Here is a 272,881-nt window from a genome sequence, read left to right on the forward strand (position 1 = left end):
ATTCAAAACACAACCTTCTGCAAAATAATATTTTGCTGATTGTTTTGGGATTCCAAATGATAGTCAACTGAAAGGGATCTTATATTTTGAAAGGGTCACACATCACCATCAATTACTAAACATTAAACCAAACCACTGAAAAAAATACAGTTCAAAGTATAAGTTAAAAACTAAAATATTTTTTTGTTATATAAATATTTGGGTTTATGTGGCATTTCCTCTCTAATGTCTGATATTTTAATTAACAAATTCACCTCATCAACCTAATTTAAACCAGAATGATACAATTTCATCATACCTTAATAGGGTTTAATTCAGATTATATTTAACAAAATCATTTTATATTTAGTAACAAATAAATATACAAAGTCATGTCTTCTACATGAAATGAAGTTCCATTCAAAATAAAAATATATTTGTTATTGATCATAAATTCTGAAAATTTAACAAAACAGACTAACAGGGCAAATAAAATGAAAATATTTATTTGTATACAAATTTATTTTTGTAATAATAAACAATAATATTAAAATAAGAAAAACATATGTAACCTATTATACAAAAAAAACTATATTTTAAAAGAAAGCTTGGTTTATTTATTTAATCAGTATTAAAATAATAAGAGAACATCTCCACCAAAAAATATGTTGCACTCTTTTATAATTAATTCAAAGGACATGCAACTTAAATAAGTTAATTTCCACTTATTCTACACTTCTAAATTTTCTGTTAAGTTTCCCTGTGCCTCAGGTATTACTGAGGTTACATTAAACCACTAGAACGATTTATCATAATCAATCCAACAGAAAAAAAATCATAATTACCATTCAATGTAGAGTAGCAAAAAAGAACTAACTGGAAACATTCAGTGGCTAACAAACATGCATAAGTTTAACATTTGGTAGTTGATGGGTGCTACAACAGCCTTCTGGATGATTTTGATACAGTAAAATATTCAGATCAAACTGATAAATAAAGTAAGAATCAATTCACAATTAACATGAGTTCACAAAAGAATGTTTTAATGACAATTACAACTGAACTGAACTGACTGAACTGATAATTCTGTTCCTTAGTGATTCTGTATGATAATGAGAATATATGACAGATAATGAATGTGATTTTGAAGAAACAAATGTTGAATGTGTGAATTCGGAAGTTAAATTCATGAGCATTAAAAACACTGGTGATATTTGGATTACAGTACTAATCATACAAACTGTATGGAAAATAATGACTTTTCTGTTCTACAGAAATTATAGAACAAATGAAATTATCAAATTTAAATTTTAGAACAATGTGAAATAAATTAAGAAATTTATAGAATATCTCATCAGAGTTGATGCTTAACATTTTAAAACCCACTGATCAAATATCACTTATCATAATTTTTTACAAACAGACAAATAACTGAAATTAATAATTAATACAGCTCTTCTTGTCATTTAAAAATGTTCTGTATTTCAATACTAACGAAAGTAACAATAATTTTTGAAATACTGAACTTTATTCTCAGATAAAATATATTTTATTTCTAGTTTTTACATGACTGCCCAAAAAGGAGTGTAATGTTTTTAGGGTATATGTATGTTTGCTCTATCATAGCAGCTCAATGGCTGAACCAATTTAGATGTATCACCCTGCATTGGAATCCTTACGTTACGGGGAGTGTCATAGGCTATATAAAAATCTGGGGCTATATGTCATAGACTATATAAACAATTATATATACAATTCTAAATGAATAATCAATAGTAATTTCAGTATTGATTTTGTGTCAAAAATAGTTGTGTTTTAAGAAGACCTGCTACAATATTGAATGAATGGATTATGGTAATAAAATTTATTTTGTAATTATTATTACTATTGTTATTTATTGGTTATAAACATTTAAGAAAAAATCTTATGATTTTTGGTGGACAGTATGTTCAATCATGTAAGCATGTTCTGTTATTTGTTGGTGTTGCTTCATCTTATTACTGCTAAATATTAACATCCCTTTCTTTTATTACTAAAATTAATAAATAAATAAAAATAATCTATGCTTAAATTTAAATTAAATTTTTATGATTGTTTTTGTTATTTACATGGCTGCCCAAAAAGAGTGCAATGTTTTTAGGGTGAATGTATGTATGTAAGCATGTTCCACTGTAGCAGCTCAACAACCAAACCAATTTAGTTCAATGATCCCACACTGGAATCCTTACGTTTCCAGGAGTGTCATAGGCTATATAAATATGTGTATATATTATATATATATGTGTGTATGTATATTTATAAAATTATATGTAGTAGTGGAGATTTACCGATTGAAACGTAAACTTTAATGAATTGAATTAATGAACTGTGAGCCTCTATCACTGTGTGAGCCGGGTTTGAACTGAATGATTAGAATCAATTTATTGAATACTATTACAAAAATAATTGAATTAAATTTATGTTAAATAAAATAAAATTAAATAATTTCTGTTTATAATAATGGGCTTCCTGTGGGGACTGTGTGTGAGACTAGAGTGGTGATGTGATGTGAACACCTCATACAAGGCTAAACTATTATCACCATCAACTGGTAACAAGCGGGAAGCCTCTAGGGTGCTGTTTTGTAAGGTGCAATGGGATGTTCTTATAATATCTCTGCAAACAATTGTTCAGTTTTCAAAATTCAAATGAGGTATTTGTTAGTAGGTTGAAGGCTAACTTTTGCATGCATCAGGTACATTCTTGATCTAACAGATCACGGTTAATCGGAAATGATGTTATATCTTCGCAACGAATCTTCAGATTTTCAAAATTGAAATGGGTATTTGCTAGTATAATACAAAATCATGATGCAACTTAACCAGAACAAAATGTTTGTCAGTAAAGTTTTTTTTTTGCAGTCGTACTTTTTATTTTTAATAGTTATCTCTTGTTCAGTTGTGTGCTCATTGGTTTTCTGTTAGTGAATAAGGATATTTCTATAAACTAAAGAATGGCTTTTTCAAAATCCAAGAAACGAAGCAAAAAAGAGAGAAGTAGATAAGAGAATTAATAATCTTACATCAGTTCAGTAATGAAGTATGAGAAAAATTAATTCTTTCTGCCGAAAACCAGCTCAGAAAATTAATAACTCAGTATATTTTAAATGAGATAGCTGGATCAACAAATTCTACAAAGAAACAAAATATAACTGCCAGAAATGTAATCAGTATTTTACAATCTTTGTAACTTTAATTGCTGGCAAAGGTCTGGGTATTTTATTACAGGATTGAATAATGTTATGTTCATATGAAATCAGTCATTTCAACTTCCTCATTAAAATACAACTCAGATCATTAATTAAATATATCAACATGGAAAAAATTGAAGCAAATAACGAACTGAATGAGGACAACTGTTTTTTAACAGTTAAAGGACTGTGTACTATTTTAGATAACTAAGGCAATTGAGAAAATTAAACAATTAAAACATTACACTTTTTCACAGTGGAAAAGTGTTGAAGCTAACACAAGTTCATAAGATCTGATGACAAACTGTGCTGAATATCAAAAATTCATACATTTGCACAGCTGTAACTGATTTTTTAAAACCCACAAACATTTTTTTCTACTGAAATTATCTGATGAATTCTAAACAAATTATACCTGATAAAAACTTATCTGACCTTATCTTATAAACTTATATTATCTTTGCTAACTTAACTGATAAAAAAAAAATCACAATGGAAGCTAACTGTCATTACAAAACACAGGTTTCACTGTAAGTAACAGTTATTCAAAGGTAAATAATTTTTTATGTTTTTCTGACTAGAAAAAAGATTATGGCAAAAACTTATAGAAACTTAAAAAAAGTTAACCGTTAAAAAATAAAAATAATTTTTGGTTACATGGCATAACATTTCTTTTACTTATGCATGGTTCAAGCTTCAAACAAAAATTGATTCTGATGCAGTTCTAGGTTCATTGCCTACCCATCACTCTAGAGCTACAATACACTTACAGTTGCCAAAAGGAGAAGCCAATCTTCATCATGAAAATAATTAAAATTAAAACATTTAGTTATTTACATAAAATATGCAGCATGTTTAAATCAATATATTTTAATGCAAGTAAATTCATTTTAGAACCAAATCATGTAACAACAAAACTTCTTTTATTTATTAAAGAATTGAAATTCAGTAATTCTTATGTTCAGGAATATAGGTATGTTTATACACTGGAGATGCATCTGGAAAACGGTATTCACCATGAATAAGAGTATGAATGATCCAATTGCAATTAACAGTTGGAATCCCAGTCCTTCCTGCTTCTTCTACCAGCTTACAGGAACAATTTTTATCAGTAACCATGATATTTATTGAATTCAACTTTAGCATACCTAAAAGAAAAAAAGAAAAATAGACAGAATAAAAGTAACAGCAATTTCTTAAGAGAAATTTTTATTTTCAAGTTTTTGTAAAAATGTTCTTTTATTCCCTTCTCATAACCATAAAATGTGTCACTAACAAGTTCCTCAGGTTCGTTAAAAAGCAAGATTGCTAGGAATCAAGTCCAGGCAACAGCTTTAACCCCTTTTGAATTATTAAGGGGATCCTGTTGTTTTGTTGCTTAATGATAAATTTAGTGTGTGAAGTCAGGCTTTGTTAGGAAGGAGAATATCAGAAAGCAACTGAATGCTGCTGTTCAGAATTGAACACTCACTTTAATATTAAAAATATATGTTTACTGTGACTCCTTTTTTTTAAGTCTCATTTAGGAGCACCTGCTTAAACTTTTTGAGTTTTGTCATCCGATCATCTGACTAAAGAATTCATCTCCTCTTCTATACAGTGCAAAAATGAAAGGACAGCACCAATGTGCTTGCTTTTTGTTGACTGGTAAGCACATATAGAAACTACCTCATGTAGATGTTTGTTACCTGAGATAAACTGACATTTTCATTGATTAAGTTATCAGAAACATGTGGGAAATTTTTCACTGTCATTAATGTATGATTCTGATCCTACCAAGTGAATTGTTTGACAAATGCAACAAATGATTTTTAATAATAACTAGACTCCCAATACATTCATTATCGTGGACAATCTCCCCTCCAGATTAATATTTCAATACCATAATCATACTACTGATTCACTTATAACATCACTAAACTTCTTTAATCTGGTCGATCACCCATATTTTTTCATTTTTTGGATCACCCAGAAATTTTCTTTCCAGGTGTATTTTTTATGTTAAGATATCAAATATCAATTTCAGATTCTGTGGATTCATCAATTTTATTGTTAACTTTAAAATGGCGCAGTTACATTTAAGCTACTAATGGAATGGAATTAATACAATGTACGAGTTACTGAAACCATGTATCTCACTCAGGATGATTGACCTGTTCAGTAGCGCTTCACAAAGTGTGCTAATTTCTATATGATCATTGAACATCTAGCAGCACTGCTAATTGTACTGGCATGACAATGTATCATAAAACATGAATACGTAACTGAAGCAGATGATACTTTTGAATGACAGTTCATTTATTTTGTCTCCAGTCACCTGACTGGTTTGATGCAGCTCTCCAAGATTCCCTATCTAGTGCTAGTCATTTCATTTCGGTATATCCCCTACATCTTACGTCCCTACAATCTGTTTTACATATTCAAAAAGTTGTCTGCCTGCATAATTTTTCCCATCTACCTGTTCCTCCAATATTAAAGTGCATATTCCAGAATGCCTTAATATATGACCTATACGTCTGTCTGCTTCTTTTAATTATATTTTTCCAAATGCTTCTTTCTTCATCAATTTGCTGCAACACCTCTTCATTTGTCACTTTATCCACTATCTGATTTTTAACATTCTCCTACAGTACCACATTTCAATATGCAATGTAATGCCTGAATTGAGGAGTATTTAACATGTTTGTGATAACATCCTTAATGGCCTGTTTTAATCTTCTTATGCTTTTATTGTAGTTTTATAGAAACTATAATACAATGAAATTAATAAAACAATTAATAAAAAGCAAGATTGCTAGGAATCAAGTCCAGGCAACAGCTTTAACCCCTTTTGAATTATTAAGGGGATCCTGTTGTTTTGTTGCTTAATGATAAATTTAGTGTGTGAAGTCAGGCTTTGTTAGGAAGGAGAATATCAGAAAGCAACTGAATGCTGCTGTTCAGAATTGAACACTCACTTTAATATTAAAAATATATGTTTACTGTGACTCCTTTTTTTTAAGTCTCATTTAGGAGCACCTGCTTAAACTTTTTGAGTTTTGTCATCCGATCATCTGACTAAAGAATTCATCTCCTCTTCTATACAGTGCAAAAATGAAAGGACAGCACCAATGTGCTTGCTTTTTGTTGACTGGTAAGCACATATAGAAACTACCTCATGTAGATGTTTGTTACCTGAGATAAACTGACATTTTCATTGATTAAGTTATCAGAAACATGTGGGAAATTTTTCACTGTCATTAATGTATGATTCTGATCCTACCAAGTGAATTGTTTGACAAATGCAACAAATGATTTTTAATAATAACTAGACTCCCAGTACATTCATTATCGTGGACAATCTCCCCTCCAGATTAATATTTCAATACCATAATCATACTACTGATTCACTTATAACATCACTAAACTTCTTTAATCTGGTCGATCACCCATATTTTTTCATTTTTTGGATCACCCAGAAATTTTCTTTCCAGGTGTATTTTTTATGTTAAGATATCAAATATCAATTTCAGATTCTGTGGATTCATCAATTTTATTGTTAACTTTAAAATGGCGCAGTTACATTTAAGCTACTAATGGAATGGAATTAATACAATGTACGAGTTACTGAAACCATGTATCTCACTCAGGATGATTGACCTGTTCAGTAGCGCTTCACAAAGTGTGCTAATTTCTATATGATCATTGAACATCTAGCAGCACTGCTAATTGTACTGGCATGACAATGTATCATAAAACATGAATACGTAACTGAAGCAGATGATACTTTTGAATGACAGTTCATTTATTTTGTCTCCAGTCACCTGACTGGTTTGATGCAGCTCTCCAAGATTCCCTATCTAGTGCTAGTCATTTCATTTCGGTATATCCCCTACATCTTACGTCCCTACAATCTGTTTTACATATTCAAAAAGTTGCCTGCCTGCATAATTTTTCCCATCTACCTGTTCCTCCAATATTAAAGTGCATATTCCAGAATGCCTTAATATATGACCTATACGTCTGTCTGCTTCTTTTAATTATATTTTTCCAAATGCTTCTTTCTTCATCAATTTGCTGCAACACCTCTTCATTTGTCACTTTATCCACTATCTGATTTTTAACATTCTCCTACAGTACCACATTTCAATATGCAATGTAATGCCTGAATTGAGGAGTATTTAACATGTTTGTGATAACATCCTTAATGGCCTGTTTTAATCTTCTTATGCTTTTATTGTAGTTTTATAGAAACTATAATACAATGAAATTAATAAAACTGGTTATTGTAATGAAAATAAAGATTTGTAAGATTCTAACACATGACAAAACTAGTTTAAAATATATCTATTCAGCACATTAAAGTTAAAGACCCTTTAAAGTTACTGAATTTATTGAGAAAATTGTAGTATAATAAATCAAACTTATTTTTATATGTCTGTAATGCAACTTAAATACCTCGATTATTGATATCATTTTAGCAATACTGATTTTTTGTTAATCTTATTAACACTAATCAATATGATTTGGTGTTTTTTTATGACTATCTACTGAAAAAACTATTAAATGAAAACCTAAAATGACTATTATAACTGGAAAAAACTTGATGATGTGATTTAGATTTTAAGAAGAGTGAAAGTATCAACTGAGTTCACTTCAGGAAAATATGGCTGGTTAAATAGCCTCTTCTATATTATACATAACTAGCTCTACCCGCCACACTTCGCTGTGGCACATTGTAGTTGCATGGATGAGAAATGAGAAACAAAACAAAGCATACATTTCATAGAAGTGTAATTTTACAATACTTGTGGATATACAATATTTTTTGTTTTTCCACTGTTTGCGTAGATATAAAGGCTATCTGGTTTGCCGACTCGGGAACACGCAACATACAGTTGCCCATGTGAGAAGCAATCCGCATCTAAATCTAAACTACACAATTCTAAAGATTGACCTTGAGCTTTATTGATTGTGATTGCAAATGCCAATCGAATTGGGAATTGCAATCTTTTAAATTAAAATGGTGTATCGGTCGGAATTATGGGTATTCGAGGAATGAGGACATCTTCACCTTTGAAAGGCCCCGTTAAAATCGTTGCTTCCACTACGTTATTCATCAATTTCTTAACTGCAAGTTGCGTGCCTTTGCAGAGTTTTGGCTGATTAATATTCCGCAACAGGATAATTGTCATTTTTTGATCGAACCGTTGCTAGAATCAATCTAATGAGGAATGTATTCCCAGTTCCTCCTGGCGCATCCAAGAAGAAGATCCCCCCAAATCCGTCATTTATCATTTACATTATGTGATCATAAATGCCTTTCTGTTCACGCGTTAATTTGGGAATGTTTGATTGGACATATGACTGAAGTTCACCAATGTTGTAATTCTGTTCACGGCGTAAATCCACATCAAATGAAGCAATCGCAGCTAGGGTGGGTGCTGGCATTCCCAATTGACTAAGAACTTTATTTGCAATAGCTAAGCACTTGTCTTCAATATTAATCAATGCTTCATTGTAAATGCCTTCTGTAAATTCCATGGTCATATTGGTATTTTCTAGGCGTACTCTATGCAAAATATCCTCAGCCATATGCGATTGATATCTTTCCCATAACTCTGTGGGAAATGAAGGGAAGCAAGCGATCAATATAATTGCGAATAATGCGCGAATTTGGTTTGGATGTGCAGTGTTGCACGCGTCATTAATATATATATCCCACTGTTGGTCGTTTTCTAATAAATTCAGACCTCGGTGAAAGGCGCAGCTCAATCACGACACGATCACACAAAAGTACCTCGATTAAAGTGAATATTTAATTCAGATTGTATAATAATCTGAATCAGATGCAAGTGGATACATTTTTTTTTTGTTAATAAACAATGTAATTGGGAAAAGGTATTGTTTCACATGTGACTGCGGTTGTCGTTAACTAGTATGGCGAGTGTTCCCCTCGCTTCCGGCAGATGGCGCGGTCACTGGTACACAGCTGACCGTTAAAAAAACTGTTTTCTCGCGGTCACGGGTATGTGACTGATGCGAAAAATAGATAAAAACAATCTTTGATGCGGGTTATATATCGTGCTAAAATCTGAGCTCAATCGGTAAAGAACATTTTGAGTTTTTGAAGCGTACACAAACGAACTTAATTTTTTTATATAAAAAGATTTGTGGGCTGCGAAAAAAAGCCCTTAAGTCGTGCGAAAAAACACATCATTTTAAATGCTTATAAAAGCAGAGTAATGCTTACAAATTACAGAATAATCAAACTGCATTGATTTCAGATGTTAATATACTGCTAACGTAAGTAGAAGTTGTGCTGCTTCAGTATACAACATGATTCTCGAGTATGAATCTACTAATGAATTACGGTCTCCAAAGAGAACAAAACCCCGCAGGTCAATTGAGAAAAAGGTGAGATTTTGATAAAAACACGATTCGTAAAAAATTACACGAATTTGAATTATTTAGAAATAGTTTAGCAGTGTATAATGTCCTTTGGAAGAGAATTCAGTTATTGTCTTCAATAACGTTTCTTATCATTAAACGAAAAGAATTCCAGCCGTGTTATAGAAAAACAATGATATCAAAATGTGCCTTAGTTCAAAAGGAATAATTTTTTAAGAGGTTTAAGTTAATGTTCAATCATTGCAAAGGGTTTCGCATATTATAAGTAATTATAATATAACGTCTCGGACTTTAATCGGTGGTACCGAGATCAAATCCCCGTCAGGCATGGCATTTTCATACGCTATAAATCATTCATATCATCATCTGAAGTAATGCATAACGGTGGTTTCGGAGGTTAGAAAAAACAAAAAAAAAACAAATACCTAGTTGTGTGGTTTCAGTGTTGCTATTTGTGAATTTTGTTCTTTGCTTTTACATAGCAAAGAACGCTAAATGACCAAAAAAAACGATTGTTTGGTCATTACGTAGGGATATTATTTTCTGTATATTTGGTTATTTCGACTTCTTTTGTTTGCATAGTCTTAAGTCTATCTGGGCTATAAGAAAGTTGGGTGTTTTAATTTATTTACTGTGTCATCCTTCTTGGTGGCTTTTCTTTTTGTTTTGGTATTTTTTTTTTTTTTTAATAAATACAGATGTTTTAGCTGTTAAATATATTTCAAAGAAATTTGTTACTTAATCAGTTGTGATTTTGTTTACATTGGCAACGGCCATACGGGCACTTTGTGATTGGTCGTTGTGTTTGACAGTGGCCATCTTGCGTTGATATGATTGGTTTTCCTTTGTTTACATTTCCATCTGATTTATTAACCTCTTATTTATTAAAAAACTGTACAAATTAAAAATAGATAGATAGATTTATTAAAAATAGATGAAAACAATCTTTGATGCAGGTTATATATCGTGCTAAAATTTTTTTTATTGTATTTTTAAAAAAAATAAAATACAGATGTTTTAGCCGTTAAATACAATTCAAAGAAATTTGGTCGTTGTGTTTGACAGTGGCCATCTGGTTTTCCTTTGATTGGTTTTCCTTTGTTTACATTTCCAATTAAAAATAGATAGATAGATTTATTAAAAATAGATGAAAACAATCTTTGATGCCGGTTATATATCGTGCTATCGAGCTCAATCGGTGCACAACATTTTGAGTTTTTGAAGCCGTACACAAATGAACTTAACATTTTTATATATATAGATGTACATGAGGTGTGATTGGAAAGTTCTAAGACTGGGGTTGTAATTTCAAAATGGCAGTACTTGCAGGCTATTGTGATGGATCTCCTTCAAAAGTAGTCAGTCCCCTTCTGATTGAATGCAATCTCCAACAGTTTTTCCACTTTTGGAAGCATTCCTGGAAATTTTCTTCTTAAGGCTGTTAATAACCCTCTCCATATTTGCCTGGATGTCTTCAACTGAGTCAATCAATTCTAGTCTCATCAGAATGCAGGTTTTTTCTTCTGCACATTTTTGTGAAAATGCTGAAGGACACTTTTATAGAATTCCTGGCTGACTGTCTGCCTTAACAACAAATTTGTGATGCATGATACTCATAGAATCAAAGAAAACCATCAACACTGTCTTCACATTTCACTGACCTGTAGCACTTTTTTTGGTTGTGGCAAACTTGGACCATTCTACTGTGAAGATTGTACCTTTGTTTCTGGGTCATACTGATAAACCCATAATTAATCACCTGTAATTACCCTATTCAACAAATCTGGTTCACTTTCAGCCTATTTAGTTAGTTTTTGGAACACTTCAAGTCAGTGTTGTTATTGCTGGTCTGACAACAATTTTGGAATGATTTTTGTGGACACTCAAGCATATTCAAATCTTCAGTTAAAATTGAATGAACTGTGTAGAAAATTAAATTCAGTTCATCAGCCATCATCCTAATTATAAGACTACGATTAGAGTACACTAAATCATGAATTTTCACAATGTTTTTGTAGTTTTTTGAAGTGGGAGGCCAGCTGAACCAGGAGTCTTCTTCAACTGATTTGTGGACATTTTTGAATCTGTTAAACCAAATAAAACATTTGACCAGCTCAGACATTTAAACTTGAAAGCTGATTTTAAGAGTTTTTAAGTCTCCGAAGCTTATTTCCTGGTTTTCAAACAAAATTTAACACAAACTCATTTTGTTTTTTCTTTCATTTTGTGAGATCACAATCCACCAAGAACCAAAAACACGTCTTCATTCATTAGGGTGCCACTCTTTATTGAACAAAGATGTCACCAAAGTGATCTTTTCAGGATGTTTTAAGCTTCCCCCCTTCTATACCTACGGGCAACCTACCCTCTCCTGTTGAGAAGTGGCGACATCTTTCTTAAAACTTTCCATACGTTGCATATAAAAAGAAAAGTGCTCTAAGGTTCGAAGAAAAGTATAATTGCAATCTGAAAAAATGGAATACACAATAAGGACAAGAACTAATTCACTATCAGGTTGACATATCATTTAATCAAAATACTAAACAAAAAATCTGTGTATGAACTGAATGTAAGATGAAAGTTATAAATGATGGAAACTGATTCAGATTCAGAAAGAGCATAGGGTTCAAAGGAGATGATTTTAATAATCAGATTGATTAATCTTGGAAGTTAAACTGAGGCAAGACAATCTTATCTAAATGGGATTTATAGATTTTAAGGTGGGACTCAATAAATAAATTTATTGGGTGGGATAAACTGTTAAAATGTGCTCCTGTAAATAAATTAGAAATGCAAAAAAAGAGCAGGATAAAGATGAAATATATTTCCTTGGGGTTGAATTGAATATTAATGTACAGAAACTTAAGAAATTATATTATTATTATAGGGCACTGATTATAATCAAATTAAGATCTACATGAAAAGCTAACACTCTAAGCTCGTAAAACTACTATAAATTCAGGGTTCATAAAATGCATTAAAGAATATTGTAATGGCAACAACAGAAATTAAGAGTAATTGTCTGATATTACAACCACGCTATATTTTTAATGAAATAGTGCAAGACTAGATCAATAATATAGGTTTATATAATACTTTTTTTTATTAGATGATGAGATGAAAAAGATGTATAATGAAAGTTAGAATCTTATCAAGAAGATTTGATAGAAATGAGAGATGGAATGCTGTAATTAAAGAATTACACAAAGAAAAAATAGTAGGGCTATAATCTATGTCTAAAAAATGAGAGAAGATTAAGCTTTCAAGATGATGCAATAATAATTGCAGACAAGAATAGTGATTAAAATTTACAAGCAAAGAAATGCAGGTTGAAATTTAAGAAAAAGCTTAAAAAATGAGGGAGGTTATATACATAATACAAAACTCAGAATTATCTAATGAAAATAATGCAATAGAAATATAACAGTATTATTATTATCTTGTTTAAGAGACGTAGAACTGAATCGCCTATACAGAATGAAAAATTTTGAAGATAAGAGAAATGCATCATGATTTAAAAAAAAAAGAAGGTAATTACACTAAAGAAAGCAATAGTAGATATGGAAACTATGACACTAACTGATAAACATATTATGAATTGTAATATTAATTAAAACAAAACATCTATAGAACGTGAAGTGAGAAAGACAATTGGTAGAAGATGGCATTAGATGTTGACCAATTTTGTTTTAGAAGACACTTGATTTCAACAGAAACCTCATATTACTATGCAGGGTAAAAAAATAAAGCTGTCTTCATGGTATTTGTAGAAAGGTAAATGACAATTTGGAATAGAATAGCTCTTTAAAAGTGGGTGGACCCTGAAAGGCATCAATTCTTGAGAATAAGCAGTTAAAAAAAAAAAATCAAAAATAATGATATTGTAGAAAACAGGAGATTTCTCCACATTAATTAATCTAATAAATCAGATATAAAAAATAATAACCCAGTTAGTGTGTTGTAAACTGGCTAACAAGATTACAAAGCCATAGACGGAGGACATTAACTGTAACTCACAAAATCGTTGTCAACCAGCCAACTTAGTTATAGGCCAGTGTTACTCTTACAACACCTTCACACACAAGTTAAGAAGGTAGTTTTGGAAGTTAGTTAGTGACCATGTATGTAATGAAATGTGAAATAAAAAGATCTTGAATGAACAATATCTTAGCTGGTCACAAGACTTTCTTCTTATTGCAATACTGGAATACTAATATTCCAAGTATACAGAGAGGAGATTTTTGCAGTTTTATTATTTCTTTAAAGCTATATAAAACCATCAGTTTATTACATACATCATAATATTACTTGTACTCTAACAATATTTACACTTTATACTTTTTGTAATACTTATTTTGTAATACTTTTATTTACACTTATTTTATATTTTTATAATAATTATAAAAATATATTTATACTTTTTTTTATAATTAAAATTATCAAACTATTGAACAATTACCAAGTTATGTAAGCCTTAAAGAAAGACTATAAAAGAATGAAAGCTGCATTGATACTAACTTTGACTATTTTCACAGACTGTAACAGATGCTGCCATACTGGTTAGTAATGTTTCCCAAAATGTAATTTCAGAAGAGTTGTGAAGTTTTTTATCTAGAGCTAACAAAACTTTGAAACCTTCAAGGGGTTGATGATTCCTCTGCTCAGAAACAGTCCTTTGTAATTCTTCTGACCAACCTGTAGGTAGCTGAACAGAGCTGCTCAGGACATCTTTAAATTTAATTTTCTGAAAATATATTACAAATAAGTACACATATCATTAAATTATGTTTGTTAGCATAAAAAATCATATTATTAATATCATAAAAGTAAATTATGTTCAATATCCTAAATATTGAACACTCGGTAAAATCTGCTTAAATGTAAGTGGAATTTTTGCTTTCTTACATATGTAAATATTACAAACATAATATTATTTAAGTTTTATTTTTATTTATTTATTTATTAAGCCATTAAATATTTAAGGCACATACATACTAAGTTTGATACAATCCTAATGGTAAAGAATAAATTATAAAAATGTTTTTAGAAAACAAGCAAGTGCCATGAATGTATTGCATAATTAAAGTATTAATAAAATATTCCAGTAAATATATCACATTTCCCAAGCAATTAAGATAGTTTTATATAAATCTAAGTTAATGATAAAAAAAATAAAAAAATATTAACACTGCATCTTGGTAAAACCCAACATATAGTAAAACATAATTCATTTTATAAATTATAAATAAATACTTAACAACCTAACTTTTAAAAATTTATAAGAAAAAAAATGGCAATCTCTGTACCATTATTAAAGCATAAACAACATCCCACACTTTTAATATCCAATAAAGATAGCCTCATTCTAAAATTATCATAGGACATAAAAAATAGAAGTGGGTTTCTTTAACTTAGAACAAAATTACTACAATTATCACCTAAATTTATAATATAGATTTTACCTAAAAAAATTGCTTTCTCTTGTTTATTCATCTTTTAGGCCAACAACCTACACTGAGGCTATTTTCATTTTATAACTGCCTAATTTCATTGTCTGTTAGTCAGTTTTACTTGTTTATTACTCAGTTACTAAATTTTACTTTAAATATTATTCTGTGGATGGATTTTACTTTCTTGCAAAAATAAATGCAGTATATATCATATTAATACCCCCTTTATGGTATGAAATCATGAATAACTTCTTGGGAAAGCATCACTTTCCAAAATTAAATTCTATTTCTTTATATACATAAATACATAAACCACATATCTCATTACACAATATTTTTAGCTGATTCCCGCTTCATTCACACTACTTCTATTGTATTGATTTGTACTCTTCAGCAGTAAAAATGATAAAAAATAGTTTAACAAAATGCAATACGAAAAAAAAATTATTAAACTATTACAATATTTAAAATTAATATTTTTTCACTCATTGGTTTTTATTTATTAAATACATTATATACATTCACAAAGAACATTCATCAGAATGTTGATTAAAAAAAAAACAAACAAAATAAATTTGTATCTATTTTCAAAGTAGATATCCTGTGCTCCTATATATAATATTATATGTAATATAAACCAACAAAACACAGAAATTATTTTAAATTAAGTTAAACCATTTAAACCATATTAATTTCCAAGGATCAAAGTTTGAAGTATCCCTTATATTCAGTTGAATTATTACATTATAATTCTTTTAAAAAATGTTATTTTATATGTAAAAATATGATGTCAGGTCATAAAATCAAATTAAAATTAAGAATTAAAATCAAAAATTAAAATCAAATAAAAATAATTTTAAGTAAAGCATTTATGCATGTTGTCCATTTAACTGAACTTACTTTACTATACTGATAGAAATATATTAAATCATATATCACTATCAAAATAGATAGTGGTGCTATTGCAGCCTTCAAATACTGTCATCCTCATATTCTGTCTGAAGATTGATATTTTTGATAGAACACAAAAAGTTGACAATGTATATTTAAAATATGTATATACTGCTAAAATAGTTGAACTTATTACAAAAGTTTATGATGATAATAAATTTAAACCCGCATACAGACAAATAACCACATAATAAAACGCCTAATAAGTAATAAACATAATGATTCATCTGATTTATATAATTTGAGTGGTACTTATACAATTGAATGTAATGATTGTGACCACATTTATATAGAAAAGACCATTAGATCATTTAAGGCTAGATTCTTGGAACATTTTATAAATCATAAAAAGGTAAACTGGGTTTCCCTAATGTATCTGATCATTTGATTAAGAATAAACACAATATCTGATATTAGGACAGACTTAAAAATACTAGAAATTAAAAAATATAATATGAATACAAACAGTAAGGGATTAGACATTTTAGAAAGATACTATATATATAAACATAAAAATAAATTTAATATGATCAACCTTCATACAGAATATGAGGATGACATGCTGGATTTTGAATAGATTGCTGAGGATGAATATGAATATTTTGAAAACTGCAGTAAATGGTACCACCATCTATTTTGGTAGTGATGTATAATTTAATAATTTCAATCAGTTAAAGTAAATTCAGTTAAATTGACAACATGCATAATTGCTTTACTTAAAATTATTTTCATTTGATCTTATGCCTTGATCTCATATTTTACATGTGTAAAAAAAAACTTTTACAATTTAATTTTTAATGTTAATTTTAATTATTTTTTTCATATTCTTAAATTCTGTTTAATTTTTAATTTAACTGAATATAAGTTTAAAATAAAAAGGCTAAAGGTTTTAAATTTTAAGTAAATAAATGCATATGTTATTATATTTTATGAAGTTTGTAATGTAATTTGAGATGAATATATGAATATATAATGCAGCTGATGTAAGTAAATCGCCACTCTTGCATATATAGTGGAATAAGGTAAGTCATTCTACTTCATTTATTCGGTACTTGGTTGATCTAATAAAATAAATATATTTGTATATAGTAAAGAGGGGTATGATTCTTAAAAGAATTGATTTTAAATATATATATATAAAATATTATACGACTATAAACCACCAAAACACAGTAATTAGATAAGTCACCATGTTAGGTTACTTACCATATTAATTACAATATAAAAACATACATCAAAATTGTTAGTTTCATAAATTTTGAAATTTATTATGAATGTAAGTAAATTTTGCTATGTGGTACTAGAATGATGTAATATTTCAAATTTAGTATTTTCCTTTGTCACTATTGCCAATCATTAGATTGTATTTTTGTTGGGTTTTTAATTAAATAATCATCTTTAAATGTGATCTGTTTATCTTTAAATGTGGTTCATCATTTTATATTTCTGTTTATATTTATAAATGTAATATTTCTTGAGAATATTCATTTTTTTATCAGTATTACAAACTTCAAAATCTCCAAATTATTTTTGCAAACAGAAATACCATGTTTACATTCTAACAAATGGTCATCTAAATTAGATATTTCTCTTTTTTGATTTTGTATACTGTGTAATGTTCTGTAAATATTTTTTCAAATGATCTGTTGATTTCATCAATACAAATATTATTACATTAGTTGCATTTACTTTTATATATTCCACTTAATTTGTCTCTATTATTTTTATTATTACTATTTTAAAATATTTTATAATATGATTATTTGATTTTTATGCTTTCTTATATTTATTTTTATCACACACGTTAAAATATTTTTCTATTATTTTATTTGTATAATTATATTTTAGATATAAACTATTATGTATTTGAAATATTATATCATTCCAGTAATGGGCTGAACAAGACTACACTTCATTTACATTCATACATATCATCCTCTGAAGTAATACCTTATGGTAGTTCCAGAGGCTAAACAGAAGAAAAATGGTACAGAAAACAGCTAAATGGACAGAAAAATTTACTTAAGCTCATATAAATTTCAAAATTTATAAAACAATAACAATTTTAACAAAATCATAAATTATAAAAAAAACAATACGTTTTAATGTAATTATAGAATTCAATACCAAATGAAGATGCGGGATCCTGAGAAAATCATTATTGGAATTAATATGAGTATATTAAACATTATTACCACAATGGTCAATACTTAAATGAATTATTTGAATTTTTATTAAAAAAAAAATATATATCTATATTTGTGTACATAAAATAATAGTGGGGTTTTAAACGGTTATAGCTTCGGAAGAAAGCATTATAGATAGATGAACTTATGTTAAATTAAAGAGAAACAGTTCAAGTTAATGTGTGAAAAAACTAGTACATGCGCATTGTGTTTCCAGTATATGCAAGCACATGTGCACATTAGTCATTATGTTTGCGGTACAGAGGAAGGTTCAATGTGTGTTGAATCAGTTACACTAGTTAGACGTGAATACTATCATATGAACCATGAAGACCCCCTGCATGAAAATAACAACTGGCGATGGGACAAACAACTCGAAGAAAGGGTAGCCTACTGAAACAAACATATCCAGGAGAGCCATCAGTGTCTGATGAAACGATTGAAGCAGTATGAACAAGTTTCTTATGTAGCATGATGAAATCCATGCAGAACTGTTCTAGACAGTTGGGCATTCCTAAAACAACTGTTCAGAATGTGTTAAGACAATTATGTTTCATTGCATACAAAGTTCAGATGTTACAACTTTATCCACAGGACAAAATGAAATGACTTAATTTTGCGTAGGCATTCTGAATAGAGCAGGATGATGATTTTTTTAACAAGTTCATTTTCAGTGATGAAGCAACATTTCATGTTTCTGGACAACTACATCGGCATAATATTTGTATATGGGGTACTGAACCTACACATCCTTTTGTTGAAAATCAGTATGATAGTGAAAAAGTAAATGTGTGGTGCAATATTGGATGAGACATAATTATTGGCTTCTTCTTTTTTCTGAAAAAACAATAACAGGGAGCATCTTCCTGGATATGTTGGAAGGGTATGCAGCATCTCAGATACCGCAGAATTCCATTTTCTAGTTAGACAGAGCTCCTCCACATTTTGCTGCAACCATTCAAGATTTTTTTAATGAAACATTCCCTCAGCGATGGGTCAGACAAAAATGGTGGATTGCCTGGCCCCCAAGATCTCTCCAGACCTTACTCCCATGGATTTCTACTTTCGGGGTTATATAAAAACAAAATTGAATTCCGTTTAAGTTCAAAATCTGGACCATTTAAAAGAATCACTGAAGCTGTTTCTTCTATCATGCCCAATGTTCTGTGCCATGTATGGCAAGAGACTGAATATTGTCTTGGTGCTTGCAGGGCAACTACAGGAGCACCCATCAACATCTACTTATTATTATAATATCCAATCTCTTTATTTATATAGCCAATCGGCTGGTGAATGATAATGAAATACTTTTTTCTGCTTTGGTATCATATCAAAACCAATTTTTTAAATTATATGAATTAAATACATTACTTTCCTATATGATCATCAGGAATATGTGTTTATTTTCTGTAATGTGATTAAAATAATTAAGATTTATGTTTATTGTAATTATATTTTTCTGCATTAAATCTTTTTCTCAGGAGCAGTATTTTTTAATTTTGATTCCTAAGTATAATTTTGCTCTCTACATTCTACTTTACCAGCATCTGCTTTATTATAAATATTAAAATTTATTCATCGTTATATTTCATTTTTCTGATGTTTAATTTTTATAATTTGTATATATTTGTATTATATTGTATATGAATAGACGTATTATGTTTTGTTTCTTTTAATGTTCTGAATTTATTCATTCAATTTTCATGTTTAAACTAACATTAATTATTTAATTAATGGTCTATACATTAAACCATTTTTAGTTGCTACGTATTTTATTAAATTCTTCATTTAACAATCTATCATCATTTATATAGTTTTATGGCCCATATTAAAGGGTTGATGATGATATACTAACATCTAATTTTACTACACAAACAAATTTTTTCATTTTAATTTTCATTAGAGAACAACCAGAAAGGTTTATTACTGTCCGAATATAAGTAAACAAAAGAATACCACAGTACAGTTTCTAAATTAGATATTTGTTTGAATTTTTTTTTTCGGGATGAAAACACTTCGGCGTTATAATCGCCAAGGTACAATATTTGCTTTAAAAAAAACTGGACAGTTAAAAATTAATTAAAAAACTAAAAACCCCCCAACACGCAAAAATATATCTTCAAAGTAAAAAGCCTGTTACGCATTTTAAAAGCGAAATAATAACACAAAGATATATCAGAGAAAGTTATATATCTCGAGAAGAAAAAAAAATCATAATCTGCGTTACAGCAAATGGCATGAATATTTGGAACACACTACAGTAATTTATATATTTGAATATAAATGGACAGCTCTAAGAAATTGAAAAACAGAAGATAACAACACTTCACTATCCCCAAGAATTGTTTACATATTAGTCCGAGTTTAAACTTGCCATGCAATGCCACATAAAAGATACAAACTGCTAGGATGTAGTGCACCATTTGTTGGCAGTAGCAGTGAGCAGAAACTGGTGTATCTGTTTGAGTCATCAGATATCCATGAGTGAGCCTTGAGTGTCCTATTTGTAAACAGCAGATAATAATCTCCTCTTGACGGTTATTTCTGCATGAGGAGTCCCATGGTGAAACAGTGTTTTTAATTGGGTGAAGTTTATTGTTCAAGGTAGCATCCCACTCACTTTGCTACTCATCATGAACTACCCTCTTCAGAAAACAGACAACATTGTTAAGACGCAATGCAACTGGTAAAAGGAGGCTGAAAATAAGCCTTTTTTGAAGCACTAGTGCCTCTGACCAAGAATCTAGAAACACCTGGTCAAAGAATATCCTATTATAGATACACAGAAGATGTCATGGTGCAGTATCTGGGAGGTGTGATAATATACTGAGCCTGATATTAGCATTTCTGGGGAAAGTGTTACAAGAATGATTCAAGGCATATCTCAACTCATTTAAAGAAAATGGAATGTTTGTTCATTTAGTAAGTCTCCAATCACCAAAGGGATATTTTCTACTTGCAACTTATATTTCACAAATTCAGGGCAGTACGATGATGTAAGTGAAACTGCTCTGAACGACCTTCCAAATGTAGTTGCTACATCAACTGTCACAGTAACAAGGTCTCCGCTGATTTGCAGTCCAATCGGCTGCGGTGAATGTACCGATCCAAACATGGTTTGAACGTTTCTCCACACAACAGATGATGATGTACGAGAAATGGATCTGATGTAATTCAACCAAGATTTTCGCTTAGCACATCAGAAAACTCAACAGCAAACAGCTCTAGTGTTGTGGTAGGCGTAGAGCATTTCAATTGTCAGACTTCAATTGAAATTACGATCGCTTCCAAACTAATTTTTGGAAACGCATCAAGTAAGATGTGGGAGCAAGTTTTCTGAACACAATGAGAGATTGATGCTTGAAGATGTACGTGATGAAAATGGCATAAACGTACACGATCCACCGTTCAACAAGCAGTGATTTAAGTTCTCAACTATATTGCTTCTGGGTGAATATGAGGATGAGCCCCAAGAATGATGATGAGTGTTGAAATCGCCAATCATTAGGGAAGATATAAGAATCTGGGAAAACAGATTGGACAGATCATCCTCACTAATATCGGAATATGGGGGAAGATATAAGCTACAATATTCATTTTGAATGGCGCCAATATCTTGCAACGCCAGGGATGTTTGTTGTTAGCAGAATACAGGAGGCTATTACGATTCCCATTAGGAAAACAGCTACACCCTCACATTCTCTACCATCAATTTCGATGGTCACGCCTTTCACAGACGTATCTGCAAAAGGACACATCATCCTGGGGATGGAGGTGAGTCTCCTGCAGACACAGTATTTAAGGATTTTGTTCCTTTAGTAGGATTTCAATATGCTGATGATGGGAATGAAGGCTGCAAACATTCCAATGAATAATTTTTGTAGCCAAAAATAGTTTTTGCTTGTTATTATGGAACTGCAAGCATATTATTGGTTAAATACAAGCTGGTTTTTCTTTTTGCTATTTATAACTTTTAGGAAGTGATTTGCTTCTTCAGGCATTTCATTAGCCTCTATATTCTTGAAAAGATCTCAAGATGGTGGTGGGGGCTTGGAAGCCTGGGAGGCCAGAGATACTGTATCAGGTGACAGTTTTTAAATTGATCCCTTCATAGGGATCTTGGTAGTTTGCTGCGTTATTGGTGCAACTGGAAATTTACTTGTTGTTGTACCAACTTAAATGGTTTCCAGTAAACCAATGTCGGTCATTCCACCAATAATACTTTTATTTTTCTTTGTATGTTTTGTTAGCTGTGAAATAATAGTTGTGAGCAATACAATGTGAGCAGATAATACCTCAACAAGCAATATCAATTCACTACAGGATCCACACTATTGATTACCAGCATGTGTAGGGGTTTGCTTGGATGTAGCTGTGCAAAAGAGACATCAGTGTTTACTAGGTTACAAGACTTTAGTGTCTTTTCGTGCAGCTGGAAAAGATATAGCTTCTGCTAGGTACAAATTTTGAGAATTGCTTTCTCATCTTTAAAAGTAGGGCAATCCTTTGGGCGAGCTGAATGTGATCCCCCATAGTTAACACATTTTTCTTCCTCCTGGTATTCAGTCATGGCCTATGTTTGCGTATCGAGCACAGATTGCAGTTCTGGCAAGAAGATGTAGTGTGGCCATATCTTTGGCACTGGAAACATCGCCCAAGGTTGGGAATAAATGGTTGCACACAAATAGACATTTAACGTACTCTGATTTTCTCCAGTGATACAGGAAGGTTAAATGTCAATATAATAGCGGAAGAAGGTTCTTCCTCTATTCTACTCTGACGAAGTTCATCGATAATTTCACTGATATCAAGTTCCAAAAGGTCCTGACAAAAAATTACTCCTCAGCTGGTACTCAAGGATTTGTGGCATATCACTTTTATGTTAATACCACCCATGTTGGTGAGATACAACAGAGATCGACTCTGTTGTCATTAAAACAAATATCGTGCCATCCTTCAATTTCCTGATGTTTTTAGCTGAACCACTTGAGCCTATAATAACTTTATTGATCAGGACATGTGAGACCTGTGCTTAAGAATAAGATATCGTACTTTATTATACTGTAGACAGGATATGTCAACAGTTAGCCTATTTTCATAGCATTTTTTCTTCATCAGACAACACTGAGTAAGGTCTTTTCACTTGACTTCAGTGGTGTTTTTTTCAGATGAACCACTATCATAAGTGTATCTTGGGATTTATTAGGAATTTTCATATAGTTTCCATGAGTACTGGCGGTATAACAGATCACTCCAGCAGAGCACATGAGTACTGGAGCTAGAGCTAAATACAACTGGGTTCGCTCAGGTGCCCAGAAGATATCGTTCGAGACTCACTGCATAGAGCCAGCCACCCATCGGCACAATAGTTTCCACCTTGGGTTACAGTAGTGTTTTGTAAGATATTACAATACCACCAAGAATATGTGTAAAAAGAAATAGTGTAGAATGTTGTATAGTTGTGTAAGGGTATATGTTGTAATTTGTGTAGTGTATGTGTACAGTGTTCTACAGCACAGTGTGTAGCAAGAAGAAAAGCTACAGAAGCTAGACCCGTGGGGACACCAACCCCGAAAGTCTTAAAGAATAAGACTCCCTGTCAGGGATTTGTTTGAGGGAATAACTAAAAATACACCAATTTAGAATATAAAGTAAAATAGAACAGATATAAATGAGTTATAAAAGGACTCCTACAAAAAACAAAACAAATCAGAATGGGAACAAAGATTAATCCGATTACATCATACAATTTTCCCATTTTAAACATTAATCTAATTAATGTCAAACAATCACGTTCTTTAAACAATCTAATGAGTGAAGAAACTTTAGCTAAAAACTAATTCTCAATAAGTTCATGTGCTTTCTGATTTTATTACTGCGTAGTTTTATAATTAAAAAAAAATACCTTTTGTTTTTGAAGTAACATTATCTCATTAAATATGCTATTATGATAGAAAACATAATTACCTTGATGCAAGATTGAAATATATTGATCTGGCTGAATCTAGCAATCCCAACAGCTAAACATTGAAGGTACAACACAGTTCTGCTAGGACAATTGGCAATCAAATAAGTGCTAGACCACTCATTGAACGGTACTTCTGTAAGCGATTGGTAGACACGACCTCCACCGAGAGTTATTATTTTTGTTAGTCTACTTGGGTCTACAGTGCAAGCCACAAATTCTTCAGAGAATGCTAAAAATAAAATAAAAAATATTATAAGCATATCAGGAACTTTATAAAGGTAGTTTATTTAAAATACTACCAACTCCTCTTAACCTAGCATTAGTCATGGAGATTCCCTCACCAGTTCAATGCAAAACTCCAAAAACAGTGAACATATTGCTGCTCTCTTAGATAAGACCTGTCTATGCCTAACAAGAAATTCTATGTATTTGCTCAGATCAGTGTTCAATGAGAATATTGAGAAAAGACATGCTTGACTGATGTAAAGGTTAAATTTTACTTCTATGATTATTACCAATCCTGATTTATTCTCAACTAATGCCATTATTTTGTCATAAAAGAATCTGTTACATTTTAGTAAAATTTTTAAAAATATAATGTTTAAAATACATGGAAAATTCCATATTTTATTATTTATAAGACATAATTTTCCCTATAAGCTATGATTTATTTTATGATTTAATATTTTTATTTCTATGCAACTGACTTACACTACAGCTCTGAATGATGCCCAAAATCTGCTATGCATGGATGAAGTTGATGAAGAATACAAGAAGTAATAGAAGACATTATTATTATTATTATTATAATAAAACAAATAACTAAATTTGTGGAAATCTGTTTTAATTTCAAAAACATCTTGTCTAAAAGTGATGACCACTTTGTATGATTACTGGCTGAAGCACTAATAAAATGAAACTGGTTTGAAGATAACCTTTTATATATATATATATATATTCTTAAACAACTGGAATGTGATACCACCAAATTAGTTCCTGTGCTTACAGACACTACAATGGTAAAGTCATTATTGACAGAATTTCTGAAATGCATTTCTGATATAGTTTAATGTCTGTTTTACAGTTTTTTTGGATGTCTTCTGCTATTTTAATATGTACTCCATTTACAAATTACTTAACAATCAGAATAAAATAAGTCACAAGGAGACAGATATATCAAACATAAGTAATAAAGCTAATTATCAATCTTCAGAATAAATGAAATTAAAAAAACTTACTACTGGATGCATCTTCCAATTCAGAGCCAGAGGAGGATTTTGAAATAACCTCATCTTTAATTCTTTGCTTTTGCCAACTAACTCTGCTGTAAGTAAATAAGAAATTACATTTTTCGAACAGCTTACTTTGAGAATCAGGGTATGGAATTTGTAACCCATTCTCCATTATAATTGTTGAATTTTCAACTTCATTTATTCCTGAAAAAAAAGAAAGAGAATAAAATCAATTAAAATAAAAATGAAATATGACTTAGAAGAGAAAATTTGTTAAGATTCACATCTCTTATAATATGAATATGACATTACCCATTCTTTTTGGGACCATTTCTTGATGTTTCTAAAAAAATTGTTGAAATAATTAACAAAACCTTGTAAAATACTTTTATTCAGTCCAAACTAAGCACTATAATATTGAAAATTTAAATTGTTGTTTATTTACAATTATTACGTTTTCTAATTGATAACCTTTGTATAATTCTGTTAGATATAACAAAATTTAACATCAAACCTAGTAATGAACAGTTCATGATATCCAGCATGAAAATGATTTTTTGATATAAATAAAATATCATATTTACATGCATAATTCATGTGCTTTCTGGCCAAAATTTTTTATCTAAAAATATGTGATTTATGCAAGGAAACAATTCTGCAAAAGTTTATAAAACTAAAATTTGTTATACATGAGAAAATGATATCCGATTGAAACTCACAGTGGTTCATGATGAATTATTGCTCCTTCCTCCGAATTACAGTCCTCCTCCAATTTACTTTCTTTACCCACATTTTCCTCAGTCTACCACAAATCATCATCCTCACTGCCATCCAGCACATTGGAAATTCCAGTCTTCGAAAAACTCTTACAATTACACGTTCATCCATCATGTCCCAAGCCTTCACTATCCAGAAGCCCATCTGTTCAATCAACAGGCATATATCTTTCTAGCTGGTGTCAAATTGTGTCCCATATCAGCCATCCATTTTCTCATGTTGTCTTTAAATGACTTGTCAGAGACATCTAAAGGTTGTCACATTGCAGTAAGACCGCTGGGGATAAGGGACATATCTGTCTTCATATCAGAAAGAAGTCATTTTGTATCATCCCCTAAATAACCATGAAAACTGTCCCAATACACCAGGTTGCCTGTTCTAAACTGTACACACCCAATAAAGAACCAAATTTACATCTATCCAACCTTATTGCTGGAAGTACACATGAATTCCTTTGGGTAAATTATCCTTCGGCATGGTTTACCTATATAAGATTACGTAAGGTTTTGTTTCATCAGCCATCATTGAAAGCATCACAGTGCATCTTACTTTTTCACAATGGTACACTTTTAGTAGCTTTTTTTAGCTCATTTTAAAAATGAAAGCACAACTTGCTTGACATTGCAAAGAAAACTGGTGTCTGATCAGTAATACCTGAATTTTTTTTTTCTGTAGGAAGTAGGAAAATTTGGCTGAAACAAACGCCCAGCAACCTGCACATACTGGGTGGGTGGGGTTCACTGCCTATGCGGTGGAACCCACGCCCTTATGCACGGTGGTGCTGGAATTGTTGTAAAGGCACCACTCATGTCACAGGCACACTTCTCATTCACATCAATATTTACATAACACATTCAGACATTATTTACACTCAATATTTACAATTAATAATATATACAGCACAGAATATATACACTACAGCTATGCCAGCCTCAGACAACAGGAATGCGTCTCTCAGGAGCCACCAGTGATGACAATGCCTAGGTACCCCTGCCACCTACCTCCAAAGCTGGTGCCCATTGCTGTCCTCAACCGATATCTCCATTGTTCACCTCGCAGTCCTCCTCTATTAGTTTCTGCTGTAGTACCCTTTTAAACCACCAGGCACACACAGTCAATCCCTCACCAGAAGAGAGCATTAATCGCATGACTCCCACCGGCGAGTTCAAATCTCACATGGTATCTCCTGCCTCCACCTGGGACACACAAAGAAAGCATGCTCCACCATATCCACTTCATCACAATACTGGCACAGTTCTGCACGTCTCTTTCTGATCCTACAGAGGAAGACCCCGAACGACCCATGACCCAACAGCCACTGAGCCGTTCAGAAGTCCACTTCTCCATGCAGTCTACTGACCCAGGCAGCCACCTCCAGGATCAAGGTGTAGGTCCATCACCTCTCTTGCCAGTCAGCCAGCATGCGGTCCATCACCTCCTCTCTACCATGTGTGGCTCTATCTCTTCTCTCTTTGGTCAGCAGGTCCAACAGCAGCATATCAGCCACCACCAGTGAAACATCCAATGATAATGTCCAGTATAGCTGTGCCACTCTTATCACCAGCCTCCTATATATGACATTAAATCTACGGGCATTTCTCACCACTTCAAAGACCTCCCACCACATCGGTGCCACAAAAAATATCATCGATACCATACCAAACACTAGCATCTGCGCTTGAATGTCCTAGGTCCCCCTGGCATTGGCCATAAGCCTCAGCAATGCCGAGAACATTCTTTCTGCCTTCATGGCCACTTGCTGCACATGAAGTGAAAAACCTTTTGACCTATGGAGCCACACTCCCAAGTATTTTGCCGCTTCCTTCGGGGCGATCATTTCTCCATAGATTTGGACAGCAAAAGGGAGTATTCGCTGCTTCCCCATCATTGCTACAGTTTCACTTTTCTTAGCTGACAGTTGCAGTCCCTGCGTCTGAAGCCATGACTTGATCTTCTCATTGGTCGTCATAGCTACCCCTACCACCTTCTCCAGCTCCTTTGCCGTCACTACTACCACCAAATCATTAGCGTATGCCACTAATTGTACTTCTGGCAGCCACTCCTGCTCATGGAGGCCATAGTGCACCACATGCAATGCCTAATTGAGACAACAAAAACTGTTTGCTTTTCATAGATCAATGACAGCTTATGGAAATTTATAATTTTGTCATTAAAGTCATTTGGCATAAGTTGACACAATGATGTTTGCCTTCTCAAGTGATAAGCCTTTCCTTTTCATAAAGCAATATGCTCAGCCTGCAGGTGTTATTTCAGAGGATGAATGAGAATGATATGTATGAGTGTAAGTGAAGTGTAGTCTTGTACAGTCTCAGGTTGATCATTTCTGAAATGTGTAGTTAATTGAAACCCAACTACCAAAGAACAATGGTATCCATGATCTGTTACCCTAGCTGGTAGTAACTGTGCATCATGAAAAGATAATTCCATAAACAGTAAGAATGGTGGTGAAGGTGTTTGTAACAGTATTCTTGGGATTAACCAATTACTGCACTTATATTCAACTACAGGAATTCTTCAAACAGGCTTGTATTAACATATCAGCAAGACTGAAAATTCGTTCTCAGGTTCTTGAAAATAAATCTGGTCAAGATTCTATTTTTTAAAAATATTGTTAAAAGTTCAGGTGTATGAATTAAGCAAGTAAATGATAATATAGTATGTAAATATTTAAAAAAACTATATTTAGATTATGGAAGAAGAAAATTAAGTTCAGCTTTTTAATAAAAAAAAAAAAAAGGTATTACAATTTTTATCAGGTTTTGCAATGTAAGTTCTTTACCTAAACATACTGAGCATCATGACAGATTTGCTTATGGAATGATGTAATTCAGCATATATGCATATATTCAATGTAGACTGGTAATTAGTACTAGATGAATTTCTTGTTGGACTGGTTTATAATACAGAAAAGTATGCTGAATATTTAATCAAGAAAATTTGTATCCCATCCAACTGCAGAAGTTTCAAAATCTACAACCCAATCTTGCGTTGTGGCTAAATCTCTGTTATCGGCTTTATGACAACATAAAGTAACAATGACAACATCATAAAGTAAGTTCTATTTTATTAACCAATTCAGCAATTTTTTTCAAGAAATGTAGTTAATTAATCATGAAAGAATCATCAATGGAGTTCTGAAATTTTACATGTCACTTTTATGTTCTAATTAACATGAAACCAAATGTATGGTGTAGCATTATTGGCAAAACAATTACTGGAGATATATACTTACATTTCTTGCAAAATAACTTACCACACCTTTTAGAAGTTTCTCTAGCAACAAGATGACTTTCCCAACATCTCCACATACTTTTGAAGCTAAGATTATAACTTTTTTAAATCAATGAACTGGGTGACTTTGGAAGCGAACTGATAGGCTTTAGTCACTTGACCTAATACCAAAACATTATTATTCTAAGCTATACGAAAATCAGTAAACTAACAGAAAATTAATATAAGTTAGCGATGATACAAGTGAGTGATTAAACATGACAAAGGAGTTTTGAATAGAGTATGTATATATAAGTTTGAAATTTGTTGTTAATTGTTGGCTTTTTGGGGGTTGATAATTAATTCACCATTATATGCTTGAAGTTTATGCGTGTGAATATGGAATGGAAATTACTAATGCAAGAAAAATGGCATGTCTGCCTGGGATTCAAACCCAGGATCTTCTAGATGAAAAGCTGAGACACTATCATCGACCACAGAGGTGGCAAAAAAAAAATTATGAATACTTACCGAACTGGTTTTTTCTTCTATTACAAAGTGTTTTTTTGAACTCCTCGATATACAGATCTAAACCCACATTTTTTTTAGTCAAAAATTTATAAACCACTAATTCTGCTCTGTAATTTATATCGCAAGAGTTTTAGTACACTCATTTTACAAATGGAGCAAAATCAGAGTGAAATTTTTCACTAGACATAACTCAAAAGCAAAGTGTTTCTACAACACCTACCTAATTTTGTGTGTTTTTTTTTCCACTAGTAGAAATACAATACAACAGAATGAACAATAATAATGATGAATAGAGAAATAACAAATACAATATATTTTTACAACCTTTACTGCGATGTTTAGGGCCAGTTTTTCCTTTAACATCATCTGGCAATGGAACAATTTCTTCTTTGTCAATGAATGGAGAATTAAATGTTATAACCGACATAAATACATCACTAAAACAAAAAATCAAATATTATACACACATATACTCAGATTTTATATAAGCATAATAATAAATAATTTTATAACTATTTGAGTTTTTAAACATATTTTCTCACTACACTGGCTTAACAGGCGAGTATATTAATCTATCAAACAATTTTTTTTTTAATATGAAAAGGAATAATTACTTCTTCAGTCTCAAATTAGATCAAGTTATAATCTAGTCAAGCATCTGCTTTGTATACAATCTAATGGTGGAACAAAAACTGAGAAATTTGCTTTTAAATTATACCAGGTATACAGAAAGAATATCAGAGTTTTAATTTGTTATAATATCTCTTCAATGAAGTGAATAATTTAAAAGAAGAATGACCAAATGAACAGTTTAACAGCGCACATAGCCATAGATTGATTTCCTACCTTTCCACTTGACAGCACCAATAGCAAAAACGACTCCTGAACAGAAAACTTTCTGTGTTTTATAGTTTGCTAAATATGAATCTGTAGTTTCAGTTCAATGTGCATTCGACAGAAAAATTAATTGTCATCCTCCAAGTGACAATAACATTCATTGATGGCATAATCTGTTTGAAATGACCTGATGTCTGTATAAAGGAAAGAAAAGAAAATGACCAAGGGTGTCTGAAGAAAATGTTGAATATATCAGGGAGTCTTTTCTGCATAATCCTAAAAAATCTGTTAGGAAGGCCACTTATGAACTAGCAATGCCCCAGTGATGACAGGGTGGAATATTTTAAGGAAACACTACACACACACACACGCAACACAATACACACACACAGACAGACAAAGTATGTCTGAAAAGTTCCTGAACTAAGTTTTTGTAATCAATACAAGTAGCACCATCACTCAGACAACCAAGGAACTATGTAGTACGATGTCTGACATTATGTGTGTACAAAATTTCATCACATTTTATAATTTCATCACTCTAGTCGAATTATATTTGTCCATGTACAATGTTTTCATGTGACCTTGTGCGAGTTCATGACATGGAGCAGAGAAGCGTGATAAAATTTTGTGTTCGACTTCAAAAATCTTTCGTTAAAACTTATTCTATGATACAGCAAGCATTTGGTGATGAAGTCGCATCTTTTACTACAACTTTCACGTAATGAAAGCAGTTTAAAGACGGTAGAGAGTCGGATGATGATGAACGATGCGGGAGGCCATCAACAGCTGTTCATGATGAAAACGCTGTTAAAGTACACGTCCAACTTGTTGTTAAACTGTCCCACCTGATCAAACCAAGAATTTTAGATTCTATTTGGACGTAATGAAATGCCTGATGCATCACATTTGTCAACTTCACCTCGAGTGCCAGGATCCAGGCAGTTGGATTCTCTTGCATGACAATGCCTTGGCATATATGGCAACAGTTTTAACACGTTATTACGCTGCAAATCAAATCGCCGTCTTATCCCCCCTGCCCTATTCACCCAACTTGGCTCCAGCAGACTATTTATTGTTCCCGAAACTCAAGTTGAAAATGAAACGCTGCTTTTTTGATGACATTCCACCCAGTCAAAAGGCTTGTACAGAGTAGTTGAAGGTGATCCCACGAAGTGATTTCTCCAGAGTGTTTGACAGGCTCTACCGGCGCTGCAACGAGAGTATAACCAGAGAAGGGTTCTGTGTGTAGGGCTGATGTGAGTAAATTTGTTTATCTTTAAATCTGTATTTTTATTTAATTTAGTTCAGGAACTTTTCAGACATACTGTGTATGTCCAAATGATTTACAGCTGCTACAGGCTTTGAAGTCTTCCAACTACACTGTACAGGCCAACTTCATTTCTAGAATTTGTTGCATGAAAATGATAACTTTCTCAATCATACTGCGTTTCACCATCCCTGATATTTAAAAAAAAAAAAAAAAATGGTGAACTAAAAATGGAAAATTCTTGAACCAACAATTTTACTCTTACATTTGATGAGGTCTATACTGATCATCCTAGAATTTTTATTTTTATAATGATTAATGCAAATTTTCTGTTAAAGAGTGATAAACTGAAAGAAAACTTAAAAGTTTTAATGTTTTTAAAATCTCCATATTAGCAATCCACAAAGCAAGATGTCTAAATGAAAACTATTTTGAATGTGAAGATGAACAATTCTCTAAGGAAAACTGGGCAGAATATTTATTAAAAAAAAACCAGCAGTACTTCGAACTACAAATATCAAAAAAAAATTTCTAAATTCTGCAGAAATGTTATATTCTCTTTTGACAGGTTATCTTTTTCAATAATTAAGTCTGGAAAAAATATACACTTTGATCAATGCCCATGCTTCAAAATAAAGATAACTGAAGGATCCCAGAAAAAGTTGAAGATTCTTGGATCTACTTGACGTAGAAACCCTAAAATTGCCTTGAATAACAGAAATTCTGCTAGAAAATTTCAATGCTCAAATAGATAAAGAGAAGAATATTGGAAAATATCCAGCCCATAAAAGTAATCAAAATGGAGGAACAGTAATTAAATCTGTGAAAGTTATAATCTAAAATCAACTCCTACGTATGAGATGCTCCTACACAAGAGATGCTCTAAAGACCAAAAATGTGGAAATCTCCAAATATAAAACTTGGGGAATTTCAAAATGACCTTGTCACTTTCTCTCATAGTAATTACAAAGAAATAATGTATAATAAATAAAATAATCATACTTTTTACTTCCTTGTACAAAGTACAAGGAAGTATGAATTCAAAGATCAACAATTCTTTCTGAAATACTAAAAGAATTCAGTGAGGATGATAAAACCAGAAATATAAGCAGAAACAATAATCTCTAATATTAAATCTTTAGGCGACATTTAAGACCGAACTCTTCAAAACTGACACTTTACCATGTAAAGTAATGAGACTGGTTCAGAAAAACTTTTTATTTATAGTCAATTACACATGGACTCTATCACCTTTGAAATAGTTCCCTTAGAAAGCTATGCAACGCTTTAAACGGTTTTCCACTCTTCGTAGCGGTGTTGGAACTGAGAAACCGGAATATCCGTCAGATGGTCGGTTACATGTTTTTTCTGTTCCAAAATGGTGTCCTTTGAGGTGTTTTTTTTTAAAGTTGGGAACAGGAAACGTCACAGGGACTCAAGTCAGGTGAATAAGTTAATTGAGGAACTACAGGAATGTTTTTTTTTGCCAAAAACCCAAGTGAGAGTGTAGTGTGACAAGGTGCAGTGTCATGGTGCAGCATCCAGTTGTCTTTGATGCCTGGTCTCACACAGGCAACTCTTTTCCATAGTCTTTTAAGAATTTCTCGGTAAACATACTGATTTACAGTCTGACCTGTAGCCAAAAACTCCTTATGGACAATGCCATTACTATCAAAGAAACAAATTAGCATGGTTTTGATTTGCTCATTTTTGCTTTTTTGGAATGTGGTGAGTTTGTAGTGTGCCACTCCTTGCTCTGGTGTTTTGTTTCTGGATCGTATTCAAATATCCAAGATTCATCACCAGTAATAACATTTTTTTAGAAAATCAGGATCAGTTTCAATTTACCCAAGAGATGATCGCAGCACATTTCCATCCTGTTGTTTTTCTGTTCAACAGTAAAAATTTTTGGAACCAGTTTTGCACAAACTTTTTTCATGTCCAATTTGTCTGTCAAAATTTGATGGACTTGGTATGGTTCAAATTCAATTGTTCTGCAATCATTCTGACAATTAATCGCCGGTTGTTCCGTACTAAGTCTCTGATTCGCTCAACATTCTTGTCATTTTTTGACGTTAATGGTCTGCCAGAGCGTGGATTGTCTGAAACTGATTTCCAGCCATCAGAAAATGCTTTAAACCACCTAAAACTTGGGTCATCTCTAAAAGAGAGTCATCTCCATACGCCCTTTTCAATTTTGAAAAAGTTTTAGTAGCATTCTCACAGAGTTTAACACAAAACTTGATTGCACAACGTTGCTCATAATTAGTATCACTCATTTTTATAATGCACAACAGAAACTTGTTTCACAAAAAGTTTGTTTACCTGGCAACAATAAACTAAAGATATTAATACCCAATATAAATCAGCTGTTCATATAACCATATGTTTATTAGTAACTTTTCAGTGTTGCCACTTTGGCTATCAAAAAAACTAGTTTCATTACTTTATTTGCAGAACTCATAAGAAGACCTGAATGGTTATTTATTGTCTTGTCTTCACATATGACTTCGTTAACTTGTTAACGATCCCAAAATAGCAACAGAACAAATAAACAAGCATCTCCTTATATTGTGCTTCAAGTCACCAGGACAATATCACACTCAATACCTTTATTTATGCATTTATAACCATACCTATGCTGCCTTACCCAATTTAAAATTTTTTTTTTGAAAAAATAAAAAGTGGTTAATGTACTTACAGCTTAAAATAATGATCACACTATAAAATAATCTGCATCAATGACAATAAATTATCAAATACGTGTTTTGGCTTTGACTTGCATCTACCTAAAAATAACAGAGGTCTATGCACACCTTCATGGCTCCGCTAGTTTCATACTCATATTTTGTAAATTCTAGCTTAGTGATTACAGCAGCAGTTTTTTCTTTAGGCCACTGGTGTACAACTTGAATAAATTTATCATGTAATAGGGTATAAAAATTCATTTATATTCGACATGTAAAAAAAGGATGAAATAAATAAATTTGATAACTATATAATGGGTCCAACCTTTATTAATGGGTAAAAAGTGAGGTCAGACTGAAAGTTATGTCATTTGTGGAAGGAAATGGGAAGTGAGTGTTTGCCAGAAAAAGTGGCATTGAGGCAAGGTGTACGAATGCGATCAGAAAATTTAATATCCGTAGCCAAATGATAATTTATTTATACCAGTATACGTTATAGATGTTAACAAGAGTGGAAAAACTGTGTTGATGGTAATGTTATCAAACCGTACATCTATAAAAAGACTTTGTGTATAAAGGAAACTTTATACAAAACTCAACTTTTATTGAAGAGTTACACTTAGTGTACAAAACAGAAATACTTAAATTATCTACATAAAAACACCATACCTGTCAGACGTTGAATAAGAACTGGAAGTAGATTTCCCAAGTGCATGAACGACCATCTCATTCTCACAATCACCTCTACTGGTAGATGGTTGGGGATTAAATACACAATTTTTAACTTGAGTAACTTCATTTGAAGCAGAGACAGAAGTTGGAAAAACACTTGCCTGATCTAAAAAATAATTTAATTTTATACAAGATCTCAGGATCAGTTCAGATCTTGGATTCCAGCATCATCAAAACTTTTAAAACAAAATGCAAAATTATAAACAAAAAATCTCTTTTAAAGATTTAGTGTATATAAACACATAAAGGAAATTTAAGAAAACAAGTTATTAAATAATTTAACAACTTCTTTTTCAATAAAGGTCAACATTTTATGCAATTGTTCTGCTAGTATAAGTTAAGTACCAGAATTCTTTCATGAGAACTTATAAAAAAACATCTCCTCTAAGACATTTTCTTTTCTTTTTCATTAATCATTTACAACAATTAATAAAAGTTCCATATAATTACTTTTTATATTTAACAACAAATTGTGGGATTTGGTAATGTAGTTTATATACAAGTAAAATAGTTTAGTCTTCAAACGACAAACTGATCTCACAATTTAATATTTTACCATAAAAGATACAATTTATAAATTTGCACAACATAAAAGTGTAAACCCATAAAAAAAGCCTCCTTTTCAAAATGGCATGATATATGATAACAGTACAAAAAATACATATTATTTTTCAACAAAATCAAGCACATTGAGAGTAACTGAGGAGGTGGTAGAAACCACTTCTGTTGGCTTATACAACATGTAAAATAGACTTCTGTTTATTACTTTGATGTTGGAAAAGCCCTGTAAAACTACAACCAAGCTTCACAAGTATTATATCACAAATTGATGTTTTATCTTAACTCTTTCATTGCATTAATATGAAAAATGATCACATCATCAACTGCAAAATTTATTATTCAATAGTTGGAATTGATTGAGAAATTAGTAAGCATAACCATTTGTTTAATACATAAATTAAACAATTTCTCAACTTACTACTTTTTTGGTAATGGATTATTTTGCTTTTTAAAACTTAAAAATTATATACTATATTACATTTAAAACATAACATTATAACACAAAACAGAATACTAATATTAAATACATAAATTATTTAAATATGTACTTCAAAACACATTTAGATTCTACAACAAATGTAAAATCTAGCTCTACAATAAGAAAACTTCTTGGAATATCTAAAAATAATTTGAATGATAACTTCCAAAATTATTTGAAAAATCACAAACTAATTTATGTTAAGGTTATTCATAATGCTAAAAATAATTTTATTATAATTTAATATCTAATTCAAACAATATACCTATAACCATGTAAGGAGTTATCAGTGAAAGCAGAATTGGAAATAAAGCAAATCAGATAATTTCACCAAAATTCAAAGGACTTGACTTTAATTATCTCATCCTCTATTCAGGAATATAAGAATTTAATAACCTCTTTTTCAGTATTTCAAATAATACTGCATTTCAAACAAAGCCATTTGAGTTGAATGATTTTGTTGATCAGTTGATATTTTTATTTCCCATTAATATCCATGGAGTTAAAACTTGAATTTTAAATATAAAGAGTAAACATTTAGTGAGTATTGATGAAATTCCTGCAGATATTTTAAAAGAAGTCATAGATGCTAATATTGTCCCTCTTACAAATTTAATTAATGAATCTTTCAACAATGAAGTATTTCCCAGATGCCTTAAGATTTCTGTTGTTATTACCCTCCTTGTAGATTTGCCACTTAATTTACAAAATTAGAGGATAATTTCATAATTGCTATATTTTCTTAAGTATTTGAAAAAAATAAGAAAAATAGACTTTTAACTTCTCTTGAAAGAACATGACACTGATAACATTTCAGCATAATTTTAGTAAATAATATCTACCAACACAGCTAATTGCCAAATTTTGGAAAATATTTTAAATTGCTTTGATAAAGATTCCATTTTATTTTATTTTTTTTGTAATCTCAGTAAAAAGTATTCAGTTTAGTTCCAGATCTTTTACTGATAAAAATCTTGGTAGCTATGGAATCAGAGGAGCTACTTACAATTAAGTCATACCTTATCAAACATAAAATAGGCAGTAGAAAAATTTCATCTTTTAATAAGAATATAAATGTAAAATGTATATCCTTACTTCAAGATGTAGGAAGCAGAATGCCTCAGAGAAGAGTCTTCAGTAAAATGATCTGTCTCAAAAACTTAAACCATTCATTGCTCAGCTCTTTGTCGATGACACAAGTGTTTCTTTCTGTATCTGAAGATAATGATTCAAAAGGAATTGAAAATTCTACTGTAGTAGTTAAGAATTATTCAATGGCTTGATTGTAACCATCTAACTTAAAATATGGATAAACTGTTGCATTGTGCTTCTCAGGTAGACGTAATAATGTTAATAGATAGAATTCCCATTAACAACAATAGTATTTCAACTGCCCATAAGGCAAAAATTCTTTGCGTTTTATTAGATTACAAGTTAATTCTCTTGGGATGATCAAATTAATTTCATTTGCTACAAAATCAAACTGTACTGTCTTGCTTTGAACCAACTTAAAAAAACTTGTTATTTTTATTATTATAATGCATAATAATATAACTTTACAATCATTTCTGAAGTATAATACCATCTCTTGGACTCCCTCAAAAAGTCACAATGAATGATACAAAAATGCGCTATCAGACCAATAAGAATGAATCATGTAGACTATTACTTAGAAAATTTAAAATGTCAACTTATCATTGTGTTAATATCTATGAATGTGCAATCTTTGCTTAAAGGACTAGTCAGTTTTTCTTAAAAAACAACAATATCCATTTCTCTTAAAACTTACAACAGAGAACTGTGTTTGTATAATTCAATACAATACTTTGGCTTAGGAGAATGGACCTTATGCTACTGTTGCCATTTTTAATAAATTACCAAACCAGTTTTAAAATTTTCTCTCAGTTTATTTCAAGTTCAATTAAAGAATTTTCTTCCATAAAAACAATATTATTCTGTCTATGAATTTTTAAATAATACTAATTAAAAAAAAAATCTGAATTGTGAATTACTTTGTAGTAATTTTTTTATACTTAATATTTTCATGTATTCATCTTAACATTATTCTTATATTTATAGTTTAAATAAATTAATATGGACTTCAATCACATCTATATTTTTATTTTATAATTGTGTATTTGTGATGCTCTTCTGATCAAGATTTTTAACTTGATCCACCCAGGAAAATGAAGGGACAGTTCCTTTTTTTATCTACAGAGTAGCATATCTACCTATTCTTGATGTGATTCATAAATTTATTATTATGAACCAATCAGAATAAAAGATTTATTTATTAACTAGATAATTAATTTTATTTTGATGACTGAGATAGCAAATATTTATCTCTACAATTTTGAACTGTAAATTATGTTTTTAATTAATCTTTTATAAAAAAAACCTATTTTTAGAAAACAGAGATGCCAGAAAAGAAATCTTAAAAAAGAAAAAGAAAACGCTGTAGGCAGAAAAAATTTCAGTATTATATATAAAAAATTTTATTCTGCTAAACTGCAATCTGTTAAACTATTTATTAATATTTGTTAAAAATATTAAAGTTATGCAAGCTTTAGTCCATCTCATACATATGAAAGATTGTTTGGCTATCATTTATTACATACTAACTGCACAACTGCAGTTTGTGTAAAATAATTGTTATTCATGCAGGAAATATAACAATTATACATTATAGTATCATTAATATTGTTTTTTTTATTTATTTATGATGAAAATTTTAAATTTTACTTTTAACATTACTAGGAAAACAATATTTTTTACAAAAATGTAACAAATAATTTTTATAAGTAACATATTAAAAAAACTTAAATTACAACAATTTATTGCATATGGTATAATTATATTATTATGTTAATAAAGCAACAAAACATCACTAATCCTTAATTTATTATACTAAAATAAGATTAATACCAAAGTAATTTCATCAGTAACAGAAAAGATTATCTTTTACAAAAACCTCAGATAATTGCAGTTAAAAATTACGCACACATAATAAAAGCATAAGTATTAAAAGAAGCTAGAACAAAACACTCACGTTTTTGAATTAAAAAAAACCCACCATATTGAAAACCTAGGTAGTGAGTGTCAATGTGTAAGTTCACTGTCTTTGCAAGAAACCCAGTTGCCTAATTTGTAAGAAACTGCTTCAGGAAAATGTGAGCTTCTGTAGCATAATTCATTTTGCCTCCATTCTGTAGAATAGAAAAACCTTCTAAGAATGAAAAGAAAACTGTGGTTTTCTTTTCATTTATTTTATTTCACATAACAATCTCCTCTGTTCTTCTTAGCATGTATTCATTTCTGACTGATCCCCAAATATATATTTTTTTATTCATAATTAACTTTCTACATTAAACAAGACTCTCTTCAACTCCAATGTAATTAGTGGCTTTGAAAGCATATATATATATATCAACAAACATTATGAAAGTTGTTACATATCCAACTAATTCTTCTTAATTTTCTTCCTAATTCTTCTAGAAAAGTACTAGAGGGTTGGTGACATGCCAAACAAACAGTATTCATCTTCCTATTATCATTAATCAATGTTCTTAAATCATTCACCTTCACAATTTCTTGCCTTAGTTGTGTACATTCCTTCCTAATCTACCTTTTTCCAATCTATTTATCTTATTTTTAGCATTTTTGTCACCTCTTTGTCAGGTGTAAACAAGAAATTTAGGTCATTTAGATCTACCTGTTTTCCTACTCCCTACAGCCAGTTTTGCTAGTCTAACCTAGAAAAAAATGTAAGTTTTTCACAAACTGCTGAAAATTTCTTAATATCTTTCAGTATTCACTAATCTTTGAATTCTCATTTATCACGTACAATATCCTTTTCTAGCTCCAAGAAATTGATAAAGGTGATACTATTGCATTCTCTCAAATTCTTCAGTCTCCTTACATTCTACTACAACCAACTTCTTTTACATCTAAATTGAGAAATTTTCATTAGAAGATCCTGTAAGTTAGAAATTAGTTCCTCTTATCAGGTCATTTCCAGTACATTCTCTTTCCTTTCTAACTATTCAGATTTATACTTCTTTCATCCATTTTGCTTCCCTTTTTTACCTGTTGTTTTTTTTTTCACCTTTCCCCTTATGCTGAAATCAATTCCTTTTATACACTTATGATTATTCCATTAGCCTTTCAGTACACTTCATTTGCTTTTATAGTTCTTTAGCTCTTAAACATTTTCTAGGGTATCCTTTCCAATTCTTCAATCAGTTAAGTTCACATCTATTATTAAGCTACCTTATTCTTATTTTTAAATTTATTCCTAATAAAATATGGTAAATATTCAATATCAACTCCCTAATAATCCTTATGGCCTTCTCACGTCAATCCAACAATCTCTTCATTAAGAATGACATAAAATTTATCCTTTAGTCATCTTCAATGAATATTACAAAAAAAACTAGATTCGTGTCCAGAAACTAAGCAAAGGCATAACTTAATTTTATAACAAATTCAGTATAGGATGTCAGCAACTGTTTTATAAACTACAAAACACAAAACCACAACACACAGTTCTGTTATGAAGGTAAATAACAATAAGGAATCTAACAAAGTAGCAAGAGAGAACAAAGTATCACCAGCACCTTAGCTTCAATATGGTTATAAAATATGTCCAAGAAGTACAAATAAAAAGATACTACACATGTTTCTCAACCAAATAAAATAGATTTTCTATCTTATAATTATGTGAAATTATGACAGGAATAAATACTTCCCACCAACACATTTATGCTTTAGGTTACATACATAACTTAACCTATGCCTTTTTTCGTTCTACTTAAATATCATTAACACAGCTTCACTTTTTTCTAAGAGATCATTTTTGAAAACGTCATTCATTTAAATCATAAGTAATAACTGATGATTGGGATGCAAGAATTGTTAAGAATAGAACAAAATAACAAATCACTGAAACTTGCAATCTGTTGTATTGCTTGTATCTATGGGTAAATGTGTATTTACATATGCCTACAGTAGTATTTAGTGTTACAGTTTAACTCGTTAATCTGTTTTTGTTCTAATTATGTTCATTTAATGATGTTAATCATTGCTTAGTAACTGAACTTCATTAAATTAACTTTAAAGCTTCTACTCACTGATCAGAAATGACAAAATAGGTAGACTTGGCAAAGCTTAACACTTCAGCTATGTCTGCAGGGATCTTGTCCTATCAGAATTGTAAATTTATTTGACCCTCACTCACCAGCTGTATTTATAGCATGATTATTAATTATATACCAAAAAGTTTAACAAAATTATTTCCAATTTACCTCCCACCAAAAAATTTGGTTATCTGAATGAACTTAATCCCATAAGGTGTGGATAACTGAAGCTTTATTGTACTTTTTCTTATAGGATTATGATCTAATATAATTATATTTTGATATCTGGATCCAACAGGCCACTGTCTTAATTCTTGAGTAACAACAATTACAAGCATCTTATAAAAAATTTCTAAAATTGAAGATGATCTATCTTTATTTTACAGTTTAAAATCTATAAAAATGATATATTAAGTGGTCAATTTCAAATTAATGGAACAAACCAAAGAAGATCTTCAAAAGATCTTTTCAAACTAATGAGAACCACCTCCTACAGTGTAGTTCCTACTAGCAATTTTGTTAATGATAATCATCTTAAAAAGTGCAAGCAACATCTTAATTATTTATATAATATAAACAATTTATATTGTGTTTCACATGTTGCTGTACAGAATATAAATTAAACTGCATCAAATGCAGTGAATACTGTACTGGACAAACTACATCAGACATTTATCCACTTAGAGACACTACACACAAAAAAATTTTTATCTTCAATAGCTGTTTAAGTAGAATAAAATAAGCTTAAGTGTGGTAACAACATCCTCAAGTACAAATGTGTCTAAAAGAAGTATTTTTCCTGCCATAATGTCAAATAACTAGGAAATAAATGACAATAGCATTTCTTTTTTAATAAGGAGTGAATTTTGTTTATTTTAATACAGGTGCAATTAGTATTAATTTTTTGGAATGCATCTATATCAACAGTTATAGTAGTAGTAGGAGTAGTTTTTTTTTAATTTAAGGTTTGGTCTTGAAGACATGGCATGTAATAAGATAAAGAGATTTTGAGCACCAGCAAAATTTGTTGAATATAATACAAACTTTATTGGATTCTGTACAAAAATATGACCAACCAATCAATATTCAAGCCAAAAGTGTAAGTAAACAGTAATTAAGCAAACCAGTAAATATAATATAAAATTAATCTTCAATCAAATTTCCAGAAAAGAAAGTAGGAAGTTAAATGAAAATAATGTTCTTTTAGTAAAATAATGAATAAAAATCTTCTTAAAATTGTAATTGTTTTTTCAACAAAAAAATTCTAGAAAAGAATGAGTGCAGAAGAAAAACACGGAATCTCTCCTCACTATCATTACTGCGGGAATGGACATTTTTCGATAAATCGTTAAAGATTTCAAAAGTTCTAGAAGATTGATTCAACATGATTCTTCTTTCATAAAAGGGTTTTTGTTAATTGGAACACTGTAATCCTTTCATAAACTTTAAACCCCCATGCCATAGAGAAAATATCCATAGAAAAATAAAATATGCCATAGAGATTACCTTCTTTAAAAAAAAATTTGATCTTTTATAGAATCCTCCTTAAGACTGAATTAACTATATTGAATGAATTATTATTTTATTTTGTTTACAATAATCAATAGAAGGATAAACTTAACCATAAGTAATAGAAGGATAATCATAGAAATATAAACATGGAAGTATAAAAATGATGTTTCATACATGGAAGTTAATGAAATACGAGGAATGACCAAAAAATATCTGACTTATTTTTTTATTGTGGCAACCAGTTGTAGTGAGGGGAATAATCACTGAATGTGACCTTGACTCATATTAGTTGCGTATGATTCGCTGTTTTGCTGCCTAGCAGCTGTGAAAGTAATTGTGTGAGTAGTGCTTGTCATGTTTTTGTTGTAGTTCAGAATGGTTGAAAGGTTGGGCAGAGAAGCTGAATTAAATTTTGTCAGAAACTTGGTGACACGCAAGTAGAGATAATAAAGAAGATTAATAAACAGCTTTTGGTGATGCTATAAATGTTACACAAATTAAAGAGTGCTATCGCCATTTCCAAGATGGCCAATGGCTGTCAAATTGACGAACACTCTTGCAGACTTTCCACCACTGAAAATCCCCAAAAGATTGAGCAAGTTTGAGAGATGATAATGAACAACTGTTGAATAATAATTACACAGCTTAAAGATGAAGCAGAATTCTTTGCTATGTGCAACCAATTTTAATGGAAGATCTTGGGATGCAACGAATAGCACCAAAATTTGCCCAAAATTATCTCACTCATGAACAAAAGAAAAACTGACTGCAAGTTGTGCAAGACATACAACACAGTGGAATGTGGCAACAGCAATCCTATTTATAAAAAAAATAATAACTCGATAAGAAACATGGGTCTATGGTTGACTATGAGACAAAGGCAGTCAATCTACTGGAAAACTCTGTGGCAAAAGAACGCCAGGTAATCATAAAGCAATGAAAAGAACATGCTGATAGTTTTTTTTTTTTTTTTATAAAAAAGGCATAGTTCATCACAAGTAAATTCCTCAAGAACAAAATGTCAATAAAGAGAACTATATAATTGTTCTTCATCAGCTAAGAGATGCTGATTGACGCAAGGGACCACACCTTGGGGAAAATGGCAATTGAAAATTTATCATGATAACATTCCAAGGAAAAGTATGTTACATTAGAAGGGGCCTACTTTGAATGGAAAAAGCCATTGAATAAATAAGTTAAGCCTTTTTTTTATGAGCCCAGGTTGGACACTTTTTGATCACACCTCACATAAACTTTCTTAGCAACCCCAATAAGCTACAAATGGAATTTGGCATCTTCCTATTACTTTCTTATTATATCCTATTCTAAACATAATGATACAATTCTATCATCAATAATGCTGCTGCTCTTTTAACTACCTCTAACTTTTCTCTATACTGTTATGGAAACATGAAAATTTTTATAGAAAATACCAATCTATGTAACCTTATTGAAGATGTTCATAAATAATTAAAAAAGAAAGACATGGTAGCATCATAAACTTGCATAATCATATAATAATATCAGTTAAGTAATTGCAATATAAAATTATTAATATAAACATTTTAGAACCACTAATAAATAAAAATTCTCAGGCAAGTATCTAATACTATATTTCATTTTGTGATCAAGGGTTAATTATTAGATTACTGGATTAACTTAGATTACTGCTCAATTTTCATACTATTGATACTTGAATATAAAACAATTTGACAGCTTGGATGGATTAAGAAAGATGAACATCTGATATTTATGTACCACAGGTTAGTGATAATTAAAAAGATGCAGCAAAAATTGCTAATAATAATGATGCTTAATCAATAAAAAAACAAAAAACTATACTTATACAATAAAAAACTAAATAATAATATAAATAAAATTTAATGTTCTAGCCATTAGAAAATAACTAGATATAATATAAAATACAAATGAAAATAATTGAACATCAAATTAAAAACTATAATAAAAAATTTGTTTACAAAATAACTAATAACAGCAAACCCACATCAGAAATTAACAAATACATTAGCATTAGCACAAAAGAATATATACAAATTTAAATCAACGATAAAGGAAAGATAAAATGCAACATCAATACAAACTGAGAAGATAAAAAATAAGCCAAAAATTACACGTATGATGAGTTTAAAAAAAAATTAAACACTACATGATACATCACACCTTTAACAAAATAAAATTTCAGTTTATCTACAACACTGACCTTCAAATATTCTGACTCGCAAATTTCATAATTTATCAGGTTAATTTTTTCTTTTGCCGTGACAAAATTTGAAGAGCTAGCTGTTCTGGAGCAAGTGATATTAATCCAATACAGACAACTAACAAAAAAAATTACCATTAATCAGCTTATTTTTTTATTTGCCTGTTTATCATTATTTCTGTTATAAACCAGAAATCTGTTTGAAAATATGTCAGAAATTAATTGTTCAATTAATACTAAATGTTAATGAATAATATTTATTTTATTCATTTGTACTGGCAGCAACAAACTAAAGCCTGTTTTCTATAAAGCGTACATATGATTTTACCATTTAACTTATCATAAATCTCTATACAGGTTGGCGCAAAGAAACAGGAAAATTTTAAATAATTATAAAAAATGAAGTAAAGTTATTAACCTTTATATTATGCTAAAAACTTGTTCTACATGAATGGAAATTTCAATATACATTACGTTTTAAAAATTACTTCAGTTAAGTGCTGTCCATTTTTATGTAGACATTCAGTAAGTTGATTCTGAAAATTTAAGATAACAGTGAAATGTGTTCTCTGGGATGTTGGCGATTTCCTCTTCAATCTGTTTTGAGCTGGGCAAGGTTTTTTGGTCTATTCTGGAACACAATACTCTTCAGATATCTCCATAAAAAGAAGTTGCAGACTGAAAGGTCTAGGGACCGGGGCGGCCAAGTGATGTTAGCAGTCCTTGAAATTATGCGATCCCCAAACAAACATTTCACTGCTGTCATAATAGACTGTCATGCAGCGTGTGAGGTGGCTTCATCCTGTTGAAACCAGGTTTGCTGAAGGTGAAGATCTGGAAGAGAATAGAGCCTAGGAGTAAAAAATGTCTCTAGCATGTAGACAGAACGTTGAGATGTCACAGTGACAGAAAAACCTCTTCATCTTTAAAGTAAGGACCTATCACCCCACAACACGAAACTGCACACCATACAGTAAGTTTAGCATTGTGTAACAAATGCTGGTGAAGCTGAGCAGGGTTTGTTTGTGCCCAGTCATGTATCTACTTAAGTGAAAATGGGCTACATCTGACATCCAAAGATTTTCAATTAAGTTAGCATTCTCATTGATTTTAGACAACAATTTTCACAAAATTGCAGATACAATACACAATCATAGGTTTCAGTTCTTGGACAATTTGAATCTTGTAAGGATGAAATTTCAGGTGAAAATATTCTTTGCACACTCCAACATCTGAGCTCCAATGACAAGGCAATTTTCTGTACCAAATGACAAGGAATTTTTACCACTACAGCTTTCATGGCATTAATGTTCTCTGGCATATGTATAGACAATACACCCATTTTTTTTTCTCAAAGCCAAACTAGTTTCTTCAATGAACCCAAGTTTTGATTGCATGTGAAGGAGGAACTTGACTGCAGGGCGGGATCTCATAGTATCGCCGAAACACTCTTTGTGCAACTGTCACCATGTTGGTAAAATGTCCTTACGGCAACCACACACCCTACTGCTCCATCACAACTAAATATCCGTTACTGCTCTACAGTTTAACATCTTTTTCCTACTTATGGTACATCTACAGGGCTGCTAACATCCAATTCAAAATTTCCCTTTTCCCTGCACCAACCTGTATTACACTAAATCCAAAGCTAAACAAAGGCACTTATCATTTACAATACCATGCAAGTAGTATTTTACACAAAGGAATAAATAATTTTCTGTGAAAGAATGCATTAAGTATTCATTTTATAAATCAAAGGCAGGTTGAGAAAAATTTTATAAGTAAACAGGTTAATGTAAAAACTATATATAATAGGCTGAAGGATATTATTAGAAATAAGTTTAATGAATTCAAATATATTAACAAGTATTCTACCATATTCTGACAAAGATTTATTTAGTAAACACACTGTTAAAATCAAACTTTTACAGAATAGTGGGAGAATGCTAGAAGGTAAACCGGTATGAAAAAACTAAATGCAATTAAAATTAATGTTATTTTTTAATGTTATATCTTGTCTAAGTATCACAGATAAAAGAAACTTAACTGATCCAAGAACTGTTATTGAAAGTGATAAACTTTTTTTGGAAGACATGTAGCTAAAAAATCACTTAGAACATTCATATATTATGTAAAAAAAAAATTATTATGAAATAAAGGAATTACACTCTAGGAAAACACAAAAACATTTAGTATTATTACAATTCATATTAACAATTGATATTTAAATAAATATTGACAGCTGTAGAAGATTGTTTGTGTAAATAAAAATTAAAATACAAATAAATACTTTAAATAAATACATCCAAGGTAAATGTTTAGGTATCAGCCAGGAAAAAAGGGATAGGGAAGTTAGTTATTTCTTCTATATTCTTTTCTGGTTACAGAAGAACTGTTTCAAGTTAATAAAATTAAGCAAATTATTTTTTTGAAAAGAATTTTTAAATTTGTGACATCCAATTAGCAGAGTATAATTTGATTAATCAATCTCTGTATAAAACTCTCCTGCTGCAAATTTGCTTATCTGGTTGCTTGTCAACCAAAGCAAAGCTTTGGTTGGTAAGCTTTGCTTTCCCAGCCTGTCAAAACTGGATAGAATTATGTGTGGTTCTCATCTTGATGTAAATACAAACAGATAACAAAATGTAGATATCATTTACAATCTATTAAAATTTCAAAATTTGTCTCAAACAATCTGACAATTACTCATTGGGATTTGTGTTTTGATTATATTTTTCCCAATTTTCCAACTTCTGACACTGCATAGTCGGGTTATTATTGATGATCAAGGTATCTGAGATGCAGCTGTTACATTATGTAAATAGATGGTGGGTATAGGAAAAAAAACTTAAACTTTATTTAAAAATTTCTTCATATAGTCAGTATTGAAATTATTACTTATATACCTATTAAAACACTGACCATATCAATATTGCAACAGGTAATATGAGATTTTCTGCAATTGTATAGGTTTGGACATCTTAGCTACTCTTAATGCTATGAGAAGATGCTTTAAATGGACTTTTATAGAATGGCTAGATTTACAAATAGAAGCTTGCTTATGTCTCAAAGTATGTAATTTTCTTTTGAAAAATTCCAAGAATTTGCTTTTATGATCCAGATGTTTAGTTTCTAAGTGTTAAATTAATTTTGATGGCTTTGCTTTCATCAGAGAGGACTTCAAAGCAAACAATGTTATGTGGCTTTCCAGGTAAAAGCTAATTTAAACAAATGTCATACAATCGTGTCCTTTTACCAATCAATTAACTGGATGTAGATTGTTTACATTGTTTTTTCACAAATTTATCCATTTTGCATGACAATCTAATCAAAAAAAAAAATCAAAAAAATAGTTACACAGTTTTGATCACATACCAAACATCTGAGACCTCAATTATTATTATTATTATTTTCAATGAAACTATGCTTTTAAAAACTTGAATAAAGGCACTAGACGCAACTTTCACATTCATAACTAAGCTGACATTCTGTAATCCCTTACGCTTCTTTTATACTACTGAGAGCACAACTTGTTCAAACGTATCATATGCAAGTTCGAAAATGACGCACTCACAGCAAAAATTATGCAAGTAGACCAAATTACAAAGAGCATTTATACATCAAAATTGGAGCATTTAATTGCTCACATTTGTGCATTTCATACATGCATGTTCATACCTGTCACTATCAACACAGCTAAACAGTTTTACTAGGTTTCATTGGGTTGGGGTTAGGGATTCACAAAATATTCATTATGAATTTTTTTTACTTTTTTCGGTCCATGGAGCTAAAAAGGTTGAGAATCACAGTCATAGACAAATATTAAAAAAAATGTGGAATTAAAGTTAATTTCACTTAATAATAAGAGGAGATAATAAAAGATAGTACCTCCAAAAATCACATGCAAAGAGTTTGGAAAGATGAAGAGCAAGAAGCAAATGTAGTGCAACACATTCATTGTACTACATTTCCATCACTCTGTCTTTAGAGCTAGGAATAGTTTAGTCAAGAATGAAAATCGAGTCTCCAGCCCATTGCATGACATTATGGAAAGAAGCTGTTTTAGTTGAAGTAGGAATTTAATCCCAAGGATGAATAAAATAAATAATAACTCGCAGATACATAACTAGAGATCTTTTACTGGATTAAGAACAGCCATTTCTAATGCAGAAGCAAAATGGTGCTGGGATATTTTGAAGACAGAAAAATACTGTATATTATACGTAGACGAGGCTAGACATATTAAATCTGGTAGGATGAAATAGGAGAAAACAATTTCAAGCATGAGACCAACTGGAAAAGGTCCTTAAAGGTGAATAGATTAATGTATGAAAGTCTTTATAAAAATATTTTGTTGCTAATTCTTTTTTATTTGCAAATTGTAAAAAAAGTAATTTTTTTTAGTTTTTCTTTAATATATCAATTATTTATTAAAGTAGTGAAACACCACTGGCATCTTCAGAAAGCTAAGAGAATTCTACACAATTTTGTTACTGAACATGTTTTTCTATGACCAGTAAATTTGGCAGTATTTAACAAAAAAAAAAAGCCGCTCACTAACTAGATGCACAACTGCTGCAGCATTATATAAAGACAAGTCGCATGCCATAAACAAATGCCCATAACTTTTGATCCATTAAAGCTATTTGAGAAGTCAAAATGCCATGTATTACTAACAGTCAAAACAATTAATTAATCATATTCTGAAAGCATTTCAAATGTTTGAATTCTCGGTTTTCTTGTTTAGGTGTGAAATTTTCCAATTTTTTTAATTTAATCCCTATACTTATAAACAAATTTTTAAAAACTAAAAAGTTACTAATACCCAATATATGAAACTTAGATTGCAGTAAACACTTAAACAATACATAATAATCAATTTTGATCCTGATTTACAATAGTAGTACAGTTAAACAAACTTAATTCTATTTTACTTATAGTGGCCTAAAATGCCAAATATTTTAAAAGACTGTTTTAGTTGTTTTTTAAATGATTAATTTAGTTCTTAAGTAGCAAATATAAATATAGTTAAGTTTCATTTTTTTGACTACAAAAGGAATTTCAAGGCAACCCGAATAAAACAAAAAATGCTTTAAGAGACTAAAAGTAATAATTCCAATGAGATGAAATTTTACACAATAGAAAGAGAAAACTAACAAAGACAAAAGGGGATTCATGAGAGGAATGTAGCAGAGATAAGAGCTCTCACTAATACAGAAGATATGGTAGGCAGGATAGGGAACACAACACTGAGACAATTTGACCTGTTTAGAGAATGAAGGAAGATAAAATAGCACTGAACATGTTAAATTGAGAGGCAAGTGGGAAGAGAATGAAGAAAAATATATATACTAAATAAAGTTGGATTTATATTATGAGTTAGAGCTGAAAAAGTTTATGGAGAAATAGTAAAGGATTAGAACAAGATGGAGGTCCATGATCCATCTATACCTGACCCAGGATACCAGATAAGGAAAGGAAGAAGACAATGATTATAATACAAAAAAGATTTAGTATCATTACAATAGTCAATGATCTTGTTACGTGGTCAATGTTTGCTGATTTTTGTATTTTTGGGTGCTGATTCTGAATATAAAGTGAGAATTTCAACACAGATTTTCTGTAATTGCCTTACCTATTTTCCAGCAAGTACATGTGCATGAACAATATAAGTGCAATATATTTTATTTACTGCAGCAGTTAAGTTGCTAAATAAACTACAATTTATTTGAGCTGATAAATAGCAATGACAAATAATTATTATTATTTATGCAGTAATCAAAATGATTACAAATGCTACATATATGATTCATGTCATATTTTTTTCTAAACATAATTATGTCACCCACTGCACAGCATATATGAATTTTGTTTTAGTGACTTAGTGCTGGATGTAATATTGTAAATAATAAACAATGTAACATGCTGGCTAAGAAAAATCTCAACTACATCAGTCAAGTGTAAGCTCTCAAGTGTGAAACATTTAGTGGTCCAGTTAATTTTCCTACAGATTTGTGATTTCATTTTTAATTATAAAGTCAGTGTATAAACTACCTTAATGTGTGTGTAAAGGGTTTAAAGTTTTGTAAAATGTGTTTGTGAGCATATTGTAGTGAACTTTTTAATCAAAACACCACACATATGCGTTAACCATCTGGTTTCTGCTGCATTTGTGGTGAGGTAAGTCTCAGAGGAAAAATATAATTCCATTGATAAAAAAAATCATATGAACTATATTTTGGATGTAATTTAGGTGTATTTTAGGAGAGGTCCTGGGCTCCTCACATTAGCTACAAATCATGTGTAATAATTTTGACTGGTTGGTTGAATGGATCTCGTCACAAGACATTTGCAATTCCAATGGTTTGGAGAGAACCGAAGGATCACTTCACAGACTGCTACTTTTGTATAATGAAAATATCAGAGATAACAGGTAATATTAGAAATACTATTAAATATCCTGATGTTTCCTCTACTATAAGACCAGTGCCTCACGGTCCACAGTTTCCAATTCCAGTATCACAAAAAAAAATGGGAATTAGACGAAAATGAAGCTGTTGATGTTGAAGGTTGTGCATAATTATCAGATTATGAACAAAGGAGAGATCCAGACTTTTTAGGAAATAAAAATAATGAAGTACTTAATTAATCAGTCAAAATTAAATGACCTTATTCATAATCTAAATTTAACCAAGAATCAAGCAGAAATTCTCACATTATGACTGTAAGAATGGAAGTTTTTACAACACAATATTAAAATAAGTGGCACCTTTTTATAGACTTAAAAAGCAACTGAAAAGCAGTCCTTTCTTCATGTTGAAAATAATATCCCATTAATCCCTTTAACTCATGCAGTTCACATGAAGGAGTCATGAAAATATGAAACTTATGTTTCATATGATTCAGTATGAGAAACATTTGTGGACACCTGAAAGTGATAGCACCAAGTGTTACTTGGTTTATGACTTGGGTATACTAAATTTTGTTGCAACTTATGCGAATGGGACAACAGTGATAGGAAGAATTATTATATTAAACGAGAGGCTAAAAAGAGAAAACTGTCAGTAGAAGAGAAGAATGTTCAGCACTAGCAAAACTGTTTCCTTTCTTTTTCTGTTTAGCCTTTGTAACCGCCATAAGGTATTAATTCAGAGGATTGAGGATGATATGTATTCATGTAAATGAAGTGTAGTCTTGTACAGTCTGAGGTCGAACATTCCTAGTGTGTGGTTAATTGAAATCAGACTAACAAAGAACACCAGTATTCACGATCTAGTATTCAAATCTGTATAAAAGTAACTTTTATAAAAAGTAGATACATTTACTTTAAAACTACCTTTATTAGGATTTCAACCTACGAACTCTCGACTTTGAAATCAGCTGATTTGTGATGATGAGTTTACCACTAGACCAACCTGTGGGTTAGCACTAGCAAAACCTGAAAAAGTTTACCTTCCGCTATATTAATCTAGGTCTAATGAAAAATTTTGTTAAAGCAATGAATCATGATGGGACAGGATTTTTTAAAAAACATGTTCCCTAATATTAGAGATGGTAAGATTAAGAAAGCTATATTTGTTGGACTGCAAATAAGAAGACTAGATGAATGTTATTGAATCTGAAGACAGTTTCAATGACTGTGAGATTGCTGTGTGGAATTCTTTTAAAAATGTTATAAACAACTTCGTTGAAAATCATATGGCAGAAAACTATAAAGAACTTATAACTAAGCTTCTTAAAAAAATATAGAACTTGGATATATTACGTCACTAAACACCCACTTGATAGATCCTCATCTGGATTTTTTCCCGACCAATCTTGAAGCTGTGAGTGAGGAAGATGGAGAACGCATTCACTGGGAAATATCCACTAAGGAAACATGCTACCAAGGAAAATAAACCCAAGAATGCTGACACACTACTGCTTTAATTTCAAGACTGATGTATCGATAGCAAACTACATCAGAAAATCCAAAAGAAGCAGATTTTAACCATGTAAACACTAAGTGTATACTACCATCACAGTACTTTTTTCGTAAAACAAAAAATGATAATTACAAAAAAAAACTATATTGATAGAAACCTATTACATATTTAAAATCAGCATAAAAAATAAGATTCAGCTATTCTTGTAACAAACAAAAATTCAATTTTGTTGTCCAGTTTAGTCAATAGTTAGGAAATCCAGATAACTACTGAACTAAAATTAATAATAATAATGACCTGGCACCCAACATTTGGCAATTAGATTTCCTTAATTATCAAAAGTGTAAAATAAGCAATTATTTGAAGCCATGAAAATTAACATTTAAGTAGATACATTATATCTACAGTAAGTTAAATTAATTTTAACGTTCATGAGGATAACATCATGAGATGAGATTATAGTAACAGAAAAGTATACATGCATATAACCAGGTTGTAATTAAAAACTAACAGTATAATTAAATGAAAACAAATATTGAGTATACAAACAACTAAGTGCTGGTACATAACTTGTATATTTAAATATTCTCCTAATGAGAGGAGACATATATAAAGCTACAGTTAGGGGCGTAATAATTTACACTATATGTCAAGTGTTTCTTAATGCTATGATGCATGTAAAGCATCTGAGGTGTAGATAGTGTTAATCAAATTCTTCGTCTGAGTAATAATATTACTGGTCTCTCTGTGGAATGTTGTGAAGATGTCACTTATAGGGCTAAATATCACCTGTACTTTTGTGGGCTTGGAATGCTAATAAGCATTAATATATTAAACCCAGTAATAGGAAAAAGTAAAATGTATTTGACGCTGTAAAAAGGAAAATGCTTCCTTCAAATTTCTCTAATATACCTGGCAGTATACTCTACTGAGAATACTGAGAATAATACTGAGAATACCAACACCATTTTCAAAAAAGACTTATAATATATGTCACACCATCCACAACAATCACGTCATGGGACCTAACATACATACATATTATGTAAAATATAATCAATTCTTCCTGAAAGCAGCACAAAAGAAAATAACAAGTGAAGGTCGCTGTCATTTACTTTTTATGCTGACTGTACAAGCATTATGGGTAACTGAACATGTCTTTTAAGCAGTTAATTATTTTCTAAAATTTGTTTTACTAGAAATTCAAACTTATAGTTAATGGTATAGGAAAAATCATAATACTAATGAATAACAATAAATAAACCAGCTATTGTAATTTTAATAATTGAACGTTAATTTTTCAATTCAAAATGTAGAAAGTGATAGCTAACACCAATAATAATCAGTAAAACTTATAGAATTAATATTTATCAATACAGTAAGACTGTATGTCAATCGTCAACTGAAGTAAATGTTGTTTTGAGAGCCTAACTACTGCTACACTGAACTATCATGAAGAACCATCATAGAAATAGAAATCAAATTGATTTCTCAGAAACTAATGTTTGGTCAGCTGCAATATATTAATTACCTTTTTTATCCATTAGTATCAGTTTTACTTCAGCAAGTTTTGGCACTTGACTAACAATATCTTGTTCCGATTGCCCAAAAATATACCTCCCTTCAGAACAATCAGTAAATAAAGATTCATGAGTGTTTAGACTGTTTTCCCTGTTCCTCAAATTAATGGATTCAACCTGTAAATGAAAACAACTGAATGACTGAAATCATACAAATCAAAATTAGCAAAAAATGGCAAAAAGAAGTCACAAAAAACTGAAATAAAATCTATGCAATCATTCCATAAATTGCTTATATCATTCCATAAATGCTTATTTCTGGTTTATAATAAAATTTCAAACCAAAACAATTTTAAACATATTTTTCCTAATGACTATCAAACTGTGAAGGAAATTTGTTGTACTCTGAGGCAATATCTACATTTTATTCTGAAGGTAACAAACACAAATAGTGTCATATTAAAAATGCATAGAAATGAAATAGCCAAATGAAAAATTTTTGAACGTATTTGGCATTCAAAGAATTTCTTTTCTCTTTTTAAATATGTTTTCTAACAATAGTGCAATACTTTATATACATAATGCATTTTAATTAATATTTATAATTTATATACACTGCAGGTTTCTACATGCATGAGGCATATTTCAAAAGTAAATAGTTTTGTTATAAAAAAAATTGCACATATCTTTCAACAGAATAATTTTATTATTTATACAGAATTTTTTACATAGGCATAATTGTAGCCCTGACTGGCCAGGGATCACTTGAGATCGAGAAACCAGTGGTAGTCACTCAATTCCTTCAATTTCATATATTAGGTAAGTAAAGACTGAGCACAATCTAATCGCTTGGTTTTGTGAACATCTTTTAACATATTTGGCACCCAACGAGAATAGAGTTTGTGACAATCTAGGTTTTGTATTATGATTTCATGCAGAATTAATAGTAATATTTCAGGGAACTCAATATAATACAAAGAAATTGTAAACCATCGATCTTCTTTAATTTTTTTATCCACTTGTGCAACCAAATCGTTAGCCCACTCATTTGTTCATCGTGCACATTACTGTGTCTCTCACTGAACTGCTGCACCTCTATTCTATTCATTCCATTACTCAACGATTTTTCACCATAAATTTCACTAATCTGCCAATGAATATTAGCTGGTTTGATACTTCTCATGTTTAAAAATCAGATAACTGCTCTAATTTCACAATCTGTGGGATTTTCAATTACCTTGAACATTTAAATTTACATTTTAACTTTTACAGTTAAATCAACTGTAAACAAACATCACTGTACTTGTAACTGCACCTATCAAAAACCAATGAATGAGAGAATGTGGCATACATCTTCAGAGCTGAACATGCTGAGCACTGTAAAGATGGTAGAAGGAAACTATACTTACTTTACGGATATGTCTCATATAACAGGGACATTCAATAATTTACGAATGCCAACTGGCTGGTCAAAAAAATACAGAACAAATTTTGCTTCTTATATTGGTAAAACTCTAAAAATATGTTATCAGTTGACTGCACAGAACTCAATTCGTGTACCACTATAGCAAATTCAATAAATCCCTCCTACGTGAAGTAAAAAAATTTATTCTAACATAAAAGGAAATAATGCATTACTTATTATTTTTGGCAATATTTGAAAAAAAAAACTATACAAATGAAATTTATCTTTATATTATGTGCTGTAAATGTCCCTATTGTCTAAGACAATAAGGGATCTTGTACATTTGTCAAATGCACCTCTAAAGCTTTCTTCCTAACAGAAGTTTTTGGTTTTAAAGTTGTGATTATTGTTTTCACCAAAAGTCTTTGGTAATTATGCATAGTCCTTTTGCTATTTCCAAAAAAAAAACTCAGGAAAAGTTATTCAGGGAATTATGGGGGTCAAATATTATTAAAACACCTTTAAATAGCACCACAAAAATATAAATGTATGAATTAATGCCCATGTATAGATAAGTGAAAATACCCTTTCGATACTTGGCTATTTATTTTTCTGATGAATGGAGAATTTCTAATCAATAATACTGAGTATTAATAAATATATATATGATAATGCTATGTATAGAAAAATGCGTAACCCAAAATAATCGTGTTGAAACTATTAACACTATTCTTCAGAAAGGAAGTAGTAACTGCTAAATGTGAACAGATTTTATGTTAACCATCAATAAGATTTTTATAAGTAAAAATGTCTACTTATGTGACCCTAATGTCTTATTTTTCAAACAATAGAGTTGGCTTTTTATGCACATTAATATGGCATCTAAAAGAATGAACATAAGGGCTTCATAAAGATTAACTTCTTTAAAATGACACGTTTGTTTCAACAAACTTTTTTCTTTTCCTTACATATTTGCTTAAATATTTTAATTTTATCCATACAAAATTTTTAATCACTATAGAAGTGGTTCTTCTGCATAAATTTAACAGTTTGAAAACATTTTCTTGCATTATCATACTACACATCAAATCACACATGTTTAAAACACTGTTTATTAGATTGTTTTTGATAATCATCATCCAGTCAGCCAAAATATTTGGTCTTGAGGTTTTTGCAAATGTTAACACTTACCTCCTTAGTGCAATAAACAAAAAAGAAATTATAAAAATTTTGGGAAGAAGTGCATGCTTACATATGTTGGCATTTTTTTTTTGATTAATATCTCTGGATTGGCTCAACATAAATTCTTTAAAAATAGTTCAAAAAATTTCTATATGTGGGGAATTAAATGTAGGAAAATAATAAAAAGGGCAAAGTGTAGTTTCTGCCGTTTTGAATTTTTCTTGTGGTCATATAAGACTTAGCTTTTCCCGTAAAAAAACTTATTAAGTTATTTAGAATTCAAAATTTTAAGTCAATCAGATTTAAGGATGAAATATTCACCATAAGGATGGTGAATATTTCCTCAAACCATCCATTTCCTCAATATTCAGGATGGTGAAATAGTCACCATTATTTTAAAAATAGTTTGTGTTCCATAACTCAAAATTCATTAACTGTAAAAGCTTTTGGCATAAATTTGGCGGTATATATAAGGGTACTAGGAAAGTTTTGCAATATGACTATTTTTTATAATTTTTCAAAATTATTTTTACCACACATTTTACATTTTTCCACCTTTCAAATCCAGTCTTCAAAGAAATCCTGCCATGTTTTGTCAGAGATCTGGGCACACTCATCATTCCAAGCCCGAGGAGGTCATCATCACTTGTAAAATGGCTCACTTTCAGTTTGTTCTTCTGCTGGTGGAACAGCGCGAAGTCACGTGGAGTGAAGTCAGGACTATAGGAAGGGTGTTCTAACAGTTTTATTCCTGTGTTAGCCAAATACTTGGAGCAAACTTTGGAGTGGTGCACTAGAACATTTTTGTGGTGAAGAAACCAAAAACCATGTGTCCATCCTGAAGTATGGGTGCAGCTTCAACAACTTTAGGCAGGCATTTTTCAGTATACTTCTTCCTGTAACTGTCTTCCGATTTTCCAACATAACTCGCTACAATTCCTCTCACAATAAAAAAATATGGTCACCATTCTCTTCTTCACTTATCTGGATTTCAAACAACCACGAGTATCCTCATTTTCAAACATCCACACTTTGTTCTGAGCTTTGGTCATGATGTCATAATAGTACAACCAAGTTTCATCACCTGTCACAACACTATTCACATACAGGAATTTCCCTTTTTCAAAATTTTTCAACATTTCATAGCACCATGAAACACAATGTGCTATCTGATCGTTGGTCAAGTTATACAGCACTCAAAAAATACAAACCTTTCTAACTTATAAGTGACCTTGCAGAATAGCACGAACTGCTAGTATATTAATGCCCAAGGAAAACTTTATTTGGTAGTAGGTCTCATGCCTGTCTGCCTCAAGCATTTTTTGTATTGCAGTAATGATCCCTCAGTCACAGATGAAGTCAGTTGACATGGTTGTTTTGGATCATCCTCAAGGTCAAAATCTCCTCTCATACCACTTAAATATTGTGGTATGCCATGTTGGTGGTTGGGTGGTATTCCTCAGAACTGCCTAAATATTGCTGTATGATGAGGACAATCCTCTCCAAGCACGGCATTCTCATTTCCTCTAAACATAGATTGACATGTAAACCACGTGCAAAATTGCCTGGTATTCAGTTTTCAACCACGATGGCATCACTATCTGAGTTTACTAATACAATTAAAAAGCAAATGACACTGAGACAGTCACTAGAGCAGCTACAGTGCACGTTAGGACCTACCTTAACATATAATAACTTGTAACTACCTGTGATGATCTGTTTCATAGTACTGCAACACTTTCCTAGTGCCTTTTATATGAGGGTAAGTCAATAATTATCCGCAATTTAGTTATGTTTTCGCTTATGTTGGTAGTAATGTCATGTTGCGTAGATGACGCATGCATGGTTTAATTGTGATGTCTGTGCAGGTTTGATGCTGCTAAGTTAGTTCCATTATCGCTGCTTTGCCATTAACCATGGCTGCTCCACTTTCTGTTTGCACCAAAGAAGAGCAACGTTCAGTGATCCGTTTTTTGTGGTCAGAAGGTGTATCAGGGACTGAAATTCACGGAAGACTTTTGGTACAGTGTGAGAACACTGTGTTGCCGCAACGGAGTGTCAACGAATGGATTGAAAAATCCAAAAATGGTCGCACAAGTGTTATGCACGACGAAGGAGCCAGATTACTGTTTACTGCCTCAAATGAGGAAAACATTGAGCATACACGTGACATGGTTTTCTTAGACAGATGAGTAACTATTGATGAAGTGGCACATTGTCTGAAAATTAGTCACAGTTCTGCTTACGAAATCATCCACAACAGACTTGGGTTTCATAAAGTCTGTGCAAGATGGGTCCCAAAACAACTCACACAGTTGCATAAACAAACGGACTTACACATCTGCCAAAAACATTTTGATCACTATGGTAACAAACGGGACATCTTCTTAGACAGAATCATCACTTGTGATAGAACATGGATCCATCGCTATGAGCCAGAGAGTAAACAGCAGAGTATGGAATGGAAAAATCCAAATTCGCCCTACAAAAAAAGTTCAAGACCCCAACCATCTGCAGGAAAACTGATGATTACGGTTTTTGGGACTCACAAGGCCCAGTACTGGAACATTACAGGGAAAGGGACATGACATTAAACAGTGCGCGTTACAGTGAGATGCTTACTGCTAAGCTGAAGCCTGCAATTCCAAGCAAACGCCAAGGACTGCCGTCGAAAGGTGTTGTACTGTTACACGACAATGGCCGTCCACATACTGCTGCCCACACTGCTGAAACACTCCAGAAACTCAACTTTGAAGTACTGGCTCATCCTCTGTATAGTTCTGGGCTGTTGATTTACCTCGGACGAAACAGTGAAAGAAGTGGTACATTCCTGGCTCGCAGCTCAACTGAAAACCTTCTTTTATGAGGGTATCAGGAAGCTTGTGCAACGATGGACCAAGTGCATTGAAATGCAAGGGGACTATATTAAAAAATGATGTACATGTAAGTTTCCTATTTGTATTACAAAAAAATTTTTAAGTACATTGCGGATAATGACTTACCCTCATATATACATTGGGTGATTAAAAAAGAACTTAACAATTTTAAAAGCATTACTGAGACATTACATTACAATAAAAATTTACTGAGATAACTCAGATGATTCTGTTGAGGTCTCACTTCACAGAAAAACACATCAAGTTTATCACCCGGTTCAATACACTTACACAACATACACTTAGGTTCAATACGGCTTTTATTTGTAATATGACATACATCCCACCTGAAGTCGATTTCATTCCATACTCTAGCAAGCAAGTCAGGCATTACCCCTGCAGTTGTAGTGTTAATTCAAAGTCTTAGCTCAACAAGATCAGCAAACAAAGGTGGTTCATCGACCCAGTTTTTAATGATACCCCACAAGAAATAATCTAACGGGGTCAAAAATGGGGAGCACGATGGTCATGAAGGTCCATGCAGTTGGACCTTCATGACCAACCCACCAACCTGGGAATTGAGTATCAAGAAAATCTCAACTTCTAGGCAGTAGTGAGATGATTCCCTGCCTTGCTGATAGTAATAGTGTTCATTTTCATCATCATCTAACTGAGGGATTAGAAAATTTTGAAGCATGTTCAGATAAATGATACCATTATTGGTTACTTCCTGGAAGAATGAACCATACATTCTTTGTTTGCTTAGGGCACAAAAAAACACTTACCATACAGCTATCACGAATGTACTGTAAAGTTTCATGAGAGTTTTAACTACCCTACATTCGGTAGTAATGAGTGTTCACCTCGTCACTGATGTGAAACGTTAACTCATCATTAAAAATTACATGGTCCAAAAATGTATCATTGTCAGCAATTCTATCCATCATTTCCACAAAAATTTCCAACAGAGCAACTTTGCTGTGATCTGTAATGTGTTGAACCATAGTTAGTTTGCATGGCTTCAAGTGCAATCATTTACATAATGTGTGCCAAACAGTAGTTTGTGAAATGGCAGTCTAACATGATGCACGTCAAATTGATTTCTTTGAACTATGAGCAAAGCTTTCTCAGAGTTGTTCCACAGCAGTTTCAGGGATGCATGGGCATCCAGGTGATTTTGTACATTTAACAGAACAACCTGTCTCAATGAAGGTTTGATGCCAAGAGTAAATTGTATGACTACTAAGAGGCTCCCTAGCATACTACCTAAAAAAATTAAGTTGAACTGCAGTTGCTGACTGCAAATCATGAAACCATGACATACAGCGAGCACATTCTGGACCAGTAAGTTTTAATAACATTGGTGACAGTGCTGGTGGCCGAATTCGGTACTAATGAATTATGCGAGTCAAAACTCGATGTGTTTTGCTATGAAATGAGACTTTAAACGTATCTGTAAGTTATCTAAATAAATTTTAAAACAGATTTTTATTTTTATATGCTTCAAAAGTTGTGAAGTCCAGGTGTGGCCCAGGGGTTATTACACAAATATTTTAAATGGTTGACACCCGTTGTGCGATAAATCATTTTAAAGGTCTCTTTAAGACATGAAAAATGGTATAAATAAAAAGTTAATATGTCTGTACCCAAAATGGTGGTGGGATAAATTTTGTATTTTGAAAAATTACTAAATTTACTAAGTTCAAATAATAAAATGAAATAAAAAAAAAATTAAACTAAATTAAAAACTTATTTACTTATTATTAAATAAATAAGTTTACTTATTATTTAATAAATAAAATATTGTCACCAAATCATACTGATCAGCTGATCACTGATGGTCTCTAACTATTGTTGCTAAAATGAAGCTTATTTCATTGTTGTGTAATATTCCATTTAGAGTGTTTCATTATTATGCTGTTAGTGTCTTACGAGAATGTATTGTGAACGGTTGGCTATTTGTCTACCTTTACCACATATGTAAGCCACTTTTGTTATTTACATCTTTTTACCTTTTTTGCAATTGTTTTTTACTGAATTAATTTTTTCTGTGCTACCCGCTAACATTGCTGTCATGTCACTTAGTGAACAGGAGAGGGTAATACTTTTAATGAAGAGGGGCTTTGATGATAAAGTTAGGTCGTTTAATGAAGTTTGTGAATTGTTCAACGCAACTTTTAATTATCATAACCCTATTTCAAAAGATTCAGTGTGTCAAAAACCATCTAAAAATTTGAAGAAACAGGAAGCATTATAATAGGGGAAAACCAAGGCATAAATCTGCAATAAATAATAACAAATTGTTAGAGATTATGCAAAAATTTATTGAAAATCCTCATTCCTCAACTCAAATGGCAGCACAAGAACATAACATTAGCCAAATTTCAGTGATTTGACATTAAAAAGTGAAAATTACAAACCTTTCAAAATTCATCTGGTATAAGAACTTAATGAATATCACTACAATCAAAGACTTGAGTTCTGCAAAATTATGATGAACAATATTTGTGCGGATCCTAATTTTTTAAATAACATAGTTCTTAGTGATGAGACCACATTTTTTTAAAATGGCAATGTATATCACCATAAAAAATACTGGAGTAATATTAATTCACACTGGTATCGTGATGCACATATACAGTATCCAGTCAAAGTAAACATACGGACAAGTACTTGTGGTGGGCGATTTATAGGGCCTACATTTATTGATGGAAATGTAAACGCAGTAAAATATGAGGCTTTGCTTCTCAACCATATCATTCCAAAAATCCAAAAGATAGTTGGCCCCAATTTTTAAAAAAATTGGCTTCAAAAAGATAATGTTCCACCTCATTTCATATGCGAAACCTTTTACAACCAATTGGCACACTGTCAAACAACAGAAGGAAGACATTTCAAATATTTATTAAAATGAAATGTAACTAAAGTAAAGGTTATGTTTAATAAATAACATTTTTTTTTTAAATAAATTTATTTCATAATATCCATTTACTCATATTTTTATAAATTTATTTGTTTGCGACAACAGTTCCTTAAATTATCAATGAATTTTTTTCAAAATCCAAACTTTATCCTGCTGCCATTTTGGGTACAGGCATTGTACAAACCTTTTATTTATACCATTTTTCTTATCTTAAAAGATACCTTTAGAATGATCTATCTCAGAAGGGGTGTTACCATTTAAAATATTTGAGCTAAAACTCCTGGGCCATCCCCAAAGACGGGAATTCTCTTTCTCGTCAAAAGGTAATAAAGTAGTTGACCAATACCATATCCTAAAAGTTACAGCATTAATCTGGAATGGTTTAAAAGTTTTGAGGGGTTTCCATACTTTTGACTCATTCTGTGAATATACATATATATTCCACATTTGGCCTGATTTCTGACCCAATTGGAAAGGGGGCATCAAGGTACCCATATTTTTTAGGAACTGGCTGTCCCTGTAAGAAATTGGGCAATTTTTTTGGGACTGATTCAGTATATTAGAGAAAAAATTGTTTAATCGTTGCTCTGCAAATATTAATTTTATTGAATAATGTTTTATTAGATAGAATTTTAAGTGTTTTATTATGAACAAAATAACAAATATTTGTTCAAATCAGTTGATAAACAGCTGAGATAAGGATGAAATTATTTAAGTGGATCGCAAAAACTGTTGATTAAAACAGGCACAAAATTATCAGACTGCATAATTCCAGTTTATACCGCTACAGCAGGGAGTAAGTCAGCATCCGATGACATCACATCTTATTAGTTTTCTACTAATTTTATTATAAATATTTTATATTAAAATGCAAATTTTAGTTAGAATGTTTCCTTAATGGAATCATACAATTATTACTTTTTACATGAGGTAAACATTGCTACATTTGGTCCACTCTACTGTCTAGTGAAATATTACTAGAACCACTACAAACTGTGCAGAAACCAACTTCTAAAATTAATTTCCAAAATCATTTTATGTTTGGATTTCATAATTGATTTGATCAATTTTAAGCAAAAATAATGTCATTAACATTTAAAAATCCTGTGGCATGTTTGAAATAAAAATCTGTCAAGAGCGAAGCCAAGAAAGTTATGCAATCCTTTGCTCGCTTTTTCTATATGTTATAAAGGTCATTTCTTATTGTGAAAAGATAGGAATATATCAGAAAACATAAAATGGAAATAAAGAGAGCAAAGTTATTAAAAAGATGGATAGCAGAAAAATCAATAAATTCATTTTAAAAGAAAGTTGAGATGAAATGGAAAAGTTTCTACTTGATCGTTAAAGAGAAGTGTGAAATTACAACTGGAGAGATAGTTTAATAGTAGCAAGTTAATCTACGACTCAAGAATGGGGATTAAGCCAGTACCTAATGTAATACAGGTTTGGTGAACCTATCATTAATTATAACAGATACCAGTAAAAGGATCTGAATCTGAGAATAACCTAAAGATTTTTAATTCAATCTTCAGGAAAAAAGTTATTCAAAAGTGCATACAGAGTGCCAGAGAATTATTGAGAATAGTAATTGATTATTTCCTGATTAATGAAAAGTTATCTGGCTGGTCACATATGTCTGAATAAACAAGGGTGCAATATTTAGTAAACATAAATCAATATTTTAAAAAAGAAAGCAGAATCACTACTGTTCCAATTACACATATATTAGTCTGCAGATTAGTGGGTATGGGACGTACTCAAAAATTCTTAACAGATGCTTAAAGGAGATAACTGATATAGTTCTAACCAATAAAACAGATTGGTTTTAAGAGCACGCCAATCTGCAATGGATGATATATCTATTTAGTTTAAGGACTTTATTAGAAAAAAATGAGAGGTTAAACAAGAGAACCATATAGCATTGTTATACTTTGAAAAAACATTTGTTGGAATGAACGTAAGTATTCTATGGTGGAATTCGAGGTGTCATGGAAAGGTGTTCATCTGATTTATGTAGTTAAAATTATACAGCGTTCAACTAGTATTTTTTAGTGATACAATATACAAAATTCTGGAGGAAACTGAAACAAACCATGGTATAAAACAAGGATTTAGTATCCATACAAACTGGCAATTCTCAGAGATTTGAAGAGAAGCCTAAAGCCCGGATAACAAATATGAAATAATGCATTACAACTTCATATAGTCAAATTTAGTAGTCTGAAAATAAACTACAAAAATCAACTATCATCTTTCCTTATTACACAAAGAAGTTAACCTTTATGCAAAGATTATGGCTTTTTAGGTCAAGGATAATATGTATAGTCTAAGATAATTTTAAAGAACAAAAGTCTAGGATAAATAAGGGAATTTATTTACTTCTACTTTAAAGTGAATGATGATGGAAAGATTGATCTAACAAAGAAGGTTGCCTGACTGCAGAATGTGACGGATTGTTAAGCAACAATGCAAAGAAGGGTACACAAATAAAGTTGTACAATATTTTAACTCTCCCTCCATTATTGTATGGATCAGAGGTCTGGTATTAACTCAACAAAATAAACAATTAATAACAGAATCACCCAAAATAAAATTCCTGAGAATAGAAATGTTTAAGAATAATAGACTGATGATTGCTAACATGTGAAAGGGTTAAAAGTTATGACATAAATGACAGAATTACATCTGTGTCATTAACATAGATCATTAAAAAAAATCATTAACAGAGAATGAGTAAAGAGAGAGTCCTAAGCAGATGAGAAGTACAGACTAAAATGAACTAGACATCTTCACAGGTCAATGAAAGACTGGACCTGACATAATGTCTAAACAGACAATTTAATCTAATGTGTAAAGTGAAGAAGATAAAATGTTTAAAACATCAGGTTTTAAACATCTACTCAAGTATTGAGTAGAGCTTTGGTTAAGGAGGAGAGTGATTCAGCAAAATTACATCTAAAATTTTACAATTCCTTGCTAAAATTTGATAGTTAACTATGCATGTAAAAAATGTACACAATGTTAATATATACTTAAAGTAAATATATAATCAAAACTTACATCTGCTTCGTGTCGTTCAGTAACAGTTCTCTCTCCCACATTAGTGTCCTTGTTGATAGAAGGAACTGTCTTTTCTTCATTGTTGTTTCCAGCCCTGTTAAAAATTACTTTTATGCATTGTACCACTGGATTAACAATATAACAGGTAGTAAATGAATCTGAATTATTTTTTATTTAAGTTAATTTAGATAACAATTTTAATTTAACTGATTTCAAAGCACAATAGTAGTGCCGTATCATTAATTTATTTATTTACAACTAATAATTTTATTTTAGTTTATAAGGATTTTATAATTTTTAATTTGGCAATTTGTTTATCCATAAGACTGGAAAAATAACTGAGTATTTCCTCAGATAAAACATTACATGATTCTTCAATAAATGATGCTGTAACTCATTATTTTTTAATAATATTTTCAAAAAAAAGTTTGATTCAACAATCAAAAACTAATAAGCAGTTGTTTTATTTAAATGACACCAATAAAATGTGTTGAGTAACATACCTGCTAAAAATGTGAGAGTACATTTTTATTTTACCTACTTGAAAAAAAATAAAATGCAGTCTTGATGAACCTTTGAGTAATTTGAATCAAATTACTCAAAGGTTCATAAAATCTACTGATCTGTCTCTTAGTGACTATCACTTGTTTCCTAACCTAAAAAAATGGCTTGGAGGGAAGAGATTTGTGACCAATAATGAAATTACTGCCACCACAGAAGGTTATTTTAAGGAGTTGGATAAATCCGTCGATTTATCAAACTCCTTAATAAAATGGCATAAGCACTCTTGTAGAATGCTGGGCTAAGTGTATAGACCTTAACGGTGACTATGTTGAAAAATAAATGAAAATGTACCCAGAAAAATGTTGTTTTCTTATCCAGGTCCAGAACCTTTCATTCCACCCTCATATTAAAAAATAATACAGAAAAATACTGATCAAATTGAAACATACAAATATTTTTAACTAAAATTAAAATATTTCTCCTAATGAAATAAACAAATCTATAATAATAAAAATCAGAACTTCAAAATAGTATATTGTAATAACAAAAGCATTATTCAAATCTGTTATACCCGTTTATAATCAATGGAAAGAGAAATAGCTGAGAATGTATCTTTGTAGGTATAGCAGGAAACATGAATTGCACATGATAATAACATTAACAAAAAATATACATATAGTTCTCAAAGTAGAATTATACAAAAAAAATAGATAATGTGGAAATTTTCTAATAAAAATTAAATTAATATTCTTAGAATAAGTTAAACACGTCACTTGTGATCTATGCACACAGGACAACATAATACAACCATTCAAGAATAGACTTCACAGAATGTTATATTATAGGCAAAATCCCATCAAATAATCACCATTTATATCTTATATTAGAACTTTTTATTTTTCATCTCTAGCACTTACAAATCGTACAATCCACTATAATAATAAAAAGTAATCAAAGATGCTAGATTTTAGGCTAATTTTGAAAAAATTCTATCACAAATTGCAAAAAATTCTCTTCAAGTAACTAGCACAGGCAATAAAACATATAATATACACTTATCACATAGAAGCCATATCATATCATAAGCAGAAAAATTGGTCCATGTTCTAATATGGTCCACGTTTTAGCTCAATGACTGTGCAAAAATAGTAACCCCGAATTTAATTAATATAACGAGAGAATGTATGTATCATATCAATTATGATTTCCTTCAGCTATTTAAAATGCAAATAAATTAAAGCTTCAGTAATCTCTTGTAAGACATCCTAAAACTTATTTCATCTATATTAAACAAAAGAAGATCATTTAACTTATGTAAGTTGCTAGGTATATTTCTCAATGTAACATGCTAGAATTTTGTCATACTAGCTGGAAGTTTTTGATGGATCAAAAATCCAACTTCATTACAGGGATTTGGTGCTTTACAGGGAATTATTAGTAACTTACTTCACAAAATAATCTACACTTGAGAATACCTGTTAATAAACTAACATAATTTATATTATTTAAAATATTAAATGAAGACTATGCACTTACACTAATTCATGTGTACAGGTCGACTGCACAGGACTATCTGCTAGACAGAAAGGACTATCTGCTAAGGTTGGAATTTTATAGTTACATTCTGGACAGAATAGTTGAACCCGTTGATTAAGACAAAGTTTTAATACTGAATTACGACACTGATCAGTTAAATGATGCTTTGAATACCAATAATCTAAATAACGTACTCCTGAAAAGTAAAAAGAAAACATTGTTTTAGAACTTTAATTTATAATTATTTATTTATTCACACTCTTAAAAATAAGTACTTTCTAATCTAAAATTCACAGTGTTTTATGACAGGATTACAGATTAAAACTCTTAATTCTGCTACTAGAGCTATAATTCAACTGAATAAACATGTTTGTAGTATTTCAGTAATGTTTATTTATTTATTTCCAGACAAAAATAAATATGACCGCTACTGATCAGGAAGAAGTGAGAAAGACAAAAATTAATTATTACAATAGCAATGATTGAAACTAAAAGTACACAAAAAAAAAACATAGCCTACACTTTATTGATGTAAAATCTTAGCCAGTGGTAAGAACAGTATAAAATGAACTGCTATAAAATGTTAAATGATCCCCTCCCTCTATTCCTTTCTCTCCTAACATGCATAATAGATGACATAGAAGCCTAGCAATCTTAAAAAAGAAACAGCATTTCTGTAACTAACTGAAGGTCAAATAGGTAAGTTTTCTTTTGAGGTTTTTTAATTCTTTCAAACAGAACAAAACAACAAAGAATCAACCTAGATTAAAAAAAAAAAGAGAATAGCAATTTTACTAGTTTTAATTACTAATTTAAACAGGAAAAAGTCATATAATAGACATCTCATACATTTCTTTACATCAAAGCTAGACGGAGCTTAGATTTGAATAGTATATAGCATACCCAATAGTGTATGGGTATGAATTTCTGATAGTTTTGTTTGATATACAGATTCAAACAAATACTATTTTTTTAAAGTGATTATTTATAATAAAAGAAATGTCATTAAATAGTGTAATAAAGTGAAGCTTATTTTTTAGAGAAAATTATATATGTAATAACACTTATTAAGACAATAACACCATACTTAACCTGTCTCAGTAGTGTTTTAAAGTTGAAGATATTTTCATTTCATATTTTGTTAAAGTGCAGTACCTCCTCAGTAAAAATTACATTCAACCACAAAATTTGTGACTGAATATATACATATTTATATTAAATATAAATATAAAACTTCTCGCAGTTTTAGTGGTTTTTTGTGTTTTTTTTTTTTTAAATTGTGTACAATTATTTGAATTATTTATATTTATTTGTGTATCTTAACCAATAACCCACGAACAAATTTGACTTGTTACTTGCACTGCTTAAAGTATGAATCTCTATGCTATTAAAAATTATAGTATTTACAAATCCTACATTCTACACTAATATGAGATCTATTCAAAAAATAACAAACTCTTTTGCTCTAGTGCTTATATTCTTATATATTCTGAGAGGTGCAGTTATGAGATGTGCATCATAGTGTAGAAACTAATATAATACTCCCCACCAACCATGTATGTCTACTACAATTAATTTTCGCATAGTCTTCATTTCAAGTATATATTTTTTGGTGCTTCAGCAAAATTTTTTGAGTGATTTACATAAAAAAAGAAATTGCACAAAAATTTTTCATTAAACTTGACAAAATTTTACTCATATGCACAAAATGATTCAAGAAGCAATAGGAAGAACTCTCTGAGCTATACATGGGTAGTTTAAATGTATTAAAAGTGGTCAATACTCTAACAAAGATGATGCTTGTCCACAAAGGCCATCGATATCAAGAGTCAATATCCCATATTGCCCAAGTGAATGATTTGGTATAGTTAAATCTATACTTATAGGTAAAACAGAAGAGCAGAAGAGACTGGCATTTTGGCGAGTTCATGTAACAAAATCTTAACCAAAATTTTAGACATGCTTCATCCCACTACAAGTTCATTAAAAATCTAGACACAAGAGTAGAAAGACAACTGTGTAGCGATCTGTAAGGAACTTTTGAATTATACAAATGATAATGATACCTTCTTGGTTACATTATCATAAATGAGAATGAGACATGGGTGAATGGCATGATGTGGAAACAAAGTCTTAGTCAAAGCATGGGTTAGAAAATCATCACAAAGAGCAGAAAGGAACACAAAAATCATTCAAACACAAGATGATGTTTATAGTATTTTTTGATATCAAAGGCGCTGTTCACAATGAGTTTCTACCTGCAGGTTAGATAGTCAACTGCTACTATTATCTAGAAGTCATCAGACATCACAAAAATTTGAGGAAGAAGAGAGGTAACATGGTTGGTACTTTCACCATGATAATGCAGTCCACAAATCACTGCTCATTTATGAGTTTTGTACAAAAAAAAAATATAATTTTATTTTAATTTTATGGTGACCATTTTGTAGAGGCAAGTCAGCCAATTTATTTAAGAAATCAAACTAATACCTTCAAAACAAGGAATAACTTCCTTGTTTTTCAAGATATTAAGTTCAAACGTAAATCACATAAAGCACATTTTTGCCTATAATAAAGGAAAAACTAATTAAAAATCTATTTTACAAAAACACAAAATCTAAACTTTGGAAAAAAAATTATTTTTGGGGAAGAAGTTCCCCAAGAACTTTTTCAAGTGATGTCATGGCAACCTGTAACTCTTATAGTAAATTAATGAAGAATGGAATCAAGCAACGCCATCAAGAAATTAAGCGTACCAACACCAATTTAAATACTTAAATTTTTGTTGGCTGAACTTGCAAAAACAAATAAAATATCAAGAAATTAAAAGTAATGAAGTAATATGTTGTTCATTTGTTTTGTCCAGAAATAAGAAGTAGTAAATCTCAACTCAATTAAATGACTAATGATGAAGTAATGTGATGACTCAGTGTAATTAACACAAATTGAAAGACAAAATGTATTGAAGTTCACTTTATCATCAGTTTAGTCATAGTCTGTGTCCATTGCTTTAGTGTTAAGCAATATTAAATATGACCTAAAATATTGAATTTATTAAATAGTTTATTTGTGGAATAACATAATGTAAGAAAGCATGAACACTATAAATATTCCTGCCCTGAAATCAAGATATTCAGTATTTTTTTATTGATTATTAAGTGTTGGTCTAGTTACTTAGTTCTTTTCTTAAATTTAGGTGTTTTTTGAGGTATGGTAACTTTTTACAATAATAAGTTGTAATCCATTTCAAGAAGTAGAGTAGGTCATAATAATGTTACTAAGAATTTAAGAAAAGTGTTATTGTATATGAAAGAAATAAAATTCAAGTTTAAAAAGTGATAGGGAGATCTGTGATAAGTGTCAGAAAAAACTTGCCTCAATTAGTAGTACAGCTTCAGAAGAAGAAGCAGATAATAGTGAAGAAGCCCTTTATAATGAAACGAATTTTGCATTAGACAGGCTCGATGAAAGTCTAGTGAGTGTTGGGGGAATCTCCCAATGAAAGTCTAATGAGTATTGGTAAAATCTAAAAGATTACATGAGAAAACATATCCTTCGAATAAGATTGTAAAAATTGAGTCGTCAATGAGGGAAAAAATATTCAATGTAGTTACTAAAAAACTATGAGACTTCACCTCAAGTTGAATTTGATAGCGAAATCTAGGAACAGTTGAAATAAAAATTTAATTGCATGGATAGAAGTCCTAAAATAACAATTCTTATTCTTCTTCCACGAAGTTCGAGCATCAAAAAAGTGCAAGATGAATTCTCAGGAACTACCAATTACATGACAGGACAGGCAAAACAACTAGTTGAAGAACAAGGGATTCCATCATCACTGAACCATAAAACTGGAAAGTGTCTGAATCAAAACATAGTTGGATGTATTCAGGCGTTTTATAAATCAAATGATTTAAATTGTATAATGCCAGCAAAAAGACTGTCACAATCAAATCACCTAGTGGAAACATTCAAGTTTAAAAAAGACTAGTACTGGCTTGTCTGAAAGAGAAATATCAACAGTTTAAAGAAACCCAGGGTTTCTACCTTTGCTGCTTTAGGTTCTACTAAAAATTCTGTTTTAGAAAGTGGCAGGGGAACTCATAGTGTGTATGTGTGTGTGAGTCTGTGTGTGTGTGTGTGTGTGTGTGTGTGTGTGTGTGTGTGTCTGGTGTTTACATAAGAACATGAAATCAATGCTTGAAGGATGTAAATTAAATTATTTAACAAAAGAGTGCAGCAATCATTTCCTTATAAACACTGTGTGGCATAAATTATTTGTAATCCACCTCAAGAAATTTGTTATCTTGGTGAGTGTAAGAATTGTCGAATCTGACAATTTCAAAAACATTTTTTATTTAGTATTTGTTGAAAATTCTGTGGACATAATAACTTTTAAGCAATGATCGTTCAACTTCCCCTTTTTCGTAAATAATACACTCCAGTTTGTATAATCTATCAATCGCTTCCACACCTGTACTGCGCAGTAATTCTACAAGTATTCCATCTGTTCCAGGAGCCTTCCTGCCATTCAAATCTTTTAATGCTCTCTTAAATTCAGATCTCAGTATTGTTTCTCCCCTTTCATCCTCTTCGACTTCCTCTTCTAACTCTATAAAACCATTTTCTAATTAATTTCCTCCATATAACTCTTCAATATATTCCACTCACCTATTGACTTTGCCTTTTGTATTATAAATCAATGTACCATCTTATTCGATTTTAGATGAATGAGATGTACAATCTCATTATTAGATTTTAATTTATGTACCCCAAAATTTTCCTGTATGCTCTGTTTATTTTACCAATGTTCAAAAGAAAAGAAAAGTATAATATAATGAATAAATTAATTTACTTCTCAGTTAGCTCAGCAGCACAATATAAAACTTTTGTGAATTTAACTTATCATAAGGATGACTTTGGTGCCGAGACAGAATGGCACTTCTTTGACCATCACATGGCAAAAATGCATGTGATGGTCTTGACGGTACTCATCAAAAACAAATTGTCATCAAAAGCAAGTTTACAATGCCCATACCAAGATCAAATAACAACAGTCACTCAGCTTTATGATTGGGCTCGATCAAACATTAAAAATATGATTTTTCATATTTGTTTCAAATCAAGAATATCAGAAAAAAGAAACGTACTTAGCACCTTGTTTAGCAAAAGTGGTGGCAATCCCAGGTATTCAAAAGTTCCATGCTTTTTTACCAGCCAGGAAAAGATATCTTAAAACAAAATTTATTTCCGAAATTGAAGAATATGAACAACATAAAGTTTTGCATGAAACAGAAGTTTGTTTTCCTGAAATTCCTGATATAAAAAGTTTTTTGTCACATGCATTTGGTGCTTGGTGGTTGGCTTGGGTGTATTATCTACAAATGAATCGACAGAAGAAGTGGAAGTAGGTTTTAAGTATTCATCCTAAAGGGTCATCTTCTTCTATGTTCTTCCAGCAAACAGTGATATTCTATTACCTCAACAGGAAGTAATAATGAAAGTTAATCCAAAAACTGCTACTGGATGTACATATACATTATCTGAAAAGGAAACTTATCAGGCAAATGAAACACTGACAGCGAGATAATCGGCTATTTCAAATAACCACATAAATACTCTTTTAAAATTGAACTTAATATTAATGTTAGTATTATAATTTTTAAGTAGCAATAATTGAAAGCCAATAAAAATATCAGATTATATTTATTAAACATTATTATAAAAAATTATTTATATTAAGAAACATTACTTTGAAAAATTAATTAGTACATTAGCATTGCATATGTGCTGTTGATATGTTTTATCAGACTATTGTTAAAATTAATATAAATTGAAATATTTACTTAAAATAACAACTGCTGGAATGTAACAGTTAATTTAAAAATGTATAAAACTTTAATCTGAAATTTTTATTGAATTGCCTTACTTTTTGTATATTGTGTAACATTTTACGACGATCAAAATGTCCAAATCATAAATGCAATAAGTATAATTATTTAAAGACATGCATTATAATATTTTTAGTCGTACAATTATTATTTATATTATTGTAGCTTCTTTTATAATGAAAAGTGAGTTTTGAGAATTATATTTACATATTTATGATTTACACTTGAATTTTTTAGACCATTTAAAATGAGATTTATTGTTTTACTTAAAATTATTAACTTTATTTCCCTTTTAAGCATAGCGTGTAATGATATTCAACCTTATTTTGATTTAATTAATGGTCATTACAGTCTTGTTACAAAACTAATCATAAATTTTAAAAAATTAAATTTTATTAAAACATTTGATACACATTTTATTTTTTAGTTCCCAATTCCAAAGCAGTCTCAGTTTCAAATTTCTCCAACTACATTATATAATGATGAATAACATATATTTTTTATTAAATAATTGAAGACCTGATTTTTTTTAAATTCAAAGTCAACGGTGGTGACCTTGAAATCAAAATTTATGAAAAACATAAGCTTGTTGTATATCACATGAAAGTGCATCAAATAAGCTTTAAAATGAGGCCAAGTTTATCATTCTACCTTAATAAATAACAAAGTTATATTAACCTAACACTACTGCTGCAAGTCAAAATTTGCCATTTTCCAGCAAATTTGAAGGGTTCTAAAAGTGAAACGGGTTATGAAAGAGATCTGAAATTCAGTACATTCACATATCTCTATCAACAGTTAATTTCATGAAAATCTCAGTCGGTTAGGTTTTGTGGGCCTTACTGATTTAACACAGATTGACCCTGAGATGACTTGTGTCGTACACAAAAATACAAGATGATGAATAATAACAAATGTTATAATAACCGAAAATGTGGAGATAAATAAAAATGCTTACGACAAAAGTTAAGGAGGGCTATTTGGAGATTAACTTTCGGTCCTCGGTATTGCATGAAGGAGTAGAGTTAGCAGTTGTACCTTTGCTCAGTTGAATATCCCATTTCAAGGCAATTCTAGTAGTATTATTGGAAATACCGCTTGCTTGTTTGTTCGTGTAAAACTCTTGTTAGAAATGGCTGCTGTCATAGAAAATTCTACCAACTATGAAGTGCATGCAGTCATCAGTTTCCTTCACACAAAAACCTTGCCGGATGCTGAAATTCATTGTGAACTTTGTTGCAGTATATGGAGGTAATATCATGTGTGACAGTGCAGCAAGATAATAGTGCCACATGTTTTCGGAAGGTCAAATAAACATTCACAACAATGAAAGAAATGGTGAACCCTCAATTGTCACAGATGAACTTGTTGCAAATATCAACATGAAAATTCGAGAAAATCATTGATTCACAGTAACATAATTTCTAATGTTTCCTCACATTCATCAACAATGTGGCATGAAATCAAAAGTGATAGGTTAGGCTTTCACAAATTTTGTGGTCGCTGGGTGCCTAAGCTTCTTTCTGATGAACACACAAAGAGGATGGGGTCAGTACTATCCTTCCTTCACCGTTACCATAAGAAGGATGAATTTCTTGACCAAATCATAACACGATATGAGACATAGGTTAATTTCAATAAAGTGGAAACAAAAGTTCAATCAATGGAGTGGAGGCACACCAGCTTTCCTAAAAAAAACTTATAAATCCATAAAGGTGTGATCTTGGTTGATTTTATGGAAAGAGGCATGACAATTAGTACTGGAACTTACTGAGTCATTGAGGAAATTGAGAAGTACCATAAAAAACAAATAACACAGCATGCTGAGTTCAGACGTTGTTTTTCTTCATAACAACACTCGTCCACATACTGCAATATGCACTCAATGCCAAATCAACATATTCAAATGGGAGTTGTTTAACCATCCTCCATACAGCTCTGATTTGGCTCAAAGTGATTATAAACTTTTCCCAAAAATGAAGAGATCTTTAGCGACATAGTGTTTCAAAATGAGTTGATAAATGGTATTACTACCTGACTTAATTCACAGGCGGCAGAGTGTTATGTTAAGGATATTCAAAAACGTATTTACAGATATGACAAATGCCTTAATTTGGATGGCAATTATGTTGAAAGTAGCTAAAATATGTAGCCATAAGATGTACAATATAAATTTTTTTTTTTAATAATGAATCAGAAGATACTTTCCAAATAGGCTCCACATTAATTAACAGGCAATTATAATGTAGCCTATATAATGGATGTGACTCAACATTTTTACTGATTTGAAATCAGAAATAATTAGAATACAAGCTATACGAAGTTTACATTACTAATACAAATTAATATATTAAACCACAATATGTAGTACAATGGTAAATGCAGATAGTGGATCATACGCAAGTAAATATGGTATATTCAAAATTAAAATAAAACGATTATCTCTTATTGCAGCTATTTTAAGATATAACTGAAGTAATTAACAGAGTTATTTCTATGCACAATTTGTTTCAGTAAAGGTACTGAATTCTAGTGATGCTAATTTTCTTAATACTATACTAACTGATATCCACATTCTTCTCATCTTTGGAGACCTGGAATGCACTTCTTGAATCACGTGGATGAAAGATGTGTATCAGTAAGTCACTGTATTTTTTCATTTGTATCCTCTACTTTCTAAATCTCTCATAAATTCTGGCTGATTTCATTATTTTGAAATCAAAATGCTATAATCACAGAATATTGTAATTACATACAACACCTAATTTTTATCGCATTAGTGTTACAAATCTATGAAGGGACCATATTTGAGAAATCTTTATAAAAGTATCAAATCTTTTATATAGTTTTTTTTTGAAACTACTAAAACTTTTTGAAACAGGGGAATTTCATCCCCTGAAACAACAGTTTGTTCATGTCTTCTGCTGGAACCTCACTGTAGGGTCACAACAGACTTGCCTTAGTCATAGCTCTTCTTGTCACCAATACTATCACAAGCATTTCATCAAAGGAAAAACAAAAAATGTTATCATATTGAACACCAAAGTCACTGATGTGGTGGCAGACACGATAAAGTTTTTTTTAGTTATATGTGCTACTCACAACTTGTAACTATGAAGTATATTACCATCTTTATATCAGGTATCACATTTATCAAATCTTCAACCACATGTTTTTTAAATGTACGTGCAGTAGCAGTATTGAATCTAAGTGAAATTTGAATGTTGTTATTTTCAGAATGTCATTGATTCCACTATGCAAAATTTCAAGTAGGAAACATTTTCCTGGGCCAGACTGACATTCATCAAACACATTCACTACTTTCAGTCATAAACAAGTAAATCTGGTAAGCTCTTATAATCAGTAATAAGTTTTGTTCCTTGACATAAGTTTCATCTTCTGATGGTATTTGTACACTCATTCACTATGTTTCAGATGAACTAGGAAATACATACCAATTGGCCTTACAGCATAGAAAGCAGACCTACCTACCAATTATATGATTAGGTTATTTCTTTTTAAAGTTAAAATAATAGTTCAATTAAAATAACACTGTCTGTTTTGCTTACATAATTCTCCATCCACTCATTCATAGCAATTTTTTATCAGGCCATAATCTATTATTATTCATGATACTGATAAAATTTAATTACATATATTTCACTTAATTTAATCTCCCCATTTTTGCTAAATCTGGAAGTATGCAGAAAAAAAAATGTTTTAAAGAATAATTGTTTAATGTGGTTTAATACAAGAGTCATTCAAATATAAACCGGAATGTGTTTACATAGCTTTATTAATATTGTTAAAATTACAAATAAATTACCTAATTTTCTAAACAGTTTCCTTCAACAACAAATGCATTTCTCTACCGGATAGACAGCTTCATGATCCCTTCATCAAAAACCAAGACGGCTAACCCAACAACCAACTGCACTCATAATGCTCAATTACAACATTGTCTTTGAGCCTTTCCTCTCCTAAAGTTTCTGTCAGCAAATCAAACAGAGACAAGACTGGACTGTATGGTGAGTTTTCAAGGTGTCCAATGGATTTTAGCAAATCTGAGCTGATGTGACACGGCCCTGTATAGTCGTGGAGCAGGAGGAGATTTAAAATCAGTTCCCGAGCTATTTGTTGCGATAAGCAGCCCTCACATAATCCAACAGGCAGTGTATACTGCATTTACTGTCCTTTGTTCTTGCAGGAAATCAATTAGCAGCACACGTTTAGAGTTCTAAAACACAGCTGTCAAAACCTTTCCAACTGACAAGCATGTCTTGGCATGGATCAGAGCCCCTTCCCCACTTTATACTTGTTCTCTTGCTTTCCAGGGTGAAAAGTGGTGGACCCATGGTTCATCATAGGTCACAATATGGTCAAAAAATGCCTCTCCTTCTTCAAAGTGATTCAAAAGCTGGCAACAGATATCTTTGCAGACATTTCTCTGTGCATCAGTGAGATGATGTGGAACCCACCTCACCGACATTTGGGCTGCAACCAAGAGTCTGAAAAAATCGTATGCACACTCCCAACACTTATGCTCACCTCAGATGCAATTTCAGAGACACAATCTCGTCATCATTGACACTGGTCTGCAGACAACGTTCGTAACTTTCATTCTCCGCTTCATCACGGCCACTTCAAAATTTTTTGGCCCAATCAAACACTTGAGTTTTTGACAGGGTAGTATCTCTTAACCAAGCCAAAATTTCAGATGATTTGATCATCTGAAAAATTTGATGAGATGATCTTCGTTGGTGAGAAATTGGATTATAATTCATTGCACAACAGATGATGGACCTCCTCCTAATTCTGCTACTGACTTATAGAACACGACCTCCTATGAGTGCGGCTGGCTGCTCCCCTATACACATATTTGAATAACCGTTGTAATACTATTTTAGTGATACAATGTAAATATGAATTCATCATACTTTGAACTTAACTTAGCTGATGTTTAATTAGCTGCCTTAGTGATCAAATTTTTTAAAAACTTATTTTAATATACAAAGTTGGTTGAATAAAAATTATTTTTTTTTTTGGTTTCCTCATGAGTTATTTAGTTTAAATGTAGCTGATTTTAAGTGAATTACAATATTTAATCTTCTAAAAAATTACGGATACAACTCCCAGTGTTAAATCAAGTAGTCTGATATGAAACTTCTACAAAACAAAAAATCCCTATCAGCATGCTGGAAGGGAGAGGTAGATTTCACCGGTGCAAAGTAGAGAATAAAAAAGATTTCCACCTTAAAGTTAAGAAAAACTTCAATTTACTCAATACGACATGGGCACATGCGAAAAAAAGTTTCTCATGTTTAGCATATGACAAGCCCCATCTTCTTATAATTCTAGCAAATTTTGGTCATCCCTTGCCGTAAGGGTTGGTCATATCAAAAATTGTTTCAGACAAAAGTTTTAGGTAATGTTTAGAGGACTAACGGCCACTTTAAACTGATTCAATACTGTGCCTATTAAAGGAGGTATGATTTTTTTGCCATTGAAACCCCATTTTTTCCACCCCCTGGGCCAGTGGTTGGTGATATCAAAAAACTTTATTTAGATCAATTTTAGGCCCTTATACAAAGAATAGTAGAAACTTTAAACAAATTCAATATTTTACTTAATAAGAAAGTTATAGCGATATTTTGTTTTTTCAAAAAAGCCCCTCTCCATTTCCACCCCACTGGTCTGATTTTGCCCATTAACGAACTCAATTGAGAGTTTTGGTTGTTATATTTTATGTATCAATTTGAAAGTGATTGGTACAAGATTATGGCAGTTATTGCGTTTACAATATATTTATATATTTTATTATATTTTATTGCGTTTATTATATATATATATATATAAACTTCTGAACTGATGTTTGGGGTCTGGGGGATGTGAAACACGAAGATATGTCAAAATTTTCCGGAAGTTGAATCATGGTATCCAATACAGTAGGTAGCTTTCTAATGAAATCTACCTAAAAAACTTTCAAGAGAGTTTAATTTCTTGCTAAAAATATTTAGTTCCGAAGTTGAGATTTTGTGTTTATAACTATTTTCAATAACTATTTAATTTATAACTATTTTCAAATAATTTTTTTAAGCTTTCCTAAGTATAGGCTAAAAAATTTTGTTCAGGACATAAAGTAAATAAAATTTTGCTTTAGGTGAATTAATATGATTTATGTTTGAGTTGATACCCTTAAAAACAAACAAAATGTAGGTTTCCATGAACCTCAAAAAAGTGCAAGATCAGCCGATGTGCCCATAGAAAATTACCACTAAAAAATGTAAAACATCTTACAAATAAAATACCCTGTTATGAACTCTCTAACTCCAGTAAGATCTGTGACAAAAAATAATTTTACCAGCAACATTTTAATTTTGTATCGAGTGATTCGGTATGAGCTGACACAGTATTGAACAAATGAGCGTTAAAGTGAAGGCGATTAAGGATTGTAACAGTATAATAATAAATAATTAAACTTATTCTACAAAACATGAAAATGGCTAAAATATAAACAGAGTAGTGGTATTCAATTAAAAAGTAAATTTTATACTGTTATTTGCTTCTTTGTTCCATACAGATTTTCTTTTAGAATTTTATTCTACTCTTAATAGTTTTTCACAGCAGGGTAAAGAGGCTCTACTCGCTTTTAATTTCAATAGTATTTTGAGTAATTCATGCATAATACAGTCTATTCCATCCCACATATAAAATTTAATACCCGATGTTTCCTCAAATAAATATTATAAACATCTGTATTTCAAATCTGTCAAGACCAACTGAACATTCATCCTCCATGTTACCATCCCATTTTTTACCAAAACATTTCAAACAAGTAATGGTAAAATATATCTATTTTTATAAAGAATACTTTTTAGTTTTTATAATACTTCTAAGCACTCAAACAAGATTACAATAGGAACAAAATAATAAGAAAAGTCCTGAACTGCTGGGCAAAGGTCATGGTCCTTTCACCATGAAAATGATGCAAGTGAGCATTAAATAGTGCTGATTTGGAGGTAAGGATGTTTTGCATAAAACATGAGATTGGTATACTAGCCTGGGCTTGATATACTCCTGATCTTGCACTGCAAATCTTAGTTATTTACAAAACTAAAATCACGTAAAAATACTTGTTGTAATCACAAAAAATAAAAGCAGATTCACAAATGGAGGTATATGTGATCATAAAAATAATTTTTACTTTTAACAAATCTAATTACCCTAGAAATAATCTTGAGAGAAAGACTGACAGATCATCTAATTAAGCACAAAAAAAACATACAGCCTAAAATTTAATAACTTTTTTACAAACTTCTCATTTATTTTACTAATTTAAATAAAAAGTAGAATTCTTCAAGCAAAACCAAACTCTCTGTGTAAATCTGAATCATACTTAATGAAAGAAGCGTACTTCATGATAAGCATTTTTTTCAGAAAACTGTGTATTTCTATTAATTAATTACACATGCACCCAAATTAGTTTTTTTTTAAAACAGAATTTATTTGAATTATTAAAATTGCCAAAAAATCAATAATGCCTGACCATTTGATCTGCAAACAGATGTAAGAGAAGAAGCAGTTGAAGTTAATGAGTCTCGATGGTTCCCACTGCCACTACTACCACTACCACTGCCTCCTTTGCTAAGGCTTTTGCTATGAGGTACTGGTAACTCAAATGGAACAGGAATACTAGAACAAACAACAGCTGATATAAAATATATTATACAGATGTAAGATAATCAATCAAGAAGGTTTTTACAGCTTGACTAAATCAAATTTGAAGCAACTAGACGATCAACCATAAATGTTCAGTTAATTTAACCTATTTATAATCCAATACATGATAACAACAGAACAGTAGGTAATAAACAAATAAGAACACAGAAATTCAGTGGTAAAGAAAGATGTTTCTTTTGTCAATAACTGTATTTTTCCCAACTTCTGCTGTTATAGAAACTCAAATGTTATTTAAAAAAAGATTAATACAATTCTAGAAAAGAATAGATTTTCACATGTAACCATTATAAATTCTGACCTAAATTTAAATTAAATTGAATTGGCTTATTTAAATTGGTGAATTTACTTATATCTTTTATTTTATTGTAAATTATTTGTTATACAGATTTCTTAATACATCGACGGAAGATTTTTTTTTTTAAAACGTAAAAATTAAATTAATAGCACCATGATTCATTAGTTATCAAATTCCTTCTTAAAATAGAATTTTAAGAAATATGACATCAAGCGTGAAAAATGACCAAACGTTTTCTATACAAAGAGTGTTATGTTTGTGTGAGTACACATACTCACACAGACTTGGTCAATTGGAGAAATAGTGATGGGGTTAGACCTGTGACACCATCGGAAAGCGTTAGTTATATGTGAGACTTCGTCATGGTTAGATGAGTGTTGTATTTAAAAAAAATAAATAAATACTGATCAGGAAAATCATAGACTGTGATTTGTACGGAGTACAGGTATGAGAATTTGATATCAAAGGTCACTCCATACAGACATTCATGTATTTATCAGAAGATTTCTTATCCGTCGTTTTTTTAAAACATTAAAAAATATTATTATTGAAAATATAACATGTTTAAATGACAAATTATGTTTAAAATTGTAATTAAAATTAATTTTGGTTTGGCCAATTCCATACTATCATAAGTATTAATAAGATATTTTGTTAAATTTTGATGTATACAAGTAGTTATGTAATAGCAGTTCTACGAACTTAATAGACTAGCTATGGGACTTCTGAGTCAAATATGTTTATTGTCATTTTTCTTTATTTTTATAAGTAATGTGTATTATCCATCACTGTTAGAAAAATTTTTGGATGTGTTGTTATTGTAAATTTTTTTTTTGTTGTAAAACTTGAGAGAAAACCATAAGCAACATAGTCCTAGTGCATTGTTTCACAAATTCCAACATAGTAAGTTAATTTTATTTGTTTACTAAAAATTTATTCTTATAAAATGATAAAATTTTGTTTCTGTGTTTTATTTAAATTTGATGTTTTATCTAAAGCTTACACACAAACAATGAAAAAAGTGTTGAGTGTAATTTGTAAAACAAACAGTAAGTTAGAAAATCTGGCAAATTAATATTTTACCTTAACTCCATTATTTAACTAACTAAAAAATTAACTAACCTTGCTGTACTACTGACTGTGCTAGCAGTTGCAGACCTGTCAGCTAAATTTCCAGATGAATTGGCGCTAGAACCAACAGATAACCTGTTTCTAACCTGCCAACCAGTTGGAACAATAGCAACACCACTTCCACTATCCTCTAGATTGTCAGCAATACTTACCTATATAAAAAAAAAGAAGTCTTGAGAAGATGTGAAGACATCTTTAAATTTGAGATACATAAACTAAAAGCTTCCGTGAAGAAGGTTCCAGTAATAAACTTACTAGCTATTGAGTCTCAGTATCTAGATGCGAATAAAAAGAAATATGATTTTATAATGAAAGATATAACATTTAGGATATAAATATTATTTAAATTATATTTATTAAAAATTACTACAATATTATTTGTACAACAGAAAAATAAATGTTATTCATAATATTCAAAAGTGAATTGAATGCAGTTTTCTATAATTGTAAATAATGCAGTGATATATATGTTAAAATATTTTATGATAATCTAAGGTATGAGGGTAAGTCGATTATTATCTGCAATTTAGTTATATTTTTGTTTATGTTGGTAGTACTGTCGTGTTGCGTAGATGACGCATGCGTGGTTTAATTGTTGTTATTTCTGTGCAGGTTTGATGCTGCTAGATTAGTTCCATTATCGCTGCCCTGATATTAACTATAGCTGCTCCGCTTTCTGTTTGCACCAAAGAAAAGCAACACTCAGTGACCCGTTTTTTGTGGTCAGAAGGTGTATCAGGGGCTGAAATTCATCGAAGACTTTCGGTACAGTACAGGAACAGTGTGTTGCCACAACGGAGTGTCTACGAATGGATTGAAAAATTCAAAACTGGTCACACAAATGTTATGCACGACAAAGAAGCCAGACGACCGTTTACTGCCACAAATGAGGAAAACATTGAGCATACACGTGACATGGTTTTCTTAGACAGATGAGTAACTATTGATGAAGTGGCACATCGCCTGCAAACGAAATCATCCACATCAGACTTGGGTTTCATAAAGTCTGTGCAAGATGGGTCCCAAAACAACTCACACAGTTACATAAACAAACGCACTTGGACATCTGCCAAAAACATTTGGATCGCTATGGTAACGAACAGGACATCTTCTTAGACAGAATCATCATTGGTGATGAAACATGGATCCATCATTACGAGCCAGACAGAACCAAACGACATCATCCATCATTACGAGCCAAACGACAGAGTATGGAATGGAAACATCCAAATTCACCCTGTAAAAAAAGTTCAAGACCCAACCATCCGCAGGAAAACTGATGCTTATGGTTTTTTAGGACTCACAAGGTCCAGTACTGGAACATTATGAAGAAAGGGGCACGACAATAAACAGTGCGCGTTACAGTGAGATGGTTACTACCAAGCTGAAGTCTGCAATTCGAAGCAAACACAGAGAATTGCTGTTGAAAGTTGTTGTTGCACGACAATGCCCGTCCACATACTGCTGCCCACACTGCTGAAACGCTCCAGAAACTCAACTTTGAAGTACTGGCTCATTCTCCGTATAGTCCTGATATTGCCCCTTCTGACTACCACTTGTTTGATCCACTCAGAGGCATTAAGGGGTCGCTGATTTACCTTGGACAAAACAGTGAAAGAAGTGGTGCATTCCTGGCTCACATATCAACCGAAAGCCTTCTTTTATGAGGGCATCAGAAAGCTTGTGCAATGATGGACCAAGTGCGTTGAAATGCAAGGGGACTATGTTGAAAAATTATATACATGTAAGTTTCCTATTTGTATTGCAATAAAATTTATAACTATATTGCAGATAATAATTGACTTACTCTTGTATTTAAAAATACAAGGTGTGTTCCAGAAGTATCTCACTATAGGCTGTGAAAAAAAATAGCTTACTTAGAAGGTTCCAATCCTAGTATCCTTCAAAGTAGTCCCCTTGTGATTCCATGTATTTAACTCAGCATTCCTTCCAAAACAGAGAACATTTTTCATTCTAATCTTCCAGAATGGCTACCAGCTTGCTATCATATTCATCATTACGTCCTCCCAGCTGTCAAATCAGGGCCTTTCAATGACATCTTCAGCTTTGGGAACAACCAGAAATCATAAGGATTTGTATCTGGTGAACTTGAGAAATTTTGAGCTTGAACAAGGCAAAAATTCTGCATCTGACATGATAATGGGCTGGTGTATTATAATCATATAACTGCCAGTTGCTTGATTCCTATAGGCCTGGTCTCTTATATGGAATCATATCACAAAAGTAAAGCAGAACCTCCAGAGAGTACTGTTGGTTGACAGTTTGCCTTTCCATATGTATTTAAAATAATACATAACTCTCCAGTAGTCAGAGGAAACAGTAAGCATCATATTCACTTTGCTTTACACTTGTCTTGCTTTCTTTGGCCTGGGATAATTTTTACTTCCATTGTAACTTAGTTTTAGTTTCAAAGTCGTATTTGTACACTCAAAATCATCAATTAAATCACGGTTTTAAAGAATTATCTATTGCTGTACTCAGTATTCCTTTGCCAACATCAAAATAAACTCTTTCTGTCCAGGCCAAAATAACTTTGGTCTTTGTAGAGTTTCTTCTGACTTTTGTAGAGTTTGAAACTTTGTAGAGTTTCATAAATTGTCTAAAAAAGAATGGTCCAATAATGCCAGATGTCAAAAGTGCATACCACACTGAGACTAGACTATGCAATGGTTGCTCATGTAACTGAAGTAACAGTTTTCATTACCATCCAAATGCTGTAGCATTTCTTGACAAAACTTCATGCAAGCAACCAAATCAGCATCTTTTAATTCTTGAACAATATCAATTTTATAGGAGTGAAAACTTAAGTCTTTATGCAAGATTTGATGGATCAATTGTTCACTGACTCCAATACCAATGAATGTTTAACTGGAGAACATTTTGGGCTGCACGTTATGGCAATTCAAACAATTATCAACATTTTCTCGTGTACTAAAAATTTTTGCTTCTCCTTTATATTTTTAATTAATATGGACTCAGTTTCATTAAACTTTTTAACCCATATGTTAATTGCATGAACAATCAGTACCTGCCCATGAACAAAATAATGAACTGATTGTGAAACAACTTTCAATCAAATTACAATGCATACCTGGCCACTGTTCCATGTTTATTTATAATATGGCATTAAAAGACTGACAATATATCATCAACTTCCGCACCCTCACTCAAATGTTAAATGCATAATCAAGAGTTTAGATTTACTTGCGTCACAGATGTTCCTGTATATGTAATTTACATACTAATATTATTCCCAAATTTAAACCGAGTTTGTGATTACATGCACCTTTTCTTTCTTTCCATAAACTACAAATATGAATACAGCATTACAAGAAGTACCAGCTTATGAAAAATTATTTAGTTATTTTGTAAGTAATTAACTATATTGTATGATTTGTGTTCAGAAAAAAATAATGAACTTTTCTAAAAAAAAAACTTTATTGAAATACCCTTATTACTCAGTACTACAAACTAAAAGGGGGAACATCAGGTGATAAAGCCGATTTTCCATAGATACCAACATTAGGAATTGCTAATATCAACAATTATATTACGAAAGAAAGAGAAATAAATACAGTACTGTACTTTTAATGAAGCACACTATCCAATTTGGTAGTGTAAAATACCTGTAAATATTCTCTATAATACAATAAATTCAATATTTTTAATTTAAAATTAGGCTTACCATGGATGGTGAAGAGATGATGTTGGGCCTCAGAAATTTATTCTGAGTCACCGAAGCTTTACAGCTCCAAGCATATATTTCTAATTGTAGGCTGTGCCGACAGTTCAAAAAAGCTATCTAATTTTAACCGTTTGGCACTTTAAAATTATTCTTTAATTATGATTTCTTGGAGTGTTTCACAAACTGTAGCACAGTGTCCATACCTCTGTGATATAACCTCTCACAGTGATATAACCCCTGATGTAATTTTCTATACACTGCTCATTCTCAATAACCACCATATCCTCATTTAAATAGAATTGTCAGTACCTTCTTTTACAAGCACTGATAATGGCTTGGTCCATTGGCTGGAGGAATGATACAGTGTTTGCAGACAAATACATGAAACATATTCTGTTATCAGCAATGGGATAGGCAGATGCATTATCTGAAAAGTTAAGAGCTTATTCACCATCAAAGTGAACCTTCAACATGTCCTCCTAGAAAACATGTCCTACTTTCATACCTCTGCTTAGAAAACCAGTCACAAAAAATGGAAGCATCAAACCAAGCTTTCTTGGAGTGGTAATAATGAACCGGCAAGATGTGCATGTGCTCTTTCAATGCATGGAGGCGAGCTGATTTACCAAAACAACCAACTTATGTTAGTAGCATTAGTAAGACAAAGTGCCAAATCCCTTTTCTTACACATTTTCTTTCCTCTCATTACTTCTTCTTCCTGATGTGACTTGAGTATTATTACACAGAGAGCGCCAAAACAAGCCAGTTTCAACCCCATTGTATACCTGGGAGATAAAAAGATCTTCTTTCTTTATGAGCTCATTAAGATTAACCTGAAAAACCTCAGTACCTGCCATCTCTGCACTGCCAGCCTCATCCCGTATCTTGGTATTACATAGTCCATGCCTTTTAACATTCTACGAGTCGGAGCATGGAATATTAGAAGTTTAAAAAAGGTTGGTAGGTTAGAAAATTTAGAAAGGGAAATGGATAGGATAAATGTAGATGTAGTAGGAATTAGCGAGGTTCAGTGGTAAGAGGAAAAGGATTTTTGGTCAGGTGACTTTTAGAATAATTAGCTCAGCATCAAATAAAGGGTAGGCAGGAGTAGGATTCACAAACAACAAGAAGATAGGGAAGAGAGTAGAGTATTTCAAAATGCATAGCAATAGAATCATTATAATAAGGATAAAATCAAAACATAAACCAACAACGATTGTTAACGTCTATATGCCTACAAGCGCCCATGATGATGATGAGGTAGTGTGTATGTGAAGAAATTGATGAAGCAATTAAACACATAAAAGGATATGAAAATTTAATAATAGTGGAGATTGGAATACAAGCAATGGAAAAGGCAAAAATGGAAATATAGTGGGTGAATACAGGCTGGGCAAAAGAAATGAAAGAAGGGACCGACTTATTGAGTTTTGCATAAAGTATAATTTAGTAATTGTCAACATCCAGTTTAAAAATCAAAATAGAAGAATGTACACGTGGAAAAAGCCAGGCGATACTGCAAGGTATCAGATAGATTATATCATGGTTAAGCAAAGATTTAGAAATCAACTCCTCGACTGCAAAGCATATCCTGGAGCAGACATTGATAGTGACCAAAATTTAGTGATAATGGTGAAATGTAGACTGGGATTTAAAAACTTGAAGAAAAGGTGTCAGATGAATCAGTGGAATTTAGAGAAGCTTGAGGAAGAGGAGGTACAGAAGATTTTTGAGGAGGACATTGCAAAAGATCGAGTAAAAGCGATAAGGTAGAAAATATAGAAAAATGAGAAAATGTTAAAAAGGAAACTCTTAAATCAGCAGAAGCAAACTTTAGCAGAACAAAGAGAACTAGTAGGAAGGAAACCTTGGATATCAGACGATATATTGCAGCTAATGAATGAATGTAGAAAGTATAAGAATGCTAGTGATCAAGAAAGTAAAAGGAACTATCGACAGTTAAAAAATACTATAAACAGTAAGTGCAAATTAGCGAAAGAAGAGTGGATTAAAGAAAAATGTTTAGAAATGGGAAGAGAAATGATCATAGGTAAAATAGATGGAGCATACAGGAAAGTTAAGGAAACTTTTGTGGTACGTACATTAAAATCTAATAATGTGTTAAATAAACATGGTAAACCAATTTATAATACGAAAGAAAAGGTTGATAGGTGGATGGACTATATTGATGTTATAAAAAGGAAATGAATTAGAAACTGGAGTTATAGAGGAAAAAGAGGAAGTTAAAGAGTTTGAAAAGGGAGATACAATACTGAGATCTGAATGTAATAGAGCATTAAAGAATTTGAATGGGAGAAAGGCTCCTAGGATAGATGAGACCTGCAGAATTACTGCACAGTGCAGGTGAGGAAGCAATACATAGATTATACAAACTTGTGTGTAATATTTTTCAAAACAGGGGAAGTTCCATCAACTTCTAAAAGAGTGTTATTGTCATGATACCAAAGAAAGAAGGAACAGATAAATGTGAAGAATACAGAACAATTAGCTTAACTACTCACGCATCAAAAATCACAACTAGAATTCTGTACAGACAAATTGAGAGGAGAGTGGAAGAAATGTTAGAAGGCCAATTTGATCTCAGGTAAAGGGAAGCAATTTTAGCACTCAGATTAATAGTAGAAAAAAAAAGGATTAAAGAAAAACAAACCAACATACAGAGCAATTATAGACTTAGAAAAGGCATTTGATAACATAGACTGCAATAAAATGTTCATCATTTTAAAAAATTTAGGGTTCAAGTGTAGAGATAGAAGAGCAATTGCTAACATTTATAGGAACCAAACAGTAGTAATCGAAGAACATAAGAAGCTGTAATAAAAAAGAGAGTCTGACAGGATGTTCCCTATTCCCATTACTTTTTTATCTTTACATAGAACTAGCAGTTAATGATGTTAAAGAACAATTTAGATCAGGAGTAACAGTGTAAGATGAAATGATATAAGGGATATACTGAAATGAAATGACTGGCACTAGATAGAGAATCTTGGAGAGCTGCATCAAATCAGTCAAATGACTGCAGACAGAAAAAAAATAAATAGGCTTGTGCCCTTCAAAGTATGCATTGCTGGCAATACATTGCTCCCAGCATTTTTTAAATTATTTCCTACAACATGTTTTTGTGGATAGTACACAGCTCTTCCTCAATGTTGTTTATGGTTTGAAAATGACATTCTTTTAAGGTTACCTTAAATTTGGGAAACAAGAACAAGTCTGCTGGAGCTATGTCTGAAGAATAAAACAAGTGAAGTGCAATGGAAGTCTCATGTTTTGTGAGATAAGGAGTGAGACATGAGGCAGTGTGTTTCCATCAGCAACAACCACTCTGACTTTTCCACAGCTCATGTCTGTAAAATGAGCATTAATTTTACGAAATAGCTTGAAAACTAAGAATGAGAGTGTGTAACACATCAAACAGAATTTCAGAGTTGCTCTAGCCAGTATTATTTGTTAGAACAGGCTGTGTGCACTGGTTGGTGCACTATTATGAAAGTTCAGTCTTTTTTTTAAGCACACCTCAGATAGCATTTACCCACAATCATAAAGTACTTTATATGTTTGGTTTAATTTATTTTTTACAATATGTGGTTGTAACAGTTTCAGTCTTATACTGAAAATAATAATTACTTTATATTTCAAAAAACTCACCACAAAATATGGTGTGTTTTTGATGTTATAATGTAAATATAATAATTATCAGTTTAGATTAATATAAATGTAAAGGTCCCGGGTTCAAATCCTGGTCATTTTCACATGCTACTTGTCAATCATCTTATCCTCTGAAGCAATACCTAATGGTGGTCCAGGAGGTTTAAAATAAAAAAGTCAATGTAAATGTTAATATTTACATCAATCATATTCAGGTCAGTATAAATACATTAAAAAATTATAATACTATACATTTAATCCATTCTATAAATAAATCACTACAGAAAATTATTCCAAAATTATCTTTTGTTCTTCCAATGTGTAATTATAGTTTGATATATTAGTATCAGTTACTTTAATGAACATTTTAAAACAAAAGAGAAAAAAATTATTTCTGTTGATGTTAGCTGTACATTATGTTAATACACTCCACCAGTACAATTTGCAGCCATCCACCTCTTCTAAAACTCTTAAAAGGAATGTGTATAATTTTTTTATAGATTCCTCTCATTTACAGGACAATGTATAAATGCACTAAAATTTACCATATTTCTTTACTTTCTTATTAATACATGGATAATAGGCTTTGTCTTATTATATTTCATTTCAATAAGACCCTAGAAAATAGATACTTTTGAAAACTTTCAAACTCTCAATCCCTCATACAACAGTGCTGAAACTTTAATAAAATGTAACAACATATTCAGAAATACATGCAGTAAGAAAATAATTTTTTCTACTGAATATTACGTGAACCATATATTCTCAAAGTTTACCAATGAGAATGTAGTAAAAAAAAATAGCTGAAAGGTTTTCTGATTGTCTTCATTATGAGTATTGCATGTTACCGAAGAAAAGGAAAAGGATGCGAGTTATAAACCCATTTTTTGTTCTTCTAATTGATGAGATAAGATGGCTTCAAAAACAGAGTTCACCTTTCATTTTAGACACAACACATAATCTTAAATATACTTATCTTAATGGTTTGGGATATCAACTTAATTTCTAAATTATAACCACTTTTTTTAAAGTTTATCTGAATAAAGAATGTAGTTAAATTATGTGACAAAATTTTCTTGCAATTCATAATTTCATTTTGTTCCTAAATATAATTTATATAAATGCAACAACTGAAATAAATTTTCTAAATAAATCATATACAACAGATTTTACAAAATGTTAATAATAGATTTTATGAAGAAATAAGTATTCATAATTACATATATTTTTTAATATTCAAGGATCAGATTAATTGCATTCAAAGTTACAAGGACAGTTAGTATTAAATAAAAACTTTATGTTAAGTACCTGTTTTAGATGTGCAGAGCATATTTTATCAGTCTTTTTGTCAATAAGCAATGAAACAAAACCAACTAACGTAAACATATGCTCATGTGTTTCATATTCAACCTGAAACAATTAACAGACTAATTACTTATAAATCAGACTAAATCTTATACCTTCTGAATGTATACAACTAACATACTAGTAGTTTTAATTTAAATGATATTAAAAGAAAGGTTTACTAATGTAATATTACTGGCTAAATCTAGCTCTCTTTCTTCTTTCAAAATCACACAGACTCTAAACCAGTTCCTGAATAACATGTTTATTAGTTGCTGGGAGGAAGATTAGTAGGCTTGGATTTACCTAACAGGCACTTCAACTATTAGACTACTTGTACAGCCACTAGACAGGTAACAGAATCCCCGAGTCTATATACAGACTTCTACAGACACCAAGAATACACTGATTTTTCAGGTCCTTTCATCCTCAGGGCATAGGAATTGGGTCAGACTTGTACCCACAGAACTAATATTGGGAAAGAAAGGATCAAAAATAAATAAAGTCCTTTGCTCAGGAACTGTTAGATTTTTCTTATCTTATATGAATTTTGTCATTTAAATAACATATTTAAATAGAAAAAATAATATATATATTACCAACACAATAATAATTAATGTTTGGGTAAAATTATGATAAGGGAAGGCAAAAAACATGTTAATTTTTTTTAATTTAAAAAATATGATCTTGTAAAAAAGATAATTTAGACTGGCCTCACCATTGAAAACGATCCATTACAGTATCACCAACAATACAGTTAACTGCTAGACCAACAATACAGCACATCTGCTTGATGTAGATAATACCAAAGTTAGATAGATCTTTATTATTTTTATTTATGCAATTAACGTGTTCGTTAAACCTAATTGAGAATGACAAATTTGTAATACCAATATATTTTATAAAATCACAATTTTTACATTTAAGACTACATACTCCTTGTTTTTCTAGATCGTATTTATTAGAAAGATCCTTATTATTTATGTAATTTATTATTTTATTATTAGTTGTATACGCTGTTTTTAATTTAAATGTTTTAAATATTTTATTAAACTTATTATAATTTATATTATATTCTATTTTAGTGTATTCTTCTATAGTATAATTATTTGTTAGTTTTATTTTGTCCTGAACTGTGTATTTTATTTCTTATTTTGGTATATAATTTATCTATTAAGTTTGTATCACAACTGTTGTTTAATGCGATACATTTAATATTGTTTATTTCATTCTTTAGTTTTGTATTATTGTGTTTTAAGTATTTTATTGCTGTAAATCAATGAATTAAAATATACTGTTTTCTGATTCCACTGATGAAAAAAGTTAAAATGTATTACAGTGTCTTGTTTGATTGGTTGTTTTTCTATATATCAACATCAATTTTATTATTATTAAAATGTTTATATAATTAAAATTTATATATATATATATATATATATATATATATATATATGTGTGTGTGTGATTAAATAATAAACTTATAAATGAACAAATCAGATAATCAGATTTGATATTTTATTCAAGCAAATTATACAATAATTATTAATTATTAGCTTGGGTAACTGATTCAATTTATACTGCATAATAGCTGTAAACATCTTACTGACGTTTTTCTTTTAATGTTGACTTATTTTAACAATTGACATTCAACTGTTATGAATATAATAATTTTTATTTTTATTTTAATACCCATTTATAAAATTTACATGCACAACTATAAAATTCATAATTAATCACTAATCCCTGATGATGGAAGAATAATCCAAAGCGCTTGGATAGTCAATATTTACAATTGTTGGTAAGTGGATACTTTATTTTTATATTAATTTTTAGAGGTTTTTAAAATAAATATAGATAAAATATATAAATCCCAGCAGTTAACAAATGACTTGTACTTTATAAACCATCAAGTAGTTTGAAAATAGCTGATCATGAATGTCATTATATATGTATAAAATCCATGGAATTGAATGAATATTAGCATGTTTACACTAAGATAGATATAATAATTAACACAGACACATCCTATTACTGAAACAACTTTGAAAACTTATATAACTGTATAAGGACAAACTGCAACAGAACTTATAAAATAGCAAAAGCAGTTTAAATGTAATTATTACTTTATTGTCTTTGCAGCTTAATACTTCATTGTCATCTGCTACTTTAAAATGCTTTGTGGAAGGCATCAAATCGTCACTGTCATTATAATTCTGCTGATCACACTTCCTCTTCCGAAGAATCTCTGCTTTGTACATCCCTGGCACATCACCTTTATCTTTAAAACGTTTTATAGAATGCAAACGCTCATTACTTTTATCAGAACTCTGACGCTTACGTCGACGTCTTCTTGGAGTTTGAGTACTTTTTGACTCTGTTTCACTTATCTTTATACGAGAAGTAATTCCAGTAGAACCACTCTCCTTTTTAATCTCTTCAGAACTGAAAATATATAAAATAAGGTTAATAGAATAAATTCAGTACATAAATTGGATAGTTAAATAAAATTTTAACATCAAAATTAAAAGCAAGAAATGGATTAATGAAAAAAAAAAGATTATAAGAAACAAATCATTTATCAAATTCAGAGTCATGGACCCAGAAAAAATACAAGTTTTCTCTTAACTTGTACTTCTTACAATCCACTAGTTTCCCCACGAAAAGAATGCAATCCCATGATGTCATGATGTCTCAGCCACAACTGCTGATTCCTAAACGCCAAAACTTAATTGTTCAACCATTAATATCATATTAAAATTATTCTCTATCAATTTTAATATATATGAAAATTTTAAGTATTTCCTCAACTCTTTGATTTTACTAAAATTTAAGTAGATTTGGGTCTCTGACAAAGTTGAATCTGTAATAGATAACACAATATGTTCATAAATTAAATTTAGAATATATTTTATTTAAAATTTTCAATTAATCAAACTCTAAACTTAATTAATTTAAATAATTAGTATGTTAGCAACAACTCCTTCATTTTATAGAAAAAAGATTAGCATAGGTTACAGCAACTTTATAAAAAAAAAAAGGTTATAGCAAGGTTAGGTTTTAATGTTTATTGAGGGTTTACAATGGCACAAAAGTTATTGAAGTTTATCAGTTTTATTCTTTTTTTTTTTAATTTAAAAATTAAAAAGTTAACTACTTTAACTCTCCATTTCACAAAAAATACAATACTTTGTATTCAAGAGGGTTGTTTAGTGAAAGGGATATACTTTTTTATTGATGTGATAAAGGATTTAGCAGATAAATAAAACTAACTCTTAACTGAGCAGCACAGCAGCTTAATGTATATAATACTATAAGTTGAAACAGTCTGAAAATGTTACCTTCCATCCTGTTATTTATTCTTCTATTTATTTTGAGTATACACAAATAAAATCCTATATATTGAAATTTTTGTAATGAAACCTGACATCAATTTTTTTGAAATGACAACTCAATTTTAGTCCACAGAAAATAGTATGAAAACACTATAAAATATTCAGAAAAATAAACACCAACATAAAATACTAGAAAAATAATATAGTGCACTTAAATATAGTAAAAGGTAAAGAATGAAAATATTAATAAAATAAATAAAATATCTGCATTCAATTAGAATTTCTTAATAGAAACCTTTTCTACATCAAGCCAATAAATTTACCCCTAAGAAAAGTACTACTCTGTCAAGTATTGATACCACCTTAATATCAAAGTATTTGTGAAAATATTTTAATACAATACTTTAATTAAATTTTTTTCTCAACTACTTATAATTAAACTTCAATAACTCATTTCATAATGCATATTTTTTGCAACTGATTATATTTCAGAGATTTATAAAATAAGAATTTGTCTACCATTTTAATTAAAAATTGGCATTTTTACCTTACGGAATGATTTTTTTTCAATTAATAAGTATGATATGATATATAACAGATATACAAATGGGCCATTTAGAAATTTAAATTGTGATATTAACCAGTCGTTTTAAAAGAGCAAACAGAATTAACTTACAGAACTCTTAAAATACTTTTGATTATTTTTCAACATTCATCACAACTGTAAAGATTTTTTTTCTTTTAAAAGATTCTATACTTTAAATATCAGTTAAAGGTGTTGTTATTACATAAAACTTAGAAATAGAAGCATACATACTCTTATAAGAATCATCACACTACGTCATTAAAATGTGTATAAGTGCATATAATATAATGAAGTATATCACTGTTATTAATTTATGTTTTTGTTTATTATTCTTATTTGAAAACTGTGTGGGAGACATCCCCAAATACTAACAGTTTGATGAATATACCTGATATGCTGCAATTTATCTCATTTCCAATGCCTCAATAAGCTGTTACTCTAACTTATTAGTTGCACCTTATTCAATTAATTTATTGTTGCCAATATTTGTAACAACTAACCGACATGCATAGGCTACAGTGTCAATACAACTGAATCAGAAACCGAAATTTGACCATACAAAAATCACTCAACATAATAAAGTATATCTTGCTTTTTCCCTCACCAAACACAATCTAAGCACTGCAGCTGGCTGAAAATTAGGATGTACGTCACTAACAATACTACCAATGTACAGAAAATAGATAACTTAACTGATAAGATAAAATGCATGCAATTCAAAAATTCTCATTAGTTTTTGATCAGATCTCGTGCATTTAAATCATGTCAGAAATGGGAACTTACATTTTCCATTTATAAAAAAATGATTGTCTCAGCATTTGCCTGGAAGAAAAACTTTTAACAACTAAGCAGCATCACAAAATAAAATTCATAAATAAAAAAAAATACATTTTGCTACATTTAACAAATTTTTTGTTTATTACAACATATACTTATTACACACAAATGGTTTTTAGAAATTACAGAGCTTGGTAAAGCAAAATAATATTATTTTTCTGTGACTTTTCTAAAAATATAAACTACATTTTTTCTGGTTATTTAAATTAGTTCTTAACATGATTTTATCCAGTGTAAATAAGTATATTCAAAATTGTAACTTAGAATTAATATTTATTTATATGCAAATCATTCACATTATTATTTCTTCAACTGTCTAATGACTAACTTCATGTAATTTCAAAATAGGTAAAATATTTTACTGGTGTCTTGATATGAGATTTAATGTTGCATTTTTGTTGTGATTTGTTTGTAAATCTGGCTATTAATCAGAAAGCCGTGTCATTTGGTTTTTAATCATTTATTCGTAAAACATTTCATTCCATTTTTCCTTCCTTAAATCTCAGGCTATGTTCACTTTTTGATATTCACAATTTTACTCCATAATTTTTTATATATTAGAAGTGAAAAAAATATACCCATCTAATTTTTTAATTAAAATATCTATGTAATGCACATTAAGGTCATAATAGGTAAATTAATAAAACAATGTTGAAAATAAATTTTTTTTGTGTAGGTAGATTACTTCAGAAACATGTAAAAGAAATTCTAGAAAGTTACTGTTCAAATAAATTAAAGAAAAAAATTTAAAGAAGGTATAATAATTTCTATAAACCCATCTTTTAACAAAATTTTTTTTAATGAAATTAATGTTATGTGAAAACAGCACATTTTTTTATGAAATACATAAATTTGTGAACTTTTTAAAACATTAACTCTATAAATAAAGTTTTGTCAAATTATATTTTTTTATTAGGTAACTTTCTTAAAAATGACTTCAAACAACCAAACAAAAATGTACCACAATTACATAAACACATTATTTTTCAATATAGTATGAAATAAAGTTGCTATGCAAATGGCTGAATGTATCCAAAGTAAAAGCTGGTGACAAAGTTGGCAAACAGCCCTTGAAAAACATGCCTCTTATAATTTTAAAAGATTTACATCAGTTGTTTACCTCTTTTTTTATTTCAATTTTCATGGAATATAAAATTAAAATTAGAATAATAAAATTAATAAATAATTATAATATTGAAATAAAACAACAGATAATTATTTATATTAAGAAAATATTTATTTGTGTAATTTAAAGGCTACAGTAGCCAATTTAAAATAAAATATCAATTGTTGAATGTAGCTGAGGATGAGTAGTGCATTCATTTTCAAAGTAGACGATAATGCCCCTTTGTGGACACTGGTGGCCTTCATGGGGGGAGGGGAATAGAAGGCCCACCGAAAATTGGGGAAATGGGGAAAAAAGCACATCAGATTAATCTAAGTATAATTTTTCAATTGAAAGCTTTGTTTTAATTATTGTATTGTAATAAGGAATAAACTATCACTATTGTGTTATATAACTATATAGATACAATTGTAATTTTTTTGAAATCAATTTTAATAAAAATACTTCCACAAATGATTAAATATGCATTTTAATTGTTCTCATTTAAAATGTAAGTTTCAACTCAGAAATATGATATGCCATGTTTAAAAACAATAATTGCAATTGCTGTTTTTAAGAGCTCATCTTAAAACAGCAGTTGCAATTATTATTTTTAACAGATGGTTAAGTTTAAAAATTTTTGGAGGCATTAGAAAACTTTTGATTCTCAATGTGGGTGATAGGCAAAAAATTTTAAGAATCAATTGTCTAGTGGGAGTGTATTTTAGTGAATTTAAAAATATGCTACATAATTTAGGTGATATGAGGTGGATTTCTACATTCCAACAGCCTCTGCAAGGTAATTAGACAAAACCATTTGGTTATACTGAACACCAGAAAACCCCTCCTTCAATAAAGGATATTTATTTTAAAAAAATAAGGAGATAATCCTTGATCACATTTCTACACTTAACCCCTTCAGTACAACCAATCTTTACAAAGGGTCAATCCATTTGAAATGTCCAAAAAAACATAAGCTGCTGGTTGTTTGTTTGACCAATTCAAAAAAAATTGAAATTACCCACTTGTTTCCTACATGTCTCAGGATTTTAAAACTAATTTTTTTTAAATTTTTTATTTAAGTAGTTTACCTGTGGTGGCTATTTTTATTACGGTGCACACACCTATTTTTCTGATTGTAAGGATTTACAGGAAAAAAACCATAACTAAAATCTATGGTCCTGGAAAAATGAAACAGAAAGCAATTAATTCATATTTTCTCAAAGTAAAAGATTGCTCCACTGGTTTATTTACCTATCTCTCTTCTTTCTAAGACAAAATTAGCAATAACGTTGAACATGAAAAACTGAAATTTCACTTTTGGTAATTTTTTCAAATGGCAGGGATGGTACACACAGTTTAAATTTTATCTTTATATATAGGTATATGTTAGTAGTTTTACCACAAATAATATTAATGGTGATATACTAACCCCTAAATTTTTATGAATTTTTAAAAACTAATTTTTTTTAAATTCAAGTTTTGACTTCAAATAGCTCTGATGGGGCTGGTGATAAAAATCTCAAATTTTCACAACTTACAGTGTTTTTGTAGATATTTATGGCAAATAAAAGAGTTTTTTGTGTATTGTACTAATAAAAAAGTTATAACCTCTCAAAAATCATGAAAAACCTGTTAAATGCGACATCATTTTGATTCACTAAATAAGTGCTCCACAGGAGTTGCTTGTCTTCTTTGTGTTTTACATTTTTTATATTTAGCTCCTATGTTGGTGAAGTTGATGTTTTCAATATTTTTAAAATAGTTTTTTTTTAAATTATTAATGATAGGTTGTAATTTAATGATAACTTAACCAATAACATAACAACCATAACATAACCAATAACATTTTTGAGTCAAAAATGCTTGTAAAACTTACCCAAACTGAAGTTTCAATGAGTAGCCTATACCTTTTTTCAAGAATCCATTTTTATTTTTATACTGGTTTATTTTTGTAAACACTACTGAAGGAAAAATAAATTGTAGCAAAATTTTAATTATTCTTCGATGAAACAGCCTGTTTTTGTAGCAATAAAAGTTTATTTAGTTTGGTTAACCAACAGCTGTGATATCTCTTCAGATAATTCTCTTGAAATTGTGTAAAAACGACCCGTCACTGTAGTTAGTTCAAGTGATGTCAACTTTCTCAGGATTGTGCAGATCGGTACTCACACTTTGTCTTGTTGAGACTTTTGAAATGATGTACGTGGTCCAACCGGGTAAAAAAAATGAACCTGCACATTGTCATTTTCAAGGCTAATATCTGTCACCTCTCCTATCCACCACTGATCGTCATATATACAATCAATAGGGTCTTAAGTGAAAGTGGTACAATTATTTATTATTTGCCATAAATATTTACAAAAACACTGTTAAGTTGTGAAAATTTGAGATTTTTATCACTACCCCAACAAAGTTATTTGAAGTCAAAATTTGAATGTAAAAAAAAAAATTAGTTTTCAAAAATTCATAAAAATTTACGGATAAGTATAATCACCATTAATATTATTTACGGTAAAACTAATAACATACACCTACACATAAAAAAATAATTCAAACGGTGCATGCCATCCATGCTGCTTAAAAAAAATTAACAAAAGTGAAATTTCAGTTTTTCATGTTCAACTTTATTGGTAATTTTCTCATAGAAAGAAGAGATAGATAAATAAATCACTGAAGCAATCTTTTACCTTGAGAAAATATGAATAAATTGCTTTTTGTTTCATCCTTCCAGGACCAATAGATATTTAGTTATGGTTTTTATCCCATAAATCCTTACAATCAGAAAAATAGATGTGCACACTGTAACAAAAATGGCCACCACAGGTAAACTGCTTACATAAAAAAAAATTGTTTTAATGTCTTGAAACATGCAGGAAAAAAGTGTGTAATTTTCAATTTTTTTTTAACTGGTCAAGCAACCACCCTTGGATCACTTCAAATGGATTGACCCCAAAACATATTTTTTTTTGTATAGATACACTAAAAAAAAACCCTTTAACTTACTATAAGATTCAATAATTTCAACATATTACAGCCAAAATCATAATCATAATATAACCTGTAGCAGAAGAAAACTACTAAACTTAGGAAAATCCTACTCTTAACCAGGCCTAACCATGAGCACACTCACTTTTTGCCTTCATGCTGAAAAATTTTATACAACTGAAAACACCACACAATGGAAAATTGCAGGCAAAATATTGCACTGGCAACATTATGTTGACAATATCCTATGCTTTTTTTTTCCTTTTAGCCTCCAGGATTCACTGCCAGGTATTACTTCAGAGGATGATATGTATGAGTATAAGTAAAGTGTACTCTTGTACAGTCTCAGGTCGACCATTTCTGAGATGTATGGTTAATTGAAACCCAACCACCAAAGAATACAGATATCCATGATCTAGTATTCAAATCCGTATAAAAGTAACGGCCTTTACTAGGAATTGAACGTTGGAACTCTCGACTTCGAAATCAGCTGATTAGCGAAGACACATTAACCACTAGACCAACCCATAATATCCTATGCTTATACAAAGACAATGTAATTCAACATTATATAATCATTCCTTTATAACACTATATAATTAACATTATATAACTTTATAACATTATATAATTCATTCCTCATATACACCAAATTACACTTCAATATGTATTTCACTGGAGATTATGAACAAAACAAATCACTTAATTTCTTTGATTTCAGCATAACCAGAATAGTGAAAAACGAAAGCAATCTAATATCCAGCACAAGTTAATGGCTACTCTTTCACACTAAAGGTCAATATAATACATAAATTACAGAACACAATTGAAAACACAGCAAGTGATGAATACTGCTAATAATACTTAAATCAAGCCGGCCTCCGTGGCGCGAGTGGTTGTGTCTCAACTTTTCATCTGGATGTCCCAAGTTCAAATCCCTGTCAGGCATGGCATTTTCATATGCGCTACAAATCATTCACCTCATCCTCTGGGCAATACCAAACGGTGGTACCGAAGATTAAACAGTAAAATAAAATACTTAAATGAAAAACAAAAAAAAAATTGCTAACATTTTCATTCCAGAAGGTTGCCATCAGATTTTTAAAACCACCAAACAAAATTGCAAACCACAAGTTCATTTTGCAAATTAAAAAAAACACTTACTGACAAACCCAACAGCCAGGAGTACAAAAATTAAATGGCAGTGACTGCACTAAATATATCAAGACTTTTTGCACCCACGTAAATATACACACACATTCACCCACATACATATACAAAGAACACTATAACAAAATCAACCTTTGCTAATCAGAATCACCTCATAGAAACAGGGTACATACACAAAGACATTAACCACAAAATGCAATTTCATAATTATATAGGGTATAAATGCCAGATTTCTTAAATACTAAAAAAATTTCAAAAATACTAAATCTGAAAAAACAACATATTATAAAAACAGGCACAACATAGTTTGTGTATGAATGTACACTTGATATACGCTAAAGGGATTTCCGATCCCCTTTACACATGCACATTTAACAATAGAGCCACCATCATTATTGACATATTTCAGCATTTTTCTAAAAAAATCAAGAATTTTTCAAAGAAATAACAATATATAAACAATTCCAAACATACTTAATCTTACATATTTTTATTAATATAATAAAACAGGAGGGGAAAAGATTATGAAGGTAGAAGAATTTTGTTATTTGGGAAGTAGAATTACTAAAGATGGATGAAGCAGGAGCGATATAAAATGCCGAATAACACAGGCGAAACAAGCCTTCAGTCAGAAATATAATTTGTTTACATCAAAAATTAATTTAGATATCAGGGAAAGATTTTTGAAAGTATATGTTTGGAGCATTGCTTTATATGGAAGTGAAACTTGGACGACCGGAGTATCTGAGAAGAAAAGATTAGAAGCTTTTGAAATGTGGTGCTATAGAAAAATGTTAAAAATCAGATGGGTGAATAAAGTGACAAATGAAGAGGTGTTGCGGCAAATAGATGAAGAAAGAAGTATTTGGAAAAATATAGTTAAAAGAAGAGACAGATTTATAGGCCACATATTAAGGCATCCTGGAATAGTTGCTTTAATATTGCAGGAACAGGTAGAAGGAAAAACTTGCGTAGGCAGGCAACGTTTGGAATATGTAAAACAAATTGTTAGGGATGTAGGATGTAGGGAGTATACCAAAACGAAACAACTAGCACTAGATAGAGAATCTTGGAGAGCTGCATCAAACCAGTCAAATGACTGAAGACAAAAAAAAATTAATATAATCCACCAACATATTGCAAGTAAAATGATAATACTTGCAGTGTACTCTTATTGTTAACAAACACCATTACTCATTTTAAAAGAGCACAAATACACATTTTGGCAATTAATTTTCAGGACTGCAACCACTAAAAAACACTCATCAAAAATATTTATTAATATCTTCACTCAATATAGTACCTGCCTGCTTCTGTAAAGTGTTTACAGTAATTATACAATAAATTGAAAGCCTAAGAAAATGTTTCTTATTTAATCATCTTCAGTTTGCTCATCACACTTCTAGATTGGTAAGACATCCTTGAATATAATCCTTTTCACTACCATTAGCAAACTGTAGATAAGACAAGTAGAGTGAATGGAAAAACATGGAGTTGTCAAAACCAAACAACAACAATAAAAGAATACACTGTACACATTGTCCTAAACAAGAACCCATCTTCTGAAAACTCAGATCTAACACTAAGAATTTGAACAAACATATCACCATTTGTTTTTTTTTTTTAATTTATTGTTCATACTAACATTCCTGTATAGATTCATGAGGAAATAGTAGCTCTACCATAAAAAAAAATGCCATCAGTATTGTTTTCATTTCTGATGTTTGCAGTCTCACTTTCTGAGCTATTTATTTTCACAGGTCTCAGCCAAGTTACACTTTGTTATTGCATCATACAGAAGCACCATCTTTCATCATCCATAACAATTCAGTTTATCAGATACCTACTGAAATCAACAATTTTAATGAATTCAGCAGACAAAACAGCACTTTGATGTTTTTGTTCTGGCATTAATAAAAACCGAAAAAATAAGAACAATGTTCTTTTAGTCTCTCCAATGCACTTAAGTAAGGTAACCTTTCAGACATATCAGCATGGTTGTATGCAGAATGAGCTGAATGTGTTAAATAGTTATTTCAGCAACCATCATTCTTAGAGACATGTCTCAGAAGTAGGAAAAATGCTATCTAAAGGTTGTTCACAAGGGTAGTGTTTTAGAACCCCGGCTCAAGGTAGTTTAATTCGATTGTTTGATATGGTTGAGGTAGCCCAGTGGATGCAACGTCATAAGGTATGAGAATGATGGGCTTTTGCTGGTTAAAGGAGATTCAAGGAATGAGATAAAATTCAGGGCAGCACAGCTTACAAGATACTCGTGGAGTTTGCAACATAAGAGGTGTTTAGTCCAGAGAAAACAATGATGATGTGGCTCAAGGGTAGACCAGCTGTTACACAACAACCTTATATATCAATGGCAGGTCATCAAATAAGGTAAGTCCTGCTGCAGAAGTATCTAGATGTTATCCTTAATGAGCATTTCCAATTCAAGAAGCACTTTTAATATTCCTCCAAAAAGGCTTGTTCTGCTTTCTTTGGTGTTCATAGTTCACCCCAATTAGTGGCTTAATTTCAGAGCCATGCATGTTCTATATAAGGGTGCATGCAAAGCTATAATGCTATATGCTACACCTATCTGGGCTCATCAAATGAGGTACAAATGTTACAGGAATATCTAGTGTCTCCTAATGTTATATGTGATAGGTGCCTATAAAACTGTCTCTCAAGAGGCTGTCGTTTTATTTCTGCTATTAAGCCCATTGATATCCTTGCAACTGAGTACCAATTACATTATGATGCTAAAAAGGTAGGCCAACTTACCTCTGGGGGCATAAAAGAAATAGATGATCAAGGTTTCCATTTATGGCAGGTAAGGTGGACTGAATCATCCGATGGCTGTTATACGCATGGTATTTTTCCTGATGTGAGAAGTATGCAGGTAGTTACATGATTTCCCCCAATTGTCATGTTACACAGTTTCTTTCTGGACATGGAGCTTTTCGATATAGATTGGTCAGATTTGGTTTGATTAATTCGGGCTTGTCTGAAGTGTAGGGCCATTGATGATGTGCACCATGTCTTATATGTCGGCCCCAGATACAAAGCTGAATGTACTAAAGCAGCTAGAGAGCTTGGGATAATCAATTCTGGTTTAGGAGTGGAACATAATTGCTGATTTCCTTAGATTCTTACCCCTGCAGAGGATGGCTGAGAGGGTATGATGCTGTTGTAGATATATAGATAGAATAGTAACCCGGTAGAATAGATATATAGGTAGAATAGTGACCCGGGTTACTAGGTGGCTAGGGACCCGCCTGGATGCTTACTTTGTCAAGATAGGCATTTTGGCATTGTGCCCCAGTTAGCTGAGATATTCACTGTTAAGATGAGAATGAATGTGTGGAGAACTCTGTCATGGAGCTGAGGTGTGGGATGGTATAGTCCTTGCTCCCAAAAGCGGACCAGAGCAGAGAGAAATAGAATATGTTTTTATTAGAGGCTAATTAAATTTATGAATTTTTTTCTTGATTTTTAAGTAAATCAAGACGACTTTAAGTAAACTAAGTTATAGGATAAAATTGTCATTACTGCGATCAAAATTTATTTTGTTGGTAAGAGGGTAATGATCTGAGTGCACAGTCTAACTAAAGTAAGATAAAAGAAGATTTTGAGTGAAACCTTCAGTGTAAGAGGGAGGTTTGGGGACCGTGCTTCCACAAATTAGTTAACTTGTTAGTTGAGGGTTGTATGTTATGGTAAGTGGTCAAAGTTGGAAGAGGCCATATGAAAAAACAAACATATACATATATTACACATGTAATATGTTATGTATTTATTTGTTATGTATTTATGTTTTTATTATTTTTTTGTTCCTGACAGAGGTCAAACTGATAAATGTGCTGTTATCAAGTTCAGAGGGTCTAAAAGATGACCTCCAGTAAAGTCCATCAGGGTAAGGAACAGAGGAGGTGGTGTGGCAACCAGAATTGTCACAAGGCCTGGGTCTAGATACGGGGGTCAGGATACTGCAAATGAAATATAATGTTTGAGCGGGCCTCAGACACAATAGTGAACTCAACCACTCATGAAGTTCAACTTTAGCAAAGGTTTAACTGTTAACAGTTAATTAATAAAATTTTTAAAAAAGACATATTAAATCAGTGATAAATGAAATTATGTCTCTCTCTCTCTCTCTCTCTCTCAAAAATAATCTCTTTCACAACCATCTAACATTTCTCTTTCAGAAAAATCATTTCAAGTGGACTTATATATCACTAGTAACAGTTTTTGTTTTACCATAGAAAAAATGTTTTTAGAAAATGTATAACAATATGTAAGCAGTTTAACAAAGAACAGAAGATCCATTTTACTAAAATGACATTAAGAATTTAATGTTCATAGTCAAGGATTGAATTTTTACTTTTTGCAACTTACAGAGATTCAAAACATGTTAAGATTACAAATCACAACCAATTAAAAAATGTCAAAAACTTTTTTTTTACAACATGCACTGTAAAAAACTAGTTTACATATTCAACTTTTATTTTATTAAACATTACCTATTACAACCTCCAGAAAAAATTGGAGTAGATGATAAATGAGGGAGTACACCTGACAAGTGTTTATTGACCATGGGAGATAAACCAGGACTAGCAACAGCTTCAACTGAAGTAACAGGAAGATAACCACTGTCAGAAGTTTCCCTTGGCTGTCCAAGTCGCATATTATTCATGGAAGATTTTGAATCACTGCTGATATCTAAAACAACAAAAACTTTCTTAATACAAAAATCTGAATTCATAACTGATATTGTAGAATTAAATATCATACTAAATTAAAAACATTTAAAACTAGCCCCATAACCAGTTTTCTTTTCATTCATAGTAAATTACTATTTTTATGTAAAAATCCAGAATGTTGGGCAATTTCTTATTTAATGGTCTCTCCTGAACTAATCACATTTTAAAGATTAACTGCAGCTTTTAAAAGATCCAGAACTAGATATAATAAAAGAAATGGAACTTACACTTTTTTAATATTCAACAATTAAATATGTAATTTTACGTTATTACAATCAGTCTCTGACAGTGAAATGAATGTTCAGTAAAACACTGTTTTCTTCTTAAATCTTACTGAATTGCACTTGCACTTCCTCTGCACATTATACAAAGAACCTTTAAATATGGGTTTTCATTCAATCTTAGATTTTTCTTATTATTATTTGGCAATGATTCTTGTGATCCAAGGTGGAGAAAAAAAATATATGTACAAGGTGCTAACCAAACGTTCGAGGAATTTGAATTTTGCACGCGAACCATTGCTGGTACGACCTGCTGCCGCTAGATGTGGCTAACAGTACTCTTTGTGAATAAGTGTTCCGACAGCTGTGACGGTGAGAAGCTGCATTGTTGACTTTCGTGCAGTTGTGTAACATTGTATTTTATTGCTTCGGCGAAGTTCTAAATGGCAGATTTTAAAGAGCAAAGAACCTGCATCAAATTTTGCTTCATGCTTAAAAAAACTGGTGCAGAAACCATCGCATGCTTGTGGAAGCATTTGGTGACAATGCTATGAGTAAAAGTAAAACTTTTTTGTTGTACAAACGATTCAAAGATGGACGAACGACTGTCGATGGCGATGAGCGTTCAGGAAGACCATCAACAAGTGCAACACCAGAAAACATCGCGAAAGTGCGAGAGGCTATTGTTGCAGATCTTAGACAAACAATCCATGATGTTTGTGCAATCGTATAAATGTCATATGGGTCTGTGCAACGCATCTTGTCGGACAATTTGAACATGAGACGCATTGCTGCAAAATTTGTACCAAGACTGTTGAACAGCAACCAGAAACAAAATCGCATAGCTGACTGTAGTGAATTGAAAAATTTAGCAAGAAATGCCTAACTTCATCTTCATCATAACCGGTTATGAGACATGGGTGAACAGGTATGACCCTGAAACTAAGCAGCATTCATCACAGTGGAAGTTGCCAAGCACGCCAAGTTCGCAGCAACATGAAGTCCATGATAATTGTTTTTTTCAACATCAAAGACATTATCCATAAGGAATTTCTTCCTCTTGGTCAAACTGTCAATGGGATGTTCTATTGTGAAGTTTTGAAGCAGTTACGTGAAAGCATTAGACGCAAACATTCAGATCTGTGGGGCAACAACAGCTGGGTTCTGCACCATGACAACGCGCCCACGCACACATCGCTAGCCATTCAGAATTTCTTGGCTTCTTAAAAGACGGTAGTGATTCCCCACCCACCCTATTTGCCTGACCTTGCCACGTGCGATTTTTTTCTCTTTCCGAAAATAGAATTTCAATTGAAAGGCTGTTGTTTTAACACAAATTAGGAGATTCAGGAAGAAACGCAGAACATGCTTCGAACACTTACACCTGCAGACTTCCAGGGATGTATGAAATCATGGAAAAATGCTGGGATCACTGTATCAATGCCCAAGGGGATTACTTTGAAGGAGACAGTGGAAATTATAAGTTATGGTAAGCTATTTTATTTTTATGGTAAAATTCCCCAAACCTTTGGTTAACACCTTGTATACATATTTAAATTTGTTTATTTTAATATAATTTATCAGCACAGAGGAATAATATCAATCTTTAAAACATTAATTTCAAGAAAATAATATATATGATTTTACTGAAATTCTTTGCATAAAAATAATAAAAAAATAAAGTTGGTGGTTTCATGTTTTAACCTACAAAAAAAAAATAAACAAATAAGAATTTTGTCTCATAACTGTATTCTCCAGAATAAATATTACAGCCTATTTGGGTCTGAAAAAATTACAAGGGTAAAAAATGAAATCAAAAAATTCACATTTATAGGTTTATAATAAATTTACTTAATAAATTAGTAATAAGCAGGTAAAAATTTGTTCCGAGTTCAACTCTGAGGAAATTTATATATATAGTCAAATGAAATGAAAGCAAATAAAAACAAAACTAAAATTCAACTTAAATTTAAAACAAAACATGACAGAAAATTTTTTAAATTTTAAACCAAAAGAAAAACTGTAGAAACAAAATTAACTGTTCAAAATAAATGAAACCCTGAAAATTAACATATTTCTAGTAGTACAAAACTAACAATTAGGCTATACAACTGTTCAAAATGTCCTCACAGCTGTTAACACAGTGCTCTATTCAATAGAAAATTCCTTCAGTCACTATCTGCAATATATCAATTTATTTTTTTAATAATTTCAGCAGCATTATAAATTCTTATCACTAACTTTTAATTCCTCTAGTACTAACTTTTTGTTCATAAACTATAATTTTCAGATAATGCCCAGGAGTGTTACGTAAAGTTGCCTTGGAGGCCATACCCAATCCATTTTAATCCTGGAGTTAGTGCCTTTTTTATAACTAATTTACACCAGGCTGGAAGTGTGTTAATTTTTAGTTTAGTAAATGACAGATAGAAAAAGTCAGCAAGAGAATGACATAGTGCATTTGATTTTATTGATAAGATGATAAACTTAAAATATCTTGTGTATTTTTTTATTTATTAATTACGAGCTATTATTTTTTTACACAAATTATTGATGATCTAAACACAAAGAATCAATCAGCAGACATTTTGTTTAGTTTAGGCTCATAGGCAAACATCACATCACATTATTAGCAAGCATGCTAATAATTTGTTTAACCAACAACAGATTTAAAAACTCACCTAATATTTGCTTATATAGCTCTCAAAGATATTATTTCTCTAACCTGAAGTCTATACCAATACCTTTGTTACCAATTAAAATCCTTTGTCTGCATTAAAATCACAGAAATAACTTTACTACCTCAAACACTGAAATAAAATCAACTAATTTGTTACATTGTTATTGTTATTATTTGTACCTCAATTTGCTGGAAGATAAAACTATTGTTTTCGTATCAGACTGAATATATTTTAAAATATAAATTAAATGAAACTACATTAAACAAAATTAAACATTTTAGGATAATTTAAATTTAAGAACTATTTCCAAAGTAATTTATCTCTGTGTTAAAATTTCATTTGCTCCTTAATTACTCAAATATTGTTTATTACCATTGCTTTCTTTACTGTATGTATATTTTTAAATGTAAGGGATTCAAATAGGTTGCTACAGATTTCTAGTATTGGCTTATTTTTTACACTTGAAAGTATAATTAGATTTATGTTTATTGTACTTATACAATTGTAAATGTTCCTGAAGATATTTTTCATTTTTTATTTTATCATTCCTGAATAAAACTTCTGAAGCATTACATTACAGAATTGTGCTCTCACAACTGCATCGTTCGGTTTCAGTTCCTGGACAATCTGCAACTTGTATGGATGGTATTGCAAGTCCTTCACTAACATTCTTCGAACAATTGAACTATGCAATTGTAAAGATGCTGAGAGACGACAGATTGACCGATGTGGTCTTTGTGTGACAGCATCTTGTAAAGCTTGAACATTCTGTGGTGTACAGACGGTTCGCTCACGGCCTGGAGGTTTTTTTTTCATTGCCGAACCAGTTTCCTCAAAATTAGATATCCATATTTTAATTGCATGTGCTGATGGAACACGGTCGTGCCATCCCAGATTAAAATAACGGCGAATTCTCTACGCGCTCCCTCCACACTGTCATTGTTTTTGTAAAACGCTTTGATAGCAAATGCATGTTGCGCACCACTCCAAGGACCCATGACAACTAAATGGCAGGTTAGGTTAGAGAGGCTGGCGCCACTTATCAAGTGGTACCAATCGCCCACGGCTACCAACACAACTTTCAAAATTTCCCGTTTCTTTGAATCACCCTGTACATTCAGCACTCATAATAATCAAATTATAATAAATTGCTTTGTTTTGTGATACAGGTGTATAGCTTATTATTAAATGTTGTTACTCATAACAGTGTTTTTCATCAATGCATGACCACATTTAATCTGTATTCATTCTCTTTTATATGATACTAAGTGAAATATATTGTTTACAAAATATATTTAAAATAATGTAAGCTCGTATAACTTTATAACACCATCATATAACTTTATAACAAGCTGGCTTTGCACAGTTTCCACTTGACACTTTCCCTGTCATCAAATCATCTGCAAAAATCATTGTTCAAGATCAGTTCTAAAATTTCCCAGAATTAGTTTATTTTTCAAAAACTCTTTACATGAAAAGGTTTAGAATAGCATTCCTTCAAAGTAGTTTACTTCAGGAGTAATATAATTTTACCTGTAAAATTGTTGGAAACATTCCTAGAACCAATTTTGAGAGACTCTCCTAAACTGCTTGTTGCAATCATTGGTCATCAGTGTTGCACCGAGTCTCTCCTACCATTGTTCTGACCTGTATTTTGAAATGATGAGTTAAATGTAAAGCAACATACACAATAAACATTTTTCAGTGCAACATATGCAACATGAATCAAAAATCTTTAGTATTGTTCTATGAGAAGCAAGTAATGCTACGAGGGCATCATGATGTTATGAGGTTTGTATAAAAGCAAAAAAATCCCTTATTATGGTTGCTAGATTAAACTGTATGAATCAGTTCCAGAAACCTTTTGAACCTACCTTATATTATCCTACTCTCACTTTTCTTTTCACCAGCAAGTTTATTCTCTTCATCACAGTTTCTATTGCTGTTAATTGCTGAAGACAAAAGTTTTCTATTTTAACCCAACCCTTATTCCAAAATTGTCAGTGGTGCCAAATGACATCCTACTCTTAATCTCTGATCTCTATACAATATCTACATTCTTTAACTATAATTACATAGTTATGTTTTAAGTACAAACTCTTTCTATTCACTGAATATTCCCAATTTTTTTTCCATCAGCTTACAGATGACAAACGACCTTAAAGGTATCTTTTTTTACACGCTTCTTTGCACAATCTTCATCCAATTCTTTTTTAAGTCTCCATATCAAAAAAAATCCTGCTACCTGTTTATGACCATTATCTGCTATGATCCTGTTGTTTCACTTGTACACCGAAAACTTTCATCACTGCGTTGGTGTTTTCCATATATTATTATCAAGCTCAACTTACCTTCAGTACAACCCACTATTTGTGGTGCATAAAAGTAACTCATTTTCCTTCTCTTTTCTAAACCTATAGAAAATGGCTATGGCTTTATCAGACATACTTTATATCTTTATCAAAATATTGTAGTACGCTCTTATTCACTACTAGAATTACTGTAACTATTCTTCCCAATTTTATTGTTTTCACTCCAATAGAGTTTTTCTTCTTCTCTTGGGATTCCATTTTGTATCACTTACAACCGAAATATCCAAGTTCTCTCTAACATTTAAATCTATCAATTATTTTCCTTTTTCTGTTAAGAGACAATATATTTGGTGTCCCAATTCTTAAACTTGGCACTTCATTTCTTAAACCCTTTTTAACCTATTCTGTAATTTCAGATACTTTTGTTAATTTTTTTCTCTTTTCAGATCACTGAATTACAGATTATGATCAATGTTGTTTACCCATGTTTAGGGTGAATGTGCATAAGTAGAAAAGTAAAAAATTAAAGAAAGCAATTGTAAAAAAAAGCTATTTATTAAAGGTAATCCAGTATTAAGTAAAATATAAAATCATCTTACTACTTATGAAGTAATTTTAAAAATTACCTCACAAAGTCCGACATTTAATGTGTACTGCTGTGAAAGTGTGAGAAATAAATATTACTAAGAGAAAAAAGGAAAGAAAATCTGTAAAAAAAAATCATACCTGAAAGACTGAAGCTTCTATCGTCATTGCCCACACTGGAACAAAATGAAAAAATAGAATACTCAGCAACAATAAATTATTCAAATTCTGTAACTTCTAAAACAACAGTACAACTATGAGGGTAATTCAAATGTAAACTGGAATTTGTTGACATAATTTTATTGATATTAAGAGGGGCATACACATCAATCCAGGACTTTAGTTAGACTAGATTGTAAATGAAGATTCCTGCGCATTCTTTTGGTTGTATACATAGTGTCAGCTATTACCACATGGCACACTGGCATGAAACTATGTTAAACAACAACAGTCAGTCATAAAAAACATGGTATCCTATGTAGTGAATAGATACATGGAACAGCACATTGTAATGAAATTTTTTGTGAATGAAGGTGTAAAACCCAGTGAGATTTATTCACGAATCCTTGCACAGTACGGTGATGAGACTCTTAGTCGCAGTAAAATATTTCCAAACTTTTAAAGAAGGCCGTACCATCAGTGAGTGACGATCCCAGTCAAGGTGGTTCAGAGCCACCAGTTATGGCCTGTTTATTTGGAATAAAAATGTCATCATTCATGTCAATTTTCTACCCTACCCATTCATAATTAACAGTGAGTACTATTGCAAAGTTCTTCAAGATGTGCACAATGATCTCAAGAAAAAATGACCTAGTGTGATCACAAAGGCATTCTGTTTCTGGAGGACAACTCACGACCAGATACAGCCCACTGCACAACATGCATGCTACAAGATCTTGGCTGGGAGTTATTTCCACACCGCCCCTTTACAGTCCAGACCTTGCTCCCAGCGATTTTCGCCTGTTCAGACCCTTGAAATTGTTCCTGGGAGGCCGGCATTTCAACAGAAATGATGAGGTGAAGCAGTCAACTCTATCTTGGTTTCGACGTAAAGACAAATCTTTCTACACTGTGAGTATCCAGGCACTAGTGAAACACTGGGATAAATGTATAAATGTAGAGGGGAATTAAATCAAGAAATAAAAGTATTTTTTACTACCATAAGTGTGTTCTACATTTATTAAAAATTAATAGTTCTGGATTAACCTGAACATCCCTCGTAGATAAAATTGCCTTATATTACACAGTACCTTCAAAAGAAATAAAGTTTTTCTGCTCAGTAAGTAGCTACCTGATCCCCTCATCAAAAAAAACAAGATGACTGCCCCAAAAACAAATTGCACACATAATGCTTGACTGTGGCACCAGCTTCAAATCTTTCCCCTCTTTAAGTTTCTTTCAGCAAACCAAACATGTGGAAATCACATGGTGACAGGTCTGGACTATATGGTAAGTGTTTAAGAGGTGTCCAATGAATTTTAGCTAGTCTGAGATGCTGTATGCAGCTGTGTGTTGTGGAGAAGGAAGACATTGTGCAAATTGGTTGCCACAATGTGTGATACAATTAGCAGCCCTCAAGTCATCCAACTTGCCTTGCAGTAGTGTGCTACATTTACTGTCCTTCATTTGTGCAGGAAATCAATCAACAGCACATCTTGTCCCAAAATACAGTTGCCAGAACTTTTCCAGCTGACAAGTATTTCTTGGCCTTGGTCAGTGCCCTATCCACACTTTTCCACCAATCAAAACTTGTTCTCTTACTTTCTGGGATGAAGTAGTGACTTAAGTTTCATTACAGATCACAATGCGATCCAAAAATGCCTCTCCTTTCACAAAGCAATTCAGAAGCTGCTGACAGATATCTTTCTGAACATTTCTCTGTGCTTCAGTGAGAAGACGTGAAACCCACCTTGCCAACACTTTTCTGCATCCAAGAGTGTCTGATAACATTATATACACACTCCCAACACTTACGCTCAACTCTGATGCAAGGTGCACCTTCCACCTTCAACATGTGGGTGCCAAAGCAGTGTCAGGCTCCCTAACAGGTTCTGCAAGATTTTATTATTAAGTGTGTATAACTTTTTTTTCCTCTACTCCTCCAAATCAGACCAAACTGGTAGATATAACTCCACGTGGGTATGTATACCTGCACACTACCGACTAAACCTCCACCCTGTCTTGTGAATTTTTTTATTATGGATTAATGGGCTTACTTTTTATTCTGCCTTTTACGAGATCGGCTTTATTGCCTCTGACAATAGAGGTTATTTGCATTGAGGACTGAAGTTTTGCTATCTATCGATAACATTACCTTTTTATTAGTTAATTGACAATACTTAATAATATTATGTTGTCTTATCTCGTGAGATAATATTAAATAGAATATTATTTCTCAGTACTGATAATTTTATAATATTTACTGGCGTTATGGGTTTAAGCGATAGCTTGGTTAGTAGCTTGCATACACAAGCTACACAATTGATATTTAATTTATTGTTTTATTTTTGTTTATCTTACTGGCCTCTCCATAATAATGGAAGGGAAGCTGGCAGAAGAACTGGAAGTCACCCCTGAACCTACGATGTCGAGACAGGTGGCAATGTAGGGATCTGCGCATTCCAGTTGCCACCGATGCTGTAACATCTGACTCACTGATGAAGGGAGGGCTTGCCTCCCAGAGCGACTGTGGAGGGCAGAAAGGGAGCCAAATGGCTGAAGGTGAGGCAGTCCTACATCAAGGAGGAGGACATACCTCTTGACATGGAGATGGTCTGGCGGTTTGAAAAGTTAGCCAAAGAACTCAGGGAAAACATGGATAAAAATGTTAAAATAAGTAAAAAGGAAATTGATACAGAGTTTACTGCTGCTGTGAAAGACTTGCGGAGACTGGTTCATACTGCAGCCAGAGCTACTAGGAAGAACCAAATGGTTGAGGCGACCAACCATCAACCAGACATTGGTTGATACTGAGTGCCCTATAGTTGATGGGCTTGATAATGGGGTGCCCTAGCACCAACTTGCAAATTGTATAAGAAAGGTTTGACCGAAAAAGGCCTTTCACAATACAGTGGTTGGCATTCCGGACAGAAGAGATGGTGCGTTAGATGTAATGGCCATTGTGGATCTCCATGAAGCGACTGAAGGACGGCTGTTTGACAACTTGGCATTGAGGCACCCCCAGGTGTCCTGGCTCTTAAATGAACCTGGGCTTAGGGCGGTAATGTCCTGACTGCCTTACTGGACTTGCTGAGATCCATTAACACAGATGTAGCAGTACCAGCTACGTCTGAGTTATTATCGATACGTAAAACTGGTAGCAGTATGGAGATTAGAGTTAAGGAAGACAGAACTGTGGTGAGTGAGTTTAAGAGGGTGGTTTCCACAGCACTCAAAGAGGGAATCGTCTCAACTAAAAGTAGGATGACTGCACTGCGAATACGTGATTTGGAGCAAGATGCCACTTCTGAAGATGTAATGCGACGACTGGAGCAGGTTGTTGAGCCAGAATTTAGATGGAATACGACTATTCTTCAGAGATGGCTTTGAGGAGACTCTGATTGCCACATGCCAACTCCCTGTGATTGTGGCTGCGAATATCACCTGGAAAGGAAGGGTGAAGATTGGACTGGTGTCCTGTCGGACCTCTGATTAAGCCACTCTTTGCTGGAGGGGGGTGGTGTAGCAACCAGACACGCTACAAGGAGAGATCTTCTCCCCTCGGGAGCAAATGAGATGGTGTCCCGTCAGGCTGACGTTGTTGAGATGCCTTTGAAGTGTTATCATTGTTTTGAACTCGGACATGTGGTGAGGAACTGCCATCAAGAAAGCAGGGAAAATACCTGCTTTAATTGTGGAGAAGAAGGGCACCATGCTGTTGAATGTATAAAGAAACAAAGGTGTTTAACTTGCAAAAAGGAAGGACATCGTACTGCAGCTACTTTATGCCCACAGGGAGCTGCAATGCAAAAGAAAACCGCAACCCAGAGGAGGACTAGACTGGGGAATCAATAACCCTTCAATGAAGCTGATTCAACTGAATCTGAACCACGCAGCTTTGGCACAGGACATTTTGGTGTGTAGTGTTTCACAGATGGGTGCTGATATAGCACTCGTCTCCGAGCCTTATAGACGTCACTCTCAAACAGACTGGATAATATAACTGCATGGTACTTCTGCTGATTGGGTATGTACACCTTTATTGACAAGGGAATCTTTGAGTGAAAATATGTTTCCAAGAACAAAGATCGGTGACACCTATTTCTACAGTATATATATGTTGCCGAACATAACCATGGACAGACGGAAGCTCTAGAAATTCTTACTGAGGATGTAGCTGTGCATCGCCCGGCATTAGTTGCAAGTGATTTTAATGCATGGTCTGCATTGTGGGGCTCTGCCTACACTGATTCACGGGACGGACTGCTTCTTGAGGAGGGCAGCAATTTTAGACCTGGTGTGTCTTAACACCAGGAATGAATATTTACCAGAGAGGCATATATGGGTCTATAGTGGACGTCACCTCTGCCACCCCCGCCCTTGCAGCTAAAATTCGAGACTGGTGGGGTGTAGGAAGGATGTAAAGGGAGCGACCGCCAGACTGTCATTATGATGATTGACGATGGTGTAAATCATGTGATAAGGCAACCCCTGACTCAAGAATGGAGTGTGAAGGGAATGGATCCCCAGTTATTCATGGAGGCCCTTGATTTGAGGAAGGTTACTGAGATTACAGTGGCAGAAGGAAGGTTCAATTATTGGTGGATAAATTGACAAGGACTTGTGATGGTCTCCTTCCCCGAAGGTGTTTCAGGACTGGTCGTCCACCTGTTTATTGGTGGAACGAGGAGATCTCACAGAAATGCAGTCAATGCCTAAGGGCCAGAAGGGAAATTCAACAGACTTATTTCCACTAAGCTAGGGAACATTGTAAGGTACTTTACAAACAGAGAAGGAGGGAGCTACAGAAGCTCATAAGGGAATCCAAGAAGGCTTGCTGGCACAAACTTACTGAAAAGGATTCATGGGGGAGACTCAACAGATTATTGTTAAGTATGCTGTGAGACCTAGAGTATCCACTGCTATAGATGTGGAGGCAGCCCAGCATATCACTGATGGATTATTTCCGCACGGAGATGGGGTTCCGGCGACTACCTCAGGTGAGATAGTGGATCTACCAATCTTCACGAAGGAAGAATTGATTACGGCAATGGAGTGTGTCCCTTGTGACAAGGCCCTTAGTCCTGATGCGTAACCGACCTAATGATTAAACTGGCTGTCCGAGCTAATATAGATGTGATGTTTGATGTTGTACCTATCCTGATGTTGTACCTTGATGTTTGTACCTATCTGAGAGAGGGGGTATTTCCCAAACCGTGGAAGGCACAGCATCTTGTAATAGTGCTGAAACCTGGCTGTGATCTGGTACTTCCATCGTCTTATTATCCACTGGCGATGATTAATATATTGGGGAAAATCTTGGAGCGTATGCTCCAGCAAAGGCTGGTTCATGCAGTGGAGGATGCAGGCGGCTTCTCGGGGAGACAATATGGTTTTCAAGCTGGTAGGTCTGCACTTCATGCAGTATTCAAGGAGGTGATAGGCATGGTGATGTATCTTGCAGAACGTAAAATGTGTGCATTAGTGGAGTTGGATGTAAGAAACACATTCAATTACATTTCTCACACTCCCAGTGCGAATGCTCTCTGGAATTTACAGGTTGCTGCATATCTGTTAAAATTATTATTGTCTTACTTAAGAGACAGGCGATTGACATATACGGTGGAGAATAGCACGATCGTAAGAACCATTGATTGGGGTATGCCGCAGGGGTCGGTCTTTTGACCAACCTTATGGAATATAATATATGAAGGAGTCCTTTGAATTTCACTTTCGGAGGACGTTGCTGTGGTTGGCTATGCAGATGACATATTACTTGCAGTCGGGACTACTACAAAGAGAGATTGCAGATAATAAAATTCAGGCTTTGTATACTAGGATCAGCACTTGGATGGCCGGGGTTGTCCTTGAGACAGCCACTGAAAAGATGGAGATTGTACTTATCACTTCTAAGAAATGACGTCAAGTACTGTCGTTGGAACTGGCGGGAAGGCAGGTTGATTCCAAAATGGTTATTAAATACCTTGGCATCAGGATTGATGCCTGATTGAGGTACAAAGTCCATGTTATGGAAAGTTGTAAGAGAGCAGAGAGGACAATGTGTGTGGTTGCCATCTTACTTCCGAACAGCAGGGTCCTGAAGAACTCAGGAGGAGGTTATTAACAAGTGTGGTGTATTCTTCACTCTTGTATGGGACAGAGATCTGGGCAGATGTCCTGAGGTATAAAACGTATATGAGAATACTTGCTGTGCTGCATAGGAGATGCTGCCTCTGGATTTCAGCAGCTTATCGTACGATCTCAAGAGGCAACAGAGGTGGTGGCTGGTGTTATGCCAATTCAACTGCTAATTGCTCACAGAAGAAAGCATAGAGAATTAAGGATACTTCCTTCTTTGAAGAAGAAGAAGAGATTGAATGTGGCCAATTTACAAGAAATTATGAATACTTGGCAAGAACGGTGGGATGCAGGAGAGAAAGGTCGGTGAACTTACCGTCTGATTGGGAATGTAAGGAGGTGGTGCAGTAGGACCCATGGATCAACTGATTATAGTCTTACACTATTCCTGGCCGGGCAAGGTGGTTACAGATCTTATCTGTTTAGGATAGCTTTTGACTATTCAGACCGCTATCCGGCCTGCGATGTGGAGGCCATACCATGTCTTTTTCTGTTGTACGAGGTCCAAGATGCACAGACGTGCATGCTGGAAGCCCTGGGTCGGGTGAACATGTTCAGACCTGAGAACTTTCAGCAGATCATGCTTCAGGATGTGAAGCAGTGAACTATTATTGCAAATCATAAAGAAAAGCTTTAGAAGAACTTGTAATAGAGAAAAAACTTATAGGAGATGGCGAGAAATGGCACGGCCTGCAAGGGAATGGGAGGCGTCGGAGGGTGCTGGGTTGTACAGGTCTGCGGCTGAGTGCCTTGAGGGGCCTCTTGAGCATGAGGGGGTCGCCCCCACAAACAAACATTACCTTTATTAAAGTAACTAACTAAAATGAATAATTATTTATTGCATAACATTATAAACTAGTCATTTTAATATTGACACAATTCAGATGGTTTGTCACAGTTTATGATTCCAACTTAAATTATGGTACAGATATCAAAATCAGATATAAATCAAATTCTGTTAATTCAAAAAAAAGTTGTCATATCAGAGGCAAATTAGATTGTAGATTCTCATAAAAGTAGCTTCAAAAACTCAAAACTTAACAATACCTAACAAAGATGTTTTTAAACCTATGTTGTTTACTAAATTATTACATTTAAGCAAAGTAGCAAAAATACATAACCATGTTAAATTTAAAAAATGATAAATAAGATCTATTTAACTGATCATCTGTTTACAGAGTACATTTTAAGGAAATTTGTTAAACTTATTTATAACAGTAACCACACGCACATTTTTAATTAACTGGTATGAGTCTGGCCCAAATCACTATAAAAAATTTCAAAAATCCTACTGAATGAAATTCTGTTAATACCCTAAGCTTCCACATTACTTAGATCAAACATTATTTGCACTGTTCCAATGGACTGCTTTTATAGTACCATTTGTTTTACATCCTATTTTAAACCAGAATTTGTAGCATGCTTGTCTTGTTTTGTTTAATTATAGCAAAAATGTGTTCTGTTTTTAGATTAACCATTTTTCTTGAATATCTTCCCAGCAGAAGTGCTGCAAGTAGTAGTAAGTCTGAAAGAAATATTTTAGGACCTTGTTCTTCTTCAGACATGAGTGTTGATGCTCCAAATTCCGAATCATGTGTTGGTGCAACTAATACTTTAAAATCTTTTCTATTTTCTTATCCCATCTGAATACAAGTTCCAATATCAGGCAATAATAAACCCATCGATTATTTCAATCTACTGCGGATAAAATGGTTTTAGAATCCATTGTCGCAGAAACCAACTGCTATGCCATAGAAGTTTTTTGTCCAAGAACATCATAGAAAATTCCAAGATGACTCACCGGAGAAATCTATATATTTCTGAACTGAAAACATTTATGGGTCTACTTTTTTATATGGGTAATAAAAGAATGCCAAAGATGCAACATTACTGGCATAAAGAAAAATTATTCAAAACTTGTTTTGGGAGAGTATATGTCACGTGACAGATTTCTGTTAATTCTTTGTTGCATTCATTTGTAAAAAATCTGATGTGGGACCACATGACTTCCTTGTACGCCTGTTAAATCACCTACACACTTTTTTATTTAAATGAGAAGAACATAGAATTTTATTTCATTAATAACTTCTGAAATTTTTTAATTTTTTTTGTTTTCATTGTCATTGAATTATTATTTATAATAATTTTTTTTTACAATTAGAGGTTAATTATTATTAACAAATCAATATATTTAAATTTAAAAATGTTAAAAAAAGAAACAGATGAAGACTGGTTCAAACCAATGTGCCTTCCACTTCTAAGTACCACTTACAATATATCACTGAAAAGCTATCAATGAGGGCTGCTTATTACTGCAGTTAAGAAAAAATCCAATTTTTTTGGATTTTGGGCTAAGAAACAGATGAAGACTGGTTCAAACCAATGTGCCTTCCACTTACTGCATGTTACAACAGTCCTAAATGCAGAATTTTAACATCCTACAGCTAATAATTTTTGAATTATGCGAGATACAATACATACATACATACGTACGTACAGACGTCAAGCCGAAACTAGTCAAAATGGGTATTTCCGTTGAAATCTGAATACCAAAACTTTTTGTGATCACAATACTTCCTTTACTTCCTACAAGGAAGTAAAAATGATCCGACAAGCAATGATTGGCTATTGAAACTAAGACCTCTCATTGATTATTTTAATAACAAAGTGTATACACACAACCCAAGTAAAGCCTCGATGAAGCTATGGTACTCTGGAGGGCAGCTTGTTGTTATACAATATATTAAAAACAAGCACCATAAGTATGGTATAAAATTTTATTTTTTATGTGAACCAAACAGCCTAATATTGAAATTTGCAGTGTATGCTAGAGCACTTAATTCACTCAGAGGTGAAAGACATACAGAAAAGGTAGTCTTGCACCTTTTGGAAGAAAGACTTTGAAGAGGTCATGCTGTTTACATGGATAATTTTTGTAATAGCGTAAAACTAACCAAAAAACCTCTTGATAATAAAACTTATGCAACTGGAACCCTCCATATAAACAGGAAAGGTAGTTTTAAAGAAGTGACAGAGAAAAAGCTACAGAAGGAAGAAATTTTTGTGAAGTATAGCAAAAGCGTAATGGTAGGAAAGTGTAGAGACAAACAAAATATTTTGTACCTTTCAAGCCAATATGAAAATGTAATGGAAGAGAGCCGAAGAAAAGCAAAACCCCTTGCCAATAATAAAATATAATGAATACATGTCTAGCATTGACAGACAAGATCAACTGTTCAGTTATTATCCTTGTGAAAGAAAAACATTAAGATGGTATAAAATATTTTAATATATATCCTTCAAATGTATGTCCTGAATTCATTTCTCCTTTACAATTATCAAGTTGATGGGGAAAATGACTTTTTTTGACTTCAGACTCTCAACCATAAAAAAAACTTTTGGTACCATCGAATCAAAAGAGAGCATCATTACCAAAACAGCCACAATATGACCACTTGCCGACAAAGTAATCAACTGTCGTAACAATAATTCGCTTAGGAAACAATGCGTCATATGTTATTGAAACTGGAAGCGCAAAGATACTATATAATCAATAAACCAGCACTATGTCTTAATGAGTATTTTAAATTATATCATAATAAAAAAAAAAAAACAAAAATGAACAGTATAAATATTTAAAAAAATTATATAGTCTTTTAATAGTTAAGTAATTTGCTGACTAATGAATAAATGCTGTAAAAAATAGGTAATTATAATTTTTTTATAATCTTAATACCTAAATTTAGTCACAGATGTTTATTAATAAATTAAAATGTATATGCACATGTGCGTTGTCCACATATCAAACAAAATGTAGATGCCATGTGCAGATGATACGTAAGTGCATCACATATTTTTTATCATAGTAGGAGGAATTTAAAAATTTTAAGAAATTTTTCCCATTTCCATTACAGTATTTTCTAGACAAATAAAAAAAAAATTATATCGGCACTGGATTAATAACCAGGTATGATCCCCAGCAGTGAATGTGTTAACAAGCACAGTTGTTTCTACTACTTTTAAATCTAGTTTTCAGATTTTCCAATAATATATGTAAATAAATTCTAAGAAAACAAATATCATGCATCAATAGTTTAAGAGATATTAGTAGAAAACTATTTTTTACATATGATTAACAATTTATTAATTCACTCTATAAATTAATTTTGTAGATAGGTTGTTATCCAATAAAAGTAAGCAATCAAACCTATAATTACTAATATACGTAGATTGAGAATCAGATTCTTTATCTGAACTTCTATTCTCCTTCTTGGTACAGGCAGAATCATCTGCATATTCTCCTAAAGCAGAATCTAATGGCTGTGTCCCATCCGGATCTACAAGTATTACAGTATTAGCATTAGCAATTTCTTCAGCAGTTAAATCATCTTTTGGCAGTTTGTCCATATTTTGGACAGAAAATCTACAACAAAACAAACAATGACATGTTTATAATGAGTATAATGTAGAAGATATACAAAGCAAAGTATATTAAAACATTTTTTAAGAAAAAAACAAGTAAAGTTAAATTTTTAATTACTACTTTTAAAAAAGTAATAAAGACTTAAATACGGGGCAGAAATGGAAATTTACTTTTTCTTACACCATAAAATTTATAAATATCTCAGTTTAAATCCATCTTGCAACTTTATTTTTATGTTTAACAATGTGTTTGCCAGAGTCTTTGTCAATGTTCACAGCTTCAGCTATCAGTCAGAGCCTGAATGATAAAACAGTTATCTCAAACAATTTGCATAATTTTTTTATCTTCAGTTCTTGAAGTGGAAGGTCATTAGGGTATTTATCATCCTTCACATTCTGATATGCTTCAGTGAATCATTTGTCATTCCACTATACAAGCACGAGACATGCAATTTTCCCTGTAAATTTCATGAACATCAACATTCCATTAATGTTTTAATTTTTTTTTTAATTCAAATTGACATTTTTCTCAACTTAAAAAACTGCATAATTCCAACACAACAGAAAATAAAACTGCACTGAAAAGTGACACAACCGACTGAACAGTCAAGAATATTGATTTTATTTGTCCTGTCAGTTCAGACATGTACAAAGTCTCTCCCAAAGAACTCACAGTTTTCACTCCTTTCTTTAAGAGGTAGAGAAACATTGTCTCATTATTTAATAGAAACATCTCTTTTATACATTTTCATTACAACCAAGATCTTAAATCCTTTTTTAGTTTTTCTTCAATAAATGGTCAATCAACTAACCTTGCAATTTGGAATAAGTATGATATGAAATACTTTGAGTATACACCAAATCCAAGAGGTCTGATCAGAATTCAAACATAGAATCTTTTGAGTGAAAGAAGAAATTACCAACTGCCACAAAATTACTGGAGTTTACTTACAAATTCTTAATGATGTCTTCCCCAACACATTTTACATTCTCTAGTTCTTTCCACAGCCAAATTACCTAACACTGAGTATCTTAACATCTAACCCATCAACCTAGCACTTCTTCACAAGCTTCTTCCTTTCTTAAAATATTCTTCTCTACATTCCTGGAATTGCTTATACATTTACTTATTACAAATCCAGAAAATATCTAATGAATAATCAGTTGCATATACCTACAAATACACACACAAAAATCTCCTGAGTGCTTCTAATTTTTACTTTTTGGAGGAAAATTCTCGTTTAACATTCAATTTAAAAAACTTCCTCAAAAAAAGACAAAACTGATTAAAAAACTCACTATCACACTGCTATGTGAACTGCAACATAAAACTACAGCCTCCAAGGCTCACAGCATGGAAAAATTCCAATACATATTTACCTCACAAAACCAAACAAGGTTTTATGGAAGGAAAAAAAAAATATATATATATATTCCTTTTCAAATCTGAAATATGTAATTCTAAAACATGCCTATACAATTATGTAATACAAGAATGAATGAACGAACCTCTAATGCAGTTAATAAAAATTTTTGAAGTGCACGTAACACATAATTTTACTGACAACACATATGCAGTAATAAGATAATACGAACTTAGCAACTTTAAAACTAAGTTCGTAGTTGTAAACTAAATTTAAGGTAATAAGTAATTATACTTCTTACTATTTCATACTATTCTATTTATATAAAAAAATTGAAATGTTTAATTCACCTTTTGCAATAAATGATTTAATAATAAATTATCGCTGGCAAAAAACCATATTTTCTAAAAACTGAAATTACAAACCAAACATAAAAGGATAAAAGGTAAATGTTACTCTGGAAAGGTCATGATGATAGAGAAAGAAGTCTTTATAAGGAGTTTGGTAGAAATTCATGATTTTGTAATCTAAGCCAAACAAGACAAAATATGCAAGTGAATTAATCGAGTTTAATCATAAGGGACGTAAGATACAACACATTAGTCTAAATTTCACATCATACAGGCTGCATTCCAAAAAAATTAAATAATTCTTCCAATTTCCTTCTAACACCTAAATATGCCAGTATGTTAAATACCAACCAAACTATTTTTTTGCATGAAGGTTATGATGTTTTAACTAACCATCTTTTTGATGTAATCCTTACTGTTTCCACCCTTTACATACACTTATACTATTCTATTTTCAGTACACTACATTATTTTTTCAAAAAAAGTAAACTGACCATAAATTTTTTATCACGGCATGTCATCACCAGTATTTACATTATTTATTTTTCAATTAAATTTCTCTTCCATGAACTATCACTGGGTGAAATTACTATTAGAGATAATTATAATTAATATTTCTTCAAATTATTTTTGGTTTCAGCTTAAAACATACAGAATGTAGCAATGCTTAAAATCCTAATTTTTTTCTCCATGGATGGTAACTGCTCTAACATCTTTCTGTGTATTATTTTATTGGTCCTTCTCTCAGTAGAAAATGAAAAGCAATGTTGATAGACTAAATCTTTTATTATTCATGTTTGTTCGAACAGAAACACAATTGTATCATGATTTCAGTTTCAGATAATTTAATAGTAACAAAATTATAACTGTGAAATTTGGAATAATTCTTCATAACATATTCATTTTTAGGTCTTCTAGCCCCACAGATCTTTGAAATATCTCTAAAATGTAAGTAAGATATGCTTACTATTTAGATAAATATTAATATTTTTATTGAAAATAGTTTTTTTTTTCAAATTAACTGCTGATGTTAACAGCATGCAGGAAAATATGTTCAGCATCATTTGATTTATTTCAAAAGACATTGCCACTCAACAGTTATAATGCTTTATTAAATGTGACTTCACATGTTGGACATTTTATACTACTTTTACATCTTTCAATTTTTAAAATTTCATATGTTAAAATTTCTCAATTCCAGATGTTTAAGATGTTATGGAACTCCCAGGATCCAAGGGATTGAATCATTTTACCTAAAATTGTGACAGTTTTATTTACAAATATATTTTAGTAGCGTGATTGAGATCAATATAAATCTAAAACGTAAGTAAACTTGGAACTACCAAACAAAAAATTTGCTAACTCAATATCTATTCCATAGACAAACAAACATTAGATTTACAAAATATATATATTAATGAAAATACAAAAATTGAGATAGTTAAAACATTGAATATTTGCTTTAATCAAAATTATTTTGAGTTTAACAATAAAATCTGCACTCTGAAAGTGGGTCTAATTATGGTAATCCACTTAGTCTGTTAGCTGCTGAAATTTTTATGAATGATTTAGAAAACAAAATTGGTGTCCATCCTTTCTTTAAATATTTTCAGTTTTGGTACAGATACATATTTCTGGTTATTTTACAGGTAGTTTGAGACAAATAGGAATACTCTTAAATCTTATTAATACAGTACACAAAAATATACAGCTTTTACTTTGGAAGCGGAACAAAATAATTCTATCGTTTTTTTTGATTTTAATATTACTAAAATCAATAACAAACTGGATTTCAGCATACGTTACAAACCCTCACAGACTAATACTGTCACTCATAGTAAATCATTACATCCATTTGCACATACATTAGCAGTTTTTAATAGTTATTCATAGATTGTTAAATATTCTGACTTCAGATGATAATTTTGAGAAAGAACTTAGTATTACAAGATAAATATTTGTAAATAATGGTTACCTAACAATTTTAATTGACCAACTGTTTCAGAATATTTACACAAAATTATGATTAGCAAAGGTTTTCATTTCAACAAAAGAAATTCCACACATTCACTTATACAGGTAAAACCCACACAGAACATTAGTAAATTTTTCAGAAACAGAGATTTTGTTATTGCTTTCAAATTTGATAATTCTATAGGATAAGGATATAGGATAGGATAATTAAGAATAACTAAAGTAAAACTGATAAACTTAAAAAAATCAGGAATTTACAAACTGAACGTGGTTCTTGTGATAAAGTGTATGTTGGACAGACTGGTAGATGTTTTGAAAAACATGTAGTTGCCGCCAGGCAATGATGAGCTTGGAGTGGTGACAATTACTACCAAACTTAAAAACATGTTCCTCACTCTTAGTAATCCCCCTTACCATATAATTGTTCTGTTTTTAACAAATAAATGCAATAATTTTAAAATGAAATAGTCGGCTAATTCAGTACTGTACATTGCAAAATGTAATACTGAATGACAAAATATTATCTATTACTAATAACATGGTAAATATTGCAATAGTACTGCACAACTACTGTAACTTTAATTACTTACTGGAAAATAAATTGTTTAATCTTCAGCTAGAACTATCACCTCACTATCATCACTATTTTCAATGTAACTGTTACCATTATCACTGTCACTATGTAAAGAGACAATAAAAGATTTTGTCAGAGAATCTGTTAAAGATTCTTGGCTCCGCATTCATTTACGATTTTTTTAACCTTTTTGCAGTAAGGTTTCCAGTGTTCATTGCTCATCGAATTCATTTTATCTTCACACAATTTCTGCACTTCTGACATCTTAAACGTTATGTTGTGGCTTGCAACATTTCATTTTACCTCTGACCTTAGCATTTCAAATGGATTTAATCAATTGTCAAACTGGTATCATTTTCTGTTACTTTAGTTCAAATAAATTAATCACAGGTTTGTGGTTTATGCATTTGAGACAAAAATGGAATATGATGTTTCTGTAGCCAAACAGTCATGTCTTTTTCTTGCTTTACGATACTAGAAGTTTTTCATAAAGGGTATTATGATTCGGAGCACTGTAGTATTCAGTAACTACTAGATTCAACAGGAAGATTAGGAACTAATTTTTTCAGCCCATTTCAAATAATTTTTAGTTTTCATGCTACCATGGTAATCATCACTTTTTGATTTGGCTGTCCAAGTTAACATTGTGTTTGGAATAAACCCCATTTTACCTTTGGCGTGAATTATAATTAAGCATTCATCTTACTTATTGATAAATGAAGTTCTGCACTATCATCAGCTCATGATTTTGCCATTGAATGACATGATAAAACATAGGATACATCTTGGTATACGATTGCCCGGTTACATTTTCTAAAATCACTGATTGCTTGCAAATATGAAATCCTTTTCTGCCTAACATCACGTTTTTAAACTAAAATTTTCCTTTCATTTTCCATTTTGTGCCACTTAAAACCTAATTCTTTCAAAATTTTTCCAAAAGCAGTTTCAGTGCCATTAGAATTAATTTTAATTTCCAATTCTCTAGAGTTTGTTAACTGTTGGCAGCTCCCCTATCTTTGAGTGAAATTCATTGACAGTTCGCCTAACCACACCTTTATCAAAATCATCTAATCCGGTAACTGGTTTAGAACATTTCTTTTTCAGGGTAAATGTACAATCTGGCCCCTCCGATCAAAGAAATTCTATTTTTTTATTTTCTTAGGCTTTGAACCTGAGTCATGGAAATGCAACAGGCTGCTGCAGTTCTCTCTTCACACTTCTGTATAGCAATTAAATGCTTGTCATTTTTTAATTTTCCCACAACTAAAGATTCTTTCTGCATGAAATCTTACATGTTTAACATTTTGCTCATCTGTCTTCAACCTTATTTACCTTTCACAACTGATGCAAATTCAGCCATAACTATTCAGATATGAACAAACTATGTTACAAAGCTTTGAACCGTAAACCACAACAAAAACGTTTTACAAAATATCAAATTGTACATTAATTGACTGTAACAAAATACATAACACATGTCAAAAGAACTGTACCGAAAGGTAAAACTGCAGAACTGAACTTTATAAACATGGAAAGGTAAAAGAGAAACAAAAACATAATAAAAATAATTGTTTCGTATTTTAAACATGAAGTCAGTTTCTTAATACTGTAAACACACAAAAATAATTTGCTTTGTAAGTAACAGTTGCATCATGTTTATACTACTAAGATATGACTAATCATGATGTGCCAATGTTTCTGTGAATAATAGTATAGCAGTAACATGCGGACAGATCATTCAAGCTCGCCATTACAGGCTAATGTAAGGGATTACAAATTTTGTTTTTCCAATAACAAGAGGGTTTCTAATTAAGCCTGTCATTTATATGATGAAGATCATGCTTTTAATGGTTACCGGTGTTCTTTTGTGGTTGGGTTTCAATTAACCACACATCTCAGGAATGGTCGAACTGAGAATGTACAAGACTACACTTCATTTAACCTCATATATATCATCCTCATTCATCCTCTGAAGAATTATCTAAAACGGTAGTTACCAGAGGCTAAACAGAAAAAGAGAGAGATGCTTTTAATGGTAATTTCAAAGTACTTCATGTTGAGATCAAAGGTTTGAAACTGAACCTTTTAGTTATTAGAAAATTAAAAATTCTAATTTACTTTTAAATGATTGGTTAGATAATAGTTTACAATTACTAAATTTATACATGTGAGATGGGCTTTGTATCTTTTTGTAAGTAACACCCTTTCTGTGAATTTACCAGTAATATTTACTGTTAAGTTTATATTTGGTTGGCCAAAAAACCAATTCCTATAAATAAAAAAATATATAATTTTTTTTTATTATTAAAATATTATAATTTTTTTTTTCTTTCTGATTAAACTTAAATAAAAATAAGAATCATTTTGTAAAAATACACCCAAGAAAGAATAAAAAAATAGTTACATTTTACTTGGAAGGTCAGAGAAGTGTTTCTGAAACAGATTTAAAATTTTGAAAGTTTTACAAAACTAGAAATCAACTTTCTGGCACAACCATCCGTGCAATAGTTTTGAAGTTTGAACAGACTGGATCAGTGGAAGATGCCAGAATATCAAGAAGATCTTACAGAAATAATGAAAATACTACATCTCTAAGAAACTGTCAATCAGAGGAAGGCACAATGTCAACACGAACACGTTTCACTCAGTCAGGCATTAACCGAACATCATTGCATAAAATATTGCACAAAGATATAAAAATGTTTCCTTACAAAATCCAATTAGTCCATAAAACGGACTCAAACGATTACGCATGGAATACTGCCAGCAGTTTATCAACACTTATTTTTAGGGTACTGCCAATCCCCAAGTTACACATGAATGTCCTTTACAGCCACAAACGGTAACAGTGTAGTGTTTTCTTTCTCAACAAAGAATCATTCAAAAAAACCAATTTTTTTTTTGACGAAAACGGTAATTCGATGACGGTGAATAATAAACAATATATATTAGCAAATGCTTGAGAAATGTTCCAGATCTTGGAAATGACGACAAAGAAACCTGGATTCAGTAAGATGGAGCTACAGCTCACACCAGCAGAGCCACAATGAAGTTCCTAAAGTCAAAATTTGGAAATTGAATAATTTCAAGAAATTTTAGATTTTTGTTGGCCTCCAAAGTCACCAAAAGAATTGATGGCTCATGATTTTTTTCTTTACAGCTATTTGAAAGAAAAGGTTTATAAAATAAGTCACAAAATTGTGAAGAGCTAAAAAACAACATTCAAACCAAAATACCAGCAACACCAGAAGAAACACTGGTTTTAACTATGGAAAACGTGTTAAAAAGAGCCTAGATGCTTTTCTGTATAGCCTGTAAACACTTCAGAGCTGAGCAGCATTTAAAATATGTTGTTTTCAAAATCTAATTCAGTAATATTTTGACAGAAATTTAATTTAAAGATAAAATAATTAGTTTTGAGTTAATTTGTAATGTTTTATTTTACAAAAACTTTTGAGAAGTTACTTTTGGCCCACCTGTATAATTGAACCACGTGTACACTCACTATTATTGCTCTTTAAGTATTTTATCTCTATTTGTTTTATGCATTATCTTGTTTTTTGTATTCTACACGTAACATCAGAAGAAAGTACTGTGTACAGCAACTGCTTCATTTGTTAAATTAATTGTATGAAAATCAAAAACATTTTTCATTTTCATTTTGTTTTGTTTATGATGGATTTTCATTAAGTAAAGGCTTCATCTATCAATTATTAGATAAAAATTAGGATACAATTAATATAATTTCTACTTTATCATAAAATTCAGTTTATTGTTCGAGATCTGAAGTTAAACATGAAGCTTGTTTTTTTTTGTATATTTGGCTCATTAAAGCCCTAATCACCAAATTTTAAAATTTAACTGTGCTTCAATTTCTCCAATTTTCAAACATTTTTATAGCATACATAGCCATATTAATGAATTTTTTTTCTTACAGTATTTTTTGATGAAAAATAATTTTGTGGACCTTTTTTATCTCATTTATGATTAAAGCCATAGTGAGCTTTGAATCCCCACTAATATTTTACCAAGATGCATTTTGCTAAGTTATTGACACACTTTTGAAGAGTAAAAAATAGCTTTAACGTGAACCTGGGTAACCTAAATGGCTTGAAAAATAAGGGTGTTACAGTAGGTTTGGCAAAATGGAACAGAATTTAAATTACAAAAACTGCAAATTCAAAGCCAAAAAATAAATTCTTCATATTTCTCATATAAAAAATACTGTTTCATGGGTAAGTACTTAAGAAAAATGTTTGAACAAAATCTGATACATAAAGCACGGTTTGGTTTTTAAATTATGCGACAATGTAAAATAGCATACTTTCAAGAGGTAATTCAAGAAGATAACTAATTCCAGCAAATATATTTTCCTGACAATATTAGTAAATCAAACAAATTTTCTTAGCAACTAATGAGGAGGTTTGTTTAACTTAATCAGCAAACCAAATTTTATAACAAAATTATCAGATTTATTTAAAATGTTATCAAGAGTTGGTAACAAAATGGTATACAAGAGTTCATAATTTAAATGTTAACAGAGATTTCAATCAATAAAAAAGGTTAGATTAAATTCAACGCAACTCTAACTTGGCTGAAGTGCACATAATTGAAACAATTAACTATGAGAGTAAATAATCCATCATTGTTAAAATAAAATTGAAGAGGTACAAGAGAGATTTAAAAAACACAATACAAATTTACAGTAAATAAGCAATTATAAATAAAATAGGCTAGGCAGGAGGTACGGGCTTCCACTTGAATGAAGAAAAAATAATACATTAAAATAAGATTAAACATTAATTGGTCTAGCAAATTATAAAACGTTAATGGAATATTTTGACTATATCATCATACACAAAACATCAAATCCACTTTTTACGGCTTATAATTAAGAATTTACGCATCTTATTTTTTCTTAAGTTTCTGTGGAAAGAGAAAGTTTTTCTCTTATAATGTAGAGAATAAACATGCCGAAGATCTAAACCTTATGAGGTTATAGCTGTTTCCAAGCTAAAAGCATTTTCTTATTAGGTTAACCAAAATTGAAAATGGGAAATTCTCTTTTCATTGCATTAACAATCCTTTGTAATCTCACATCCTATAATAAGCATTTCATAAAACTTGAAACTTATCATTCATTTTATTATAAACATTAAAGCAACAAATAAATTTTCCCAAAAAAATCAAATCCATTTATTCAACAGTTAATCTACACAGACTTTTAAGAGTTATTAAGCGTATCCAAAATGGCAAATTCACTAAAAGTTTGGAACTAAGTTCCAAATTTAAGGAAATAATTTCTAACTCTGAAACTATGAGTTTAGAGCTCTAGGGAAAAAGAAAAGAATTTAATTTTTTCCGTTTTGAGAAAAATTTGATTGCAAAATCAAAAAGGTTTTGATGTGAAACGTCTTTAAAATCACACTGAAACATACGGGTACTAGAACAGAAATTTGTAGCGTAACAAAAGGTTCTATACTGTCCTGCCTTAATAACTCCCTAACTATTAGTCTTTGAAACGCAAATGCGGTGTCATTTTACAATTTAAATGGTCAGCTCACCAATACGACTTTGAGTTTGCATCACTGGTGAGCAGATTGGCAGGAGAGGCCAAAACTGATGCTCTCACTCATTTCCATTCAATGTACCTAACGACTAAGAGGCGACAGTGTGGTGATTTGTATTCAGAGTTTGTCGAGATAGATCGATTTAAATGATAATAAGTGTATTCTGGGCAATATTTGTATAAAAATTTAAAGTAAACATGTAAAAAAGTATAAAAATTGAATATGTCATCCTCAGTCCGCACAAAAGACAGCCAAAAATATAAATTACACACATCGTTGGAAAGGGGAGGTTATGGGCCACGCACAGGTACCCCAATGTCCAATGCCAAGCGAGCGAGACTGTTTCGGGAGCGTCGCATAGCTGCATGGAGCGCTCGGTGAACGACGCCAACGGCACGAACATCTCTACTGCTGCATATTATGCCTTATGTCATTTACTTCTCATATCACAGACTAAAGTTGCACAAGACTGTCATCGAATATTAGTCGAAATAAATATCATGTACCATTTAGTGTCTGTTTAATGTTAAAATAAAAATTTAGTAGCAGTCAATCTCTCATTTTTATTTCAATCCAATACACTAAAAGCCTCCCTCTGTGAATCATAAGACCTTGCCGTTGGTGGAGGCTTGAGTGCTCAGTGATACAGAGTAGCTGGACCAAAGGTGCAACCATATCGGAGAGGTATCTTTTGAGAGCCAGACTAAGGAATGATTCCTGAAAGAGGGCAGCAGCTCTTTCAGTAGTTGTTAAGGGCGTAGGTCACGACGACTTAAACGGCAATATCAACATCACTCAGTCCTCTGAGTACTGTGCAACTGATAGCAATGGAAAACTACAGGTGCTTTTTTTTCCAAGAAAATGTAGCTCTCTGTATTTTCATATAGCAATAATGGAGGCGCCTTCCTTGGTAAAATATTCTGGAGGTAAACTAGTCCCCTGTCGGATCTCCAGGTGGGGACTACTAAGGAAGGGGTACCAGAAAATTATAAAATAACATTCTACGAGACTGAACAGGTTGGTAATTAGAAAATTTAAAGAGGGAATGGATAGGATGATTGTAGATGTAGTAGGAATTAGTGAGGTTCAGTGGGAAGAGGAAAACGACTTTTGGTCAGATGATTTTAGAATAATTAACTCAGCTTCAAATAATGGGCAATCAGGAGTAGGTTTTGTAATGAACAAGAAGATAGGGAAGAGAGCAGAGTATTTCAAAATGCATAGCAATAGAATCATTGTAATAAGGATAAAATCAAAAACTAAACCGACAACGATTGTTAACGTCTATATGCCTACAAGCACCCATGGTGATGATGAGGTAGTGTGCATACGAAGAAATTGATGAAGCAATTAAACACATAAAAGGAGATGAAAATTTAATAATAGTTTGAGATTGGAATGCAAACATTGGAAAAGTCAAAAAAAGGAAATATAGTGGTGAATACAGGCTGGGCAAAAGGAATGAAATAAGGGACCGACTTGTAGAGTTTTGCACAAAGTATAATTTAGTAACTACCAACACCCAGTTTAAAAATCATAATAAAAGAATATACACATGGAAAAAGCCAGGCGATACTGCAAGGTATCAGATAGATTATATCATGGTTAAGTAAAGATTTAGAAATCAACTCGTTGACTGCAAACTTACCCTGGAGCAGACATTGATAGCGACCATAATTTAGTAAAAATGAAATGTAGATTGAGATTTAAAAGCATGACGAAAAGATGTCAGATGAATTGGTGGAATTTAGAGAAGCTTGAGGAAGAGGAGGTAAAGAAGGTTTTTGAGAAGGACATCGCAAGAGGTCTGAGTAAAAATGATATGGTAGAAAATATAGAAGAATGGGAAAATGTTAAAAAGGAAATTCTTAAATCAGCAGAAGCAAACTTTAGCAGAACAAAGAGAACTAGTAGGAAGGAAACCTTGGATATCAGAAGATATATTGCAGCTAATGAATGAATGAATGTAGAAAGTATAAGAATGCTAGTGATGAAGAAAGTAAAAGGAACTATCGACAATTAAGAAATGCTATAAACAGGAAGTGCAAACTAGCAAAAGAAGAGTGGATTAAAGAAAAGTGTTCAGAAGTGGAAAGAGAAATGAACATTGGTAAAATAGACGGAGCATACAGGAAAGTTAAGGAAAATTTTGGGGTACATAAATTAAAATCTAATAATGTGTTAAACCAAGGACGATACACCGATTTATAATATGAAAGGTATAGTCGATAGGTGGGTGGAATATATTGAAGAGTTATACGGAGGAAATGAATTAGAAAATGGTGTTAAAGAGGAACAAGAGGATGAAATGGGAGAAGCAATACTGAGATCTGAATTTAAGAGAACATTAGAAGATTTGAATGGCAGAAAGGCTCCTAGAATAGACGGAATACCTGTAGAATTACTGTGCAGTGCAGGTGAGGAAGCAATTGATAGATTATACACACTGGTGTGTAATATTTATGGAAAAGGGGAAGTTCCATCAGATTAAAAAAAAAAGTGTTATAGTCATGATACTAAAGAAAGCAGGAGCAGATAAATGCGAAGAATACAGAACAATTAGCTTAACTAGTCATACATCAATAATCTTAACTAGAATTCTGTATAGAAGAATTGAGAGGAAGGTGGAAGAAGTGTTAGGAGAAGACCAATTTGGTTTCAGGAAAAGCATAGGGACAAGGGAAGAAATTTTAGGCCTCAGATTAATAGTAGAAGGAAGATTAAAGAAAAACAAACCAACATACTTGGCATTTATAGACCTAGAAAAGGCATTTGAAAACGTAGACTGGAATAAAATTTTCAGCATTTTATAAAAATTAGGGTTCAAATACAGAGATAGAAGAAAAAAATTGCTAACATTTACAGGAATCAAACAGCAACAGTAATAATTGAAGAACATAAGAAAGAAGCAGTAATAAGAAAGGTAGTCTGACAAGGATGTTCCCTATCCCCGTTATCTTTATATAGAACCTTTATCTTTATATCTTTTTATCTTTACATAGAACTAGCAGTTAATGATGTTAAAGAACAATTTAGATTCAGAGTAACAGTACAAGGTGAAAAGATAAAGATGCTATGATTTGCTGATGATATAGTAATTCTAGCCGAGAGTAAAAAGGATTTAGAAGAAACAATGAACGGCATAGATGAAGTCCTACGCAAGAACTATCGCATGAAAATAAACAAGAACAAAACAAAAGTAATGAAATGTAGTAGAAATAACAAAGATGGACCACTGAATGTGAAAATAGGAGGAGAAAAGATTATGAAGGTAGAAGAATTTTGTTATTTGGGAGGTAGAAGTACTAAAGATGGACGAAGCAGGAGCGATATAAAAGGCCGAATAGCACAAGCTAAACGAGCCTTCAGTAAGAAATTTAATTTGTTTACATAAAAAATTAGTTTAAATGTCAGGAAAAGATTTTAAAAGTGTATGTCTGGAGTGTCGCTTTATATGGAAGTGAAACTTGGACAATCGGAGTATCTGAGAAGAAAAGATTAGAAGCTTTTGAAATGTGGTGCTATAGTAGAATGTTAAAAATCAGATGGGTGGATAAAGTGACAAATGACTTAAGGCATCCTGGAATAATCGCTTTAATATTGGAAGGACAGGTAGAAGGGAAAAATTGTGTAGGCAGGCCACATTTGGAATATGTAAAACAAATTGTTAGGGATGTAGGATGTAGAGGGTATACTGAAATGAAAGATTAGCACTAGATAGGGAATCTTGGAGAGCTGCATCAAACCAGTGAAATGACTGAAGACAAAAAAAAAAAGAATTACGGTTCCAATAATGCGGTACGCATACCACTTATGGTGCGTAGAGCTCAAGGTGATACGCAAACAGACATAACAGTAAAAAAAAAAAACTATTATAATTCAAAATTATTAGTCCAACAAATATTTATTATTATTAGTAACGGCTCAATGGTTCTTAAACTTTATTTGATATAACAAAAGTATTTCCTTTTCCCTTAATTTGAGGAAATCATTTATGCATTGCGACAATAGGAATATAAATTATTCGGTTGGTAAGAATGAATACGCAACATCGATGGGTTCTTTACATCTCGCCGACGGGTCTAATGCATGTCCCGCGTCGCACGTAAGTTCAAAGGATCGCATCTCGGCCTCTGGCCCCGTACTGTAAACTTGCTTTGCAATACCGGTGCGAATTTCTGCAAGAACAGTGTTCTACGTACACGTCGTCGGGGTTGAACAACGATCGGTAGTAGTTAGTTTAACCTGCGTTTCCTAAGAAGTGTTATACGGAAAAGCGGCAAAGTGTGTTGCAGGAGGGCCACCGTCGGCTAAATAAGTTCGTTTTCTTTGTGTGTAGGTGTCCCCATCTTCGTAGTTCGTGAGGCCAAGGAAAGTTTTAGATCCTCTGGCAGGTTCGGGAAAAGATTTCGCTCCAACCTCGCCGGTGGTCTACAGTTGGAGCTTTTAAGCTCTGACTGTTTCGAGCAGGGTTGCGTCAGGACAGGCGGCCTTGCTCGGAATAACTAAGCCGAACTCTCAACTGTTTTGTGATAGGATTCTTTTAAACTGCAGCTGTAATGTCTGGCAGTGCAGTTGGTGTATTTTCTTGTTGGTAAGCTGCTATGGAGCAATCTGGGGGAGATAGCCTCGGGGACTTGGTTATCAGTGACTCCTTCTTGCCGAGAGGGTCACTAGGCAGGTCTCCGCCAAGGCCACGGTCACGGAGATCTCCACGAGGAGGGAGGCACTACTCTCTCGCGCACCGGCGGATTGCACGAAAAGTCCTGCCAATACCTCTGCGTCGAACTGTGTGGGGAAGACTACGGTCGGAAACGTGCAGGGAGAGCGAGCCATGGCTGACAGGCAACTCTCTGCGAAGTCGAGAGAGACGGAGCACACCGGTGAGGTGGTCAACTCTGTCTCGGAGAATTCCGAGACGCCTCCTTTGCAGAGGTCTAGCTCGGGATCGAGGGTATGCGGTTCCTTGGGTCAAAATATCCTCCAAGAAGGAATCACGCATTTCGGTCAAGTTTCGACAGTTAGTCGACAAGTACCTTTCCGAGTGTGCCTTGATGGTTTCTGAGCTGCCACTGAAATGAGAGGGCCTCCAGGGCGCTAACTGAGTCCTAGATTCGACTATCGGGCAAGGTGGACCAGGTGGTGGAAGGAGTCATGGACTTCAAACCGGTAACGGGGAGGGTCCTTGGCGAGATCCACACCTCTTTAAAAGGTGGAGGAGAAGGTGAAAACTCCTGTCTCCTTCGCTGCAGTAACAGCCGCCCTTGGCCCTAAGCGGGTTAGTTCCCCGCCGCAGTTCAGGCGTCGGCTAACAAAATTAAGCGGGCAATCGTCAAGGTGGTCCCAGTAACGCCTGGTCCGGGAACTTTGCGATGACGGAGCTGACCCTGAAGGTCCTGGACCCGCAGAGAAAAACCCAGATCTCCCGGGTCACGAAAGCAAGGGACCATAGAGTGGTCCTGGAGGTCGTAAGTGAGCAGCAGGCGAAGCGGCTGCTGAGGGCCGAAGTTCTGAAGAACGGGCTGAAGGCTCAGTTGCTACTCGAGCGGAGGCCTTACATATTGGTGTATGATTTACCAAGGGCAACGAGGGCAGAGGAGCCCGAAAACCTCAAGGTGATACAGCCAAACTCCAGCGTTGGATATGGCTGTCGAGGACTGTAACGGACCAGGGTGGTCCGGCAGTTGAGGCGAAAGGAAGCCTCAAATAGCCACTGGGTGATTAAGACCTTGCCTAAGATCCAGCAGATCTTGGTGGCCAGTGGCCAGCTGTTCCTTGGGTGGACCTGTTGTAGGATCGTTGATCATACAAAAGTACGCCGGTGCTTCAAATGTCAAGACTTTGGTCACACCTCTCTCCGCTATAGTGCACAGTCGTAGATGTGTGGTCATTACGCCCTTGCAGGGCACAGGACAGTCAATTGCCCTAGTAAGACCGCGCCTGCAAAGTGCGCTCCTTGTTCCTTGGTGAAAGGCTTTGATGCCGGACACCAAATCGGGGGCAAACAATGCAGGTCGCATGATATAGCCCGGGCGAAGATCGTGCATAGTACGGCGTATGGCGACGCCTGAATTTGGGGGAAGCTTTCGAGGACGGTCGTTACCATATTGAACGCTTGCGCCTGGGGCAGTTAAACCCGCACCATTCCCGGGCGGCTACCAATGAAGCCATGAGAATCCTTGAGTACGACCTCGAGGTCCTCTTGGTCCAGGAGCCGTACACGGTCGGGGATAAGGTAGTCGATTTCCACGGGGTTGATGTTATTCATTCTTGTGGGGAGTGGCCGCTCTCTGCGATCGTAGTCTGCTTGGTCTCGTTGGGTGTCTTCTGGATGCCTCTGTTTTCTGATGAGCAATTCACCGTCGTGCGAGTCACGAGAGGTTGATGTTGTACTGACGTCGGGATACTTCCAGCTTGGATGAAGTATCGATGACTTGTTGGCGAAGTTGGGTCGGATTCTGAACGATCTCCCTGGCATCAGAGTGCTGGTTGCTCTGGACGCTAATGCCAAGTCTTCCGCCTGGGGTTCACCTCTCACTGATCCCACAGACGCTGTTCATTGAAGTCAGGAGCTTCTACTTGCATAACGAGGCAGAACCGCCGACTTTCTCTTCCGAACTGAGGGAGTTACATCGTCTGGCCCGAGGCCAGTGCGAGTGATCATACGCTTATAAACTATGAGATCGCTTATGGTGGCGGTCCAAGAGCTCCAGATTCTGATCGCTATAACCTAAGGTTCCTGGCGCGAGTGCTGCCTTACAGGGGTTGGAATGGCGCATGGAGCACAGGGAGGAGGTGGAACTGATGGCTGAATTCGGCCGGGTCATCAAGACTGGCTGCGATAGGTCCTACGACGGCCTCGGCCAATGGACGGACCCTTATGTAGTGGCCACTGCTCGGAGAGTGCCTGGAGCCGTCATGACCGCTGCTTCTGAGGAGCTGTGTGTTAAAGCAGGCGGAAACCGGGGAAAACGTGGTGCAGCAGCAATGATTTTTATACCAACATTATTAACTTAAAATCACAAGTTACAAATTAGATTAAAAATTAACCATACAAAATTTATTATAGAATTCACACAATTTTAAAAGGGCTGAAGAAATGCAAAACATTAGTTAACAGTTTACCACATTTATCTGTTTACAACACTTACAGCAAAAGAATAAATCTTATTTAAGAATAAATTATAAAATTATGCTTCAAACTGTAAACACAGCACATTTCTTGGAGTAAGTTATATTTTAAAAAATCAAATTTATAACTTAGAAAGTAAAATCCCTAACTGTTAAAGAACCAAAGTTGCTTCAGAATCACAAGATTTAAAAGATTTGCGCAAAGAATATATTTTAATGGACGATTATTACAATTCTACTCTACTAATCTTAATTATATTTTTTGCAATAGAAATAACTCAATCATGATTAATAAATTACATTTAATAGTAGGGTAATTGGCTAAGAAACAATTAAGTTAACTTGAAGAAGCTAGTTTAACCTTGGAGTTTTGGTGAATTTTTAATAGCCATACATCACAAAAATTTACACTCATCATATTAAGTAAGTTTTACAAAAAATAAAATCAAATTAGTTTTAGTTGTTCATTTACTCACCAAAGAACACCGGTATAATAGATAATGGATACCAGTGTTCTTTGTGGATGGGTTTCAATTAACCACACACCTCAGGAATGGTCAAACTGAGACTGTACAAGATGACACTTCACTTAAACTCACTCATACATACAATCCTCTGAAGTAATACCTGAACGGAGATTCCCGGAGGCTAAACCGGAAAAAGAAAGGATTGTTGTTCATTTATGGATTCTCGACTTCCACTTCAAATAATAAATACACAACAGTAAACTCATATGATTTCAACACAGAAAACACATATCTAATTGAACTTAATGATTGGATTCTGGAAACAAATTAACACATAAAAGGTATACTTCATAAAATTTTAACTCGTACATGAGATTTTTACTAATTAAACTATAGGATATTTTCTTTCAAATCTACGTACACCAGCTTTTTTCTTTCGATTAAAAGTTACACGGCTAAATTTCCGGAAACCAATGTTCTCTGATTAAAACACATTCTGAGAATTATGTAAATAATACAAGATAACGAAAGCTGCAGTTATAAATTAAGACAAGTAGGTTATTTACAACACGTGACACAAACAAAACTCAAATCAAACATAACCTATATCAGTTGATATACCCATATAACTCAAAATTCTCAAAGATAAATTAAATAACTAAGTAAAAAATGCAAATGTTGCTCTCACCTAAATGAAACTTGAGAAATATATATATATAAATACAAACAGCACAAAAATTACCACTAAATTTAAGACAAGTAGGAACGCAACCCGCCAAAAGTGCGACTAACGAGTATCGACTAAACACTACACAGCTTAGTGCGAGATACAAACACCAGTTGGTACTATTTTCCTCACGGGGAAGTTTAACAAATAGATAATTTCTCCCGATATAAATCCATGACTTTCTACATAATTATAAACATTATCTAGTAATGTACTCTTTTATTTCCAAAAGTTTTTGCTAACTAATTACAATAAGCTCGCCGCTAAAGTTCCCAGCTTTCTACATTTTGAAGTAATCAGCACTAATAACCTGTTGACTTAATTACCCCGAATCATGTTTGTTTTTGCTATGATTTTTGAGTGTCTTTTTTTTTAACATTTGGTCCAAATTCTATCTCTTATGTCATTCAAAAGTTAAGGGTAGTGTCATACAAGTGATTTTTTTTCTTTTTATTACCAAAATGTTCTATACATTTCTTGAAAGCTTAATAGTTGTTAAAAATTAACTATTTAAGAGAATGGGTTCTTAAATTTACCGTGAAAATATTTTCTCCCATAACCAGCCACATTGTATTTTAAAAGGAAGAATAAGAAAATGAAATTTTGGAAAAATAATTGCCCATGCTAAGAATTGAAATCCCAGACCAGTTAACATGTTGATCACAACCCTGCCAGCAAGCCACTTAATAAAGTACTTTATGTCTAGGTTGTATTAGCCAATAATCGGTTGAGGTCCTTAATATCTACTGCAAAGTCTGATATCATTACCATTACTAATATTTTCCTACCTTATCTTATTTCTGAGATAGATTCAATTAATTTTTTTTTAGTAAATGAACTGACTAGGAAAGATTTGATCACAAAACAATTTTTTTTTTTTGTATTGTAAAACAGTATTTTTTATTTTTTTCCATCAGTATATTTTAGATGAGCCAACCAAGTGTCACCCTTCCCATCTAGCCAGGAGGCTCCACCTCCTGAACCCCAATGTGTTCATTATACTCATGCTTGTAAGAATAATACAATAAATAACAATTAAACTGTGTTATTTTATAAGAACCATCAATGTATTGTAATTTTTTCAGAACAACAGTTTGGTCAGCGCAAGACTCGAAACTTCAAGTGATCTAAAGTATTAAGGGTTTCAGAATATTTGGCCCCGATCTTAAAAATAGTACTTGTAGCTAGCTACCCAAAGGTTGGGTAAAAATGTATTTTGCACGATTCTTAGCATTACCCAACAAAACACCATAAGAAGGTGATCATACTTCATTTCTTTTTTTTTTTTATCTTAGTCAAATAACCTGAGGCAGATACAGTCAGTTGTGTTATATACAGTAACAGTGGCAGCATTGGTTGAGCTACCATACCATACTTTTAAAGCTACTTTTCTCGATAATCAAAAGAAATGTTGAAAAAGACAGAGACTTTTTTGTACATGGTTTGGACATAGTAAAATTGAATATTAGCAAGGAACATAATCCAGTTGTTACCACAAGCCATTAAAATGTTCACCATCTTGAAATGGTGAAACATTTCATAATGGTAATTAATAGTTCTATATTCTTCCCAGGTATAAAAACTATCTTCATGTAAAATTTCAGCTCAATCAGTTGCGTAGTTTTTGTGTGAAAGTAACAGACTCGCATAAACCACTACATTTATAATATATATCTATATACTAGCTACTGAGGCATGCCATAGACACGGTCTTCGCAGCTAGGCCCTCCAGGCAGGTTGCTCCGGCGGGCGGCGTCTCAGAATGGTATTATTAGATATCCAAAATTGATTAACTCTTGTGTAAAAATATTTTTTTTTAATGATGAAAATTGATATAACGAAAGTTAAATTAGAGATATAACTGTAGAAATTAATACTAACAAATCAGGATTTTATGCTAGTGATAGGTACATTCCATTGCTAAGCTAAGGAATACGGACACACACACATACAAATGCCCTTTAGTAGGGTAGGAGATCAGATAATATAGGTATGTGGATGAAAAAGGAGAAAAATTTCTCAATTTACTTTTGTTCCCTACACAAAATCCTGACATGATGTTCATGAATTGCATGTAATTTGGGACAATCTTACAAGTTTATTTATTTGTTTTTTATTCCCTTCCTCCCTTTTACAAAAACAGAAAATAGTTGAAATTACTTTAAAATGTACTATGTAGGGTTAAGTTTGAGTTCCAAAAATACACAACTAGTTGTAAAATTCTGTTATTTTATAAGTTACCATCTGTTTTGTTTTATATCACAGAAACAGTTAAGCATAAAGTATGAAATTTGATATGTTTTATATTTACCAGAGGAACTAATTTAATTATAATTAAAAGAAAAACGTTGGCTACTGTGTCAGGAGGATGATTATATATGTGATCTACTGTATCTTGAATAGTACTCAAATTAGTTAAAAATTTTACCACAGTAATATTTAGCATAATAAATTAATAATAATCATCAAAACAAACATAAAAAAAAATATTTCCACCAAGAAAAAATTGAAAATTTTCTAACTTTTTACTGAAGTAGCCTGTTAAAATGACATCTCTAAATGAGATGTAATCAGATTTGTTAAAGTTTTCAACCTTTAACACATGGTAGGGCTGATATATATTGTTCATCCTGAAAAGCAGGGTTTATAAATTTTCTCTTTTTTATTATGTAAAACTGAAATATATATATTTTTTTTAATGAGGTGTTAGCAGGTAAGGAGTAGTTTTTAATCATTGTAATAGGATTGTAGGCTTTATTTTTACATTGCTTTAAAAAAGTAATTTTTTATTCAATAGTAAACTGTCTTCTGAAGTGTCATTTAGCTACACTTTAATAACTTAGAACAGTGATTCTCAACCTTTTTAGGTTCACAGCCCCCAAAAGTAAAAAAAACACCATGAATATCTTGCGACCTCGCAATGAAATCTAGTTAAAACCATTTAGCTGCGTTGATAGCAATGGGTATGAACATAAATGTAAGAAGTGTACAAATATAAGCCATATTCAGATTCCAACTTTCCTTGTAATTTTGTCTGCTTGCATAATATTCATTGTGAAAGCATCTTGTTTGAACATGATACGTTTGAACACTTTATGTTCTCACTAGTATAAAAGAGATGTAAGGGATTTAAGAACATCAGTTTAGTTTTGAATGCGAAGTGTGCATCTGGTGCCTTTATTTAATTTTTTAAAAGTATAGTTTCATTGAAAATAATAATTGATGTTTTGGTCTTTTATTATGTGGTCAAACAGTGTGACTATTTTTTTTTTCAATTAGATTCTAATGAAAATGAATAATTTTTGAAAAAATGAAGTGAACCATTTACATCTAGTGAATTGATTGGTAAAAGACAAGATTAAACAATGAGTCACCTAAATTATGGTTTTAGCTCATTGGATTTAAAGCCATAGTGAGTTGTTTGCTTGCATGTCCTCTTTGATGGAAGAGATGCCATCAAAATTCATCCCGATCATAAAAGCAAAACCTTGTAATTTTTTGAAAGAAAATTACATACTTTGAGAAATCAACAATCTTCTATTTGTAAATCAAGCCATATTGATAAACGTATACTTAAAGCATCTTATCTTGTAGATAAAGTATCCAAACTCTATACAATCACAGAAAAACCTCCTATTACCTGCTGCAATTAATATGGTCAGTGTTTTAATAGAAGTGAAAGAAGCAAAAAAAAATTGAAAAAATTTCTAACGACAGTATCAAGACAAATCAATGACTGCTGATGTTCATGATCAGATAATTCAGCAAGAGAGGTTTTTAGTATTCAATTTGATGAATCAACAGATGTGACATACATTCTTACGTTCTTATGTTTTATGAGACATGACTGCAGTAGGAACAGATCAATCACAGAAAATATGTTGTTTGCTTGAGCTAAAAATTTAGTTGGCGTAGTATTTCTTGGAAGATAAAAATTACTTCTCGAATAGATAGGTACTGAATCATTTTAGTAACTGCTAAGTTACCAGTTTAGATTCATGACCAGCTCATGGAAAGTCTGCTGATAAACGTTACTACTACAATTCACATCTAAAGATTTTGATATGTTTTGGCTTGCTCATCAAAGCGAATATAGTAATTTAGTTATAGAAGCATTAAAAATATTAATCCCTTTCACCACATCTTATCTCTGTGAAAAGGATTTTTCGTGTAATGGTTGGTTGCACTAAAAACTAAATGTAGTTATCGTCTTTTATCATTTAAAACCAATTACTTTTGGGTGTTTCTAACATAGGTCTGCTTATGGGGAAACTTTTAAATTAAAAATGTAAGTATTTCTAATAAATGATCTTTTTTCTCATAAAATGATTTCATTATTGTTTATGTGTAAAGTTGTAGGCTAATTTCGCAACCCCCACATTGAGAAACACTATGCAAGATGGTAGCAGTATTACATTAATTGGTAGACCATGCATCATAATTATTGTCAAAAAAAATTATTGACCAAAGACTGTCTCAAGAAGTCGTCGTCACAATTTGCTTTGCTCCATATCAGATTAATTATGTCACCCATTAATTTCCATGTACAAGATTAATATAGAAATTGGTAATCGCTGTGTATGTGGCACTTCGGTGAGAATTTATGGTAAAATTCACAAGTAATGATGTTGAGGCCATAATAGACAAACTGTTTCAATTAAAATATGAATGTTTTTACTTTTTGTTTTTTACAGAATTGTTTTTTTTTTTTCCATTGAATTTATTTTAGGTCTAAATTTTATGCTTATTTTTAAGTACGTTTTTAATTTGTTTTGTATTAAGTGTTTTTTTTTGTTTGGTTACTGAATCTTTCCTGAAGGATTTTTATATGCAACTTGCCCTTTATAATTGTTCCTTGTAAGTTTTGGGATTTTTCACAATTCCCTATATCTCATTTAATTATATTGTGCAACTGCTTTCAGTTCCTTTTTTTTTTACATGATTTTTGTTTCGAATGTTTCTGAAAAATTAATACTTTTTTTAATAAATCTATATTCATAGACTCGGCCTCTTTTACAGTATTTAAAAAATGTTAATATTTATTTTAAATTATGAATATTTATCTTATCAAATTTTAGATCATAATTACCATTAGTTTTATAATAAAACTTTTTATAATTAATAAATCTTCAGATACTGAACCCAGATATATTTTATTACCGTAATTCATTTTAAAACAAAAATTCAAAAATAGTCAACATTTTTATGTAAATATTTTACATTTAATTGTATTTCATTTATTGAAAAATATTTTACTATGTGCTTTACTTAGAAAAGAAGAACATAAATAATAAAATTAAAATGAATATTGGGTTGCAAATTAACGAATAATTTACAAAATGGACTATAAAATAATGTTATTTTAATAAATAAAACAAAAAAACATACTCCTTTTTGCATTGTACTAATAAACACTGATATATGGACTGTACATTTTATCTATTGAATTTGATACTTAAAATAAATTTGATGTGTAAAAACTACAAAGGAAAACTGAGATTAGAATGTATAAACAATTTATTAAAGATGTGGGATGTAAGAAGTATTTTAAGACTAATAATTGTCATATAATAGAAAAGAAAGAAGTATACGAGATTATTAAAAAGAGAAAAAAAATTCAATCACCAGTCTACCTCAGTTATTGATGAGAAACATCATCTCAGTTTTTTTGTTTTTTGGCTTCTAATCACACAGGAATCCCAAGCTATGAATGATTCTCCCACTGTCAACTTAGGCCTATCGTATGATAGATCCTTATTATATATAATTTGTGATGTTATTAGGACCTAGATTCATTAAATTGTATTATCTTAAATATTAGATTAGTAATTCTCAACCTTTTTAGCTCGACTCCCAAAAAAAAAAAAAAAATATATATATAAAAAATGAATATGTTGCAACCTCCCCAACCCCAACCAAATGAAACCTAGTTAAAACTATTTAGCTGTGTTAATAGCAACATGTACATACTCCTTGTAATTTGCTTTGCTTGCATAATATTCGCTGTGAGAGCATCACGTTTGAACATGCATGTGATAAATTTGAACATGTCTTGCTCTCAGCAGTACAAAAAAGGCTTAAGGGATTGCAGAACATCACTTTAGTTTTGAAGGCGAAGTGAGCACCTGGTCGTCTTATTAAAGTTTTTTAAAAGCGTAGTTTCATTGAAAATAATAATAATTGACATTTCAGTTTTTTTAGAATGTGATCAAACGTTGTAACTGTTTTTTTTTCAATAAGATGTTTATGCAAAATGTTTAAATTTTGCAAAGAAAAAATTAAATCAGCCATCTACATCCAGTGAATCGACTGGTAAAAAGACAAGATTGTACAATGATAGTTATTTAGAATATGGTTTTAGCTCATTGAATGGAAAGCCACAGACTGTTGTTTGCTTTCAAGTCCTCTCCGGTGAAAGCATGACATCATCAAAAGTAATTTGATACTTGGAAACGAAACATTTGGATTATAAAAGTAAACCCGTGGAATTTTCCAAAGACAGTTACATGCATTGAAAAATCAACAAGCTTCTATTTGTAAATCAAGCCATACTGAAAAAAGTACACTAAAAGTATCTTATCTCATAGCATTATGAGTAGCTAAGATGTCCAAATCCCATACAAATACAGAAAACCTCATATTACCTGCTGCAATTGATAAGATCAGTGAATAAATAGGCATGGAAGAAGCAAAGAAATTGAAAAAAATTCCACTTTCTCAGGTTACAGTATCAAAGCAAATCGATGACATGACTGCCGATGTTCGCGATCAGATTTTTTAGTATTCAATTTGATGAATCAACAGTAGTGGTAAAAACTTTTCAATTCTTATGTTTTGTGAGATATGAATGCGAAAGGGACAGATCAATCAAAGAAAATATGTTCTTTTGAAAATCAATACCTGGTCCTGCAACAGGACAATGTCTTTTTGATGTTGTTTATGAAGCTATTAAAAACTGCAGCATAGATTGGATAAAATGTATTTTAACATGTAGTGATGGTGCAAAGGCAACAACAGGAAAGACCAGTGGATTTCTGAAAATATTAAAAAATCGTATTACACCACGGACACACTATTCTCTTCACAGACCATTATCTTGCCACAAAATCTCAAAGAATTTCTTTGTAAAGCTGTAAAAATGGTTAATTTTATTAAAAGTCGACCATTACAAAATAGCTGGTTTGCTATGTGTTGAAATGAAGGAAAAGAAAAAATCTTTTCTTTTCGGGAAACACCATTACCAATGTTTTTACAGAATTATGAGTATATGTTGCTGTTGTATTACTTAGCTGATGTATTTAAACGACTTGAATGTGAATTTTCAAGGACGTGATAAAAACATTTTATTAATGACAGACAAAGTTCATACTTTCATTAAGAAGCTTTATATCTGGATTATTTGTCTTCAAAAGGAAAAATTTTGATATGTTTCCACTATTTCAATTACACAGAAAAAAATTTAGATGAAGACACTATTGTTATTCACCACAGTTTGTGTAGAATGAAGATGCATTTGCATCAGCTAAGGATTCAGTTGGCGGAGTATTTTTTGGGACATAAAAATGATTTCTCGAAGAGATAGAGATGGATACTGAATCCATTTGGTGAAAACATTGTTGCAGCTGCTAAGTTTTCGGTTGAAATTCATGACCAGCTCATTGAAATGTCTGTTGATAAAACATTAAAACTACAATTCACATTGTAAGACTTAGTTTTGACTTGTTTGTCTAAGTGAATATGGAAATCTAGTGACAGAAGCATTGAAAATGTTAATCCCTTTTGCTACATCTTAAATCTGTGAAAGAGGTTTTTTGTCTATGATTGCACTAAAAACTAAAGATAGTTATTGTCTTTTATCACTTGAAAACAATTTGCTTTTTTGTGTTTCTAACATAGATTCACATATGCAGAAACTTTTAAATGAAAAACAAACACAATCATCTCATTAATTTATTTTCTTTACATGGGTACCTACAAATGTAAATATGATTAAATGATTTTTTCTCATAAAATAATTCAATTATTGTTTATGTAAAGTTGTGGCTAATTTCACGAGTGCCAAGCTGAGAAACTGTGCATTAGAACATGATGAATTTAGAATAATGTTGTCTTTTATTAGTTTTACAATCCAGTATAAAAATATTAATTTTAAAAAAAAATTATTATACAATTTTTTCTTTCAACTCTAGAATAGGAAAAAAAATATATAATTTTTTGTCATCTGGAGAGGGATTAGAATTTAAACTGGTATCTACTAAGTAAATACCAGAAAATGGGATCAGCTTTTTCAAAGGTTGCTTGTATATCTAATAGCTTTTTCTTTTCTCCAACAGTTTTCCAGCTACTGCCGGATCTGGGTATGTGTGTGTATATGTATAGGCAAATGCAATTACCACTACTAGCTTTCCAGGCCTGACAGCTGCAGATATAGTGCAATGTGTGTAAATGTACTGGTAAACTTAGGGTTTGGAACAGATTCAACTCTTGACATCTCCTGAGTTGTGTGGTTAATTAAAACCCAACCACCAAAGAACATTGGTATTCACAGTCTAGCATTCAAATCCGTATAAATGCAACTGCCTTTACAATACTCAACCCTTAGAACCCTTGACTTCGAAAATCAGCTTATTTTGTGATGACGCATTTTACCGCTAGACTAACCTGGCGCATTTCTATTTTATAGTAAAATAATCTGAAAACAAAAAGAATCACTTCACAGCAATTACGTAAACTAATTTTTATTGGAAAATGAGATATTAAAATATGAAAATGAAAAACTGCTCTTTTTAATTTATTTAAGAGCAAATAGGAAAAATATAACTTTATTTTAATTGTATATATTTTAGCTGAATTAATTACACTGTATAATAACACATTTATATTTTGTTTTATTTGTAACTAAAGATTTTTTAAAATAAATTAATTTTTATGCATAATTGTTTGATTATTATAATATACTATGGCCTGAGGCTGATCGTTGTGTAACAAACACTTGGACACTGCCCAAGTCAACCATTGCTGTAGAAAAACAGAAAGAAATTAATTATGTTCAACTTGTGTTCTCTTTCAAATTAATAAAAGTATGAGTTCCCAATTCTTCTTATATATATTTTTATATGTTATAAAGCTCACTCATTAATAGATGAATTTTGATGATAGTTTTATTTTTAATTTAGAGAAAAATTTGATAATCTGATGAAAGTTTTTCACATATCTTAATTGGAAGTTTTAATGAAAAAATACATTTTCAGTACAAATCGTATTTTCTGTTCCTCTGTCACTTGCCAATTTTAACTTAAATAGACCAATTTGCCAATATGACCACTGAAACATTGACTTAAATTATAGTAGAATTTCAACAAAAATTTAAAATTTCTTTTGAAAACTTATTATAGATACAAATCCAAAATCTATGTATGTGAAGCTGCTGGCAAAAGTTATAGTATAATGATAAATAGATTGGTAATCAAGTATTCTCTCAAGAAAGTTCAAGGAATTAGCTGGAAAACGTGTGATAAAAATTATACATCTTGGATTCCAGAGCCTTACATGAAAAGGTTTTCATGTAAATTCTTTGCTTTCCTTTTCTTATCAAAACATACTAAAAGATGCACATTCCAGTTAGTCTTTGTCATGCTCAGTGGTGATCTCTTTAGATTGTTTTTTTGTATTCCACTTCCTACTTTAAGAAGGTTCATTTTTGCAAGCAGTTTTTCACTTGACAGTGTTTTTGTTGGACTATCCAAGATTTAAACCAAAATAAAAGTAAAAACGAATACTTTTTTAATTCTCCTTTAAATCTTGATGTTATTGCCAAATTAAGGGTTAGTAAATTACAAGTACTTATTTTTAACTTAATCAATCTCTGAAGTCAAAACTGGATAAAAATTGGACAAAACACATATTTTTTTAGTTTTTATTGGAGATTTTTTTCCGAAATCAGTTTTACTTTAAAAAAAATCTATTTCATTGAATCCAGAAACTCATTACTTCATACTTATAAATAATTATCTTAGTGTTTAGCTTTCATGTTTTTCAAAATCAAATATATTCTTCAAAAATAAAATAAAATACATTCTATCACGCATTCTGTAGTTTCAGCTTTACTTCAAGAGAGTGTTAAATTTTAAGCTCTAATCAAATCCTGGGAAAATCCAGCAACATTATTTCATATATTTTAGCCATTGTTTGGTAACTGTTAACTGCTATGATCAACAGTGGGAGGAACAGTAGAGGAGCAACTCTAAAAATTCTCAATGTGTACATCTAGGGATAAGAAATGACAAACAGTCAGATTATATCATTATGGATCAGTATTAGATACTTGAAAAAGCTAGTGTGAATCAAACACTGGTATTGTTTCTTATCTTATTCAGATTTGAAAATGTAAAGGAAGTGGATGATATTAACAGGAATTCAATATAAATACAGATGTAATTAATAAATAAATACTAAAAAACAAGTTTATTATTTACAAGTACCAGGCCAATTATAATACAAAGCTAAGAGTTACACAAAAAGAATTGCATTACTACTTATCTTATTGTACATTTCACAATATAACAAATATCATTTCACAATATTTTATCGCAGTTCTATTATACATTCTGGTCAAACAAATGTTCATCTTTATAGATATACCAATAAGTAATTATGTTACACCATGTATATACATATGTATGTATATTATATACAGTCTCTCTCTCTCTCTATTCCCAATATGGGAAAGAATAATGGCAAATAAATATTACTCTGAATGCATTTATACAAAATTATAACCTATACATGAATGATATCAATAACAATCAAATAACAATATTTGCTTTATAAGACATTATACTGAATACAACATGCAGAGATACACTGTGTTCACAATACTGTCAAACAACTAATTAGTAAAGATATGCATAATACTCAGTGAATTTTAAAAATCTAATTCCTTTCCTATATTACAATAAATTTTGTATTTTCTGTATAATTTTCAATATTCGGGAAGTTTCCAATTTAACTTTATATCTTTTAGGTTCTATTCATGCACTAGGGCAAGTTTATAAAGGCAATCCCAATAATTTTTAATTAGATATATAAGACAAAAAAAAAAGTCCTATACATCTGAACATAATCTGGTAATAGCAATTTTTTGTTCAACATAGTATTAACAAAGTTGTAATAATTATACTGCTCATCACATCAATAAAATAATATTTCTAATAGAGAAACTAGAAGTAAATTTCAGAACGATTAACTTACAATAACTTCTCACTTATTTACTGCCAATTACAATGAATTCGATTTGTTGGAGGCTTGCAATTTGTTGAAGGGCAAAATCTTGTATTGTTTATCATCTCTCCTTATCATAAAATGTGATGCTAGTGATCTAGCATCAGTTAATTTTGATAAAACAATTAAATTCCAGAAAAATATTCTGTATAGGATTTAAGTAACACACTAATTTAAAGAATATTAGAAAAACACTAATAAGCACCTAAAATAATACCATTCAACAAGAATTAACCTAAAAATATGAATAAAGCAGCTCATAACAGTGAAATAATTTGAATTAAGATAATCTGACAACCTATAAGTGAGTGTAATGTGGCATATTTCATACCTGGAATATAAGGAAACAAACCAGTCACAAAACAAAATTACTAAAAGATCTTTTACTGATATCAGGACATATTTTTATAAATGTACAGAGATAAAGTAGGTTTAATTATATAAATATAATACCGTAAAAATGACTACAAAATCAAGGCACAAAGTCTGGCATAAAAAATTCTCATTATAAACAAAAAGTGAATGTATAAATAGATTATTCAAGGATCATCAATAAATGAACAATTTCAAATATTCCAGCAAGCTGAAAGATATCAAGAAAGAAAGATTTATTAAAAGTTTATATAAAAGTATACTGGATTGAATGTTTAATTATACGAATTGAATGATGATTTTTAGGCAAAATTACAAACTAGAAATTTGAGAAGGCTATTACTATGGTCAATTGTAAAAGAAGATAAAGAAATTTTCATATAGTTGCCCTTCTTCAGTGTAATGTTCTTTAATTAAAAAGGGCAGACTGTTTAGAAGACATACTTGAAATCTTTTAATTGTATAATAACAAAGTTACGATAATACATAATTATAAAATACATATTTTTGTATATAAAATAAACAAATGAATAAGATATACAAATTACACCTAAGGGATAATTAAATTTTGTTTTATTAACTGCTGGGTTGAAAGTTGATCAGTCATCAAATTAAGTAATATGTAAACTATTTCATTATCATTCATATAATACTAAACGTGGCTTTTTATTTTTTATTTCTATCCTTGTTTAGTTTTATTAGAATAGTTTGAAAATTATCAGTATAAAACAATACATTTGATTACATAAATTAAAAAAAAAAGAAAAAACTTATAATTAATGTAAACAAACCCTAACAACTACTGAAGTCATGCTTGGTCGTGTAGGTCAGAAAGGTCTATAAGTCAAAATTAATTTTTATTCAGTAGTACTTAAATTATTTTTATGGATTAAAAACATGATAAAGGTAAATATTTTAGGTTTTGAAAATACGTTTTGCATGAATAGCCAAGGGCAAACAAAGTTCAGTTTCACAAATGGTAAAAATGTATGGTTTAAGTGATATAAGACTATACTGACTATATTTTAAGACTACACCTTTTCAATTTGTTACAGACTACAAATTTTAATAATGAATGATCCTGAAGAACCAACAAAACCATCGCATATATCTACATATTTAAATAAATAAAAATTACTTTTAAGCTAAATGGTACTTGGTTATTATAAAACCATGAGTGCACTTCATTAGTATGAATATTTATGTGAAAGGCTACACAAATATCTTTAAAAAAACCATTTTGATGGAGGTATACTTGCTGATCTGTAACATCAAATTACAGAGAAGTAGTTAATAAAAGATTTATGATTTTAAGTAAAATTCAATAAATGTGTATTATGTATTTATAGCTTTTACAAGATACCTTTTTGTAACCAACTCTTTTTAACAATATTGGGCTTTCTTTATAAATGGATTCATTCACTGATATATATGTTTTATTACTATCAACTAAACTAATTTAAATTAGTTTCAAAAAATTTTAGTTAGGGATTTTGCAACCACATCTAAATCATTTTTCACATAGATGTGAATATGAACAAATGCAGTGAATCTGATGTAACATCTTTAGCACACATTAGTGAATCGTATAAGAAAATTAGAAAAAAATTAAACCAATATTTAATAAAGTTAGGAACTGATCACTGCTCACATCCAAGTGCACATTACAATAATTGTATAAGATTATTGTTTCCTTGTCTAAAAAGTGGTTTTTATTTTTTATCCATTTCTAAAACGTAATCAGGCTGTTTAAAACCATAAACATTATTATAATCTTTTTTATTTCATAATCTGAAGATGCTCAGTTCATAGAAATTGTTTTAGAAATTTTAATTTTTAAAGCCCTCTTTATTTTATTTTTGCCAAGAAAAAACATATTTTTGACTTCAATAACAAGCTAACTATTACAAACATTTAAACGATTTTAGAAACATATCATTCATTACTTATTTCACAGAACACACAATCTGAATGGAAAATATACTCATAGAAGAGTGAATGTTGATACAATAAATTTAAACAATTAGTAATCAGATCATCCAGTGATGCTTTATCTCACTGTAGTCACTGTGTAAAATTAAAAATCGTTATGTTATAAAAAGATATAATATACCAACATGGAAAACATAGCGCAAAAACAGCTTAATTACTGACTTCAAAAATGATGTATGTTCAAGTAAATGAATACAAAGAATGATAAGAACTTCAGCTGACATACTAAATTACAAACCGAAAACTGGAATTTATCTAGTTAGAAGTATATAATTTCATTTATTTTATGTAAAAAGCAGTCTACTATCTGCTTTACTTTTCCTACGATTAAATCTAATGTAAAAGAATTTAATATACATATCCTCTTACAAATAAATATTAGTATGACAATGATTCATGATACCAGGTCTGATTGATGTTCTAAAATTACAAAGTTTAACCATTAGCTTCAATTCTTTTTAACTTCAAAGGAAATATAGAGGTTATCCTAAAACTAGCAACGCATTTTATTATCAATACAAAGGAAAGAACAGGCTACAAGCCTATTACAGTCTTATATTGATATGACTGCAAACATTAATTGGTCTGAGCATAAATCAAACTCATACACTATCACACAAATCCTTGAACAGGAATATGAGTAATAAATAGTGTGTGCAATGATTACAGCATAAAAGTTTTACCAGTTACTTGATATAGATGATACTTAAATATTTAAATACTGTTGAAAATAATTATCAGTTTTTACTCCTTGCTTTGTTAAAATATACTTGCTGTTTCTAGTGAACTTTATTTTCTACTAAGATTACTGATCATCCTCCTTTTTAAAACATATATCATAAAAAATATGACCAAGGTCGCCTCAACAAGCCATTTTCAATCAGTTGTCTAACATATGTATCCAAAATGTAAGCTGTCCTTACATGGTTATTAAAAAAAATCTATGAATTAAAACTCTTGAAGGTAAAGCAACATAATTAATGGAAATTTTTTAAATACAGTAACCATTTTTAAAAGTCTAGAGTCTACTAGAATAAATTTTATCTCTTAAAAATGTAGATCTAATGAAAATTGAACTGAGGAGCTTTAATCTGGCTATCAGCAATTGATATTTGAACTTGAGGTATTCTTTCTTTAGAAGTTAATGTTTGTATAGATATTATTAAAATACCATTTTCTGAATGACTATCTGGGAATAAAATGTGTAAATGAAGCTTAATAAAAATTGTTCGCTAGCACCAAATATATTTCTTCAATATTTCTAGTCATTTGATACAAAATAATGTAGATTTATATAACAGTAAATAAGGAATTAGTTAATGAACTTAGTACAATTTTTACTGAGAACAGAATAAAACTATTTTAACATATAATATATAATGTGGAATACAATAAAAATTCAAATAGAATGCTTTATCTTTTCAAATAAGTACTTTGAGTTACCATGATTAATTAATTTCCAAAATAACTGCCATCTCATACTTCTTGCCAATAAGTGAAGTGCAAACATTCTGGATTATAATTCTACTTGCTTTAGATTTGATTTGTGGGATACGTCATACAATTTATCATTATCTCATCAGTCATTACAGGTATCTCACATTGAATGAGTTAACAAGAGATAAAAGCTGCAGACTTCTCAGCAGGAGAAGAAGAAGAAGAAGAAGACTTCCCCTTCTCAAGGGGAAGAAGATGACAACAGTGTTTTTTCACTTAGTGAATAAAGTAATTTCATTCACTTCACATCAAAGGTATTTTATATTAATCAACTTTATTCTGATCAAAATAAATTTTTCTAAAAACTTTTCAAAAATTGATTTATAAATTTCCATACCTTGAATATGTTTTTTATCACTGTAAACCTTTTGCAAAAATGTTCATGATATAACACAAATATATGAATAGTACATATACATAGTGAACTATAAAGTATCAGATGAAATTATTCAAACCAGCTAATGTTCTTTTTGTAAAAACTGCTAGATAAGCAATGAATGCATTTGTTATAAATTATCATGAATGTATGTTTCAAAGAAAATGACAAATAAAGATTAGAAAAAGAAACAGCAGGATCTAGACTATAGTCTGTAATAGTAAAATTAATACCCAACACACAGTTCAAATACATTGGTCATAATTTCTAGAGGCAATTTATTAATCCTGGTAAACTGATTCCTGAACAAAAATCCAGGTTTTTATTTCAAGATCACATATTATTAATGTATTTTTCAACCTGAAACAAGTTTTTCTTTTTATCATAAATATCTATTCTTAGGAGATGAATCTAGGCAGGGATTTTATTTTTTTATTTTTATTATGATTCATCATGAACATTACTGCTGCTATGTTCAAAAAATCAAAATGAAATAACTTGAAACAAATTTGGGTCTGTGAACTGTGGTCTAAATTTTCCTGCAAAAATTTTGCAACAGATAACCTCTCAGGTGCAATGACTTAAATATCACGAAGCAAGGACATAAAATATGCTGGTTTCCTTTTTATGCAGTTCTAGGTCTTTTCAGGCTTTCATATAATTAATAATATTCCTGAAGTAAAATTAAAAAAAAGCTCTTGTCTTAGGGGATAAGGTTGATGTTTTAAAATTCTTTCAATACAAGAAACAGAAATATGCTATTAAATTGCCTGTCAATAGCTTTTAATAAGGATTAGGCACTTATGTTTTATTTCCTGAACTATTGCAGTATAGTCTGTTATATGTTTTATAATGACTATTACAGTAGTCATTATTAGAAATATTAGTTTAGTATTTACTGGAATTTTTCTTGTTATTTTACCCTTAGTATATTTCATAAATTTAAAACAAACTTTTTTTCATATTTCATAAAACTATGATTAATTCATTTATGAGGATGATCTCAAATGGCTCATTCAATTTCATGTAGTTATCTTTCTTAATTTTTTGCAAAGCTCACTATAATTAAAAGTTGCCCTTTTGAAACTTTGTATTTCCGTAAGTTAGTAAATGACACCATTCTGTATGTTCAGTACTATAACTATCTGAGTTATTACTGTTGTACGTAGAGTTTCTCTTTTTGAGCCAAAAAACCAGTATTGTACGGATTCCATCAGAGATATTCAATCACTGTAAACATCACCAGGATGGATTGTACACACCACCAGGATGGTAGCTGAGATGTTCCACTCCATTAGTACTGTAATCCTAATTTCAGGATGACCACATAACAGACACAATATAGTAAGTTACACCACCATTACAAGTTTACTAATAGTCACTGGATTTTTGAGTATATTTATTCTATTGAGCAAGGATTTAGATAAACAGAATATGAACTTCCTCTGTTACATAAAAAAAATTCACTTCTAATTTTTTAATGCATTAAGTACCAACAGTCAACAAAAAATTACAGATACGTTTGCATAACTGCTACATACAAGAAAAAATAAAACCTGACCAATGAAAATGAGAAAATGATATTTTTAATTTGAAGTTATGTAAAAAATAGATAAAAGATGGCACCTCATCATTAACAGTTAATAAAAAATAGTTCATGAAAAATGAACAGTAACTCATAGGTAACTTTTGCTGTCAGCTTAGAGTAGACTATTTACCACAAAAACTGCTATTACAAAGGCTTATAGCTTTTTCTATTAATAAAAAATGAAAAATGTTTATTCAGTAGAAGTAGGTATTTTGATTTCATATCAGCAAGATAATGAAAATGAAATGTTAAACAAGTTTGCTATACTTTTACATATAAAATTGCTATTATTTACCACAAAAATATCCAAACAAACTTGAAGAAAATTGTAATTTCTATACACAGTAACATATTTAACTTTTAAGCATTTTTATAATACCGCACAATAGCTATTATGGGCCATATAAAGTTGTAATCAAACATTATAGAAGTATACTGCTTAGAGCGTTCACTAGATACATGTAAAAAATTTGCTTATGACAATAAAATTTTAAAAAGGTATTAAACCTATACTTTAATTCAAACCCTTGAATTACAGCAGTTTACAGAACACAAATTATTTTATAACAAATGATGATAGTTTTACTAAAGTAATTAAACAATAAACAATTTATAAAGAATTATATTTTTTTATTAATTTTATGTTAGAAAAATAATTTTATGCATTATTACAATAATAATCTAATATAATTTTTCAGCAACTTAAAAATTTTCTATATGCCTGAAATTTGTTAACAGTAATGGATAAATTGTGAAAAAATTAATGCAGAACTGAAAATGAATATCTTGCAATAGTTATCTAGTATTTATTTTTAAATTATGCCTAACAAAATTAGTCTTAGTAGATTTTTAGATTTACGGTAGGAGTACAGTAGGAGTAATCAGAGGTGTTGCTTGTTGATTTTTTTGCAAATCCCAAGATAGGAATTAGAATGGCCTAAACAGTCCAATAGACAGATCTCCATCCTATTGAGCCCCGATAGTTTGTTTACCCTGTTGAATAATAGAAAGTATCAACACATTGTGTCACATTTGAAAAAACAAAAACTCGTACAAGGATTGGGTGTATTACATCTCAGTTAATTCAGAGTTATATTATCTAATTTTTGCACAATTCTATGGCCAATATTATGGCCAATATTTATTGGCCATAGAATTGTGCAATCAGAAGAAAGGTTATTTCTACATTAAATTTTTATTTAAGTCTTATAAGTCTATTATAAGTCTTATTTTATACCTACAGTGGTGTAACTGGCATGGCCTTCAAATGTTATTTTAAATACAATCTAATATTAATTAAAGTAAGTAAAGTTAAAAGGATGAGAAAAATTTTATAATAATTAAAATCCATTAAAAATTATACTTCCACTGTAAACAAATCTAATAATACCAAAATAAATTATATATCATAACATCACAATATGAAACAAACATTCTACAAAACAATTCTTTACTGGGTGACTAGAATGTTTGCTGGGGCATTGCCAAAGATTTTGACATTAACAATCAACATTTTTATTTGAAAGATCATCACTGGCAACAAAAGTTGGGATTACGGCTATGATCCAAAGACAAGGTAGTAGTCTGCCATGAAAAAGCTCACACTCTTCTAGAAAATGGGCAGGTCAATAGAGTAACCAAAAACGTTCTCATTGGGTTTTTGGCATTTGTGAAATTATGCACTGAAATTTATTCTCAAGGGTCAGACTGTCGGTGTCTACTTTTATTCAAATATTCTGATATGCCTGAGTAAAAGCATTTGATGCCATCAATCTGAACTGCAGCATCAGGGAAATTGGGTGTTCCAACTGCAAATGTGTTCCTATACAAACACTATTTTCAACTGTGTACCCATCTCCACAGCTAACAAAACATTAGGGTTTTCAACTAAAATTAGATGTCTGTTACTTACATACCCCATCTCGTTAAAACTGGCCCCCTGTGACTTCTTTCCCTTCCCAAGATGATCTGTAAGCTGATAGATCACATTTTGAACCATACAAAAGATCCAGCATTAAAGATCCATATCACACAAGTTGTGTGACATCTTACACAAAAGAACTCCAGTAATTAAACAGCGAGAGAAATGCTGGGAGCACAATGTGTTACTATACAATAAGACTGTTTTGAATGGAATGACAGTCAAAATAAATCACACCAGTTTTGTCTTTGACAAAGCTGAACATTTTTGGTTGCAATTCATGTATCAACATGAAAATAAGACTTTTTGAATAAGATTAAATTTAAATTTTGATACTAAATGAAGTTCCAGATCTGCATGAAATAAAGAATTTACAAAGTTTTATATTACTAGTTTTTACATATTCTTTATGTATTATACCTCTTATCACCTTTTAGGTTTATAAATGACATTTATTATTTTTGGTAAAAAATGGAAATTATAAATTTTGACTCTAATAATCACATAATATTTTAAACATCTTCTAACATAATATGAAAATTATTACTTGCAGGCTATAAAACTAGGTTAAAAATTAAAATTTTACCCCATCTGCGATATTAAAACCTATCAAACCTAGGACTGGATATGTCATCAATTAATAATGAGACTTTTCATATCAGTTAGTTCTCTTTAGAAAATTGATATTTATTATAGAACAATAAAAATCTATATATTAACTAAATGCAAAATGCAACTCAATTCATAAATTTAATACATTTGGTAAAACTGTTTGAAAGTCGCACGTGTCACACATACACACACACACACACACACACACACACATATACAAGTTTAAAAAGTTAGCACTGCATTCCCTCAAAATAAACAAAGAAATACTATTGATATTTTTCTGCATAAAAGTATATGTAAAAATACCCATATATGAGACAATAATGTAGAGCAGGCAGATGTAACTGAAACATACAATTATGTTAGCTCAGTTTCATGAACTCAAAATACATAAAAAATAATTATTTGTTTTTTCTTATAAATTTTTCCTACTAACTCAAAATCAAACTGTTTATTTCACTACTATATTATGTTACAGAATAACATTTGATACAATTAAAACAGTTACACATAATTAAAAAAAACTGGTCAGTTCAGTTTAGTATAATGTCTTATAATTAATTATTATTTACTAATTACTTCATTCATTTGTTAATATTTTGTCTAGCTTATGCTCACTTCATAGTCTTTTTCATTCTTAATTAACTGATTCAGTCATTAATGTAATTAATAAGGCAGAGGCAGCAGAGTGAAGAAATCACTCTTAATAAACACAGTACAGAGATCAATCACATCAATCTGAGTCTGATCCAACTGGATTCACTTTTTTCCGTTTCTTTGCTTGCTTTGGCTTTACAATTTCTTCCTCCTGTAACATACAATACTGGTTATTCGATTATATAATATTGAATAAAATACAAAAATTTAAACTGAAATTAGCTTGTTATAATCTACTGCATAATTTAAAACTTTTACATTTTTAAATAGACATTTTTTCATGTATAAATACCTTTTAATAAATTAAATTAAAAAAATGCTTGCATAATTTTCAATTTCAAAATAGTTTTTTTAACTTATTTTGCTTTTAAAAAAAAATTCTTCACTAAAAAGGCAATTTCAATATATTGGGCTGTTGGTCTCGTGTACTTAACTTTTATCACTAAAAAATCCGTGTTTGAAATAAATGTTAACATAAACCTATATATTATTTTCACATAACTTTTATAAATGATTTCATTTTATGTTTTTAATTTCTCAAACATGGTATCGCTATGTTAGATAAATAAATTAACAATTAATATAAGCCACCTTACCAGCACGTTAATATGTTCTCTAGATATTTTGGCTTACTTGGAAGTCATCATCAGGAGTTAAAATTAATGCATTAAAGTCAATGTTTAAAAATCATAGTTAAAATTTAAAAACAGTCATGACTGTCTTTATCTTGGTCCTATTAGTATAGTCAAAATATCTAGTGAATGTATTAATGTGCTGGATTAATTAGATTATATTAATTGTTAATTTATTTATTTTACATTTTTATTCATTAAAAATGCTTTCCCTTAAAACATAATTTATTTGAAAATTACTATTAAACAAGTAATAATAAAAAAGAATAACATACAAATTTTTTTACATAATTTATTTTTCCCAATGATTGAGCTTTTTTATTTGTACATTTTGTTTGAAATTTGTAGTATTAATAAAAATACTACTAAACTTTACACTGTACTGAAGATTAAGTGCAAAGGTGAATATATACTCTGCTGCTTCAGGTAAAAGTAGAAGGTATTGTTCTCTACAAAGTAGATTGTCACTGAAATAACATACTTGAGTAGCTTGGATAACTGGCTGTTGCTGTAACTTCATGCAGAAAGGGAAGATTACATTTACCAATAAGGTAAATATAACTGGTACACTCCTCCAGTTTGACAATGAATAATTATCTTAATGAAAACTTGCCACATTGGATAGGTTATGGAAGTTATGTTAATGTAGTGGTTGTGGTTGTTCTGATTACTAGATTTAAAATCATGGAAACTTTTTTCTTATGAGATTCATAAGGTAATTGTTTTTGTGGTTCCATTCATTCCTCATCTCATATTTCAAAATCATCACTACTGATGTAATCAGTATATATGATTACCAAATGATGTAATCATATAAACTCAATCGTAAAAGTAAAACAATCTATAAAACACACAGCTGTTATTATGCAAGCCTATATCATTCAAAGTTCTTCGATCCTATTACTGTTAGGTCAGCTTGTTATCTACTCTGATGCAAACTGGTTTTAATACAGTTTGTGAATGATTTTTATGTATTGCAGGTTTATAATACTTTCTGTTTAATTGTAATTATCATGTCTTCTATATCTTCCATTGTAATAATATAATACTGTAGCTGATGTATTGTTTTGCAGTGCATTTCTCATAAGTGCATTTTTACTTTCTTGGTAAAGCTTATTTTTACTTGCAACACTTTCTTTTTATTTAGTGCATATTTCTAACAATTTTTTTTTTTTTACATCTTCCTAAGCATAGTAGTTGTGCAAATGGACCAAAAAAAAAAATACTTTGGGAAAATATTGGGGGGTGGGAAGGCAATCAAAGTTTAAAAATATTGGTTTTTTGAATTTTTTTTTTTCTATATATCATTTCTCCACTATGTTAGAATAAATAACCAACACCAGGAAAGTATAACTTAGCAGTCAGCTGTTTTCATCATGTTCTGCAGTTCAGGTTCCTTATATAGTAATAACATTTAAATAATTTTTAGTTAAATTCCATGTTAACATTGTCATTATCATGTAATTCAATTTTCCATTGTGTTCTTCTAATATTGTAGTGTGTATGTTTGGGTCAGTTCTTTCCAGTATAAACTATATCATCTACTGAAATTGCAAAGGAAGTCAAAACAATACATAATTTAACTTTACCAAAAAAAGTATCGAAAGTAAAGCCTGTAAGTAGCTAAAAAATAAAATAATTTTAAATGAATAAAAAAGACAGTTACAATTTAATCCAGATGTCCTCTTAATCAAAATTGTAAATAATGTAATGTTACTTCAATCAATGTTATAAACATCTTCAGTTTCATTAATAATTAAAAAACCCACGTACCAAAAATTCTTTTATATATATGTTCAAGCACTTTCAGAATAAAATTCTATCATCAGGAACTTAAAAAATGTATGTTGTAATCTTAATAAAACTAAAACTTCTTCGTCATGTAAATTTGTTTATGTAACATAATATATCAGTGGTCATCAAATGTTTAAAATTATGTCAACTTAACGTCCTGTCAATGATAGGACATTAAGTTCTCCAACTAAAATATCAATAAAGTCAATGCTGAACAAGGAGCAATAAAGTCTGCAGATAAAAACATCTTACTACAAAACAAGTGTTTATCAGATATGTAAGTGGAAATAAAAACTCTTCATTGTGAGTGAATTAGGGGTCACAGTTAATTGGGAATGGACTTTTTAATCAAATAAAAGTGGTAATTTTCATAATGAATTCAATTGTATGATAAAGTTTAAAATGAAGAAAGCTGAAATATCTTGAAGAAGATTCTGTGATCGTCATCCTGGACAACACTCCGAATCAATCACTTTGCTTCTGAATAAAAAATTTATTTGTATTTTAATTTTGGACTTGTGTGTACGTATTGATTCCATTATACTGTTATTTTATACAGTAAAGGTTAATAACCAAAAAATTATTTCTTGAAACTATGATGTACAATACGTTCTAAATCCTTTTTTTAATTTTAAACCTTGTCAAAAATAAATAATAGTAGAGTACATAATATGTAAACAGGATAGTACATTATATTTTGTAATTGAATAATGGACAGAAAATTTAGTAAACTTTATATCACCAGCAGATGAAATTTTATATGGTGATGGCAGTAGTGAACTTTAATAAATTAATTTTTATTTTATTTTTCCAATTGTACACAGGAATGTTCATTTGATTTTTAATTAACAAAGATTGAAATTTTATGTAAGAAGCTTACATTTTTATATTTATTTTAAACAGCAAAATCATTGTTATAAGTTAGAGGTTTCGTTAGTTTATTAATTACCATGAAATATTTAGCTGTTTTCATTGAAGGTCAATAAAGTTCAAAATTAAATTTCATAAAAAAAAATACAGCATTAAAATTATAAAATACAAAAAGAAACTTAAAAATTTAGTTAAAATAGAAAAATTAAAAAAAATTATATTAGTTATAGAAATACAATAAAAATAATAGAAGTCCCATGTAGTTTCAAAAAGAAAATTCAATGCCCTAATTATACTTTTCTACACTAACAGTTGGTCTGTATGGAAAAATGCAATACAATATATAATAAAACTGCAAGAACTAAGCATTAATGTATTATTTCTATTAAGTATTAGTGAAAATAAAAATAAAAAAGTTAATATGATTTACTTTCTACTTTTAGAGGAAACCAAGTTGTAATAAAACTTTTCTGCAATTCACCTATCCATATTTTTATACCTACTTCTCATTAACTAAATACTTAAAATGTTGTTAGGAATAATATTTTAATTAATCTGGTTCTAATATAGTCACATTATGTTCAGAGAAGTTATGTTAGTATGTATGTCATAATATGACTAACTGTAACGTTTCTTAATCTATTGGTTTAACATGTATAAAACTAGAAAAATATTTTGTAATGTAACAAAATAGGTTTTTAATTTGTATTTATCTTATTATTAACTCATCAAAAATTTTAAAAACTCAGGTATATAGAGATTTTTATTTTTTGTTAAAAAAAAATTTATCCAATTGATGTTCACACACATCACCCTAAATCACTTTTATATTTTTATAGCTGAACACATTTTTTTGGATGAATTTTCACTTAAGAGATAGATATAGGTAGTGGATTAGGCACTCTGGTACATCCAAGAAGTCCCCTAACCCCTATACAAATATGCATTACGAACATAGTACATTCTTTAAAGATTTGTATGCATTTGCACTTATGAAATTGAGAGATAGGTCATCTTCCCAACATTGGCAAATAAGAATCACTATTCTCTTTATATTATTTGCCTGAGCAAGCAAAGCAAGTGATTGATGGCCATCACAAAATAGTTACCTCCATAATATACAGAAATGTCTATCTCCACATTTATCTTTATTAATAAAGTAAGATCCCACTTTATTTTATCTGTAAGTATAATTTTAAAAATTGTGGGGCAATACAAAAAACTTAGTATTTCATTACAGATAAGATAAGATGTTTACATTACAGATAAGATGCTTATCGGTTATTTAGAATTCATATTTTTAACAAATTGCTTATCCTACTCCTTTTTTCTGAAAGGTAATCATTCTTATCTTCAGGAATTTTTATTTGCTTCCTTCATTACTAAAAAAATAAAAAATAACAACTTAAAATGTACTTACATTATTTGTATAATTTAACAAAATATGAGTGTTAATATCTGCACATTCACTACATTGAGTTTATATTTATTTTTGGTGACATTAGAAGAGAATACCGTTATAATGTTTTAATATTAACCCCACCACGTATGTCATACATGGTTGAAGTTTAGAGATTGTTGAAAGTTTTATTTAAACTTAAAATATAATCTCCATATTGCAAATTATTTGTCTGCTAAAATAAATTTTTCCTGCCTTTCAATTAGTTGATGCTATTCAATGCAAGATTTGATTATTCCTAAAGCGAGTTAAATAAAGCTTTTAAAAAAAACACGTAACATTTTTGTCAATTTTTTTTCATTTTTAACAGACTTTCAGGTTGGTAACAGAATTTCTATAAAAACTGAGACATACAGATTAACTAGCAAAATTTTCTACCAAAATCATTTTCATGAAGTTTTTAATAATTTATCATTGAGAATTTTATTGATATTTAGTGTTTAAAAAAAGTTTCACAGTTCAATTACTTATAATGTATTATTAACATTATAAATATTATAAAAAGTATAATTATCTATATCACATGGAACACATTTCTAAACTAACTACATAAATTTTTGAAAATTAATGCCAAATCAATAAGTGTAATAAAACATTTCATTACAAAACTTTCAAGAAAATTAAATGAAAAATTGAAAAGAAGTAAATTAAATTAAATGTATTAATAAATAGCTGAACAAATTCATGAAAAAATGATCTTATTTGATTTATATGTAGTGTACTTTGTATTCTTTTAAAGAATTAATATAAGAATGAATTATTATTAATAAAACTTTCTTATTACCATTCAGAAATTTGACTTTTAAATATTATCTGAATGAGCCATGTCAAAATACATCATTATCTAGCGATGCATATAACTCCATGCAAAAATAACGAAACAATTTTTCAGAAATTTTTTTAAAAATTCCTCAGCAGCCTTTATCTTCTTTCAAGCTTAATTCAACACTTTTTTGATCTCATCCTTATATTATGATTTATTCAAGCTCAAAAAATAATCAGATGTTTCAGCAATAATTTCAACATTTCATATAAATCCCTTTCCACATAAAATCTTTTTCATATTTGCAAACAGATAACAGTCTGAAAGAAGTACGTCTGGCAAGTAAAAGGGATTTGGAACAATTTTGTACCATAACACAGATACAAAATTGGGATATTATAATAATACAATACAATTTAAACTGGGATAATATAAATACAGATTGCCACTGTATTTGGGATAGCATCCCAAATACAGTGGCAACTACCTTTCCTGTTGATGGAATGGTTTTACCTTCTTTGAATCAAGTTCCCAAACTAAAATTAACTGTGTGACTGGGTTCTTGGCTTCAGGTTGGAAGTGATCAAAAAACTGTCTGGAATGTACAGAGAGAGAGATTTTTTGGTGTTCATATGAGTATTCCAAAAATAACCAAACCACATGTAAACTGTTCTAATCAATGGAATTCACTCACCATAATATTTATCCAGCTTGGCTTAGTTTCCTGCTATGTTCTATCTTTCAAGAAGTAATGTTTGATTTCCACATGAAAGTTTCTTTCATTACTTTTCACAAATAAAATTACTTCATCAAAATTGTATGGCCAACAACAGAATTATAAATGCATCTGACTGAAACCTGGTGTGTGCTCCGAGCAGAAATGCAGAAAACAAAAAATGACCTCAATAATGTACTGTGTATCATTTCTAGACTTTGCATCAGCTTATCAAACACTTTTTGTAAAACTTCAGATTTATTGCATGTTAATAATCTTCAATCTTTTCAAGTAATAAAATTTTGGCTACAGAACCATATTGTAGAAATTCTATTTAGTTAACCCTTACATTTATAACAGAGATTTCAATTTTTCCTAATTATTGTTTGATTTCAGCAGAACTGAAAAAGTTCTATGGAATTATAAATAAGGTGCGGTTCAAAAGTAAGGACTGATCGATACCAATAAGAACAATTGAAAAAATAAAAAAATTATTAATGGTTTCAAATATTTACTTTATTTTTCTACATAATCACAATTTTGTTTCAAACACTTTTTATATCATGAAACAAGCTTCTTCAAACCCACTGTGTACAAGTTTCCACCTGTGATTGTAGCCATTTTGCACCGACATTTTCAATTTTTCACTTTCCTCAAATCGTAGAGAAGCAAGCCAATTCTTGAGGTGTAGGAAGAGATGGTATTCACTGGGTGTGAAATTAGGACTGTAAGGAGATGATAAAAATCTCCCATCCGAATGAATTGTTTCTGTTGTGCATGCAGGTTTGTGTGGATGTGCATTACTATTCCTAATCTCATCATTCTCAGTCATCGATTTTGAATGGCATTAAGCAGTTTAGAAAGTGTTTTAAAATGGACTTGTGATGTGATAGATGTTCCAAATTTCATGAAATCAATCAAAAGCACACTCTTTTGGTCCCAGAATACAGTTGAAATGATTTTCTTTGAGACTGGGCTTGTTTGAAATTTTGGTTTACGTGAACCGGAATGATGCTATTGCATGGATTGTTGTTTCGCCTCAAGACTGTTGTATGAAATTCATGTTTTGTAACCACTGACTACGGAGAAAAAATTTGTCTCCCTCGTGGTTAAAGCAGTTGAGAAAAAAGCATGTGCAGTTATCATTCTGTGATCTTTGTGAGTATTTGTCAACATTTTCAGCACTCATTGTACACACAGTTTATGATAGCCTAGAGTCAGTCACAATTCTCAACAAAGTTGTCTTTGAAACTTCTGGAAATTCCTGAGAAAGATTGTTAATTGTAAAGCAACGATATTCTCTCACTTTTGCATTCAAACATTCAATGAGATCGACAATCTGAACACTTGGTCTATCACTTGTCTGTCTGTCATGAACATCTGAACCTTCTTCCTTAAACTCACGACACCACTGCCTCACTTTATCTTCACTCATTACAATAGACCCATATGTTTCACACAATTAACGAAGAATTTCACAAATGGTGGGATTTGTTATTACTGCACTCATTTTAACACTCTTGTCTCACAAAGGCAAACAACAATGAACTGATGGAAATATGGTGGTTACATGCCCAACAGGCAACTTAATGCTAATGTGTATGCATGAACCAAAGTGGTGCCAATCCTTTTTATTACTCATCGGCCCTTACTTTTGAACTACATCTCGTATGTTCTAGTTATCATAATACAGAAAAGAATTAATACTTTTAAGAAAGAAAAAAGAAAAGTAAAACTTTAACTGAGAACATGCATTAATTGGTGGTATTAATTATTTTTTTTGATATAAATGTATACAGTTTAAGATTATGTTTTAAATTATATAATTAAATATTTATAATTAATGAATTTATTATAAGTAAAGCAACGTAAATCATTATTACTATTATTCTGAAATAATAAAGCTCTTTTTTCAAAATTAAATAGAGAATAATAATCAAAAATAAAGCAATTTTTTTACACATAGGCATTTCACTGCTAGTAATTATATATATTGTAATGGGTAGAGAAACTTCCAGCAATAGACAGTAATGGGTAGAGAAACTTCCAGCAATAGACAGTATCAGAATAGGAAAGACAAGAGAAAATTAAGGACATTGAACAGATTGTAAAAGAATAATCTAGAAGAAACAACAAAGAATTTCTTTCTAGAATAGTATAGATGGTTTGAACAATAAAAATGATTATGCACGAGTGAACAAAAGGGTAGGTTGGCTGTTGTTAGTACATGTCAAGTCCTAGGCTCAGAGGTGTAAATACTGCCAAAGACCAGTGAACTTCAGTTCAATGTGCAAGAGCATTAGAAGTGAGTGTGCAGTAACAGTTGAATGTATGAGCGAAGAGTGCATCACTAAAGTATTCAGTTTTGGAATAGTGTTTTTGTCCATGGTTAAGTACATACAGGAAGCTGTTCGATGGGTTCATTGTTAACAAGGTATAAGGAGACATAATTCTTTGATAAAAGGGTGAGCTATTGTCCGCTTCTAAATATTAGAAGTAAATAATTCTTCAAAAAAGTTAACTATTGATTTTGTAATTTTATCTTATTTATAACTGCAATAAAATCACTTTTAATTTTGTATTACTTTTTATTAGCTATTGTAAGTTTATAGCAAAATCAAAATTGTATTTTGCAATTTATAAGTGAATTACTTTATACTTATTAATTTATTTAAGAGTAAATAAGTTATATTTGTAAGAATTTTTACATGCGCTATCTCTCAATATCCATGTTGAACTATGAAAACTTGACAATCCAATGACACCTCTCTTTGTATCAAATGGACAATTCTTTTGCAAAGGCAGTTTTTTGAAAACCAAAAAGTGTTATATATTCTGACTTCTGCTAGTTGGACACTTTCTAGTTTGAAAAGGCACTAAAATTTAAGTAATTTTGTATAATCAATCTCCTATCTAGTCTACACAATAAAATGCTAACATTAAGTGGAACACCAATTTTTATAATACAAAAAATTTTATTACATGTTATCAATTTTATTATGACTGCATTTATGTACTAATGAAACTTTGAGTAGGTTATGTTCTCAATTGAATGGTTGCACTTGTAGGATTTATGTGTTGTAAACAGATGGGTGATTTGAAAAAAACATTTTTTAACAATGTTGACCTATTATCGAGAAATTTGAAAAATGACACCAAGAATAAAGGCTTTTCTCTAGAAATATTAATCATTATTGCACACTACCTTTTAAAAATTAAACAAAAAAATCTCAGAGTTAGTTTGCACAAAGCTCCTAATCCCACCTTTTCACGATAAGTATCAGGAAAAGGAAGAAGGTTCACTTATTAATAATCTTTCACCGATTAATTTTAAAAAAATCAAACAATGTTGCATAAAACAATCTTTTACGAAAGTAATAAAAGTTCATTTAATTTTAATTTGGTGAAACCGAAATAAGTTTTGTTTCTTGTATTGGCTGGGAAATAAATTAAATCTCTACTTTTTGTAGAGTAGTTAAGTAATAAAATTTTTTTTTTCTTTCTGGCTCACTAGTAGAGTGATCATTAAGTTTTTCCTAGCACTGTGAGGGTGATTTGAAACCAAAAAGCTCAAACCGTGTTTCAACATGGTCTTAAAGCCACAGAAAAAGAAAAATCTTGTCCTGATATAGTAAACATTTTCAAAGGTAACATTTTTGGAACATAAATTATTGGTTATGTGAGATAAATAAATGACAAATTAAGGATGCTAGAACTATATTCTCAGTAGTTACAAAAAAAGCCAAAACATTGGACTAAAAAAACACTTATTTAATTTGATATTTTAACTAAATTTTTTAATGAGAATCTTTCTTTTTTTTATATTTATGGGCATTTCAATGTAAACTAAAAATTAAAAAAAAACTTATATCATCATATACAGAGTGTCCAGACTAAAGGTATTCAAAAGTAATGGCCTATATTAGAAAAAAAAACAGTCATCGTAATCTCTTAAATGTTGACTTAATTGACAGGAAATAACTCCCAAATTTATTCTGTTTGCTCTCAAGGTCAGTGGAATACATATGCGCAGGCAGGCTGACTCACAATGCAATTGTAGTCAGCAGTAGTTAGTAAAGATGTGTATTCCACAACAAATGCTTCAATGCATGCTTTGGTTAGTGGAGTTTCAATCAGTTATGCATGTTCAATGGTGTGCACAAACTGAATGGAATATCAATCCTCCTACACCCAAGTCTGTTCGTCAGTGGGATATAACTTTAAGAGAGACTGGAAGCTAGGTTTCACAAACTGGAAATCATTCAAATTTCAGTTATTGACAAGACTGTGGATTGTGAATGCGATGATTCACTGCCAGTCCTGGAAAGTCAATTACGCAGACTAGTTACTATCTGAAAATTCCTTGTTCTACTATTCACAACATTGTTCATAAGCAGCTCTGTTTGTGTGCATTCAAGTTACAACTCCCAGTGTTTACTCAAGCAGCATCTCCTCGTGTATCCTATAATAAAATCTCACACTTGAATGAAAATAGTCAGGTGTAAAACTGGTTTGCTAAAAAATTTATTTTCTTAATTTAAAAATTGGTAAATATAGAAGTTTTTCATGATCAGGAAGTTAATAAATTTTTAGAAACTACCAAGTAGTGAAAATGTATGCAATTTGGACCACTTGGTTTTCATATTCTGTCACCTTGTGGTTAAGAAAGAGTAAAATGTTAAGATTTGATTTTGTTGTTTATGAACCAACGAACACTTAATTTCTTACATTTCAGACATAGATTTTTCTGATAATAATTAGTTAGTTTTCAATTTGATTAAATACTAATAAATAGCTTTATTGTACCTATTTTCTCTCTTTGTTTATTAGCCAATACGTTTATTATACAAATAAATAATCAAATGCAATAATACACAACGCATTTGTAATTTATATGATTCACGTACGCTTCACACGACATATTGTTAAAATAATTTTACATAAGATAAAGATAATAATGATTAAAAATATTCATAAATTACCAAATTATGATAGATTGTGCAATGTCTGCCATATTTAGACCTGAACAATTATACAGTAACAATAATACCTAGTCCACAATTAAATTTTTATCAGGAGAATTGGGTTGCATTGAAACCTGCATATTATTTTTGGCATTGAAAAAGAGAAGTTTCAGATACTCTGTGTAGTCAGTCTTTGTATTTTTTTAAAAAATGACTTTAAAATGATTACTGGGCAGCTAGATTATCAGCCAAAAAAAAAAAAAAAGAAGAAGGCTAGATGATAATAAATAATTTTATATTATTAACAGAGTTGAATCTAGATGAAATGAAACAAACCAACCATGAACTAATGGAATTATTATTAACTGATATTAGCAAATGACAGAAATTCGAGAGGATAAAACTACCATAAATGCCATGTCCAGAAACAATAACAAAGTTAACAACACAAGGAAGAGAAATAAAATCTGTTCACAGCATGACAGGAAAGACTAGATAAAGTGAGAAATGTTGATGTTAGAAAAATCTAAGAGTTGACTATTTATGAAAGAGTATTGAAACATCAAGAATGAAACATTGCATTCTCCCTGTAAATTGCAATTAAATTAAATTGTAATTGTACTTGGAAATGATTTCTTAGATAATCTAATACATTCTCCAAGATATTGAGAAAATATTTTCAATAAATTTATCTGGAATGATTAACTCATGTAAGTAAATGATATTTAAAACAGTTATTAAAAGAAACTACCAACAATGTCAAATGCCATTCTTATGTGATAAGTCAATAACTTGTATGGTAAGTAAAATTGTAGTTCCATAATAATTTCACTTTTATGCTTAAAAAGAAATAACAATGAAAGCAATCTTATCTTTTAACTCATTATTAGATTTGTAATACAAACATTAATGCATTGGGATTTAAAAATAGTATAATTGTAATTTAATAAATGCATTAACCGTCAATAAATATTCAATAAAATTGTAATTTATTTTTAAAAGAAATCAGCATTAAAGATTAAACTTACTTTATATTCCGTGATTTTCATCAAGGAATAAGTTGACGTTCTTTGTAAATTAAAATATATATATATATATATATATATATATGCAATATTAAGTGAGATTAAAGAATTGATTTACTGAGCTTGTCAGCAGAGTAATTGATGCAAATGTTCTACAAGTTTAAGATAATTCCTTTCAAATTGGTCTGGTAACTATAAATGCAAGCAAATCCATAAGTAATACACATGTTGATATATTTGTGTCATGACTACCTAATCTAATTTGGCTATTCCCAAACTCATATATCATCACTACTATAATATAGAAATCTACAATTGTATAACTGCTACTGATATCAGTAAACTTACTGATAAACTTACTTTTTTAACTTGTATTCAAGATACTTTTTCTTCACAACTAAGCACATACAAACTGTTAACTGCTTTTTTTATTTTCACATGCTTTGTTTATTCTTTATCTGTTGTATTTCAATGTATATACAAGCATTAAATAGAAACTCAAAGCAAATTAATGATAAAAAGTAATCAAACTAAATGTAAACATGCAGATCAAAGTATTAAAATTGTATAAGTTACAACAAATCAATATTAAACACAACAATCTATCAAAATTTTCTCAATGGAAATTATGAAAAAAAGCACTTACTTCACTACTTTCATCTGAACTGTCTGTTACTTCTTTCACTACCCGGTTTTGTTTAGTTTTCGCACCAGGACTTGAATTTGGTTTACGACCACGTCCCTTCCCTTTACCCGATTCATCTATTTCCACTAAAGCAAATAAATTGCTAAATACACTTCTTTGAGCGTCTGTGCATGAATTCTGTGCTTGTTGTAAAGCTTTTTGCATAGATTCAAGTTTATAAAATTGTCTACAACCGGTTCTTAACCTATCTAGATGTCCTAGAATACGTTCAGATGTTGGATGTGCACTACTAGATGGTCGACCAGGACCTCCACTGCCAGATCCACCACCTCTTTTTCGTTTGTTAGGAGATGTCTGGGGACAACGACTGGAAAGAAGTGCTGCAACCAATTCACCTAATCTTTCCTCATGGTCTCGACACCAACAATGAAGTGCTGAAACGACGAAGTCATCAGTAGGAGGTTTAACATCTCTTGATAACACATTTTTTACGAGGTCAGGCGTTGGTCTGCAAATAATATAACACAAGATCAGTGAAAATTAGGGCAACATAGATTGTGAAACATAAAACATATATATTTCATTATTAAACTCGCAACTTCTGGATTATTCTTGACTGATATATTTCTGTATTGAAGATATACTAGTTATAAAATACTAAATAATTGATAATAAATTTAATCAAATGTGAATCTTTAAAAACACCCTAAAAATTTAATGTTTCTGTCTACAGTTGGCAATGAAAGTTATTTAAAACTTTATATATTTTGAAATAACAAAGTTAACTGATCTTGTAAATAAAAGATTTTGAATGACTTATTAAAGTATTTTCAGTTGCTCTTATGATGATGATTTTTAGTGCCTCAAACGATTTATAAAAGTTGTTAAGTTTGTTGTTTCAAAATTTTATGCTTTTAAATAAATATGTTTCTCTTTAGGAAGCTATATATATATATATGACAGCAAATTATGGCAGTTAGAAACAAATGGTTAAAGGTAAAGGAAATTTAACTAAAACTGAGCATGCTTCAAATAAGTTATGAAATTTCTAAGTTTTTAAAAAAATATAATTTTGTAAATAGAAACCACTCATTGTTTTTTTTTTTTTTTTTTATGAAAAGATATATATGTCTTAATATGATGTTTCTTTTGTACTAAGCTGTCCTCAAATGATGAGCTATTCATATTTAAAAATAACCATATATAAAATAAAAAAATAATCATAATAATATATAAAAAGAAAATAACAGAATAATGAAATGTGAAGTCAAACCTATTTTTTACTAACCAGCAGAAATCTACCTTCACTACTGGATCATAGTGGGCTTGGTACTGAGGTTCCATAGTCCTAATGTCCTGAAAGAATCTTTCTCCTTGTTCATCGCTAACTGTATCAAAATTTCCCAGAAAGAAATTAATATGTGAATGTAGAAAATGTATTTTGTAACATTCAACATCCTGTGGCTTGGTTGAAGTAGCTCTTGCACTAGGGTTTTGTAACTTTTTTTTTTGTTACCTAAAAATCTTTTTGCAATCTTCTCAAATGATTTTGATGCAGCTAATTACTTTTGGTTGAGTTTTCCTTCAAAAGCAAGTCACTTTTCTGATATTAGATCCATAAATATACCCTGTTTAAGTTCACTTAGTTGTAAAAAAAATTTCTTTAACATTTTAAGTCTTCATCTATTTTATCCATGGCCTTTTTATTTGCGTTCATCAATCCTAACTTGATGTGACACAGATGAAGAATCTTCTAAGGTTCTACAAGAACCTAAGAAGATTCTTCTGGTACGAGAAATTCTGATCAAAAACATTCTCTTTCTGTCTAGCTTCTTCTTTTTTTTTACAAAATGTTACTCTATTGCTTTACTGCTACAAACATAAAAATGTAATAATTTCCACCTTAAAGGGCCCTTTAATATAACTATGACCTTAATCCTCACAAAGTAGACAGATAGACTGTACTTAACTGCATTCAGAACAGTAACCATGTTACTGTATTTTTTTCTGGAACTGAATAAGTAACTGGTGAAGATGGCTTCTAGTTTCTATTGTGAAGTAAAACTGCTTTAAGATTATATTTAGTAGAATCAATAAAAAAAGTATCTTCTGTAGGTTTGTGGTCTACTCCTAGTTCAGTCGTTAAAACATAGACATTAAAACATAAAAATTCAGCATTTATTTTTATGAAGGATGCAATACTTGATTTATCTCTCAACAGACTCCATTCCCCTGTTGTGATCTACAGCCAAGAATTTCAGTTTGCTGGTTTTGATCAGCCTAAGTCACGATCAAATCATTTAATTCATTTTGATGGATAAGATGGTTTCATTAACTATCTGACAACTATAAGCAAGATCATAAGTGTTCTCAGAAAGATCCATTTTTATCAGTTTGTGTATTGCCATGTCACTAATTCTGAAAAATTATCATCCCTCTTCAACAGTGGAGTTGGTACAGCTCATTTAGAATAATTAACTGACATGAGGAGTCAGTTTAACAGAAGATGGCACATTAGGATATTCATGTTTTTCTTTTTTTTTAATATTCTTCTCTGTTTGTAAAATAAAAGCTCACACTACATTAAAGGGACATAAAATGGTTTAAAAGCTTCTGTAGTTTTTCATCCACTGAACTAATTTGTTACAGCTTACACTAACATGAGAAGTCCAGTTTTTACTTTGATTCTAGTTTTACAACTGAAATATTAAAAAATGGGCTTTTTTTAGATTTGCCTCTCAAATTTAATAAAAATTTTATACGATTTTTTGTTAATTTTTAAACAAATTTGCAGTAAAAACTTTACACTTACAAAGTAAACTGAACTTAAAAATACACAAAAACAGTGGGCAAAGGCTTTCTGTCTACTAGAAGTAAACACAAAGACAATATACCAGTGCCTCTACCACTAATCTGCTGCTTTGCCACTACAGTATGATGAAGATACCAAATTACAGCAGAAGTTGGAAATTAATAATATGAACATAAAAAGTTTGGGATGCTGGGATTTTCTTAATGGTTGATATTCAAATTACAAGCTGAATGAATAATAAAAATTTTAATAATTTATTATAAATACATATTTTTTGGTTTATATAGCAAGGAAATATTGCTGTTTTCTCTGTATTGTTGAAGAGAAACTGACCTCCCCCTGAAAAATTTTACTATATTTTAGCTTTATAAATTATTATTTTTATTTACATAGCTAATGCATTTTCTCAGCCATCTAACTAGGAAATCTTGAATATTCTTTTTTTGTAGGCTTAGTTGGTATCAGGTATACCAATTCCAATCCAATCAACCACTAATATAATTTTTGTAATTTTAGAATAGGAATCATTTCAATTAAAGTTCTTTGTTTGCAGAAAGTTCAGCAATAATAAAAAAGTAGTAAATATTAAAATAAAAAACTACAAAAGTAAGTAAATTAGTATTCTACATTAATGTAACAACTATTTTTAACTTTCAAATAAAAATTCAAATTTGGAAACTTGAGTCACAGACCTTTTTATGGTTACAGAAAAAACAATCATGCTAAACTACAGTTGTACAGTGTATAATTAATTCATTACTGTGGACCTTAAAAAATGTAATCTTAGCAGCAGCAGAACATAAAGAAGACTGCAAGTGACCACAAGGGCAGGTGTGTTTTCTCAAATACAACAAATCTTTTTCATAAAAAAACTATATAAATGTTATCTGAGCTATAACACACAAAAACAATTACTTCCCAAAGGGGGTTCATAAACTAATAACTCAATAGCAGAAACCATATAAATAAAACAATACACAACAATAAAACAATAAACATGTAAATCTTTTGCTAATATCAAATGAACTACTTCTAATGTTTGTTTAATAACCCATTAAACATTAGGTAGTTTAACTGACAGCTTGTATTAAATTTCATCAAAGAATATTGATAAAGAAGGTTTTTTAACAGCTATAACTGAAATATGACTTAAACAAACCTTTCCTGTTTGAGCATAAGTAAGATGGCAGTAAGGGCCTCAGAATGAGCACTATACTCAAGCCGAGGAAGAATTGGAAGGACATAATCGACAGGAATACCATGTGCTGAAACTAACTGCCACAGGCAAAACTGCTCAAATGTCTCCCAATTAAGTGATGCAGACAGCAATGCTACAAATGAGTGTGGTTCACGGAACATTACCAAACGACCTAAAAATAAATGCAAAACAATTTTAACTAAAATTTTCAACAGCAACTTTTTATTAATGAATATGGTTAATTAGATCATAGAAAACATGCACGACACTCCTCTTTAATTCTAAAATTGTACATTTTACTTCACTAAATTAGAACATCAAAACAACAGCTTTTTTACATATATTTTTTATATAATTTTATGAAGATATAATTTACTTATAATAATTAATAAGTAAATTATTGTTGAATGTTTTAATTTTAAAAGAGCAGTATTGTTCATTGAAATGTATTAGCTAAAATTTTATTTGTACATAAAGTTTGATAAAAAAATATGCAGAATTTTTTAATTTTCCATGCTGTATAAGTCCAATTGTCACAACTTTTTTTTGTTGTGTTGGTACACTTGTCCACTTTGTCTAACTTATATTTACATTGGCAGCCATATTGGATGCTTAGTTCATTGTTGGATTTCGAAAAGGCTACATATATTTTCATATGGTCAGCAATTTTTAACTTGTTGAAAATTAAATTTTGCTTTAAGAATGGAATAAAGTGCAGCACCACATTTGAAATGTCGAATATTGCTTTTGGTGACTCTTCTATGAATAAAACAAGCATTTACAAGTGGTACAAATGTTTCCAAAAGGCTGTGAAGATATCGATGGCCCTGGACATTCCAGCTCATCAACAACCAATGACAACGTTGAATAAATGAAGAAAATGATTATGGACAATTGCCAAATCACTATTGAAGAGGTTGCTGATGATGTTGGCATATCATTTGACTCATGCCAAGCAATTTTTTCAGATGTTTTGGACATGAAATATGTAGAAGCAAAATTTGTTCTATAATTGTTGAATTTCATCAAAAGCAACGCCAAATGAACATTGTCATTGTTAAATGAAGTGAATGATGATCCAGAACTGCTCAAATGAGACATAAATGGTGATGAAACATGGGTATGATGTCAAAACTAAGGCTCATTTATCCCAATGGAAACTTCCTGAAGAGCCAAGATCGAAAAAGGCATCAAATTTGACCAGTTGTGAAGGTCCTGATCACTGTGTTCTTCAATTTTAACGGCTTAGTGTATCATGAGTTCTTGCCATAAGATTATACAGTCAATAAAGAACAGTAACTGTACGTTCTATGCTGTTTTTGAGAAGGAATCTGAAGATAACGCCTGATTTGTGACAAAACAATTCATGGAATTAGGCCACAATAATGCACCTGCTCACACTTCACTATTTGTTTGTGAAGTTTTGGCCAAAATCAATACTGTTACGATGCCTCAGCCTCCATCATATTCGCCAGACATGGCCCCCTGTGACATCTGCCTATTTCACAAGCTGAAAAGAACCATGAAAGGATGTTTTGTTGCCAACAATGAAGAGATAAAGACAGAATCGCTGAAGGAGCTAAACGTCATACCAAAAATTGCATTCCAGAGGTGATTCAAAGTTTCAAAAGCGCTGGGACAAATATTATATTTGAAGGAGTACTTTGAAGGTGACAAAATCAAAAGTGATGAATAAATAAAGATCTTTTGAGGAAAACTAAAATTCTGCATATTTCTTGATCACACCTCATATCTATATATTTGTTAGGTATGAGTTACAAATTAAGATAATTAATTGTTTTTTAAAAATAAAAATTCAGAAACAACAGTAGTTCAGCCATTATTTAAAATAATAATGGTATATGTTAAGCTAAACATAAATATCAAACCTCAATATTCATCAATCAATACTGTAGAAATTTAACAGCAAATACTAAGTTTATTTTCACTTCAATAAATAAAAAATAAATCAGATAGTTTACTATTTGGGAATTGAGTAAATAGGAATTTAACTAACAATAATGTGAATTGATGGTAGAAAAAGATTTTAGTAACATCAGAGAGATGTTAATGAATAATCTCTGTTATTATATTGTCTTAATTCTATAAAATGCCTAATAGTAACAAGTGAAAAAAGATGCTTACAGAGGGAAGACAGGAGCTAAAACAATGCAAACATCATCAAAAATGTTGAAGCTTCTGAATATTTTTAGAATTATGACTGACAATGAATGATGAAAATTGAACTGAATTGTTTGGTATTTTTTGTTATTATGTAAATTATTTAATAAATATTAGAATAGTATTAGTATATAAAACTACCTTCAAATGATTTTAAAAAAATTACACTATTTGAAGAACATGTTTTCAAGGTGTACATAAAATACATTACATATACATTTAATAAATAAAACTTTATATTCACATATTTTTTAATATTTAAAAAAAAATTTCTTTACTGCTAAAAATAAATACACTAAATAAAATACATTTTAAAACTTGATTTTTGTAATTGCCAGATAGGAAATTAGTTTTGCATCTGCACTTACAATCTCAAATTTTAATGGTGAAAAAATTCCATAGGTGGCATAAAATTAGTGTAAAAAAGTGAAATAGTAAATACTATAAAGAAATTGAAAAAAAAACAAACAAAAAACCATTAATTTAAATTACCCTGAACAACTCTGAAAATTAATTCTTGTAATTGCTTTGCATCCACTGTAGACACAACAAGATGTAACAATTCTGCATGTCCAATAGCTTCATCAGGAAACTGATTATAAACACCAGATACCATCCAACAAAACATCTGTATGTCATCTTCTTGACAGTTCTACAACAAATGTGATTTAATAGTGAGTTAAATAAATAGCACATTGAAATTCATCATGTAATTACAGTTAAATTATAAGAAGATCAATAAAATCAAAATAATCTAATGAAAAGTATTTTAAAAATGCCTTATTATAGAGCAACTATTAAACAATCATTTGTGATTATGTGAATCTACAAGATGACTCTACTAGTATCTCTTCCCAGTCACAGATCAGCATGATAGGCAAGCAGACATGTTTGTTCAAATGGATGGTGAAACTGATATGATAGGCAAGCAGACATGTTTGTTCAAATGGATGGTGAAACGGATATGTTGTTGGGTTCTGTTTTATTGCACTAGATTCTAACTGACAAAAATATTCAATACAATGCCAGATTTTAGTTTCTACAATTACTTTTTACAATAGAATTCTGAATTTTTTTAAGATTTCATACACTTTGGAGAAAGGCAACTAATGCATTTTATTTAAACTATTTATTTTTAATTTTTTTAACATTTACATGAATACTATTATTTGATTAATTTATATTTAATCAATAGTTTAAAAGACTAATTTCTCCAAATTGAGAATTATTCTACTTTCCATTTTAGATAGTCTGGTTTATCTTACAATAATTTTTTCTTCGATTGTATATATTTCCCATTCAACCATAATAAGTTTGCAGCTTTGTACAAAGATTTAAAAACATCATTTTATGAGGCCTAAAAAAGAAGAACAATACTAAAGCTGTTCAATTTTTATAATTCATTTGAACAAATGTTTTCAGACTATGATAATTTCAAGAATGTCATGTTTGCTTAAAAAGAAAACCACAGAAATCCACATGATCCAAGACCATAGGTGAACACAGCTGCTAGACATGTGACGAATAGATTATGCAGATCTGTGTGATTAGCTTTTTATTTCTGATCAATGTTAGTCAGTTTTTTATCTTATTTCACTACAACCCTCATTGTTTAATTGTACAAAAAAAAATGATATAGATCAGTAGATTAAATAAATAAAGACGATGAAGCAAGTGTGTTAAGAGTAACAACAGATCACACATTCATGATTTCTCAGAACACTGAAGTGAAGTATAATGAATTTACATCATGACGTAGCTTTATCCATTAAGATCTAAATACCAGTCTGCGTAATGTAGCTTTTTGTATGTTTGGATAAAAGAATACCACTGTTATATAGTTAAAAATGTATAATTATCAGTTTGGCTTAATCTTGAAACTGAACTCATGAAATGCTCTATAAATCATACATAAATCAAGATTATGAATTTAGTTCCGGGCTGAAAAAGAATTTTGTAATACCAGAAATACCTGCCAATACGTATAGACAATATATTGTCAGTATATAATTTATATATGTCAATATAAAGTGCAGAAAGGAATTAAATAACCTCTACTTGCAATATGTAATCCTAACACAAAAGAACCAAGACAGAAATTGCCTACATATTTTAAGGAAGAAGCATAACGTACTGCTTTCATAAGCCACAAGAAAGATCCACAAGATCATACCCACAAACTAATAAAGCACATTAACAATAACACAGTGGCACAGGAGTACACAAATTAAATTACAGTGATTGCACTAAATACTATGATGGGCAAACTGGTTGCACATTCATCAACACAAAAAAGTATTTAAGCACCACATAAAAACAGATTCAATCTTACCACATCATCTCATCAAAACTTAAACACACAAAGATATTCAACAATGTGCAACAAACTTTACATTTAGCACAAAAAGACAACAAATTCAACTTGCAGTTTAAATCAAAAGAACATTAAAAGTTTTATTATCATGGATTTATAAATATGACATGTTTGTAAAAACAGAAAATTTATCATTATTTAATATACTAACAAAATAAAATCAGAATCATTATAATGTAATTTTTTGATTAATACTCAAATTTATCTGTCAGTTTAAGTAGAAGATATTTAAAAAAAGAAAATTATGTATAAAATACACCCAGCACCATTTTTTTAGACATAAGAATACAAATTAATGAAGATAACTATAGATATTTAAATTCTATTAAATAAACCACCTAGTACAGAAAAATGAGATAAGACGCATCTTACTTAATTTTTCATGAAAGTACTTTAGTGAGATTCCACATCCTTAGTCATGATTGAAATAATTTTGTTATAATAAAAATTTAGAAATAAAAATACTAAAATTGCATATTAATTAAATGAATGTTACTATCTGTTGCAGTATTTGTAAGACTCTCTCCTTCAAACACTGTCTGATGGTTTGTTTTCTTACAAACCATCTCAGGATAAATTCCTGAGAAAGTTCCTAAGTTAGTTCATCTGTGGGGATAAAGAACAAAATACTAATTATACCATGACAAACAAATTTACATTCACATGGCAATGAATTTTCATAAACACATTCTAAATAGTTGTCACAATTCATATCATTTCTGAGCTCTTCTGTATGAAGGCTGACACAGTGTGCATCACATTCCTAATTCATTTTTATAACTTTTATTAGTAGTACACTGGCAGTGTTAGTTTATGTTATACTGTCAATAAAAAAGCGTTGTTTATATAATGCTGCAGCAAAAGTCTTCTTAGATACCTGGACAGCCAACAATTTTTTTATTTTTTATTTATACTAGTATTTATTACTACAAATATATATATATATATATATATCTTTTAAAATATTTTCATCCTGACCTCTGTTTTGGATATATGCAAAGGTAAAAATAAACAATTTCTTTTATTTTTGTTCGTGAAAATAGTGTGACGTTTACTGAAATTTGATTTTCATTACCAAAAGTCATTACTCAAAAAAGAAGTAAAATATTAATTAAAAAAATATGACTATAAAAAATAACACTTGTATTTTAAGAGTATAAAAACCTACAAGTAAAAATATTTTTAGGTATTGTAGAGATCACAAAATAATTCATAACTTTAACAACTATATATATTTTTGTTATTTTTACCAATGAACAAGAAGACAGGACCCAAGAATGGAGGCAAAGAAAGGTAAAGAAATTAAGCAAAGAGCCAATGAAGGGGGAAAATAGCAGAAGAAAAAGAAAAAGAAAAGAGCTAAGGAACTCAGCCAGGCGTCAGTGAATAAATAGTCCAATATGAGAAGAATATGAAAGAGAACCGAAGAATCACAATTGAGTACTTAGCAAATAAATAGAATTCAACATTAGAGGACTGAGAAAGGATACTGCTCCTAATATCATTCCTTCAACAATAAATTCTGAAAAACAAAGACAACTTGGCCTCTCTATGCCCAATCTTAAAGTAAAATGATACATGGTGCATCATTAAAGAAAATGATTGAATGACACTGGTATTGGCAACTGAACTGAGGTTTGTAGAGGATTTTTCATCAGTTAGATATGCTGTACACAACTGACATCGGCAATTTATTGATGCAGGTTTAATTGATAAACCAGAGGAAAATCATTACAACTTGTTAAAAAACAAAGGATTATAAATGTAATTGATGATTATTTGAAATAAATAACAGATGAAATCATAAATTAGAAGAGTGATGGTCGTTGACTAACAATGGATATTTGAAAGCATTAAATATCTAATGTTTGGTCTTAAGTAAAAAAATTACAATATTTTTTTTGTTTTATTTACGAACTCTATTTATAATAAGTTAAGATTGGCAAAAAACAATAAACAAATGTTTATTATAAAACCTAAATAAAATTTTTATGTAAGTTTAAGCAAAAATATTTTAAAAAATGTATAAAGTGTAGTGTATTTTGCAACAGAAAAGCAGTTTGGTGGTGACAGTGATGAAAATTTAAGGTTCTCAAGTTCACCATGTCAGTATAATGCAAATTCTATCAAATTTTTCTAAAAATAAAGAACCTAAAATTAGAAAAAAAAACAGCGGTTATGATATTCAATTTATTGAAATGTACAAACACTAATTTAAATAATAGTAGAATAAATAAAAACACAAAAACTAATTGTAACGTAATAAATTTTAAAAGAAAAAAAAAATTTTTAAATATAATATAAAAAATAAATTAAAGAAGACATGCAAGAATTAAATTTGACTTACGAAAATTTACTTAATAAATCCGAAAAATTAAAATTTGTTATTAAAGATCCGAATACCAACTTTAAAGTAAGAACTTTTAATTATAAAAAACGGTTTAATCAGAAGAGGATCGTAAAGGAAGATCGTTAAGAATGACTAAATATTGGGAGAAAGTAAAATCTAAGAACTTAAAGGCCAAAAGATCAGCAAAAAAGACTTGAATTATTCTAACTAAAGTGGTCTTTTGCGGCCTTAAAAGTAAAAAAAAAAAAAATAATAAATGTTACACACACAGACACATGTGAATAAAAAATTAAAGAACTGTTTACTAACAAGAAGCAAATCGTTTTTAAAATTTATAAAATTAAAAAAACTGATATTAAAATGATAAAAGAAATGAACATGAATGAAGAATGGACATGTATGCTACGCCATAGTTAAAAAAGGAACTGCTCCAGCATTTGCAGAGATGAATCCAGGAAAACTGTGATAAATTGTTTTGTTGATATGAGAATAGTATTCTTGGGTTTAAAGAGTCTATCAAGTAATAATCTGAGCACAGTCTAATTTAAGTAAGATTTGAAAAGAGTTTTTGTGTGAAACCTTTGGTATTAAGGGTGCGAGGACACACTTCTGGAAATTGGTTAATTTGATAGTTGAGGGTTGAAGCCACATTAAGGCAATAGTAATCTGTGTAAATACACTGATGGAAATGTCTGCCAAGGCATTTGTATCAGTGGCATCCTGGCAGAGGCCAAACTGATGACTGATTTATTATCAGGTTTAGAGGGTCTAAAAGACGACTTCCGATAAAGCCCAACACAGCTAGAATAGTGTGCGTCAGGGAGGAGAGTACTTTGAAGGGAACCCAGACAAGTAAGTTCTAAATAAAGTACATTTTGTTTTATGACGTTAGTCTACGTATTTTTTGAACAGACTTCGTAAACCACAACAATCATTTAGTTGATGTCGACTAAATGGCCAATAGCAGAGTATTACACAATAAAGAAACATGGTATATGGTCACTTCCATTAAGTCATGGAGTGAGAATCTAATCACGATCATTTTGTTAAACTTCACAGGTAAATCTTCTTTAAATATTAAACTCACAAATAAATTTTCCTGTTTGCTAATAAAATGAATGAATTAGTGTGTTAAGTCGGTGATTTTTAATAATTAAATTGGGTATCACAAATTGGATGTCACAAATAACAGAGATTTATGTACTTTTGTTATAATTTTTCTTAAAAATTTCATATTATCAGCATAATTCGGTCCTGAATAACTGTATGTCTACCAAGTCTAGTAAATACTAAATCTATAATCATTTAAAAAATAAACTTTAAACAAGAAATGAATTAAGTCACTTACATCAAATAATAAACAATTACGAGCATCCACATTAATAAACTGATATATACATCTTTTTTTTACCATTTTCAAAGACATTCTGATAATCCTAAAAGCCAGTAAAAATTTATATAATTTGAGCAGCAGAATCTCAATCACAATTGTTTTATAACAGAGGATTCAGTGGTCAGCAAGCTTCACGATGCGAATGGAAATACACAGTATGTCTGAAAAGTTCCCAAATTAAATTAAATAAAAATATAGATTTAAAGATAAATGAATTTACTTACATAAACCCCTCCCCACATAGAACCTTCTCTAGTTATACACTTGTTACAGCACCTGTAGAGTTTGTTAAATGCTTTGGAGAAATCACTTTGTAGACAAAAGTCTTGAGTACAAGAAAGACGTGTCTGTTTTTGTTCTTCAGTCAAGAAGTGTGGAATGAAACAAAAATACACTTTCGGCAATTCATTTTTCTTTTAGAATTGTATGTACCGTTTTGTCTTTACTGATGTTTAGTTCTGCTATGGCCTGAAGGGTTGTTCGAGCAGGAGCGCATGCACCTTCACAATGCTTTTTGTTGTGAACAACTGTTGACGGCCTCCCGCTTTGTTCATTATCATCCAATGACTCTCTACTGTCTTTAAACTGCTTCCACCAAGTGTATGTTGTAGTACGAGATGTGGCTTCATCACCGAATGGTTGTTGTATCATAGAATAAGTTTCAACAAAAGATTTTTGAAGTTGAACACAAAATTTTATCACACTTCTTGAGCTTGCACAAGGTCAGATGAACACAACGTACATGGCCAAATATAACTCATGACTGGAATGATGAAATTTTGTACACACATGTACTGCATAGTTCCTTGGTTGTCCAAGAGATTGAGCTACTTGTATTGACTACAGAAATTTAGTTCGGGAACTTTTTACAGACCTACTGTGTATATAGTGTTGAATGCAAACAACATAAAACAACTAAAATCAATATAGCAGCTTCACGTTAAGTGTAAAATAAATAAGAAATACATTTTGAATGAATCTAGTGAGATTTCTGTTTTATTTTGAATTTTCAAATCACTGATAATGTAATTTACAAACATCAGGAAAATATAAGAATAAAGAGTTGACACAAACAGGAAGAAATACATCAAATATAAGAGTCTCTATTTTATACTTTAACTATTAAATTATTAGTTAAATTTACTAAATATAATTTTTTCTAATAACATATTTACATACTAGAAGAAAGTAAACTAAGGTTTATAACTGACCAGCATATCAGCCAACAGACAACTAACAAAACTTTTGTCTAGCGTCATACAAAACTCTCTGTACACTTGGGCTTTCGTCTTACTGCAACATAAAAACAGTTTAATATACAAATAGATTTTTTTTTTTTTTAGCAAAAATCATTTAACCTGATGAAACTGTGTTAAATTAAAAAAATCCCTTTCAGCATGCCGAAAAGTGGAGATAGATTTCACCAGTGCTAAGTAGAGAATAAAAAAGATTTCCACCTTAAAATTAAGAAAAACTTCAAATTTACTCAATATGACAATGGTTGCATGCGAAAAAAAAGTTTCACATGTTTAGCAAATGACAAGCCCCATCTTACAATTCCAGCAAGATTCTGATCATCCCTTGCTGTAAGGGTTGGTCATATCAAACATTGTTTCACAAGTTTTAGGTTATCTTTAGAGGTCTAACGACCACTTTCAACAGATTTGATGCTGCGCCTATTAAGGAAGGTATGATTTTTTGTCTTCAAAACCCCATTTTTTCCAACCCCTGGGCCAATGGTTGGTGATATCAAAACACTTTACTTAGATAAGTTTTAGGCTCTTATCCAAAGAATAGTAGGAACTTTAAATGAATTCAATATTTTATTTAATAAGAAAGTTATAGCGATATTTTGTTTTTTTTTAAAAAGCGCCCCATTTCCACCCCTATGGTCCGATTTTGCCCATAAACAAACTCGAGTGAGATTTTGGGCCATTATATTTTACGCATCAATTTGAAAATGATTGGGGCAAAATTACAGCAGTTATCGTGTCCACAAGAAAGTGAAATAAATATATATATATACATAAACTTTTGAACTGATGGTGGTTTTGGGGTTTGGGGGTGTGTGAAACGTGAAGATATGTCAAATTTTTCCAAAAGTTGAATCATGGTGCCCATTACAATAGATAGCTTTCTTATGAAATCTACCTAAAAGAAGTAACATTTTCTTATTTCACCAAAAAAACATAACACCTATGTAAACTTGTTTGCATCATATTAGCAACTTTTTAATAATAAATTTCCATTTTAATTAACTTCTGTATTGTTTCACAAATCACATTTGTTTAAGTCTTTTATTCCTTACTTCTAATTCAATGGAAGATATAACCAAGCCTTTGTATTATTTTGAGCTGCCAAATCACTTTTAAAAGGAATGAGGGAAGATGTGGAGTACTGCACACCTTGCATTTCTGAAAAGATGTGTTGGATAGAAGCCTAAACATTCTACACTGCATCCACCACTAACTGATGTATATGTACTTATTAATTTTTTGGAATTGTAGAAACAGAAACAAAATCTTTGGATGCAGAATACTGCAACAATACGGGGTAAGATATCTTTATTTACAATAGGCAGTATTGCAACAATGTGATGTTGCTTATCCTATTTATATTAATACATCTGTATTTTCATGCTGATCTGTCACCAAGCATGCTTGATTATTTTATCAAACGCTTATTCTACCTTCAATAAAAATAAAATAAAGAATATCAGACTTTACTTTCTTATTAGGATACAGAGAAAGAAAAAGTTAAAATTACATTAATAATAATCACTGATAAAAAAAATTAATTTTTCTCTAAATGTGATACCATTTCTTGAATTACCTTTTTTGCGTACATTACGGATCTGTAAATATAATTTTTCTATCACCCTTAGTTTTAAATAAATTATACATAAAAAAAAAATTAAGGGAAAACATAGTTAAAATCTTTAAAATGTATAATTCTGCATGGCCAAACCTATGTTAGAATGATGTCGCTTATGTTTTTCTTTTATTAATAGCCTCAGGCATATCCCGAATTAATGTCCAACAGTAATCGACTAACATGTTACTATTCCATTTTCCTTTACAGCGGCTTTCCATCACTGAAATATCTTGGTGGAAACATTCACCATGCTCGTCACTTATTGTTTTTGAGGTTGTCCATGAAAAAATCCATATGTGAGTGGAGAAAATGTATTTTCAAAGACATAAATTACATCCCATAGCTCTGAATGAAGTAAGATGTTGATAAACAGTATCGTGGTAATCATCGGATTTCTGTACGCCGAGAAAATCCAGACACACTTGTTACAAAAAATTAACAATCACTTACCTTAACAAACCTTTGGTTCATGCCAAACCATAGGTACACTAAATGGCAAAGCCTTCTGTGTACCTTTCAGCCATCCTCTTATATATACAGAACAATTAGTGCATACTATATGAGAAGCCCACGTATTACCCTGATCACAAATTTTAAACTGAAAGTACAAATGATATGCTCTTTTAATTAAAGGTATAATGTTTTTTCTATTTGATTTTACGGTAAACTCACCACATACATAACAAAAAAGGCATCCACATAATTTACAAATTCGAGGCATTGTGACACTGCACTGTTAACAAACTTAAGACAGGAATAAGACTGAAAAAAATTAATTCATTCCTAAATCCAATGCTTAATACAAACAACACAGCTGTGTTTTCAGCTACATGTTTTAACCTGCACAGACACGATTAATCTTGTCCATGAAGGCTCACTCTTCAGTATTTAATATGATGTCTTAATATGTGACCATGATATGATTTAATTCTTTGTCTAGTATTGTTTATTTATGGCTTACAAATTACGTTAAAAGTTAAACAATAAAAAATGAGCTAACAAAATACAATACAGGAGCTTAAAATGCTACCATATGTTGAAAAATGAAAAAAATCCTATAATTAATATTTAAAAATTTTTCAAAAATGGTGGGTGATAGAAAGATTCTGAGTTCATATTCGTTTTCAGCATCAAAAAACAGATTAAAATCATGTATTGCATGTTAGGAAACAACAATTATGGTTAAGAGTGAATCGATCACATGACAAAAGATTATAACAAAAGACTTTTTCAATCTCGTACATAAGACTACTTACTATCTCTCTCATACCATTATACTGATACTGATGGAGTAATTATCACAATTAATTATACAGGTTGATTCAAAGAAACGGGAAATTAAAAAAATTAAATAACGTTAATGAAAAATTTTTTTAGAAAATGAATTTTATTTCATGTAATTGTACAAATGTTGCCATTTTAGGATACATACATTTTAGTTTATTTTTTAAAGATGACATCTTCAGGTGACCTCCTCTTCTACGTAAACACTCACCAAGTCTCTTCGTTAAATTGTTCATGGTTTAACATAACATCTCAACTGGAATTTCCGCAATTGGTTCTCGGGTCTTTGCCTTCAGTTCTTCCGGTTGTAGCAGGTCTACTGTAGAACACTTTGCTTTTAAGGTGACCCCACAAAACGTAATCGCAAGCTGAGAGATCAGGCGATCTGGGAGGCCATCTAATGTCACCATTTCGTGAAATGACATGTCTAAATAATCGGCGTACAGTTGCCATCGATATTCGTGCAGTATGTGACGTTGCTCCGTCTTGTTGAAACCAGGCTGTGTTAAGAATTGGTGGAAATCTATTTTGTTGTTCCACAACAAAGGTTTCAAGCACGGCTACGTAACAAGCCGACGTCACTGTAATCGCAAGACCGTTGTCATCCTCAAAAAAATATGGGCCTTAATACTGGGTATAATATAAATATTATAACACTGTAAGATGACATAGCACACCACACGGTCACTTTCTGGCTGTACAACAGACGCTGGTATAGCTGCCTAGCATCTTCTTGTGCCCAGTATCTGAAATTTTGCTTGTTAACAAATCCACTGAGGTGGAAATGCGCTTCGTCTGACATCCACAGTTCGTGAACAAACTCTTCGTTATCATTTATCTTCTGAAGCATTACATTACAGAATTGTGCTCGCACAACTGCATCGTTCGGTTTCAGTTCCTGGACAATCTGCAACTTGTATGGATGGTATTGCAAGTCCTTCACTAACATTCTTCGAACAATTGAACTATGCAATTGTAAAGATGCTGAGAGACGACGGATTGACCGATGTGGTCTTCGTGTGACAGCATCTTGTAAAGCTTGAACATTCTGTGGTGTACGGACGGTTCGCTCACGGCCTGGAGGTTTTTTTTTCATTGCCGAACCAGTTTCCACAAAATTAGATATCCATGTTTTAATTGCATGTGCTGATGGAACATGGTCGTGCCGTCCCAGATTAAAATAGCGGCAAAATTCTCTACGCGCTCCCTCCACACTGTCATTGTTTTTGTAAAACGCTTTGATAGCAAATGCACGTTGCGCACCACTCCAAGGACGCATGACAACTAAATGGCAGGTTAGGTTAGAGAGGCTGGCGCCACTTATCAAGTGGTACCAATCGCCCACGGCTACCAACACAACTTTCAAAATTTCCCGTTTCTTTGAATCAACATAACGTTTGTTTGTATTAACATAAAATACAAACATTTCACTGAGCAATGTATATAATAGCGATTCACATAAATACATTTCTTGTATTTCCCAAGTTGAAATAGGACAGTTTTTCTATTCAGTATTTACCAAATTTTAGTATATTATCCATTATAACAAATTTTATGTTTATTTTAAGGAAAACTGTAAAATTTTTAAATCACCTACTTAAATTAATTTTCTTATTTAATTAATATAACATACAAAAAATTATAAAATGAGTAAATATAATTAAAACTGTGTAATTAAGAACATGGTGTACACATTCATACATGTTAAGCAAACTAAATTTAAGAAGAGACATACCAGTTTACTTTGTCATCATCTCTCAGAGAGCTGGTCTGAAGATAGTACAGTAGCAAATAACCAATTTTTGGCTGGTGACTGTGCATCTCTGCAAGTAAACTTAAAAGTGGTAACCTCCTTGAATCACCTTCTGATAATTCACTCAAGTTTCGAATTAGAACAAACAGTGGTCTTCCTATGCTGTCTTCCAGGCTCCTAAATTAAATAAACACAACTTACAGAATGACAACAAGAAAACTTAAAAAATCTACAAAAAAAAGTTGAAAATTACAAAAATGTATGAAGAGAAAACTCATATAAGATTTTATTTAAAATAAAATGATTTAGTTTGCAATATGTTTATGTAGAGTTATCTTAAAAACAATTTAACAAAAATTCTAACCTCACAGAAACAAGCCATCAGATTAATGCGAAGTTAAATTGATTTCATTAAATTGGTAGTTCAACATATTTTTAGAAAAGAAAACATCTTTTACATAGGAATTAAATTTCTAAAATATCTCCCTATTCTCATTTACATATAACGAATAACAACAAATACCCACATACAAATATATTATTTAATATAAGTCTTACTAGGAGGAGTTTCTTGAGAGTAAATAGCTTTTAATTAGATTAATTCCAAGTTTTTGTAAATTTTAAATGTACAAACACAAGTTTGTGTATCTACTACTTTAATCTTCAATGACAGCAATGTTTTTTAAGAATTGCCTTGTTTAAAATTTTAGGGTGTAACATAACTAAATATTACTTATTAACTTATCTTTTATAATACTGTACATATTTCATGACGTTTACCAATAATTTTTAGTGAAATGGATACTGTAAAGTAGTTCTTTTAGTTAACACATATTCTGCAAATCAATAGCAAGGGTTTTACAAAATTATAAAAGCCATATAGAATGGTTTTTAAATCAATTACAATACACTCTATTTAAGATGAAATTTATAAAAACTTTACCACTGTCTGAACAAACTTTCACACTAAATTAAGTTTCTTCAGAGATTGTTACTGGATTTTATATCATTGGGGTTTGATGTAGAATTTGAAGGTATATCATTATTCACGATATATTCAAAGAATATGTTTGATTAAAACTGAGTTTATATAAATTGTTATTTTTATTTGTTCGTATATTTCAAGTTATTTTCAAGTTATACATGTATTTCTTGTTTCTATAAGGTGGTTATGAAACCGGATACATTGATGAATTTTTGATGCGTTTTTGAATTGCAAAAAGCGGCAACTGTTTGCCTTTTGATGAACTTATTACAAAGAAAAGTCTGTTTTTAGATCCCTAAAACTATCAAATTAAACCAAATTTGTTTGTTTGTATGTGTTATTTTTTTTGTCTGACTTACTGTATTTTGTATTTGTCAATGTAAGTCTGTATTTTGTTTTTTTAAGGTTCTGTGTGTTCTTGTAGTCTTGCTTTTTGAATTATGGGCAATTTTTTCAGTGTAACTGTTATGTGTTGTGAGTTATTGTTCTGAAATTTAGTGACTTCAGTTAAATATTTTATTGTCTAAAAGTTCATCTTAATAGTCTCTTAATAAAAGGTTATTATTGAGCAATCTATGGAGTATGGTTGTAAGTACAGTAATTTTGAGTTAAAAAGGACAATTAGCGTAGTTGTGCGTGAGAGTGGCAGTTGCAGCACTTCTGTACAACATGTCTAATGGTTTTTTTATTGAAATTTAGGAAGTTAATGCTTTGTAAAATATTATAATTGAATATATTATAATATTATTAAAATTGAAAGTTATGATTCTATAAATACTGTATTCATCATTATGTGTGAGTTGAAAGCCTTGTCTAGTGTTCCATTGTAAAGGAGGATTATTATGTCATCTATGTAATAACAGCAATAAGATTAATCTGTAATTATTAGCAGGAATTTTAATTTTTTTCCATCAGTTGTATAAATATTTCAGCTAGTATGCTTGAGACAGGCAAATCAGTGACAATTAATAATGTCATGTGCATAGAAGTGTTGAAGAGAAATAAATCTGTATTGTTATTATGTTGAAATTGTCTTTTTATTCCATGGTTGAACGAAACTACTCAGCTATGTTATTTCATTGCATGCATTTATAATCTACAGAAAAACCTACCACAACTGAAAGTTATTCACAACTTTACTAATTATCCTGAACAACATAAACTTCTATCATCCAGAATCATACTGCATAAAGTACAAAGCATTCCAGTTTCATAAAAAGACTACTATAAAAATGGACCTTTCACAATATAATAAGTAGTTGATGCCATTATAACTTCAGAATAATAAACATAATAACACAAATCATAAAAGATTCATAACCCTACATTAACAACTTCAATAAAAAATTACAAAAAAATAAAAAAAAGACTAGAAAATCACATACAGAACTGTTAATAACACAAAATGTATGTTGTCAGATAAAAACTCGAGACACAAAGAAATCTGATGTTCTTTGGGTCTGAAATCTTGACTGCCCTATCTACAGTAGGGTCTATTATATAGGACAGATCTGATATGGATATGCTATAGAGTATGTTTATGGGTTTGAATATGTGTATTTTGTGTGCATATAGTGATCATGTCTAATATATTACTTAATGTTTTAAATTAATAATAATAATATTATATTTCATATATCTTTTCAAATAAAAGCTTTCTCTTGGAATGTATATTACTACTTCTCTGAAGCAGATTATTTATTACTAATGCTCAAGATTAAAAGTTAAACTTAAAATATTAAACCAAAACTCAGTATTAACATTAAAATGTGATGAATTTCTTTTATAAATTACATATGTTACATAAAAAAATCTTTTTTGTAAGTATAGTATTATAGTGAAAAATAGGTAATTCAATTAGCTGTATAGAGGAATGTTGGTATGGAAGGAGTACCAGTGACGCTCACGCAGCAATTTTACTTTCTTGTACAAAGTAAAGGAAGTACTGTGTGAAGAATTTTGGTTTTTCAGATTTCAATGGAAATATCCACTTTGACCATCCTTGAATCCATTTTGACCAGTTTCAGGGTAACATCTGTATGTACGTACATACATATGTATTTCACATAACTCAAAAAACGATTAGCTGTAAGATGTTGAAATTTTGGATTTAGGATTGTTGTAACATCTAGTTGTGCACCTCCCCTTTTGATTGGAATTGACTGGACCAAAAGTGTCCAAAAAAAATTGAATTTTGGACTTTTTCTTAACTGCAGTAATAAGTGGTACTTATTTTCATTAGTTCCAGAGTTATAGCCACATAAAATTTTAATTAATGAAATATTTAGATTTTACAAGGGGAAGGGACATCGGTTCAAAACCAATTTCTTTTTTTTAATTTAAATATATTGATTTTTTAATAATTATTCTAACAAAATTTTTACAATAAATAATAGTTCAATAGTAACAATAAAAAAAAACTGAAAAATATCAGAAGTTATTAATGAAATAAAATTGTATGAATTTTTCATTTAAAAAAAATGTCTACATGTAATTTAATGCAATACGTACAAGGAAGTCATGTGATGTCCACATCAATTCTTTTCAAATAAACTGCAATAGCTCTAGAACCAAATGGAATTTATTTGGTTAACTAGCTCCTACTACAACTCAAATTAGTGCAGTAGTACTAATTAGTTATGTAGTAATTAACAGTAAAAACTACAGATAATTAATACATAACTGTTTACAGTAATGCATTATTATTATCAACAGTAACAACTAATGTAGTAATTCAGTATAGCTGTTATTGGTTCATTCTTTATATTCTTCCTCATCAAAATAAAGTATGGGCAAATGCGTGTCAGAGGTTGTAAGTGACCTCATAGATCTCTACAGATAAAAGAGAATGTATTGTTTAAATAATTATACACAAGAATATAAATTACAATTTTTAAATTCCTGATCAAAATTAAAAGATTATCTTAAACACTGTAAATAATTTATTATTAAAATGAATTTAAGTTGGATTTATTAATTCTATTTTCACATAAATACCTACACAGGACAAAAAATATACGGGACAAAATATTTTTTTGTGGGGGTTAAATTATTGTAAGTTTAATTTTTCTTATAATAAAATTACAATTAATATCCATTCTTTAATAGGATAAAAAATTCGCTAATACTACAAACACATTTCCATATTACTATATTTGATTTGGGTAAGTTTACAGTTTTTTGTTTGTTTTCTGCATCTTGTATTATTTATTTTATATTATGTATTAAAAGAACAAACAACAGTTACAAAGAATAGATACCGAATTTTAATACAGAGAACATAGTGATATTTTATGTGTTTTTAGAACCATTTCTATTTTGTTATTTACCATAACAAATCAAATTTCATAACATCAAAGTATACAGTCAAAAATTAACAAGTTTGTGCGAGACAAAACTTATACTTCATGAAAAAACTATACGCCTGCATATCATTAATGAATAAATGTAAAAGAATAGAAACATAAAATGACAATACACTGATTTTATAAAATAGGTGTACTGACTCATCTGTAACATTTTCAGGAAAAACTCTAGCTTCAAACTGGTCATGAAGTACATTTATCAGACAAGAACCAAGAACAGCAAGAGTATCACTATCACCATCTTCTTCTTGTATCACATGCTGAACTATTCTTTCCATTACTTCACACCTGACAAACAGCAGAAATTATATTTTAATAAAAATCAAATTAAATTTATATTCTTAAATAAAAAATAATAATTTAAAAATTCTAACTTTAAGAAATAGTGACTTAGTATACTTTAAATATTCATTTTATTTTTGTAAATTAAAAAAGTATATATTAACAAGGAAAGCAAGACAACTTAACTATTAACCTTCATTAAAAAATTATGATAAAAAGCAACAATATTTGTTTCTACTGATTACTTTATGTTTTCTTGATTAGTTGCAACTAGATGGAACACATACAAATATGAAGTTAATTAGTAGAAACAAGTATTGTAGCTTTGCATCATAAGTTTTTCATAAGATTATTAAACTTATTCATTAATTAGCAGATTTTATTTATCACTCCATTCATATGTCTTCTTGTCCTTATTAATAAATACTTTTTTTAATTTACAAAAATAAAATAAATATTTAAAATTAGTTAAACTAGATAGAATACACTATATAACCTCCCTCAAAAAAATGAAAATCCAAAAAGAATCCATGAAATTTTAACAATCAACTTACACATGAGGTGAATTAATAAGTTGTAGTGACAGATTAAGAGAGAGATTATTATTATCTATCTCTTGGAATGATGCGAATTAGAAATATAAAAATAATAAGATCAAATGTCCTTGAAAGAAGTAAACTTAACACGTTAAGACATCTGAAACTTTAAATCACGCATGTTCCAGAATCCTGGAATCGTCTGCCTTCTTAAAAAAATCTGTAATGAGCCATAGTTTTAGAATAACATTAAACCACTAGAGAATTAACAAAAACTAATTTATTAAATAATTAATGGCAAAGAAATTATGTTTCAATAATGCTACGTCTTCTTGAAAATGCCACTATAATGTGGTAAAATAAAAAAGCACTGCAGTTAAGAGTATCAATTAATAAAACATTTTATTCAATTATTACATTGTGTGCCAGGTTAAAAATTAATTTTAGAAACTGTAAGAAACATACTTTAATAGTAATAATTTTTTTAAACAAAGTGTTATTGATTGTCAAAGTTTACAAATGTTGCAAGATTTCAAAAATAACAAAAACATAAAAAAAATTGTGCTGTTAATATCAGCCATCTTCCTCCCTTTAAGATTACTGTAAATTACGTTTTTTAGAAAGCTGATAATTATATATTTTGTCTTACTTTGTAATAAAAAAAAAAAAAATAGTAAAATTTAATTCAAAGACCACATACAATTTGTTAATACAGTATTTATATGGTTAGTAATGATGATTTATCACTTAATGCTTTTTTGAAAATGTATTTGAGATATTAGATTAATGTATTGGTACAAATGTAAAAAGAACAGTAATAGCAATAACCGATGAGGTGAAAATATTTGACACTATATGACTTAATCTATTAGTTAACTATTAATCAATTTATACTTAACTACTAGCAAAAAATACGCATTTAAGATAGAATTCCTATTATTAATTTTCCTTTCAATTTTAATTGAATTAACCTTCATAAAGATCTCAAATTGAAAAAAAACATTAACAGCAATTCTTATGAAAAACACACACACACACACAAATTGTCATAAACCAAGCTTTAAAAGATGTATACTCACTTTGCTTCATTATCAACTTCAGCATGTAGTGATTCAACTAAAGTTTTTAAATCGCTATCTAATCCCTGAGCTATATATTCTTGTTCCTTCTTAGGTTCAAATGGTTTATCTTTTAATCGTACTCGTGATGCACCCATCATTCGCTTTCCTAAGATAAAAACAAAAACAAAATGCAAAACATTCATTCCCTTTTACGCATTGTTTCAATTTATAGCAACTCAATTCATTAACTTTATATTCAAGTGTAGACTACAGTATATATAACTCTAGCTATTCAGATCACCCTTTTTGCTGGACTTAATTAAAATCATATGGTTATTTTATCTAATTTATACATTGCAAAGCAATAGAAACATAAGAGTTTTGCATAATCTACAATTTTAGTAATATCTGGATGAAACAATAAAAAATTATAGTTGTAACATATATTACACATTATGTAACTTATATATTATGAGGAAAAACACTCATTATGCTTCTTCTTTAGTATAATATTATACTAAATATATATATATATATTTGTGTGTGTGTGTGTGTGTGTGTGTGTGTGTGTGTGTGTGTAATCTTCATGTGAATATCTAAAAACCAATTTCTAGATTTTTAAAAATTCTTTTCAAAAAGAAAAGGTCACTCCATTTGGGCTTGCATATACTCTTCAGATAAATATCCAAAAACCATTTTTGGTTTTTTGAATTCTGATTTTTTAAGTGTGCAATGGTGTATGGTGCAGCAGCTCAACCAACATAGCCACTGCCACTGTTATTGTATGTGCGATGCGACTAGATGCGCCTCCAGTTACTTGACTTAAAAACATAAATTAAAAAATAGAAAAATAAATAAAAGATAAACAAAGTTTGATCACCTCCTAATGGCATTTATCGGGTAATGCTAAAAAGTGGGCAAAATACATTTTTGCCCAGTTCTATGGACAGGCAGATTTTGCAGTACAAAGGACGGTAACCAGCTTAACTACAATTTTTAAGATGAAAGCAGACTATTTTGAAACCCTAACACTTCAGATCATTCAAATTTTCGGGTTCTGTACTTACCAAACTGTTGCTCTGAAGAAATTACTATACATTGATAGTTTTTATGAGAGCAGGGTGAAAAATTCCTGGCTTGGTTAAGAAAACATTTTCTGGGTATAATTTGATTTATTTTTCAATATAATCACTATTAAGGTCTAAACACTGCCCAGCATTCCACAATAGTGCTTATGGGAGTTCAATTTATCAAACTCATTAAAATAAACACTCTAAGGAGGCCATAACTTCATTATTGGTTGAAAATCTCTTCCCTCCAAGCCATTTTTTTTAGGTTAGGTAACAAGTGATAATCACTGGGAGCCAGATCAGCTGAATATGGAGGGTTTTGGATCAATTTGAACTATAATTTGTTGATTTTTGCCATTGAAATGACTTAAGTGCAAGTTGAAGCATTGTCTTGGTAGAAAAGCACTTTTTTTTGCCAAATGCAGTTGCAGTGGTTCTTCCTTAATTTCATCGCCAGGATGCTGCAATAGGTATGCATAATATTCACAATTTATTGTTTCACACTTTTTATCTTAAAAAGTGATTATCATTGATTATCTTAATCAATGAAAATTATTCCAGCATCCCAAAAAACAGTTGCTATAGCTTTTCACATGAAAAGTTTTTTTCACTTTTTTTGGAGAAGGTTGACCTTTTTCAACCCACTGTTATGACTACTGTTTTGTCTCAGTAGTGTGAATGAACCCACATCTCATCAACCATCACAAATCGACATAAAATTCCTTTGGAATGTGCTGAAAGAGCTCAAGACAGTTACTAGAAATCAGCACTGTTTTTGATCAGGTATGAGCAAATGTGGCATCCATCTAGCACACATCCCAACCCCGTCAGGGGAAGACACCCTCCTTGTGACATTACTGGTCGCCACACCACCCCCTCCATTCCAAGTCCAGAGGGGCTTTACCGTTGGTTCTCTTTAGACCCTCTAACTGATCACATCTCACAGTCATTAACCAGGGCTCTAGCGCACAGCATGTTAACGCAAAATGTTGTGCATGCATTCTATTGTCATGTCTACAGACTCTGCTAACTCGTCCACTGTTACTTATCAATCGGCCAAAACGATTTTATGCAATTTTTCTATCATTTCTGCTGTAGTCACTTCAGAAGGGTGTCAACTGTGCAGTCAACCCATTTGAAATTCTGGAATCCAACAGTTAACTGTTATATTTGATGAAGAAGAGTATTTAATCATTGCATGAATTTTCAGATATTCCAATTTTTTTTAAATGCTCTAATTCTCCACTCTGACGAACTGTAAATACTATACTAACTGATGCATTGACTTCAAACTTTTACAGTAAACTAATGAAGAATGGAATCATTTGACAGCACTGAGAAATTAAGCATACTAATGCCTTCTCTGTGTGAGACCTGGAACTTTTCACCACACCCTTGTAGAAACTGAGAGGCTTTAATTTTTATTCATCATTATTATTGTCACAAGCATGAATTTAATGAACATAGGATTATCTAAGGGGCAGAGCTCTAATCGGCTAATTAAATTATATATGTTAAATAATACAATTAACTCTAACCAACTTCCATATATCAACTTCCTGGCTCCAACTCTAACCAACTTCTTTGCAGGAAGTGAAGGCACTTCCAGCCATGCTCCTGTACAGCCCTGCCCAGATAGTTTTTTTTTTTTAAATGGAATCTTTTTGAAAGTCTTGCCTTACTGATATTCTGTAAAATATGTATTTGTGTTTGTTTTAATCATAATTGTTTATCAGTGTGCTAAGTCTGATAACTATTACCAAGATAAAAGCAACATTTTCCTTATAAAATACATATTGAAAGAACTGCAGTTATTTTAAGCTGTCATTAACATAATTTAATACTGTTTAAAAAACCCACATGAACAACATTAACAATTTTGCAATTATTTCTGTAGAAATAAATACTTTTTTTAAACTGACAATATTAAAAAAATAAAAAAACTGTACAATACTTACACACTTAGTATACAATATATGTACAATACACACAACATATACTATACTTTGTAAAAAAGTAATACTACAGTACTACAACATTAATCAAAACTTTGCATGTTACAAGAAATTCTTTTGATGTGGGATAATTTATGAGAAGAAATCATCAAAACAAGTATTTATAACAGATGCATAAATATTAGTTGAGGAAATTCATTGAGGTTGTATATAACGAATTATGACTAATTAGCAAAACTATAAGATTTGAATTAAGGAGCAGACTAAAGCAAAAAGGTACCTTCCTATTCCTAATACCCTAGTACTTACACTGTTGTGATACAGAGAATGATCAAGCAAATGAAAAAATACAAGGATAAAAAAATGATTTTTGCAAAAAATGTTATGAGGGAAAACTGAAAGATATGCAAAGCAAGCTTGATGCATGGAAAGAGATTATAAAGAATTATGAACTAAACACAAAAAAGAAAGAGTCAAGTGGTAACTTTAGAAGAAACAGATAGGTAAAAAGATTTTTTTCAAGTTTTCCACCCAAAATAATGTCTATTAAAAATTGTTAAAAATGGACAGATGTGTGCAAAATTGGTAAACGGGATTTGTGAGGATGGAAGATGGCAGATAAGATGACTCTTTAAAAAAATAGGGGGAATCACTATCAAGCTATTGAGCACTTGTTACAGAAAAAGGTTCAAAAATGGCCAATTTTATTAAGAACTTTTACATGCCTATAAAAAAAATATGAAGTATAGAGATAGAAAAATGACAAGGGATTGGAAATGACTTCAGGTTGGAGAAATGAAATTCCTGAGATCTATAAAAGGCATAAAAAAGAGACAAGGTTTCTTCTTTGTAAGAAACATAGGTATAAGAAATAATCTTAAGCGGCCTTTACTGTTTTGCTTATACTTTTGTAACAGATAATTGGAGGCAGAAGATTAAGAGAAAGATAGTTGAAGGACTGAGATTATGATGATGTGACATGTTAAAAGAATAGGTGGGAAAATTTTTTAAAAATAAAATACTCGATTAAATTATACATAAATTTGACATTAAAACTACATGGGGTTTTTCAGCCAGATTATTAGACTGAGCAATTAGTTAAGCAGTTCAAATCCAATAAATACTACCTAATGCATAATTACCTAATGGAACATCATCATCATCTTCATCATCGCCAGTGACATGCTTTGTTCCACCACAAGCCGACTCTACCTCTTCATCTGAGAAGGCAGGTTCTGTCTGGTCCACATGGTTATTAGGTAGAACGTGATTTGGTGTTCCATCTATATGATCAATTTCCTCTTTGATGTCATCAATTCGGTTACCTAATAAAGATAAATAATACATAAGAAAACTATCATTTATACATGATTTTGAATTGAAAGAGTAATTACTTTAATCACAATATGGAGGAGGCCTTAAATGAATCAACTGGATAGATTACTCTTAACTTATAAGGACAAATATGCAGAATAAATAAACTGTTTATAAAGTAGAACTATTGCTGATTTGAATTTCTTATTTTAATCAATAATGTTATTATTACTACACTTTTAATAAATTTAATATTTTTATTATTTAATTCTGTTAGAACCACTTTATTTTTCATATGACACTTTACAAAAATACAGGATATAAATTTATGTCCAGATTATTGTATTCAAAATTGTTTCTTTAATTTATAATAGGGGTTTAATAATTTAAATAATGCACTAACAGACTACTATTGGCGACGAAGGTATGCACATGTCAAATGATGAATACTAGTGTTCTGACTGAAAACCTCCAGTCTTTCCCAAAATTGAAAAATTTTTTGACACTACAGAAAATTGAAATGAAAGATAATGTCATCAAGTAAAGCACTGTTATTTTTAATTCCATTATCTAGATGTATGTTTGTGAAACTGGATTTTCTGCTATGGTGATGTTAAAAAATCAGTTTCGTAATAAAGTCAGTCTTGACCCAAATTTGCGCTTAAAATTAATTTCAACTGAACCAGTTATTGCTTCATTTGTTTCAAGCATGCAGCACTATTCTTTTCACTGAAGTTTTAGTCTTCAAGAATACTGTAATCAGTAATGTAAGTAAATGTATAATGTAACATTTAATTGTAAAGTAAATAAAGGTTTTTGTAAATAAAATCTGTAATAAATAATAATTATAACAGATTTTGTTAATAAAATAAATAGATACTTTCAAAAATATATTCTAATTTTTTATTGTTTTACCATTCTGAGACATAATATTCTTGGTTAAAGGACTATATAATTGCTTGGCTACAGAAAATGCTCAACTACTCACAGAAGCAATTCTAATTAACAGAAAGAATTAATTTTTATGTAGAGATTTAGAACTATATTAAAAGAATTGGGTCAGATAACCCAAGAATTACGGGATTTTTGGAACTGATATGATTGAGCATCGTGAGTTAAATGCAATAGAGCTAACTTGGCTCTATGTAAAAACAAAGTGGCCAAATTAAACTGATAAAACTCAGAAGAAGAAGGAATAAGGCAAGATTTGACAAGTGATCTCTATGAAGAAATTTTACATTCTGTGACACCTGACTTCTGGAAATTGTGTACAAAACATGTTCAAAAAAACTTAAGATTGTTACAGGAAAAAAGACCACCTCTAAAGAAATTCCATAAATTCAATCTGTTACTGAAGATTTTCAAAACTCTGATTCTGAAAGCGATTTTGAGAGGATGTAGAACTTTATGATGACATACCAAAATGTTATGATGAATGAGTAATCTGCACAAACCATTGTGCATACTGTACCTTAAAAATAAATAAAATAAGAAGAATAAAAAAAGTAAAAACTGCAAAAAAAATTTTAAGCTACCACAGGATGAAAACACTGTTTGGAAATGTTTAATAAAAATGCATTAGAGCCTTTTTAAATTGTAATTAATTGGGGCAGACAATAATATTGGGATAACTGTTATGTGAAAAAATGCAAATAACTGAGAGCACTCATTAAGACACTTGAGCAGATAGTTGGTTGACCTTAATTATTCAATAAAATTGACACATTGTAAAAACAACTTCACACAACTGTTCATGTAGTTACACTGATCTAGTCATATCCCAATAAACTGGCATGATTTATTTTAAAATACAGGTAATTTAACATTTTGTTTTATTTTGAAGTGGAGAGTTTTCTTCTCTATAGAACATGAACTCCTTTAACTTATTTATGTATTCATTTCCCTACAATTGGTTTTTCACAGTAAAAAACGATTCTGTTTTATCACCAGAGCACAATATTTCTCATAATAAAAAAGGATATATCACATATTATATCTCAATTAAAAAATTAAAATTTCCAACTACTATACAGCAATTGGCAAGAATAGCAGGAAAAACACCACAGTAATTTAAATATAAGTTATTTGAATATAAATGGAAGGCCCTAATAAACTGTAGAACACAGAAAAAAAAAATTCATTATCACCTAGAATAGTTCACATGTTGGCCCCTAGTTTAAACTTGTGATGCAATGTTACATAACAGATACATTTTACAAGGATGTGGTGCAGTCAGTCAGCAGTCGCAGCGAGCACAAACTGGTGAATCTCTTTGAGTCATCAGATATCCATGAGTGACCTAGTGTGCTCTATTTGCAAACACTCCTCATGCAGAAATAACCATCAGGCGGAGATAATTACCTACCATATGTATTTCTGGTTTAAAATAAACAAATAATTTTAATTTGTAACAACTTTGCTTTTTCTGTTTCTTTTAGTAGTAGACTGGACCTATGATACATTCCAAAATTATTTATTTAAAAATTACTAATAACCAGATAAGTATGACATTAATCTGGTATTCGTTTTGACTTAATATGAATAAAGCACAAACTGGTATAATGAATCACATTCAGCAATACTGCTGTCATGGTTATCCTGTGCCTTTTAACACAGACTTTTTTGTCCTCTTTCAAGTGCCTCACTTAATGAATTTTCAAACAAAAATCTCCAAAAAATCTAAGTTTTAATCATAATACAGATCCAAAGATAATACGGTTTTACAAATTGAATACTCAAAAATGGGTTAAGATACTAATCAGTCTTTTTCCATTTAGCCTCTCCAGAACCACCCTAAGGTATTACTTCAGAGGATAGATGAGAATGATATATATGAATGTAAATGAAGTGTAGTCTTGTACAGTCTCAGGTCGATCATTCCTGAGATACAAAATTGAATTTTTATAAGTGATAAGGCCCATTTACAGGATAATGGAGTAGCTTGAGTAAAAATTTAAATGTGATTTCATCCAGTGGTTATTTAGTAATAAGTGATTAAAGTTAAGATGCGCAACAGAACGCTAAAAGTAGTACTTTTTTCATTCACTTCATATTAAAAATCTTAAAAAATTATTGAAAAGTAAAAGTTTTTAACATCATCAAACACAACATAAAATAATTTAAATGTGATGAAATTTGTTTTGAGATATGATAGGCGATTCTATTTCTACAAAGCCTCAAATTCAAGTGCACATTCTTTCTACACTGATAACAGTGGTATATTTCAATTGGCTCACAGGCCATGACACTCTTAATAAAAAAATTGGATAAAATTGTGGCGAAACTGGTATTCTGCTAGTTGTCATGGAAACAAAAAGATAATTTGTGGTGCAATATGTCAGGAGCTGTTATATTTGTGTCAAAGCATTTTTGAAGATTGTAACAGGTGATGCAACATGGAGATTTATGGATTTCTACCTGAAGGAAAAACTGAAAACTGACTACTATCTTAAAATTTTAAAAGATTATAAGAAAATATAAAAAAAAAGTTTGCATTGTTTGATCTTGGTTGCAATGTTCTGAAGTTTTCTGTAACAAAACTTTAGTTACTTTGTGAACTGACATCACGTATACTTTTATATGCACAAGATATATACAAGAAGCATAAAATAGTCTGTAGAGATTGAATAAAGATGTTGAAATGTCAATGAAAACACTGTTATTTTGATGAAAACAAAAACATACACTGGAAGAAATTAATGGAGTGATTCATTGTTTGAACAGAAATTCAGTTTGAAAATAAAGAATAAAACATAAACTTACTATTACTAACAAAATATGAAAGAAATAGATAATGAGAAGCATAATTAAATGTTAATGTAGAACATAATATACCAGAAGTTATAGAATATTTTGGTTTAGGAGGGAAAATAATAAAGATGAATAAATAAAAAAATAAATCTAAGTAGGATAAGCAAGGCAAGTGTACATGCAGAATGGAAGTCTTCTATTATCAAATACAGATCAAGAAATTAAAAGAAATTTTCCATATTATTTGTTCAAAGTATAATGTGGATGGTCATGGAACCTTAAAGGAAAAGAACAGAGGCTATTCAAATGTGATTTTATTGGTGCATTTTAAAGATGAGTCAATAAACTAAGAACAAGGAGGTTTGAAGGTGGGCTGGAAATGATAAGATATAAGAATTTTGTACACAAAGAACAACCAGGTTGAGGTACCATATATCTTGATATTTCTTTGCTGGTAACAATAAAAAGTATTAATATGTATGGAAAATTAAGATCAGAATATATAAAACAAAATTTAGAATGTAGGATCTGTCCTGTATAAAGGCAATGCTAACCAAACTTGCTTTAATGTTCTAATTATTACACATCAAATCAGGGATATAATGTAAAAGTTTAATTAAACTTCATTACTTCCTCTCGCACTCACACACACATTATATTTTTTTAACTGATAAAATTAACATCCCTGTCTTATGCAGTGAATTAAACTGACTGGTGAATAATTATTTTTTCAAGTTTAACCTTAGAATGTAGTAATCACCTCAGCCATCTACAAGTTCTCTGATGTATTAATATTATCTAACTTTAGTTTATCTTTTCTTTTTTTTTTGTAGAAATGCACCAATAAGTATGCTATTATATGCATTTGTCTGAATGGATTATTAAAAATTTTATATATTACTATACAGCAGATCTTCTGTCTAATCAGCAGTGTGTTGACAGAATATATTTCTCAACCATTCCGTAGAATAACTTAAAAGACATAGTGCACTGATTTTTTTAAATTATAGATATCATAAAAGCCTATTTTGAATAATCTCAATTTCATGAATATATTTCTATTGATAATGACTCCATAACACTGCCCTGCACTATATGCCTGACTACAGCATTGTTTAATTTTAAAATGACACCATTGTGGAAGAACATTTCTGTATTACTCATCACAAAATCAAGACTTCTAATGCCCTTAAGTATTCATTATGCGCTTCTTGTACATAAGACAGGGACTAAGCACCACTTCAAGGTCTTTTAACTCTGTGACTAAATTCAAGTTATTTTAATTTGTTTAAATTAAATTGTTTAGTTTGTTTTCAAGTTGTTAATTTATTTTATATATGTAATTACTGTACTGTGGTTTACAAATGAAAACTAACACTCTACATTTAATTATAATTAAGTCTAATGTATTAATTTTAAACTCCATATACCTATATTAACAATATCAATTTGTCTGGTCCATTATTTTCACCTCACCAGCACACAATGACATTTAAACTACCTATCAAAAGTAAATCATTAACAAATATCAGAAAAAGTTGAGGGCTATGGTGTTCCTGAGCTCTTATATTCCCTTCCAGCATTTCTGACCTGTGAATAAATGGTCTGCTAAAATGGTTCATTTTTTAACAATGTATGCGCTTTCATGCTAGCCATTTGAAAAATGTTATGTTCACTTATATAAATATTTTTCTATCTAAAATGGTTTTAAAAAGCATCGTCATAGTACACTTGACAAGTACCACATAATACTATTGGCTTTGGTGTGCACCAGCATCATAGCATATTCAACAATTCTTATTTTAAATTACCCTTATTTCTCACTCATTGTATTTTTCATCGGTTTTACAATTTTAATGAATATTGTTTAATTTTGTGAGAAATTTAATGACTAATTTTAATTATGACAAAAACAAACAAATATAACTGTAAAAATATGTATATATAATGCAATGTATTATTATTATGTTTTTTATAATAAATAACAAAGGACAACAAAAAAACAAATAAAATAAAAATTTGTTAACTGTGATAAAAGTAGGTGAATTAGAATGTATTTCTTATGCTGAATCTTAAAATGAAATTAGTTTTTCTTCATCACCCTCAGATATTTGGTTATGACCCATTTAAAATATTGAGAAATTTCTTTAATAATAGAATACAAAAATAATAATTATAATTACAATTAAAGTGCCTACCTTTATTTAGCAGACATTATTGTTTATTTTAGTTCCTTTTTTCTTATTTTCCTTTTGTATTCAGTGAAGTCTTCTCTTTTTATCATCCAGCAGTAGTCTCTCATCATAGATTCATTCCATCTTCATTATATCTTGGTGAAAGCTTTTTCCTTGTTTGTCGCTGATGTCACTCAAGTTTAAAGGGAAAAAGTCCAGATGAGAATGTAAAAAATAAATTTTCAATGACATTCTGCAGCCTAAATTTTTGTAGTTCACTAAATGTTTTTTTATAAGTTGATCATGGTTTTCAGCTTTTTGTTTCCAAGAAAACCAGTAACAACATTTTTGAATGACTTCCATGCTGTTACTTCTTTAGGATACAGTTTGCTGTCAAATATTTTTTCACAAATTAATTTTCTTATTTGTGGCCCAATGAATATTCCCTCTTTTAATTTGGCTTCACTTATTGTGATAAAACCTTTCTTTTATGTATCTTTTACGTATAGAGGAGGTAAAATAATACAATCTGCTTCAACAAGGGGAATATTGATAACATTTTCCTTTCCTGGGATAAACTGATTTCTTTTTGGCCAGTCTTTAACTGTATAGTATTTATCTGTGACCTGACTATTCTACAAACACAAAAAACAGATATATTTTGTAAAGTCACTCTGGAGACCTAGAAGAAGCTCTATCGCTTTCAGATCAACAATGATTCACTATGAGTGTTCATCATATTTAATAGCTTTTAAATTTTTGACATACTTTCATGTTTTTTTTTCATTCCTGCAGCATGTGCTACCAGTATAGAAGAAAACCTATTCGAGTTATGCAACAACATTGCCTTTAAGCTTCTTTTTGATGAGTCTATAAATAAACACCAATCATGAATAACATATTCAATGCCCAGTTCAGACATTAGCCCACTAACAACATGGCAAGAACAAATTAAATCATCTCTACTAAATATTTCAGTAAATTTTCATTTCCATTTCTATATACTGAAATTTCAGTATCCTTGTTTAATAAATATCATTTTTTAAGACATGAACCTAGGAGTTCTGCTTGTTGTTTCGACAAATACAAGTCACGAATTAGGTCGATCAGTTCTGCTTGTGTGATGAGGTGAGGTTCAGTATTTGATTTTTCTGGAATACAATTAATATCTATTGAAGATGATAATTCACTGGTTGAGCCTTCTGGGAATCAGAAATCTCTTCCCAAGAAGTTGGGAGCAATGGGAATCTGTAATCAACACCATGAAGTACTGGTCTCATAGCTGAACAAACATTTGGGTATACAATACTATTTTTATTGTTTGAATTAAAACCAGTAACATTTGTTAAGCAAAAATAGCAGTCATCATAATGGTTAGTAGGTTCTCACCAAGTCATAGGTATGCCAAAAGGTAAATGCTCTGCTTTCCTTTTAACCATTGAGTTAGTTTAGAGAAAACTAACATGCATCAAGTGGGACTTGTGAAAACTACATGTATCAAGTAGGACTTGATGCATGCTACATGTGGAACCCAGGATTTATGTTGGTCTCCCAAGGGACAATCAGAATAATCTTTGTAAGCAGTTTTCAGCAGATTCAATACTAATCTTCACCGACTTTTCATGATGAATTCTCCTCAAACGTAACAAAAGATGTTTGGAAAATTTTTACAAGCCTGATTTTTATTCATTGTAAAATTTAAAATGTTTTAATGATTGAAAGTAAACTGAAATATTACATAAATATTTACTTAATTATAAAAATAATTAACTTTTAATTTATAAATATTTAATTACTTAAAATACCTCATAAAACTGTTTTACCATGGGGTGCAAAATAAAACAGCATAAACACACACACACACACACAGAGAGAGAGAGAGAGAGAGAGAATGTTGATGTTCAATAAAACAATACAATCTTTATAATATGTGTATGATAAAACCATTACCACAACTAAAGAACACACTATTGAATTACTCATTACTTGACTTAATGACATGTCTATACAAACATGTCTGGCTTGACATGAAATGACATCATTCGATTGTTATGTATCAAATATAGGTTTACAGCATGCATCACAATGTAAATCAGATGTGAATAAGCAAACATACAGATGTACTAACTTATTCATATTGTTTGTTCCATGAATGATGGATAAATACACATAAGAGGTTGTAACTTAAGAACATTATGTGATGGTTTGTTTCGGAATACATATTCAGATTCAGCATATAAAATACTATACAACACATATTCCCTTTTCAGTTCCAAACTGACAAAAAAATTAAAACATAAACTGCATATTTTATTTTGTAATGAATTAACCTCTTTTTAATCAGAATAAATAAGAAACCTGAAAAGAATTTTGTGTACCTCCTAGGAAATATTAGAAAAAAATTTTTGAAAGTACTTAGAAAACAAATTAAAAATTCATGTAAACTATAAGCAATACCTATACCAAAAAGGATGTTCATATTGAATGCAGAGTTATTAAAATACACGTGCTGCTGTGAATGGGACACACAGGCGGAGTGGACTTTCGAACAGGTATGAAGCCAGCCCACAGAAATACATACTGCATTGTATATGCTATAACAATGCACTGGTAGCACTGAAGAAGATGAATTAGTTCAGGTTTGCTGTAATCATTACAAAAAACTACCTATTGTTGAGAAAAAATGGTTCACAATGAAAGACTACCTAAATTATAACACTCAAAAAAAATGCCCTTACTTATCTTACCTTCAGCTGGAGGAGGAAAACAGAATTCAACAAATGTTTCTCTAACAAGAGAACGCAGTTCACGATCCAATTTAGGATTCTCAAAAAGAGGGTACAGTGATGGTAACACCCTCTTTTCTAAAATTTGTCTCAAAGAACAGGAAACACCTTGACGAATTTTATCAGTTAGAGGGGGATAAAACATCGGAATTATCTGCAAAAGTAAAAATAATTACATGATTAGAATGAACTGCACCAATTACTTGATATGAATACCAGTTAATAAAATAACAGTGATAATCTAATTAAAATGACTACACTGGATCTTATACTTTGAACATAATACTTTATCAAAGCCCCTGAAAAGATCTTGTGAGTTTCTTTTCAACATCAGGTTTTGCACCACAAGCAATCTCTTAGCATAAATCTCTTGACATATGATTCACATATGAAAAATCACACATTAATATTGGTAACAAAAGTAATGTTTTATCAGTGTATGCCACCAACCATGTATTAGGTTATAATTATATTTAGGTTTCATATACAGTCTGTATGTATTGTTGAAAAATTATGAATATAATATAACATCTACATGAAAGAAAATATTCAAACATGCAAAATGAAAAAAAAAAATTAATTAGATCCAGTATTGACAAAAAGTAATTACAGACCATCTACTCAACTTGTCAATGCCATTAATAACATTACAAACATTAGAATAACATATATTAAAAACTATCGTTTAAAAAATTTTATGATAAAAACACTCTTGATACATGATTCACCAATGAAAAATCACAATAATACAAAGTGTTATGCGAGGTACTTACAGTCACATTGGTAAGAAAAGAAATAATATTTCATCAGTGGATGTCACCAACCTTGTGTCAGATCAGGATCATAGGTCAGGCAAACACCTGACCTATGGTCCTATATTTATTGTCTGATCTATGCACTGACCTATGATCCTGGATTATGAGAACAAGAAGTAAAGCATGCTGAAAAGTAGCAATTTAATTTACAGGTTTTAGGTATACTAAAATAACCTAACATTAAATACAAATTAAATAAATATTGTACGTGCTTCATTAAAAATATGTTACACCAATTTTATTTAGTAACATCATATCATCTGAATAATTACTCTTTATTATATTTTACAATGTATGTAATTTAATCATACATAATAACAATTATTTCATCATTTATATAACTAGATATTTTTTATAGCGTATGCTAAAATTTTGCTTCTTTTGCTTTTTTAATTATCAAACAAATTATAAATTATGGTAAAAATTAAAAAGCAATACATCCTTTAATGCATCAATAAAAATTAGTAAGTGAAGAAATTTAAAGTAATCAACATACAAAAAAAATAAAATAAAATTAAGGACTACAAAACTGCCATTTCTCACGTAATAAAAAGAGACTTGTACAACTGTCACTTAGGGCAGTGTACCTACATTGATCTAATACAAATGGAAAAAAAAGATTTAATTAGATCCAGTATTGACAAAAAGTACTTACAGACCACCTATTCAACTGGTCAATGCCAATGGATAGATAAGAGGTTAGTGTCTTTGAAAAGAGGAAGGATGATGTTTAGTGGATGCAATGAAATTGTGTACGATTCAATGATGACATGATGATTTTAAGAAATGAAGCAGTGGATATTTAACAGATTATTTAAAAATAAGAAGATATGATAGAATAAGGTAAGAAAATTAATGTTAAGCAAATAAAAGTAATAAGGTAATAAACTAATAAATGTCTCCAAAAGAAGAAAGAACTGAACTACATTCAGAAATTTGGTACCATTTTAACAATGATTTTAAAAGTGAAGATGAAACAAAACCAAAGTAGGAAAGGCTAAGTAAACATGTAATAAAAAAAGTCATAGTAAAGATACAGTTAGAAATTAAAGGAAAATTAAAAACTGAATAAATAACTAGTGAAATGTTACTTTTAGAGTACACAAGGTCTGATCTAAAACAAGGATTTTTTTTAATTACAGCCACTGTGTCTTGTCAACTGAGTTGATCTTTTTCAGTATCTTGATAGTAATGTTAGCGACATACGTGTTAATTTTCAGCCAATTGAAACGCTTAGCTTGGGTTTGGTTAGCGAAAAAGCAAGGCGTGCTTTACTCTATTCTGTGATTTTTTTGTGTGGCAAAATGTCAGATCAGAGAATTTTTCTGAAATTTTCATTAAAAACAGAATTAAGTGCGGCAAAGCATTTAAAATGTTAAAGAATCCTTTGGCAACAATGCTGTCACAACCACGAGTTTCTGAATGGTTCTAACACTTTTAGGAAGGCCAAGAAGACAATGAAGATGACAAGTCTGGGTGTAATAGTACATCAATCACTGATGAAAATGTCTAAAAAATTAATGCAAATGTGCTTGCTAATCACAGAATCACCATTATTAGAGAGGTTGGCAAAGAAATAGGAATTTCATACGGTTTATGCAAAGTAATTTTTATTGTTTTGAACATGAAATAGATGGCAGCCAAATTTGTTCTGAAACTGCTAAATTTTCAACAAAGACAACATCACGAAACTATTGCTGAACAAATGCTTACTGACATCGCTGATTACGTAGACTTTTTTAACTCCCTTTCCCTCAAGGCCCGATCCACATCCCGTACAACACGACCTCGAGGGTGCCAGTTGCCTTTACTCCCCTGGGAGGCCATGCCAGACCCAGCTATGCCAGTCCTGACAGCACCCCCCCAGAGGCTGGGTCTGTCTTTTAATAAGCGCCTGCCTCTAATCCAAGAATCCAGGTCCCAGACTGGGTCTTGGTCTTTCTTTTCCCTACCTAAGGACCGCAGGAGTCCCCATTCAATCTTTGAAGGTTGGATGCTGGAGCATCCCACCCCTCCTGAACGGGGCTGTCCTCCCTGCCATAATGCTAACACCCATCACCCATCTTCCACTTCTTCTACGGCTTTCTTTCGGATGATGTTTTCTGTTACATTACTGACTATTGACCAGTTCCGCTCACCATGAAACATTACCTCCACTATATGTGGTAACCTCTTCCAACCGCATCCACATCATCATCCTGTCTTCCTCCCACCTTAGGTACTGGAAGACAGTATGTTCTACAGTATCCTGGTCTCCACAATACTGCAGCTTTAAGACGACCGTTTTCTCCTGCTGCATAGGTAACAATTGAAGCTACCATGCCCTGATAACAATTGGGTTAGCTCCAACATGAGTTCCACGTGCTCACGTCTGAGCCAAGGCCTGATATGTGGTATTAACTTCTTCATCCAGAGACCTACCTCTGATCCAGTCCATTTCTCCTGCCAGCGCTCTGTTGTCTCCTTCCTGGCCATGCTCTTTGTCATCCCTTCTCTTTCTCTTCTTCGCACCGTTTTTCTGCCATGTGCTGCATAGGAGGGAGTGAGGCAATCACCAGAACTGCCTCTGTAGAGACCGTTCGGTAACCCCTAGCAATGCCAATTGCCAATCGGCGCTGCAGAATAGCCACTTTTGTGCACAACACCCTCCTCCACACTGGTGCGGCATACAAGACAATGGACCAAGCCATCGCTGCCAGAATCCTCCTCTTTGATGAGCTTGGCGTGCCAACTTTGCTCATGAGCCTTGACAGCTGACACTGTTCTATCTTCCTTGGCGACTGCCTTCCTGACGATCTTGAAAATGTCACCGACTGTCAAGCCAAACCTCCAGGTATTTGGCTTTACTGACTGGCTCAATAATGACCCTCCTTACCTGTAGCCTGATGGAGGAGAGTTGCCTTTTCCTGGCCGTCACCAGCAGCTTCATTTTCTATGCATCGAGGCTAAGGCCATGGCATGCCAATCATCTGTCGAACAATAGAATGGTCTGTTCACCTTTCCTGATTATCTCCTCTTCTGTTCTGGTGACTATTACCATGGAGACATCATTCACAAAACCGGTAACCGAAACTCCCACAGGATACTAAAACCTGAAGACATGAATGGTAGTGAGTTGAATGCATTCTTGACAACCAACATCACCACCGCCGGGATGTATCACATCCTCCAAGAACTCGCCGTGGCCTCATCAACAATCCTCATCATCCTAGCTATGGCATCCTCCATTGTCCGCTCTCTCCTAAATCCATATTGACAATCACTAAGGCTTCCCTTCTGTTCTACTTCATCTCGGAGATGCTCCGCCAACAGCCACTCAAAGAGTTTGCTTAGGCAACTCAACAGGCAAAGAGGTCAGCATCCAACTGGCCCTCCTACCTCTATTCCACTTTTCCTCAGTAGAACCACCCTGGCCTCCTTTCATTCTGGTAGCAAACAACCATCCAGGAGCATCTGATTGAAGGCCGCCAGCACTTGGTCTGCAGCAACTTCCACCATTGCAGCCACAACCTTGTTAGTAACCCAGTCAAGACCGGGACTCTTTTTACCTTTCAGCCTTCCTGCCACCTGTCACAGCTCACCCATTGTGAATACAGGTATATCCACTGCAGGCTGTCTCTCTATAGTTGGTCTAGTCACCTCTAGAGAACAAAAGATCAATTTGGTTCCTAAGAACCTCCTCGGCAAGAACAGGTAACACCCTACCAAATCTACCAGCTACGATTTGGAAGGTGTCACCCCATATGTCGTCCTCCTACCTGTCCAGGAGCTCTCTCCACTTCCTCTTCTTACTGTCTATATTTCACTCCTGTAAGTGCTCCTTTTTCCAGCCAGCTCCTTTCTGCATGAGAGGATGTCCTCACGATACCCCCTTCGCATGGCCTGCTGTAGCTATCTCCTGGCCCTAATACAGCACCTTCTTGCCTTTGTCACCTGAGCGGTCCACCAATATACATTCTTTGTGGACTTCTATTGTCCAGCGACTCTAATTTTGCCTTTGAACCACCTTTGTCAGGTAGCTGGGGGAGACATTTTCCAGGTGACCAAAGTGCTCTTTCAACAACTTCTTAAGCCTAGCTAGGCCCTCTTTCAAACATAATCTCCTGTTGTCAGCCGCCACACTACAAGAACCAATATCCCCAATCTTAAACCAAACAAAGACATGGTCACTTGCACCCTTTGGCCTGATGCCCTTCCTCACCACAGTTATGACAAGACTGACCTGTCAGGGCCACTGCATCTGGCCGTCATGTGCCTCACCTTGAAGCACCTGTAGCATCGTGGCTCCTCCGTACTCAGGGACACCCTGCAGTGGATCCATCCCACGCAAATACTTCTCTGGCCGCTAACACTGTCACAAACACTGCTGACATCACGATTGTGGCTCTCTTCTTGCCACCAAAGATCGAGCATAAGGAGGTCACTCTCATATCCTCCATTTTTCCATTGTTGCCATTGGCCTCACTGATGGAGTTTAGAAGCTCTACTTCTGTCACTTCCTCCTCAAGATTATTAAAAAAATGAGGCCTATCCTACAAGACCCACTTGTGATACTTACACCCTCTAGTTTACTAGACATCTTCTGAACCTCTACAGTTTCTTCTTTGTTGGTCCTCACTTTCATATGCAAGGACTCCCCTCCACCTCTCCTGATGGATGGTATGTAAGGCGACCTAGCTGTCTTTCGACTTCATTGAGAAGGAAACTCAGACTCCATTTTTACTTCTTCTGGCGAACTCGATTTAGACAACTTAATATAAAATAAAATAAATTCAATATACTTTAATTCAAATCACTTACAATTAATTAAAACAATAGCTTTACCAACAAAGCTATAAAAGTCTATCAAGTTATGATAAGCACCTGTCATCAGTTATCAATAATCAAATTAAAATTAAATTACCTCTAACTACACTATGTTATCAATTCAATGTTCATATTATCAACGTAGATAACATATTCTAATTCTTAGAAATAAAATTCTGATTGTCCACTGCACATGCGCACAACTAAGCACACACACAAACAAGTTCAAACCTTATTGCCTACTGACAATAAAGCTATATAACAAAAAAAAACCACTATAAAAAAGTTGTCCGTAATCCAAAATCTTCAAAACTATAAAACACGACCAATAATAAACCATCGTACTTACCAAATATCCAGTCCAATAGAAAAAAACCACAAAACCAATCCAAAAACACAATCAAAACCTCGGAGCAATAGACATATCCTCTCACAACAAGAACACCCACTCAACTGGACTACCTAAACTTCTCAAACGCATTGTAACTAGTTTCAAAATGAGTGTGTTTGGTTAAGACATTAAGTGATGGCTCAATTGCCCCAATGGAAGTTTTCTGAGGTGCCAAGACCAAAAAGACCCTCAATCCGGTAAAATGTGAACCTTCTAATCATTTTCTTTGACTACAATGGAATTACTCACCATGAATTCCTACCGCAAGGTCATAAAGTCAACAAGGAATACTACCTAGAAATTATATGCAAATCTGCATAAGGCAATCTGGAGAAAATGAACTGAACTTTGGACAGACAACTTGAGAATTTTGCATAACAACAATGCATTGGTGCACACTACTTTACTTATCCAACAGTTCTTGGTGAAATACAACATTGTTGTGATGCCACAACCACCCTATTCTCAGACATGGCTCCCTGTGGCTTTTTCTTATTTCTCAAAATTAAAAGGACACTCAGGGACAATGTTTTTCAACAGTGGACGAGATAAAGGCGAAATTTCAAGCCATGTTCAAAGTGATATCCAAAGTGGTGTTTTTACCAGTGTTTTTCAAATTGTTGCTACATTGGCGTAAATATATAACATCACAGGGGGACTACTTTGAAGGGGATGGAGTAAACATTGAAGACTGAATAAATACTTTCAAAGAAAATTAAAAATTCTCATTACTTTTTGATCAAACCTTGAATTTATGTAAAAATGTGAAGAAATTTTGGTGAGTACAAGAAATTGGAGATTAAACTGACAGATTGAAAAAATGAATAAGTAATGAGAAGAGTGAGCAATAGATAGTCAGAGTAATTTAATACAGGAAAGCTAACTAGTCTGATACATATCATCAATGGAGGGGGAGGATGAGAGAGAGAAAGAGATGAAAAGAATAAAAATTATAGAGTCTAAAAGGAAATGGGAACTGCTATCATGAACCCTGGAGATTTGGATGGAAATATGGAAAAAAATGAAAATGGATATGGTGCAAAGAACCTGTCTGAGGGTATAACCAGTAGACAAATTTCTTAACTGACTTGAAAAAAGTCAGTTAAGAAATTCTTAAATCAATTCACACAAAATTTTATAAACTGCAGCTCCATTGTAATTCACATGATAACTATTTGAAGAAATTTATAAAGTTTCTTAACATGTTCAACAAATATATCACTTAAGTTAACATAGCATTATCAAGTAACATAGATATTAATAAGAAAAAAATTATAAATATATTTCAAATATATAAATCTAATTAAATTAACATACTCACTCTACAAAGGAAATCCAAAAGTGTTGCAGTCACTACTGGATGAGATCGCATGGAATGATGCATTACAAGAATAGCAGGTTCTAAAAAAAAGTTAACAGATTATACCAGCTAAACCATTAACACAGAACAGCATACTACATATGTAAAATCTTATATATAAAGAAGATAATAAACAGTAGACTTTAAAAAAAGGAATTAAGTTTTGGCAAACTGTAAATGAATACTGGAAAAATTGAAGCAGCAGAAAACTCCTATAAGATCTGTTTACAATATATTATAACATTCATAATAAAATTGTTCAATTTATTTATTAAATACCACTATCCACCAGATGGTGGATATAAAATCTAAATCTATAAGATTAGACCTTAAAAAAATTTACCTAACACCATCAAATGTATGCTATTCACTTTACCTTAATTACACATAGTAATGACGGATAACCACTATGATGTATTACGTAATAATGGATGACAATCATTACTTAATATTATCAGAAGATTTGGCAATTCTGATGGGAAATATTTATTTTCACAGCCTTTTACATTACTGGTTTCTATATATGTCTTCCTTCAAATCAAGAACTTGGCTTTATTGTCATTACTTTGAAGAGGGTGAGAATTAAAAATATTGGGCAGAAATGTAATTAACTAAGCCCCAGAAACAAATGGATATGATGTAAAAAAATGTAATGCTTGACATTAAAAGTGCTTAGAAAATATGGTAATAAGTAAAAAAGTAAAACAGGTACATAAAAGTATTTAAATATAATTTTTTTATTTTACTAAATATACTTGCTTTTTGAAAAACCTAGTAATTAAAAAATGAAAAAAATTGAATAGGAGTGCAACAGGGCTCTTCGAAGTAAACTATACCAAAAATGTATAGAATTCAAATTATGAAAATATACATTTGGATTGTTGTTAATGATTGGGATTAAAGGAATTCAGTATGGCTTCTAGTAATAAGCCGTACTAAGAAAATAGGACTCAAAATTTGTGGAATATCAACTTTTTAATTCCTAACTTTTTTAACATAACATTACTCTACTCACCCTGCAAGTAGACAGAGACATGATTTTAAAGAAAAGTGTAAACTGTGGATAGACAAAGGGCATGTAAGATTATGTACGAACAAAATTATTTTAATAAAAGTTGAAATATATCTGGCTAAATAAGTTTAATCAGCAAAAAAAGTCCTGAAAAATGAAATAAAGTTTATCAATATTTATTCTGACTATTCTGTATTTAACCATACCTATATTCATGATATTATCTTTATCAGATTCGAAGAAAAGCCAGTCGTAAAAAAGTGCTAGTTTGGCATTAGAATACGCTACACTTGATGTACAAGTAGTAAGTAACCAACCAATAACTGCCCATCGTGGAATTATGTCAGAACATAGAAGCTCATTGGTAGGATGTATAACACCCACTATAAAACGAATAAGGTCACAACGCAGTGTCTGAGATTCAGGCATGGCCAAATACTGAAACAAAGCAAGTAAGTAAATTATATTTTATAGAGAAACAAATTCATTTTATTAATTCTCTCTTAAACAAAACCACCTAAATACAGGTGTCAACATATTCAACATAAGAGCAGAAATATATCACTTCAAAGGTTAAATTGTATTACTTATTTCAAAATTATAAGAACAGATTCTGAAATTCATAAAATCGATAACAAGACCTTCATCTGAAAATAAATTGACAATAACTGAAGTTACCAGATTTGAAAATTTTAATTATTGAAATTTATCTGTAAACATCCATTTGTAAAGCATAAATTTTCATCTTTTTTTCTGAATGAAATCTGATTTCAAGTCTTCATGAAAAAGTACAAAAAATTATATTTTTCTTTTACCTTAGAAATCTAAGAATTCATTTATTTATGCTATTCTTAGTCCATTATTAAACATTTTGTTTAATAATGTTTACATTAATTACCATTAAAATTGCTGAGGGTTCCTTTTAAAGCTATTACATGCAACATAATATTTGATAGCACCTCATATAATTGGCTTAATGTACTCAAATAATTGGCTTTTAATGGCTATTTAATAGTTTTTACTAATGCCATAAATCCATAAAATGATTTTATAAGAGAAAAAGCTTATAAGTAAAATTATTTGAGTAAAAGGTAATAACTTACTGAACTGAATGAATTGTAAGAATATAAAAAATTCTGAATGATGATACTAACATACAGAATATCTAGAACTAAAATATACAAGGTTAAAAAATGCAAAGAAAATTACTTTGTTACTACTGGCAGTGCTACCATATCTGATAAGGTGTAATATTAACCTAACTTTCGCCTTACAAATATTGTACTAGCAGAATGTGATTAAAGTATGTGTATTGAGTCTCATTTCCCCAACAATTTATTCATTTCATTTTTTGTCTGAAAGGAAAAACAGCAATTGGAATTTACCAGCTTTCTGCAATTTCTGATGAAGGCATAATGATTAGTTAAAATATGTCAAAACGTTGCAATATCCCACGCTTCACATGAACCAGACTTTATACCACACAACTATCATTCGTTTACAAATTTCAAAGAACATCTCGCAGAAAAATCTTTTCATAGCAACAAAGTTCCAGATTTGTGATAATGATATGGTTATGAGAGCAAGAGACTTCTCTGTCAGAATCAACTCATTCTTAGGGGGTTCTTTTACAGTTATGTTGAAAAATAAATAGTAAATGTTCTAAAGGAACTAGAGAACAAAAAAATAAAATATTTAGACTTGTGGTTTTTAATTTTGTTAAACACTCTCATTTTGTTATAAAAAATTCTGGCCTGTTAGCTACTTTCTGATTGTGCATTTGGCCTGCAAGCAATTTGAGTTTGAGACCATTGATGTAGACCATAATTGTGTAAATTATCTAAAAGTGTTTTTTATGTACTCATCTTGTTTGGGTAATAGGTTTGAGTTGTTATTTCAAACCACTGAGGATTAGTCCAACATTAGATGGATTATGGTTTGATGTCAGAGGAGCATAGTGCTAACATTCTGAAAGTATTGACTTACCAAAATCAACTATTCCTGATTCCTCCTTTCCTTATATGTTGTGTTCCAATTCTGTGTGTTTAATAGATGTACATCAAAGATCAATCCAGATTACAACCTACAGAGTCTGATTAGTATGTTGAGGTGATTATTAGTTTTACTCATTTCAGGCAAAAGCATACATCAAATTTCAGTCTGATACATTCATATTCTGCTGTTGACAGTAATTTTGAGTTGATCAAGTATTGTGATTTGTGAAAAATTATCAAAAGAAAATTTCAGATGGTGATCCAATATTACTTTTTGAAAGGTGTGCTAGAAACTAAAGCCAAACTTTATAAATATTATGGTGAGTCAGTGTTCCTTTGATTAGAACAGTTTACAAGTGGTTTGATTATTTTTAGAGTTGTTACATGAATCCAAACGATGTGAAAGATAGGGGATGACATGTTGAGGTTACAGCTCCAAAGAATATTGAAAAATCCATGATGGAAGATAAACACTGAAAATGTGTGAGATTGCTAAGATAACTGACATTACAAATGATAGATTTATCATATTTTACATGATTATCTACACATGTAAAAACTGTCTGGGAGGTGGGTACTATATGTTTGCTTACATCGATCTAAAACATAAATGAGTAAACATTTAAGATTAGTTTTGAGCAGTTCAGTGTAATAATCTAGAGGAAATTTTGAACTGTTTCATAAAAGCTGATGAAATATACACACATCACTTCTAACTTAAAACTAGTGAACAGTCAAACAACTGGTTGCAGTCGAGGAATTTGGTCCAAAGAAGCTGAAAACCATCTCATCACAGGAAAGGTGGTGGTGGCCGTAGTCTTTTGGGATGCTTGTGGCATAATATTAAATGATTTTCTGAAAGGGTAAAACAATTAGTGGAGAATATTATACATTTTGCTGGATCATGTAAATGAGGAAATAAAGAATAATGACCACATTTGACAAAAAAGATGGTTTTTTAATTAAGACAATGCACTGGCTCATTCTTTTACAATTGTAACCGCAAAACTGTTCAAATTATGCTACAAATTTCTTTTCCACTCCCTTCTCGCCAGACTTAAAACCTTTAAATTATAATTTTTTTCCAGATTTGAGGAAGTGATTCTCTGGAAAGACTTTATGTGAAATGATAAAGTTTGCCGAAACATCTGCCTATTTTTTAAGATTATGATAAATCATACTATATGAATGGTACTGAAAAACTTTCATTGTTGGAATAAGTATATAGACCTAAAAGGAGATGATATGAAATAAAAAATTTTTTCTTGAAAAATCGTTTTTTTCTTTTTCCCCTCCCACAAAGTTTGAAAACACTCCATGTATATTTTTATTTATGTATTTTGAAGTCAACAACTCTAAGGTTCAAATCCTAGTAAAGGCGATTACTTTTATACGAATTTGAATACTAGATCGTGGATACCGGTGGTTGGGTTTCAATTAACCACACATCTCAGGAATGGTCGACCTGAGACTGTACAAGACTACATCTTCATTTATCCTCTGAAGTAATACCTTATGGTGGTTCTGGAGGCTCAACAGAAAATAAAGTACCACTGGTTATATAGCTAATGCCAGAATTCTACAACTTGTAACTATAAACTTATTCCAGGAGTTCTAAACTTCTATGCAGCTAACAACCACAATAAAAATGGCAAGCCCTTTTTTTGAAAAATACTACCGGAGGCAGTTCTAATCTATCACATTACAAGAATGTGCAATTGGCCATCTTGGATTCTGTGGGGCCAGATACAAAAAACACATTGAGTTGGTCAGAGGACTCTGGTAAGTTAGAATTAAAACAAAAAATAAAATTTAAAAATAATATTTTATAGGGATAATAAATGTAAATTCACTCTTAAAAACCAGTTAACTAATGGAATTAACAAAATTATTAAACAAATTCTGAATTAAAATTTGTGTAATTCAGGAAACGAGATTCCAGGATGAAAATAACTTTAATAGCGAAAATTTTAAAATTCTAAAAGGAAAGCCAGCATAAAAGATTAAGGGCACAAAGAATCTTAAATATTTCGGAACTGCTTTCTTAGTCGATAAACAGTATGAAAATAATATTATAATTTCCATTCTCCAAATAATAGGCTTTTTATTCCTATAAGTGTAAAAATAAATATTACAATTTAATTAATTGCCATGCCTCTATAAATTACAATATCATTACTAATCCCGAAAAAGTGGAATTATGCTGGGAAACCTGAGAAAAAGAAACGGAAAAATGAAAAACACATTAAAATTTTGCTTGGAGATTTTAATGAACAAATTTGTAGAGAAGAAGATCAAGAAATAAAAGTTCACAATTTGTAAAACATTTGAATTGCAAATGTCAACAAGGTTAAGAATAAGAAAACTTCTAAAAAAGTGCAAAACTTGGAAGAGTCCAAACAAGGAGCCAGGAGAGTTCCAATTAGATCATGTTGCAATCTCCAATGAAAATATAAAGGACATTTAAAATGTCAAAGTTATAAAATCAGATTTCGACTCCAACCATTATTTGTCACAAATTAAACTAAAATTCCTACCAAAAATTAAATTTAAAGGAAGAAACCATTAAAAAATTTAAAAACAAAATTTCTAAAATCAAAAAGGGCAGTTGGGACGAAATTAAAAGTAGATTAATTAAATCTGCAGAAGAAACCTTTTCCCAAGCTAAACGAAAGAAGCAAGCAGGGTGGAATAATACCTGTGAAGAAGCTCTTGTTATTAGAGAAAAGATTTAGAAAAATATTATTATGGCCCAAATGAAGAAAATACTAAAAACTTGAGTAGAAATTAAAAAGGAAACCTCAGAAACTTTTAGAAAAACAAAAAGAGATTGTATAAAACAAAGATGCTGAGAAATAGAAGAGAATTTTACTAAGTCATTTAGTTTAAACTTTCTATTTTTAACCCAATCTGCACAAACTTTAAAAACGAAGAAGGAAACTTTATAATGAACATGGATGAAAAGTTAAGAAGACAATTATTTTAAAAAAATTATTAAATTGCCTGGACACCAAAAAAACTTTTAACTTTATTAAAAATAATGAAAAAACTAAAAATTCACAACCTCCAGATCTAAAAGAAATTAGACATCATTAAATCTGTAAAGAATAACAAAACTTGTGGAGAGGATTATATAGCAGCAGAAATGTTAAATATCTAGGCAATGAATAATGCTCCAAATTGGAAACCATTCTAAAAGAAATCTGGGAAAACGAGAAAATCCCAGAATGGAAAATTGTGTTAATACATCTACCCCATAAAAAAGGAAATAAAATATAATAATTACAGAGGGATCTAACTTCTATCAGTTCTGTATAAAATTCTGTCCAAAGCCTTGCTAAACAGAGTACAGCCGATAATAGAAAAAGAGATAGGCAAATATGAAGGATTTAGACCCAGAAGAACTTGCGCAAAAACATATTTAACTTAAAACAAATTTTACAGTATCAGAAAATTAGAAACCAAAAATTAATTATAATATTTATAGATTTTCAAATAGCCTACGATTCTATTCATTCCAGGTCTTTATTTGAAATATAAGAAGAATTTAAAATAGACATAAAAACAATTAACATTATTACAAATACAAAATCCAAAAATAAATTTCTTGAAGATCTTTCAGAACCATTTGAAATAAAAACAGGCATCAAACAGGGAGATGAACTTTCTCCGATCCTCTTTAACTGCACTCTAGAAAAACTAATTAAAGAAGGGAAGAAAGAACTAGAAAAACTAAATATTGCAGAAAATGTTAAAATAGGATATAAAAACAAATTTTAAACACAACCTTATTAGCCTTCGCAGATGATATTTGCAAAAGACATGGATAAGGCTTGAATTTAAGCAAATTTGCTAATAAATTAAGTCTACAAATTTCTTTTGAAAAAGCAAAATGGTTCTCCAACGATAAAAAAAATACATTACATAAAAATTCTTAAAATCAGGAAACTAAAAAAAGTATAAAAATTTAAATCTCTGTGCGAAGTAATAACACCATACATTCTAGAAAAGGAGGCGTTAAAAGAGCGAACACAGAAAATACCATTAGCATTCAACTTAACAAGAAATTTATAAAATGAAAAATTGCTTTCGCATAATCCTAAACTTCAACATTACAGAAGAGTAATTCTTCCAGAAGAGTTATATGGCGCTGAGTGTTTGTAAAATTTTTCGGACAGACTTTTTAAAATAGAAAAAATAATTTTAAGAAATGTCTATGGACCCAATTACCAGGATGGAATTTATAAATTAAAAGTGAAACAAAAATGTATAAGAATACAGTAAAAATAAAAGACATCATCCAGAGAAGATTATAATTTTATGGGCAGTTATACAGAATGATCAAAAACAGATGGCAAAACAAATATTTAACTTTTATAACAGAAGAACTATTAAAAGTAGTGATTAAAAGAAGTAGAAAACGATCTTAAAACGTCAAAAATCTCTAAAGAAACCTGTTTAAATAGAGACAAATTTAGAAAATTAATCAAAGAATCTAAATTTCCAGAGAAGAAGGACAAGAGAAGTATAGGAAGAAAGTGGACCGAAGAAGAAAAATAACAGAGCAAAAATATATTGGGAAAACAAAAGCAGTTCCGAACTATTATTCAAACATGATCCTTACTGGTCTGAACAAAAAAAAAAGAATCACTGGGTAAGGAACAAGACTATCATCCTTATGATCTGTATAGTGCAGAACTAAATCATTCAATAGAAATTTCAATGACTGCGTTATACTTAATCAGATGTCATATTTTTAATAGAAGCTGATATTTTTTTTAAGTTTGACAGATTACGAAATTACAGTACAGTATTTTTTATACATAAAGCTTGAAGCTTATGAATGAAAATATGATGTAGAAGTTTTATAGGATGTGAAAAATGCTGTCTGATTGGGATTCAAATTTGGAACCTTTTGGATAAAAGGTGGAACGAAATGCTTTCAATTGTATACTACCACATATTAATAAGAACTATCAATAATATTTTGCATACAACAGCCAAAGTTAATATACAAAATAATATTATATAGACATTATTTTCGGCTTATTTCTATTCTATCAATAAATGCTCTTACAATATGAATTGTAGGAAATAAAGGGAAAAATACAGTACTGCACAGTGCATAATCACTTTATATTCCATTTACAAAATTTCAATTCTATTTTCACCAATACACTAACTCCATATTTAATTGTAAATATACTGTAAAGTTTGAGACTAATTTTTTTATTAATTAGAATAAAGATTCTTGCTAATACCATAGAAAAACCTTACTGACCTGCCTTTGAAACCAATCTTGATAACGTTTATGGTTACCAAACCTAACAGATGAAGTCAGGAATACCATTTTTCTTTCCATATCAGGTGTTAATCTAGACTGTAAAAACCTCCTTGAGGTACGACTTTGAAGCATTTGAATCACACCTAAAAAAGCAAGCACAAATTATCACAGATAACAGTTGATATAATCTTAAAACAGTTTATGTAAATAATACAGCATAATGAAACCTCTTATTAATAGTACCACCAATGTCTAAACACTCGACAGGCTGTTTTTCCAACATGATGTATACAATACAGTACATGTGTACATGTAAACAATTACAATGTTTAATACATTTTATTAAATTAAATTCTTCACTTCACTTCAACTTAAGATTAAATGTATAATATTAACTTATATTGGAAGACTGGTTTTTGATAAATATCTAGAATTAATTTACATTAATTTTTTTATGGAGGTACCTAATAATTGAAATGCATTATTGTCATCTATTTTTAAGGAGTGTATAATATTTTTAAAAACATATTTATGGTTTCAAGTGAGTAATGTATCATGCTCTAAACTGACTTGATTTGTATACTGTGTATATGAAAATGTCATTAACACACATCTATTCCACAATTTTTTTGTAGCTATCTATACTATTGGTAACAAGAGTGTGCAGAAAGTCACTCTGCATTAAATTAAATACAAATACATTAATTCCCATGGTTATAACTAATTTCAAAAATTGTTTCATATTTTTAATAAAATTTGGAAATTCTGCTTGATGTGATACTTTTAGTTGATTTTTTTAATCCATTTGTTTTATATGCATTTCAAAATCTGATATTCATGCATGATGTCTAAAAATTATATCAACTTGAAGGTCTCTCCTTTGATCACAGAAACTGAGTTTGCCACATTAAGCTGAGTTTTACTATAGAAATCAGTAAACATTCTACTGGAAGTATGTTACAGTTCATAACAAAGTGGAAAAGTCAGGAAGATTAATCAATCAATTCCAGCTTAATATACATAATAGTTTACTTTCTTTTTTTCAGTGCTCAATGAAAATATTATACTATGGTGTACTCCAGTCCATGGTACAACAGTATTACTGCATCACTGTTAATATTATACTACCGAAATTAAAGAATCTGCAAGTAACTATTAGTAGCATTTCAATTTTAGTCCAATTTTTTCAGAACATGATTTTTTAAAATTCCATTTGGAACATCAATGGTTTGGATTGAAAAGCAACTTTACTTTGCATTTTGTTTCCTTTTCTGCCAGTAGTCATTCATCCTTTCACTAACTTCATCTCTTTTTGAAAAAAATTTTCTTCCTCACTTTTCCTATTGGTTTTTCCTAATAACTCTTGAAATTTTTTATTTTATTTCTGCAAGTTTGGCATAAAATTTCTTCTTTAATACAATTTGTTATTTTTCACATTTTATTTTAACTTATGTTTATCACAACGTGGAAAAATGATTTTCTGAACAGGCATAATTCCATCAAATCAAATATTAATGAACCACAAAAACAAACTGCACAAGTAATTCATTAGTAAAATATTTATCTTAAAAATTTTTGAGTAATTTAATTTATCATCAGAGATCATCATTAGGTAACAAATCATTATCATCAAAGGTAACAAATCATCATTGTCATAAATAAAATCCATACTAATTATAACAAGCAGAACTGTGAGTTACATATAGAATTGATCACACTAGTTATTTTATCAATCCTACCAACTTCCAATAAACCATCATAATGTGGTTCATAGATTTGTTTATCTTTTATATTTGTATACGGATCATTTTTTGAGGTATAATTCTTTAAGAATTTATTAATTTCTAACTTTTTAAAATTTTCTTTAAACAGATGTTTGTCATATTTGATAATTTTATAGTTACTATTTTTAAATTCACACATAGGCTCATCAAATCTGGTTTTAAATAATTTTATATTTTTAAAAATATAAAAATGATCATACCTGATACAAAATTTATCATAACTACTTACTTGTTTAATAATATTTTTATCAAATTATTTTGAACTATTTTTAGTAACAGTAACATTCTTTAACCCTTTAAAAATCAGAATCAACATCTAATCAAAATTAATTATCTCTTTCAAAATCAAGATGTCAGAGTAAATATTAACTTTATAAATTTTAACATTATTATTTTATATTTTTACGTTTCGTTGGATAATAATTAATTTTTTAATGGTGTTATGTTTAACAAAGTAGTATCTACAGCAAATGATTTCATATTATGTTTTGTCTAAGCAAGACATTTAGATTATTATTTAGTCTTTTGTTTATATACTAGTCATTTTCAATACTCAAGTTTTAATTTTTTAATTTTGTATTCAGTCTTTTTATATTAGTGATCTTTATTTACTGATTTTAATTTTGTTTTTATTAATTTTTCTTTATAAGTTGTATTTGTAGCACAAACAATGAGAGTTTATTTGTTTATAGTGAGGTTTTGAATAAAATACTAGTCTTTATATTTTCTTGATTAATAAACATTTATATTTTGATTCAATTTAGATTTTCACTGTGGTTTAAGAAAATAATAAAAAAAATGTCATGTTATGTATAGAGACATGCATTGGGTTTAAAATCTGCAATAAAAAAATTATTTTTCAAAATTGTGAGATGAAATTTTGGATTTAACAATAACTCTTTTAACAGTGTTATTTAACCATAAACTTATCTTTTATAATTTCATTTTTTCTCTAATTTATTTTACAATTTTCTCAAAAAATGCAAATTTTTACATTTTCAATATACAAGAATTAAACAATTAGAAAATAAAACAAAACATAAACGACTGAATGACAGAACATAAAACAAAAATTATTAAACTGAAAAAGAAAACTAAAATACAAAATCTTAAACAAGATATAAAGAAATCATACAATTATATCAAACAATTTTTTAAATATAGTTACAAAAATACCATACAGACCTCTGCCTTAAACTGCCAATAAAAAGGTTATGTAAGTTACATTCATCATGAGTTTTTTAAATTTATGAAATGAGTAACACAAATTAAGTAACCCTACATAATGCTTGTATCATTATTTTTCAAGTAGTTTATTTTTTATTTAATATCTGCTTATAAAATAATGACAGCTCTGTTGTATAATGAGGTATGTGTTAATTTTAATATCTGAGGATGATTGTAATTATATAGATTATAAGATGAGAGTTTATGATAAATATCATTTTATTATATGATATTATTATTATTATGTTAAAAAAATGATTTCATTTGCACTTATTTTAAAAGTAAAATATAAATTTTTATTATTTGAATTCAAACTTAATATGTTTTATTTCTTTATAAATAGAAAATGTATCATATTAATCTAATAATAATAATTGCATTACACAGTTACACAATAAATTTTGTTTCTCAGACTGTTCTAACTTACTATAACAATGAAAGAATATTACAATTTCTGTAACTATTTTCTGAAATTATTAAAAATAATAAGTTTAATGTTATAGAAATACAATTTAATACTAACTGAAGACGTGAGATATCACAGAAACTAGTTATTGAAAATTAATTAAGTAAGTTTAATTTATCTAATTACTGTGTTTGGTCATTTGTGTTTTATGTAATATTATATTTTATTAGCACAGAGATCAAAATGTTACTGAAGAAGTATTTGAATATTCAAAAAAAAAAAAAGAATTTTATTTTTATTTAATTTAATATATATATATATATATATATATTAAATTATCAACTATCTACCACAGTACAGAATCCAATAATGTTTCTTACTTTATCTCATTACTTCTTATTTGTAATCAAAAGCATTTTTGAGGGTTACCCTCATTGTCAGTTGATCATAAAATTAAAAAACTTCAAAATACACATTAAAAAATACATCAAGAAATTAAAATGATCGCGTATATAGTACAATATATGTAGTCAAAATTAAAATAAAAATTAAACATTCTAATAATATAGCATTTTTTTTTCTTCTAATTTTTAAATCCCTTAAATATGCTTGTGGCTAGCCACCACATACAGTACTGTACTAATATTTTATGAAATTTACTTAAAATTTACAAAAGTGCTGCTATCTACAGCATTTTGATAAGAAAATCATTATAAAACTCTATCTTCAGATTAAACAAGTTTAACTTTTTTCTATATTTGTATATATAATATGTTTCCAAAATGTCCAATCTTTTATCATTATTATCATATTCTTTTATAATTTCAATTGTTCCCAAATTTGTTTTTAAATCAGTAATGAAATGTATATTCCATATAGATTAGTATATAATATATGGAATAAACATTCCATATTTAGTATTCCCAATATAAATTTTACAATCATTACATGTTATTTTATAAACCTTACATGAATTATTAGAATCATAATTATCATTATGTTATTTTAAATGTGTTATTATATGGTTGTTTGGTTTATATGGTGGTTTGTATTTTTCATCATAATAAACATTAATAAAATTTTCAATAATATTATTACTATAAAAGTATTATATTATATATATAAATATAAATATAAATATATATATATATATATATATATATATATATATATATATATATATATATATATATATATATATATAAACTGTAACATTTGTTATTTTATAAATATCAATTAATGAGGTATTATATCTATTTTTTTAATGGAATACTTTTTATGATATTTATTTCTCTATCTAATTTTTCCCTGTTATTCTGTGTATAATGTATTGCTATACTCAACATATTTGCAACTATATTAATTTTGTGTGACTAAGGATGATTTGATTTTCTATTAATAGTTATTTTACTTATTGTTGGTTTCCTATACACAGATGTTATAATTTTGTTATTTTTATTAATTTCCATGTCAACATCTAAAAAACTTATTTTTCTGTATTTATCTGTTTCAAACGTAAATTTTAAACTATCATGATATGAATTATCATATTAAATTTCATAAAATATTAGTACAGTACTGTATGTGGTGGCTAGCCACAAGCATATTTAAGAGATTTACAAATTAGAAAAAAAAAAGTTGAAGTTTTTTAATTTTATGATCAACTGACAATGAGGGTAACCCTTGAAAGTGCTTTTGATTACAAATAAGAAGTAATGAGATAAGGTAAGACACATTATTGGATTCTGTACTGTGGTGGATAGCTGAATTTTACTTTTATTTTTATTTAATATAATTAGTACAGAGGGAGATATGGGCAACAGTATAGAAAAAAATTATGTTACTAAGTTAATATATATATATATATATTATTATGCTTTTACGGCCAACATGGGACCACTTAAGTCAATTTTAGTTGGATCTTTTCTGAGAAAAGCGTGTTATTTTACTCTTTCGAGCTGCCCAGTATTTCTTCATCCGTTCAGATCTTGCTTTCTTTTCTTCATCCGTAAACACCCTCTTCGTTGTATTTTGTCGTTTGTCTGTCTTTTGTTTAAATCTAATGCTTTTATCTTTTAGCTTTGTAATTTTTCCAGTTTTATTCTGTAGGTCAGTCAGGGAAATTCCCAATTCTTTCATATCTTCTCTAATTTCTTTGATCCATCCTACTTCTAGCTTTTGGAACCAGAGCTTTTCAATGATATTTCTTGACAGTCTTGTTTGCGGTGTCCTTATGAGATGACCGAAGAAAGAGATTCTTTTTTTCCGCATAGTATCAGTAACAGGCTCTATTTCTCGATACACCACCTCATTTGGCACAATCCACCATTGGCCTTCTTTTTGGTGTTTTTTATTGATACACGTTCTGACAATTCTCCTCTCTATTTTCAGAATTTTTTCAATTCGGTTTTTCTGAGTGATTTTGAAAAGGGTCTCGCTTCCGTAGGTGACTTCTGGCTGTACTACAGTTTTATAATGTTTAAGTTTTGTTTTAGCAGAAAGGCATTTTTTGTTATATGTTGACCAAGTTAATTTTTGGGATTTAATCATTTTATTTGTCCTGTTTTGCCATGTCACTTTTTCATTTAAATTATAAGTTATTATTTCCCCTAGATATTTAAATTGTTTTACTATTTTAATTTTCTGATTGTTTACCGTAATGTGCTCTATTACCAGAGGATCTATGGCCATTAGTTCAGTTTTTTCGAAAGAGATATGAAGCCCTATCTTTTGTGCTAGGTTTTGAAGGCTCATGATTTGTGTTTTGGCTTCTTGAATATTATTTGCTAAAAGAGCGAGGTCATCTGCAAATCCTAGGCAATTTAGTGTGAGAGTTTTTCTTAGTACCCATTTTTATATTTTTGGGATTTATTTCATACCATTTTCTCATGACAAATTCAAGGGCGCAGTTAAAAAGGAGTGGTGAGAGGCCGTCTCCTTGCCTCAATCCAGTTTTTATGTAGAAGGGTTGAGAGAGTTCACCTCTGAATTTCACTCTGGACTGGGTATTGGTTAAAGTTAATTTTATCATGTTTACGAGTTTAGGGTGAAGGCCCAGGTTTCTCAGAATATTCAGCATGGATGGTCGGTGTATACAATCATAGGCCCTTTTAAAGTCGACGAAGGTGATTATTAGTTGTTTTTTCCGTCTTTTATATAAGTCCATCATAAGTTTTAGGGATATTATTTGCTCCGGGAAACCTCTCCATGGCCTAAATCCCCCTTGGTATTCCCCAAGTTCCAGTTCAAGTTGGTCTTTGCATATATATATATATATATATATATGAGGCACTTAGAACCAAAGTGGTATTAAGTACCAAAAATAAAAATAATGTAGTTAATGCATACAATCATTACGGGATAAGTCATTCTACTTGGTGGCAAAGAAGTATAAGTGATTTCCTTGATAGGTGCTGCTATCTAGTGGTGTTTCAAAAAATTACTTAGCAACTCTGCCATTTGGTTTACTGGAAGACAGATACAAATCACTTACATCCCTATGTCTTCAAGCAGTTTGGCAAATTGATTTGATACATTACAATAAAGCATTTTGTTTATGTCCTATTTCAGTATGATTTTTCAGTAGTTTTAGATGGAGTTGGTTAAAAACAAATTTAAAAATGGAAGATTAAAACATCATTGAACATTTATTAGAAGAAAGTTCAGGTAAGAATACATCCCATAATTTAAAACAACACTATTTGTATTCAACTCAGACCTAACTAAAAAGCTTATTGTTGATTTCACAAGCCTTTACTTAATTTTATAAATTAAATTTATTTTTTAATTTAATTATTTATTAATAAAATTTTTAATTTATTAATGAATTTATACCACTTTATTTAATTTTAAATCAAGTAATATAAGTAAAAATAAAAATATTCCTATAAAACCTAGGCTACTTAGTACTTTATTTCATTTTATTAACAACAGAGCTACTTTTAAATAGCATTTTCCAGGTAATTAGTTTTACCCTCAACTTTAATACAGGTTGTTTTGTTTCAGATCCTCCAGATGACACGGATGAGGACAAGAATTATGATCCACAAGATAATTCTCCAGACTCATCATTGTTTGAAATTCATGAGAGTCGTCAAAGTAAAAAAGCAAGAAAGTGGTTAAGAAATGAGAAAAATTGTAAAAACAAAAAAGCAAAAATACTACGGGATTCTGGTAAAGAGTATTTTGGTTATAAAGGTAAGCAATTCAATGCAAAACTAGTGCAGCCATATGTTCACACTTGGAGATATGAGTGCAAAACTGATGGTGACAGGAAAAAGCTTTTTGATAAATTTTGGGGTTTAGAGTCCTAGGAATTACACAACCTTCATTCATAAACAGATGCATAGAATTATCTGCACCAAAAAAATTCCCAAAAACATAAACAGAAGAGTGTTTCTCTCAAGCTGTAATGTACAAGAGTATGTAATATGTAAATTATTTTTTATTAAAACACTTGACATTTCTCAAAAAAGATATGACAATGTTCTTAAGCGGAAAGACATTACAGGAACAAGAGAAAGAGGTAAACACATCCCCAAAGAATAAAACTCCTGAAGAAACAATCAAATATATTAAGAAACATATTGCATTGTTTCCTAAAAATACAAGCCGTTATACTAGGGTAAAAGATCTAAACACAAAGTATCTGGAAAGTATACTTTCTAGATAGATAGTATCTAGATATCTGGAAAATGAAGATTACATCTTGACCAGAGCAAGGGGAGAGGAATAGATGCGGTTAAAGAATCTTTTTACCGGCACACCATTGTCACACAATATAATCTTGGCTTAAAAAAACACGCACTGACACATGTAATATATGTGAGTCTACAAATAAAAATAAAATTTGGAAAAAGCAGGGAAATATAGAAAAAACTAGGACTGAGAAGGAACACCACTCAATATCTACTGAAGAAGCAGATCTGCTGAGTGCAGAAAAATGCTAAGGAAAATCCTGCTGTCAAAGCAGTCTGTTTTCATTTCCAGAAAACATTGCCTTGTCCTATGTTAACTTGCATTGTGTAAGGCAGTTATGGACATATAATTTAGCAATACAAGATCTCAGAAGCAATCATGCTACTATACTGATGTGACATGAAGGTGAAATTTCATCATGTTTACTGAAATATGTCATACAGCTTCCTCCTACAGTAACAGTGTAATTGTTTTTAGTGATAACTGTGGAGGTCACCAGATTTTGGATGTATAATGTAAAAAATACCCACACAGAGACTGTAGATCAGAAGTTTTTAATAGCAGGGCATTCTTATTTGGAATGTGATGAAGACTTTGTCATTTTAAAGAAAAGTAAGAAAACACTGGAGTATGTGTTTGTGCCTGATGATTGGATAAGAGCAGTATAATCTGCACATCAGAAATTTCAAATAGTTAAAATGTCTGTAGAGGATTTTTTTCTGTAGAATAAATACATGAGACTCTAAAAGTGCTGTGAATGGTATCAATAAATTTCAATAGCTTCATTTTAATAAGACCAATCCATTTGCTTTGTACAACAAGTGTTCTTTGGATGACACCAAGGATTTCTAATCATATGATATGAGAAAACCTAAGCCTGGATGTCCAAAACACCACATTTACCCTAAAGCCTCTCTATGAGTCACCTCCAAAAATCGTTACAGCAAAGTTCAAAGATCTGAAGTCGCTGCTAGAATTTTTACCATCTATTCATCACAATTTTTATATGAACCTAAAGCATGGAAAAAAAGAAAAGAATAGGAAGCTGTCCACCTCCACTAAACCAGAGGATGACAAAAATGAAAATCCTTCAATTTGAAATCAACCGAACGTGGGAAACAGAATAAGGTTTTTGGCAGTATTTTTTCAATACTTTTTTCATTACTTGATATGCCATCAATCAATTTCTTGAAAAGAAAAAACTGCTGTCCCTAAAAAAATCAATTTCACTGCTTGATTTTTTATCTAAAGCTACGTGTAAAGGTTTGTAAAACAAACTGATACCAGTTAAATTAATTTTACAAGGGAATTTTTTAAACTTTTAGAGTAAGATTTTTCTAAAAGTGGTTTTTAGGCACTTACACCCCTTTGGTTCTGATCACCTCATATATATATATATATATTAGGGTGGCCCTTAGCTATATATAATTTTCAAAAAATTGAAATTGTGCTGCTCCCACCCCTAATCCTGTTCCAATTAACAAAAAACCAGGCTGTGGAAAACTTTAGCTCAGTCAGACAACTGCTAGGCGACTCTCAAATGCCTTCAAGTTAGAATATAATATACACAACAATTAATTCCATTCAAAAGCATTTTATGACAGAGAAAATGACAGCTTATAAATCCAAATAACATTAAGTAGTCATCATCATATTACAAAGTAAATTGAGTAAAAACCACATCAGAGAAGTTATTTAGAAGTAAGTTAATTTTTCTGCACTAGAATCTTGATTTAAATATGTGATCAATTCATTTTCTTTTCTTACAGCAAGTAGTAATATTTATTTATTTACAACATAAACAGAAAATAATAAAAACTTGCATACTCTCTGATGCAGTTCTTTATTAAATGAAACGAACTTTCAGTTTATTTATCACTGTGACTGAAGTGTATTAATAAAGAAATTATTAATTTTTGGAGAAAACAATTTACTAATTTCAAAGCTATAATATGAAGATAAAAATCTCTCTACAAAAACGATGAAATATATTAGGCAATGTAAAATTTACATACCTAGAGATCCACTACTAAAAAACTAGTGACTTATAAAATTCAATGGCTAGTTAATAAAATTCAAAAAAGCATTTTTGAATCGTTACTACTTACTAGCAATTATTTTAAATCTCTAAAAATCCATTAACTTATAAAACATAATCTATTAATTTAACCAATTAATCTCAACTGAAATAATTTTTACACTATAAAATATTTTTTTTAATTCTTATATAAAATCTATAGGAAACAGCTACTATTTACCTGTAAATGTCGGACTAAGAACCTTAGGATTATGTAAAATATCCTGCCAGAGCTGTTCAAATTCTGGAATTCTGGCAACATTTTGTAACAATCTAACTAAATCCCTGCCAATAATGAGGCATTCAGTAAATTTGTCTCTGAGTAAAGACACTGTAAACACAACTTCTTTCTGGCGAAGAGATGCTAAACCAACTGATCCATGATCTTCTATGAGACGTAGGTATGTATAAACAACAGAAGCCAACAAAAGAGGATATTTTTCTAACCATATTCTGAAAAAAAATTAAAGAAAAAAAAATTGAAAAAACAACAAAACTGCCATACATGTGCACGTATGTATGGTTTTATGGTTTCAACTACTTAATAACAATACCGACAACTTGAAAATTTATGCAAATATTTAAAACAAAAGTTTGTGAAAAAAAATATTTGAATTCTTAATAAAAAAACGTTTTACAAAATATCATTATAAATCTCTCACACATCTTATTAGCTGATAAATTAATATGCATGTTATTTTTTTACTTTTTAAAATCATGCATTTTAACAGGAACAAACTTTGTCAGAAATCCTAAACAATAGTATTCTGATATTATTCTTTAATATCTGTAAGTGTGTTTATTCTCTTCTTCAACCACTATTTTAATAAATGTATTAATATTTTGAAACAGATTTTTTTTCACTTTATCCAAAATCCACTTGTCTGAAGAGAAAATAAACAAGAAAAAAGAAGCGACTACAAAAATTAAATTGTAAGACTATATATAATTCCAATTTAATTCTTTAATTACCTAAATTTTGAAAACCCTGTTTCTAAGAGGTTACATTACATTTTATTTTTAAAATAGTTTTTCTGAATAAAACAGTGAATAATTATACACTATTCATAACTCTATACAATTTCTTGGTAGAAGAGTTCTAATATTGTGTTATTTTTCAGCTGACAAAATGCTTGCAAAAGGAATTTTAGAAGTAAATATATATATACACATTAATTAATTTATATTTAATAGCGCAAAACTAAGTATAGAACAATTGAAATAGGATGATTTACCCTATTTCATTACATAACAGAAACACTTTCGCGAATTTGATTCACATCATCAGCTGCATACATTTTATGTGTATATTACAAAACCATTAAAAACTTGTAAAAGCAGCATTTAAAAAAAAAAGAAGTTAAATTACAATCCCAACAAGAAATAAAAATGTAAAATATAAAGATTGTTTAAAATTACAAAGATCACAATTAATTAAAATTAACCAAGTTGAAATTGAAATGTAAAAATGTATTTTAAAAAACATAAAAATTAAAACGTTTAAAATATAAATAAAAACATGTGCTATTTTTATTTTATTTTTAATTTAAATAAAAGGTTTTAAAAGTTTTGTGTGGTTTAAAGTATAAGTTAAATTTAATTAAAAATTTTTAAAAAAAATTTAATTAGTTTTTTAACATAAAATTATAAGTGAATGGGAGGTATGGTGACATGGATTGCAAGTTTTTAATGGTTTTGTAATATATATATATATATATATATATATAAAATATATGCAGCTAATGATGCAAATCAAATTCGCGAATGCGTTTTTGTTATATAATGAAATAAGGTAAGTCGTCCTATTTCAGTTATTCTGTACTTAGGGTTGATCTATTAAATATAAATTAATTAATATATATACATATGGATTCAACAATTCACTTCTAAAATTCCTTCTGCAAGCATTTTGTCAGCTGAAAAATAACAGAATACTGGAACTCTTCTACCAAGAAATTGTGCAGAGTTATGAATAATGTATAATTATTCAGTTTTATTCAGAAAAAAAAAAATATATATATATATATATATTTATATATAGTTGATTCCAGAAAGTATCAATATCTACTTCATTGCCTGCTCATTAATATCAAACTCATGGAGAGGGGGGTTTACATTGTCAGTAGAAGGTAAGAACTTGTTCATAATTCATCTAAACTTCATACTTCATCATACAATCATACTTCATCTTAAAGGTAAGAACTTGTTCATCTAAGCACTTCACATCTGAAATCTCTTGATTGGGATTTAAGTTAGAAAAGTATCAATGGCAAAATCTGAAGGTTTCAGATCAGTCTGTAGAGAGAGAGAGTATCTGAAACAGCTTCCAGTTCAAATTTTCTTAAAGACATTTGTTATTTTACATGCTGTTTGCAGTCAGGGATGAGATGCAGTAATAGCATCTCCTTCACTGAGCTCTCAGACCTTTAAGTTTGAAGCTCTGACTTAATTCCACACAACACATTATACATATTATTATGTTTCATATATGGTTACTTGTGTTCCATAGCGTCAATCTTTTTATTTTATGGTTTTTAGTCAAGTAACCAGAGGCAAGTGCAGCCACTCACCACATACAGTAACAGTGGCAGTGTCTGTGTTGGTTGAGCCATAGCGCCGTATACTTTCGCACCCCTTAAAGAAATCGGAATTAAAAAAAAAAAAAAAAATGGTTTTTAAATATTTATCGGAAGAGTATTTGCAAGCCCAAATCTACTAAATATCTCATTTACTATAGTTGGGATTAGAAAAATTTATAATCATTGTTAAATTATTTTTTACCTTCCTTCATCCCCTTTCAAGGTCGGATTTCAAAAATCTATAAATTCGTTTATTGACAAGAAGATTGCACTTACCAAAAATCAGGTTGAATATTCATTTATTACAGAGAATTTAAAAAATAGCATGGTTTCAAAAAGAAATTAAAAAATCCATTTTAACCCTTGAAGCTCAGAATTTCAAAAAATCGAAAAATTGGTTTTTAAATATTGTTAATCATTCAGTTCAACACAGCTCACACAATAAAAACGAATAGTTCACAATTCATTAAAGTTTGTCTTCAACTAGCAAATCTCCAGTTCTACATAATGTATAATTTGATTATTATACATCTTTTTTTCAAAATTTTTTGAGATGAAATATATCTAAAAAATAACCTTCTCACATATGCCAAGAAACATGGGTAAAAATTTGGTTGTGACTGAACCGGTAGTTTTCTTATTTATCCCTTCCTCTATTTAACTTCTATTTCTATTTAACTTCTTCCTCTTTATATAATAGTATAGATTACTTTATTTAATGTTAATTTAAATCTATTATTATGTAATATTATTCATTTGATTGATTCAAATTATTCACTTCAAACTGTGTTCACAGTTCATTAATTCATTTCATAAAATTTTGTGCTTCAACCAGGAAATCTCCACTACTACATACATATATATAAATATATACATTAATAATGTCAACTGATCTAAATATAAATAACTAATTTAAATTCGATAATTTTTTTAAATAATACTAAAAATATGTTCAACTGATATTTTTGGTTACCTATTTTCTTGATAGATATCAAGTAATGACTCTATTAACATAATATTTCTAGCTGATATATCACCACCAGCAGCAAGTCTCATTAAATTCCAAGCAAGTGTTTCCACACCTGCCACTGCATTTCGCACAAGTTCTCGTAGTAACCACAGTAACTGTGATTGACATCTTTCTGTTAATTTTAACCATCGTTCCAATACTAACTGTGACAGATTTGCTAATACCATTTGCAAGCCATCCCGTGTGACTAATGTCAGATCACGATAACTCTGAAATTATAAATAAACACATTATATACAACAACAAAAAATTGTAATACACACATGCGCATGCACACAACACACACATACATTGTATTTTTATAATCAAAAACCAACTTGAAAAACCCAAGTACAGCATTGTAAAGTAAATGAAATGATACATTATTTTTTCTCTTTTATTATTCGAAAGAATAATACTATCATGGGATCCCGCATCATCAGTTGTATATAAGATATATTTAAGTAAAATTACAATTACACATAAAAATTTTTAAATTAAAATTACAATTTATATACAAAAACATATGAACTCAATTAAATAAAATAACTACATATATATAAATATGATGTCATAATTAAAAAATTAAATTTAAATAAAAAGAAAATTTAAACCATATAACCTGGTCAGCCAATGTTACATTACTGAGTGGATCTGAATTAAATTATTTATATACATTATGATTATATCTATTTTTATCTAAAAACATGCTGCTATCTGTTGCCGCTTTTATTAGAATATAAGAGTGTCATCTTCGTATTGTATCTGAAAGTTGATAAAGTTGAAAATTCTTTAATATTTATATATATAAAATTTCTCCAAAATGTCTAAACTTTTACTATTATTTAAATTATATTTCTTGATTTTCACTATTTCCAAATTTGTCCAAATATCAAATACAGTATGTTCATCATTAATAAGGTGGTTAGCAACATTAAATAAACCCAATTTAGCATTTTTATAATTTCTAATGTGTTCTAAAATTCTAGTTTTAAAAGACCTATTAGTCTTACCTATATATATATAATATATATTTTATTTTTAACTTTTTATTTTTATAAACGTCAGTGTAATTGTTATTTTTTAAATATATTATTATATGATTGTTTGTCTTGTATGCCAGTTTAAATTTACTTTTATCATAAATATTAGTTATATTTTCAACTACATTATCAGTGTAAATATTTTAAATATAATTGTCAATTTTTTGTGTATCACTTATAGGTATATAACAGTTGAGTATTATTAATTTTTGAATTTTGTTTTTTGTATATATTATCAACTAAAAAAACATTATAACCATAATGTTTAGCAATTTGTTTTATACTATCTATTTCTTTGTTTAATTTACTTTTATTTTTATTACATTGTGTGCAATTAATTGCTTTATTATCCATGTGTATATAAGTACTAATTTTGTATGACCACAGATTATTTGAATTTCTATGTATTGTAGTTTTATTAGTTGTGGATTTCCTATATACTGACATTATAAATTGATTATTTTTGTTAATTTTGATACTAATATCCAAATTTATTTTTCTATTTATGTAAATTTCAAAAGTAAATATCAAACTATTGTAATATGAATTAATTTTATTCAAAATTATATTTTCACTGTGCATAATAGGATAATAAACCATAAAAATATCATCAACATACCTAGTCCATAATAGGATATCATGTGTGTGAATAATGCCATAAATAATTTTATGTTCAAAATCCTGTAAATAAATCTCGGATATGATAGCTGATAATGGAAAACCCATCAGTAAAGTAATTTTCTGAATATAATATTTATCATTAAGTTTAAAGTAATTTTGTTGGCAAATATTTCTAACAATAGTAATAATATTATCAATAAAAAACAGTCTTCATTATTGTATATTAATTTATTTTTTATTATTTGAACTGTTTTATCTATGGGTATGCTAGGGTACATATTACTAATATCATAACTTACCATCGTAGTTTTTTCTCAAATTGTTAAATCTTTTAATTTATTTACAAATTCAAATCCATTTTTATACTGTATTTATAATCCAATTCATTTTTATTTTAAGTATTTTATCTGCTCTTTTTGAAATAATATACGATGGAGCAGTTGTGACATCAATCAAAGGTTGCTTAGGTATACCAGGTTTATGTATTTTTGGGTGCCCTGTTAATTTTGATGCACTTGGTACAAATGGGTATAACTTAGAATGATATTTTTAAGTTATTTTTATAATTAAAAATATTACAATAATTTTTTATTAAACTTTTAGTTATTTTTAGAAATTTGATTAGTGGGGCCATTTATTTCTTTGAAATTATTTTCTAATACATGCTGTTTCATCAGATTATTATATTTTTTGATATACATAATGACAGATGTTTTAGTTTTATGTGATTTTAAGATAATGCAATTATTCTCTGCAATTGGTAAATTACTTTTTATTAATATTTTTGGAAATTGGTTTGCCTCAAAAGAGCAAGTTTTTTGACGTGGCATACATAAATTGTCAGAGAGATGAGAACAATGTATAGCTGCTAGTGATTGACAATATTTTGAATAAAATATTTTTTTATTATTTTCATAAAATAAACATGTATTTTCTACACAAAAATTCCGATTTCATATTTACACACCTGGTAATTTATATAATAATAGTAAAAGTTTAAGACATTTTAGTGAGATTTTATATATATAATAAATACAAAAGAATCTCCAACTTGATCAACTTTCAGACAGAATAACTCTTAAAAAAGCAGCACATTTTTAGATAAAAATAGATATAATCATAATGTATATAAATAATTTAATCCAAATCCAATCAGTAATGTTACATTGGCTGGCCAGGTTACATAGTATATTTATTTATTTCTATTTATTTTATTTTAAATTTACTTTTTTAATTATGATACCATATTTGTGGTTATTTTATTTAACTGACTTCATATATTTTTGTATATGGATTGTAATTTTAATCTTTTAATTTTAATTTAAAAATGTTTATGTTTGATATCTAAATTTATATAAATATATCTTATATACAACTGATGATGCGGGATCCCGCAAAAGTGCTTTTGTAATAATAAAAGAGTAAAAATAAGGTAAGTATCATTTCATTTACTTTGTAATTCTGTACTTGGGTTGTTCAAGTTTGTTTTTGATTATAAAAATATAATAAATAGGTTTAGAGGAATATTTGTCTTATAAGTATTGATTTTAGAAAAATCAGTATATATATATATATATACACACACACACACACACACACACACAGAGGGTATTTATTCAGTAAATTTGATTATTATACTCAAGCAAGACATTATTAATTCATTATGAAGCCACAGTATCTTTCAGTTTCTTTTACACATATGCCATATCTTTATTTATAGTCTGCTCAGTACCCACAGCTAAGAGATTAATCATTACTTAAAATAAAAATAAAATAAAAAATATTTTGTCTCCAGTTGAATATACAATGAAGGCAGATTAGCAACACCGATAGGCATTTATCACAATGTAATATTACTTCGTCTAAATATTAAATTTCTAAATGCTTGATTTACAATATCAAATTACTTTTTTCTTTTTTTTTAATAACATTGCTATGTTACAACGTTGATACATTGATAAAAATAACACATTACAATGTTGTATCAATTAATATCAGTTTCATGCTTATATGACAAAACCTAATGAGAAGTTTCCATTGAAAAATGAAAAAAATGAGATTCATTCTCTTACTATTGAGTGGAGATTGTACAAAAGAGAGCAAGAAAAGTCCAGGTTTTAGTTTAGTTCTGTAAAGTGTAGATTCAGCAATAACAAATTAATCCCACATGAAAGTTTATTTATAAATCTGAAAGATAATCTAAAAGGTTTTGAGAGATTCTTAACGACCAGCACTAAGAAAAGAATTATGAAATAATAATTCAGCTTGTTAAATGTACTGATGACCTAACAACAGAAAATAAGTAACTAAGCAATAAATTTTGCCCTGCCGAGAAAACAAAAAATGAAATTGAACTATATTGTGGAATTCTGAAGAAATAAATTGTATTCCACAAATAAATACTTTACCCCATATTATAAAAGGTAGCAGTAGCAAAGGGGTAGATATGGAAATAGAAAATCTAATGATTTTGTTGTTGTTATTTGTTGTGTTTGTGTATGTGTATGTGTGTTATTCTGTTTGGAATCAGGATCTTTAAACCCTGCCATTCATGAATTACAGAAAATATTGTGCATAAAAAAATAAAAAAACTAACTGTAAAAATATAATGAAAGAATTATTTATTGTTCATACTGAATTTAAATCTATTCTAATTACATAAACAGGCTTCAGATGGCTTTCACATGATGATCTGAATATTACCGTGTCTGCTTCAGTAAAAACAATAAAAAGGATTAAAAAAAATATGTTTCAACATGGAAATATGCTCATTCAAAAAAAGATAGAGCTTCAGTTACTTGATAAAGTACTGCAGAAGAAGTTAATAGTAAATCCTGTAAAGTCAAATAGTATGAATAATAGTTGAACATACTTCCTTAAACAGTTCACTCTACATTAAAAATTGTTACTACGTGTGAAATGATCTTGGTTTTTACGGTAACATAAATGAGAGACATGAATAAATATTTTTCTCAGTAGAAAAAAAAGTGCTTTTAAAATTTATCAAATCCCACTTTTAGTTTGTCAATTTCCTCTCTTTAGTTTAGTTGTTTCAGTTATTTGTAAATGAATAATAATCAACACATGAACTAGCAATAAATGATGTTAAAGAACAGTTTAGATTTGGATTAACAGTATAAGGTGAAAAGATAAAGATGCTGCGATTTGCTGATGATGTAGTAATTCTAGCTGAGAGTAAAAAAGATATAGAAGAAACAATGAACGGCATGGATGAAGTCCTACGCTAGAACTACCACATGAAAATAAACAAGAACAAAACTAAAGTAATGAAATGTAGTAGAAATAACAAAGATGGACCACTGAATGTGAAAATAGGAGGAGAAAAGATTATGGAGGTAGAAGAATTTTGTTATTTGGGAAGTAGAATTACTAAAGATGGACGAAGCAGGAGCGATATAAAATGCCGAATAGCACAGGCGAAATGAGCCTTCATTCAGAAATATAATTTGTTTACAACAAAAATTAATTTAAATGTCAGGAAAAGATTTTTGAAAATATATGATTGGAGTGTCGCTTTATATGGAAGTGAAACTTAGACGATTGGAGTACCTGAGAAGAAAAGATTAGAAGCTTTTGAAATGTGGTGTGTAGGAGAATGTTAAAAATCAGATGGGTGGATAAAGTGACAAATGAAGAGGTGTTGCGGTAAATCGATGAAGAAAGAAGCATTTAGAAAAATATAGTTAAAAGAAGAGACAGACTTATAGGCCACATATTAAGTCATCCTGGAATAATCGCTTTAATATTAGAGGGACAGATAGAAGGAAAAAATTGTGCAGGCAGGCAACGTTTGGAATACGTAAAACAAACTGTTAGGGATGTAGGATGTAGGTGGTATACTGAAGTGAAACAACTAGCACTAGATAGGGAATCTTGGAGAGCTGCATCAAACCAGTCAGGTGACTAAAGACAAAAAAAAATAACTACCCACCTTGTAGTGGCCAAAAAGTATTTATTTATATTTTTTTTAAATGTTTTACTTGAGTAATAGACTATTTTTTAACTTGCTAACAGGTAAAAACAACTATTTTTATCACTTTTTCCATGAGCTGTAGCATTCTTATTCAACATCATACAGAGATCAAAAAGGGCTTTTTGGATAGAGTAAAAATTAAAATTCATTTAGTGTACTCAAAATTCATTTCATTACATAACCAAATCTTGTAATGTTTAGTGAAGTTACATTTACAAATTATTTTTTTTAAATTTAGGTCCCAATATAAATAATAAAGGGCTTAGAGTAACAGGCCTGTTTTATACCTTTTAACTCTTAGGTACTAGTAGTACTAGTAGTACTAAGTACATTTTATGTACTTTAAAATCGTATAAAATTTATTTTGTTATTCAAAGGGGTTGGCGACTAATGAAGCCATCAAAACCATTAAAAACACTGTTCCTCCTAAGCATGAACATATCCAAAAAATTGACAGCATGTATTTTTTCAGATAATAATGTAGGCCTACTATACAAAATATTTTGATATGTCTATAATGAGATATCTTATATTCTAGATAGTTTGTTACTTAAAGTATGACTCATACATACAAACTCATCTTTAAACACGAAAGTGAATAGACATGCATGGACATGAATGTTTGCATAATCCAGAATATAAGCATTATAGAAGGCTCAGTTACTGTTTTGATTTCAATGTGATATGTTGTATTGTTGCTAGTGTTAATACTGTGATTAGGTAATGCTGATTTGTTTATAAAGTAATTTTATTAGAAGTGAACTTTTCTTTTATGCAATATTTTTTATTCTTAATTTGATTAATTAGAGGAATTTTATTTTAGCTGTAGAGAAACTGGGATAAAACAAACTGAAGTGCAGTTGGTAGTTCAATAATTTATACTAAGTGTATTGTTATTGCAAGAACCCTTGCATTTTATAAAAATGGATTATGGAATGTTCAATTGGCATTGACAGTGAAACAGTAGTCACAAATTGACTTACAATAGATCTTCAGTATTGTAGAATATTTTAGAGTTTACTGAATAGCAAATAACATTGATATCTTTAAGAAGTTAATGTAGTGAAACAAAAAATATCTGTACTTTTCATAAAATGGAAAATTTAGGTAAATATTTTCATATCAATGGGAAAAGTTGTTCTGACCCATTTAGCTGTCACATTAAACCACTAAAGAAATCTCTTCAAGAAATATCTTTGACACTTTCAACAAGCAATCCAAATTTAAAATTAATTTTCCAGGCAGAACACTGTGTACAAAATGCTTAATCAAAATACAAAAACCACCAGATGATACAGAAAGCGAACCAGAATGTCAATATATATTTGAGCCTCAATGTGTTATAATCGAGTCTATGAATAAAGCATGTTCAGCATTTCCCCTGTTAAGGTTCAAAAATTATCAAGCAGCACAAAGAACCAATTTTAAAAAATAAAGTTACAAAAATAGCAGAGTCAATTTCCAGTAAATTAAACAATTCCTTTGATTTAAATATTTCTGCAGAAGAAACCAGTTTAGTACTACAAAATTATGCTGATTTAGGAAGGGAATATAAAGAATTAGTCATTAAAATAAAGGATAAAATGAAAACAGTTATATCAGCCCAGGAAAAAATTAATATTTTAAGTTTACAAAGCAGCTGGAGCATTCAAAAAATTCAAAATGAGTTTAGTGTTAGTCAGTATTTAGCCCATCAATCCAAACAATTAGTTAAAACAAGTGAAATTTTGCCACTAATCAGCAAAAATAAACCCAGTCACGTAATTGATGAAAATCTTATTAAATCTATCAAACATTTTTACCGGAATGATGAGCACACCTGAATGATGTCAGGCAAGAACGATTGTATCTCTGTAAGACAACCTAACAGGAAGAAAATTAATATTCAAAAAAGGCTTATCTTATGTAACTTAAAATAAGGGCGCGCGCGGGTTGTTTATCACCCACCTACAAAAATGTAAAACTCATGTTATCTGCTCTAAAAATGAAATTTGGTTATAAAATTCTCCTTTCAACCATGGTATGCGATATAGAAAATGAAACGTGTATGCTGTCACAGTATGAAAAATGTCCAGGCACTAATGAAATGCTAAGACTACTGCAAGAGAGCTCGGATAATTTTGATTCTGAAATTATTTTCAAATAGTGGGTTTCTGTTGACCATTGTGAACTAACTATTCAAATTCTTCCATTTCAAGAGTACTTAGATAAACTTACTGAAAATCTAAATAATCTAAAAAGGCATCATTTTGCTACAAAGAAACATGCTAATTTCCTCAACATTAAAAAAGAAAACTGTTGGAGGGTGAATGTAATGTATTCTCTCAAAATTTTCCCTTTGTGATACATAATGAAGTCCAGTCATATCACTGGTCAAAAACTTATGTCAGAGTACTTCCATTTTTCATATACGAGGGTTATCTTTTTTCAAGGTCAGATTGGTCACAAAATTAAAACCACAGTGAAAATAAAAAATTTTTTATTTGTAACAAGTATTTACATAGTTACACTATTTCTCTACATAGTCACCACTCCGATTGGTCCGATTTAGACAAATGTCTAAATCGGACCAACTACATAGAACGGAGCCGCCTGTGTTTTCAGCCATGTTTCTACGCTGGTCTGCAGCTCGATGTCTGTGCCAAAATTTTGTCCTCCTAGCCAGCATTTCAGGAAACGAATCAGTCAATACAGAAATTATGAACAGACGATTTTCTCGAATTGCCTCAACCACTCGCTCAATATGATCATTGATTGACACACGTTTCCTTCCCTGACCACCTGCATCATGAACATCTGTACATTCTGCTTTAAAGTTCCTGCACCATTGTCGTACTTTGCTGTCACTCATTGAAGTTTCACCGTACACATTACTTATTTGTCAGTGAATTTCAACTGCATTACACCCCTCAGCCTGAAGAAATCTCATTACCGCACGCACTTCACACTTGGCGGGAGATGCTATTGTTGTAGACATGTTTACGTGCTAGCTGCATGTTCAGAACTAAACGAAGTGACGCAGCGTGATTGAAGGCCATACTAGAGATGCTGCGCAACACATATGCGCAAAGGTTCATCCGATTTTTGCGCAGGTTTTTATTTCGCGACCGATCGGACCTTGAAAAAAAAATAACCCTCGTATTTTACAAAAGAAGGAAAATTACAAACCCAAAGCTACTGTGTGATTAGCGAGTACTTGAAGCACAATATTACATCGTTCTTCTGCTTCCAAAAGCAAGTTATAAATAAAGTAAAAACACTGTTACCAAAAGTTAAACAATTTTTTTTATTTTTCTGATGGTACTTCACCCCAGTATAAAAACAAAAAAAATTTCATAAAATTGTGCTACCATCAAGAAGATTTTGAAATTGCAGATGAATGGCATTTTTTTTCCTCATACCATGGAAAAGAACCATGTGATGGTATTGATGGAACTGTAAAAAGGACTGTGACTAAAGCAAGCCTCAAAGGATAGTCAACAATCAAATTGTTACAACTTCTGAAGAGTATAATTATTGCAAAGATAATATAAAAATATAACATTTATTTTCTGTTCTAATAAAGATATTCAAGAGAGTGAAGAATACCTCAGTTCTCGTTATCATGTAATCACACACAACAGTCCCAGAAACAAGAACCTGTCACAGTTATGTCCTAACAAGTCAGAAATGTATTCTGAAAGTCAGGGCAACGTCTGAATCAGAAACATTTATGTTAGTATGAGTAGAAATGGACATAACTGCTTCTGACTGCTTTAAAGGTTTACCAAAGGAAAAATGCAAAAATTATGCCTGCTGCATATATGATGGCAAGTGGTGGTTAGGCGAAGTCATTGAACTCAAAATACATGAAAAAGAAGAGGAATATCGAATACACTTTTTCCATCTGCAGGGTTCTGGATACTTCATTCAAGACATCATTGAGGGATAATCAAATATGGATTCAACTGGAAAATAGTTTAAAGATTCTTATGCCTTTTCTATCAACTACTGGAAGAGGACACAACATTACACCAAAGATGAATGAGGACTTATCAGTTCTACTCAATAACAAAATGGCAGGCGCATCATTTTGTAATTGATGTTATTTTATTTTTGTTATTTTGTAATTGATGTAATTTTGTCATTTCTGTAACTGACTATCTATTATCCATTTATTCATTCTAATGAGTTAAGTTGTAATTTTTATAATCTGGAAAAATAAATAACATCAGTATTTTTGGATACATTGTTTACGGTTGGAAGGAACAGTGTTTTTAGCGATATTATTGGCTTCATTACTTGTCAACCCCTTTGAGCAACAAAATAAATTTTATGCAATTTTAAAGTACATAAAATGTACTTACTGCTGTAAAAATTTCGGATTTTTGCCACCTGTCCTATATGTGGTTTTTGGGCTCCAAAAATGTGACATTTTCACAATCTTATGATTTGGTAGCCATATTTATTTTTTTTAAATGAAGGATAGTTTGTAACATTCCAAATTTTTTTTTATAATTACTATAAGTACCTAATAGTTAAAAGGTAAAAAACAGGTCTGTTACCTTAAGCCCTTCATTATTTATATTCCAACAACAATTACAGTTTAGTTTGTTCTTTAAAACAATTTGTAAATGTAATTTCAGTAAACAATACAAGATTTGGTTATGTAATGAAATAAATTTTGAGTACACTAAGATGAATTTCCATCTTTACTCTTTCCAAAAAGCTCTTTTTGACCTCTGTATGATGTTAAATAAGAATGCTACAGCTCATGGAAAAAGTGATAAAAATAGTTGTTTTTACCTGTTAGCAAGTTAGAAAATAGTCTATTACACAAGTAAAACATTTAAAAAAAATATAAACAAATACTTTTTGGCCACTGCAAGGTGTGTAGTTATTTTTTTTTTGTCTTTAGTCACCTGACTGGTTTGATGCAGCTCTCCAAGATTCCCTATCTAGTGCTAGTTGTTTCACTTCAGTATACCACCTACATCTCTAACAGTTTGTTTTACGTATTCCAAATGTTGCCTGCCTGCACAATTTTTTCCTTCTACCTGTCCCTCTAATATTAAAGCGATTATTCCAGGATGGCTTAATATGTGGCCTATAAGTCTGTCTCTTCTTTTAACTATATTTTTCTAAATGCTTCTTTCTTCATCGATTTTCCGCAACACCTCTTCATTTGTCACTTTATCCACCCATCTGATTTTTAACATTCTCCTACACACCACATTTCAAAAGCTTCTAATAATCTTTTCTTCTCAGGTACTCCAATCGTCCAAGTTTCACTTCCATATAAAGCGACACTCCAAACATATATTTTCAAAAATCTTTTCCTGACATTTAAATTAATTTTTGTTGTAAACAAAATATATTTCTGACTGAAGGCTCATTTCGCCTGTGCTATTCGGCATTTTATATTGCTCCTGCTTCGTCCGTCTTTAGTAATTCTACTTCCCAAATAACAAAATTCTCTACCTCCATAATCTTTTCTCCTCCTATTTTCACATTCAGTGGTCCATCTTTGTTATTTCTACTACATTTCATTACTTTAGTTTTGTTCTTGTTTATTTTTTTACTACAGCTTCTTTCTTATGTTTTTCAATCATTACAGTTGCTGTTTGATTACTGTAAATATTAGCAATTTTTCTTCTATTTCCATATTTGAAAACTAAATGTTTTAAAATGCTGAAAATTTTATTCCAGTCTATGTTATCGAATGCCTTTTCTAGGTTTATAAATGACAGGTATGTTTGCATTTCTTTAATCTTCCTTCTAATATTAATGTGAGCACTAAAATTGCTTCCCTTGTCCCTATACTTTTCCTGAAACCAAATTAGTCTTCTCCTAACATTTCTTTCACTCTCAATTCTTCTGTACAGAATTCTAGTTAAGATTTTTGATGCACGACTAGTTAAGCTAATTGCTCTGTATTCTTCACATTTATCTGCTCCTGCTTTCTTTGATATCATGACTATAACACTCTTTTTGAAGTTTGATGTAACTTCCCCTTTTTCATAAATATTTCACACCAGTTTATATAACTTATCAATCGCTTTCTCACCTGCACTGCACAGTAATTCTACAGGTATTCCGTCTATTCCTGGAGCCTTTCTACCATTCAAATCATTTAATGCTCTCTTAAATTCACATCTCAGTATTGTTTCTTCCCTTTCATCCTCTTCGACTTCCTCTTCTTCATCTATAACACCATTTTCTAATTCATTTCCTCCATATAACTCTTCAATATATTCCACCCACCTATCGACTTTACCATTCATATTATAAATCAGTGTACCATCTTTGTTTAACACATTATTTAGATTTTAATTTACGTACCACAAAATTTTCCTTAACTTTCCTGTATGCTCCGTCTATTTTACCAATGTTCATTTCTCTTTCCACTTCTAAACATCTTTCTTTAATCCACTTTGCTTTCACTAGTTTGCACTTCCTGTTTATATTATTTCTTAATTGTCTATAGTTTCTTTTACTTTCTTCATCGCTAGCATTCTCATATTTTCTATGTTCATCCATCAGCTGCAATATTCATCTAAAATCCAACGTTTTCTACCAGTTCTCTTTGTTCCGCCTAAATTAACTTCTGCTGATTTAAGAATTTCCTTTTTAACATTCTCCCATTCTTCTTCTACATTTTTTACTATCTTTTTCACTCATACCTCTTGCGATGTCCTCCTCAAAAATCTTCTTTACCTCTTCATCAAGCTTCTGTAAATTCCGCAGATTCATCTCACAACTTTTCTTCAGGTTTTTAAATCCCAATCTACACTGCATTATCACTAAATTATAGTTGCTATCAATATCTGCTCCAGAGTAAGTTTCGCAGTCAACGAGTTGATTTCTAAATCTTTGCTTAACCATGATATATTTATCTGATACCTTGCAGTATCACCTGGCTTTTTCCATGTGTTCATTCTTCTATTATGATTTTTAAACTGGGTGTTGACAATTACTAAATTATGCTTCATGCAAACCTCTATGTCTTAACATAGACTTAACAATTGTTGTCGGTTTAGGTTTCGATGTTATCCTTATTACAATGATTCTATAGGTATGTATTTTGAAATACTCTACTCTCTTCCCTATCTTCTTGTTCATTACAAAAACTACTCCTGCCTGCCCATTATTTGAAGCTGAGTTAATTATTCTGAAATCACCAGACCAAAAGTTGTTTTCCTCTTTCCACTGAACCTCGCTAATTCCTACTACATCTACATTCATCCTAACCATTTCCCTCTTTAAATTTTCTAACCTATCAACCTTTTTTAAACTTCTAACATTCCACGGTCCGACTCCTAGAATGTTATTTTTTAATTTTCTGGTGACCCCTTCCTTAATAGTCCCCACCTGGAGATCCGAACAGGGGGACTAGTTTACTTCCGGAATATTTTACTAAGGAAGGCACCTCCATCATTGCTATATGAAAATGCAGAGAGCTACATTTTCTTGGAAAAAAAGCAGCTGTAGTTTTCCATTGCTTTCAGCTGCACAGTACTTAGAGGACTGAGTGATGTTGATATGGCCGTTTAAGACGTCCTGACCTACGCCCTTAACAACTACTGAAAGAGCTGCTGCCCTCTTTGAGGAATCATTTCTTAGTCTGGCTCTCAACAGATACCTCTCCGATATGGTTGCACCTTCGGTCTAGCCTACTCTGTATCACTGAGCACACAAACACCAACAGCAAGGTCTCATGATTCATAGAGGAAGGGGTAGTTATTATATACCAAATATCATCAAAATCAAAAATAGTGATTCACTGATCATTTGTTGAATTAAAATGGAATAACCCCCACGACACCATTATTCTTTCAAGTAACGATGGTACATTTTCACTTCTGAGGCTGTGTTAATAAACGAAATTACTGTTACTGGGTTGCTAATAATCCACAAGAACTTCACCAGCGACCACTTTAGTCAATATGCCAGTATGTTACAGTGTGGTGTGCAGATTCAAAATTCAGCATAATATATTTTTTGAGGAATCAAATCACAGAGTAATGGTATGTAACAACATTACGTGACTTTTTGCTTAGTGACAGAATTTGGTTCCAAAAAGATGGACCCTGTCTGTGGCCCAGTAAATATGTTCATTCATATTTTATATTTATTTCCATGAGGTCTTCAAAATATCTTTCCAGGATGTTTGATTTTACAACACAGCGACATTCTCTGCCCAGTATCTTCATCTGATCTGGCTGTTACTGACATTTCCTTGGGGCTATCTTAAAGATAAAGTGTACTGTCGTCAACCATGTTCAATTCCAGAACTCAAGGAAGCCATTCAACATGAAATTGCAACAGTTCCCAGAGCAATGACAATTTTTAAAAAGAGATTAAATGAGTGTATAAGGAAAAAAGGTAGGAAACATTTCGATTGACATAATCTTCAATCAAGTAAAATATGGAATATAGTAAGTAAAACTGTTTAAATTGCTTTTTAATTTGAAGCATTAAACTTTGCAATATTGTGAAATATATTTTTTAATTATTACAATGATGTAATGGGGCAGAAGCCCCCTTTTACTTATATTACTGTTTTTTTATTTTTTTTATTTTGCAGATTAATATATTAGACTAATTAAATTTATGCTTTTCTTTATAGATTATACAATAAAAATGAAAATACATGAACTCAAAGGCAGAGGTAGCAACAAAACATAATAAAAAAACATTAGTCGCTTTATGAAATCAAGGATAGAATGCAGAAGGTCTAATGAGAAATTAGAAAGATTCCAAACATTAAACCAATGCATTAAAACTTTCACACAAGCAGTCAACTAAATAAAACTGTTTGAATAATTTGATGAAGTTAATAATGAAAAGGTTAAATTATATTGTTAATGCTGATTAGTATTTTTTTAAAAATAACAAAAAGAAAACAATATTTTGAAAATTTTCTACTGTTTTGGAACTTTCTATCAAAAACACACATTTTTATAAAAAGTTGTAACTGAAATACACTTTTGACATGGAATCTCCTCTATTCCAAGAGTTTTCTACTTCCAGATACTTCTCATCATGCTTCAATACATGCTGTACGTCTTTCATTTGTATTGTGATAAACCATGGACTTAAATTCTAATTTGAAAGTTTCACCAGTTAAAATTTTTAGAGCCAATTCTATTTTTTATCAAGCAAGATGTAGTGTATTCAACTTGAGCACAAACTTTGCTCAACCACTGCATATCCTATTTCAACAGGGTATAAATAATAAGTTCATCCTGATACAAAATGATTCACCACAATAAGTTATTGACAAACTATATTGTTAAATTACATACTGTCAGTTTGGCTACATCGTTAAACGTCACTAGTGTTCATTGGTTTTAATATTTATAATACATTATTACTTGGTTTCAATTTTTTTCATATTTATCATGTCTTAACACTAATACCTAATTTAAACAATATATTCTAACTGATTATTCTAGAACCATAAATTTTACTTTTTAAATTACTGTTATTTATTTACTTCAATTAAGAAAATAATTATTAATTAAATATAGCATTTTAATTAGTGTAAATAATTATTTATAATGAATAATCAACTTATTTACTTATGATAAAAACAGCCCACCATTGGTTTGCCATTTTAAGCATGATGGCACTTTGGTGCGCTCAATTTCTTTTCTTTATTAATATAGTATTTCTTGATCAATAGATGGCAGCTAAATATAAAAAAAATTGTTTTAGGTTTCTTATTAGATTTTGATAATTAGTTTCATTGATTATTTCTTAATTTGACTTCTGTATTAGGTTATTTCCACCATGGTTTCTATTTTTATTTTTTGCATTTGAGGATGGGAGTTAATTTTTATCAAATACTGTTTTAAATAATTTTCCACAGAACTATTATTATTGTTGACAGTATTTCTTTGATGATATGCGTAATTCAAAAATGACTGGAAAACAATATGGTAGTGAATGTAAGCAACAGAAAAGATATAAAAGATTAAATTACTGATAAGAATAACACATTACATGTTTAATAAGACTGTTATATGATACAATCTTAAACAATAGAGGTATAAATTATTGTTTTCTTAAAAGAAAACAAAATTTATTCCATCTTAGTGAAAGTGAGTGTATCAAATAAAAACAGTAAACAGTATAACCTGCTAGAGGTTATTAAAATTACTAAAACAAAAAAAATCTTTGCAACAGTCATGTAAGGTTTTCTTATCAAACCAAAAGTGGAATGATGCACTGGGTCACTCATAATAAGTAGTAAGCAGCAAATCAGTAGTAAAAAATATTCTAACTAGACATTTACCTTCGCAGCATTATGTGGTTCAGTAAGAATAACAGTGAGAAGCCCCATAGACACCAGCTCTTCATGAGTTTTGTCTTTACACACATCATTGTTAAGTGCATCATGAGCTTCTTTTTCAGAAGAACCAGTGATTAAAATTTGCAAGTGCTGATAACCTCGTTCATATTTCTAAAATAAATAAATAAGTCACGTTATCAATCAGACTACAGGAATATATAAGAATTAAAGGTAATAAATACATAATTTAACTTTTAAATAATTTCTAAAATAAATAAATATTATGAAAAAAATATACACTATTAAGAAAAATCGCAAAAAGTTATAAAATTAAAACACAAACAGCGCAATTTATGTTTTTCATAATGTTTGAGTATGTTAAGATGTTGTCCTTTCTTGTGCATATAGAATACCAATTTTGGTGGATTTGTATACATGAAATGGTTGATGATTATATGTTGCTACAGAAAGCTTTTGAGTAATCATTATAATTAATTGACCTAACTGAAAGAAAACTACCACCAATAACATTACGTCGCATCACAGTGAGAATAACCACATCTGTCACTGAAAAATCATCACATACAATTATGACAAAAAAAAAGCAATTATCAATACTAATGTAACTTAAGTATGACTTTCATTGTAACTATTTCATTACTGCTGAAATCAGCAATATCATGGTGAAAATAAATTAAATTTCTATTTAGAATCTGCAGCAAACAGCAGGCTTCCTTGCAGGAGGTGATACATGAAATGCAAAAGTTAAAAGAATTTGAAAGAACTTTTGTAAAGAAAAAATTAAATTTTTTTAATAAAAACTATACAAAGCATGTTTTATATCATACAATTCTTAATCCATATCTGTTTTCTCTACCTATCATATCCTACCCACTTGCTTCTCCATGCACATGCACACACTACAAATCATTATATAAATATACATATTGCAATTGTTATTCTGTAAAAAGTATTGATATTAAAAGATACAAATACATACTAATGCTTAAGAAAGAAGTGATAAAACAAATGCAGCTAGGTACTTTACATAGGAAATACTAGAAATGCAAAACTCAAATAATTTAAGCTTTTGCTTCTGTTAATCATTTAGAATTCAAGTAAAGAAACCACATACAATATTTGAGCATCTATAAAAGCATTTTCATAGAAAAGTTATGAGAAGTTTGTAATACAGAAAAAATTATTTATAAACAATTTATAAGAGTTCAGATACAACAGAATTTCAGTCCTTAAAATCAGAGTGCAACTGTGTTAACTTCACTTGAGCAATTATGTCAGTAACTACAAACAATAATTGAAGATAAATAGTGTTAACAACTGAAACTTCCTGAGAAAGTTTAAAGTTACATTTTACAAAAAAAATAATCAAAAGGATTAAAATTCAAAGCAAAAAGGAAATGTAAAAAATGGGAAGGAAGTGAGCTAAACATTGACAGTATTTGTGGTACCAGCAAATCTAAGTAATCTAGGTTAAAAAATAATAATACTCTAAGAAAATAAATAATAAATTCATTCCAAATAGCCTATCCAAAATCAAATATATATTAATTTAATATAGCTGTAAGTTACATATATCAAACTGTAAGTTATGTACATCATGTAAACCAGAAGTAGACAGATCTCAAATGGTTACCAGTCATAGTCAAAGAAACTGTTCACAAGGTGTGTTAAGTTAAGGCTCAAGTTAAAACCAAATCTTGATAAAATCATTAAGAATGAGAGGAAAAAGCAAAGTATATGAGATCATTGGCAATACTGTTTTCATTTTACAAATGAATATTTTATTTTATATAATATATACTGAAATTGGGATTCTGGCACATAAGATAGCACAGTAAGTAATTATGAAAAATTGAGTAATGTTGAACATTTTAATGAACAAATATAAATTCAAGACACAGAAAATCAGATAAATCTTATGATTAAATAAAATTTGAGATGTAATAACTAATGATGATAAATAATACCACATCATACCTTTCATCATTAAACGTGGATCCTGGTTTAACCTACCATTTTATTAAATTTGATAACTTAAGATTAATGGTTTTTAAATAAATACTCTGAAGAAGAAAAGGATGTAACTGTTCATAGAAAACATACATTATATGAGCAATTACAATACATATTTTGAGCAACATAAGAATAACTCGGGTTGAAGTTTAAATTTAGTACAAACATTTACGGCATTTTAGTAGAAATTACAAAAAAAGAGAACTTAATACTACTGATTGCAATGAACATGAGAAAAGTATGTCAATTTTGTATTTATTATGAAATGCACTCAATAACCTATGACCTGTGAGCTTGTCGATCACTAACAGTCATCACCATATACTGATCTCTTTGGTCCAATTAGTATATTCATATACATGAATGGCATACATTTTCACATTCATAGATGATTAAACCACTTACTACTTCTCTTTAAAATTAGTACTGTTCCAATTTTTAAATATGAGTCAATGTTAACTGTTTATTTTATTGAAAAAATAATGACTGCTTATATTCTAATAATTGATGCAAGTACATTTCAAATGAAATAAAAAATTGTTGTATAAATTAAACTTTATACTTTAATTTATACAATTGTATTAACACCAATGGTGCCAAATGCTTAGTAAATTAAATCTAAAAAATTAATGTTAGGAATATGTAATTAAAATTAATATCGATAGATGTAATTTACACTTAATGGAGAGGAGGAATATATGAACCGTACGATTGTCAGGGAAGAATAAATGATTATGAATTCAAGAGTGAAAGCATAATAAAATACTACAAGAGCAGCAGTTCTTACAAATATTCATTTAAGAGACTGATGTAATTAAATAAAACTAAGAAAAGTTGGAATGTTAGCATCTTAGCTTGTTCGCATTTGCCAAAGGAATTGGAAAAACAATTAAAGAAGAGTTTCACGGTTCATTATTCTATAAAATATTATACTAGTCATGTTATTTTAATTAAAAAAATTCAAATTCTGTGTGGGAAATATTTATTAAAACTATAATCTATAAAGTTAATGATTTACTAAAGAAATTACAATGTAGAAAAGAACCGAATGAAGTAAAATGAAACTGCAAATAATACAAAGGCTTTGAAAAATCAGAAAATATCACTACAATGACTGCGTGTGTGTGAGTGAGTGTGTCTGGATTTACATACTTATGATGAATTTAGAAATATTTGTTACTGTTACTTAGATTAGAAATAAACAAAATTATCTAGAACATTACTATTTTCTTTGATAAAATGTAGAATAATTTTTTATGATGTTCCAATGGGCTTAAAAAACTGTATAAACCTAAATATATAGTATATAAAAAAAAAAGTGGAGAAACCAAAAGAAGTGGTACCATGTTATCGATGAGAAATAGTACCCACAAACAAAATGAAGTTCTACAAGTTAACGCTGTTACACAACTATAAGAAAATTTCTCAACAGTCAATTGATTTTCAAAGTAAAAATTTACTAGATTAATTTAAAAATTTAATAGATAAAAATGTAGAATGGTGCAAAGCAAGGCTATTAGTTGAACGATGTCATCAGACATCAATGAAAAGGATTTGGCTACAAAACATTGCACTCATTGAGTGGATGAAATTAGTTAATAATACTTATAGCTTTAATAACTAAGGAAAAATCATTAGGAAGACAGCTGTATGTTAAGAGTGGATATACTCATAGTAATTAAAGGAAGAAATAACATTAAAGTTCCAGGAAACCCATGAAAAATCTGAATTTGTTTTGAGGTAGCAAAGATCTCCATAAAATCTTAGAAAATTATAAGATTTTTTTATACTTTCAAACACAAAATGTCATTGAAGGTCTAATAATTTTTTATGACATTATCATTACAGGAAATACTGAAACAGGATTTTAAGTAATCAATGGGAACTATGACCAGGCCATAGACACCATGAGATACTCTTAACCTGGCTCAATCTATGGTGCTACGCTGGCACCTTCTAATAATTCAGAAGTAACAGCCACCATTTTATTACAGTTCATTTAGCTTATTGACTCAGCCTTGGCAGTGTTTCTTGTAGTAAGTTGGACAAAAAGCCAAATTTTGGATTGCAGTCCCATCATGTAATACTGGACCTCCTGCTTCTCTTAAATTTTAAAATTAAGGATGATACTAACAGTAAATGCAATACTGAAACAGTCTTACTGAGAATACATCATATTTTGTAAATTAAGAAAAACAGATCTTAGTGCAAAAATTAACGGGTACTTATTTTCAAACAAAGTTGTTACTTGCTTTACAAGATATGGAAGAAAGTCTAAATATAAATCTATACTACAAAAAACAGGTAAAATAAACTTAATTAGGAGCTCAAATTCAGATTGGGCTGAAATTAAGCACAGAAAATGAATAAAAAGAGCTTATTTTTTTAATATATAAATTTGCATTGGTTTAAATAGAATGAAATAAAATACAGTTGTTTTGTTATTTACAGAAGCAAAATATGTTGGTTCTGTCACTTGGAATAAATAATAATTATCTTACAATGGTACAAAAGTACAATGAAGTCATGAATGTTTTAGGTGGAAACCTAAGAAACTGGAAAAATTTAGTTTGTTCAAATAACATAAGCTGTCAAATTATTATGTTGACAGCTTAAGTTCCAGTAAAAATTTACATATCGATAACGTTATTTAAAAAATTCCGACGCTCTTTAATTTAAGGGAGGTAATCTTGATATATTTGATTAAAATATTCAATATCGTGTGCAAGTGATAAAAGAGCTTTTATAACAGTTCAAAGAATTTATGTGTACAATGGTGTACCTATAAGATTGTTTACATTTTCTATGTTATTTACACTTCATAGTTATTTGTTTGAATAAAGAATTATAGTTTTTATTTACCTTTATAAAAAACTTAAGTAGTATCTTAAAAACAATCAGAGTAAGAACGAACACACAGCTAACTTATGCAATTATGCACAACATAATACCATTTTAAATACTTACATGACAAACGATGAATAAGAAAAACTTACAAAAACTAACTTTTAATCACATTTTATGTAAAAATGGCACATTTAGCTATCACAATTGTAAAATTAACACCCATTAATAGTTGAAGAAGCCAAAACCCTCACATCACATTCATACTACGAATACTTACAAGAAAACACACTTAACAGAAAGTATAATACATTCTTCTGGTTTGCGCGATGTTATTAAAGAAACAGAATTTTAACCGATGAAATAAGAAAGATAACCACAAATTCTCTTAAACAGCCCTCCTACCATGCGATAATGGCGCTCCAAGTGACCACAATCGGAATCTAATGATACTACTTTACTATGGCTGCCTTAATCTTCTCCAAGCAACACTTTTAAATGAGAATTACCTCATCAAAATCATCCTTCTTTGGGTCAATAGATGTAGTTGAGAAAAGTTTAGATGGTGACAATTTCGTCTGTTCCATTTGAGGCCTATAGACTACACTAATCGAACAAATTTGCAATTAATTTACGCTCCGCCAGCATTCTGCCTCCTGCTTCTTCCTGTAGAAATGAATTCTAAGACGGGGCGGATTGATACAAATGTTATGAAACATGAAAGTTTTATGAATACAAAGTAGTTCGCAGTGTAATTAATTGTTTTATAAAAATTTTTGTAATATGAAAATAGATATCGAAAATGGTCTCTGAATGTTTTCTTCTGCACTTTTTTTTAGATCACAATATATAACAAAATAATCAACTCACAATGCGATATGTAATTTCATATCACTTTACCACCTAACACGACTTTAATCTCAGTTTATACATAGATGACTTAGTGTTTAATCTGAAGTATTAATCTAAAATTACAACAAAAAAACTATTCATTACATTAAATTATTATAGAAATTAATTTCAAGGAATATAAACAGAGTGAATATTTTTCGTTTTTAATACTGTAATTCGTAGACGAAAATGTTACTAATTAGAAAATGTTTTAATAATATGCATATATTTATTTTACGGGAATATTTGACTATCGGAAGAAAAGCAATTATCGCAATAACACGATATTTGTTGAAATGATAAGGAATATAACAGTTTTTTACCACTAATTATTTTTAACCCATATATTTTTAACTAAAATTTTATATTTAATGGTTTTTTTGCAAATAATGAAATATTTTAAATGATGCAACCAAATTTACATTCTGAAAAGAGGTCCATTACTTTTTACTGCTGAAATTCATTTGTTGGTACTACTGTCTAACCTTGAACTTCTTAATGAATCCCAACTATGATTTGTCGGGACGTACATGTGCGCGGAAGACAAATCATGAAATGGGACAAATTTTAACATAGGGAAGAATGAATGTGCCCTCTCGAATATTGTTAATATTCATGCCCACCAATTTTACTAATGTTTCTAAGTTATACCAAGATTTAACTCTATGGTTGTAAATAAAATACAATCAAGGAATCTAATTATTTTATTAATGTAAATATTTCCTTTAATACTTTTAATGATTAAATTGTAGTAATTATGAATTGTCAGTACTAAAACTAACCGATTATGCTGTACTTGACTGTTCCAGCTAGTTGTTTCCCCATATACACAATGAGTTATTTTATATTTTGCACAGAAATAAAATATTGTGTAACATTGGAATGATGTTAAAGTACTGCAGGATATTGAAATTTTCAGGAGTGAGTATTTTTAAGTGTAAGTAGCAAAATTTGACATCAAGATTGATGAGGTATGTGATTATTTGTTTTACTGCATAGGGTTTCGCAGTATAACAGTCCAATTTTCTACTTTACTTGCAACAAAAAAATCATTTTAATAAAGATAAATAAACAAAATTATAAAATATAATTTTAAAGAATTAGAATTCTAAAATTTATTTTAAATTATAGGATTACAATTTAAGTATTTTCAATTTTGATTCTTCTCCATTCATATTACCCTTGATTAGCTCTATAATATACAAAATAATGGATACTTCACAGTTGAGCTACAAACTTAAATAACGTAGAATTAGGTTAACTATATTATTTGAAACAGAATTAGTTAACAGAAATTTAATCAAAAATACTATTACTGATTTAGTCTATAAAGAGGATTTAATTGACTTTCTAACCAGTTTGGAATAAAAATTCTGTCTATTTTCCCTCTGTAGTTTTAATACTTTGCCTAATTATATAATTACAGTTTTAAAATACAGATATTGTTACTTGTAAAATAAAAATATATTTATTAATACAAATTGATAAAATTCATTTGAATAAATAATGAAATATGCTCATTATATTATTTCTAGAAATTAAATGAACAATCTTAGATTTTTTTACATTATTAAATCAGCTATTTAATTGGTCAAATTTTTTGTTAGAATAATTAATCTCTCTATAAAGCAAGTAATTTTTTTACAAATAATTTTTACTTGAGAACTATTTGGGATTATGGGAATTAGACTAAAGCTCATTCACAGAAGTGAAATTTTAACAGATTGATTAGATTTTCTTTGGTGGAAGTGACAGCAAACTAACATTTGTTAATAAGAGAATTCTATTGAAAAGATAATGATGTCTACCCACCCCACTTAGAAACTTTCTTATTTAATATAGAAGGTATATTTCTCCAGCTAAACATTCATGATGGAAATCTTTTTGACCACAGTGGGACTATAGTTTAGTCAATCAACATTAGAAGTAAATATAAACAAGTAGGTGAGAATACTCTAGAGAAATCTTGATAAGTATATTTTTTTAGAATAATCAAAGAGATGAGATGTATGCAAACAAAAGAGAATGATACAAATTAAAAATTTGAAAATAGATTTACACATAAAAGCTACTATAAAAGTAGATATAACAAATAAGTAATGGATAAATTTAAAAAGAAAAGTAACTTTTTCAGGAGAGGAAATTTTAGATTGAAAAATAATGGTTGACAAAAAATCCTGAAAGGTGAAGAATGCATTTAAAGATGGGATGTGAAACACAAAGTATAATGAGGACAGAAAATTGTGTTAAGATATTAGGAATGTATAAAATATGTATTACATAAATAGAAGGTGTAAAATATCAAAGGAAAGATTGGTTATAAAGAAGGGCAGGATGAAATTAAGTGGCATTTCCTAACTGATAAGTCATTTATATAATGTATAAAAATATCACATATTAAACTAAAAATAGCAACATAATTTGAGCTTAAATCTGACCCTACACAAAAATAATAAACAAACCAAACTATTATTAACTAACATAAAATCTGTAATTTATCATATTAAAAAAGTAAACTCTGTAGTTTCTTAAATCACAGCTCAAAATCTACATACGAAACACATAAATAAACATTTGATCCATATCAGTACATAACATTATATATAAATGTGAAACTGTTTGTTTGTGTCAGCATCATGTGAAAACAAACCAACTAATCCGTTTTAAATTTGAAGGTTACATTTGTGTTATCCCAGGGAAGATTTTAAACCATAGATCAAGGTCCTAACCCCCTTGGGGATGAAGTTGTAAATTAAAAATATTCAATAAAGAAAAAAATATTAATCCATAATTTATTATTATACTTGTCAGCATGGCAACTGAAATAGTTTGTGGCGTTTTCTAAGGTATGTGTACCTTAGTTCCATAATTACTACTATTCTGTATTTTATAATTTAGTTTCTTTTTCAGGTTTCTATAAAGTCTGAATACTGTAATTGTTATTTATTAGTATTATTCTCACATCTATGAGGGTAACAAACAATACGGGAGGTCCAGGAAATGGAGCCCCTGGCTAGATGGGAAGGGCAAGCAAAGTGAGCACTGCTGCCCTGGCTTTGGCCCTGTGATACCTGGAGACCTTGGGATCAGCCCCAGGACTTGCCTGGATCAACCTGGGCCCCAGGGATCAGGGGACAGAGCCCCCTGGCTAGACAGTCAATATGCATGCTGACATGGCTGGATGACTGGCTAGATGTATATGAAAGTAATAGGATAAGTGCAATTAGGCATTACCCTGTTGTTGCCAGTAACAATAAGTGGATAAAAATATCATATCAGGAGTGGGTAGATATGCTATTACGCAACTAAAAAAAGGGAACTGTCCAACATTTACCTGATGGATTAAGGAAAATTAAGTGAAACCTTCATCAGAGCAATCACAAAACACAGAATTAATTAAAGAGAAATGGTTAAAGCCTATATTAATTCATAAAAATAATGAATATATGAAATAATATTAAAACAAATATTTGTAATAAATATGAAGTAAAACAGAAGTTTTTTATTATATTTCATTTAGATGCAGCTCTAGATACAGAGTAGCATATCGTTTTCTAAATCGGCTGTAGATATATGAAAAGAAAAAAAAAAATCCAATGATTTGAAAATAAGTTTAATAATAAGTTGATAATGGTATCAAAATGAAATAGAGATGACAAAGTAGTTAGGAAAGACTGATTAAAAAAGAGGTGTACTTTCACAGAAATAAAACTACAGGAAACGTGTGTGTAACTCATACAAGAATATGAAAAAATTTCAGGAAATGAGGTTAAAATGAATAATGTCGAGAGAGAAGAGAGAACCAACTTATAGTATGAATAGATGAACTGTTTTTTTTTTCTGAAATCATCTATCACTTGACTAGCTTGATGCTATTCTCTATTCCTTTCAGTGCTAATCTTTCAACCTCAATACATTTATTACATCCTACACTCTTAGTTATATGTTTCATCTATTCCAACCTCTTTGCCTTAAACTGTAGTTTTTATCTACCACATCATTTTCATCATTAAGCCAACTATGTCTTAATAAAGGTAGAATTTCTTCACAAAGTTTAACTACAAATCACTCTTGTCCCTTATTCCTTTTAAGACTTCATTTCAAATTTTACCAGCTCACCTAATTTTCACCATTCTTCTGTAATACTGCATTCCAAAGGTAATATTCTGTTTGTTTTTTTACTGTCCATTACCTGTGAAGTATAGTATTAAGCACTATACTCCACATGATGATTTATAGATCTACATCTTTAAATCAACATTTAAAATATTTGTAGAGAAACCTTTTACTCATAAGCTCCTAATATTTAAAAAAAAAAATGTTTAGTATTTCTTTTTGGAGAAATGTGCATTATGAGTCAACAAAATGGCAATAGTTTTAAATCTTTGATTTTGATTCCACCACCTATGTAGATATCATTGAAGAAGCCAGTGTTATCATTCTCATCACACCTGATCAACTAATGGCAAGTGTTACCATTATCTTGTAGTGAATCTGTGTTACTCTGTGTTTTTTGTGTGAGATTTTCTTCTGTGTAATTATTCTACTTGTTCTAGATTCATTGTTCAATTATCTAAATGTGTTTATACTTTCAATAATCTATTAAAATATTAAATGAATTATTGAAATGCATTAATTCATGATTATTTTAATAATTGTGTATAATTCATGTAATACTTACAAGATTCATTAGGGATTTTAAGTTCCATAACCAAACAAATATAACATTATCTAAATTCGTACTTCATAGTAATGTCCATTTGATGTCCCATAAGACATTCTGTAGAGAACAAACAAGTATAATCATCAGTTTAAGACCTGATATGTCCAGTCTCAGGACTAGACATTTTAGTAAGTTGGGGATAGTTTCAGATCATGAGTCTTGTTGGAGAACATATCAGGATATTCTGTTAGGACATGCAAAGCTATTCAGAGGATACTTTTGTTCTATGAGAGTGGTAAAACAGCTAAAGAATGGGACTTATATTTTTATTGTTGTTGAATTTCTTTTACTGAAGAACACAAAAAAATGAAAGATAACTCAGGAAAATGATGGTAGTGGTTATGGATGAATTTCATGATAGGTTATAGTGCTGAGTCTGCTCTGTTATGGTGGTTGAGTGTAATTATTACTAAGATGCTACAAGCTACGATTTATATAGTTGTTTACATCTTGCTTCTAAGTATATCATTTATATTATAAGGCATAATCTAGCAGCCCTTGATAGGGAAGTTGTATTTGAGGGCTTTTTTTAATAGTTGTGTATAATGGGATTGAAATCCTATCAATAAATTGTACAGTAATACCCATGTATTGAACACAGGCTATGATGCACGACTAATTTTATACTTAAAAAAATTAATGTGATGAATTCAATTTAAAAACATCACTTCCATAAAAAAATATTCAAATCATCTGTTTTAAACTCTGATGTTTTTAAGGCTGACTCATTATCACAGAAGCTCCATAAAGCATTAATTCCAGTGGATGTAGGATTAACCTTTTTAACCAACTGCTAATGCAAACTAGTTCATCCTGCATTGATAGCATTATTATTACTAATCTCTACCTTTTACTACTACTAATACCTGCAGGCCAGACATTGGGCTTTTTGACTGTAGTACTGATATCACTTCCTCAGGAAAAGTAAAGAAATAAGTGCAACACTGACAAAAAAGAATTCTTAATGCAAAAGATACTGAATAGTTTCTAAAATTAAAATAAAAATAGTAATGATGTTAATGCTTGATACAATTCTAGTTATAGTAGTTTCTTATAAAATATCTTTATAAAGAAAAAATGAGACTAGTGATTTAATGAGACAGTTAAGATTTAAATGAGATTAGAAGTCAAAGACTAAGAAAAGAAATATTTTTTTGAACATTTTGTAATTGTCCTAAACATCTTGCCGATAATATATTGTAAGAAGAAAAAAAAAACTCAAAGCAACATGAAATGTAGTGAAAAATTAACTTGGTTATGGATTGAAAAACCAAATGATCTATTAAAATATTATATAAATTATTGAAATGCATTACCAATTCTACATTGTCCAGTAGTTAGATGAATACTTGATAATTAGTTCAGGGTGGTTGTTTAAACCACCTAACAGCTTCATAGACTGCAGAAATATGACGCATGTGCAAAATCGAACTGAATATAAACTAAATCCACTGGAGGCTGGGATAACTATGATCTTAATATAATAAGACTGATGTCATTTGTTGTATGTGTGAAGCACAAAAGTGCGAACACTAGTAGCGTAGTTGTCTCAACTACACTGCCAATGGCCAAACCACGCTGAATACACCGGTTCTCATCTGTCTCAACTACACTTGTGCTCTTCACATATTTTTAACTTTTATAATCTCCGACATGCTTATATACTTGATTTTGACAAATATGAAATGAATGAATAAATGGTAACAAACTGCTAGAAACTGAACATCTTTGAATAGTTACATTGCTATCAGTTTGCTTTTTTGGTGTAAATGTATTTTGATACATATGTATCACATATGTTGGCACAAGGACTGAAAACTTATGTACTAGAATTTTACATACATTGGTCTCTGTTACAAGCAAATTAAAAACATTGTCATTCTCTATATGTCTTTTGTTGTCAACACAACACGTAATTCTAAGAATTTCATTTACTTTTTTTTATTCTACTCTAATCATTGCGCTGTGAGACATACATATAGAAACACTTATTGCACTGTATATTTTACTTAATGAAGTGAATAGCTGTTTAGTGATTTATTTTTACTATTTGTTGTGTTGTTTTCATTTATGGCTTTGTCATAAAGTCAGTCATGTAAATTTTTAATATTTCAATACAGTTATTTTGTTTTAAAATGCTTAAATTAGGAGGAAAAGGTACAGTAGCTCATAGTCAGGAGAAGGAAATTGTATTCAATGTTTACAATTTCTTTTTACAAAACAATTTGGAATCGTAATAATGAGGAAAACTGAAGTCTGAATACGGTTGTTCAAGCAACAAAAGTATCAAAACGAATGGTCCAAAGAATTATAGCAGAAGGGAAATCAATTAAAACTGAGAAGCCATTCATGGACATTTCATTGAGAAAAAGTGTAAATCACTCCAGTACTGTGTGCAATTTAGATTCGTTTGACATGGATGCTTTGAGGTGTTTAATAAATCAATTTTATATAACCAAAAAATGCATCTCTGCTGTGAAGAGAATTATACAAAAAGCGTGCAAAAGTGAAATTAATCTCAAAGGGAGTGAAAGATCTTTAAAAATTTATTTATTAACACCTCATTATGTAAAATGGGATTTTGGAGGAAAAACAGAAGACAACTGGAAAATACTTATAGAATGGCATGACATTAAAATGCAAAGAATGACATTTCTATGACAAATGTCATAGAAATAATTATTTAAAGTACTTTAAAATATTAATATTAATTGTCATAGAAATGTCATCCTGTTTCACAAAGAAGAAAGACCGATTGTATACACAGATGAAACCTACGTTCACGTTAGTCATGCGGCACCAAAATCATGATTAGACACAACAAACCTTCATGAGGGATTGAAAGTACCAGTATCTAAGGGCTCACTATTAATAATTAATTGTTCATGCTGGCTGTAATAAAGGATTTATTAATTAGGATTAGCTTTACTTATGTATGAGTCAAATAAGAAAGGAGATTATCACAAATCAATGGCTTCCGAAAAGTACACGAAATGGTTATGGAAGAAGTGTATTCCCAACTTGCCACCTTGACCAGTCATTGTACTAGATAACGCATCATATCACAATGTTCTGTTACAAACGTAGCCATATTCTAACTCTAAAAAGTAATAAAATGGTTAGCTGAAAAACAAATTAACTGTTCTCCTGCTATGATGAAGACTGAATTATGTGATATAAAATTACACAAAGAAAATCAAATTAAATTTCTAACAGATGACATTTTCGAAAATTATGGTCAGAGTTGCAGTTGCCACCTTATCATCTTGACTTAAATGCCATTGAAATGAATTTGAGTGAAGTGAAAGGGCAAATAGCTAAAATAAATACAACCATCGGGTTGGTCTAGTGGTTAACGCGTCTTCCCAAATCAGCTGATTTGGAAAGTCGAGAGTTACAGCGTTCAAGTCGTAGTAAAGCCAGTTATTTTTACACGGATTTCAATACTAGATTTTGGATACCGGTGTTCTTTGGTGGTTGGGTTTCAATTAACCACACATCTCAGGAATGATCGAACTGAGAATGTACAAGACTACACTTCATTTGCACTCATACATATCATCCTCTGAAGAATTATCTAAACGGTAGTTACCGGAGGTTAAACAGGAAAAAGAGAGAGAGAGATAAAATAAATACAACTTTTAAAATGCCAGACATTTTTAAGTTAGCTGAAGAGGAATTTCATAAGCGTCTGAAGGAAAGTGGAGCAATGTCTGTGAGCATGTTGTCAATGTTGAAAAAAAATACATTGAAGATTAACATTTATATGATGTGCAGATCGAAAATTTTGTGATAAATGTGAATTCAGAATCGGACACGAGCTTTTCCGAGTCTACCGACGACAGCGACTTCGGAATTTGTGACCTACAGCAATAAAGTGAGTAAAAAAATAATTATTTAAAGTACTTTAAAATATTAATATTAATTGGGATACTAAACTAGTTTAAATTAAATAGCATTATATGTATTTTTGGTTATAAATGTCATCTGTATTAGATTGACAATGATTTCAGTCGGCCTAGTACCGTGCCAAATGTTAGTAGTTTTTTGTGCCAACCTTTCTTTTCTTTTTCCTGTTTAGCCCCCGGTAATTACCGTTATGATAATACTTTAGCGGATGAACGAGTATGATATGTATGAGTGTAGTCTTGTATAGTCTCAGTTCGACCATTCCTAGGATGTGTGGTTAATTGAAATCCAACCTCCAAAGAACACCCACCGGGTTGGTCTAGTGGTGAACGCGTCTTCCCAAATCAGCTGAATTGGAAGTCGAGAGTTCCAGCGTTCAAGTCCTAGTAAAGCCAGTTATTTTTACACGGATTTGAATACTAGTTCGTGGATACCAGTGTTCTTTGGTGGTTGGGTTTCAATTAACCACACATCTCAGGAACGGTGGAACTGAGAATGTACAAGACTACACTTCATTTACACTCATACAATCATCCTCTGAAGAATTATCTAAACGGTAGTTACCGGAGGCTAAACATGAAAAGAAAGAAACCTCCAAAGAACACAGTATCCACGATCTAGTATTCATATCTGGTGTAAAAATAACTGACTTTACTAGAACTTGAACGCTGGAACTGTCGACTTCCAAATCAGCTGATCTGGAAAGAAGTGTTCACCACTATACCAACCGGTGGCTTTTTCATGCTGACAGTTCTACTACACGAACCTCCGGGTTGGTCTAGTGGTAAATGCGTCTTTGCAAATCAGCTGATTTTGAAGTCGAGAGTTCCAACGTTCAAATCCTAGTAAATCCAGTTACTTTTATTCGGATTTGAATACTAGATCATGGATATCGGTGTTCTTTGGTGGCTGGATTTCAATTAA

General features: G+C 30.6%; 2 protein-coding genes across 4 annotated transcripts; both read right to left on the reverse strand.

Moving 5' to 3' along the window:
• Nucleotides 1–488: 488 nt before the first annotated feature.
• Nucleotides 489–141,262, reverse strand: LOC142327348 (uncharacterized). Its single transcript, XM_075370313.1, has 17 exons — nt 140,954–141,262; nt 123,146–123,361; nt 112,783–112,817; nt 106,603–106,801; nt 94,191–94,509; nt 92,032–92,133; nt 83,340–83,500; nt 81,729–81,874; nt 68,292–68,487; nt 66,252–66,345; nt 54,814–54,979; nt 35,388–35,556; nt 30,249–30,361; nt 25,392–25,589; nt 24,153–24,382; nt 14,117–14,342; nt 489–4,356 (listed from the first exon to the last, which is right to left on the reverse strand). Exons 1-17 carry the CDS (start codon nt 141,004–141,006, stop codon nt 4,154–4,156), a joined length of 2,826 nt encoding a protein of 941 aa, XP_075226428.1. The 5' UTR covers nt 141,007–141,262; the 3' UTR covers nt 489–4,153.
• A 10,694-nt stretch (nt 141,263–151,956) lies between these two features.
• IntS3 (integrator complex subunit 3) lies at nt 151,957–263,307 on the reverse strand. Of its 3 annotated transcripts, none has more exons than XM_075370324.1 (17): nt 262,944–263,307; nt 257,560–257,727; nt 241,587–241,852; nt 238,216–238,487; nt 227,840–227,985; nt 220,771–221,002; nt 219,514–219,593; nt 212,142–212,334; nt 203,299–203,481; nt 199,150–199,297; nt 197,394–197,540; nt 192,885–193,079; nt 188,203–188,284; nt 181,367–181,526; nt 178,655–178,865; nt 174,684–175,191; nt 151,957–161,966 (listed from the first exon to the last, which is right to left on the reverse strand). In XM_075370324.1, the coding sequence occupies exons 1-17, from the start codon at nt 263,019–263,021 to the stop codon at nt 161,892–161,894; spliced, it is 3,144 nt and encodes a 1,047-aa protein (XP_075226439.1). In that variant the 5' UTR covers nt 263,022–263,307; the 3' UTR covers nt 151,957–161,891. The 3 variants fall into 3 exon arrangements, with proteins under 3 accessions (XP_075226439.1, XP_075226448.1, XP_075226456.1); XM_075370333.1 differs by having other exon boundaries at nt 262,840–262,965; XM_075370341.1 differs by lacking the exon at nt 262,944–263,307 and adding an exon at nt 262,715–262,801.
• Between the last annotated feature and the right edge of the window lie 9,574 nt (nt 263,308–272,881).

This window comes from Lycorma delicatula, chromosome 1 (genome assembly GCF_047948215.1).
Source record: "Lycorma delicatula isolate Av1 chromosome 1, ASM4794821v1, whole genome shotgun sequence".
In the NCBI taxonomy this organism is placed as follows: Eukaryota; Metazoa; Arthropoda; class Insecta; order Hemiptera; family Fulgoridae; genus Lycorma; species Lycorma delicatula.

Excerpts from the sequence above, each read along its gene's own strand:
- IntS3 (XM_075370324.1), bottom strand. The coding sequence starts at position 263,021 with ATGGAACAGACGAAATTGTCACCATCTAAACTTTTCTCAACTACATCT. Across the intron at positions 238,488-241,586 it reads GATATCTATCAAGAAAATAG|AATATGGTTAGAAAAATATC; the intron begins GTAACCAAAAAT and ends ATTTTTTTTCAG. Across the intron at positions 219,594-220,770 it reads AGATAATATCATGAATATAG|AACCTGCTATTCTTGTAATG; the intron begins GTATGGTTAAAT and ends ACTTTTTTTTAG.
- LOC142327348 (XM_075370313.1), bottom strand. The coding sequence starts at position 141,006 with ATGAACAACAATCCTTTCTTTTTCCGGTTTAGCCTCCGGGAATCTCCG. Across the intron at positions 83,501-92,031 it reads GCTCTGCACATCTAAAACAG|GTAAGTATTGCTGACAATCT; the intron begins GTACTTAACATA and ends TTTTTTATATAG. Across the intron at positions 30,362-35,387 it reads TCTTATTCAACGTCTGACAG|TGATGTATTTATGTCGGTTA; the intron begins GTATGGTGTTTT and ends TTTTTGTTTTAG.